At 39.1% G+C, this 288,358-nt stretch overlaps 1 protein-coding gene and 1 pseudogene across 1 annotated transcript; one reads left to right on the forward strand and one right to left on the reverse strand.

Annotated features, from left to right (window-relative positions):
* The first annotated feature begins 94,214 nt into the window (after positions 1–94,214).
* LOC131033399 (uncharacterized) lies at positions 94,215–221,673 on the forward strand. Its single transcript, XM_057964633.2, has 7 exons — positions 94,215–94,511; positions 160,502–160,582; positions 167,264–167,365; positions 167,639–167,715; positions 207,139–207,262; positions 215,860–215,924; positions 221,494–221,673. The coding sequence occupies exons 1-7, from the start codon at positions 94,463–94,465 to the stop codon at positions 221,650–221,652; spliced, it is 657 nt and encodes a 218-aa protein (XP_057820616.2). The 5' UTR covers positions 94,215–94,462; the 3' UTR covers positions 221,653–221,673.
* Positions 221,674–254,838: 33,165 nt separating this feature from the next.
* LOC131033415 (DNA-directed RNA polymerases II, IV and V subunit 3-like) lies at positions 254,839–258,894 on the reverse strand (annotated as a pseudogene).
* Between the last annotated feature and the right edge of the window lie 29,464 nt (positions 258,895–288,358).

The following is a 288,358-nucleotide window of genomic DNA, read 5'->3' on the forward strand; positions in this document are numbered from 1 at the left end:
ATACATCGCAATGCATTTTAATGAGAGACAAAAGAGATTAACAAGCATTACCATTAATAATCCTATCCGGAATTTTGATTAAATACCCGTTTGTGTCATCCTTAACCACACCTTGGCATGATTTTGCAGTGATTTGCCACATATTCTCATTAATGTTTTGGGTTGGGAGAGGGAACGCCATCATACAAACACACAATTGACTTTCCTAAGTATAATGCCAACTCAAGTTTTGGGACAAGATCCATAGGAAGTGGGAAGGGCACCTCTCCTCTAAGTGAAGCGAAGAATAATCTCCAACGCTTCAAATGTGTGGGATTGGTATTGAAATGCACACATCGTCATTAAACTTAATATTGGTTATATCACCATCATTAAGCGTAATCCTCCCTGTTTGGACATTTTAAGTATTGTCCTTCTTATAAAATACTCTATTATTGAGTGGCTATAGCTATTCTGGTTCCAAAATGTTATATTTGTACGTCGTGTTATATGACATTCGCGTGTTATTGATCATCGATAATGCGACTAACGGCTGTGATTTTCATGAATGTCATATAACACGACATACGAATATAACATTTTGGAGACAGAATAGTTGCATCCCTATTGAGTGAGTTTCGCACATTGTTGGATTTGAGAAGTGGGTGTCAACTATTTCGAATTGGTTCATTCTTCTTGTACCAAATTTAAAAGGCATTTATCTTTTCCCATCCACCACCTTTTTGACTAAGGAACCAGCCAAAGCATTGGCTTTTTCTGTAATTGTGATTAGCTACGATTTCATCGAAGTTTGACAATAGATTCCTTACCACCAAATATAAATCCTTTAACCTTCAATTGACTAGTTTATTAGTTTGAATGACATTTTATTACCAACGTCAAATTGCCCTCAATTTCAAGCATTGAGATGCCAAAATTCAGTCCAAATTACATGCCAATGATCAATGACTGTAATTTTACCTCATTATTGTACCCTTCATTAATGGTCTAAACACTTATCCCATAATTAAACCCTCACAATCTCTTATTACAAATCTTATACCAGAGACCCCAAGATTGTTGCATGTTGCTCCGTTAAAATTGAGTTTATGTCATCTGATTGGGGTATCCTCCATTTGGCTTCTTGCCAAGATTTAATGGTCTCAATACCCCTAGCCCCATTAATAGTGGGAGGACGAAGACAAAACCAAGCCTTAGACATCTTGTTATCCCATTCGAGAAATTTCCTTTTTTGATTAGAATAGTGAAGAACTCTAGAGTTCACCATTTCTATAATTGCAACCTCTACCCTATTTAAAAATGAAAGTAGAGCTAAAGATTTGTCTTGAAAGATCCTTTTGTTTCTTTCATTCCACAGTTCCCAAAAAAAATAATTTAAGAGCTAACAACCCATAAGTAAGAGACGGTTGCACTTATAAATGGGATCAACCATTTCATGAATATGCTAAGAGTGTCACTAGGGAGATCTTCTATCTATCCTAACTTTGAAAACAACCATCTCTAGAATTCTTGTTCGAATTGACAACCCAACAATAAATGATTCACATTTTTAGCATTCCATACATAGGACACATATGGAAGATCCATGAAAACCTAGTTTCATAAACTTGTCGGCTATTAAGATCTTATTCTACAATGCAACCCAAAGCAAATTCCTTGACTTTTAAAAAATAATTCTTGTTCTGATATAGGTGCATTGGGATGTTAGTCCTCTCAGCCTCTCGCTTCAGAATTCTATAACCCTCCTTGGTACAATATTGTCCATCCTTTGACAAGTTCTATATGATGGTGTCATCACCATCCAAGATTCACATATGGCTCTCCTTTGATATTTTCCTTAAATTATGTTTCTCATCATCATAAAGGTTGATATCCCTAAATTCCTTCCAAGTCCATCTTGGAGGGTATTAGAGGCATCCATTGTTGCATAATCAACTACTTTGGACCCCTAAAGATTTGTTAGTCTTCTTTTGACATGTGGGAGTTTAGCTATGGATGCTATGCATGATACCCGCTCTGATAATCATCCTAGAAAAAGGCGATTCTTTCATTCCTAATGTCCCGAGTTAGCTAGTTCATTACAAGTCTTTTGCAAGAGGCCATAAAATTCTAGATTTGTGACCTAGGCACGATAATGATTGGGTGGTGAGAATTATCATATTGTTCATATTATCTAAATACTCATTTTTTAATATCTTAACCCATTTTTACTATCTAAGAGTGTAACCTCCATATCAACTTTGCCCCCAATGCTCTATTTTGGGAAGATTAGTTTCTTAGTCCCACCCCACCATTGATCTTAGCCTTGCAAATTGTATCCACTAAAATGAGAGGAATTTTATTTTATAATTCAAATACGTAATCATAAATTATATGACAATACATAAAAATATATAATTTAAAGTTATAAACAATAAATTCAATTAAATTACCAGGTTGTATGAGGTCTGAAACACGATCATAATCTTATGATGCAAATGCATGATCGGGGTCTTGATTTCTTCTAACATCTTCATATTGTGTCTCAGTAGGTGTTAAGGATTTGTGTTGCCATTCTTCGACCCATTCCGTATTCTCGCATTCTTCCCATTCACCTGCAACACAAAATTGACAAAAACATGCAAGCTCTCTAGTCCATATAGTCCAAGTGTTAGAATTAGAACTCTTAAATGAATGCCATCTAGCTGACCCATTTATTGTATCACAATCATATCTTGGAAGGATATTCTCCTCTTTACCTAGCCAGAAGAAACGTCTAATTGTAGAGTTCTGACTTGATCCTGTGGATAAATTTGCACTACACCAATCCACAATTGCACTTGCATTTTTAAATTTAGCCTTTTCCTCGAATTTGAGTTGCTCTCTACAAAGGGCTCTCTTAACACATGCACCGGCACCGTCATGTTCTCCTTTCCCGTGTCCAGCCTCAAAAAAACTCCAAATGTGTTCGATATTAGTTTTCTTATGAATCCTACTCAACCAATAAAACATTCTAGCATTCTTGAATTGCCCTGTGCAATTATCAGACCATATTAGATGTTGTGTCATCTGAATTTCTCTCTCCCTCAAATTCTGAAAAAAGGTCTTGAAGCAAAACTGAACAAACTCAAATGAGTGTAATTTATTATCACATATAGAAATGGTACTCTCTCAAAATTTTGCGATCCTCTTGTGTACTATCTGGTGCATGCCTATAGACAATATGGACAAAAATTGATACCTGCACTGAATTGTAGTATTGTGATTGTACCTCATCTTGTGGTGCAAGCGTGTAGTTCTCTGCAAAGTCAACAACCGAAAGTATACTACCAACAGGAAATGTATCCTTACATATTCGAAACTGACCATCGAGCCATCTAGCATTTTGAGTGTGTTTAACATATTTAGGTATGATGTTACTCTTGAATTCATTCATAAATGCATGAACACTAACTTTTTCAGTGATTAGATCGCATCGTTTTCCAACCTTTCCATCCTTCAGTGGATACTCAATAGTTTTAAATCTTTTATCATCAATTAATTGTTGTCCAAAATCATTTGAAATATTTTCATGCAAACATTCATCCAACAATGCAAGATTGCCACATATATCACATACACCAGAAACACATGCATTGAAAAGGAAATTTTGTTCATTTAGTGGGTTGCAAAACAAACTTGAAATAAACTCCTTTATAGTTTCAGGTGGTATATTTATACCACATTCTTGGAACATTCCACTACTATGCATGGTAACACGTATATATCAAAATACATCATAATGGTAGCGAAATTGAACATGAGTTTTGCAACAACATGTGACTCTTTCCTTGTTAATTCGAACATACCAAGGTTTACACTTTTCAAAAGACCTTTGACAAATGCTAATAGTCAACACTATATCATCCAAAAAAAATTTATACAATTCAGTTTGAGTCATGTCCAATAGGTGTTTTCGATGTGGATCACGAATTTTTGACCCAACTCTTAATTTAAGAACATCTCTAACATTAGGTGATACTCTCGTATTATCGTGCCAGAATTTTTCGATCAAATTTTTGACTTCACCAGTAAGTTTCATATCAGACCTTGGTAGTCTACCACTAAAAGTCCACAATTTGTTTGCCGGATCACTTTCAAAATTAACTCTTCTTTTTACAGCTCTTGACAAAGTTTTGCGATGAATATTAAGATATCCACTTATGTTACTCATCATTCTTTTATTAGAAGTTGTTTGGCTTACTAAAGCTGTTGTTATTGCCCGTCATGCCGCATTTTTATCTTTAGAACGACTTTTCTTTCCTATTGTATCAAAGGCGCTAGCAACAGTCGATACAACTTGCTTTAAAGACTCTCCTTCTTCTTGGGTTTGACATAAAAGCCTAACTTCTTCATCACTTTTCGCATTTTAGTCATTTTAATTAGTTGTACCATTAATTGACATTGAAACCCAAATTTCTTATTATAAAAAAAAATGTCTAAACAATCTATTTGCATGTGTCCTAATCTGTCTCCATGAAACCAAGCCAGGAAGGTTGTCTAGTACATCACTTTTAATTTCAAAATTTTCATTCATTTGATTATCATTCAAACATGTTTCATTTTCAATTGGTGTTTCCATGTCTACATACACATTATTGGTTTTAGTTGCAGGTGGATTTTCAATTTCATTTGGAGTTTCAAATTTGGTTTCAATTTCAGTTTCAAGTTGAGATCTAGTTTCAGTTAGGGTTTCAATTTGGATTTCAATTTCACTTTCAACTTGACTTCTAATTTCATTTGGGGTTTGATTTTCAATTAAAATTTCATTTAATAAGTAACCTGCTTCTACTAAATCACCAATTTCTTCATGAAAAAAACATAGGGCTGTGAAGACATACCTGTATCCAATAATGGATTAGAAGATGCACCTGAATTAAATAGTTCTATTGTGTTTCCTTCGTCAGCATTTATGGTCTGATTGATGTTCTCCTCTTCTAAAATGATTGTGGAACTTGAAGCTCCTTGTCTCATTCTTGATCTTCTCTCTCGTTGATGCATTGCCTCCTTCTCCCTATTTGCTGCAATCTCCTCAGTTTTCAGAACCTTCCTTTGACTCTTCCTGCGTTGATTTGATCCCATGGCTACACCAAAATTTGAATTCGAATCAATCTCCTTACCAAATCGACAATAAGACAAACAAAGAGAATGATTAATCAAAACATTCTCTTTGCAGATCGTACCTGTCAGCCAATGATTGAAAAATCATTCAATCATTGGGATTTGTGCTTGTGGGCCAGATTCTGGCCCAACGGATCTTTTCAGAAACGGGCACCCATTTTTGAAAACGGGCGCCCGTTTCGCTTTCAACGGTACAGAGCGAAACGCCCATTTTTTGAATTTAAAAAATGGGCGCCCGTTTTTTAAAATTAGGGGCGGGAAACATTCCTTAGCTTTGTTTTTTGCTTTGGGATAGGCTTGGTCTCACCAAGCCTATGCTTGGACCTCCAAAAAAATGACTAAGGTAAATCGACATCAGATTTGTACCTTAGCCTAATTTTTTGAGGGCCTTTCTGATTGAATTTTTTGACGAAACGAAAACCCATTAGAGTTTTCAGCGTCCTGATTTCAGAAATGTAAATTTTATAGTGATAAGATTACTTTTACTATTTTTGTATTATTTATAAATCAAAAGTGGAACCTAAACCTAAAATACCAAGGTTCACTAAAACTTTAATAACTTTTTGGTTTTTAGGATTTTAGAAAAATAAATTATATGGCATCAATCTACATACAATTATTTTGAATATTAAAAAAAAAATGGAAAAATATGAAATTTTCATCAAATTATGGTGGTCGTACACCCGATGTTTTGAAAATATACTTTATTGTCAGTTAAAAATTAATAAAAAAAATATATTCAATAAAAAAATAAGCAAAAATATTCTCATCAATATTTGGTGTCTTAGGTATCATTTCTCAGAAGGATTTGCAAAAATTCATTTATTTGCATAAAAAAAGGGTGGTCGTACACATGCGTGGCATGGTCCTGAAACAGGCATTTTGAAAAACTGGTTTTTAAACATGCCTACTAAAAAGGGATTTCTACCATGTGGGTATTAAAATAAATTACGTATTTGAAAATTAGACTCTGAGCACTAAATTTTCTATTACTGAAGTTTTTTGAGATTCAATCTCTAAGTGCATCAAATTTTGACATCAATCGACATAATATTTGAAAAACAGAGAAAACACTTCCACTTTTTGCCCAAAAGTGGGACTCAACTTCTTGCAGCCACCCATGTAATGTTGAAATTTTGATCCTCCTAGCGCAAGACAACGACCCCCCTACCACAATGCCATTTTATCCAAGAATACAGAGAAAAAAAGGTCCCATAACCAAGTTGTCCTTAAGCTCGTAGTTAAATGAGGTCCCAAATAGGTGTTAGGGAGTACCCCAACTTTGAATCTCAATATTCTTAATATTTTTACTTATTTCCCGAGGCAGCTTCCTAAGAAAAAATCCTTAGACTTAATTGCATTGACCATTTGTCCTAAAATCAATGATTATTTCTCCAAAACTTCTTTCATGGTCAAGGCTTCTCTCCCTTTAGTAGCTCCAAAAAGCAATGTATCATCAAAAAATTAGTGATGTGAGATTTGAGGAAGATTCAATGTGACTGAGATATCTTCCATCTTCCTGTGTGTGTGAAAAGTGGATAAGTATCTGCAAGTTGTAAGACACAACACTTCAATTAATTCATTGCATGCAAGGTTAGACAGATATAATCATGAATATAAAAACCATAACAAATCGACCTATTGCCTTGTAAAAGATGCGAGTATAGACTTGCTCTCAGATTTTTCTAAGCAATACTAGTGACTAGACTACACCAAGACGAAGGATTTAATCTATATGAGCACAAGATTAAGCTAAATGGATGCAAGATTAAGCTAGATGAATGAAATTTAAGCTAGATGAATGAATATTAAGCTAAATGAATGAATATTAAGCTAGATGAATTCAAGCAATCATAATTAAACTAAATATGCAAAAAGCTAAACTAAGATGCAATAATCTCAAAGCACAATATCTTCAGTGACTCCAGAGCAAAAACTGCATAATAACAATATATCTCCAAGGTGTTTTGAATGAGAGATGAAGACTGAATTTATAGAGACTCAAAAGAGAGACCAACGGTCAAGATCGATTAGCAATGAGCGGTTGAGATTATTCAAGTAAAAACACATTTCAGGATAATTGAAATAATTGAGAGATCAGATTAAGTTAATCTTGAGATAGATTCCAATTATAGCTTGATTGAATGCATTCAGATTACAAGTCTAAGTTTTCATTGGAGATAAATTTAGTTGATTCCATGCACTTGAGATAAAAATAGTCGATTCCATGCACTTTTCTTTAATTTTCTCAAGATTTTTATTTAGAAAAAGGCTTTTCAATATAACTGAACTTCTTTCCTCAAAAGCTTTGAGTTTTAATTTTAGAGAAAATGATTAATTCAATTTAATTGTTTTTTTTATTTCTCAAGTTATCTCAATTTTAGAAAAAGAAATATCTTAAGTTTGATTTATTCTCTCAATTTAATTCTTTTCTTTTGTTTTCAATTTGACTCTTTCTTTTGCAAATTAATTCCTATTTTTGTGATTAATCTCTTTTTGTAAATTAATTCCTCTTTTTGTGATTAATCTCTTTTTGAAAATTAAATGGCAAATTTATTTATTAATTAAATATGCTAGGATATTTAATTAAATAAATAGGATAATTGATCAAAATTATTTACCTAGAATGATTTAATTAATTTAATTAATATAGAGTGATTTATTGCCATCTAACATTAATGATTGAAGAATTAATTAATTAGGTGCTCAAGGTTGATTTAATTGCTTTTGGTTAGGACCTTGGTGATGTTGTCGATATTAGGGGCCCCTGGTTTAGGTGACCATTTTTAGGGTATTACACTTCCTAGTATAGGTTCCAATTGTGAAAGTTCTTCCTAAAGAATCTACCATGATTATGAATAGGAAGGGGCCTGAAGGGCCACCTTGATGCAACCCCTTTGGTACCCCTAAAAAACCTTGCAGCCCACCATTAATGATTACTAAGAACATTGAGTTGACTATCAAACTAAATATCCAAGACAATTAGCCCAATTTAAAGAGAAATCTTCAATCCACTCTATCATATGCCTTCTTGATATCCAATTTCACTAACATAGCATTCCTTGTACATTTGATAACAATGAGTGAGTTTTCTATTGTGCTATGTTAACATCATCAATAATAGATCTTTAGGGAATAAAGCCACTCTACTCCTCAAAAATGATTTTAGGGAATTAAGTTCAAATAATTACAAGAGCTTTGAAGAGAGTCTTATAGATAATGTTGCACAAAGATATTGGATAAAAGTCTTCAAATGTATGGCTTGGTCCTTATTGGGAACCTGATTTATAAAAGTGCTATTCAGATATTTTAATTATTTTCCTTTCTTTCTAACTCTTCAACAACTTCCCACGCATAGTGCCCCACAATATGCTAACAATAGTAGAAAAATTTGAAGAGTACACATGAAATACTTAGAGGGGGGGTTGAATTAGTATTTCAGATTTTTAAACTTTTAAAAGCATGAAACAACATAAATCCTAAAGATCAAGTATAGAGAAACTATCAACAAAAAGGACACCATATTTCTCATGGAAAACCCATTTGGATAAAAAACCACAACACATCAATACCTTTCATTAACAAATGGGCACCAAGCCAGATTACATTAGTGAGCACCAACTCCAATTAGCTGAAGCACCAAGTCTAGATTGAGCACCAATCGAACTTAATATAACTCTTCAGAATATATATATATATATATATATATATATATATATATATATATATATATATATATATATATATATATATATATATATATATATATATATATATATATATATGACACACACGTCATTCATTTTCCCAAATTCAGAAATCACACATCTCACATATTGAAACTCACAACTACTATAATCACATCATCCATATATTTTTGTCGTTGTTCAGGTATCTCATAAATAATTAACACTATTATGAATAATAAAACACTTCTAATCAGAGTACCATCCTCAAGGCCAATAATATCCTATATCTTCAAAATTTGCATGATGGCATGCCTTCCATAATTTTCAAATCTATAATAGAAATGTAGTAGAATTATATTTTAGTCTTCTTGCATTTTTAAACATATATCTATTGTTTTATTGCACAACTTGGTTCGTTTCTTCCTTACACACCCCTTAAAACATCATACTCAACTTTGTATCATCACAACTTAGTCATATTCGTAGGTCCTTCAATGTATCTCCACAAAAATATATGTTGAATATCAATTCTTCTAGTCACACCCCCTACTCACACCACCATTCAATACCATTTCTACAATCCTCAAAAGAACCTATTAAAAACTTAGAAAAATTTCCGGCAACAACACCATCTTCAACGATATCCACTTTCCATAACGTAAAAATAATAAGAACATCACATCACTTTATATCAATTACATACATCAATTCTATAAAAATGGTTATAGCTCGACACATTACTCATACACAACCCCAAAAATACCTTGGAATTAATTAGCGTTACCAAAAAAACAACTCTCCTTACTTGAACGACTCATATTTTCTAACCAAGGAGGAAAATGGTTGTAGTAATTAATTTTTCTATTGAATACAAAACCAATGCCAAAAGACGTTACAAATGAGTTGCTATAAAGTAGCCACTCTTGTCACATACGTTATTCATCTGCTGCTATTGTACCAAGAATAGAATAAATTAACTGAAGATTCTTTAATTCACTTTGTTTCTATTAGTTGTTGTATAATATTGCACCTCTTTCTTTGATAGTTACGTGGTAACTTATCTTGGTGATTTGTCTCCAATTCCCATCGCATAATGTTATCATTGTCCATGTTAGAATTACTAGTTAACTCGCTAATTGTGTTTCCTTGATGATCTTTAGCCGCCACATATGAAAAGATAAGAGTCAACCTTTTTGGAATATTTTATGGTGATATGGCATAAAATTTGACTTGGCAAGAAAGTGGACAAGCGAACACACAACTAGCTGAGGTAGATAGGCAACCAAGTGAAGTAGACATGAAAACAACTCAAGTAGATACCCAACCAACTCAAGTAGACACCCAACCAGCTCAAGCAAGCAACCAAGTAGCTGAAGTAGACTAGCAAGGAGCTCAAGCAAACAACCAAGTAGCTCAACCAAGCAAGCAAACAGCTCAACCAAGTACCCAAGTACCTCAACCAACTAACCAAGTAGTTGAAACACACAACCAACCAGCTTAAGTAGCTCAAACACATCAACCAGACAACTAGGCACCTCAATATATTACGTTGAGCAATCCCCTGAGATTTATACAACCTTGAATCATCATCCTTTGACATCAATGACAAAATATCCAACAGTCTCCCCCTTTGTCATTGATGGAAACTCCAACTGCAACCAACCTGAAACTAACAGTACTCTGAAATAATATTGTTGCCCCTAACTTACTTCTCCCCCTTTGACATCAATGACGAAACCAACCTACATAACTGAAACCATCCTACATAACTAAAATGGGGCTAAAAGAATATGACAATGAAAACTCCCCCAAGGTCCATCTTGCAATTCAATGATAAAGTGGAATAATTCCCACTTGACTCAAACAACACTTTTCATTTTTTATATCATCATGAATGTATATATTAACAGCAGCTCTACTAGCATCAACAATGTGTTTACCATCTTTATTGATTTTACAACAATTTGAATTAAAAAAAGCTATGTCCTTGATCAAATAACTGACTTTCACTCAGCAAATTGTGATTTAGGCCTTCTAAAAATAACACATTTTCAAATTTAGTCTTTCCATCATTCAACATGAGTGTACCTTTACCTGCCACCTTTACTGATGAATTACCTTTGAACCTCACCTTGCCTCCATTAAATTTCTTGAGAGTCAAAAACTTGCTCTCATCTTCGATCATGTGTCTAGAGTAGCCACTATCAACATACCAAATGTCTTTCTCATTTTGTGCAAGAAGTTTGTTTGCACAATTAGAGATTCAACTGGAGCTTCTTTCTCCTTCTTTCTCAAAATTTAATTACTTTCCTTTGCTTTGCCTTTAAAGAAATTTGTCATACCACTTTTACAGTCTCTTACATTGTGACCAAGGTTACTGCATTTGTAACATACAACATTATAATTTCTTAATGGAGCAAAAGAGTTCTTACTCATAAATCTAAAATTATTTCTTGTAGACACTCTATATTTCATTGCTTTGTGTCCAAAATAATTAAAACAATAGAAGTAACCATAAAAGAAGGAATTGTTAAACTTGGTCATATGTGCTTGTCTTGATATAAGAGGTCTTCTCAAAGTGTTGTTTCTGATTCTTGAAGATGAATCCCTTGTTTTATTAGCATTTGTCTTCAGTTGTGCTTCTTTAGTAGATTTTGAACACTGGCCTTCTTCAAGGCCAACACCACTCTTGTCAAAGGATTGTTTTTGTGAACTTAAAATGTCATCCAAAGACATAGAACTTTTCTGATCTATCTTCTCATTATTCAACAATGTAGAAGATTTATCTAAATTTCTAAGTGAGAAACTTATAGTAAAAGTTTCTCACAGTTCTCTTCTTTTAACTTAATATAATTATGATTTCTTCTTTTATTTTCTTTTCTTTTTCAATCTGAATTTTCAAGTCAACTATTAGTTTCTCAACATCATCAAGAGCTTGTGATTTTCTAATTTTTTCTTCACTTTCTTCTTTGAGAAGCAATTTCAAATTCAATTTTTTCTTCTTGAGACTTTTAATCTCACTTAGAGCACTTAATGATTTTTGTTCAAGATCCACTTCTCCTTCTCCTTCATCAAAAACATCTTCATCTTCTTGGTTCTCAACATGAGGTTCTTCTAGGGCATGGAAAGGGAGAGCATGATGGTGCGGGAGCATGTGTGAAAATATCTCTTACCAGAGAGGAATTGAAGTACGAAGGTGGTGCAATGGTGTAGCTCTACGATGGGACCAGGTAATGCAGGTAAGTCTATGGTTTCTAGATATTTTTGGTTAATACGTGAATCTAACATTAAAAACTATCTAGATTGTTGTACACTAACCGGATCAAGTGACATGCATTCATTTAGAAGTTCAAATGCAACATCACTAGTTATTTATACTAGACAGATTGCATGCTTTTTCTCTTCATGTATGCATTTTGTGTGGGATGAATGTGAATCAAAAGAGTGGGTTAACGAATGGTCTTGTAGACCTTTGCAAACCCTAGATACATATCAACTTCCTAGAGCACTACAAATGAACCAGATTGAAGCATCAATGGATTTTGACCATGTATCAGACATAGTTGAACTAGGTAAAGGGTTGCAATATGCTACAATTTTAAGCTCAATTTATTAGTATTAACTTATGTTGGTTTTGGTATTAACTTATATCCTTCTATTAAATGCAGGTCATGTATATGCAGTTATTGCAGACGAGAACAACGAAGAAGGAACATATTACTTTTTTTGTCGTTGTATTGAGGACAAAAAGAAATTGACTTCTACAATGGTTGATGGAGAGGGTATTGAGTACCCAATAGGATTTGTTGTTGTGACAAGGACATGGCTTAGAAGGTACCATTGTTGTGTCCAGTTGTATTGAGACCTCTTAAACTAATTTATTTAGCAATCATTGTATTGATTTTGGCATTAATTTATCCTTCTATAAAATGCAGGTATCCTCACAAAAATTTGAATGCCTGGTTGTTTGAGGACTTTGAGACACATAGACATATTCTTCATTACTCAAACCTTCTTGTTGCAACAAATATTTATTTGATCAAATATCGTGTAGACCTCTTAACAAGGATTTGTGGAAAGTTCATGAATCTGACCACGAGGCAATACTTGAGACACTAAGGGTTAGAGCTAATCCAGAAGGTTCACTTGATTGATTTTGGGCCATCTAGAAGAATAATTCTACAATATGGTAGAATAATTTTGACAATTTTGTATATGTCTTTTGTGAAACGTTGTAACTTCGCTTTTTTGGATGTTCTCTACATGCATATGAGATGTAATATGCATATGAGTTGTAATGTGCATATGTAGATGCCAAATTTTGTATATTAAAACATCAATGAGTTGTAATGTGCATGTCTAGATGCTAAATTTTGTATAAAAATACAACAATGAGTTGTAATGTGCATATCTAGATGCTAATTTTTGCATAAAAAAACAACAACGAGTTGTAATTTGCATATTTAGATGCAAAATTTTGTAAATATAAGTAGTAATGAGCTTGATCATTTATATTAGATGCCAAATTTTATATATAAAAGTGCCCATGGGGTTGATTTGCAAATTTTGAGAGCCCAAATTTGTACCATTTGATTATAAATACATTTGTAATAAACTTGTACCATTTGATTATAAATTTGTACTATTTGATTATAAATAACTGTGTCTTATTTTGACATATGTTAAATAACTTGCAAATGGGTATCTGAATATGCATTTTTTTCCAAGTGTTTTGGAAAGTTTTGAGTAATTGTTGAATTACCCAATTTGAAGGGCTACTAGGAATAAGCCTCCTAAGTGTAGTTTTGTGTATTGGGAAGTGAACCAATCAACTTGGGCATGTGAAACCTTGTGTCAGGGTGTCATAGGTGTGTTAAACCCCTGAGTTATGTTTGGTTAAGCCGTTGAAGTTGAAAACCCCATTTGAGTGGTTGGGTGATGCCTTGAGAGTGCATTGGGACAAGGTGTGAAAGGGTGAGAAACCTAGTATTGGATGATTGGAGCTTGATTGGTGAGAAACCCGACCATCCAGATGCGCTTGCGTAGATGGTTTGTTCCCATGACAAGAAGAACGAAAGATGCACTATTTTGCCACCTTTCACTAACGGTTTTTGATAGTTTTTACGCGACAAAAAAAATCTCACCACAAGAAAATGGAATTGAGTTGTCCAAAACCAAGAGATGCCCTTTTAGGAAGCGACAACATGACCCCATAGGTTCAAATGGATCATTCATAAGTGTCACGGTCTCTAAGTTACGCGACGTCAAAGTTTGACCATTTTTTCCACTTTAAGCGCTCAAGGGAAAACGTCGCTACGAGGTGGCTCAGAATGATCAGACATCTTGGAGAGAAATACAAGAGCACACCTAGAATAAACCCAACCAGATGGATGCGCTCATGCTGACGGTTCATTCCCACAATGAGCAGAACAAAAGATGCACTATTTTGCCACCTCTCACTGACAGTTTTTTATGTGACAAAAAAATCTCACCACAAGAAAATGGAATCGAGTTGTCCGAAATAGAGAGAGGCTTTTTTAGGCAGAAAAAACATGACCCAATAGGATCAAATGAATTGTCCATAAGTGCCATGGTCTCCGAGTTACGCGACATCAAAGTTTGACAATTTTTTCCACTTTGAACGCTCAAGGGAAAATATCGCTACGAGGTGGCTCGGAACGATCGACGTCTTGGGGAGAGAGACAAGCGCACACCTAGCGTAAACCCGACCACCTGGATGTGCTCACGCTGATGGTTCATTCCCATGACAAGTAGAACGAAAGATGCACTATTTTGCCACCTCTCACTGACGGTTTTTGACGGTTTTTGATGCGACGGAAAAAATCTCACCACAAGAAAACGGAATCGAGTTGTCCGAAATTGAGAGAGGATTTTTTAGGAAGTGACGACATGACCCCATAGGTTCACATGAATTTTCCATAAGTGCCACAGTTTCCGAGTTACATGACGTCAAAGTTTGACCATTTTTCCCACTTTGAGCGCTCAAGGGAAAACGTCGCTAAGAGGTGGCTCAGAAAGATCGAACGTCTTGGGGAGTGAGACAAGGGCACACCTAATATAAAAATTGACCACTCAGATGTGCTCACGCTGAAGATTCGTTCCCACGATGAGCAAAACGAAAGATGCACTATTTTGACAAAAGAAGGGATAATTGGTTTGATTTGATGTTAAAATGATTGCTTCAACTCTTTTTTTATATGTGATTTGGATGAATAGGTGTGTCTCTTACCCTAAGGCTGAATTTTTATGGAATAAAATTTAAATGAAAACATTAACTAAGCCGACTCATCCTTAGATAAATTTTAAATCTGGTTTGTGCACTCAAAACTTGTCTTAATTGGTTCTTGAAATGATGAACTTCGCTCCATAAGCATGAGTTTATGAAATAATAACTTCACTCCAATCTCTTCATGCATGAAAGACTCAAAGCAAATTCACTCAATCAAAATACATAATATCAGCATTATCGGTGTCGGTACTTGGGTATACACAATATGAGTAATATATAGTTTAAAAGTATACGCCATATGAGTTACATGTAATGAACAAATTGGATCACATTTCAAGACATATACACAATGAACAAGTTTGATCATATTTCAATAGAAAATAACTAAGTTTCAAGAATATCAAGTTTCATATATATCAATGAACAATTAGGACCGAATATCAAGTTTCATATATATCAAAATGAACAATAATCGTGTCCATATCAAAAAATGGCATAGATGCCAAATCAATTATAGTTACAAAAATGTGGCATGTGCCATGTCTGTTAAAGTTGATATATACATATACAAATGTCAAATATATAAAAAAATTGGTCCTTCAATGACCACAACTATAACTATATGTCTCTATCGGTATCTATGAATGTGGCGGATCATCAAAATCGAGCCTCTTCGAAGCAGTGCGTGGCTCTGCAGGTGGCTACACAAGGACAACTCAAATGTTGATTCAAATATATTTTCTCAATATAACATCAAAATAACTAGATACTGAACTCTAAATTGTTTGAAGTTGAAATGTTGATTACCTCATCTCTGTCTTCTGCAATTGGGTGAGGTTGAGGATCCATGGGATGTCCTGAAGGGGGTTGTAACCGGTAAAACAACAGTAATACATGTTAATAACATATATGTCAAATAACATATTATAATAACTAAAAAATGAATAGACTAAAAAACTAAAGCATACCAGAGCCTCAGATGGATGTGTTGTGGTTGTAGGAGGCAAAGTCACAAATGAATCAGTTACGACCATTTTCTATATCCATGGTAAGTGATCCAAAAGGAGTTAACTAGAGGGTTTCAACTCCGTTGTGCACTTAGTGAAAAGGAGTTGATCTAAGGCAGACATACCTTTTCCATTGGTCGTGTTGGATCCCATATTATACGTGTAGGACTTCTACTAAAATGGAATGGTATAATATCAGTAGGAAGTTTGGAAGGGGCCTGTAATAGGTTAAAGACAATTATACAAGTTAATAACCCAAAGTTGTTGACAAACTAGATAAAACAAATATTTTTAACATATGTAGAACAAATGCACACCGAAGCCTTGTATACTTCTCCTGTAACCTTAGGAGGCCTAGTTGAATCTGATGCAACTATTACCATTTCCTATATGAAAAATGATAACATATGATATAGATATAAAAGGATTTAGTTATTTCGAACAAGCAAGAATGCAATCCAAAGTGAATATAAAGATATCACCTCTTCCCTCTGCTAAACCTCATCGAAATCAGGTGCATTCATTAATTCTGTAAACCCCATATGTTTTTGTATATAGAACAAATATATTAAGTGCATTTATCAATATCTACATATACATGTTTAATCATAATACATTTCAACAAATAAATTTAAATTATATTGAATTACCTTCTGTCGCTTGGGTGTCCGAGAGGATATCTTTTTCTACCTTAGAGTGCTAGAGGATGGCTTTCTCACACGAGATGTCCTCGAGGCAGGTGGGGTAAACTAACATAAAAAAATTAACATAAGGGAAAAGAGCATGTATTTAATATATCACTTAAGTCAAAAATATATAAATCTAAATGGTACCACATAGCTATCTTGGCCAGAGTCAATGGCCGAAAGTGTGATATCATCAAGTTGGGACATCTCATCCCCTGATAAGCCCTATAAAACACCAAGTAATGATACATATAATTAACAAAAGATATTTTGAAACCAATGTATTATTATATTTTTAACAAATTTACAAATCTTTACCTCTGGTGGCGAAACTACTTGTGATCGTGGAGTCGACTGAAAAGTATGCGGTGTACTCCCATCACCTGATGCACCCTGCAATGCATTTTATTATTTGTCACTTTAAATTGTTTTAAAAATAAAAATTCATTTCCTTTTATAAGATTTAGTCAATTAATTGATAACATGTCATAAACAGAATTAAACGCACCTGTGTCTGATAGAGAGGGTACAACATATAGATTAGGTCATCAGTGAGGGCTACATCCTCTGCAGTGGAAGCATGGCATATACTCCCGCAACATGTACATGAATGATATGTCAAACCATCCTCATCTGCATTAGTGTCTACACCAGAACATACACCCTGGCAAGTGGGGCACATATGTTGAATGGGTTGGCTCGTGCCAAATGATGCATGAGGTGACGTTGATGAAGGAGGTGTCACTGATGAAGGAGGTGTTGTTGATGAAGGAGGTGTCATTGATGAAGGAGGTGTCGTAGGTGCTGGTACATCCTCTGCTCCGACCAACTGTGTGCCATGTTGAACAATGACATCAATCAATGATGCAGCTGCCTGAAGAGTCTATAATCACATAGACTCCTTCAAGGATATAGGGACAGTGACGTGAACTATGGGTTTAGGAGTTGTACACCTCCTATGTTGTGTCTCTACCACCCTATGGGCCCTGGTCTATCCTGCGCAGAGCCTCTCCCTCTACCCTGAAATTGTCGGATGTCAAAGTAATTTAGCTTCTCACCGAAGATAAACTCACATTATAACTTTCTCAAAAAATATAGAGGCACCTCCCAATTATTACAAGGTGGTTGGTCAAAGACCATATAACACATATCCCAAAAATATTCTTTCAGCCTAGCATGAACACACCAATGTATAGGAAATTGAGTCGTATTTAGTTCTAGGTTGTTACTGGTAACAAGATTGGTGAAAAGAGCACATATGTTAGCTTTACCTATGCCCTTTTTTTTTACTTGATCATATGACAACCCATCTGCATAAAATGTTCAACATCTATCCCTCCATGAACCCCATTTCATAACCTCCCTAGATACCTCATTTGCACTATTGGCCATTATTTCTAGTGTTTTGGTGAGGATTGAGTGTTTCTCAAGCCTAGAGGACCTCAACCTATTCACCAATATAGAAATTTGGGCACTATTTTGTGTAAGGCGATTGATGAGATCCTCTTGTGTAGCATCTACATGATCTAGTGGAGGAAGTGGAGGGTTTTGGGGTGGTGATGGTTGTTGAGGAGCAGCATTTTGAGGATTTTATGGTTGTGGAGCAACGTCTTGAGGGTTTTCTTGTTGCTCATGTGCAATGTTTACAGGGTTTGCTTGTGTTGCTTGTGCAAGAGGAAGTCTTTGTTGTCTATTTCATTTTTTGGGATTGCTTGAAGAATCTGACATCAAATTAGTAAAAACAAAACTTAAATCAATTAAAAAAACCCTACTTCAATTAAAATGAAAACAAAAATAATCAAACCAATCAAATCTTACATGTGCGACGGGGTGCCATTGTTGAAAATTGCTCTCAATGTTGGGAAAATCCAAAATAATTACAAACCCATGCGGATTCTATGGATTTTTGGCTTTCTCTTGTTGTTGTTCCACAAGTTTGGGTGTTGAAAATAGCCAAAACCCATGGCCTACACAAAAAATAATGATTTTTAAAAACCTTACGGGTTTTGAGAAACTTTCAATTTTTTATAACCTGTGTGGGTTCTGAAAAAGTTTGCTTCGGCAAGACCATTGTTATCTTCATCAATGTTGGGTTTTCGAGTAAGTGCACCAAGATGGTGAACATAAAAGTGGCCACATGCCAAAAAAATGACAAATTTTTTCATAACCTATGCGGGTTCTGAAAATTCAAAAATGTAGCCAAAAACAATTTAAAAAACAAAATGTTCCTCAAAACCCGTACCAACATCGATGAAGATAACAACGGTCTTGCCAAAGCAAACTTTTTCAATGAAAGGATGATGTTGGAAGAATTGAATGAACTCTTGACGAAGGCAAAGTTTCATCAAAATATGTATTGCGATGGAATCATGCCAAATTTCAGCGAAAGGAACTCATCGATAAAATAAGGGTTTTGATGAATGGGATAAACAACTTATCGAAGCAACATGTTCCATTGAAATGAAAAGAAAATGAGACAAGCACATCAACTTCACCCTCAAAGTATTTATCGAAAGACTGAGTTCGATCGAAGTATCTGGTTCGATGAAAATGGGCACAGTCTCATACAGATGGTCTCATCGATGAAAAGGACATGTTGGTGAAATCCCAAAAGCATCTGTCGAAGCACGAGACTCATCAAAGTGGGTATGAAGTGGGCCCCTTTGGTCGGATCACGGATCGATGAAATGGAATGAGATCTCATCAAAGTAAAAGGGGTTTCGATGAAAACAAGCTATCAAGTAAAGCATTAGAGTGCATGGCGAAATGGGACCTTTCATAAAAAATCCAATATCGATGAATTCAATGGATAACTCATCGAAATATGGTTGTCGATAAAAAATGCATATCAACAAAAGGTGAAAACACTTGAGTGAAGAGAGAGTTTCATCGAAACAAAATAAATAGTGTTGGGTCTATACTAAAGATGGGCATCGATTAAACTAGGGCGTCAAAGAACATGAAAAGAAAGTCATCGAAGGGGTATGTTTCATCAAAATAAGAGTTGCCTTCGGGAAATGTGGCACGCTCATGCATCGAAAGGCAGAAATCAGCAAAAAGGCACAATTAATCCATTGGGAAATATTACACGAATCCAAACGAGTCACATCATCATAAATTCAAAACGCATTTATTAATGACCGTTGCAGTACCAGAAGTAATCAAACTACTCAGAAACCATAATTGTTCAAGCGGATAAATTCGTCAAGGAAAGAAGGAACTGGTGTAGCAGAGGTCACAAAATTCTTCATGGAAAGAAGTAAAAATTGTAAGTGCTTCTCATAATTTCTTGTCTTATTTTGAATTGAACATAAAGATGGAAGCTTCATTGTCTAAGAAAGATAAAACAAAGAAGAACAAAGAGCCTCACCCTCCTAAAACCAAAGAAGAAAAGCCAAAACAACATAAAAAGGAAGGCCAACCCTTAGACCAGGACCTAATAGACCAATTCCCTCTCTCAAGACATCGGTCTAGAAATATTAAGAACGATGATGAGGTATTGGAAGATAGATTTGAAAACATAGGGGATATTTGGATAAAGGTTCGAGGGCATGAATTTTCTCGTTTTCATCTATGATAGAAGGTTTGTAGTAGAACCAATGTGCAATATTTGGAAGTTGAATCTAGGGAGACTTGTCATTCCCAACGTCTTTGTGAATGTAGAGCTGATAACAGCGTTAGTAGATAGGTATAACCCACAAACGCAAACCATCTGTGACTATAAAGGGAACCGCCTGTTGTCGATTAGTAAAGAGTACATTGAGCAAGTTTTTGATCTAGAAAGGGGGCATGAGGATGAAGTTGATGCCAAGAAGTTGGTGGACAAGTATTTAAACATGAAGAGAACGTATAAACGATGGAGACTCCCACCACACAGAACGAAGACCGAAGGAGTTGTGACTTTGTTTGCAAATACTGACAAAGCCCCATTTGATGGTAACTTGTTTTCTCCCTACTTTCAGTTCACCTATTATTGTATTGCACAAGTATTGGGCATGGAAGCCTCCCCATTAATGGACATTGTTGCTATGGTGATTTGTGTCGATATCCAATCAAAGGACTCAAGGACCTTTGATTATACTTCTTACTTAGCTCGTGTCATCAACCATGGGTTAGAAAAATTAAAGGGAGGCAGGGTTAATGTGAATTTCAGATACTACTCTCACCTTATGCATATGTTGTTATACATTGGTCAAGATATAGGGTTGTGGACTCCAGGTCTGTCCATTAGGGAGTATGATAGAACAGGAATCCGCAAGCCAGCGCAATTATGGTTATCAGCCTGGGACCAAAGATACATTAACAACCAGTACATGCACTTTGATGAACATTTTGTGAAACCGTTATACAAATTGCTTGGACATCCATGTGATTTTTCACTTTCCCCTTAGGTTAATAAATTCCTTTGGCCTAAAGATTTTGATGAAGAAAACCACATTACCCATAAGTGGGGGGATTGGTATTGTTTCTTGGATTACACACAGATTAGGGTCTATGGGTTCTGACTGTCCTGGACAAAATTGCTTATTTGGAAATCATTGGGAAATTGTCTATAGCCAGTCCCAAAAATCTTATAGATCATGGGAAGCAGTCAATTGTGCTTGGCTTGTTGTCCTTTTCTAATTTTCTTGTTAAGAGTTCAAAAAGTTATGGTTTACTGCAAAATAAGTTAGAATATTTCCACCTTGAGAATGGAGACCCCAGGCCCAACTTTGATCCAGAAGGATATATGCAAGGGGGCTAAAATATCACAAAGATTGAAAGCCATAGAACATGTGTCATTAATGATTGATGACTTCATCAAGAATGTGGAAAGGGAGGAAGCAATCAAGAAGAAGTCAACGCATGATAAGGTAGCTAAAGCATATGAATAGAAATTGAGGAGGGGCAAGATCAATGAAGAAATCCTCGAAGGAATTGATGACCCCATGGCCAAAGTGAACAAACTAATGTCTCATGAATTAGAGATTCTAGATAATGCAGTGCCATTATATGTCTTTAAAGATAGGATTAAAGATCCTAGGGAGACTACTCCCATTGCCCGCTTATCCCCTAAATCCATTGCTGAATTTGTTAACATAGAAGAAGATGTGCCACCTGTTGGGTTTGGACTTGATCACCACATGGATCTAGCAACAGGACAGCCCTACAAGGTGGAAATTGATGATGTCAAAATCCTCAAGCATGAGGAATTTGTTTCAGATCATGAGTTTGTTAACACTCCTGATTTTGAAACCTTCTTATATCAATACAAAGGTAGGATGATCAGGCAGCAGATGGGAAACATGACAGAGGAAGACACTCTATGAATGTTGTAGGAGGAAAAAAATGCTGAGAAAAGAGAAATGACCCCTGAAAGAGGAAGACAGCTCCTCAAGGACGTTGGTGTGATAATTTACCCTGGGTGGGAAATGAAAGTTGCTATTATGTTTGACAGCTTCAGGAGAAATCAACACAATGACAAGCGATTGATATCAGAGGAGGTTGATAGGATCTTTATAGGTTCATGGTATGATCCAGAGTAGAAGGCATTGTTGTTATGGGCTCTATATCCAAAAAAACAAGAAACCCCTGCTCGTAGACACAAATGAAGCATTTGGCCACCTCATAATCAATCAAGTTGAAAAAATAGACACTAGGATCACTGCCTAGTTAAACCTCGATGTTGCAAAGATAAACAAAGAATAGATTGAGTTCTTGGTGAGGGAAAACCAAATTGTCAAAGGCCTTTTTGAGAAAGCACGGGAAGAGAAACAATATTGGCAGGATAAGGCATTACAGATGGAATCGGCCTCAAGGATTACAAAGGTTGGACTTGCTACTTATGAAATTGATAAAGATATACTTGAAACAATCTAGGATGCTTCATATTGGAGGTATAAGAGCGAGAAGGGGAATAGATTGCTCAAATTTGCACAGGCTCGTACTATCAAGTTTGTTGATGACATAGTTGATGCTTGTTTTAAGGTTATGCTAAAGTATTCTGAAGACTTCTAGAAGATGCACACTGGTACCATCAAAGAATACACAAAGCATATGAGGTTGCACGGATGGATCTAGGAGATCATGACCACTCATGACTCTATGACTCCAGAGGATAAGAATGAATCATATACCCTATTGAAGGTACAAAATGAATTTGGGGACAAGTTGAAAAATGCCATCCAATTCCTGGAGAATGAACAATCGATCCAATTGCCAACCATGTTTCATGATGGAGAAATCATGTTGTTGGGAGACTGGCAACTTCAATTGACAGGTTTCATGAGTAGAGCCAAAGGACGGGTCAATGAGGATCGGGATCTAGCTCCATATGTGATCCGGATGATAGAGAGATCCTATACCATGGAGAGCATAATGAAGAAATGGACCTTACACTTCCAGTGTTACTAGGATGATGATTATATCAATCATATTGGAATACTTAATTTGTTTATGTCTAAGTTTAACAAAAGATAATTGTTTAGTTCAAAAGGGGTGCACCCCTTCATTTCAAAAGACTCGTGATTCTCATATATATGAGAAGGTTTTGTAATACTAGTCATCATCAAATAGTTTTAGATCTCTGGAAGAATTTATCAAGACTTTGTTAATGCAATACAATAGACTTTGCTTTCTTTTGTGCAAGTTGTAGAACATATTGTCGTGGGTATCAATTCCTTGTGATATTATCTACAATAGATAAGGTTGCTTGAATTTCTTGGTGTGGAATGCTGGTGAATGTAATGTCCCTTCTTATGAATTCTTAAGAATAAGGAATTATTTAATCACAGATAACTTCTTTTTTTAAGGAATTAACTCAAAACCTTTATGAGAACTAATATATACAATAGTAGTTACCACTTACACTAAGAATGATGGTTATAATTTGCTATATTGATATATTTATCCCTCTAATTGGTACAGTTGATATCTGAAGTGATATATGATCTACAACTATTATTGGGTTACAATGAAAGTGATACTCATAACTTATAATGTATGGTCCCTATCAAACTGATAACATATAATATCTTTGCTATGTTTGAAATAACCGTGGGGGTTATGCAATGACAATATTCTGGTTAATATTATGAAAATACCATTTTGTTGTCCCTGGTACAACTATAAATTTATGTTATCAGTCTTCTCTCTGTCTCTTATGGGGATGATGATTAATTGTTGTGTCTAATTATTCCTTCGAATTATGCAAATAATGGTGGTGTTTCTAATTGTTGACTTATAATCGTGTCACCTGAATATGCAAATGGCGGTTGCTTGCTTTGGGCTGATTTAACCACAGATACCAGTAAAAATAATCAGAAAAACCTTATTTGTACTGCACAGGTCAATTATTTGTGATCAACCTCATGTATGGAAGCTTATCCAATAGTCAAAAAAAGTAATAAAATTATTATTTTTTAAATGGTTCATATAGATTGTCTTTATTATATGTCAAATGATCAAACTTAAATACAACATGTCCATTAATTTCCCAGTCATCATGCTCTAGGACTGAGTTGCAAACTTTTGTTGTGCATAGGGCCAGAGATTTTGTAATGTTCCCTATTCGATGTTGTCATAGTTCAAATTATTTATCAATCATTAAATAATAAATTATCAATTTATCATACTAAATAATTAATTCTTTCATCCCTAATCCCTAATTCTTAATTCAATGTACCAACCTTTGTTACTACTTCAACTTTAAGGAAGGAGGAGGATATGTATGTTACCAAAGTGCTTAGAACCAAATAAAATAGGTTCCCTTGAAGTTTATAGATCCAATCCCTTACCTATCTTGGGTCTATACCCTCAAGGCTTATGGGGTGTTGATCCCCACCCTCTCTTGGGACTTAACCTATTGCTTGGATTTAGACTGCCCCTCTTTGGAACATCTCATTCCCATCTTCTTAAGTACTAGCAGTAATAACATGGTTTAGACTATAAGCAAACTAATTTCTTATGTATTATGAATATATATTATTATTATTTATTATTAAATTATATTTCAAAGTAGGGACATTACAGTGAATTTTATCTTTAATTTGATTAAATATTCAATTTGATCATCAGAAGTACGTTGGCACAAAAGAAAAAATAAGTACTAAAAGACAAAAGAAAAGTAAAGGTTTCATAGCACTGACCTCAAGTTGAGCACAACTATTGCTATTAATATCATTCACATACTTCTTGAATTCGTCATCATCATCATTATCAATATCGGCGTCTCTATTGGCATCAAGGTGTTTTTTGTTTTTTTGTTTTTTTGATAAAATTTCTCTGCACATAGTTTAAAAAATTATCCATATGAGGAGTAATTCATTTAAAAAATAGTCAACAAAAGGCAAAATTTTATAGATTCACTGTTCTCTATATGATCAAAATGCATTTGCATACATATTCAAAATACAATATAAAGATGATATAGGTGAGAATAAAAATATTGAGGGATAGACTCTTACGTGATCTGAATCCATGGAATCATGGTCATTCCATGCAAAAATTATAGGCTTAATAGAGGCAGCCAACTATGAAACTTTCTCAGTGAGACTGCGTAAGCAACTCATTATATCTTGTAACCCTTCATTTGATTTGACATGATTTTGTGAGGCTCTTAGTGGGCGTTCAATAGATGGATGTGAAATCTCTGTGGATGAACTAGATTTGCACTTCATACTACTTGCTTCTCTATTACTATTTTCCACATAAAATACAATGTCAATTTTAACATATAGTCAGTCCAAAAAAATTAATTAAATAACGCAATGTAGATTGAACCAAAAAGCCATACACTTACTCCTAATTTGTCCATTTTGGCTTGCAACCCGCCTCGGCCAAATGACATATATTAAGCACTCACATTATCTCTTGCTCTCTTGCCTTTGTGACTCATTGTCAAATATTCTTGAGAATGCATGCTTTCTTTCAATGCCTCCCACTATTTTGGAGATAGAGTGGAGTATTCAGACCTCTCTTTTCCCTCCATGATTTCTTTTCTACAATTGTATCTAAAATTGTTCATCAAAAGTCTCATCTTGTTTTTATAATATTTTCTTGAGATTTGTCCACCAATAGTGTCAAAGGCATTTTCTATTTTTTGAATAACATTTTCCACACTTTGTGGATCTTGTTTGCAAAATTTGATTTATATATATCCAAATGGGCCCTACATCTTACACCCAACTCAATGGCCCACGTTGCAACATTTTGCCCAATGGGCTCACCATCTCTTGACACCTCAACCAAGAACACCTTCTTCCCTTCTAATTTTCTTTCTTTTGCATTCTTCTCTACATATCTATATAAATATTGACTCAATCTCTTTCTTTTAACAAAAGCGGCCACATCTTTTGTTAAACCACTACCAATATTTCTAGCTGATCCAATACTTCCATCAAAAGTGCAGATGCAACAGCTTCACTCTGAGCCACTAGAACTTCATGCTCCTCTGCCACATTATGTGTGGCATGAGTAGATAGATCAGTAGTGGTCTCTGCAAATTTCACTTCAAACACATCCTTTAAACTTGAATAAATCATCTGCAAATTCATTGTTCCTTTTCTCTCTTGTTTTTCAATAATTTCTCTTAGACTTTGTGTTAAGAGTGTGGTATATTAGGCTACACATTACCATGTGGTATATCAGGTTGCACATCACCATGTGCTTTGTGAGATTGCACATCACCACAACTATAGTTTTCACCAAGTACATTTGCTGAGTCACAAAAACGTTGGCTTCTACGAGTTGGTCGCATTGTATCTTTACTTTATTTTTGTTTTTTCTCTGCTTTTTCTCTACACTGTTTTTCTTGGCTTAAAAACAAAAAAAATATCATATCATGTCTTATGTACATAAAACTCTTGCCTATAAAATTTCATTAAACAGTATTAAACAAATAATATACTACTTAGTGGATTTACAACTTGCATGTTTATCAAGCCTAGATGCGATAAAAAATCATTATTTTTTGCCACACGTTCTTCACGAGAGCGCTCATAATTTGTGATTGGAACTTCAGAAATATGATCACTATCATCTAATTTGTGCCTTAAATTCTTTTTCCTTATTTCTTGATATCCAAATAAACAATAATGTATAATTATCTCATCAAACCGAAGAGATCACATTACCAAAAAAAGAGCTTCATTTAGACAGTCACTCAGCCATACCACAAAAAAAATCATGCCAAAAGAGGATCTTAGAGAATTCTTTAAAATTTAATACTTTTACTTCTAATTGGTAATTAAATATGACTTCCCACTAGTTCTTTGTCGAATTTCGAGCTAAGAAAAGCTTCTCTTAGTAGAGGTGAACATCTAACAAGAGATAATAGAAATGGAATTCAGATACCTTTTTTTCCTCAAAACAAAAAAATATTAGTCTGCAAATAAGTTTGTGTAGATAAGTTTGTTATGTTCTGATATGCTGCTTTGTTTCACACAAAAAATAAAATTCAGATATGTTGTTTTGTTTCACACACCACAAACAATAATAGTCTGCAAATAAGTTTGTATAGTGAGAATTAACTATCATAAAGACCAATATATTGTAAACCCAAAGCATATCACTGTCACGAAATACAATCATCAGGCTTATAAAGACTTCAATAACTTCATGAGAGCAAAGCCAAAGGGGGATTATTATTGCCAAAGATCTTCATTGAATAATGCAGCAGCGATAATACAAAGCAACAATGAACTTTTTCAGTTCACAAAGCATATATCAGTGAATCATAGTTTGATACATAGAACAGTGAATCATCTAGAGCAAGTATTGTTGAGTTTTTTAATTGCAATCAAGGTTGGAATACTTATTCACAACTCGGGGATTTTTATCCACACTAAGCAACCCTTCATGAACTAGAAGCTACATTTAATTATCAACCCAAGGACGTGAACTTGAAATGAGACTCTTAGAGTAATCGGGTCTTTACTTGATTAATTAAACGACATTTGTTTAATTAATTAAGTTCCCCTTTATCTCTTTTACACTTAAGCTAACATTAGGTGCATAATAATTAATTCTTTTATTAATTATTATGTGCAAGCCTAGGGTTTTCCCTTTTAGGGTTTTTTGACCTATTAGAGGTTGAATTCTTTTTTTTTCATATTATTATGCTATTACACATTTTTGTGAATATAGAGCTCTCATATTCTTGAGCATTTCCTATGTTTATGTTTTTCTCTATTGCTTCCTTGCTTCTCTTTGTAACAGGTTTATTCAGCTTGCAGAGATCATTTGAGCTCCTATGGTGTTGTATTTATCAACTCTCACATGGTATCAGAGCTTCAGATCTGCAGCTACCTGTTCTTGTTTTGAGTTTTTTTTTGCATTGGAAGCAGATCTGGGGTTTCATAAGTTTTTTGGTGCACCTAGGGATAGGCCTTTTTTCTGAGCACTTTGGGCCTAAACGGACGTCACCATCGTTCTTAGAAGGCCCAAAAACCCCTATGGTTATTTAAAGATTGATCACTTTCGACACCTGAGCCTCTGGGGGTATTTTTTTGTTTTGTACCAGGCTGTACGACCCTAGCACGCAGTTCGATAAAAAAATTAGAAAGATTTTTTTTTTTTGCCTTTTTATGACATGCAGGCCAAAATTTGTTTTTTTTTTTTTAAAGAAAAAAAATCCTTCAAAAAAATTTTGGCAAAAGTTTTCCAAAGAAAAAAAAAATTGTGGGGGGGAGGGGGGGGGGTTCAACCCACAGTACACAGGGTAATGTGGGCCCCCTGGCCCTGCAATAGGTTGTACTTGCATTGCCGGCCTTGAGACGTCGGGCCCCCGCCTGCTCGCTCGCCGGCCACCAACCGCATCCTGACCATCGCCGGCCTCCACCCACCCACCGCCGCTTCCCGCCCGTTGCCGAAGCACCACCCCTAGGCCACCTCCGCCCGGCCCTGCCATTAGACAGCCTCTGTTGCCCCTCTCTCTTACCTTTGTAGGGGGGGTTGGTTTTTTCTTCCTATCTTGAGCATACGGAGTTGTTTTTTCAAAAACAAATAGGCGTCGGAAAGCTGGTTCTGAGCCGGACCTCATGGTATTGGAAATTTTTTTCAATCTTGTTGTTTGACTGTACTTTTTTCCAGTCAAAGTGGGATCACTTTTCTACACTTTTGGGGCCATAGAATGTGCAAACGGACTCCGTTTTTCAAAAATGAATAGGCACTGGAAAACTCTCAGCATGATCTATTCAGATATGTGATCTTGTTTCTCAGATATTTCATCAAGTAAATGAGATTTCAGTTTGAAGTTTTTTTGCTTATGCACTACTTCATTCTCATCAGTATGTCCTAGGGTTTGGGTTTATCTCTTGTGAGGGGTGTTTTTTTTCTCGCTTTCTGTCATTTATATCAGAAATCTAGAACACAAAAACTCTAAAAACAAACAAAACCTTTTGCATCTTCTATCTATTCTGAAAGATCACATAATAATAATAAAACACAAGCAGGTATAGGTGCAGAGTTTCATGGCAAATTCTTCGGTTGAGTTGTTGACATCACACAACTATCACACCTGGAAGCCTCGCATCACGAGGCTTCTTAGGGCACGAGGGTTGTGGTCTTGTTTCGATGAGGTTCAACCTCTGTTGCAACGTCCTTTTGAGATTCTTCAGCACATAAACAAGATGGATGAGGCCATGGGTTTGCTCTCATTACATGTTTTCAGCAATCTTCTATTTCGCCTTGATTCTTTGCTCACTCCTTGAGCTATGTGGTTGAAGTTTGAGACTCTCTTCAGGAGAGTTAATGAGATCCATGCATTATAGATTGAGGCAGAGTTGGTTTCCTTGTTACTTGATTCCTTTCCCACAATTGAGGATTTTTTGAACAAATTCAAGACTACCAAATCTGTTCTCCAGGGGTGTGGAAAGATCAAGACAGACCCAGAGTGCATTCACTTGATCCTTTCGAAGCTTTGGGGTCCTTTTCAGTTTTTTGTCTCTGCTTTCTACTCCACCATGGATGGCTTGGGTGCTCATTTTACCATGCCTACCTTTGATGTGTTTTGTGAGCGTTTGTCTCATGAGCAGTCTCACCTTATGACTCACACTCAACAGTTGGTTACTTCTCTTGCCTCTTGTGGTACTTCATAGATTGTAGTGGGTGACTCAGTTCAACTTTCAATCTTGGGTTCAAGTTTTGTCTCTTTGGATGGGGGTACTCTGCAGGATGCTCTGGTTGTCCCTGACATCTCGACAAACCTCCTGTCCATTTATCAAATTTGTCATTCTAGCTCTGGTAAGACAATTGAGTTCTCACCACATGATGTGGTTATTCGGGACCTTCATGACTCTGATTTGGTTGTGGCTACTGGGAGTGTTGATACTGCATCTCGTCTGTATAGATTTGATGGATTTGAGCCCTCTGCGGGTGCAGGTTCATCTCTTATAGCACATGCAGAGTCAGTGAGTAAGCTTTGGCATGAGCGCTTGGGCCATGTCAATTATAGATATCTTCAGCAGATGAGTACACAGGCACTTGTTCTTGGGCTCCCATAGATTTCCTGCACTGATGGTGTTTGTCATGGTTGTGTGCTTGGCAAGCATCACATGGATCCCTTTCTGAAGGGAAGAGCCCCTCGTGCTTTGGCACCTTTGGAGTTGATTCATAGTGACCTCATGTCATTCCCTACTTCTTTTTCTGGGGCCAAGTATGTACTCACATTTATTGATGACTTCTCCAGACGTGCATGGGTGTACTTTATTAAGTACAAGTCTGATGTCTTTGATTCATTTCTAATCTTCAAGACATTTGTAGAGAAGCAGTCTGGTTGTTCTATTCGGCAGATACGTACAGATAATGGGGGGAGTATGTGAATCAAGCTTTCAGATATTTTTGCACTAAGCATGGTTTACAGCATTAGTTTATTGTTCCCTACACCCCTCAGCATAATGGTGTCACTGAGAGAAAGAACAAGACTTTACGGGAGATGGCAAATTGTATGATTCAGTCCAGGTCCATGGATTCGTCTTTTTGGGCTGAGGCAATCAATTATGCCAACCACATTCAAAATCAGATGCCTCACAAGGTGGTTCGACATATGACTCCTGAGGAGGCTTGGTTTCATGACAAGCCTGATGTTTCTTTTTTTCGAGTATTTGGCAATGAGGCATGGGCATTTATTCCTGATGCTCAGAGGAGAACAATAGAGTGGAAGAGCTGACCCCTCATTTTTTTTGGCTACTGTGAGGATGTTAAGGCATACAGGTTGTTTGATCCTGATTCTAGAGAGGTCCTATTTTGACAGGATGTTCAGCTTCTGCTTGTAACAGGTTTATTCAGCTTGCAGAGATCATTTGGGCTCCTGTGGTGTTGTATTTATCAACTCTCATAGAGACAACATTGCATATGCACTATGGAAGCCTTCTAAGTTATTGTATCAGTTGTGTATAGAAAATAAAGTCAGAATAATAAATTGAATTGAAAACATGACAATGTTGGAAATAAAACTAACTACACATCAGTGGCTGTAGGAAGACTAGTTATTTGCAACAACAGTGACTGCAGGATGACTGTTTGAAAACTAGTGAAATTAAATATGCTGAAAAAAAAACCTATCATAACCAACTCACTAATTAAAGTAAAGAATAATAAATAAAAATCTAAACTATGATGAAATCACAGTTCCTCAAGTGGCCCTTGCTTGAGTTGTGTCAATCTGTCATTAGCATTCCATCTTTAATAGACAAGCTTCAATGCTCAAATAATCTTCTTATTGTGAATCAAATATTACATAGACATGCATCAGACTTTCTAATTGAATACGGACACTACTAACAAGACTCAACACTAACTAGATATTCTCTAAACACTAACTATTCTCAACACTACCTTCAACACTACTTTCTCACAACTCAACAAAATCTCATATTTATGCTTGAGGCTTGAGAGTTGAAGTAATTACAAAATCAAAAACTTATCACAAATTTCATTTCTCCTATGACAGCAAGGAGACGACTTATTCTACTCATGACTGATAATAAAGATTAAACTAACAAGAGTTGAGAGAGTTCTAATCCTCTTCAAACTCTACAACCATTAAATGCACTCATGGCTGAACATGTGTACAAAACATGTTATAATTATTTATGTATCATAAAATATTATTTCCACAAGCTTCTCCAATATTCCTTCACTTTAATAACTCCAAATACATGAACTCGTGAAGAGGTAGAAGAGTCCAAGTTGAATTAGAACTCAATCCTTAACTACTGCCTGGAAATCTGCTAGTTTGTCTCAGTCAACTTCTGGTGAATGTTACTCATTAAATATTGTTAATAAGCTCAAACTATTTAAACCCTTTTTATTTCTCCTTTTAAGCTTTCTAGATCATTTTGAAAATCTTGATTTTGTTTAGAAACTAGTGAGATATTTGAGTTTTACTGAAACTAGTTTTTTGACTTTTTCTGCACTTTCAGTCAACTGCTACATCTATCAATTACCAACTTGTTCCTCCTTCCTTATAGCTATATGAATTACTCAAATAACTTAAAAACAACATGTTAATCATTCCAAAGTACTTTACATTAAACAATAACCATTTATTATAATATTGTACCCTTATTTAGCATTAACTAGCTAGACATACATATACATATCAAACACCATTAATCCTAGTTAATGCTTCATAAAACCAAGGTAATGTTTGGAAATGATGTGGAAGGACTTATAAACATGAGCTAAAGTATCATAAAACATGAAATAATATGGTTAATTTATAGGCTCGTCAGGTATAAGGCAGTAACAAACCATACCATGATAGTCATAGAGCTAAAAGATTGTCATTATATAGCAGTCCCAATAGATGCAGAGCAGTCCATGATACAAAGTTAGATTAAAGTACAGTCTAAGATAATGGCTATCTACAAAGACTTTTCATCAAATGCTTGTCTTGTAATCATTACTTTTATAAGGCACAACTGACAGTCACAGTGTAGCATGGTTACAAAGATTAAAGCTAACATATTCATATAGAAACTTCGTTCAACATTAAAGCTTTCAAACAAGTATTAGTTAGAAGGTTTGTGTCCTTACAACATAAAACAGTATTAAAACAACATAAGTCTTAAATAAAAAGTCATAAAATGGGGCTCATCAATAAGCATCTGCATTGCCAGCGAGATCAGAATCTTGATCACTAGTGTCTGCATCTGCTTGATTTTCTTCCTCATCCTCATTTGAGAAATGTAATACATTCTCTCTCTCAATTTATTTATTTGTAATCAATTTTTTTTCTTCAAACAGTCCCTTGTTGTCTTCATCCACTTCTTTGAATGTTTCTTGTAAATTAGCATATTGCCCATTAGGCATTACATTGACAACTTCCATGAATTTTTGTTTCGAACGAGACTCTGTTTGAATGACATAAGACCATCCTGGGTTTCTGACATCATCAATTAGAAATGAATGGTTAATTTGAAGAGGGAAAAATATGGCTCATTTGTCTCTAATTAAAAATGTTGTGTATTTGCACGCACAAATCCATGCTCATCAAATTGTACCACGGATGGTCGGATCCACTTACATTTTAATAATATAGGACTATTTTCGCCAAAATCCACTTGAATAATATCTTGGATGAATCCAATATAAAATTTCTTCTCATTTCCATGAATAAATTTAGCACTAACATCACAATCACAATTAGTCTTTCCTTCGTCTTTTTCTTCCACTCTTAAGTGACTACCATAGGCCCACATTCCACTAAAACGCATAGCCCATAAATGTGGAGATTGTGAAAGTTCACTTTCCTCTATTGTTATATCGTGACCTCCTTCTTTTGCATCATTGATTGCATTAGCAATCCATTCTTCAAATTTTGGAAAAGAATCACCTCCAATCAAATCATGACGGCTGTGCTTTTGAGGTCGATGTTGCATCCAAGTTTGATTCTCTTCTTCGTATTTTCTACATAAAATAATGACGTACAAATAGTAAGATTAATAATATAAATGTGTAAATACAATTGAGTAAATAAATTATTGTGTAATTTCTTTTTTACCTGCACCACTTATCGAACGAAGATGTGTTTTAAAGAATAAAGGCATGTATTGCATTTCTTTCTTGATATTATAGCTTGAAGCGACATCCATTGCCTTCTAATACTTCACCTGCAACTCTATCATCTTCGTCATCATCCCATACACATCGATTGACAATTTTAAAATCCTTCATATATTTTGTGCAAAATCCCATGGCCTCTTGCATTGAATATCCCTCAGACATGCTTCCTTCTGGTTTTGCCCTAGTACGAACATTTTTTTCAAAACCTTCATATATCGTTCTATAGGATACATCCATCTCGTTCTTATTGGGCCACAATGCTCTAGTTCATATTCTAGATGTATCAAACGATGCATAGAAGTGTTAAAGATTGTTGGTGGAATTTCTCATTCCAATAGACAAAGGACTTCAACAACCTCCTCCCTCAAACTATAAAAGTTAGAAGGATCTAATACATGTAATCTCATTCTCTTTAATATTAGGCCCAACCTTATAATTGCCAATCTTGCCCCCATTGCCAAACTTGATATATTTACCACAATAGGTAAGATATTCTCAATTATGACATGATAGTCATGGGTCTTGAGGCCTCTTAATCTATTAATGTCAGTTTGGCTTCTGATGCTACTACTTACATATCCAGTGGGAAAGCGAGTCTAAGACATTAACTGTAAGAATTGTGCACGTTGTTCCTTTATCCAGATGTCTGGAGCACCAAGTTTTATATATTTTTCATTATCATATTTTTCAACCCAAAGATTTTGATGAATCTTTATTTCTTGAAAGCCTTCACGTGATGAAATAGTATCTAAGGCACCAAAAAGAGTTTCTATAATAGCATAGGCTATATTTTTCTCGGTATGCATAAAGTCAACAATATGTCTAATGGCTATATCCTTAAAGTATGGCAACTTATACAATATGCACAACCATTTTACATCACTTTCATTACATGGATCATTTCTACCACCCACAATCCCATCATTTTCAATAAATGACATTCTTTTCTATCCATACTCAATAATGTAATCACCTGTTATTAGCAATGGCGCTTCACGATTCTCTTCTTGATCGTTGAAACGTGTTTTTTTCTGACGATATGGATGATCCATTTTAAGGTAAGCACAATGTCCATAATAAATACACTTATGCAAACTTCTTGAGTGCCTCACAAAATCCTTAAAGTTGCAAGCAAGACATCCATGGTATCCATGAACAGAGAGACTAGATAAAGTGCCATACGCAGGAAGATCATGAATCGTAAACAATAAGGAAGCTCTTAAAGTGAATTTGATTGAATGACCATCCCTTAAAGATTGAATTGCTTCAATTCCTTTCCACAATTCCATTAGCTCATCATACAATGGCTCGAGATAAGAATCTATTGTTTCTGAAGTCACACTTTTCCTTCCTGGTATAATCAATGATAACATTAAGAAAAATGGTTTAGTTGCTAACCATGGAGGCAACTTATAATTTATTAGAAACACTGGCCAAGTTGACCATTTACTATTTTGATCTGAGAATGGGTTCACCCCATCTAGAGCCAAACCCAACCTTATATTACGAGGATCTTGAGAAAAATCAGGCCATCTATTATCAAATTCCATCCACATCCTTGAATCAGGCACATGTCGTTGTTTTCCATCGGTGCTTTTTTTTGGCATGCCACTCCATAAGTTTAGCAATGTCTTTGCTCCTATACATTCAAAGTAATCGTGGGATTATCAGAAAGTGGGGAAGAACTTTTCTAGGAACCACACCTTATTTCAACCCTTTTCTATACCTTGCTTCATGACATTTCGAATAGACATTGTCACTTGCAAGATTTTTGCAAAGTAATACACAACCATTCACACATGTGTGGATGTTTTCATACCCCAAGCCGAGCTTACTGATTTGCTTTTTACATTGACTTTGTTTTGTTGGCAATGTGGAGTCAGCTGGTAACAATGAACTTAATAATGCCAAAAACTGATCTACACTCTCATTTGTCCAGCCATGCACCACTTGCAAGTTAAGAATTTAAAGGATTGTTGTCAAATGACTTAACTTACAATTAGCATAAATAGGATTTAAAGCATCCTCCATTGACTTGGCCCAATCATCTCGTAGACCCTCATTCAACATTCTATCAACTTCAAACCCTTCGTCAAACATTTATGCCTCTTCATCTATGTTTGGTGACACTTCATCTATGTTTGCTACCACTTCATCTATGTTTGTTGCCTCTTCATCTCTCATAGTCTGCAATTCTATCATATCTTCATAATAATTTTAATCCCAAGGGCTTATACCACTATGCCCACAACTTATCATATGTTGATAAATCACAGTTCTTTTTTTCACCTTTCCACCAAGACAATCATTACATGGACATGGATATTTGTCCAAGCTCCTCTCATTAGCTACTCTTTCATCATGTGCATGATATTGCTTTGTAGTCAACCTTTGACACTGATCCATATGTAATATTTTGCATTCTAGTATTAATTTAGTTTCTAATTCCAAGAAAAATAAATAAATTTGAAAACGGAGATGCCAAAACATTGTTGAAAGTAGTCACTTTTAATAGAGATCGTGATAGAAAGAAGAGGATACAATGAGTCATTGTTTTGAGATCTATCTTACATTCATTTGAAGTTTACCTACTAAGAATGGAATATGTGTGTGTTTCCTATCAACTTACTTTCAGCAATGAGAGTTTCAAATTACCTCTGAATTTGTTGCAGAGGGCATTGACTTCAAATTTGTTGTTGCAAACTTTGATTTCCTTGTCCACCTTTTCAGAAGTCTCCAGGTTCTATCCAAACAATCTTTATCGTCCATTCAAGTGCTTCAATACCCATCCATGAGAATAACAAACGTAAAAAATAATCCAAAGATGACACATTCAAGTAACTAGTGATATTCAATGATGACACATTAATGATTTATATTCTAATGCAAAGAAATTCAAATACAACATAATCATGAAAGTTTGTTTAATACATAAATTTTTACAATATTGAAATCACATTTTATATATCTTATTATCGACGTAACCATTTCACTTTATTTGGTGCAAGTGCTAGTTATTTTGTGGATGACTAATGGAAAGCAGACGAAAGCTATGCACTTTACAGGGCACTTCCAAATGTTTGATGGTCACTCCTTTTGAAATCAGAAGCGACAAGAAAAGTGCAGAGTGGATTTTAGAGTACGTTATCAAGCATTGCAATGAGGATTGGATTATTTATGGACTCATCAAAGCTCTTCCTATTTCAAATGAAAATTTTAAGCTCAAGAAAATGATGCTACTGAAGAGTATTTCCTCATATGTTCACAATGAGTCAATTGTGCAGGCACAAATAATAGGACATCATGGAGTTTGGTCATGTTATAACTCCATATCTGGCTTTTGTGGATGACTAATGGAAAGCAGACGAAAGTTATGCACTTTACAGGGTGCTTCCAAATATTTGATGGTCGCTCCTTCTGAAATCAGAAGTGACAAGAAAAGTGCATAGTGGATTTTAGAGTACGTTATCAGGCATTGCAATGAGGATTGGATTATTTCTGGACTCATCAGAGCTCTTTCGGTTTCAAATGAAAATTGTTAGCTCAAGAAAATCATGTTGCTGAAGAGTATTTCCTTAGACCTTTCAAAGGGAAACATTTCTGAGAAAACCATAGAAACTCTATAGTCGCTCAAGGATCTTAACAAGCAAATATGCAGATATTCTAACAATGAAAAATTTATGCAGGAATTGTGTTGCAAAGTAGTTGTGGAGTGTACAGTAAATTTTTTGACAGCACCTACAAAATCAGCTGGCATGGTTATAACGATGCTTTATGTAAGCTATGGACTTATCACTCCGAGGACACGAAAGATAGAGAAATGGACGACATGTTTGTTGATGTAAAGAAGGAGCTTCTTACGGTTGCTTCTAATCCTAAGCTTTGGGAAAGGCTTATCGAAAAATATAAACAAGATGATGTTTTCAAGTCTTTCCATCGTTCTTAGAAATTGTAGCTGAAGATGTGGTGCAGGGAAGGTATAATCCCATAGATGGACAAGATTCGAATCACGGTGTCATTACTGCAAGAATGGAAGTTCCTTCATGTGAAATTGGGGTTCTTGCTTGTAGAGTGTCTGACAACGATGAGGAAATCACTTCAACGTTTCCTCCTCTTTGGGTTGGTACGCGATTTGATCCATTCACAATATTTTTGTGCTTTTGTTTCATGTAATTACTCTTGTTAAATCGCAGCCCTTGGGTGTCTGCATGACATTTTTCATACATGGGTAGTTTTTATGGGCTCTTTGTTCACAATTGTCTTTCTTTCCCAAAAGGTTTTCAATATCCAAATAATCTACCAAAAAACATTAGGCAAATTATAAAAGCAAATGTGGCAAAATTTGAAAACTACGCATCTAAATTGGAGATGCGAAGGTCATTGCACTTGGGACCTACTACTACAGTTGTCTAGTGAAAGAAGTGGTAGAGATTGGAAAGTATACCTAGATATAATGATTTTTGTTTGACACTCAGGAGAGAACTTATTGATAGATTGTACATTTTGGGGAATGGAAAGATTCTTGATGACTATTCTATGCACGTTAAAAGAATTCCATCTCTTAACTATTACTTTCATTCTTGACACAATTTCTGTCAAACTTAATTAATTTATCTAAACTTGTAAAAAAAATGCAGAGATTCCATAAAGTAGTTGCACCTACAAATATTACAATTTCAAAATATGGAGAGCTTAAGTCTTGAAGGACACAAAATCAGTGACATAGATCATAAATAGACTTGTTTTGATAGACATGATGGAAAGCTACAAAGTATAAAGGATACATATCATAGTCACATGGCAACATACAAAAAATCCAGTCATGCTTCACATAAGAATCAAGGCAATCAATTCATTATTACATGGGGCAGAAACATGATCAATGATCACAACTACCAAGCAGCTATACAAAACAGGGAGAAAAGCTAAAGAACAGTTATGAAGGTTTGAAGAGTTTCCTCCCTCAAAAATAATGTTGTAGAGAAACACAATCTAAGCACAAAGAAGAAATCAAAATCAGTTTTGACAGTGATCAATAGGTAGCATCTAGGAGCATTAAATGATAATCCTTATTGTTGAAAGTCAAGGAAAATATATGAGAAGATTGATCCAAGATCTTGTTGGTAAACATAAATTCAAAATGACAGCCAAACATCAATGTGATAGAGCTTAAGGCTCAAAGCTCAAAATGACTTTAATGATAGTCTTTGTCAAAGCATGATATGAACAACCCAAGAGGAATGGTAGTCATAAAAAAGTCTTGAGACACAGAGCAGTTAAAGCTCAAAAGGGCAAGGCAAATACAGTCATAACAGTAATCTACCCAAAGGAGCAATAGAGATTCCAAGAAACACAAAGCCACCATCAACGAGCTTCCAAAGACCATTAAAATGTACAAGGGTCACATGCAGTCCTATTAACATTATGGTCCTTCCAAGATAGACCTAGTGGTGACAAAAGAGATATATGAGGTCATGATCAAGTCTACTCAAGGTGTAGACAAGGTTAGGACGGTATTAGGATAGAGTTACAACCATTAAGACAATCAGAGTAGCCATAGAATAGTCATAAGGGAGATTTATTTAATGATTTAAAAGAGGCACTCAGCCCCACGAGACAGAGCAACAGTAGTCAAGATATCAAAGAGAAGAACACTCAGTTAGAAAGAAGAAGGAGATCATTAAATTTATAAAACAGAGGTCATAGAGAAACACACACTTAGGTATGATCAAAGACACTCGAAAAATTGAAGAGAAGAGTCAATGATAAAGTAATGAAGGTCCAGGCCTAAAGCATCTACAATGGACATCACAAGTAAAGAGCAAAATAGCTAAAGGCATAAAAGAGATATCTATTGTAGTAAATACAAGGGCAGTTAAATTGATTGCTCAAGAGGGACAAGCAATATAATCATGGTAGTAATGTTATATTGATTTACAAGTCTAAAAGGTTTACAAGATAAAAGTAGTCAATCATTGTTATTGAACAGTTGTAAACAACATAGACTGTCTATTGATTTTTTATATGAATGTTTTAGTAAGGTCTCTTTGTTTGAAGAGTAGACTAGAACAATCTAGAGCAAGATTGAGCAACAATGCCATAAGAAAAAGGACTGCAATAGTCATTAGGACAAAAGACTCTTAGTAATCTTATAGTCATGAAGCCAAAATGACAATAGCAAAGGACAACTATTTACAATAAAGTCAAAAATAACAGTGCAAAGTCACAAGGGATTCTCAATCTTAAAGAGCAGCACTGTCAAACCCAAAGAGAGCAGCACACTGAAGTTTCTAGAATCAAGAGTTTGATATTTACATAAAGAGTGATACATATCAAGACAGTGGCCCAAAGGATAGTCTAACACATAGAAATAGAGCCTTCATAAACTGTAGATATAATGGTTCTTCTTGTCAATAACAAGAGCATTCATGGCCATAAAGCTATTTCATGTCATGGTTAGATAAAGAGCAAACACAAATGAGCAATTACTATTATTTTATGGTGGTATTGTTTTTGGGGTTTGTTGTTGCCCTACTATCGACTATGGATAGGGGTGGGTGGATTCAAAGATCCTTCCCTGATTCCTCTCTCCCAAGACCTTGACTCCCTCTACATAGATTGAATTCGAGGGAACCCAACTGATATAGGAGGGTGTGCCAATGATCAATCTCCTCTCTAGGTGGGTAGTTTATCCAATACAAAAATTTCATATTGCATACAAGCAAAAGACACAAAAAATTTATTCGAAGTTTTATAATTCAAAAACACAAAATGTACGATACCTTTTTTTGTCAATGTCTTCCTTTGGTCTTCTTCTACCATGCGCAGTCTGTAGAGTGTAGATAAAGACCACTTTCTGCTTTCCTATTTTTTCCACAACAAAGTTTTGATTACAACATTCCATCCATTGGTATGGTTTCCATAGCTCCTCTTACTTTGGTTGTCAATCAAAATTCTGATTTCGCACTAATTTTTTCCTTGGCGGGAGTCATTTTTTTTTTGGACACAAATTAGCCTTTGGAGGTCTTAGGCTTTGGAGGTAATTTTTTTATTTATTCTTTAAAGAATTCAAAACCTTTTAAATTTCAATTATGACCTTGAAATCTATATAGGCTATTTTTAATCTAGATAGATGAAAAATGGGTGACAATAAAAAAGGGGTAATCTGTAATAAAAAATATAATGCAATTTTGATAAACAACAAGATATATATATATATATATACAATTAGAATATTTTTTATTTTTAATTTAAGATAATATAAAGAATAATTTAAATATTTAAGGTAAAATATTTATTTTGTCTTCAAAAATTGTTTTAAATCCAAGTGAAATTGTTATACTTTTATTCTTATTATATTTTTAATAGAAATAAAAAAATAGAATATAATACATCTGCTAATAAAATAATTTATTATTTATAAATAAATAATTTACAAACAAAAATATTAGGATCAATTTTTTAAATCATTTCCACAAGTACCTAATTTATTTAAGAGAAGAGCCAAACAATGATCTAGTCATTTATTTAGTCATTTCTCTATCATCTATCAAATTAGTCATTTATTTAGTCATTTTTATTTGTGTGATCTCACCCGATGACCAAATTAGTCATTTATTTAGTCATTTATAGCTTTGTTGTAAAAAATGACTAAAATTTGGTCATTTTTACTACAGCTTCCTCACTATCTTCATATTCAACAAGATTGTCCTACCATGAAACATATGCATATATAACCACATTTATTCTTCCAAAAGAAAGAAGGGCTTCATATATTTGGCCATATCAATGACATGTATTTAAATTTTTTTTATTGTCTGACCATATAAACATATCGCATGTGTACTACATGTATGTGGGAATTATTTCACATTGATATTGATATTGTTAAAAATTAATTATTTTTGCAAACCAAAAAAAATGCTAATCATGTTGAACAAATGCTTGAGTGTGATAAAAAATAACTGTATCATTGGGAAAACTTTCTATGCTATATCTATTAATCTTTTTTTTTAATTATGAGTTGTATAATGTTTGAGGATATAATTTGTGAATATATGATTTATAGTATTAGTATAACTGCAAAATGTGTTTGATAATGTATGAACACAATAACCTTAAGAGGTTGGTTGCATTGAATTCATTTGTTGCTAGCTTAATATTGCGAGTTGAGCCTATAATTTATTCCATGGACCAACAAAAGGATTCAAATGTATATTTTTCAAGCTCACGTTTTCGTATTGCCTAATTTCTTCTTACTTGTCTCTTGATGCTCTATTATTAATATTTATTTTTTAGAATTACAAGTATTATATCTTCTATATGATTTCTGTTACATATTTATGCATTTTAAATAATTTTAATAAAATGAAATTATAAATAAACAATAAAAAATAAAATTTTAACTAAATATAAAGATAAAATTATTTTTGTTCAATGGAATAAAAAATAAACACAAATACATAAAAAATTAGATAAATATAAAAATTATAATACCTAGTAAATAAAAATTCAATTGAACCAAAAACAATGTGTTTAAGTATTTTAAGTTTTTAACCCATTAATGGGCCTTTGGGGGTTAATCTTTCATCAGATAAAGGGGAGGTCATGTGGGAGCCACCTAGCAAGGAATGGATAAAGATAAATTTTGATGGTTCTTCAGAGGAAATCTGGGAATCTCAAGTGTTGGGGTAGTGGCAAGGAATGATGTCGGATCTATACTTTTCAAAGGAGCACGACGTCTACAGGATGGTACAAATAACAAAGTGGAGACCTAGGCGACACTTTTGCAAACCGAGTTGGCTTTAAATATGAAAGTCCAACGGCTGCATTTGGAAGGAGACTCTCAGGTGGTCATTAATGCAATTGCTAAAGGCAACACTCCTAGTTGGAAATTAAATTGTTGGGTATCTATTATCCGAGAGAAACTCAATTTATTTGTGGAATTCTTTGTCTCCCATGTCAGGAGAGGTGCAAATGCAGTGGCTGATCTACTCTCTAATATTGGTTGCGACATGGATAGTTATATGGCCAAGTGGTGGAGAGGAGATGAAAGTGTGTGGAGGTGGTCTTAAATGCAGGCCTAATTTGCAGTCTGAAATATGCACGCAAAGTAAGTTCCTTTATGGCAAGTACATTGCAAGCTGGCGCTTGCTCTTTAAAGGGGCAGTTGCCCATGATAGACAACACATTTTGGAGAGGGTGGCGGAGGCAGCCAATCTGTTGTGAAATCTCATGGATCTTACGACATCAATCCTACATTTATTACTCAACTCAAACGACGGCGGAGGAAGTAATTTCCTTTGTTTTGCGTGTTTGGGGTTGCATTTCTTTATTATTGCAACTCTTAGTGTTTCTCATGACATTCTTATTGTAGAAGTAGGAGTGAATATATTTTGCAGGTGTTCATGGAAGCAAATTTTACCCTACATACAGAAAAGAAGTTGGTGCCTTTCCTGGGCAAAGTGTCGAAGAAGAGAATGCAGGGGCTCTTTCGATACAAGGATAAGAAGTTGTGGAGTGTGACGCATCTTATTCTTGTAGAAGAGGTGGTGCACATCCAGTTCCATTATAGGATGAATATGGAGGTGTATTCCCTGATTCTGGCATGGGCATGTGCATGTGAGTTTGAGCCAGAGGTGGAGAAAATCAAACTCTCTTTGACCAAATTGATCGACGGGGAGTATCTGACCAATCTCGACTCCATTCTAGAATGGGTAGTACCCCAAATAGGAATTCACATCAATGAGGGAGATGATCAAGAGGAGTTGTTGCCCTTTGTTCGTGGGTTGGAGGATGACATAAATGAACAATGTCGCGAACGAGATCGCATTGGATGGGAAGCCATGAAGATCTATGTAAAACTTATTAGGACGGATGAGGTTTTGAAGGCTTTAAAGGTGGTGGCACGGATGGAGGTTGGGAGGGAGCTGAGAGAAAAGAAACGAGACTCGGACTTGGCTTGGACTCGGACTTGGGACTCAGAGTTAGACTCGACTGAACTCGGGAAAGTGAAAAACTCAAGAAATTTAGAGATTTTTAAAGATTTAAAACTTGTTTCATGCACCCCTTATTGAATACACCTTAAAGACACAATAACATCATCAAACTCAGCTCGTTTGATTACATACACAAGTATACATCAATCACATAAGCATAAACGCAAATTGTAGTTGAAGGAAATAACAAACATAAATATACAAATTGTTGCCGGGAATAATCATTATGTTATGTTGTTATATTATGTTTATGTTGTCGTCGGTAATAATGAGTTACGGTGGTCAGTTAATTAGCCGACGAGTAGGTAGTTGGAGTCACGACGGTTGTGTCGCGCCCCTTCGGGTATTATATATTGTGTACCTTTTCTTCGAAGTAGGATCATGATAGTCGTGTCAAATGTAATGTTATAAGCACTTGATGTACATGGACTGTTGAATTAACATAGAGACTGGTTATTTAATGTATTTCCATTATGTTATGTGCATTTACTTTCTGCATTTAACCATTTACCTGAGAGGGCAAACATTTGGCGTCGCTGCCTAGACGAAATCGGGAACGGAAGACACGGATGGCGCATAGACACAATGGGCCTACCCGTTGGTGAAGTAAACCCGGAGGCCGACGACGCGCGGACAGAACTTTATACAGGAGAAGACACGACAACGCGAGAATTTTCAATTTTGCTCCAGGTAGCCATTTAGACATACGCTCGACGAGAAGCGGCGGAGGCAGAAATCCCACCAAGTGCCGTGTGGACAGCGCTAGAGGTTAGCCCGGCAGTAAACCGGTTGATGAACCACCTCCCCCAGTTGCTTGCACAGGCATCGCTGGCACAACAGGCCCGCCTGGAGGAGATTGCCCAGGAAGAGCGACGACAACAAATCTTGCAACGCTACGAAGAGAATAGCCGACGGGAAACGGAACGAGATGGCACCAGGCCAGGAAGAAATTGAACCTTGTAATAATCCCGACACACGGCTAATATAAATTGTCGCCGACAGGCAAAATAAAAATAAAAATAATAAAAGTTTTTTTGTGTACATGGCGTGTGTTTGCTGTGTATGGAAGTGACTTATGCCCAATAGACTAAATAAGGACAAAAATAAAAAGATACAGAGTGACGAATGGAAAGTGGCACAAACCGCGTTGAATCTCAGACAGCAGATAGGATGAAGGCGTAGGCTAAGGCAGCTTGCCGAGGGACGACCAGCCGAGGGGTTGCCCGAAGGGAACCCAGGAGGTGTCACGGAGGTTGCGGAGGCAGAGATAGATGGAGAGAACTACATTGTCTACACTGTTGTAGGGCTGCCAGAAGGAGTCACGGAGGGTGCCGAAGGAGAACTCTATAGTTCGCCAGAATACCACCGTAGGGTAAGAAGCTGCGAAGAGTTGGTCGAACAAACAAGGCGAAGTCTAAACCTGATCGACGCTACCAGAGACTTGCTAAAGAATTTGTCCATTTCAGAGGACAACCAGAGGGAGACAACGGAAGGTGACGGTACGACCGAAGGTGCCGAGGGAGCACAAGGGTACCGTACGGGAGGCAATTTGTTTGGTTCGGTGTCAGTAACTTTTTCCGGAGGACCCACGAGTGGAGGTTCAGTTGCAGGAGGCGGAGGATCGCCACGTACAAGCACACAAGGAATTAGAGGAGCGAGACCCAGCGGTGGGATGGCGAGTAAACAAAAATTGCCAAAGTTCACAGGGGAGGGCAAGGAAGACCCCTTACGGCACTGCCGTACATGTGAAACCATTTGGTCTGCCAACGGAGTAACAGACCAGGATGACTGGGTACAGCAGTTCCCAGCCACGTTACGAGGAGTTGCCATAGATTGGTACTCCGATGTGGACAAGCAAAAAGTGGCCACGTGGGCCAATCTACGGAAGGAATTCACGAGGGAGTTTCGTTTGCTCCGTGATGACAATGAAATTGTAACGGAGATATACATTACCAAACAAGGTACCAGGGAGACAGTACGGGCATACAGTCAGAGGCTGAAAGAACTCTTGGGTAAAATGGAAAGCCAACCCGCAGATGGATTGAAGAAACAATGGTTCGTTGAAGGGTTGAAATCCTCCCTACGGAGGAAGATGAAAATTATACCACCTACATCATATGACGACGCCTATAATAGGGCGATGGACCTAGAGAGCGAATACAAAATGTCAAAGAAGAAAAGTAATAAATATTCATCTGACGATGATGAAGACTCTGACGGGGAAAGCAGCAGCAGTGGCGAATCGAGTAAAAAGGTGCACGCTCTCCAAAAGGACATGGAATGAATGTTGAAAGAATTCAAAGCCATGAAGGGGAATACAAGTAAGACTGAAGAAAACGACGTGTGGTGTATCGACTGTAGGAGTGACGGACACACCAAGGGGTCTTGTCCCAAGAAGGCTTTCTACGACATTTGTCAGATTGCAGGACATTTGACAAAGGAATGTCCCTACAATATGAAAACCAGGAGCCAACAAGTTCTCTTCACGCAAGAGCAGACGGCCGTCGGAACTTCGCAAACCAACACAATGACATCATCTCGAGGTTACCGGGACAATAGACACGACGGTGGAAGGAATAGCAACAATAACAATAACGGAAGCTGTATCCAGTATGACGCCAAGGGCCGACCAATTATCCAATGTATGGCCTGTAATCAATGGGGGCACTTTGCCCGTGATTGCACAAAGGAAGCCACCCCTCAGCACCTCTGTCGTTGGTGTGGGCCAGGTGACCATGAGGACGCATATGCTCGCTTGCAGGGGTTAATCTACTCAACATTGAGAAGGCTGAGAAGACTGGTGAGACAGAAGTACTGGCGATCACCCGCGCCCAGATGAAAAAAGCCACTTATCCTGACCCCCGTACGGAGAAGGAGAGATTATGGGAGGCAAAGGCCAATATTGAACGTGAGATGACGACAGAACGACGGGACAATGAGGTGGCGAGTACATCATCCCATACGGAAGCGGAAAATAACATCATTGGGCAAATCTTGCATATGGAGGTGCCGATAAAGGTAAAAGACCTTCTAGACTCTATGCCACAATTAAGGACTGCCATCCTCACCAATGTGCAAAGCACCGCATTATTGAGTACACCACAGGTAGGGGTTCCCACCACCGTATCGTTGAGTGCACCACAAGTAGGGGTTCCCGCCACCGCATCGTCGAGTGCACCATAGGTAGGGGTTCCCGCCACCGCTTCGAAGAGTACACCATAGGTGGAGGTTTCCGTCAGCCCTTCGACTAACCCGATGTTACTAGCCTTGAGCAGTGGTAGACACCCAGCTGTGGTAGAAATGGGTATCTGTGGGACCATTCTGAAGGACACCATTGTGGACGGGGGATCTGGGGTGAATGTACTACCAGAAGAAACATGGAAGCGGCTGGGGAAGCCCACCCTATGGCCACCCACATTCAACTTGGTGGGAGTGGACCAACATGACATTAAGCCACTCGGCCTATTGATGGCCCAGCAAGTGACAATTGGTATGCAACCATTCTTGTTAGATTTTGTGGTTATTCCCTCGAAGAAGAAAGGCTATGATGCCATCCTAGGGAGAGCATGGTTGATCAACGCGAGGGTAAACCACAACTGGAAGAAAAATACACTTTCCATGGAGAAGGGAGGGCGGAAATATACCATTGACCTACACACCCAAGATGTCGGCGAAGAGCTCACCTCTTCAAACTCGGACTCAGAGAACTCTAATAAAGGGGAAGGGGGTCCCGATGAAAGCAAGGGCAAGAACACGATGGAGCCGAACAGTGAAGGGGTGCCCGAATTGGAGGGATGTTCTGAAGATGAGGTATGCTCACTTAACGGGCTCTTCCACTGGCAAATGGAGGATTATGAAATGTTCCAAAGCTACAGGCTCGAAGTAGAGGAACCAGAGCAACCAACAGAGGTGTACCTATCAGAATACAGAGAATATTGGAAGGGAGATGCCCCAAACCCTGGCGACGTAAATAATCCGAAGAGTGTTGGCAATGATTGGAACCCTATGTGGAAGACCACAATCTTCAAAATATTTATTATCCTTCTTCTTCTTATGTATGGGAAGGAGGTCGTGGTCCCTGTAGAATTTGTGGTTCCAGGTCTTCCGATGGCCATTGAAAATAGATTGGCCACCAACGGATACAAATTGAAACCCTACCACGCGAAGCGCGCAGGGGACCCGAGAGGCCGGACAGACACCCGAGAGCCCGGAGGGGGACCCGAGAGGATGGAGGGGGACTCGAGAGGCTAAGCAGGTGACTCAAGAGGCACAAGACCACAACAGGTGACTCTCGGGCGAGGAAAAACGAGAAGGATGAAGGGCAATCCCAGAGACAGGGGACCTGAGCAGACGACTCTCTAAGACAACTAAATTAGGAGATGAGAAAAAAAACGTACAGTCGTATGGCAGGCGACCGTACGGTCAAAAACTTATAAAAATAAAAACTGTACGGTCGTACGACAGCAACCGTATGGTCAAAAAATATTATATTAAAAAAAGGAATGGACCACCGTAAGGTGGCAACACCGACGGTGACCACCGTGCGGTGGCAACACTGACGGCGACCACCGTGCGGTGCCAACACCGACGGTGACCACCGTGCAGTGGCAACACCGACGGTGACCACCGGCGGTGGTAACACCGTACGGTGGACACCGACGGTGGATGCCATCGTGCGGTGGTCAACCGCACACCCAGCATAAATCCCCGCACAACCGCACACAAAGTCATGCAGCGGCTCCGTCATCATGGTCCGTCGTACGGTAAGAAGGGTGTCGACCGCACGGGAAGGTGGCCGCATGATCGGAGGTGCCAATGGAGGTGTGTCTGTATGGTAAGAAGGGTGTCGACCGCACGGGAAGGTGGCCGCACGATCGGAGGTGCCAGTGCTATTGTTGACCGTACAGGGAGGTTGTATGGCCGAGGTGCCATCGGGGACATTCAAACGACGATGGCCAGATTTAAAATGATTCGCTAGAGTTTGAAGCCAGAACACTGGAAATTCAAAGTGGAAAAGAAGGGTTTTTGGCATCTTAAAATATCACAGAAATGTTGTGCGCCATGGACTTTTGTATGGTTATGAGGGTTGTAAATTGGTGTTGGCGGTGGGGGCGCTGCCCCTCAACCCCGCCCTGTACTGCGAGCGCACCTGGGGCGCTGCCCCAAGACCCCGCGAGAGGCGCTACCCCTCGACCCCACTGGGGGCGTTGCCCCCAGACCCCCAGTTTATTTTTTGAGCTACAATACACTTTTTCGAGTGGGCGAAGGGCATCTGAGAAGTCATGGTAAGTGTGGGTTGTTCCGTATGGTGAGAAAGAAGCCTAACGCTAAGCATTGGCGGGAAGCCATAAGCCGTAGAGGGAGACAGATTTGGAGGTTGCGAACAAATAGAGTTCGAGGGAAGGCATTGCAGGTCCGCGCAGTTGTATGACACCAGGGAGTTATTCAGTTCAGTTTTTAGCCTTTGGGGAGTGTGATGGAGGATTTGAGGTGTCTCCTAGCATTTGTACCAGTGGATTGTGGCCACCTCCAGGCATGATTGGTACGCTTTGAGGAACTCGGAGTATGTCTCGGCTAGACGTGAGGTTGCCTTGGTGGATGCACAGAGGGCTCGGGAGGAGCTGACCACCAGGTTGGGGGCAATAGTCACGTGAGACTTAGTTCAGCGTACCTAGGAGTTGGATGCCAGGAGAGCAGCACGGGTGGCTATTGAGGACAAATTGGCTAAGGAGACAGTATCAATTGAGTAGCAGTTGGTGGAAGCTGAGACTGAAAAACGTGTTTTGCAGACAAGTTTGGGTTAGGCACAGGAGGACTGTGATGGCAAAGGAAGCAATATTGGTGAAATCCGCACTTGAGCATCGGATGGTAGAAGAAAAGGGTTTTCAGGCGAGGACGCAACAAGTGTATAAGATCCGGGCCCAATTGGCATTAGTAGTTCCTACCGTTCATCTCTATTTTGTATTAAGTCGTCGGAGTTGACTTCTTTTCTTGGGGGGATGATGTTGCCGGGAATAATCATTATGTTATGTTGTTATATTATGTTTATGTTGTCGTCGGTAATAATGAGTTACGGTGGTCAGTTAGTTAGCCAACGGGTAGGTAGTTGGAGTCGCGACGGTTGTGTCGCACCCCTTCGGGTATTATATATTGTGTACCTTTTCTTCGAAGTAGGATCATGATAGTCGTGTCAAATGTAATGTTATAAGCACTTGATGTACATGGACTGTTGAATTAACATAGAGACTAGTTATTTAATGTATTTTCATTATGTTCTGTGTATTTACTTTCTACATTTAACCATTTACCCAAGAGGGCAAACACAAATATTGTCAAATGTATACAATATTACAAAACTCATGGAATAAAAAATTCATGTCATCATATGATCATCATCAAATGTTCCACACAAATACCAAAGGTAAATACAACTACAAGCCTATGGCTCAGAGGAGTGTGCACCTTCTCGCCCTGGCCCCCTGTGAAGGCATTTAAGGTAGGTCCTGGATGATTCAATAGCCATAGTCGCTCCCCGTGACATAATGTCATGCTCACCAACATCGGGAACAACTATGTCACTCTTAGTATTTCCTGTCTCTGCTCGTGCTCTCTGCTCCTCCTCTGCCATGGCTACAGCCTCACCCTCTATATCTACTTGGTCGATCCAATTAGTGTCATCATTGCTAAAGACAGCTGCAGGAATCTCAGGATATGTCTAACTCTCATTGGCCCACTCTACTTCAAGATCAACCTCATCTAGAATGATAGGAGAGATGTCAACTAATGCATTCTTTCTCATTCTCAGGTGGAGGTTGTAGTGAACAAAGATGAGATCATTCATCTTATCCATAGATAATCTATTGCACCTCTTGGAGTGTATGTGCTCAAACATACGCTGACAACCTGATGCGCTGCATGGTTGGCTCAAGATGTGAATAGCCAACTTCTGAATTTTTGGTGTCGTTAGGCCAAAAAAGCTCCACCAATGATCTGAGTTTGAAATGAGAAAAATAAATAAAATCAGTCTCACTCATGAACTCATTTAACAAGTTACAATATACAATAAAACTAAAATTAAGCCTTACAATTTATTTTTGTCTGGCATCATAGTTGTCCTACCATCTTTGGCGACTAGACGAGAGAAGGTCTCCCCTTGTGCATCTGAGAACAATTGTAGCTCTCGAATAAGCTCTATCTGAGTAGTACCAACAGGTCCCATCTTCTCCATGATTAAGTATAGCCCATTAAGGACCTCCACATCAGCCTTGAAAGAAGGGATAAAACAAAATGTTGGATTCAGATAATAGGCTACTGCATGGATGGGCCTATGAAGTTGATGATGGCTTCTCCTATCAATGATCTCCCAAATGGGACCATACTTGCTCTCATCTCCTCCATAAACGAATTGGATACCCTCCTTTGCCCTATCCATGCCTTCATATATATAGCCCATTGTGATCTTTTCTCCATCCACAACTCGCAACAAAACCACCAAGGGCTTAACAAACTGCAAAATTGAAAATATTGTGTCGTTTAGAAAAATGAGCAAATAAGAGAATTCATATAATAAGTTATAAAACACGAAGTTAAATTGTAGAATTTATAAAAAAATTACCTTCACTATCTCATCACAAGGGACCCAAAAGTCTCGCTCATCAAAAATGCAGTTTGCCATATCTTTCCCTGCAGGGGTGGTAGCATAGGATGAGGAAGACCACTCGTCACCAACAATCATACATCTCAAGGCTGACTTAGACCTAAGCATGGACTGCAATGTGATGAAGTTTGTGGCAAATCTTTTGATTCCTGGACGAGCTAACTCCTTATGCTCTGTGTATTGTCTCATAAGAACCAACACCCATGAATGATTATATACAAATTTGCACACATTTCTTGCCCTTTCTACACCTCTTGACCCATGGGATTTTTCCAATATCCTCCAACATGAGGTCAATGCAATGAGTAGCACATGGAGTCCAAACTATAGATGGGTGCCTCTCCATCAATAGTCTACCTGTAGCAACATAATTTGTTGCATTGTAAATTCTAATTAATGGAGGTACAAACTACAAGATAGTAATTAATTTGCAAACAAAATTAGTTTGTAATCAAAAGTTTACCCGCAGCAACATAATTTGCTGCATTGTCGGTCACCACTGTATATGGTGAAAATGGATAACAATAATAACAATATTGAAAGGCTAAATGAATTCAACCACAAAACCCTAGCATAACAATCAACAAAGATCCACCATAACATATGAAGATTACCTAAGACAATGCAAATCACATGAAATCACAAAGATTATACCATCACATGTCCAATAGGGTTTTGATCTCCATTCTTCCTATCTCCATTGATCTTGCTTGATATATTTGCTTTCAGATTTTATATGCACAAGAGCTCAACAAAGAACGGAGTGTGGTTGCAAGTAGGATCGTAGTGTAGTCAATTGATCAAGTCATTAGGGTTTGATAATGAAGAAAGCATCTCCTTATATAGAAGACACAATATGAAATGGAGGGATAAGATTGAGAGGTGTAAAAGGAGGTCGGCTATGATTAGAGGGTAGGTAAAAGAAATAATAAAATAATGAGAGGGGTAGGTAGTGTATGAATTAAGAGATGAATGACATGTGTCATGGGTAGAAAAGGCTAATGAATTAATTAAATAAATAAAGATTTATTTAATTAATAGAAGAAGTGGGATCAATTAAATAAATAAGATATTTATTTAATTTAGGAAAAGGATAATTTAAATAAATAAATATATTTATTTAAATGAGAAATAAGGCTAGAAGAGGATAAATGAATTAATTAAATAAATAAAGATTTATTTAATTAATAGAAGAATTAAGCTTAGATATTTAATTAGACATGACAATTTTGGGTGTCTACATTTTGCCCCTCTTTGAGACAATGCGGCTTGTCGCGTTGTTTCAAAGAAGATAAGATGAACTGATTACAGAGTTGCCCCAGGATGGGAATGATATGCCCCCTCGAGAGATTGGATGAAAATGTCTGAAAAGATTGCAGACAATTTCTTGATAAGAAAGAAAGGCTAGAATGGATTGACCGGATAAAGGAACAAAGTCACGGGATAACGAAGACTGACTCGGGAAACGAAGGCGAGGGCTAGGGGTAGTCTATAAGATAGACCACAGGGGAAAATACATCCTCATTGTCATCCACACGTCCACAAAAGCATATTGCAGAGCGAAAATAGAGCAGGAGTAGTCAGCAGCGATGGCTTTCACTCACAGATTCGACCGCGTTCGTCGATTCCAGAGGCCAGCAGAGGCAGGAGAGCCGGTAAGTACCACCAAACCTCCTCATACTTTGACGCATTTAATTTTGTCATTAATGCATGTCGAATAGGGTAATAAATGCGCTTAGACTAGGGTCCAAAAAGTGTCAAAAAATGTTTAGGCGCGTTTGCGTTGGTGTCAGGCGCGTCTGTGTTCGCTAGGCGCTTTTGTGCCAAGAAGGCACGTCTATGTCAACTAGGCACATCTGTGTCAGGCAGGCACGTCTGTGTTGTTCAGGCACGTCTATGCAGTCTTTGAGCGCGTGTATGTCATGTAAGCGCATTTGCGTTTGAAAAGTATGAATTTGCATCTTCTAGGTCAAATCGACAGTTCTGTGATGAACATACGTTGTCGATTGGATAAGCTGCTGAGAGGATACACTCAAGTAGGTCCTCTAGGAAGACTAGGATAGATCAAGGCACTTTGTGATGAACAATGAGAACCAAGATAGAGTACTTTGTGATGAACAGGGAGTACTAAAATATGAGCAGCACTTTGTGATGAATAGGGAGTGCAAATGTGACTAACACTTTGTGATGAACAGGGAGTGTCACACACGTAGTACTTTGTGATGAACAGGGAGTACCACTAGGATAAATAGCAACACTTTGTGATGAAGAGTGAGTGTCACTAGAATAGATAGCCATATGCATTTAGATAGCAAGTAGCATTTTGTGATAAACAGTGAATGTCACTATAACTGACATGATTGAATTGTTTGACTGCAGGAGTATTTGCCGATGCTAGAGTCACGGGAGAGATTCCCGTCTACTCAGAGGTTGCGACCTGAGTCGACAGCCGAGGACAGAGCCGCTATCGAGGAGATGGGTTTGAGACATGTGTTGTATGTGCCTGAGTTTCGGGCGAACATGGGATTGTTGACTGCATTAGCTGAGAGATGGCACTCTGAGACGTGCACGTTTCATCTACCGATGGGTGAGATGACAGTCACCCTGGAGGATGTGTACAGGATTATGAGGATACCGATCGATGGGGAGCTGATCCCATACGATCGAGATGGTGACAGAGAGGCCCTGAGACGAGTATTTCAGGACCCTGGACTGGAGATGAGGGCAGGACACGTGGCATGGGACACCATGATAGCCACCGGGTTAGCATTGCCGGTAGTGATCGGAGGAGCTATCAGTGGTTTCCTGTGTCCGGACAGGGCGACACGGGGATTGGCTGTGGGCTGGGGAGGAGCACTGGAGATGCTGGTGACACAACATACCAGATATGCTTGAGGACCATATGTGTTGCCCCACCTGTATTATGAGCTTCATCAGTCTGTTTATCATGGATCAGTGGGATTGGGCTGCGGAGTTACATTGCTGCAGGTATGGGCTTACGAGCATCTGCCAGTTACCCGACCGATACACTTCAGGGGCAGAGGTTATGGACGTAGCTTTGTGCATTTATATGATATGATCACATTGCAGCCACGGATTGGCAGGCTAGAGTATTGGCGGCGGGTGATTGATGACATTGATGAGGTCATATGGCGACCATATCTGGGCTGCGAGCAGTGGGAGGATGACGCAGTCGAGCTTCCCTACACCTTTCGGAGCAGGTATTTGATTGGACAGATGCCCTATGTACTGGAGAGGCAGCTGGTAGATAAGATTGGCCGACAATTTTGCCGGATTCAGAGGATGCCCCGGGGCTCAGGCATGTATACCCGCACAGTTAGAGATCAGGCACAGTTTGGGCTGTTGCTGTCGTATGATTAGGCAGTGACACAGTTGGTGGAGATGATACCTCTACCCTGGGACATGTGGCTAGAGATCGAGGACGCCGGCATGGATGCCAAGTATACAGCTTATTGGGCAGAGCATCCGTTCCCACGGTTGACAGATCCTGGAGAGACACTGGAGGGAGATGGTGGGGGAGATGATGATGATGGTGGAGGTGATGGGGGCCGAGGCCGACGGAGGAGGAGGGGAGCAGTTGGAGAGAGGAGGGTGGCAGCTCGGAGGGAGGGTGGTGAGGAGAGGCAAGCTCGGGTGGTGAGGGGTCACGGTGGATTGCCGTTACAGGTGCCAGCAGCACAGGGTCCTGGACAGGTACAGGCACAGGGGCAGAGACAGAGACATGTACCAATACAGGCACCAGTACAGGTACAGGTACAGGTATAGGCACAGGGGTAGGCACCCATACAGGGGGAGCCACAGGCAAAGGGAGATGACCCGGTGGAGGCCGAGCTGCTAGATCTGAGGGAGATCTGTCAGGGCTAGGCAGATGAGATCCAGGAGCTGGAGAGGGAGAGGGATCGGCTCAGGACGAGGCTCAGGGATACTGAGCGAGAGCAGGATCAGGCTATCCAGCGCTACACAGAGGCTGAGACAGCACTGAGGGCAGGTAGATAGGCAGCTGAGGATATAGGGGCAGGATACGCTTATGTCCTGCGGGCAGGAGAGGAGATAGCCTACTGGAGAGACCTCTACTACGGTGCAGTGCCAGCAGATCAGCGGGCGAGGAGCTTCCATAGACCATCGTGTACAGTGACAGCTACGGGAGGGAGCCGGAGGAGACATGCATCGAGTGGTGGGGTTATGGGTCCTCCACCACCACCAGATAGAGGAGACAGGAGGGATGATCCTAGGGCGGATCCTTCAGGGGCTCAGATTCTACCGAGGCTAGGCGGCTCCGAGGGAGGGAGTTCATCATAGCCTTAGAGGGCTCTCTATGTATCAGTTTTGTACCATTTTTGTATCAGAAATTATTTCTCTTTACTTTTTTCGATTTTTCAATGTTTTTTGTGTCACAAGGTGCCTGTTTGCCAGGTCTTTCACCAAGTAACGATTTTTTTTTTGTTTTATAATTTTTTTGTATTTTTGAATTTTTTTTAATTTTTTTTTGTATTTTTTAATTTTTGAATTTTTTTTTTGTATTTTTGAATTAGGATACTTTGAAGAGCTATGTGTAGAACCTGCAAAGGTGCATGTTGTTGATAGGATCCTCCAAAGGTTCACCTTCTGTAGTTGAGAGCTGATATGCACCAGATCCATATGCTGCTGTAATAATGTAAGTACCAAGCCAGTTTGGTTCAAACTTTCCCTTCTTCTCTCTGTCTTGTTGATTTTTAGGATTTTCTCTGAGAACTAAGTCACCTACCTCAAATGTGCGAGGCTTGACCTTGTGATTGTAGCTGCGACTCATTCGTTGTTGGTAAGCTTTGAGATGACTATAAGCAGTTTGTCTTCGTTCATCCAATAGTTCCAGCTCTTGTAAGCGAGAGATCCTGTAGTCTTCATCACTGATGATGTTTTGCAAAGAGACCCGTAAAGAGGGTAGCTCGACCTCAATAGGCAAGCTGGCTTCAGAACCATAGACTAATGAATAGGGCGTAGCTCCTGTAGGTGTACGGACACTTGTGTGGTAGGCCCAAAGTGCAGGATTAAGTTGAATATGCCAATTACGACCAGCATCATCGACTGTCTTCTTTAGGATTTTAAGGATTGTTTTATTAGACGCCTTAGCTTGGCCATTACCTTGGGGGTAGTATGGTGTGGAGAAACGATGGGAGATATGGAAGCGGTCACAGAGTTCACGAACATCCTGATTTTTGAAGGGACGCCCGTTATCAGTGATAATGGAAACAGGAATATCGTATCGGCAAATGATATAGTTGAGGATGAATGTAGCAATCTGTTTTCCAGTAACTTGTGTGAGAGGCACGACTTCAATCCATTTTGTAAAATACTCTGTGCCAGTGATAATGAATTTATGACCATTGGAAGAAGGAGGGTGAATCTTGCTTATGAGATTGAGTCCCCACTGACAAAAGGGCCAAGGAGATGCAAGTGGTTGAAGTTCTTGTGTTGGCGCATGTATGAGATCTCCATGAATTTGACATTGCTTACATTTCTTGACAAACTGATATGAGTCTTTCTCCATATTGGGCCAGTAATATCCAGTCCTAATGAGTTTCTTGGCCAAGGTAGGACCACTAGCATGTGGACCACATATCCCTTCATGCACTTCCCGTAACGCAACCTGAGCTTCATCGCTTTCTAAACATCTAAGAATAGTGCCATCTAGACCTCGCCGGTATAGGATATTAGCTAAAATGACATATCGAGAGGATTGGCGAATGAAAGTGCGACGTTGGTTATTTGATAGATCAGGAGGTAAAGTATTGTCTCGTAGGTATGTGAAAATGGAACCATATAACTGGGATTCGGGACCGACAACGCATATCATCTCAGTAGGCATGATTTCATATGAAGGGACCAAAAGGTTATCCACCAAGAACTCATAGCAGATCTTGTTTGGAGATAGATCGATCAGTGAAGCAATTGTAGCCATGGCATCTGCGACGCGATTCTGCTCTCTTGGTATCTGCTCAAAGTCTATCTTTGTGAAATGTTGTTTCAGACCATCCACCATTTGTTTATAAGGCATTAACTTTTCATCTTTTGTTTGATAATCACCAGTTGCTTGACGGATAACGAGTTGGGAGTCCCCAAAAACACGAAGTTCCTAGATCTTCCATTGAACTGCAATTCGTAATCCTATTGTTAATGCCTCATATTCCGCTATATTGTTAGTGCAAGGAAATGATAAGCGGTATGATTTTGGTATAGAATCCCCTTGAGGAGTTATAAAGAGGATGCCAGCTCCTGCCCCATGCTGTGTATATGAGCCGTCAAAGTATAGTTGTCATGGCTTTGCATGTGACATTGTCAAAATGGATTCATCTGGAAATTATGAACTTAGAGGAACATCATCTATCATGGGAGCATCTGCTAATTGATCTGCAATGGCTTGTCCTTTTATTGCTTTTCTGTCCACATACTCAATGTCGAATTCACTCAGTATCATTACCCATTTGGCCAGTCGCCCAGTAAGTGTTGCCTTATTGAGAAGGTATTTCAATGGATCTATCCTTGCAACTAACTTTGTCTTATGAGTAAGCATGTAATGTCGTAATTTCTGTGAAGCAAAGACCACAGCGAGGCATGCGCGCTCAATTGGTGTGTAGTTTAGCTCATATCCCACCAATGTGCAACTGATATAATATACTGCTTTTTCCTTGCCTTCAGCAATTTGTTGCGCTAAGAGTGCCCCCAATGCTGTTGGAGTAGCTGAAATGTATAATAACAGTGGTTGATCTGGAACTGGTGGCATCAGAACTGGCGGATTTAGAAGATAATCTTTGAGCGTCTGGAAAGCCTGTTGACAGTTATCATCCCATTTGAATTTGATGTTTTTATGTAGCAAGTGCTAAAAAGGATTACACTTATCTGCCAGTTGTGCTATGAATCTCCGGATGGACTGGAGTCTGCCTTGTAAGGATCAAAGTTGACTGATATTTCTTGGTGGTTTCATTTCCAAGATAGCTTTGACTTTTGCTGGATCCGCTTCAATTCCTCTTTTGGATACAATGAATCCTAGGAGCTTCCTAGAGGTTACTCCAAAGACACATTTCTTAGGGTTTAATCTTACTTTGTATTTTTCCAACCGATCAAAGGCAACTGAAAGTATGTCCAAATGTGTATTTCTGTCTATTGATTTGACCAAGAGGTCATCAACATAATCTTCCATAGTTACATGCATGAGATCATGAAAGATAGTAGTCATGGCTCTTTGATATGTAGCACCTGCATTCTTTAACCCGAAAGGCATGACATTCCAGCAGAAAGTTCCCCATGGACAAGTAAATGATGTTTTGTGTTGATCCTCGGGTGCGATCCTTATCTGATTATAACCAGAGAATCCATCCATTAATGATAGCATTTCATGACCTGCTATGAGATCAACAATCAAGTCAATGTTTGGTAATGGGAAGTCATCATTTGGACAAGCTTTGTTGATGTCTCTGAAATCTATGCAAATTCTGATGCTGCGATCTGGTTTACTGACAGGTACCAAGTTGGAGATCCATTCAGGATAATCAATTGGGCGTATTAATCCGACATCGAGTAATTTCTCAAGTTCTGCTTTGACTAGTAATGCCACTTGCGGATGCATTTTTCTTAATTTTTGTTTTACTGGTTTTGCCCCCGGTTTGACTGTCAGATGATGCATTACCAAATCCAGATCCAATCCAGGCATATCAATGTATGACCAGGCGAAGTTGATTTGTCGCTTTTTGAAGAAACTTATGAATTTTGACCTTTCAGGCTTTGTCAGTGATTGAGCTAAGAATATGTTGTGTGGAACCTCTTCTGTATCGATGTTTGTTTTGATAGTCTCCTCTACCATCATGGATGATTTTTCCTCATATGATGCTGGGAGAATGTCGAGCCTTCCATCTTCGGGCGCCTCAGAGAGGTTTTCACCCTCAGATACGTCCTTTCTTTTACTTTTTTGGGGTCAGATAGCGCCACAATGTGGTTTTCGCCATAAGACCCTTGATTTGTTCTTATTTTCACATTTTTGCAACTGGAAGGTCCGACACCCTCACCAAAATATGCCACACTATTGAGTTCTATGGTGTATCCTGCTTTATGATCTCCAGGGGGAAGATCATCTCGTATGCCTAGATAGTTAATAAAAGCTTCATCATTTTGAAATGTATTCAACTGTGCAGGTCCTTCATGATCCCAGTCAATGAGTTGGTGGTGAACAAGGGGGAGGTCGTTAATGTCTTCGAAGTTAGCGGGGATAAGAGTGAAGATGTGGTTATATTCGGGTATGTCAAGGTAATTATCGAGGTCATCGATGGCACTCTCCTCATCAGTCTCGATCACGAGCGAATCCAAATTATCGTCACTAGTAGCGCATTCCGGAACAGGTGTTCTCATCCTATGTGATCTCAACCTAGAACCTTGAGACAAGGACTGTGTAGACTCCTCATGGGTTGTTTCTTGACCAACTCTGAATTTGTTATAAAACTCCTCCTCTTCTGTGGGTTCACCTGGCTCTCTAAATGTCTCGGTGAGCTCGTAATCACTGGAAGACTTGTCGGAACCCCATTCCCATTCGTTGGAATCTATGGAATAGCGATTCTCTTGTTGAATTTTGGCAGCTTTGATTTGTAAGGCTTCTTCTGTCCTTTGGGTGTGGACCTTGGAAGTTAAGAAACCAAGTCCTTTCGAGCGTTCCTTCTTGAAAGTCAATTCAGGTTGTAAAGGTTCAATGATGCCTTCCTTTCGTAATCCCAGAGGGCTTTTTCCATCATACCCGAATTTTTGTAGAATTTTGAAGCCTTTGCCATATTTCTCACATGGTAGATTGATGTGGTCTTGTGTTTCTTCTTCATTGTCTTTGAAAAGCATTTGGTATAAATCTTCCTCTTCTAGTTCACCCCATCTTTGAAAGGTAGTAGGATCCCATTTGAGCGTCATGATGGAGATTTGCTTGTTAGGATGTGGTCTTCCATATTCTTTGGGGAACTCATGACTTGTCTTAAGTACATGGTCTGATTGAAAGTATATTCCCCCATGCCTTTGTCCTAAAACTTGCCTTTAAGCTCACCTTGTTTTGATGTCGAAGGTTTTAATGACTCAGGATCAATGTATGCCGATGAAGGAATGGCCTCTTGATTACTAGGAATGATGGTCTCAGTCTTTGATTTCAAGTTATTACAATATATGAATGGATTAGGATCACCGTTAACTGTTACTTCCACTCCATTATGAGGAAACTTAATGCATTGGTGATATGTGGATGGGACTGCCCTCATTTCATGGATCCAAGGGTGTCCTAACAATATGTTATAAGTGAGATTTAAATCCAGGACTTGACAGACCACATCCTTTGTAACTGGCCCAACTCTGAGAGGTAAGATGACTGTACCCTTGGATGAACGCTCTTCATCATCATATGCCTTAATGGTGATCTTGTTTGTAGAATACACAGCTTTATCAGAATATCCCAATTATGTGATAGTGCTTAATGTGCAAATGTTTAGACCTGCTCCTCCATCTATCAGGACTTGTTTTATTCGATGTTTGTGTATGAAGGCCTCAATGTGTAATGGTGCATTATGCGGCTGACTTACAGAGGCGTCATCAGCTTCCGTGAAAGTGAGTGTGGAATGGAAAGGTATCCCACCATGGCTTGAAACTGGTCCACATTTAGATCAGTAGGAACAACAGTATCTCTCAAGATTTTGTCAAGAATGGCTTTCTGTGCGGGAGATATGCGTAATAGTTCAAGAATGGAGATGAGTGCGGGTGTCTTCCCTAGCTGTTCTACAAGGTCATACTCAGGTTTGGTTGATGAAGAAGTTGTGTTTTTAGTTGGAGCACCTTGCAAAGTGATTTTGCCTCGACGGGTTGTAACATGACATTCAGAGGTAGGTTCTGAAGAAGATCCAATACCTTTTAGGACAATCTTGGGTCTCTGAGTAGAATTCTCGGACGCTTTGTCCTATATGATAATGGTGGAGACATAATTGTCCATTGAAATGTGATTAATAGTTGAATCATAATTGTAAGATGCTTTGGTATAGTTGGTTTGATCCTCTGTGACTTTAGCTTTTCCCTTGTCATGTTTTGGGAATGGTTCCTTAAACATCTCATGTTCTTGATTGGAGGAATGTCCCTCAATCTCAATGTCACCTCTATCAATGAGATCCTGTATGATGTTCTTTAATCGATGACAATTTCCTATCTTATGACCCTTTCTTATGAAATTCACAATACTCATCATCATTCCACCAATTTGGTTTGACCTTTGGTTCATATGGCGGAAAATCTGGAATTGTGATCACCTTGTTTGCCACAAGCTTCTTAAAAACTGACTCAAGTGGTTCTCCCAACGGAGTGTACTTCCTTCGTGATCTAGAAGTTGTTTGAGTATTCACTTGATTGTTTGTAGAACTTGATCTTGAAAAGATGACTTTGGGTCGCACTGTGTTGGCATCGACAACACCATCATTGACCGTATTCTTGTTTTTATTCCAAAATCTTGGCTTGTCTTTTCCTTTAAAGTCATCTTTGTTTTCCTTGAATATCTTAATGACTCCTTGTTCAATTAGGACCTTTTCTGTCGCTAAGCCTTTTTCAATGACGTCCTTGAAGGTGGACAAACAAGCTTTCCTTAAGTCATAACCAATCTCTTTGTTAACATTTTGTGTGAACATCTCTACCATTTGTTTTTGTGGAATTTCACAAGAGCATCTGCTGGCTAGATTTCTCCATCTTTGTAAAAATGATGCAAAAGATTCTCCCTCTTTTTGCTTAGTATTGCACAAAGTAATGATTGATATGTCTGTCTCTATGTTGTAGGAGAAATGTTGAATAAATGCCTCTGCTAAGTCACCCCATGACTTAATTCCAGGTGGAAGTTGGGAGAACCATTCCATAGCTTGATCACCTAAGCTTTGTGGGAATAATCTCATCAAATATGTCTCTTCTGCTGCTACCTCAATGCAAGCTGTGAAAAATTGTCTTATGTGTGCCTTAGGATCCCCTTTTCCTCTATACTTATCAAATTTAGGCGTCACAAAGTGTGTAGGAAAAGGAGGCATTGGAATGCTCTTGTCAAATGGATAAGGACACATGTCTCTCATTGTGTATGTTGGCTTCGGTGTATTTATGTCCTCCATTTTCTTTTGTAAGTCCCTGATTTGTTGCTCCAAATTGCTCTTAGGAGGAGATCGACTTCTTGGACCATAACCCATGCTTGAGGCACCAATTGGATGAGGAGCATGTTGCATATATGGATGATATTGATCATACACATGTTCATATGGAGGAGGTCTGTAATGATGTTGTGTATATGGACCACTTGGTATAGATTCATGTTGAGGAACCCCATATCTATTTTGCGCATGTATACCATATTCTACAGGCATGTCATGTTCCATTATGTTGCCCCCAAATTTGACATGAGGTTTCCTTGTGTCCAAATTTTGAGCATGCCTTTGAACATCCAATTGTTTTGGTGGTTGATCCTTAGCATTAGTATGTGATTGAGCATATTTGTCTGCATAAGACTTCCATAATGGTCTACGAAGGTAAGTATCATATGTTTGACCATGTGTATGTGGCACCTCTGGTTTTTGAAGCAAAGCTGATGGTGATTCAGGTACCATATGTGGTCCTCTATTTCCTCCACTATTAGGTCTCCTTTGATCCATATTGGAGTGAGGTTGTTGCAAAGGTCTATGTTCCATTATTTGAGACATGTCAAAATCATGAGGTATCTTGGCTCCACTTTGTGCCATCATTTGTAAGAAGTATTGTCTATCCCTCCTCATTATTTCCTCAACCAATCGATTGAAATGGGGATTCATAATGGATTCTTCCACATCTGCTGAATGTACTGAAAAGTTGTCCACATTGTCATTTTGTGTAGCATTGTTGTTTATAGTGTCCATGTTCTCAACATTTGGAATGTTTCTATAGGCATCCATGTTAGGTAATGTAGTATGATCAGAATTGAAAAAGATATCATTGTCATACTCATAAGAACTCATGTATGCGGACTCTTGAGCCTCTTTAGTTTCTCTCCTAGATTTTTTAAGACGGGTTTCAACCATGAACTAGGTATTGACCAAGATGTGTGAGACTAGATGAAAAATGGAAAGAGTATGGAAGACCAAGAGTTGGATGGAATGAAATGAATCTGAAGTGTACTTGCAATGCCCAAAGTGTAAGACCAAGTATGTATGTAGTAGAGTAGGTGTGACTTCCAAAGAGAGGATAGTTTCTCTTGATGAGGTAAGTTGACCTTGACTCTAAGTAAAACCAAATGAGACCCAAAGGTAAGAAACCTTGATGAGGGACCACTTAGCAAAGTGTTGTTGTATGTAGTGTGTTGACAAAGTATGATGAGGACAAGCAAGTGACCTTTTGATTCAAGTTTAGACAAATGTGAATGTAATGAGAGATGTAAAGCAATGATTGACTTTGTGAGACCCAAGGATAGGTTGAATGCTAAATGAAACCCTGGAGAAACGAACTAGGAAGCTCAAGAAATCCGAAACTGACTGTGTTTGTTTGCTGGACTGTAACAGTTTTTCAATTTTGGACACAGACGCGCCTGTATACTTCACAGACGTGGTTTCCCGACACAGGCGCTGCTCTGCTTAACATAGACGCGCTTCTGAGATTTTTTTTTGTTTATGTTTGCTGGACTGTAATAGTTTTTCAATTCTGGACACAGACGCGCCTGTATACTTCACAGACGCGGTTTCCCGACATAGACGTGGCTCTGTTTAACGCATACGCGCTTCTGAGATTTTTTTGCTTGCCAAATGCAATGTTGACTGTTGGAACACAAATGTGATTCTATCCTTCACAGACGTGGCTAGACAACACAGACGCTATTATGCCCGACACAGACGCGTTTCTACAAATTTTGTGCAATTTTTCCAATCTGTGAAGTTGTTTTGTTGTGACGAAATCTGACTGTTTGACTGATTTTCGTGACAAGAGGACACAGTGTTGATAAGGACCCAATGTTTGCAAGTGTCTAGCCTCAAAATGACTCCAAGAAAAGTGTGTTGTTTGATGTAAAAATGTTTTGCATACACCTGAAGACACAAAAGACACAATGTTTTGTTGTTTGGTCTTGAATGTTTTGAATATTTAACATAAGTCAAGCACAATTCTTATGGCTGGCCAAGACAATAGTTGTTGATCCCACATGGGGTTTTACCCCCGAGGCTACGCTATTCAGAGCGGATACTTAGATGCTTGGCCTCACTGGCTCCACCCTCGACACTCACTTCTCGGGTCAGCCAAGCATCAATCCCCATGAAAACTCCCCATGGCGAACTTTGTATCTCTACTAAGAACCGTATTTGTGTGGGCCGCTACCAGAGGTCCGACCTCCTGCCCCAACAACTAGAAGGATTTGGGCCTCTAAAACAAAATGGTGCTAGTAAGGGCATCCGCTCGTGTGGCCATACATGCGGCACTTTCAGCTCTGTAAATACAGAAGGCTCCCAGCCGGTAGGGGTTACGCCCTACAACTGATCAAATAAATTTGTTCAAACGGGTTTATGGGGAGACATAGTGTCGGTATGAACTAATCAGCACACGTTATTCATAGTTTTCACCATGAATACATTTGATTATAGTGGTTCGGATGAGGTGGGTTTTCCTCGCTACCACTTGGGTCGTTCTCTTCTCACCAGTAGTCCTAATGACCACACGGGAAGACAGGCCCTCTAAAGATTAAACAAAAAGAGCCTATTGCTCAAGACACAAAAGATAATGATTCAATTTTAGTGCACCAATGGAAGTGTTTGCTAGTCTATGAAAACAAGGCACACAATAAAAATCCAAAAACCCTTGCCAAGGACTTGCACCAAAGATTTGTTAGTAGTTTGGGTTGTTTCAAATGATCACCCCTTCCTGCAAGCACACAAGTTAGGTAAATTTTAAAACCCAAAAGACTTTGTGAAAATAGGGGCCTTCAACCAAACGATTTTGCTTCCAAGACAAGCTGCACCAACTTTGTTAGCTAGATCTGAAAATGTTAGTCCAAAAATAAACCAGATCTGAAACCTTAAATGCAAAATCTGAAAACTAAATCAATAGAACTTCAAAATTTTGGAACAGGTGATACACAGACGCGATTACCCTCGACACGGACGCAACTTTGCAACACAAATGCGGTTCTACGAGACACAGACGCGGATAAAAACCACAGACGCACTTCCCAGACACAGACGCGGATAAAAATGACACAGACGTGTTTCCGTAACACAGACGCGCCTTTCGGAAACCTGCAAAATAAAATTTTGTTGAAAAGACGGAAGCGATTCCAGATGTTGCAGACGTGCCAGAAAATCAAAAACGCGATTCCAGATGTCGCAGACGCGCCAGAAAATTAAAAACGCGATCCGAAAGTATGCAGACGCAAAAATGTCGAAAATGTTGTCGGAAATGCCAGATCTGCAACTTTAAACACAAAATCTACAACAAAAGGTTAAATGCAAAAGGGACAAGAGTCCCACCGGGCATGCCAAAATGTATATGGTGAAAATGGATAACAATAATAACAATATTGAAAGGCTAAATGAATTCAACCACAAAACCCTAGCCTAACAATCAACAAAGATCCACCATAACATATGAAGATTACCTAAGACAATGCAAATCACATGAAATCACAAAGATTATACCATCACATGTCCAATAGGATTTTGATCTCCATTCTTCCTATCTCCATTGATCTTGCTTGATATATTTGCTCTCAGATTTTATATGCACGAGAGCTCAACAAAGAACGGAATGTGGTTGCAATTAGGATCGTAGTGTAGTCAATTGATCAAGTCATTAGGGTTTGATAATGAAGAAAGCATCTCCTTATATAGAAGACACAATATGAAATGGAGGGATAAGATTGAGAGGTGTAAAAGGAGGTCGGCTATGATTAGAGGGTAGGTAAAAGAAATAATAAAATAATGAGAGGGGTAGGTAGTGTATGAATTAAGAGATGAATGACATGTGTCATGGGTAGAAAAGGCTAATGAATTAATTAAATAAATAAAGATTTATTTAATTAATAGAAGAAGTGGGATCAATTAAATAAATAAGATATTTATTTAATTTAGGAAAAGGATAATTTAAATAAATAAATGTATTTATTTAAATGAGAAATAAGGCTAGAAGAGAATAAATGAATTAATTAAATAAATAAAGATTTATTTAATTAATAGAAGAATTAAGCTTAGATAATTAAATAAATAAAATATTTATTTAATTAGACATGACAATTTTGGGTGTCTACAACCACTTGTACCACGTTCTCCTCACCCACCTCATCAATCACCTCCTCTATCTGCTCACATAGGTAGGTGGCATTCTTGCAATGGGTGGAGACATCAATGGACTTGATGAAAATGATGCCCCCTGAAATAAAAAAAATAAAGCTAGGTCAATGATCATTCAATAAACCATTAGATAAAAAATAAAAAATTAAAGACTATATGAAACTAAAATTAATCAATCACCTGCGAAAGAAACAAGAAAATTAAGGAGAGTTCTATTTCTCCTATCCGTCCAACCATTAGTCATGATGGTGCAACCTTTAGTGCTCCATATCTGGCATTGTTCACCTAAATCCTTCTTCACATCATCCACCATTTGAGACAAAATGGGTCCCCTCAAATCACTCTCAGTAGGGGCTTTGAACCTCGCCCCGTATATGGTAAGGACATCAACTATTTTTTGCCAATAAGGAGACTTGTCGCAAATAAACTCAATGAGATAAGTATAAAAATTCAATGAGATAAGTTAAGTATAAAAATTAAAACAATCAAACATAAAAGTTATAAAATATTCACCTGGCTACAACGAATGGACTACTGTTGTAGGTCCAAAACCTGCCAACTACCATTTTAGCAGCATCATTGACCTCCTTGTTCCAACCCATGCCCTCAAGTGATTGTTGGGACCCAGGATTAGTGCGAGGCACAAAGAAGGTATCCAACCTAGATTTACGAATCCTAGGTCCAATGCTAATACTCCCACTACAACTACTAGTGCTAGGAGCATGAGAAGTGGCGGTGGCACTGCCACTTATAGAAGTAGAAGCAGAAGCACCAACAGTAGAAAACTGAGTGGGATGATATGAAGGTAAGGAAGAAGGGCCTCCAACACAACCTAACTGTGTCCCTCTTCCTAAATTTGCCTCTCTCCCAATGGCCGCTCGATCCTCCTTTTGTTTCTTTTTCCTTTCAATTTCCTCAACCATTACATAACATTCACGTACGGCCTCAGGGAGTGCTTTTAGGCATGGTTTGGCATCATGTCCATGCATACCAGAAATATGGTATTTCAGTCTATATATACCTCCATGGAATATTGTTTTTCAAAATGTACATTTTGTTTTCCCCTTTCCTTGCCTTGGAAAATCCTCATGATATTTCCAAGTAGGGTCCTTTCTAATGGGGGGTCTAGAAGCTCAAGTAGACATTGTAGGATAGTTTTGTGAAACTTGAAGTTGAGGCAAATAATAAAGTGAAGTTTGTTGCAATAAATTATAAAACATTACAAATACAAAATGAAACTAATACATATATTCAAAAAAACTAAGGTAGGGTTTGTAAATTTTTGTATACAAGAAACAAAAAAATCTTTAAAAAAAACAATCTTACCTCTTACAACAAGCTTGAAATGAGCTGAAAACTCTTCCTATCCAACTCTTGATGCACCAAATCCAAACACAATGTAGCCCCAATGTGATAAATTGAAGAAAACTTGAGCTTCCTCCTTGCTGGTTTTTCTTCAATGCACCCTTGTTTTTCTTCACAACTCACTTTTCTCCTCCTATTTTTCCAAATGAATGAAATGAAGTTCACTTTTAGGGTTGGAGGATAAATAACATAAAAAATAGAAGTTAAAAAATCTTTTAAAAATGCTTTTTTTTTTGCCTTTTCCACCGACCGAGTCCAAGGCACGGGACTCGCCGAGTTTGGCGAGTTTTGGCCAAACTCACCAACTCGGCGAGTCTACGAGTCTGAGTCTGAGTCCGAGTTCTAGAGACTCGATGAGCATGTCTCAGACTCGAACTCGCCGAGTTTGGCAATTTCCTAGCGATTTTCTAATCTATGGCTGAGAGACAAGTTTGAGGAAGGGCGGGTTGTCCAACTGCTGGCGAGCTTGGAAGGAGATCCCGACTTTGGATGCCTAGATTGCATAACAAAGATGAAAAGTGAAGCGGCAAAGGGTAAAGATTCGGTTGATAAGGTGGAAGGGGAGAAGGAGAATCAAAGCGAGAGTGAGTGAGTGGCCATTTGGCCATTGTTTTCTCTTTGCTTTTTTGATATACTATTATTAGTTGTTTTAAATCATATTTATGTAATATTTGGTGCGGAGATGCACTGGACAGTTTCCTTTTTGGGCTTGCATATGTATGTCATGCAGACATTTTGGGGATGTTGTTTACAACATGTAAATGGTTTATGGATGTTGGTTGATATGTATATCTTTTATTTCTGAATTAATACAAAACAAAAATTACCGATAAAAAAAAAGTATTTTAAGTTTTAAAAATATAAATATTTTGCTTTTTTTTTAATACAATTACCTTATCTTCACTTTTAGAACATTTGAATTGTCTTATTGTATAATATTTTTTTAAATAATGATTGAGATTATTATTTTCTTAATATAAATTTGATGAAATTAAATTTAAAAAGTATTAATAAAAATTGTAATTCTATTCTAATGAAATGTGTCTCTATATGTTATTTGTTGTCATATTAGAAAAATATATATTATATGTTGTACTATTATATTATTCTCAATCTTAATACTTCAATTCAAAAAAACTTGTATTCTAATTCACAAATTATGAAAAACTAATTTCATCTACATTATAATTAGTAAAATATTATTATTCTTACTATTATACTTTTATTAGTATTACTAATTGCTATTATATTATTAATAATAATCTTATTGTTATATTATTCTTGTTTTAATATATATATATATATATATATATATAACATTATGTATTATATTGCTTAGAATAGAAAAGTATTACATCCAAAGAGCAGATAGACTATCTGCAACACAAAGGGGTCACTCCCCTACTACAAAAAGGAACCCAAAAAGCACCATCCCACCATGACCCACAGCCACAAATAGGGTCGCATACATATACAAAAAACCACACATTAGACCCCGACCAACCCAAACCTAGCTACAAAACCACCCCAATGCCTCTTCTCTTGAGAATTGGGGATACCCCTGCTGGGTCCAGCCTCCTGCGTCACGCTCCCTCCACCTGGCACCATTCCTGGCCTGCTTCCACACAGCGACCCACGCTCCACCACCTTCACCGATTTCATTGGAAGTTGATGCCGAACCAAAGGCCTCCCATCCTCGTCCAGAGGGGCCTCAGACCGAATGGGAGTCACCTTCCTGTGGATCTTAACACATTCAGTTAGCCCCAATTGGCGAACAAAGTTCACAATCTCAACCCAACCATTCCTTGTGTCCTCCTCCTGCAAAGCAACCAGCCGAGAAGCCGACTAGATGACAAAAGGCTGCAGCTCCCCAACGGCCACTCCAATCCTCCTGCTCGGGCCTGCCGCCATCTTCAGCCCCTCGCCAATGATAGCTCGGGCGACCACTTCCTGCAAACCTCCTGCCCATTTGGGTCTTAACACCAGGGAAGTAATTCGTTGCACTTCCTCTACCGACTTCCCCACCTACAAGGCCAAAGCAGTAAAAAGCAACGAAATGTTAAGATTTGTTCTTGGCCGCCAATCCTGAGTCAGGAATTCCTCTCCAAACAGCAAGCTAACTGCCCTCCATAAATCATCTCCATCCACTCTGATGACGTTTGTTAGCCTAATCCTTGAGACCAGCCCACGAAACGCAGGCAATTGTCCATCCGATTCCAACGAAAAATTTGCTTCCATCCTTACGTGCTGCCACAAAAAATGAAACCTTGAACACTCCGCCTACCACCGAGCAGTCACCACAAAATGCCAGGAATCAAAGCACAAAGGCCTTTAAAGCCGCCTCCATCACATGTCACGAGTACTTCACACACTTCGCTGAAATCTAAACATCATCACTAGTCACTCACATTGCTCGCCTCCATCATCATCCATCACCGCAAGGCCACTTGCAATAAATTTGTAGAACACACACCACGAGGGACATAAATTCCCACAGAACCATGGCTACGAATGGTCATTTCAAATCGAGCTTGGGTTCACTTTTCTAAAATAAGCCTTCTACTCAAAATCATAATCAAGAGGACTACAATTTCTAAAGTCTTCGAACAAACTAAACATATTTTCCAAGGAGGCATTCGCTCCCACATTGGAAAGTTTGTCAGCTTCCAAGTTTGCTTCCTGAAGGACATGAGTCACCTTAAAATCTTCAAAATCGTTCAGCAGAAGTTGCATTCTACGCACCTACTTGTCTAAAAGCCACGCTTCCATTCGCCCTCGAGCTATCCCATTCACCACAACCTGAGAGTCACCTTCCAAATGAAGTTTCTTGACCCCCAATTTCCCAGCCATTAGGATAGCTTCTAACGCTGCATGACATTCAGCAACGTTGTTCATTCCATCCACCAATCTCTTAGCACCAATAGCCAGAGTGTTGCCCCAATCATCGCGAGCAATCACCCCAACACCTGAAGCCCCTGGGTTGCCCCTCGATGTGCCATCAAAATTAATCTCAATCCACCCCTTCTCAGGCGGAGTCCACTCTGGGATTGATAGGCCCTTACTCTGAAGATTAGCCCTCAGCAGCCCATTAACAGGCCTAAAAATATATATATTATTATTGTTTTATTACTATATTATTTTTATTTTATTATCATTGTATTTTTATATTACTAAATTACATAACTATGAACTAATATTATTATTTTTTATTGTTTATCCAAAATCATTTTTTATTGATGTGGTCTTTTTTGAATTTTAATTGTATTTTATAACAAAATGTTTAAATATAATTATTAAGAAATCAAATTTAATTAAATAAGTATAAAATTTTCATAACAAAACACTTTTTAGATTATTGTATATCAAATTTAAATTTTAAGATTGAAAAAAAAAGGCATAACAAAAAATTAAATTTAACATTTTTTTGTCACAATTATATCCAAAATTATAATTGTAATATTTAAATATTTAAATAATAGAAAACAAATACATATATTAAAATAATTATATAACTTTTTCAAAATAATCTATTAAACTCTAATTTTATCACACATAAATAAATAACCAAATTTTTATTAAACTTTACTCTAAATAACATAATTTTATTTTCTTTGAAATATCATGTATTGCATTCTTTTGTTTACAATTATTTTGTTTATCATAAAAAGAGAAAATAATTTATTTTCCTTGATAAGGCTTAAAAAAAGTGCAGGTATCAATATTAGAAATGTTTTTTATTAGAAAAGTAGGGATAGGGGCCCTGACCCTTTACAACAAACAAGGGTGCTCACCCCCAAGAATAGAAGAGGAACTCACCCCAAAGAACAGAAGAGGCCACAACAAGCACTCACAACACATGGGATGAACCCATAAACAACAACCCAACAATTGTACAGGAGGAAGGAGGCTACCGAAAGATAAACAACCCCAAGGCCAACAAGGCCAACCAGAAATAGAAGGCTCCTTACAAAAAATCGTAAAAAGACCTCCTACAAATTGGGGCAACCATACAAGGGGGGCAAGAGGCTTCCCAAGTCAACCATAAGATCATAGTGGTTGTTCCCCAACAGGACATCAAATCCCCATCAACAAAACCCTATTTCACCTCAATAGAAAAGGAGCTCGCCTCAATAGGAGCTGGAAAGCAAAAGAAACACAACCAAGAGAGGCAGCCAAGAGTCCATTTAATAGTGAACCTGCCACAGGGAAGAGAAGACCACCCAGAATCACCAATGACTTCAAACCCACAGCCACTCACCACCTCTAAAGGAGACACACCCACCTCAATAGGATTTGTGAGGGAAGAAGAAGGGAAATGATGAAGCCAAACTCTCATCATGACAGGCAGAACACTCCCCACCTTAATAGGGGCAAAAACAAACTCCACGGTAGCCTCCAAGGTGAGCACAACCCCAAAACAAGTATCAATCCATAACCAAAAACCAACATAGGCAAGGGGCCCTTGAAAACTAACAGCAAGCCCTTGGCTATCAAAGAAAATGAGACTATTGTCCATACAAACCAAATAGACAGTCTCAACGAAAAGATGAAAAGCAACCCAATGTTGTTGGAGGTAACCACCACGATTTAGCTCCAAAAGGCAGGACACCTACCACCTGAATCCGAAACAAGCACCATCACTGAAATTGTAGCAACAAACCAAGAGCCACTTGCAAGGCTCTACAAGATCCGTGAAGGAATTACCCCCACTGCAATCCATTTTAACACATAAGGCATTCACAACCAGACAGTCCTTAGAAGGACGCTTGAGGAAATGCCCCAAACACAGCTGTAGATAACCACACAGAACCACCACACATCCACACACAGCCCCAAGTTGTAGATAACCACACACAATCACCGAAGGAAAGTGGGTGTGCAAACAGTGGGGGAAGGAGAGTCCACAGAGCCACCCATGGAGCCCCATAAATACAAAGTGTTCAAGAACCACAATAGACTTAGAGCATCTGATCTGCAACATTCACCAACAAGGGAGAGGAGAGACAACATCCTCCCTAGATAGAAGACCCAACCCCCATCAGCAGTGACACAGGGAAAGCTCATAACAGAGGGAATACCCATAAGTCCAAAGGCCCTCATGAAGCAGCAACCCAACTTCACATTACCCACAGTGGAATGAAGGTCAAATCTGGAACTTCGCACCAAAGCAGACCCAAGAGTAGAGAACTTTGCACACATATAAAACCCAAGAATCACCTCTATAAAAACTCTGACAATAGAGGAACCAACACCCTCTGTCGTGAAAAACTCGACACTAATGCCAAACTCAGCACAAAGCACATCCTCCAAAGGGTTTCCAGGCAAGGCCGAACCTTGAAACCCATGCTGAATAAAGGAGGGCCACACAGGAGCACACTCGTGAAAAATCCAAACCACTAAACAGAGAAACTTGGCCAATAGCACCTAAACATCATGGATTCGACTAGCACAAGCTCCAACCAGAGGCCACAAACATGGCAACAGACCGCCTAGAACAGGGCATCAAGCAGAAAAAGGAAGCTGACACAACAACCAACTCCCCAAACCATAGACCCCATGTAAGGCTAGCACAACATCCGTGGGAACCAAACTGCGTTGCACAAGGAGATCCAACTCCCACTGCGAGCAGGAGAACCAACCACCATCAAAATGGGCCCCAAGAATGTTCTCAGCAACACCATCACCAACACAACCCCTGTAGCCACAACCATCAAAGGGAAAGGTTGTCCAAACCAGTAATGCACGATGAGAACAAAGGACCAACACCAGATCGCCATCCTCATCAGCCTCAACATCACCATCATTGGAATCAGTTTGAAAATTCGACTTTCTCGCTCCTCCACTCCGCTACGCCATCTTCACCTCAAAAAATTTGTAAAAATATATTAGAAATGTTACTTCCAAATTAACATAATAATAATAATAATAATAATAATAATAATAATAATAATAATCATAATCATAATCATAATAATAATAATAGAAAGATTGAACGTTGTAGGGGTCGGTCAAAAGTCTTGCACTTTCTTGGAAAACGAGCCAAAAAGTCCTAAAAACAAACACGTGAAAAACTATATGAGCGACACTTTTTTTTATTTAGGCATTTGGTTGCGTGTTCAACTTCTTCCCACGAAATTTGTATTCTTCCCGAGACATAGCGTGAGACTTAATGTTTCTGGTGGCATTCTGAAGAATAATAGCCTATCAACTAATAATAATAATTAAATATTAAGTTCTCTTTAAAAACTATATTAAATGTATTTTCTTTAAGCTTTTAATGTAAGGGGGAAATTTTTGGAATAAAAAAATACCTTTCAAAATATCTATTCCTTTTATAAAAAATAAATAAATTAACAGAATATTTAATTTTAGACATAAAGAGAATTGAGTTAATAGAGATTAAAAATATTATTTTGAAATATAAGTGGAATGAAAAAAGAAGGGAATTACAAAATTTAATGTATGGTAAAAATGAAGTTCATTATTTCCTTTTAAGATGTTTGTATCATGTGTTGAGTTACAACTTAGATTTTATTTTTTTATTTTTTATTACATCTAAAAATTAATTTTATGAAGATTAAAGATACTAAATTTGAATTAAGATTAAGATTAAAGATAAAAAAAATTTATTTAGGTTGATTAATTATTATCAGGGTAATTTTAATAACTATAGATTTAGGTTAACTAATATAGATTAATATGAATTCTATTTGACTATTTAATTTAATTTTTTTTTATGGTGAACCACTTTCGATTTGCAATTTCACTTTCATATTCAAAATTCAATAAAATGAATATTTTTTTCTTATTTTAAATTAAATTATATGTATTGTTAAAAAATTAATTTTAAAATCACACCAAATAAAATTAATATTTATACATTATAAATTAGAAATGATTTTTTAATAAATTTTCTTTTTGAAATTTAAGTTTTAATTTATTGATAGTTTTTACTATAAAAGTTAAATTTTAACAATCTTAATATAGTTTTTTAAATGTTTATTAGAATTATGATTTTAATTTTTTAAACTTAATTTATTTAAAAATATAATTATGTTCATGTTTAATTTTATAATATATTTTATATATTATTATTGAAAAACCAAATCAAACCAAATTAATATTATTTAGATTCAAAATTACAATTTTTTTTTTTAATAATGATAATATAATAATAACAAAGTAATATTCTATTATGATTAATAAGAAATAATGAAACTCAAATATTAATAAAAATAAGATATTAAAATAACTTATGTTGAATCATATACAACTTGAGTTGGTCTAGTGGTGGAGAATTTGTGCTCTTGAAAGAGAGGTCACAAGTTCAAATCCCATAAGGGAGTAGGGTATGTATGCCTTATCGACTCTTCGGATATGAAAAATTGCATTTAATAAATATTTAAATAATTTACTAACTTTTATAAAATCTTGATTTCTTATTTTTACTTATTACTTTGAAAATTATCCTAATTATATAAAGATAGAGTTTTTAATTATAAATTAGTTTTTTAACTAAAATTTATTTAATTTGTGCATACACATGGTTTATTTATTTAAGACTATTTACAATAAAATGTATTTAATTTTTTATTTTTTTAAAGAGGTTTATATATTGATAATTATATTTAGGGGATACAATTTAGTTTTTCTTAATAATTTGGATAAATAGAATTGTAGTTTGATATGCTTATAATTATTAGCTTGATATTAATTATGATAACACAATCTATAATATTATATTATATTGATGAAATTCTAAAATGATGATTTAGTTACCCTTAATGTAAAGAATAAATAACAAAAAACAAGTAATTAGAGATGAGAACTTAAATTTGATAGTTCCAAATGAAATAAAATATTCAAATTAACAAATATAAGGGTTATAAGGATTAAAGAGGAATAGAGGAAACAAATGGTATGTGTAGTCTAAAGATGAGTGTATATGAGTTGAGAGATATGGCCCACCATATGAGAAATTTGTGTATCATCAAAGGTTTATCTCAAGGCCTTGATTGTATCCATATGCTACTTTAGAAGAAGTAAATCTTGGTAGTGGGATTCTTGATAAATTATGTGCACATATCCTTTATTAAATTTAGGTATGGAGATAGCCAACCAAAATCAAGAGAGCTAAAATAAATCACAAATAGAATATTAATATGAAATAATAGCGTTATTCTATTTGACGATACATGTGCAAAAGACTTGCTCAACAATTAGCTAAAATTGGGTATTTATAAGGTAAACCACCAAGATATGTGAACTTACAACTAATTTGTGAGAAAAAAGGGATGTACTAACATGTGTGCACAACCTCTCCATTGAATTAAAAATTATAAATAATAATAAAGTAGTCATAAATATTTGATTAATGGAAAATCTCTTGTTTATTGGTTAACCAGAACTATGAGTTGATAATGGATTACTTAGATAAATGACATGCTAACAAATTTGCCTCTTCCACATCTACAAAATCTAACACTATCTAATAAGATTAAAAAGCATATTGTGCTACATGTTTCCTCATGTAAATATACCCCCTCTATTAGATACTAAACAAACTTGTCTATATAATATTATGTTCCCCTGACCTTAACACTAACCCTAACCCTGATTCTAAATCAAACCATAACCTTGAACCTAACAAAGAAGACATATGAATGATCATGATCAACTGCCTTGGTAGACATGTATGCAAAATGTGGAAGCGTTGGCAAGGCAAGTGAATTATTTTAAAGAATAACTTCCAAACAAATGCAATTGACAGGTGTGAAGTTAAAATTCTACAACCTTTACAAGCATCCTCCTGCATGTGTCAAAGTTGTAAATACTTCTTGACATCTAGGTGTTTTGAAAGTGAAAGCTTAACAAGTAATTCTGCTTAATATATATTGTGTCAAAATAGATATAATATTTGATTAATTTTAAGAATTTGATTGCCTTCAAATAGAATTAGGTCTAGATCCATCACCTCAATATATATTGCAGTTTTTTTAAAACTCTTTGTTTTCTAATATTCTAATTTCCTTTTACAAATTTTAATGAACTTTTTTTTATTGTACTGAGTGTAAAGTTTGGCCTTGAGTTAATAGTTGTTTTTCATAAATTTGGTCACTGAGCATTGATTGGTTTGCTATTTTAATTGATATATTTGTTGTGACACTCTACTAAGTTATTGTATGTAGTCTGGTTAGTTCCATCATCACAAATCATTTTGTACTATTTATATTTTCAAATTAATTTGTTTTTACGTTACAAGTAATTATCCCTAATAAAAACAGTTTTTACATTTATGATTTTTCACCCTTCAATCTCCAATATATTATTCAAAGTATATTTTACTATTGACATAACCCTTGCACCTTGTTTTGGTGCAAGTGCTAGTTAATTTTTCTATTGAATACAAAACCGATACTAAAAGACTTTACAAGCTAGTTGCTATAAAGTAGCCACTCATGTCACATACATTATACATTTGTTGCTATCGTACCAAGAAAAGAATAAATTAATGGAAGATTCTTTAATTCACTTTGTTTGTATTAGTTGTTGTATAATATCACACCTCTTTCTTTGATAGTTACATGGCAAATTATCTTGGTGACTTGTCTCCAATTCCCATTGCCTGATGTTATCATTGTCCATGTTTGAATTACTAGTTAATTCGTTGATTGTGTTTACTTATTGATCTTTATCTGCCACATATAAAAACATAAGAGTCAACCTTTTTGGAATATTTTATGGTGACAAGGCATAAAATCTGACTTGGCAAGGAAGTGGACAAGCGGACACACAACCAGCTGAGGTAGACAAGCAACTAGGTGAAGTAGACGCACAAACAACTCAAGTAGACACCCAACCATCTCAGGTAGACACCCAACCAGCTCAAGTAGACACTGAAGCAACTCGAGTAGACACCCAAGAAGCTCAAGTAGACACCCAAATAACTCAAGTAGACACCCAAGCAGCTCAAGTAGACAACTAAGTAGCTCGAGCAACCAACCAAGTAGCTCAAGTAGAATAGTAAGAAGCTCAAGAAGACGACCAGGTAGCTCAACCAAGTACCCAAGCACCTTAACCAACTAACCAAGTAGCTGAAAACACACAACCAACCAGTTTAAGTAGTTCAAGTACCTCAACCAACCAACTAGGAAACTCAATGTCTTACTTTGAGTATTCTTCTGAGATTTATATTGTTAGTATTCCTCTAAGATTGATATGACCTTGAAACTAGTTGAGAATATTTTAGGCCTTGGGGTATCATATAGGTGGAGCTACAGTGCCATAATTCTTAGTTCTTCTTTAGTGAAAGGTTGTCTCGAACATTTATTCTGACTCTCTGAAACCAACTTGGGGATATTATTGGTGAAAAGAGATAAAGAAGTGCCAAAGGAGCTCTGCAGATTATTTAATAAAGATTGGAAGAACAAAATTACTTCCTAATTGATGAGCTCTTCCAACACCACTCCATCGTAACATAGTATTGTTGATTTTATTTACCATTCTTCTAGCCTTTGTTGCTTGGTTGGAATTCTTCACATTTTTGTCCCCATCTCTAAGGCAAACCTCTCTAGACATATACCTCTAAGGAATTTCCTCCTTAGCCAGAATATCTATATAACTCCTTAACAATCTCTTTTCCTTCAAGTAACTTTCTTGGTCCATTCCAAGTAAGAGAAATTATTCTTTCAAGTCTGCCAATTTCCTTTTTTCTTGAATTCTTTTCTTAAACTACAATTTGTTCCAAGTTTTCAATTTATCTTTTAAATATTTTAGTTTAACTGAAAGTGCCAACATTTCCATACTTTTGTTTCCTGCCTCATTCTACCAACATTTTATGTTTTCAACGAAATCTGGTGCCTTCATCTACATATTTTCAAATTTAAAGGAACATTAGTTAGGAGCCTTGTATTTCTCTATGTGCAATTATTTAAAAAAATGATCTAACCCATAGAAAGGGACAACGAAGCACTCAATAATTTTGCCAATTGCTCTAGATCACCTTTCTAGTAAAAATGATCAAGCTTCTCTATAATGTTACTGAAACCTAATCTTTGATTGGTCTAGGTGAATGTTTGATTTTTAATGGCACTTGCATGAGGCTATTATTCTCCCCAAGACTTTCAAAATCAATTTGGGATTTTTCTTTCTTCTTGACACCCCCAACTTGTCATCTACATGAAGAATTACATTGAAGTCACCATAAATAATAATTATTTATTTGATATGGACTATAAAAATTCTATAAGATTTGTTCAAATTTATTTTTTATCCCAATATAAATTTGGCCCACATAAATTAATGAGGATCACTTGAAAATCACTTTGAAATAATTTATCTCGCAAACATGTTATATTGTATTATTTGAAATCTTCAAAGCAACTTCTCATCGCAAATTTCATAGAGTGATTATTCCACCCGATGCCCCACTTGATGGGACCCCACACATGTCCTAGTTTTTAAAATTTATTCTTCATTATTTCTAATTCTATGGCATCGATCTCAACCTCCTATAAAATGAAGATATCAGTGCTTGACATCTCCAATTGCCTTTTGACCAAGTGTTTCTTGTTAGGAGCATTCATGCACCTAACATTTTGTGTGAGACTCATGGCCTATTGGGAATGTTTATTCCCTTCCATGATCTCAACATCATGGTAACATTTTATTAGCCCATTAATTAGCCTTTTGCTTCTCCATCTTGATATAATTTTTCTTTGGTTGTTTTGTGACCTCTCATTTTTGCATCACCACAATCAAGAGACATCTTGATTGTGTCAATTTGACATCACTTTTACATATCCCAATTTGTGCACTTGTTCATTCTTAATATTTTCTAGAATCAACCCTTCTTTCTCCTTATCCATTTCTTCCACTAGAAATTCCCCCTCACCTAGGGTAGCCTTGGTGTTGACATTCTACAATTTTAAAATATCACTCTTTGCCTTAGAGTTGCTCTTGTATCCAATATCTTGTTTTGAAAAAATCCCTTTGCACTCATTGATTATTTTATATATCTAGTAGGCAACCTCAAAATTGTTAGCATTCTTGTCTATCTCTAAATTTATTGTCTTTTGTTTGTCCAGTAAAGAGGCCCCCCTACTAATAATTTCTAAACAAGCATCCTTCATTTGATATTTGGTTGCTTTTTGTCCTTCATCCTTCATTGTAGGCTCTAATTCATACAGGGGAACAATTTCTTCTCTCAACTTAGCTTGTTTATTTGTTGGCCTAAAGCTTACATGCTAAACCCTTGACCCTATACACTCAAATCTATACCCTAATACCCTTAACCCCAAACCCTTTCCCTCAACCCTATGTCCTAAAGCTTATATGCTAAATGCTTAACACTATACACTTAACCCTAAAATATACCCATAACCCTATACCATCAACCCCAAACCCTATCCCTCAACCCTAAGCCCTAAAGCCAATAGGTCAAATCATTAACCATTTATACTCAAGCATAAATTTTATATCCTCAACCCTAAATCCTATGCCCTATTCACTCAACCTAAACCTCATCCCTCAATCATGGGCCCTAAGGCATATATAATAAACCCTCAACCATATTAAAATAACCTCAAGCCCTATACTCTCAACCCTAAATCTTATACGGTCCTCGAACCTAAACCCTATACCCTCAACCCTAAACATTGTTCCTCAATTATAGGAACTAAAGCCTATAGACTAAACCCTTAAGTCTATACAATCAACCCTAAACTCTAAACCCTACACCCTCAAACCTAAACCCTGTCCCTTAACCTAGGGCCCTTAGATCTATATGACAAACCCTAAACCCTATATCATATACCCTCAACATGAGAATGATATAACACATTTGCATACCTATAAAAATCACTCAACCCTAAATTATATTCCTCGACCATAGGCCCTGAGGCATATATAATAAATCCTCAACCATATATAATTAATCTTGAGACCTATATTCTCAACCCTTAACCCTATTCCCTCAAACCTAAACTCTATACCTTGAACCCTGAACCTTGTTCCTCAACCCTAAGCCCTAAAGCCTATAGGTTAACCCTCAATTTCATACACTCAATCCTAAACCCTTAATCCTAAACCTTATCTCTCAACCCCAGGCCCTAAAACCTATATGATAAACCTTCAACCCTATATGCTCAATTTGAGAGAGATGGAGAGAGGATATTCATCTTCATAGGATAATGAGCATAATATAACACACTTGCATTCCTATGAAGATGAATTGTTGAGTGCAGGGGATACATTTTTCTTCCTAGGAATGGGAGTGCATTATAACCTATAGAAACCTATTGAGAGAGATAGAGAGGTATAGAGAGTTAGGGAGGGAGAGGGAGGGAGAGAAGTAGACAAGGAGAGAGAGGGAGTTGGTAAGAGGTAGAGAGACTTGGGTAGAGAAAGAGATACCTAGGAAAAAAAGGAGTAGAAAAGGAAGGAGTGAGAGAGAGATATTTAGACTATAAACCCTATAGGCTAAACCCTCAACTTTACACACTCAACCCTAAACCTTATACCCTATACCCTAAATTGTCCCTCAACCTTGGGCCGTAAGACCTATATGATAAACCTTCAATCCTAAACCCTATCCCTCAACCCTAGGCCCTATAACGTGTAGGATAAAACCTCAATCCTATGCAATCAACCCTAAACCCTATACCCTCAAAACTAAACTCTATACCATATACCCTAAACCCCATCCCTCAATTATAGGCCCTAAAGCCTATACACACAACCCTAAACTCTATACTCTATATGATCAACTGTAAACCTTATACCATGGGACTTAAACCTTGGGAAATAAACCTTATACCCTATATGTTAAATCATAAAACCCAACATTAATTATTTAACACTAAAATCTAAATAATTAGATTTAATCCCTAAACTCATAAACCATAAGCACTACAACCTAAATCATGAATAATTTAGAGATAAAAGGAGGAGAGAGACAGGGGATATAGATACAGAGAGGTGAGATAGAGAGAAGAGAGATGGAGAAAAGGAGAGATGTAAGATAGAGAGAAGGGGAGAGAGACACGCAAGGAGGGATGGAGAGGTAGATAGGGAGGGATGAAGGTAGAGGTATAAAGGGAAGATAGACAACAAGATGAGATAGTTAGAGAAGTAGATAGTGGAGAGAGAGGTGAGATAAAAAGAGGTAGATTTAGGAGAGGGAGATGTGAGAGAAAAAACAATAGATGGGGGAGGAAGAGGCAGAGAGAAGGAGATGTGAGATAAGAGATAAATAGGTAGGTATATCCTCAACACTCCATCATTGACCATAAACCCTACACCCTAAACCCTAAACACTAAGATAGACACCTTGAACCCTATACACTAAACCCTAAAAAATGACACCAACAACATAATACTAATACCTATAGCATCAACCATAAACAATATTCTCTCAATCATCAACCCGAAACCCTTAACTCTAAATACTTAATAGAGATGTGAGTAAATTAGAGAGAGACAAATGGAGGATTAAGAAAGAGAGATGCAAGGAGAGAAAAAGAGTGGGAGGGAAATAAATATGAAGAGAGATATAGAGGATGTTTATCTTCGTAGTAACGTGAACACAATATAGCAAACTTGTATTCCTATGAATGTGACTTTTTGATTGTGGGTGAGACATTTTCTTCTTAGAAATATGAGTGTATTATAACCTAGAGAGAGACATACTGAGAGAGATGTAGAGGTAGAGAGAGAGAGAGAGAGTTAGGGAGGGAGAGAGATGGAGATATGTAGACAAGGAGAGAGAGGGAGTTGGTAAAAGATTCAAATATTTAGGTAGAGAAAGAGATAGTTGTGAGAAAAAAAGAGTATACAAGGACGAAGAGAGAGAGAGAGAGAGAGAGAGAGAGAGAGATATTCATAAACATGATACATTTGGTGCAGGATAAAATGCGAGTGCATTTTATGGAAGCTAAAATGTGCTTGCATTTTTAGTTCCACATAACACAATCACATTTTGTGGAGCTCAAAATGAGAGCGCATTTCGGATTCCATAGAACATTGCTCACATTTTGACTTTAAATAGGGTTAGATGACAAGCCTGTAGACTTGGATTGTTCATTTGCCTCCTTTTCACGTGATTTTTTCCTCCATTCTCATTTCTCAACTTGCATGTCATTAGGCTTACACATTCTATAATGAGTTCTAATAGTAAAATTACCACCATAATTCCACATGTCTTGTAAGCTTTCTAACCATATTTAAAAAAAAAATTGAACCACATTAACATTTATTTTTAATTTCTTTCACTAATGTTTCCATAGTTCTTAGATACGTGTGTTGACTTTTTTTTAATAACTTTTGACCTCCTTCTCAAATTTTGAAAAAAATTCATAAGATTGTTCTATACTTCTTTCTTTACACATTAATTTTTTTTTTTTACATTTTTTATTATTTTGGTGCAAGGTGTGTGCTGCACACACTTAGTGATGTGATTTTTAGGATGTATTCACTTTGAAAAATCATAAAAAAAAAACTCAAAAAAAAATTACAAAAAAATATTTCTAACAATGAGTTTTTCAAAATACCAAATACCATATATATATTTTGCTCGGTAATAAGTTATGTTTTATTGATATTCAAAAATAAAGTTCACATAATAAGTCTAAACAAGTATTTGAGACCAAAAAAGGCAAACCCGTCAACCTGATAGCAACCCTACCAAAAAAGATATTTCATAACTACCCACCAACCAGCCCAATTATAGCAAAATTTGGCTAAACCATGTCTAAAATAAGACGCCAATCCCAAAAAGGACACGTCATCACCAAAAAATGGAAAGCACCAACTCACTAGACTTTCTGTCGATGGTTGCGCCTCACCACCCTAGCATCTCTGTTCTCCAACGCCCTCGTCGGTCTGGGTCGCAACACCCGTCTCTGCCCATACTCAGCCTGTGCCTTGGCCTGTACGATGACAACCTTCAACTCTTTCATCTCTGTGTGCAGCTTCAAAGCGTCCCATCCCCTTCTAGCCTCCTGCCTACAATGAAATTTACACATTCCCTTTGCCCACCAAAGAAAGGGGAATAAACTAGCTTTGCCACCATTTGCTTCGGCCTCCACTCCCTCACGAGCATCGAACCCCACACCCGGTTCCACTCATTCCAGAAATGAGTCCATTCCTATCAAAAAATCTTCATGGACGATTGTCTGCATCACCTTCTTCATCGTGGTCGTGTCTTCGCCAAGTTCCAAACCCTAAGCCATGATGAGGGCGAAAACATCCATTTTGGTTTTAACCCTGAATTTAAGTTGACTGAAAGCCCCCTCAACCACAATAGCCACACTCTGGGCTAGTAATTCATCTGAGAAATTGAACATCTTTTGTGGCTGACCTGTAGTAATTTCACCGAAGAAAGAAAAAGCTCATCTCTTGCTTCGAAGAGTGAAGTTGGCCTCCTTACGTGCTTCACTTCCCTCTTCACCACCTCTCCAAATAAAGTTTGCAACCTTCTCAAAGCTCTACTACAACTGCAATTATCATCTCAATGAAGCCTCAAGAAAGAAAGGGATGAAATAAATGCCATCTCATAGCACGTAGGATACATCATTAATAAAGCACCTCGCTAAACTCAAATGCCGCCTTTCTCTCCCATTCTTCTTACACCATACACTCCATCCACCATGACGTTAAAGATAGCCATTTGCTTCCTCCTCAAAGCAGACATTTCGAAAATCCTCCCATCTAAATTCACCCACTTTAATAAATGTGACAACCCACTTGGATAGAATATTTGCCTCAACATTGCCAGTACGTTTGACATGGCTTGATTGGAAATCCTCAAAATACTTCAACTCTTCGAGGATGTTGTGGATCCAACCTTGTAAGTGTCATGCATCAATTCCTTTATTCATTAATGCCAGGATGATAATTAGAGAATCTCCCTCTAAGTGCACTTTTCTAGCGCCTAACATCTTACACATCCTAACAACTAGCAGAGCTGCTATCGCTTCAACTAGAATTTTTGATTTGTCCATCAGTCTCTGGGAACCTATAGCCAACGTTTAACCCTTCCAATTCCTCATAATAACCCCTTCCCCTGAAGGTCCTGGGTTGCCTTTAGAAGCCCCATCAAAATTCACTTTTCACCATCCCTCCAAAGGTCTCTCCCATTTAATAGTCGAATCATCTTGGTTGGATTGAACCTAACTAAGCCCCTTAACGGGCCTGAATCGAATCTCCAGTCAAGTGCTTTTCCCTTTGAGATCCTCAACATTAAATGGGACCCTCAGATTAAAATAGTATGAGGCGGCAACACCCACAGTTTTAGATATGGCACAATTAATTCTGCTTTTAAACCTCTCCAAAGATTTAGAGTTATTGACAAAAATATGTTTGTTCCTCTCCTTCCAGACCTCCCAAATAAGAAGAGATGGGCATACCTTCCAAATATAGGAAAATGGGATTTTGTCCATTTACACGGCCAATTGTCAAAAACCTGTTTCAAAGAGTATGGCATTGGAAACTGCCATCCCAGTGCTTCCCTCAACATGTCCCAACAAGAAGAAGCAAAGGAACAATTCACTAGTAGATGGTCCAAAGTCTCCTCCGCTTCCCCACATAAAAAACACTTTGAAGGTCCACAAAAACCCAAATGTTGTCTTTTATCCCTTGTGAGAATGTGACCCCAATAGGCTAGCCAAGCCAAAGCACCAGCTTTGGGCAGAACCTCCTTACTCCAAAAAAGATCAACAAGTCATTTTTCCTGCACCACACCTGAATCCAAAAAGTGGTAGCCCAACTTCACTGAATAAATTCTATTCCCAGCACTGCACCAAACAACCCTATCATCCCTGTTAATTCTTATAACACTTCTGGACCTAAAAATATCCTCCATTAGTGCTTTCTATCCATCAGGAATCGCCAAAGTTTGGATCGATTTGCATTTCTATCTCTCCCCCAGAGGATCCCTATCCAAAGATAAATAATCACTCACCTTATTACACCAATTGTTAAGGAACCAATTTATAACCTCTGCAAACTCAGTATTATCCTTTAAAACAGGGTATCCATTCCAAGGTTCATCCCAAAACTTGGCTTTAAAGGCAGTCCCAACCTACCAAGTAATGTGATCAACAATAACTTTCCTGCATGAAATTATGAAGTTCCAAATAGCGGAGCCTTTGGGGGGATCATGAATGGCGAAAATCCTGCAACCATCCATAGAGTCCAAATATTTAGCTTTAAGAAGTTTAACCCATAATTGGGAGGCTTGTGAATAAATACTCCACACCAACTTAGCCCCAAGGGCTTCATTCATAATGTTTCAGTCCCTTAGGCCCACTCCCCCCTAAACCTTTACTTGACATATTTTGTCCCATGCCAACAAAGGAATCTTATCGTGCTCATTGGCCCCATTCCAAAAAAAAATTCTCATTCTTTGTCCAATCACCTTAATCAACTTCTTAGGGATCTGCAAACACATCATAGAAAAAACCAAAATAGCGGACACAACCGATTTCAACATCAGAATCTGACCTTCTGAGGTAAGCCATTTGCTCTTCCACCCATCCATCCTACAAATGAAACTTTCAACTAATTCCTTCCACACCTCTGATATGCTATCTCCTCAAAACAGAGGAATACCTAAGTATTTGCCTGGAAGGGAGCTCTGCTTCATCCCCAGAATAAGGCATATTTCTCTCTGCTTTTGAAGACTCGTATTGAAGAAAAAGACCTCAGATTTCCTCCATTCACACATTGGCTAGAAGCTTTGCTATATATGTTTAACACACTTTTGATTATCCGATCTTCTCTGAAAGAAGATTCCCCTAATAAAAAAGTATCATCAACAAATTGAAGGTGTGATAGGTTATCTATCTCATTTGTCACCTTCACCCCATGCCATCTCCCTTCAAGCCTCATTTTTGAAATCAACCTTCCCAAAACTTCAACCATTATGATGAACAAAAAGGGGGATAGGGGATCACCTTGCCTCAACCCTTTCTTGGTTTCAAAAAACCCTTGGGGACTGCCATTGATAATGACTAAAAAATGGGGGGTCTTAATACAACTTTCCACCCAATTAACCCATCTCACACAAAAGCTAAATTTTCTTAGAACATCCAACATAAAATATTTACCGACTTCATCATACACCTTACGAATATCAAGTTTAACTAGCATTCTATCCGCTTTTGCACTGCGAATTGAGTGAATCGATTCATGTGCAATAATCACTCCTTCACAAATTGAGCGGTTAGGCAAAAAACCACTCTGTTCCACATAGATGATCGAGTTTAAAGTCAACTTCAGTCTATTAGCCATCACTTTGGCTATAATATTGTAAATGGTATTAAACAAAGAAATAGTTCTAAAGTTGCTGAACTTCAAAACCTCTTCCTTCTTTGGAATGAGGGCAAGCAAAGTATTATTGAAATCTTTCAGTACAAAACCACCTAGTCATGACTCCTCCACCACTTCCCAAATATCATTAGCAAGGAAGTCCCATATCTTCTGAAAGAAAAGAGCTGGGAAACCATCCGGACTTGGGGCCTTCTCAATCCCCATACTAAACAGAGCCACTCTAACTTCATCCAAAGAAATCTTGCTAGTGAGAGAAGCATTTGTTGCCGAGAATAATCATTATGTTATGTTGTCATATTATGTTTATGTTGTCGTCGGTAATAATGAGTTATGGCGGTCAGTTAGTTAGTCATTTCGAAGGGCAATTGGATGCGACAATTGGTCGCACCTCTTTGGGTATTATATATTGCGTACCTTTCCTTCAAAGTAGAAGAATAGTTGTATCAGATGTAGTGTGATAGCACTTGATGTACATGGACTGTTGAATTAATACAAAAACTAGATCTTGAATATATTTTCATTATGTTCTGTGTATTTACTTTCTGCATTTAATCATTTACCCGTATGTGGCAAACAACATTTTGCGTCTCTGAAATGATGGGTGGAATAACATCTAGAATTCCCTCATTACGATAGTCCTGATCTTGATAGTTAGCATTACCCGAGAAAAAATGGATTGCTTCTGCGCAAATATCCTCATTCTCCTTAAGAACACTACCATTATCATCCTGGATGGAAAAAAAATTGTTACTCGCTCTCCAAACCTTGACTGAACAATGCAATAACTTTATGTTTCAATCACCTTCCTTCAGCCACATATCTCTTGATTTCTGTCTCCAGAAGATTTCTTCCCTGACCAAAATCTCAGTATATTATTTATTTAGAGATTTCTCTAGCCTGAATTCCTCCTCTCCCAAACCACCATCAATAACCTTTTGATGAATCTCCTCAAGTTCCTTCTCAAGTCTGAGCTTTTCCGTAAAAATATTCTTGAAAACCTCCCCGTTCCACTGCTTAAGTTTCTCCTTAATGAACTGTAATTTTTTGAAAAAAATGAAACCTTTGTTGCTTGACCTCTGAGGGGCATCCATCCACCAACTAGCCACCATCTCCAAGAAGTGTTCTTCTCTCAGCCACATCTTCTCATATTTGAAGGGACATCTCTCTGGCATCGCATCTTCATGAATGCTAGCACAAATTGGATAGTGATCAGACCCCGTAATAGAAAGTATTTCTACCTGCAAAAGCCATTGGTCTCTATCCTAGTCACCCCCTAACAAGAATCTGTCCAATTTCTCCGCAATATAAGAAAAACCATTGCATCTGTTATTCCAAGTAAATTCTCCCCTCTCGAAGGGAACATCCACCAGGCCATTGATACAAACAAAATCACTAAAGTCCTTCTATTTCAGGTTATTCCATCCAATCCCCCCACTTTTATCAGAGGGTCTTATAATGGAATTAAAATTGCCTCCCAGAAGGAAAAGTTTATCCCCATTACTATCCAAAATAGTCGATAAGGACTCCTAGACCAATTTCAATTCCCTAGGGTTATTCAGACCATAGACATTAATCAGATTAAAGCTGAAATGTAATGACTTAGACCACACCTCAATCCACTACCAATATCTCTTCGATCTGATCTAATCTGATTAGACTAATTTTCACCAAAGGCTCCTTCCATGAAACCCCGATACATCTATAAGCACCAACAAAATCAACAAAAAAGCATTTCCAATCCTTGAAACATCTAGCAAATTTAGTGACACTTTCACCTTCTAGTTTTAACTCTTGCAAAAAAAACTATTTCAGTTCTCGTTTGGTCAAAACATCTTTTGACCAAACGCACCTTGTCAGGGGCATTGCAACCCCTGACATTCCACGAAAGGATTCTCATTGCTCTTGGGAAAAGGCATAGCATGTTCCCGATCTCAATTTTTTCCGACCAGTTGCACTTCCAGCCATTTCCATTTGTACTCGAATAGATTTCCTACCCCTCCTTTTCTTTTCTCCAATTGTTGGCTTTGAAATAAGTGCTAAGGACTGATCCAAGTATCTTTTGTCTATTATTCCCATGCTCGCTGATAAGCCAAATTCATCCCCATCTTCTGTTTCCTCCTCCGATTGAGACTCTTGGTCTAAATCCACTGAAAATTATCCTCTTCCTTTTCTTCCTCAAAGGAACTGTCTAGATTCCTTATGGGAGATATTTGAATATATTTAAAGATGATATCCGATCATCTCCTGTATCGCCAAAGGGGAGTTTCTGGGTAACCTTTGAGGGTTCAACAAAGATCTAAGCATTGGAAACAGTTTCTCCTGGCTTATCCACTATGAGGGGTAGCATAAATGTATTCCGAGTGTGAACTGGTTCAACATCTCCCCCTTTGGGTTCACTATCACCATAAAAAGCTACTAGGAGATCATTCTCTCCTTGTGGGTGCTCACTAACACTTGGCTTAACTGAGTTTGGAAGCTCAGTCTCCATAGCCTGCAGTCTCCTCAAAGGTTTAAATTCCTCCTTGCTTGGATTGGGCCAAAAATCTAAACCGAGAACATCGTCACCAAGAGTTTGATCACTCCCATCCAAATGATCTCTCCTCTGTACCATAGCATTCAAAAATTCTGAGTCTTTAGCACCAAATGAAACTTCCTTAGCTAGGAGCATATCTGTCAAAGCATCTTGTTCTAAACCTTTTCCTTTCAATAGGTGCAACATTCATTCTTTGGGTATCCCAAGCTTTTGCAAACCTTACACATATCTATATGTTCTTCCTCCTCCATTGACTATTTCCATACTCCTTCATCAGTTCTTAGTTCAACTATTTTTGTTAAAGGGTGCTCCGCCTGCCATAGAATGCACAAATGAACATACATACTATAATCTTTAGATTCAATCACCTCGTCAACTTTAACAAAAGTACCCAATTTATTCCCAATCTATTGTAGAGTTTCCATATTCCAATACTCATGAGGAAGATTGTACATCCAAATCCACATTGGGGTTTCCATTATAACTTCCTCCTCAGTGTTGAAGTTTGGAGTCCAGTCCTTGAGGTAGAAACCCTTACCACCCATCATATATGGACCACTATTTAAGATCCATTCTTTATCCTTAGCAGTTGGGCAAGTTACTAGATAGAAGCCATTAGGTAAAGTTTTCAGATCCATCTTACCCCAATGCATATTACAACAATCCCTTACCCATTTAAAAGCCGACCATGAGCCAGTCCATTTTAAGAAAAAGGCTTTTTCCTTCAGATTGCTAACAGACTCATTCCAGGCCTGACTATTAATAGATAAGGACACAACTGTAGTATGTTCAATAATAAGAAATACCTTACCAAAACCCGACCCTTCATCGAGAGATTTCTTTCTTCGAAACTTCTTCTCTATTCTCCTGATATCGAAAGGCCCATCAAGTCTCAGTCTCATGACACCCCATCGGTTTATCTTTGCACTTTCCTCTTTTTGAGGTTTGGTTCACATCAAACCCTTTTGTTCATTGGAGTTTTTTCCCAGAGGTTATTTCCTCTCCTGTTGAAGGGCCAAGCATTGTTTCCACGTCCTGTCCATCGATCCTGAGATTTGTGAAACCTTAGCTCTCGCTTGTGTGCAAAATATTTGATCCTCTTAATATTATCTATTTTTGAAAAACTTTAGTAGTTTAGAAACTAGATTCAGAGTATTACAATTCTTGTTCTTTCGGTATCTTCAAAATTTGAGTGCATGAATTTCAAATTACTCTTCCAAGTTTAGGTTTAGTTGATTTCAAAAAAAAATATAGCCTTTTAATCCCCTTTTTGTATACCATCTTGGTGCACATACCTTGTGAAGGTGGCCACAACAATGATAGGTTATTAACACATGAGGTTTGATGCAAATGGAATGCAGTTCAATTGACATTAGATTTACATAGTGCAAAAAATAGCATTTTGCTATGTGTTAATGCAAAGTTTGGTGATTGAAATGATACATGAAAATTTCCTTTTAGACTTGATTTATATAAACAAATTTGAATTCTATGACACTAGAAATGATGAATAATATGTAACTTGAAGGTGGTCAACATGAACTTGGGGAGAAATTTAAAATTTGAACAAGCCGGTTAAATTTGAATTGTAGATTCTACTTGAGAATGTGAATTGAAAGTTTGAAAGGTAGAGAATGTTCAAGGAGGGGTTATATTCTATTAGTGATATTTAGTTAAAAAATTTGGATCAAAGGGTGTCCAAATCAACCAAAATTATACACTTAAGACCAAGTAATTAAGACAACCATATTAAGTAACATTAAACGAACAATAAAAACTACAAGTACCTTTCACCATTAAAATACGACATATAATCTAACTCATATACATAAAAGTATACAAGGTGTTGAATAACTTTTCATGTGCAAAAACTATTTCACAACCTTATTGTTAATGGTATAGTATGATGGTTAAATTGTAGTGTTTTGGGTTCTGCCACTAAGATTCAAACTCCTATTGAAATGTTAATATTGAGAGTTCATTTTAAGAATGAGTTCCCCCATCTATAATTTCATTGTTTCATATTTTCGATAAAAAATATTTACCAAATATAAATATACAAATGAACAAAACAAAAATTAATTCACAACCTTTTCTATTATATTCTATGGGGAAAGATTACTTGAAACACCATAACCACATTTTCCAATCCTTTCAATCTAATAAGTAAATTAAAAGAGGACCTTAGGGGGAGGGGACCAATCATTGTTCATGCTCTAATAGTACTTCAAGGGATTTCGCTAATTAAAACCCACAAAAAAATCATCTAGTGGGTAGCCACCCATTGGTATACCTAGTAGCTTTTAAAAAGTTAGTAATTAGAGAATTTGTGTAAGTTTATTAGTACAAATAATGCATGATTATTGGGGCATTTATGCACAAGTATAAGATTAGTTATGCTAATTTTGTGGTGGTCAAAGTGAACAGTTAAAAGGGCAATAAAGAATATGTATCAGATGTCAACTCAAAATGACCACTTTTTGACCTTTGTGTGCATAAGAAATTCCGCTACGTTCATCCTAACTACCCAAAAGCCAAAACAATAGCTAGGAGAAAGGGCCTAGTACCCGAGCACATTCCAATGGCTATGATAACAATGGTTGCTTTAATACCCACTCTTGTTGATTTATTGTCCAATTTTTTTGACAATATTGCACTAATAGTTATGACTTTAAATTTGTAATTGCTGATGATGACTACCCATAATTGAATGAAATCTATCCCTTAGTTTTAAAAAGCAACCAATCATGTGATGCCACATCAACTGCACAAGTGTGGGTCTCCATTTTGCACGACAATTAGTCTCTTTTTTTGGGATTGTTTTGGACACCTTGGCAAAAAGCATGTTGATGTGGCATCATAATTGACGATGTGGCCCTAAAACATTAATTATAAGCAAGGGACTTGCCAAGTAAGTTGTTGTAAAAATTTGGGAGATTTAAAATTTCCATGTAAGATTTTGAGAACCGCGAAGTTAGGGTACTCAACTAGTGGGTCCTTTCCCCTATAAACACTTAGGTTGCATACAAAGAAAACACAAAAAGTGGTCAAAATCCAATGTGCCATTGAATGAATGATTGTTTTTAATAATGTCCACCAGGCCAAACAACCTATGGGACCCACAAATAGCTAGCAAAGAAGCATGCAAGGCCCAAACAAAGCCCAAACAAAATACTGTGACTGCTAAACCTCCTTTTCCTTTTGCATCTTGGATCTTCTATTATGTATCTTGATTAGGAAATCTGCAACTCTTGCTATCTTATCTACATCAAATAGGTTACTCAAGCTGTTTACATTTAGTGTTTCAACATAGTTGGTCCAAATATCATTGTAAGCTGGACACTCGATGATGTAATGTCATTTTGTCTCCACCAACCCTTGAGTGCAATATCTACATCTTCTATCTTCCCATTCCTCTTTAGGTATCATCCATCTTCCTGTTTTGCACCTAAGTTGATGTGAGCTGGTCCTTATTCGAGCAATTGACATTTTTGCTTTCCATTTTATGTCCATTCCTATGTAGTTCTTTTGTGTATGGTCATGTGTGGGATTGAAATGTTTGATATCATATTCCTTTTTCATCCCCATTTGACTTGCCCACATGTTTTCTTTGAATTTTTCTTGCACATACTTTTTTTATATCTCCCTCATTATTTGGGCAATCTTTCACGTTAATATCCCACTTATTCATCCATTTAATTTTTTGTTTCATCCATGTGCTCCTCCTTCCGTCTAGTTTCTCTCTTGCTGCCATTTTTGGCCAGTGATGTATCTCCATGTTTTCTAACCTTCTTAAAGAACTTAGCAACTAGAACATAGCTGATGGCTCAAGAGGAAAAGCCCCCTGCTTCCACTAGGACAATCTAATATGGGATAGATGATTTAATTTCGAGGCTAGTCGTAATCAAATGTTTTTGTAATCTCTCTATTTGTCTCCATTTCCTTGCCGAAGTGTTGCTGCCCCATACCTCACATCCGTATAATACCATCGGAACCACAAGAAGCCCAAAAAGAGTTTTCTTAGTTTTCTAGTCCCATAGTTCAACTCTTCTACATCTATTTTGAAGTGGGAATAAGGCTTTCCATCCCCCTTTAATCTTTTTTGTTCTACATGTTTCCCAATTAAATTTATTGTGGAAGTTGAGGCCAAAGTATTTGTATTCATTGACCATGTGTAAGAGATTGCCCTAAACCCAAATTTACTATAAACCTTCTTTCTAGTGTTAAAAACCTCCCTGAAGTTAGATATAAAAGCTGCTCGTACGCTTTCCTAATTCCCTCTCTTAGAGCGCATAGCAAGAAAACACATTTAACTACGTGAAATACAAGCGAGTGTTGAATTAGTTTGACACTACCTATATTAGTTACAAAGTTACATCAAAAGTGAAGCAATTCTTTCCCGCCATACAACTGAGAAGGTCGATAGAGCCAATGGCTACCGAAGCACTTCCAAACGACACTCGAGTCCTCATCGCTCACTGTATGTCTTCTATGAACTTTCCAGCAGCATTTCCTTTTTTATTAGAAGAAGTGAGTTCCATGGCTTTTATATGTCACCAGTTAGTACATTTTTTTTCAAATACATTTTGTATTGAGATTATTGAGTTCTTATGGTAATGGAAATTGTATTCTGGACTACAGCTCTGTGAAGTTAATGGTAGGTTGCGATTTCCATTATGAATTTGATTTTAATAAAATTACGACATTGCACTTAATAGCATGGAATGCCTCTTTCTTATATTGCGAATCTTGACCCCGACAAAACAAAACTGTAACTGTTGTTAAGCTATCATTGTGTGCATAACTGGGGTTGAGTACAACTGCGGTAAACCCTATATTTGAAATGTAAAATCTGAACCACATCTCGAAGCCACAGATATCTGAAATCGTCGCAAAATGGAAATCGGAATATAAGTGAAAATCGCAAAAATGGATATGCCATTTACTTCTCAAATTTGCCAAAGCAGAAAAATGAACCAAACAAATCGAGTATGCTTTAAGCATGCATAAATTGCTTCGATCCAGCCATATGTACAAATAAACCAATTGAATATGCTTAATTAATAGTTATCAGGAGAATGAGACTGGTGCTGGTATCGGTATGGAGATTGGACACCAGTTGTCATTTTGGAAAAAAGTTTATCATTTTGCAAACACATAAACTAAAACTAGCTGAAATTTGCAACTCTGGAAGCATATTCACAACCGTTGAGTGAGAGTGTCCTGCTAAACCAATGGGTTTTCATCCAATGAACTAAATCTCCAATCTGTTTTCGTTTACAAAAGATTTTCGAATGAACAGATATTCAAATAATGAAAGAGATAATTTGGGAAAAGATCCTTCCATATGCAGCTTAAATATTTATAGATGTCTTAGCCCAAATTCAAATGTCCCATTTGGTGGGAAAATAATAAATAAAATTATATTTGAACTCCCACTCCACCATGCATGCCCAAATAGTCCGTTACATGCAATTGTCAACTTGCAATTACACCCTGCATAGATGCTGTCTCAGATACAAGTCATAGTTGTCACATATCTTCTAAACATAGCTTCTAACTACTACAAAATCATCTTATCTCTAATCCATGCCTCTCTTGAACAAATAAATATCAATATTTAATATTTAATTGTTTGCGGATAAAATATTAACTCTTGAATTTAGGAAAAAAACAATTGAAATATTTAATGCAATATTTTTCCTATTTTAAAATATTAGTCCATGAGAAAATAGGAATGGATTAATAATATTACCAAATTAGTTTTCTAGATGGGGACATGAAAAGTCTCCTCTCCCCCAAAATTGCTTTTCTTCAAGAAATGCAAAGCATAATGCTCAAGAGTTATTGTGCCAATGTGATATGTTAGGTTATATCGCACAAAAAATCTTGAATGTATATTTGATGGATATGTCTCATGCCAAAGAATTTTTTGTAAACCAAAATATTTAGGTGTCTTAATGCCAGTGTCATGAATCAAATTGTATTGGCCATATAATCTGAATTTTAATTCTTAAATGAAACAACTCTTGCCAAAGAGCATTGCAAGATCTACCATGTCTAACATGCTCAACATCCTTGTATAATTTGTAATGTGATCACCTCTTCATATGTACTCCAAAAATGATTGCAATGACATTTTTGAACACACTTGCCAGATAGTCATGTTGTACTTCATTTTGTAGAGACTCATCCTTCTTAAGTTCTCCTTCACATATCCGAGGATGGCAAACCTGAATGTATACAGCTTGGCTTGAAAAACACCATACCATAATTATTAAGAAAATTTGGAATATCAAAATGATATCTATCTTGCTCAATAATTTCCAAATCAAAACTTCTATCATAAGCACGAGAGCTTCTTCCATATATTCCTTTAAAATCAAGGGCTTCCTTGAGTGCACACCACCACGTTTCTGTTGTTCTTAATTGTTCTTTTAATATGATAAAGGATCCCATACACTCATTTCATGGTTTAAGTCATGAGAGCCAATGGGTTTCATAATGTTACTGAAAAATGGTCTCTCCAAAGCATGACTCGAATTAAATTGCATGTAAGTTGATAAAAAAATATGATTGACATAGATCTTCCTAAATACCCTTCAAGACAGTGTTATGATGGCGGAGTAATTGTTACTAATAGAGAAGACCTTCTACTATCATCATCATGCAAGTAAAATTCAAAATGCACCAATCTATAGTTTTTCATAGCTGAAATGATAAAAATCAACAATATACCAATGATGTAACAATTGCAATAATGACAATCATGTGTAGCAAACATTGATTTGATCGATGTCAAATGAGTGCACAGCCATGTATGGACTGAAAATCTCTTCAAAGACATCTGCACACCTTTGAGACCATTCAAAATTAGCAACTTTGAAAATACTTTAACAACTGTAAGTAGTGGATTATAATAGCTGTGAATGAAGATAACAACCCTCCTATTATTGGGAATCGTAGCAAATTAGCTACTCATTCTCATTATGATTTGATTGCTACCTTTGGAAATCATCACAAGGATTATTAGTACTAATATTATGTCATACTGATCAGCTACTTGAAGTTTTCTTGTGGTGCTAGTTACTTCCTTAGAAGGGCAAATATTTCCAATATATCTCCTTCCCGAAGCATCATACTCTATACCAATTGCTTGTGAGAAATTTGAAATGATAAGTATATGATATGAGTTGTTTACCTTTCCAAACCCTTTCAGTGCTTCTCTTTTTGCATCCTCCCATATGCCTTGAGCAGTAGTGTAATGTACCTTAATAAAATGACCTTAAAATATCCTAGTTACGGTGTTTCAGATCTTAGTGTAGGGGTTAAGAGAAAGTACCTCAACCTCTGCTGTAGTTAAATCTGCAAAAAAGAGTCAGAAAATACTACAAATTACACTAGGTAATGATTATATAAGCAGCTATAACATAAAGAGAGATTCATGTAGCAATATCAGAAACAGAAACATAGATTATGATAGTGGAGAATATAATCATGTAGGGTGTCTTGTTTAACAGTTCCCCCTACTCAATATTTTCATGTAGGGTGCCTTATAGCAGTTCCCTCTTTCCAATATCATTATGTAGGGTGCTTTATAGCAGTTCCCCTACCATGTAGGGTGCCCTTGTACAGCAGTTCCCCCTACCATGACTGAGAACATTCAGAACATATGAAGGCTCCAATATTATTCAGATATTCTACATATAACAAATAAACTGCAGAAAAGTCATTAGTCAGCTACAATATATAATCAATTATAACAGCAGTGCTTTGTAATTGTTAGTACGCAGAGATATATGTATATTGATACAGCATTTACCATGTTATGCACAGTAGACTCATACCAAACTGCAGTATTCAGTCGAACTGCTGAGTGTTTGTGAAATACCAAGTCTGATGTGATGCCTCCTTGGAGTGATAAGATTGTTGTATGAATATCCTCTACTTCACTGGTGAAGAGTCATGTCTGCTTGTTCATAAAGTTATAACCCTCCTCTCAAAAGACATCTCTGTATCTTGTGTATCCCACCCTTTCATAACCGCTAGGACCTTGGTGAAATTGCACTTAATTGGTGATTGGTTAATATATCAATTTGGGCACACTAATCGATGGATGAACCAGTTAGACATTAGTTAACATATTAATATCTTTTATGCAAGATTGCTGCCCTTGTTGTCATCTCACGGGTGTCTCATGGAGAACATCCCTAAGTAAATCTGTTCCTCATAAATGGCATCAATCAGTTCATTCATTTCTTCCTGCCGTTGGTCTGAATAGGGGTTTCTTAGAGAAAATTGTGATGTCTTGTGTTCAAGACAATTTCTTCCTAAGGGTGCGAGTATAGATATCTTGCAGTCTATATTAATAATAATACTAAATTCTGCATAAGAACAGTATCAGGCTTCATATATTAAGCATACATATTAAGCACATCCCCATGCATACCACCAAGAACAAGGATATTACTGCCTGTGACTTAATAACAGTTCTGATCTGATCTGATCGATGGTGATGTCATTGCTGCTTTGATTCCTTTCCTTTATATCTCTCAATGTGAGGGAGAGGTCACACCTCTTTATCATGTATGCCCTTTGGTAAGAGACATACCCTTTCACCACTAGCACCCTTTGAAAGAGTGCAACTCTTCATTATTTCTGCCCTTTGAAAGGGACACAACCTTTCACAATCAGATCTGCACTTCTTATTAAATCAGATCTGCATTTCTGACTCCCAATTTATCCCCTCTTCAAATGAGTTCTCTCCTCCCTTTTATACCTCATATTTGGGACAGTCACAACTTATCATTTCATGCCTCTTGACCATTTGTTAACTTAATCAAATTTTAATTATATTTAATTATATTTTTTTATATTTTAATTTTAATTTTATTATTTATATTTACCATTAAATTCCATTTCAAAGTGGGGACATTACAAGGAGTGTCTTGGCCTTAGTATGGAACATCATTCTCTAATGTAGACTTCTGATACAAATTTGTTTCCAACTTTATGGCATGTTGGAATCTTCTATCTGAAAGTAATCTAAATAAAAGTGACCATCGCATGACATAATATTCACCTCGTGTTTCAATGAATCTTACTTTGATACCACAAATTGTACCTTTTAGCATATGGCATGGATTAGATTGTATGTGGCCTGTAAAGTGTCTACAACAGTCATATGATACTTTTACACACCACATTAAGCAATTAGGTATTCCCAAATCTGCATGTCTATAGCTACTCATGAGAGGTAAATCAGTTTAAAGCATGAAATAATGAAAGTGAATAGTAAAAGCATCATACCATGGCTGTAATACTGTATTCCTTTGCTTGGAATTAGAAATGTTGTGTCGGGAACCCACCTTGTACTACTTGCAAACACGTCAATAATGAGAATGGCCTAAAAACTCCTCCACCATGTGACTGAAAACTCTTTTTTGTCTGTGAGGAAAGTGTGGGCAGTGCTGGAAAGATCGAGGGCAGCAGATCTAACATCATGAGCCATACTCAAAGAGGCCCTTGGGTCATGTCTATTGCAGCCAATACTCATCCTTATTATGTCAATGCAAGAACCCCACCAAGATTCTATCCAAATTTTTCTCAAAGCCTTTGATTTTATAATGCAGGCATTCTGTCTAACAGTTTGCATGTAATGTTATTTTGACACAATAACGTTCCAGATATAACTAGTAAATGTTTCTTCAATTCAGAACTGCTGATTTGGTACTAATTAAAGGCTTAGGACTAAACTAAATTTTATTAATTAATTATTTCCTTAAAATACCCAACTTAGCCTATAGGACTAAAAATAGGTAATGGTTTCTGATAAATGATTCATTTGTTAATTAATTATTCCCTTAAAATACCCTACTTAGCATACAAGAACAAAATAGGCTAATGGTCTTTGATAAATGACTCATTTGGAAAATGGGGATATTGTAGTCAAACTAATGATTCTCAAGAAAGTTTTATCTTACAATTATTTCTTGTGATGGCCTTCTTAAGAGTGTAATGTTGAACTGGAACACATACAAATCAAACCAAATATTATTCTAATCAAGCATCTCAGCTTTGGTAAAGGATGTGATTGTCACTCAATGGTCTTTCAACTACATAAACATTGTAGCTTGTGGACCGATGATACAAAAGTTTTTGCGAACTTCTTGTTCACCCAAAAGGATCACCAATTTTCTTGCCTTAATGATGCTTGAAGTTTGTAGTGTCTCATCCTTCATGAATCCTCCAACTTGCTTGTAGCTTGATAACTAAAACACCATAACATAATTAGTCTTAAAATCAAAATGATACCTATTTTGTTTATCATAAGCTAGCATCAAACACCCCAAGACAACTATTGCCATTTGGCCATCATCCACAATCTCATCTTCAAATGTGGTAGTTGGCTCCCATGAGTGATCTATAAACCATGAACATTGACCTTTCACAATGTGGTTAGAATGCACAATAAACTCTAATTGATGTCTTATAAACTTCTTTTCGTTCCAAATGCAAGAGATGATTAACTCAAAAGTAACAAACATGCCTCTATCTATTTTGACCCTCAAAAGATTACTCGGATTCCATATACATAAACAATTTGGAACTTGAAACAGAGAGTCCACATGTCCTATATTGCAAGCTAATATCCCTTTCTCTATCACCAATTTTTGCATGCTTTCCATGATGACAAGAATTTGTAGTGACATAGGAAGGAACAAATTTGAAATATTTTCATACCTTAGGTTGCGAACAAAATGCTTAACTTCTTTCAGCAGGAAAGTATTTGTTGAGATATCAATAGCACTTCCCTTTTTGTTGCTCAAAACTTCCAACTTAGGGCTAACCAAAATATTCTCTTCAAATGCATGCTCACCAATCAATGGCCCACTATTTGGAAGTTCAAAATATAGTACATCATTTGGCACATCTAACTTGAACTCTTCATATTCGACAAGTGGAAACCTTTCCACCTTTAATCAATATTTACAGTCACATGTATTCATTATAAACCAATCGAACATCTTTTCCTACCAAAATATTTTTATCTTCAACTTGCGATTCTTTGATTTGCATGGTAGATTTCTTCATGGTTTGTTTCTTCCTACTTGCTTATGGCTCAGTTTGTTCTTCTTCCTTTGAGACAAGCGCCAGAATTTCTTCTTTGATCTTCTCTTGCGATTTTGGCTTCTGGTGTACCCTTCAATGTTTCGCACTCCACCATCGGTTCTTGTTCTTTTGATTATTCCATTTCTAACTTTCTTTCTTTCTTTAGAAACATTCTCTCCATAAACGGATTATTCATCAATGTAGTTAAGTTCTTTTGATATTCGTGAAATTCTTGCATTATTTCCATCATGTATTCTTCAAATGTCTTCATCTTTTTGCATAAAAAAATAATTTTCTACCTTGTAGGTTGGCAAGATCTTAGCTTTGATGCCACTATAATATTTTTACTCAAATATTTAACCATTAAAATCATGTCTGAAATGATAAAACAACTTTGCACACTTTACAACAAATCTCCATATCTATTGATAATAAGTCTTTAGCTATGTTACACCAAGTTTTCGGGACGGGGGGACGTGTTTCGGGGACACCAAGGGACGGCAAAGGGGACAGCTATGTATATAAATTTTAAAAATATAGAGAAATTTCAGATATTCATATGATAACATTGATAAGTTACAAATGTAATCATATTGACATATACATTATAGAATGAAAAGTTAAATACAACTATAGAGTTCACATGAGAGTTCAACAAATTAATAGTAATACTTAATTGCTTCCATAGTTCATGTCAATATGCATACGATATAAAATTGAAAAATAGTAATGCTGCATACACCAAAATGCCTAAAGGCTACAAGTTTGCACTACAAATGTCAAAAACATAGTGATTGAAAGTATGATGGTTGCCTCTAATCAGCCTCTACCAACATTGCATCAAAATTAGAGTTTGAGTCATTGGCACAATGAGTATGAGGAGTTGGCTCATCTAACAAAACTCCAACCAATCCTTTATGTATATCCTCTTATTAATTTGGGCGACGTCCTTTGGATCAACATCACATCGCAAAGCTGGAGCCTGTCTATACTCTAAAGTCTGACGATCTTGGAGTCGCAAAGTACTATGCTTGGCCACCAATTCCTCTGCATGTCTAGAGGTCAACCTATTCCTCTTGATAGAGTGAATAAAGCTGTATGTGGACCAATTCTTCTTTTCAGCAAAGGAACTGGCAACCAGTGAAAGGAGGCAAAAAATAAATTAGTAATTACTAATCAGGACATTCAATTCTTATGATTAAATAAATTTTCAACACTAATTAATAAATTATGTAAATGTATTACTTGTGAAAGGAGGTGAACAACAAGCATCCTCAACTTTGATGCATCTTTCCCATGCCATGTCTGCTGATGTGCATTTTATGACACTTCGAACACAGATAAAAGTATTGAATACTCTATCCTCTCTTGAACAAAATCTTCTCAAATGCTGAGTGCTAGGATCACTTGAGATGACTCCAAGGTTAATATATGTCAGATCTTGACGTGTGGATAGCTTCAATGGCTGATGTGATTGCTGCTCTTCCAAGGGGATTTACGTAGTTTTTCTTTTAGGAGACGAAATATTTTAATCACAAGGAATGCATTATGATTCTAATCTTACGAATGATATGCAATGAAGCTCGTTCCTAATACTACTAATGATCACTTGACAAAAAAATGCAAAAGAGGATTAAGCATTTTGGGATGCTAGGCTAACACTAAGAATTCAAGGACGATGGATGATTTCAAGTGAAACTCAACTAAGCTTTGCTTTGACATACGAGGAACAACTCCACAAAGCAAGTGCGATCTTCTAAGGTAAGCATATGATGTTCAAATCACTACCAAGGACATAGACACCATCAAGAGGATGCATAGCAATGAACAAGTAGCAATTGAAGTTAAGCTTGGCTAAAGGAGTTCAGTTATCTACGCAAGATCAATCATGCACATGGATCTTCCATTCATCTAGATTCTAGATACTTAAGCAAATTTACTCTTATCTTTTTTTTTTGGTTTTTTAAAAAGTTTTAAGATCTCTCTTAAAAGGATGAAGAAACAAGCAAATGCTCCAAACACAATAAGTCACCAACACTTCAATGATTTTATTATTTTTGGTAGCATCAAAGCAACAATTCTTCAAAATTTTTCTAATCGATCCTTTACAAATGAAATGAGTGGAGCTTATATAGTGCTCTCAATACAAATGAATGGCCAAGATTGAATCAAAATCAAGGGCCAAGATCATACCACCTAAACCCTAATTAGGGTTTGTTACAACAAAATACCTAATTATTGCAAATCATTAAATATCAGCCAATGGGAATATGACATCCATTTGGCACAAACTTCTAGAAAAAATCCTCCAATGAGAAAAATAGATACCACATGGGATCATAACAAACTTTCATCTAGAAGTTTGTTCCCCTTATCTCTTTCCTTAGAAGTGAATTCAATGAATCTGGACACAATGCAGTTAAGCTTGTCTACTAGAGCATTAGGCATGACTTTTAACTGATCTTCCATGAAGCTCAACTCAGCTAAGGCAGTAACAAAAATATTCTCCCATTCTGGCCCAAAGTCTTGAGTCTTACTGGCAAGTGTCATGAATGACTGTATGTCTTCCAGCTGCCTCTCTAAAGGTGGACTGACTGTCCCAAAGAAGATGTACTTTACTCTCTCTACCAATTGATCTAAACTATGTGAACTTCTTCATTTCCCTTTTAAGCATTATCTCAGCCGCTGCCACAATCTTATCATGTATTACACTAGTCACATTTTCAACTTGGGTGCAACTACTGCTAATATCTTCAAACATAATCTTCCTCATTCGGAGCAGGTTGAACCACCTATGGAAGTCATATGATTGTCCTTCCTTCAGCACTCTAGCGGTCACCAAGGTTTGCTTGGGTAAGCTCATCAATTCTTGTAGTCTCGGGATGGTGAAATCTCTGGTATAAGTGAAAGAATCATAAGCAGCCATGAGGACTTGAGTCCTATCATGAACACCTGAGACTCTATCAAATATGCTCACGAGCTCTTCCATGAATGCATTTGCTTTGTTGAAGGATATGCAACTCCTCAACACATGAGATGAGGTCCTCATTTCTTCTAAATTATCAATTGAATCTGGAGGGAGTAGTGATGGAGGCATGCTTGAAGGATCAGTTTGCCTTATCAGGTTTTCGAGCTGTTGTACATAGTTCTTCAAGGCATTCATCTCTCTCTCAAGCTTCTTATTTTTCTCCACCTCAATCTTCAATAAATCTTGAACTGTCTTTATTGTATCATTCAAATCTTCCACTGCCCGTTCAGTGGTGGGAGGACCTAAGTCAATTGTTTCCAAGTCATACTCATTTGTGGTGATCTCATCTTATAGCTTGTCTACTCCTGGGGTAGCAATTTGTATAACTTGAGATCCCGTATTGTCCCTTGTAACCTTGGATAACTTGGTGGCTTTCTTCTTTTCAACTGTCTTTCCAGCTCTATTCAGGAAGCTGCCCAAATTTATCTATAGGTTCCTCTTCTGCTACTATTACTTTGCTATTCTCTCCCTAAGCCATGCCAGGATAGTTGATCTTTCCTTCTCTACTTGTACCTCTTTGAGCTGTTGATCTACTCAAGGTGGAGAAGTTGTCTCATCATTGTCATTCTCTATTTCCATATATTCATCTTCTGCTGCCTTGTTGCTAGCTTGCTCTTGTGCTATTGGAGTATCCTATTCTTGAAGTTGCTTTCCTCTATCTGTCTTCCCACCTCGATTACCTTGAATTGTCGACTCCATGGATTCATTCATACCTCGGTCAATGCTTCCCTTGGGTGGTTGACTTTCTTTGGCGGCTGTCTGGTTCATTGCAACCTCATGTATAGATGAGGTGCTAGTGGAAGGACGACTCGAACTTGATTTTTGTCTTGATCCTTCCTTATGACTTCCTTTCCTCTTGCAACCTTTGGAGTGAGTCGACTGGGTGGCACTCTCGCTTACACTCATGCTTTCTATTTCTTCGTTGGATGAGTCTAGATCTCCCACCAAATCAAATGTTAACTGCGTATTTTGGCTCTTCAACTTATGTGTTTGAATGTCTACCCACCTTCGTGTGTAGGCTAGGATTGGCTTCGTTAAGTCTCCCAAGTCAGTAATCTCAATATCAATCCAATTGACTTCTACCTCTTTGTCTTTCTCCCGTTCATAAGTGCGTTAGAGGCGCTTTCCATCATCCTGTGCTTGATCAGGAATGGTGAACACTCTACACATCCTGATGATATTAATTAACAGCCTAGAAAACATCTTCTTCTTGATCTCAAAATCATCTTGGGCATTCATCTAATAATCCTGTATGTGCGGCCTGTGCTTGTGCTTGTTGCCATTGATCCTCCTCACGTTGCTATAAGGATCAAAGTCTTCTCTGGAAGAATACTAAATGAGGGGATATAATCTCAACTCTTCTTCCGACTCCTCAGTTGCTTGTAGAGATGGACACACTTCTATTGATTGTCCAAGTGAGATGGGAAAATAAATCTCTGTCTTGTGTCTATTCTTTTGAACCTTTTCATGGGTGACCAACTGTCCTACTAGCTCCAGTAATATCATCTTGTTGGTAGGGTAATGTGGTAGCATGTATGGCGGACAAGAGCATCCCTGGACTCTTATATAGGTGAACTTGGGGAATTGGATATACCAAGCACCATACCTTTACTAATTCCTTTGTCTGCGAGGATAATCTCTAATGGATGCTGCCTTGCAGTGTTCTTGTCAAGTGCATGGTGAAAGCATCGTTCACCCTCCTGAAGTGTGCCTTGCTATGGAAATGTAATTGTGTGTAGGATTCACATGCCCTCATCTCTTCAACTCCACTTCCAACTGGGCCTCTATACATCAATCCCGTATATTCGTAGGCTCTTGCAAGTGAATAGATGATGTATGAACGCATGTAGAATATTTTAGTACGCTCAAGTCTCTTCAACTGTCAAGGTTATTACTTATGATTCTTGCCCAATTGATCTTTTCTCAACCGGCTGACACAACTTCCATGAAGTAGAACATCCAATTCTCAAATTGAGAGGCTTGAGAACTTCCCACAATTCGGTTGAGTAAGGTGATCAAATTACTAAACTCTTACTTGAAATCAATTCTGTGAAGCTTGTTGGGTATCTTGGATATGTCAGCTCTAGGTTTCAACATCCAGTACTTGTTGATGATGCCCAAGCATTTGTCGAGATCGTCATCAAAGATTGCTTGTGCTTCTTTGTTCTTGTAAACCATGCCCTTATGATCAGGTATGTGGAAGGCTTCGCTGATGGTTGTTTCAGATAGGAAGGCAAGGACCTTGTCATTAGGTGCTACTATCGTTCTTGTGCTGGCATCATAGTGTCTGGAACACTCAACTATCAGTTCGTTGCATTGGATAGCTGGAAGGAAGCCTGCTGCTTGCACAATCCCGCTCTTGATCATCTTTTTCGATACTCCAGAAGGCTTGCTTGTATAAAGGGGACCTTGAAACTTCTTCATGTTGATCTGGCCTAAGTTGGTGTCTCCGACGTTAGTCCACAATGACGTAATCCTTGACTCAGGTATCACTCCCTTTGAGTCCTCCTTGATCAGGGTTTGTCTTGGAACTGCTCCTGCTTTTGGGGCTGCCATGCTCTACCTGCAAGAATTACCTAAGGGTTTTAACATGACATTATTGCATTCAAGGCTGGAAAGTCATCGACTAAGTTAGCAATTTCTCTCTAAAGTTGATAATTCACTAAAATATCATCAAATTGCTAAACCCTAGGCTATAATCCTAAAACCCTAGATTTTCAAAATCAGAGTTTGCTTGAAACTAATCATCAACCTGCAATGAATTTTCCTTTAAAACACATAGAAAAGATCAAATCAAGGGTTTGGGAACATGACGTGAAAGAGATCTTTATGACTGAAAATTCTCAAAAACCCTAGTCTGTAGCTATACCACTGATGTCTGAGATCTGCCTTTAATTTGGCGAAATTCCTCCCAATTGATTGCTATGACAACCCTATGTGCTGCAAGTGTATTAGAGGTCTGCTGGTTGTTTTGTAGAATTCGCTGAATTTTGCTTGATCAAAATCACTGTGATTTGAAGGTTTATTGCTGCTTGATGATGGAGATTGCTGTTCAATATTTGCTTGCGTGAATGGGAACAATGTTCTCTGCCTTGTGAAGAAGCAAGTTCGCTGTTCTTGATAGCTGATTGACAAATTTGTTGAGTTATGATGGTAAATTTGCTGCTTCCTTGAAAGATATCTGCTGATGGACAAATTCGCTGTTAGAAAGAGTTGAATCAATTTGTAAGTGATGGTTGATCAAATGCTATGATCAACCATCATTTATATTCATTTGTAAGGGTGCAACTCTTGAGGGAATAAGGCCGACTTGTTTAATTTTTTGTTTTTTCATTTTTACATGTGCAAAGCCGACTTGTTTTGCCTTTTAAAATTTTGAATCAAAATGTCTATTAGAAAAGTGGGCCCTCCCCTCATATTTAGCGCTAAACTCATATGCTTTTCCCATGTTGTGGATTTGGAGAGGCATTGACAAAACTTTGGGAGGTTGGACTTTTGACCCCCAACTGGAAATCTTACCAATAAGGTCGTGGATTTGGACCCCAACTAGAAGTGAAGTAAGGTGATCGGGCTTTTTAGGGGTCACTAACAATGTCATAGGGTGGTTGTGGATTTTGACCCCTACTCGAAGTAAAAGCAAGGAGGTTGTGGTTTTTGTGGTCCATTGGAAGTAACATCTTCCTCCTTTTCTTTGCATCTTTTCATCAATTTAATCACTTGTTTGTTTAAAACATTGAAATTACTCTCATCTCAGCAGTACAAACATATCTTCATGTCTTTAGGCGGGGTTTTGAGTACCAAGTGGAAGTGACAAGAGCTGGTTGTGGTTTTGACTAGCAACTGGAAGTCTCCATCTGCTGATCGTGCTTTTTGAGGGTGTAATGTCCCCTATTTGTAGGCTGTCAATTCCCAAGAGCATCATCTATGTTACTACCTTCTATCATGATTACTTAAGCATAACTAACTAATTATCTATAATATAACTTATGATGCCATTAAAACCATGCCTAAATCCAAACCAATCTGACCCCATTCCCAGGAGAGAGCTTGGCTGCCTGGGGCGCTTGACACCACCTCTTTAAGGTAGCCCAGATTACCGAACTCAGTCCATTCACCCTTGGGGCCTGCAGCCCAGATTTCAGAAAGATTCTTTCACCCTTGGGGCTTTCTATCTGATGGTTTTACTCTGCCCTTACCTAGCAGCACCCATCTCCCTTGGGGAATAGAAAATACAGAACTGATTATGATTTAGACGGTTTAAAGTCATTCTTATTTATGTTTCAGAAATTATTAATTTATTTGTTTAGCTTATTATCTATTTATTCTTGAACCATGGATTAACTCTTTATTTAATATGTTCCCTTTTGAATTCAAGCGGGATGGAAGGCGGGCGGTTCTAGGATTCAAATTCGAGCGGGAATTCTGGATCGGCATCGGGACAGCATGCGGCAGATGATTTAGAGACTCCTGCTGAAGGAGGAGGTTCAGATGGTAAGGACTCCGATGATTGCGTGAACTTGGGGGACCCAGGGGGAGGAACAACACCACGTGAAGAGCAGATAGCAATAGAGAGCGGGAAAGGGCAGGTTCAAACTTCAAAAACAGAAGACAGCAACTCGGAAGGAGCCCAAGGACAGCAAACGACTTGTGTTTCAGAGAACATGGTGGAAGGTAAAGATCACCCGGAAAAGGTTCTTTTGTCAACGGACCTTAAAGGGGGACCCAATGGACAGACACGTAAGTGGTCCTCGTTGTTTGGGGTCAAGCCCAAAGGTAAGTCCTCATCGCCTCCTGTTAAAAACTCCTCGAATGTGTCTCGGGGCAAGTTTACTATTGTTGTTCCTGATGAAATCATTGATCAAAACATCGCTAGAATGGAAAACACTTTGATTGGTTATTTCTTTGGATCTAGACCTAACATAGAAATAGTTCGTGGATTTGTCAAAAGAAAGTGGAACCTGAAAGGTCAGGTTGATGTGGTAGCAATGAACAAAGGCTGTCTATCCTTCTCCTTTTCTTGTGATGAGGATAGAAGAAACATTCTAAGTAGTGGGTCTTGGGCAATAGGCAAATACATCATGTACATCCAGAAGTGGTACCCTAATGCAGCGAAAGGAAAGAATTTTTTGGCCCAAGTCTTGGTGTGGGTCAAACTCCCTGGGCTCCCAATGGAATTCTGGGAGGAAGACGTTTTTGCAGGAATTGCCAATACCTTTGGGGAGCTTATCGCCATTGATCAGATCACGACTTCTAGAAGAAGGCTGATCTATGCAAGGATTTGTGTTGGAGTTGGACCTGATACAAACTTGCCAGAGGAAATAGAGATAGAATCTAAACTGGGGAAGTGGAAGCAGAATATTGTTTATGAAAGAATCCCCTTCGCCTGTTTTCATTGTAAAAAAGTCGGACACTGGGCTAAAAAATGTCCATCTATAGAGGATAAACCCCATATCCAAACTAAGGTTTGGAAAAAAGTGGACAAGCCACAACAAGCTCGGGATTCCAATGATCCTAATCAGGAGAAGCAGTCCCAGATAGTAAGGGTGAAGGAAGAAATCACCAGTGAAGTGGGTAATGAACCAAAGATTCAGATGTTGGAACAGGGTGTTAAGGACTCAGTACACAAAGAAAAAGACAACACTCAGCAAGAGGATCAGAAAGAGGACAAGACAAAGGTAGAGAAAGCAGATAAACAACCCACAGATAATAAAGAGGAAGGAGATAACTTCAACCTTGTCTCAAAATCTCAAGATCAAGATAAAGAAATAGACTGGTTCCAAGAGGCCCAACTTGATACCATTTTGGGCCAAGGGCTATCGGAAATCTCATTAACCACCCCAGCAAAGGGAAAGTTGGCCTATTCAGAGGAACAAGATCCAAAATGGGGAGATGAAGAGGACATAAAAAAGGCACTGGGGAAGAATGAATCAAAGCAGGAGGACAAAGAAGTAGCCGAGGATAAAAGAAAGAACAAGCAAAAAAAAAAGAATAACAATTACCCAGTAAATAGTACGCTGACTAGAAACACCAGAAGCAGGCTTGGTGATGTGGGAGCGCAACACACTTCTCCAGGAAGACACTCAAATGCCAAAAAAAGAACATTGGAAACAAGCAGGAATTTAGCAGATGGTACCCAAAGAACCATCTTTGAGGCAGGTATTTCTAAAAATCCATGAAAATCATCTCCTGGAATATTAGGGGACTTAATAGTCCTCGCAAACATAATTTAGTCAGAAACATGATTAGAGACAAAAACCCTGACATTTTTTTGATTCAAGAATCTAAGATGGTGAAAGATAAAGTTGAAAGTTTGAATATTTTCAAAAAGGGAGGAGTCAGCGGAGGTAGTTCAGAAGGTGCCTCGGGAGGAATTGTTACATTCTGGAACAAAAACAATATAGAAGGAGAGGTGTTAATTCAGGACAACAATCTGGCTTGTATTAGATTTAAGCACATTAAGAATTGCACTACGTGGGTCCTAACTAATGTTTATGCTCCTAACACTAAGACTAGACGAAACGAGATGTGGAGATATCTTACTTGGCTGAGAAGAAGGTTTGCTGAGGACAGCTGGATAATTATGGGAGATTTCAACACTCCCTTGAAGGAAAATGAGAAAAAGGGAGGGAGTCATGCTAATCTGGATAGCAGATTGGACCTAATGGACTTTATAAACAATAATGCCATTCATGATCTGGAGTTGCAAGGAGTCAAATACACCTGGACTAATCGAAGAAGTGGTGAGAATTTGATTCAGGTTAGACTAGATAGAGCTCTTCTTTCCTTAGATTGGTTTAATCTTCATGAATGTTCTTTATCTTCTCACATAAGGGCAGGATCAAATCATTACCCTATAACCTTAACGGCTGAAGTAAAGAATAGAAGGAGACATTTCCCTTATAGATTTGAAAAAATGTGGACTAGACACCCGGATCTGGAAAGTAAGATTAAGGACTGGTGGCAGGTCAGTATTGAAGGCAATGCCATGTATAAAGTGGTCAAAAAGTTGAAGAATGGTAAAGATAATGTCAAGAAGTGGAATAAGGATTGCTTTGGGAACATCTTTACCTCAAAAGCACCAACCCTCTTAGAACTCAAGGAAATCCAGGATGAGATACAACACAATGGTTATACCTATATGTCTAGAAACACTGAAGATGCTATTCTGATGAGATATCATGAAATAATAGCTAAAGAGGAAACCTACTGGAAACAAAGATCGAGAAATGTCTGGTTAAAGGAGGGGGATAGTGTTGTGACCATTTCACACATTGCCCCATTAAAATGGGGACCCCCTCTTTTTGCTCGTTTTTGCTCGCCTTTCTCTCTGCTTTTTAGGATTTTGGTTTAGTATGCCAGTTGTCTGGACTAGGGTCAAGCCTTAGGGTTTCTGTTACTGTGTTTTCAGGCCAGAGTCCAGTCCAATTTTGAGCTTTTTGAGCTTCCTCTCGTAGGATGCAATTTTGAATAAAGTGAATTCGCCAGGGGCTAAGTGAGTTGGTCTAGTTTCAATTAGAATTTTGAATACAGAGTCCAAATTTGTCTAAGTGTGAATGATGAGATTTTGGATTTTTGTCCGATTGAGTAATTTTGACCAAATTTTGAAAATTTTGATAATTGATCCCGGGCATTGGAAATGACTTGTTTTCGCCTTGTGAAGTGATTAAAATCCCAAAATCTTGATATTTTGGCCTGTGGAAGCAAAATCGCTCCTGTCCCTCAGTGAAGGACCGGAGCTTGTTCCTCAAAATTTTACTATCTCTACAGGATCAAGATAAATTTCGGATTGGAAATGATAAAGGGAGGCATGTTCTTTCCGTTGAATATAATTTGAAGAATTTTACAAACACGGAAATGTGCTAGGAGCAAAAATCGCTCCTGTCCCTCAGTGAAGGACTGGAGCTCAAAATCAAACATTGCCTTGTCCTTGCTGGATTTGAACAATTTGACGATTTGAGGAGATCAAAGGAGATATGTTTCATCAATTGAATATAATTTGGAAGTGCCTTCGTGAAGAAGATTGGACCTAGAAGCTAAATCGCTCCTGTCCCTCAGCCAGGGACCAGGGCGAAATTCAGTGGTAGCTCCCGTCCCTCTCCCAGGGACCAGAGCGAAATTCCTCATAAGGCAAAATTTGAGCAAAGAGCAAGCAAGTTTTGAGTTTGAGGCAAACAAGGCAAGTGTAATGAACCTATTGAAGACAAATTGAAGATTGCAAGACGCCTGATGACCCCCATATTTGCCTAGGCGCTCCTATCCCTCAGTCAGGGACCAGAGCGATTTCTCCCTTAGGCCAATTTCTCACCAAGTTAGAACAAACTCCAGGCCAAGGATGGATGAAAGGATGCACAACAAGACCGTTGAAGATAATTTTGGAAATTAGCAAAGTGTGATGGAGCCTACAAGTGAAAATTCGCTCCTGTCCCTCAGCCAGGGACCAGGGCGAAATGTTAGTTATCTTGCCTTCCACTCAAGTTTAAATCACTCTAAGTCAGGATACAGGGTGGCAAGGACGTTTTGAGGTGTCTCGACGAAGAACGAAGTTGCAAAGACCACCAAAGATGAAGGATTTACACTCAAATACCCAAATTCGCTCCTGTCCCTCTCCAAGGGACCAGAGCGAAATGTTCAAATGTGTCCAAATTTATGTTAATTAATCACATTTCAAGTGTTTGAAAGGAAGTAAGGAACATCATTTTGCGCCTTGAAGACAATTGCAAGTCAATATGATGAAGATTTTGCACTAAATGCCCTAGTTCGCTCCTGTCCCTCAGTCAGGGACCAGAGCGAAATTTCTATGGAGGCTTAAGTTTTGGATGTTGATCACGTTTCAATTGCTCAATAAGGATCAAAGGACCTACCTCATTCTACGTTGTGAAGGTCATTGCAAATTGATGGAAACAAAGATGAGCCCAGAATACTAAAGTTCGCTCCTGTCCTTCAGGCAAGGACCAGGGCGATATTCACTATACTAGCCATTTCCTTCAAAAATCACGCTAAGTAAAGGACGTACAAGGTTGCACAAAGTCTAAGGTGTCTTAAGAGGATGATATGCGAGGGAGTTGAACGTCAAAAAGTGAGCAACTAGAACAAAGAGACAAAATCGCTCTTGTCCTTCAGGCAAGGACCAGGGCGATTTTCATTAAATCACTCATTATCCTTCAAAAATCATGTCAAAGCAAGATTATATAAAGTTGAAAGCGTCATTTGGAAGGCGATGAACAAGAAGCAAAGGTTACAAGATAGCAAATTTAGGCTAGAACACAAGGTTCGCTCTTGTCCCTCACCAAGGGACCAGGGCGAAAACCATTTAAGCATCAAAATGCCTTGTTAAGGACGAATAAGGTAAACTTGGAACGAAGGGATAACGTCATTGCTTGCCACATGATGAAGATTGGTGATCGAAGAAACAAAGATCAAGGAGAAAATACAAGGTTCGCTCCTGTCCCTCACCAAGGGACCAGGGCGATATCAACCTTAGAGGGCATTCATCCACAAAATCAAGTCGATCAAGCCCGAGATTCCTAGCAAAAAAAATGCCAGTTTCAACGTGGAGATGGTGACTTTGAACGTCGAAGGCGAGAATCAAGGCTAAAATGATAATTCGCTCCTGTCCCTCAGTCAGGGACCAGAGCGATATGGTTTGTATCTTTCCACCTCTCCAAATTTTGGCGCTAAAACATTTTTTTTGAATTTTATTAAATGCTAAAAATCGATAAATTCAATTAAATAGCATTTAAAAATTGCGCATGAATATTTAATTAATTATTTTTGCCTTTAAAAAAAAAATCGAATTAATTAAAAAAAAAGGCATTAATTAATTAATTATTAATTTAAATAAAAATCAAATTGGGGGCGCTTGTGTTTTAACTCTCAATTATTTACAAAGTCGGCCTTGGTTTTTATTTAAAATTTGTTTTTAAATCACTTTATTCACCAAGTCGGCCTATGGGGATTAATGAGGTAAGCGCCTATAAAGGGAAGTGATTTATTTCATTTTTTAATCATCATTTTAAACCTTCATTTACATGCGATTTGGAGTAGACAAAGGGGGTGTGCGAATTTCATAAAGGAGAAGTGCGAATTTAGTAAAGGAAGCGGTGCGAACATCATCCAAAGGAGTGCGAGTTTGAGTTGAGCGAATTTGCCAAAGACTACGTCAAAGACCCCCCAAAGGTGGCAAATTGCTAAAGTGGACGTTCGTTTGAAAAGCATCACGTGGAAAGGCTTCAAGCATCGATTTTTGCCTAGGCGATTCTCTTTATTTTGCATTTTAGAGTTAAGATCTCAAATAAGGTATGGCGAAATCTTCTTTTGGTTTTGAATTTTGATCGTCATAGCCTTAAATTTTGAATTTTGAAATTTTGAATTCCAGTGGCTCAATCGTTTTTTAGGAAATGATAACTCAAGGACTTATCATGAAGTTTCCTAAATTTTAATCTCTAATCTATTGTTATACATTGCAAGATCTACTACTTATTATGAAATGTTGTGTAGGCATGGCGACCTCAAAGGCGGGAGCATCCACCAGTCGTCCAGCTCTCATGAAGGAAGATCAAAAGACCGAAGAAGTGGAGACCAAGATCGTGTCTAAGTGGAGCAACATTGGAGATACCAACTTGGGTAACTTCAATACGAAGAAGTTTCGAGAGGTCCCCTACATTGGCAAGCCATCACCTATCGCCCGGAGGATAATCGAAAGTGGCATCATTAAGGCGGCCGGCTTCCCTCCAGCAGTTCAGTGCCATGAGTTGATGATCGAGTGTGCTCGTCATTATGATCCTCAGTCTAGAACGATCGTATCCAATGAAGGAAACACTTTGGCGTCTCTTTCAGAGGAAGCTATAAGTGAGGCTTTCCCTCTTCCAGAGCACAGAGATATGGTCTACAAGAGCATAGAAGGAGCCAGGTCCATGTACGAAGATGATCCAGATGCTTGCCTAAGAATCATCAACAAGAATTGGCTACTCAAGAGTCGTCCTCGCCTGAGCAAGATCTCGAATACACCACACATGATCGACTTCCAGGAGGAGTACAGAGATTTGACAACAATGCTCAACCGAGTCACAGGAGCCCCTCAGGCCTTCTACTTTGAGAGGTGGATGTTCTACTTTATCCAGGTGATAGTTCAGGGAAAAGGAACGATTCATTGGGCCAGGATGATTAGCCATTGCTTGGACGTACAGTTGAGGAGACTGAAGGCTACCAAGTCCTTCCACATGAGTTCATACGTCATATATGCCTTGATCAGGAGCTTTGAGTACGCAGGACTACCTCATAGAGGAGTGATTGGAAGAGGACCCGGCGAGGTCAGAGTTTGTGATTCCTATGTCCACTTACATCATCCGCCAGGAAGCAACTACAAGTTAGTTAATGAGACCTTCACGATGAACATCACCAGGACGTTGCAAGGTGGGATTCACAATAGGCTATCACAGGATGCACAAGAACTAGTAAAGAGGTACGGTGATTGGTTTATCCAATTTCCGAAGTTTACTTATATTAGAGTTCATGGATGTCCTTCACCTCCATACATGTTGCTGAGATATCCGACAGACAGAATAGTGTTACTTGAGGTAACAAGACAGTTGGCAGCTTATGCGAAGGCATTCAGACACAGACATGGAAATGGAGTTCCTGTACCTATCATCTTAGGTAATTCAATTGAGGTATGTCCTAATGCTTTAGCCATGGATGACGCAGAGAAGGAGTTAGCTTTGTATTCTTTTTCATTCTTTGCTTTGAGAGAAAGCTTTGATCCACATGGATATATAGAGGAGACAGTCGGTAGGAAGTTTAAGCATGAGTTTCAGATAGAAGATTTTATGATGAATCTCTTAGACGATCTTGAAGTGAAAAGAAAGATGCATTCTAGATTGCCTTTGGATTTCATCAGGAAATGCAAGATTTACAGAGTGGCCGACCAAGCTCAGGACAGTGGCAGACATCTCCAGTCATCCTATGATCGAGAAAGCAAATCAGTAAGGTTAGATTGGAATGAGCCCGAGGTTGTGGATCTAGATGCTTTGATGGCTCCAGTCTTGTCTTGTACTCGCAGATGGGTTGATGTGCAGCATCAGAAGTTGAGAGAGCAAGGCATAGCTATGACTTTCACTTTGGAAGAGAAACCAGCCGAAGGTGGAGCTAGTGTAAGCGAAGGTAATCCGAATCCCAGAAATACAAGTGAAGGCAACCTTCGAAGTGCAAGTGAAGGCAATCTCCATCCAAGAGGTTCAAAGAGGAAAGAGAGACCTGAAAAGAGAGAATCTTCCCAAAAGAAGCAAGGGGCCAACCGAGATCGTTCATCTGGCACATCTTCTCGACTAGAGAAGAGGACACTTGAAGTGGAAGAGTCTATGGAGTCAATGGTACAGAATGATAAAGAAGGACAGGCACCTCAAGGGTCACCAAGTGGATCTCTCCAAGATTATGAGTTACATGAAGACAAGAACAATGACGAAGTAACATCTCCTCCCAGAGAAGAAGAAACATTGCATAAGGAGATACAGGTTAAAGAGACGAGATCTGCCATCCCAGATTGGTTGAAGGAAAGATTAACTAAGGTGATCGTGATTGAGGACGAAGACAATGTAATTGATTTAGAGAGCCTTGTTGGACATTCCCAGGAAGTGACAGAGAAGAAGAAGGCTACCAAGATGTCCAAGATGATTAGAGATGAGACTGGATCCAGAAAGTTATAGATAGCTACACCGACAGTGGACAAGTATGAAGGTGAGATCCTAGCAGAGGAATATGATATAGAAACATTTGAGCTAGGTCCATCTACAGCCGAACAGACAATGGACGATGCCACCGATTCATTTGAGGCCTTGAAAGACAAGCTTAGAGAAGAAATGGAAAAGAATAGAAAGCTTGAAAGAGAGGTAGGTGCATGGAGAACATATTTCAGCCATCTCAATGAGCCTTTGGGACGTCAGGATCCAGCAAGATCACCCGTGCAGGCACTTCCCCTTCAATCAATTAATGAGGCAGAGAGATTCAGGAGTATGGTCCAGCGTATGAGTACTTGGATGGACAAATCTCATACAGTCGCCATGGAATTTGCAACAAGGATGATGCAGACCATTCACCGAGGTATTCAGGTTCTTGAGATTATCCACAATTTGATGATAACAGTAGCTGCTTTTGCTCATACCAAAGAGGTTATCATTCCTGTCTTGCGAGTAATCAGACAAACATCAAGGAAGGTCTTAGCGCAGGAAAAGATCATGGATGGAGGACCTCACAGTTTGCTTCAGTGGTCAACCTTACTCCAGATGAAGGAAGTTCTCTTCGAGGACATCAGTACTAGATGTAGCCATGTTGAGGAGGTGATCAACCCAATCCAGGACAAAGTATTTGAGGTACTGCGTACTATTCTTGACAGGAGGATCGAAGTTGAGACAGATGTGGATTTGCAGGAATTGGAGGATAGAATCAAGGTCATCTTTTGCAAGGACGCTAATATCACAGATGAGCAACAGGACCAGATGTTTGCTACCATGCTCCTGATTGAAAAGACTAAGGAACTTGAACCTGGATGGGACACTGCTCTTCTCGAGGCATTTGATCAGGTCATCCACTTGGAAGAAAGAATGAAGAATCTTCCCGAGATTCCAATTGCAGAGATCGAAGGAATCGTATCAAGATTCATGGCATATGCTAAAAAGGAACATTGGAAAGGGAATAAGATTCTAGATGAGAGGTTGTTATAGATGACATGGCACCTTAATTGTCATTGGTCTATGTCTCCTAGGTTTTTGTGCCAAATTTAATATTTGGCTATGCATTTAATATTGTTCAGTAAAAAGGAGGCTATTTGTAACAAACCCTAATTAGGGTTTAGGTGTCATGATCTTGACTGTTGATCTGCTTTTTGATCTGGACCGTTCATTGTAATTGAGGATGCTATTTATACCCTCATTTCATTTCATTTTAAAACTAGAACTAGAAAGAGAGAGAGTTAGAAATTATTGATGCATTAGAGATTAGAGTTTAGAAGCAATTTACTTTTGTAGCAAGATTGAGTTTTGAGAAAGGAATTCAAACAATTGTTGTACATGATGGCTTTGAGATCAATAAAATATTGAAGTTATGGTGTTTTGTTGCAATTCTCTTGGTTATCTTCATGGTTGTTCATTTTTCTTGAATCACTCTCAATCAAGGTAGTGTGTTAATTCGAAGGACAAAGTGTTGGACTTGATCTTTGGTAGGATTCGCTTTCCAAACCACTAGCTTCTTGCTGATTGTAGGAACGCCTTGCGTGGTCGACTGGAGATATTGGAATCACTCAAACCTTCAATCATTGTTGTATCTTGGATATGTACCTTCGTGGTAGTGTCTTTGATCTTTGATGTATTGAAAAATCATTTGTTACCTTAGAAGATCGCATCAATTTCAATTGAGTTGTTAATTTATGGCAAAATTGAAGTTGGTAGAATCTCACCAAGTCTTGTCCACATCAAGTCATTCTTAGGGTTAGACTAGATTAGACCTCTTGCCAACCCTATCCTTTTGATGTTTTTTTGAAAAGCTTGTTTAGTCTAGCAAAATCTTCGGCAACGTAAGGCCCCTTGATGACACAGCAATCACAACGACCACTGGTGCTTATCCACATGTAGAGACCCTACTAAAAAGAACATTGGAGTCATCCTAACTGATCCTTCTTGCGAAATCTTCAGCAGTTAGCGACTTTATTCAAGAGAGGATAAGATGCCTTTGGGTATTTTATTCTGTGTATGATTGTGTACAAAATACACGTCAACAGATAGGAACACTAAATACTTCCATATGTCCACCCTTAGACATAAGGCCATAAATAGAATTGTACAGATTAAAGTGAATGGCAAATGTGTTGAAGATGATGATTCCATGAGCAAGGCTGCTATGGATTTTTTCTCTAATTTACTTGCTAAGGATCAGAATTTGAATATACAGGCCCAAAGGGAACTTTTGGACAGTATACCTACCATTCTGGGGGAAGATCACAATGATCGTTTAACTGCCATTCCCTCCCATGATGAAATTCTGACAGCTGTTAAGTCCTTTGAGGGCAGCAAAGCCCCAGGTCCGGACGGCTTTCCCATGTTCTTCTTCCAAATGTACTGGCATATTATTGGAGATGATGTTACCAGAGCTGTGAAAGAGTTTTTTGGTGCTAGAAAACTTTTGAAAGAAGTTAATGGTATTTTTATAGCTCTTATATCCAAAAAGATGGGGGTAGATTCAATGGATCTTTTCAGACCTATAAGCTTATGCAACTCTCTCTACAAGATTATCTCTAAGGTCGTGTTGTGACGTTTTCACACATCGCCCCATTGCAAATGGGGGCCCTTGTTTTTTTGCTTTTAGGGTTTGTTTTTTTTAGGTCTTTTTGGGTTTTGTTAGTTAAGCCTTTGCATTTTGAGTGCCGCTGAGGGATCAATAGGATAGCAGGTCCTGATCCTGAAATTTGGCTAAGTCTGAAAGTCCTGATCCTGAAATTTGGCTAAGTCTGGAATGTCCTGATCCTGAAATTTGACTAAGTCTGGAAACTGAAAAACCTCAAAAAACTAGATTTTGCAATATAACTCCTGGAGGTCTGAAACCACTCTCAAACATCTTGAAAGTATATATGGAATATAACTTAAAGTATAAGAAAGAAGAAAGATAGAAGGAAATGTCACTTATACTGATGGAGAGTTCAAAAAGTCAAATTTCGCTCCTCTCCTTCGCTGAGGATCCAAAGCGAAAAGCGCTCCTGTCCCTCTCCAAGGGTCCAAGGCGAATCGCTCATGTCCCTCACCAAGGGTCCATAGCGAAAAAGCTTAGTGGAGTCATTCCTGACCTTGTTTGGACAAATTGAGACATCAAAGGCATGAAGGAGGACGTAATCAAACCATTGAAGATAGTTTTGAAAGTTAACAAGGCATAAATGAGCTCATAAAGGCCAGGGCGCTCCTGTCCCTCTCCAAGGGACCAGAGCGATTTTCCCTCAAGACAAGTTTTTGGCAAAAGGAAGGCAAGTTTCGCGTTTGAAGTGGGTGAAGGAAGACGCAATCGATCCGTTGAAGATAATTTTCGAAGCTAGCAAAACACAAGTGAGACCTATTTTGCCCAAAGCGCTCCTGTTCCTCTCCCAGGGACCAGGGCGAAAAATGTATTATCAAGTCTATTCCGCCAAATTTAGGTGAATCCAAGCCAAGGCACATGATGGAGACGATATTGGGAATACTTTAAAGGAAAACAAAGTTGCAAAGACCGCAAGACTGGACGAGTGATGGCCAACGCGCTCCTGTCCCTCACCAAGGGACCAGAGCGAAATAGTCAAGTATGCCTAATTTTTAAATGCCTCTTTCGTTTCAAACGTTCAAGATGGAGTAAGAAACAATGTTTTACGCCTTGAAGAAAATTCGATGTCGATGTGGTTAGAGGATTGTGCAATAAACTAAAAATCGCTCCTGTCCTTCACTGGAGGACCAAGGCGATTTCTATAAAATCAATCATTTCCTTCCGAAACCATGTCTAGGCAAGGGTTGTGCAAAGTGAGAAATGCCTTTCGAAGATAATGAACAAGGAATTGCCCCCAAAGATCAACAATTTTAGGATTAAAACCAAAAATCGCTCCTGTCCCTCACCAAGGGACTAGGGCGAAAATGGTTCTAAGGAGCATTCATTCCAAAGATTGAATTGATCAAACTCAAAGTTACGAATGAAAATCCCATTTTGGGCATCCAGGATGAAGTGTTGAACGTGAAAAACAAGAAATTGTAAGGCTAAGATGAAAAGGCGCTCCTGTCCCTCTCCAAGGGACCAGAGCGATCTTGTTGATGTCCATTATCTTGCCATGCCTAGGCGCCAATATCATCTATGACACATTAAATGCCAATTTCGATGAAACCTTGAGATATTTTAAAAAATTAAATTGACATTTAATAAGTGCGCCTAACATTTAATAATTAAGTTTGAGCCTAAAAATCGAATTTTTTAATTATAAAGGCATTTAAAATTAATTATTATTATTTTAAAATAAAATGGGAGCGCTTGGGGTATTATTTAATGTTATTTTTCAAGTCGGCCTCTCCTTTTATTTAATTCTTATTTATCTTTTGGCCTATTTTTCAAGTCGGCCTATGGGAAATGAAAGGATGAGCGCCCATATAAGAGAGGTGTGTTGAGCGATTTTAATCCATCATTCATTCATTCACACAAGTGCGATTTGGAGAAGAACAACAAGGTGCGAAATCTAGCTTGTGTGGAGCGAATTTCTACCAAGTGTGGAGACTAAGGAAGGCGAAATTCATCTTGAAGGCTATGGGAGAGGCATATTTCTTGCTAGATTGGAGGATAATTTCCCAATTTTTGAAGACATTTGAAGGCGAATTTCCAGATCTTGAAGAGGCTAGTGGAAGATGGAGTTCTTTTCCAAGCTAAAGGGGGGCGCATTTTGCTAAAGGGAGTCTTGATCTACATTTTGCCTAGCGAATTCTCCTATTTTTGCATCATTTTTTAGATTTAATTCTCAAGTGGAGGTATGGCGTAATCACCTTGGCACCATTTTTGAAGATTTAAATTTTGCTTTGAAAATCCTAAATTAGGAAATGATAACTCAAGATTTATCATGAGGTTTCCTAAATTAAAATCTTGAATCTTCCTTTTAAAGTTTAATTTTTAGATTTCAAGATATATTACTAATTTTGAAATGTTGTGTAGGCATCAAATGGAGATCCCGGAGTTGGAAAATCAAGCAAGATCAAGGACGGTCTCCTCCAAGGACGATCAAGCAAAGATCAAGGACGTTCTAGGACGATCAAGCAAGGACAAGGGCGACCTCCTCCAGTCTAGCATCGACAAGGACGACCTTCTTCGGACTAACGTCATCAAGGGCGACTTCTTCTAATCCAGCATTCCAAGGCGAGGGTCGCCAGGAGATGCAATCGAGCATAAATTGAAGGTTTTGAAGATTTTTTGAGACTCAAAATGGCAATTTTTTTTAAGTTTAAGGCCAAATCGCTCCTGTCCCTCTCCCAGGGACCAGGGCGAAATAGCTTACTTAGGGCCTTTTTGGCCTTACTTGATCAAATTGAAGTGTCAAGGACGCAATAAGGGGTGAAATCAACATGATGAAGTATTTAGACTTAGTCGTTTGCAATGGAAAGTTGAACATTTGACCTTAAGGACACAAATCGCTCCTGTCCCTCACTGAAGGACCGGAGCTTGTTTCTCAAAGTTGCACTGTCCTTGTAGGGCCAAGACAATTTTTTGATTCGAGGAGATCAAGGAGGACATGTTTCATCCATTGAAGATAATTTGAAGTAATTTGCAAACAAGGAAATGTGCTAAAATGACAAAATCGCTCCTGTCCCTCACTGAAGGACCGGAGCTTGAACACCAAGTTTGCCTTATTTTTGCAGGATTAAATGATTTCGCAATGTGGAAGAGATCAAGGAAGGTGCGTTTTGCCTATTGAATATAACTTGAATGGATCCCGAAAGAAAATTTACCCAAAAAGTCAAGTTCGCTCCTGTCCCTCTGTCAGGGACCAAGGCGAATTTTAAAGATAGCTCCTGTCCCTCTCCAAGGGACCAGAGCGATTTTCTCAAAGGACAAGTTTTGGACCAAGGAAAAGCGAATTTCAAGCTAGAGATGAATGAAGGGCGACCCAACCAATCTGTCAAAGATGAATTTTGAAAGTTGGCGAAACACAATTGAGCTAATAAATACAAAATCGCTCCTGTCCTTCAGTCAAGGACCAGGGCGAAATATACATTATCTATCATTCCCTTCCGAATTTGGTTAAGTCCAGGCCAAAGGGCAGGATGGTAAAGATGTTTGGAATGCCTCAAAAAAGAACGAAGTTGTAAATAACTCGAGAACTTGATGAAATTGCCCAAGGCGCTCCTGTCCCTCTCCAAGGGACCAGAGCGATTTTCTTAGAGGACAAGTTTTTGGCGAAGAGGAAGAAAGTTTTAAGTTTGAGGCAAAAGAAGGCGTAGTCGTTCCATTGAAGATAATTTTGAAGGTTGCAAGACTCAAAGTGAAACATATTTTGTCCTAGGCGCTCCTGTCCCTCTCCAAGGGACCAGAGCGATTTCCTCATGAAGCAAATTTCCCACAAAGTTAGAACAAGTTTCATGTTGGAGACGAGTGAAGGGGAGCATAATGAATCCATTGAAGATAGTTTTAAACGTTGGCAATGAATGACTTAGCCTATAGAGGTAAAATCGCTCCTGTCCCTCTGCCAGGGACCAGGGCGAAATATAGATTATCAAGCCGTCCCTTCCAAGTTTGGTCGGATCCAAGCCAAGGCACAAGGTGGCGAAGATGTTGGAGGTGCTTCGAAGGAAAGCAAGGTTACAGAGACCACGAAAAGTGATGAGAAATGACTAAGGCGCTCCTGTCCCTCTCCAAGGGACTAGAGCGAAATATGCAAGTGTGTCCAATTTTGACGTGTCACTTCTGTTTCAAACGTTCAAGAAGGAGTAAGAGACACTATTTTACACTTTGAAAGCAATTGAAAGTTGATATGATCAAGGATTAGCACAAGGAACAAAAGTTCGCTCCTGTCCTTCACTGGAGGACCAGGGCGATATTCATTGAAACAATCATTTCCTTCCTAGACCACGTCAAGGCAAGGACATGCAAGATCGAAAATGTCTTTAGGAAGATGATGAACAAGGGGTTAACGTCGAAAGTCAACAATTTTGAGCTCAAACACAAAGTTCGCTCCTGTCCCTTTGCCAGGGACCAGAGCGATATTGTTAATATTCCAAAATCCTCCCATGATTAGGCGCCAATATTTTCGAAATGCATTAAATGCTAAAAATCGATAAAACTTGAAATATTTAATTGAATTAGCATTTAAAAATAACGCATGAGGCATTTAATGATTAATTTAGCCTTTTTAAAAATCGAAATTATTAAATACAAAGGCATTAAAATTAATTAATTATTAAATTAAATAAAAAGAGAGTGCTTGGGCTTTATTTTAATGTTTTTACAAAAGTCGGCCTCCTCTTTTTATTTAAATTTTGTTATTATTTGCCTTATTTCCAAGTCGGCCTATAGGGATTGCAAAGAGGTGAGCGCCTATATAATGAAGGTATGTGAGCATGTTTTAACCATCATTCAATCATTGTTCATATGCGATTTGGAGAGGCGAATAAGGAAGTGCGAGATCTCATCAAGAGGAGTGCGAACTTTGTTTATGGTGGAGCGAATTTGCCCTCAAGGTGGTGAAGTTAATAAAGGAGACGCATTTGCTAGAGGAAGCTCACGTTGAAGACTTCAATCTTCATTTTGCCTAGGCAAATTTCCTAATTTTGCATCCTTTTGTTAGAGTTAGCTCTCAAAGTGAGGTATGGCGAAATTCCCTTGTTCAAATTTTGAATTTTAATCGTCCTAGTCTCAGTCTCGAATTTTGAATTTTGAAATTTTGAATTTCCAATAGCTCAATCGTATTTAGGAAATGATAACTCAAAGACTTATCATGAAGTTTCCTAAATTCTATCTTTAATCTAATCTATATTTCTATGTTGCAAAATCTGTTACTCATTATGAAATGTTGTGTAGGTGTCACGATGGAGGACCTCATAGTTTACTCCAATGGTCAACTTTACTCCAGATGAAGGAAGTTCTTTTTGAGGATATCAGTAACAAATGCAATCAGGTTGAAGAGATTATCCATCCGATCCAGGACAAAGTGTTTGAAGTATTATGTACTATTCTTGGCAGGAGGATTGCAGTTGAGACAGATGTGGATTTGCAAGAATTAGAAGAAAGAGTCAAGGTCATCTTTTGCAAAGATGAGAATGTTATTACAGATGAGCAACGGGATCAGATGTTTGCCACCATGCTCCTGATTGAGAAGATCAAAGAACTTGAACCTGGATGGGACACTGCTCTGCTCAAGGCTTTCGATCAGGTCATACACTTGGAGGAACGAACGAGGAATCTTCCCGAGATTCCAATTGCTGAGATCGAAGGAATCGTGTCTAGATTCATTGCATATGCTAAAAAGGAGCATTGGAAAGGGAATAAGATTCTAGAAGAAAGGTTGTTATAGATGATGTGGCACCTTAATTGTCATTGGTCTATGTTTCCTAGATTTTTGTGCCAAATTTAATATTTGGCTATGCATTTAATGTTGTGCAATAAAAAGGAAACTTTTGTAATAAAACCCTAATTAGGGTTTAGGTGTCATAATCTTGGCCATTGATCTTCTTTTGATCTGGACCGTTCATTGTAATTGAGGATGCTATTTATACCCTCATTCATTTTCATTTTGATATAGATAGATGGGAGAAATTAGAATTAAGAGAGAGCAATAAGAAATAGTTAGAGTTTTTGAGAAGCAAGTTATTTTGTAGCAAGATTGAGCTTTGAAGAAGGAATTTCAAACAATTGTTGTTTATGATGGCTTTGAGATCAATAAAATATTGAAGTTATGGTGTTTTATTGCAATTCTTGTGGTTATCTTCATGGTTGTTTATTCTCTTGAATCATTCTCAGTCAAAGTAGTATTTAAGTTTGAAGGACTAAGTGTTGGGCTTGATCTTTGGTGAGATTCACATTCCAAACCACTAGCTTCTTACTGATTGTAAGGACGCCTTGTGTGGTCGACTGGAAATATTTGGATTGCATAAACCTTCATTCATTATTGAGTCATTGATATGTACCTTCATGGTAGTGCCTATGATTCTTGATGATTTGAAAATCATTATTCACCTTAGAAGATCGCATCAGTTTCAGTAAAGTTGTAATTCCTTGGCAATACTGAAGTTGGTAGAATCTTGCCAAGTCTAGCCTACATTGAGTCATTCTTAGGATTAGATTAGAGTTTATCTCTTGCAAGCCTTACCCTTTTGATCTTTTTTGGAATCCATTAGTATTAGGAAATCTTGTTCCTTCAATTCGGATACGTAAGTCCCCTTGATGAAACAGCAATCACAACGACCACTGGTGCTTATCCACACGTAGAGACCCTACATAAAAGAACATTGGAGTCACCCTGATTCATCCTTTTGTGACATCTTCAGCAATCAGAGACTTTATTCAAGAGAGGATAAGGTACCCTTGGGTATTTTATTCTGTGTATGATTGTGTACAAAATACACGTCAACAGGGCCTTACCTCTAGAATTCTCAAATTGCTTCCTTCCATTATATCGCCTCAGCAAAGTGGTTTTGTCCCGGGAAGGCAAATTTTGGACTCTATCATCTCTGTTCATGAAAACATCCATTCTCTAGCCTTTTCTAAAAAAGAAGGTTTTTTTCTGAAACTTGACCTTTCTAAAGCCTATGATAGAGTGGATTGGGATTTTATGATGGATGTTCTTTCTGTTTTTGGTTTTAATCCTAGGAGTGTCGGCCTTATCAAGCAACTTGTTTCCTCGGCTACTTTCTCTGTGTTAATGAATGGCTCCCCCTCTCCTTTCTTTAAAGCCTCAAGAGGTCTCAGGCAGGGGGACCCTTATCTCCAGTGATCTTTATCATCATGGCGGAATGTTTGGGGAGATGTATTGGAAAACTGGTTGAGAAAAGGGAGTTTGTGGTTTGAATTCTTCTTCGGCATATCAAATATGCTCTCATCAGCAGTTTGTTGATGATTCTATAATAATGGGAAAAGCCACTGTGAAGGACGCTAGAAGACTAAAAAAGGCTTTGGATAACTATGGAGAGGCTACTAGTCAGCTTATAAACTGGTCTAAAAGCTTTGTTTATTTTATCAATACCCCGGAGAGAAGGAGGATTTAAATTAGTAACATTCTGGGTGGCCAAATTGTTAGCTTGCCTGCCTCCTATTTGGGGCTCCCTTTAGGTCAAGATCCTCCGGATACCTTTTGGGGAGCCTTGGTGGATAAATTCCATAAAAAGCTGTCTGGATGGAAGGGAGCTCTACTTAGTCAAGCAGGTAAGGTTCAAATGCTAAAAACCACTCTTCAAAGTATCCCTCTCTATGCCATCAGTCTGTTTAGGATTCCTACTAAGTATGCTGAGGCCATTGAAAAAATACAGAGATCCTTTTTATGGACAGGGGTTGAGGAGAAGAAGAGAATGAACTTAATTGCTTGGGAGAAGGTCTGTAAACCTATGAATAAAGGCGGTCTGGGCCTTAGAAGAATAAGAGACATAAATGAATACCTTATGGCCAAGCAGATTTGGAGAGGATATAGAAATCAAGGAGAGTGGAAAAAAATATGGGACAACAAATATAAAAGCCAATGTCCAAATCTTCAAAGTTTCCTCAAAGCGGAAATTATCCCAATTGGATCCAATGTTTGGAAAAATATCTCTAGGACTAGAGACTTAATTATCAAAGGTACAAAATGGAAGTTGGGGAAAGGGAATCTTATTCAGTTCTGGGAGGACCCTTGGCTTTTGGAGATCCCTTTAAATGAAAACCTTGAGTGGAACAGATATCAGAACCAATGCAAGGAAAGATTTGGAACCAAGGTGGAGTATTATTGGAAAGATGGATAGTGGAAAGACTTATTTCAAGTGGATCAGTCTTTGGGTAGTTTGAACAAAGTCATGAACTCAATGGTGAGGATTGAAGAAGAAGACCAGTTAATTTGGAAACTCACAGCTAGTGGTACTTTTACTGTGGCATCTCTTTATCATCAACAGTACAATAACATGGAAAGTCCTTGCTGGGCTAAAGCATGGGTGAAATGCCTTACCCCCAAGATCAACATTTTCTTTTGGATAGCCCTCCAAGACAAAATTCTTACTACAAAGAATATAAGAAAAAGAGGTATCAGCATACCAAGTTTCTGTACACTCTGTAAGCAGAATGAGGAGACAATAAATCATATGCTCTTTCATTGCCCCTTCTCAGTTGATGTTTGGGGAAGTTGTCTGGATCAATTCAATATGTCAGTTGGAGCTTCCCCAACTCGATTCAGGAGATTTTCAAGTCATGGCATCATCCTTCAAAAAACAGAACCACTACCTTACTATGGAGAATTGCTTTACCACACATGTGCTGGGGTATATGGAAAGAGAGAAATGATAGAATTTTCAGAGAAAAGAATACTAAGGTTAACATTGTGTTCGAAAAAATAAGAAGCATAGTGGAAAATATGAATATTATAGGTGGTATTGATAATCCTAACACTAAGGAGGATCAATTTGTCTATAAAAAAAGCAGATTAAAAGCTCAAGAGAGTATCTAGAGTAATTCTAGAGAGGGAGTGATATGGACCAGTCCGCCTAGGGGATGGATGAAAATCAATTTTGATGGGGTCTCTAAGGGAAACCCGAGGGTTGCAGGATGTGGAGTGGTCCTAAGGGATGAATGGGGAATATGTAAAATCATAAAATGTATTCCTATAGGAAAACAGACCAACCATGTTGCTGAAGCCATGGCGGCTTATCATGGGATTATCCTTGCCAAAGAAGCCAAATGCACTAAAGTTTGGTGTGAAGGAGACTCCTTAAACATTATCAATTGTTTAAATATGAAATTCCCGCTGTCATGGTCGATTAGTAATGCTATTAAAGCAACTAGGAAAATCAGCGAAGAGTTTGAAATGTGTGTTTTTACACATGTTTATAGGGAGGCCAACTCTTGCGCTGATTGGGCAGCCAACCTGGCTTGCCAATCGGGAGACATCATCACTAGTTATGGTGAAATTGAGATTGCAAGTGAAATGAAATCCTTGCTCAATTAGGACCGAAGCTATACAAGGCAACGTGGTACTTTTAATCATTATTTCTAATGACCTTTCCGCCTTTTTCGATGCAGGGCTTGCTTGAAGATAATGAACTATTAAATAGGTGTCATATCATCATTATTTGGCACGGATTATGGGCACTCTTACAAAATAACCACAGAAACCAGAGGAAAAGTTATCAAAAGGAGAGAAGGCATTGCAAGGAAGGTGCTGGAAAAATGGGAGGAAACAAGAAGAGATTTGAACTTGCTTCCTGCTCTAAATGGAGAAAGAATGAAGAAGTTTGGAGTATCCTTCAGCAGGGGGGTCTCAATGTTTTCATGGAACGATTGAATGGGAAAGACCCCACAATTACCAGCTACTTCATCAAGAACTGGAAAAATGGAAAAGTTCTGATTGGATCACATATGATGAATGTAGACGAAGAGGTTATCGTTGAGGCCACGGGGATGACTATCGAGGGTATGAAATTTTACAGGGACAGAGGGATATCAGATAAAGTTGCAGACAAGTTTCCTGTTACGGATGGTGAGAGAAGAAAGATGATCAAAATTGACAACTCCTACCACTCCTCGAAGAGAATTTGCAGGCCATGGAGGTTTGTCTTATTTGCTTCTATTGAATATATTACCTTAGATGGTAGGTTTACCAGGGCTTATGGGTATCACTTCGTCCTTCTTAACCATTTCCATCATGGAGAAAGGGTTAGCCTTCCCTATTACTTGGCCTGTTCAATGGATCATACTATAAAGGAGATCCAGAAGGACCCTAAAGGGGATCATGCCCTCCACTAGGGGCTTATGGTCCTGGTTTATAAAATGCTAAAGGGGAAGTGCATTGAAAAGCCTATTAAAGGCAAAAATGCCAGAGATGAGACTACGGAAAGTAAGGATAGTGGTTTCAACTTTGATTCTGAGACCGAGGGAGAGTCGGAAGAAACTAGCAAAAAAGGGAGGATTAGGGCCAAGAAGAGGAGGATTATTGTGGAATCTGAAATGTCAGACTTTGAAATTGATTCCCTTGAGGAAAAACCTGTTAAAAAGAGGAAAGGGAAAGCCTCTGGAAAGAAGGCTCAGAAAAAGAACACTAAAAAGGGTAGCAATTTTGATCTCAATTATGTTCTGGTTGAGTCTGAGGAGGAGGATGATGATAATAAGAGGATTGATAGTTAGGACAAAGAAGGGGAGGGTAACCCAGTTAAGGATAATTTGGAAACCGTGGAGACCGTGAATACCACTAGTCTGCATAACGAGGAAAAAGGGGGTCAAAGTGATAGTGGTGACAAAGATACCATTAAGGCTTTCTGTGAGACCATTACTACTTTGGTGAAGGATATTAATAGTTTGAAAACTGATACACAGGCCATGGCAAGAATTACTGTTTGCCCTCTCGGGTGAATAACTTAAGGCATAAAGAACATAATGCAGAATAATGCCGTAAATATCAGACAAAGTATATCAGATGTTCTCTTCATAATAAGTTTATTTTACAAGTTACATTCCGAAGTATAAAAGGGTACCGAGGGGGTGCGAGCGCCAACCGTCGCACCGCAACTTCCACCCCTCGGTTGCCAACTAACCAAAACAATTACACATAATTAACTAATGTTATTCCCGTGTACAATAATGTTGCCAACATCATCCCCCCCAAAAAGAAAAGTCGTCTCCAGGCGACTTACAAAAATGGAGATAATGCAACCTATACAATATACATATCTGAAAGACTAGGGAGGGGGCTAAGAAAGCATCCCTGAAGCAGAAGGGTGAGATGTCGGTGTCTAGGCCGCCAAGCAGGCATGGAGCTCATACACCTGCTGAGTGCGTGCAGCCACATCCTGTTCCGCCACCAATACTTTCTCTAAAGCTGTCTTCACCATGTGTGCAGCTTCCAGCAACTCCTCTTTTGTATCCACTGTCTCCGTCGCACAGACCAATCGAGTCTGCTTGGCTGCCAGACGAGTCTCTACCTCGACCTTCGCTGCCTGGGTCTCATCCGTCTCTGTGCGGGCCATCTCTAGTTGTGCCAACAATTGCGCCCTCTCGGCTGCCCATGAGGCCTGCTGACTGGCCACCTCCTTCTCCAACGCTACTCAGGCAGCCTCCCTGACTGCAAATGCCTGTTGTGTACGCCTCAATGTATAATAGGCATCCCGGTAGACCTGCTCGATCTCGCGGACAACTGCTGTCACCCGACTCTCCACAACGGGCTGACGCAGCCTCCAAGCCTGGAGCATCTCCTCTGTCTCCGTTGTCGGCCACCCCTGAGACTCAAAGCAGGTAGCAATGGCTGTCGGGCAACCCACCTGCATAAACTGTAAGACCTGCTCTAGCTCCACCACCACCTGTTGCAATGCTTGTGTCTGGGCAGCGGCCACCACCCGCCTACCCCTCGTTACCATATTAGCCATGTCAGGTAGATAGGTCTCAACATCCTCCCTCGTCTGCGCCGAGGGCTGTGAAGTCCCTGGTGGAACGGCCACGACTGTATCCTGTTGTGAAGGTACCGCCTCGGCCACTGAAGGTGCACCATCTCCTGTTGCCTGCCCAGTAGAGGCGACCTCCCCCGCCTCGTTCCCAACTGTGAGTCCATGTGCCTCCCCTGACGAGTCATCCAAGTTGACTACCTCCGCTCTAGTCTCTCGACACAGTGAGAATACAACCGCTCCCTCCGGCTGTGCTAGTGTCATCTGAAACCGTTGTGTGAGCCAGCTTTGCATAGCCTCGAGGTCAGCACGCATCTCCGTGACCGGGGGATGGTTCGCTGTCGTCGGCTCCTCCAATAAGGAAGCAGAAACAGTCACCACGACATCACTACCCACGACGTCCAACCGTACGTGAGTCTCGGTATCCTCCACCTCCGTTAGCCCTTGCTCCTCGGAAACCACTACCCGATGCGGTGACTCCTCCGTCCCTGACTCTGCCATGTCCTCAGTAAGTGCCGCCATGGTTGGGCTCGGTGATGCTCCCTGTTGCTCGTGTTGGAGGGGCCCAAGTGTAACAGGCGTATGGCTCTGCCCGAAGGTCGGAATGCAGGTGCCACCCACTCCAGATGATGGCACAGGTGTGCCCATCGGTAACAGGGGTGGGGCAAACAGGACTCGTATAGGCTCCTGCGTCGCCTGGCTGCTATCGTCCTCCTCATCGTCCGCCTCTGAATCCTCCGCGCTGCTGGAATCCCTCCCGCTATCAGGCTCCCTTGAGGCCGAGGCCCTATCTACTGCTCGTTTCCGCTTCGCGGAAGAGTGCCCAATGTCCAAGTGCCTCCAATACATTATTAGAGGCTCTTGTGCTGTCAATGGTCCCTGCGGCCGTACCTCCAACTCGTCCTCCGACACTGCTTCCCGTGTGGCCTCCAGGAATAACCCTATAGCGTAGTGAGGCATATAGAATGTGCGATGCTGGAGCGTCAAAAACTCATACATACGCTCTGCCAGCAACGCGGCCCAATCATACACGATGCCATTCATCATGCCGTTCATCAACATAATCTGAGGGAGGGCAATGTCCAACACCCTACCCGACCCTGTCAATTTGCTCTTGATGACATCCATAATGCATCTCCAGTGGCCCTCCACAACAAAAGTCTTACGGATTACGCGACCCTTCGTGGCTCTAGCCACGCTGTCCAGCTCTGTTGTCGTCAAGTTCCGGGAGACTAATTTAATCCACCGTTCCTTCTCCTCCCGTGTCATCTTTTTGGTCTTCAAGTCTATTTTCTTGCCCTGGCTGCCCAGAATGCCGAATACCCTCGTGAAATCCCCTGCTTTGAAGGATATAGTAACATCCCTCCGGAGGTATTCAAACGTGCTGGTGCATGTATGCTTGTCGAAGGTGTCCACCATGAAGCGTAGGGCACCCTCGTATTCCCGGATAGGGAACACGGGCATCCAAACAGCCCACTCTACTTGTGCCTTACGGAGGTTTTGCTTTACCAAGTCATTGTCGGGGGTGTCCTGCCACCATTTCCGGCATTCTGATCCATTCAGGCCTTCAAAAGTAACATTCTGTGGCGTCACTGTGTTTTTCGCACTTATAGCAGCCTGTGGTGCCTTCTGTTTTTGCTTTTGTCGAGCACTGGCATCCATGGTGCCACCTGCAACACGTACTCTTGACGCTAAAATCCTGATATTGCTATCCCTATCCCTTTGGCTGCTACTGGAAGAAGCGTGCAGCTGTTTCTTCCAACTTCTTTTCCCTGTTGAATCCATCAATCTCTGTATAACTGATTTCCTGTAAAAAATCATACCGTCTTAGGCACCTTTGTAACGACCTTCTGTTTCGTGCGGCTGCTTGGTCTACCTGTGGCGGTCCTTTTTCCCTTACGTGGCTGTGTGGTTTACTTTTGGCGTGGCTGCGTGGGATTGTGCGGGCTTGGTCTCTTTTTTTTTCCTTTCTGGCTGCTGCGTGTTGCTGTGCGTAAACCTGGCTGTGCGTGTTGCATGGTCGAGCTGTGCAGTGTGTGTGGCGTCTTCCTCTTCCTTTATCCCTTGCTGTGCGGTGTTGTGCCCTCGGCGGTGTGCGATGTTGTGCGGCGTGTTCTCCTTTTTTTTCTTGCGTTTGCGCGAAGGGTTCTAATGCCATGCGAGCGGTGTTTTAATGTTACGCGGCTGCTTGCGGTGACCACCTTGCCCTCTCAGGTGAATAACTTAAGGCATAAAGAACATAATGCAGAATAATGCCGTAAATATCAGACAAAGTATATTAGATGTTGTCTTCATAATAAGTCTATTTTACAAGTTACATTCCGAAGTATAAAAGGGTACCGAGGGGGTGTGAGCGCCAACCGTCGCACCGTAACTTCCACCCCTCGGTTGCCAACTAATCAAAACAATTACACATAATTAACTAATGTTATTCCCGTGTACAATAATGCCACGAACAATTACAATTGGTGACAAGCCCTTGGCGGAGCATGTTAAAGAGTTAGTGGCCGTTCTGCATAATGCGCAAGCTATTGAATGTATGGTTGGAAAATCTTAGCCACGGAGAAAAAGGTCAATGAGATGGGAGATAGAAAGGAAATGGACAACAAACTGAAAGATTTTGGCAGCAGAATTGACAAGCTGGAGCACAATGTCAAGCAACTTGCTGATCAAAATTTCCAAATCCTTAAATCTTCGGTGGACAACATGAACATCTTTATCAACAGGTTCGAGAATAATGCAGAGAAGGATGGTGATAAAGAGCAAGTGAACAAGAAGGGTCATGAAAGGATGACCAGAGCCAACACAAAGAATAAGGTCGACATCGATGGTCGTGAGCTGGAGGATATGAAGACCTCAGCGAACAACATGAAACAAATGGTTGTTCACGCTGAGGAGATTCTGAATAGTATTTAGTTCCACTTGCTGTCCTTGGTTCTGTCTCTTTGCTGTCTTTTGCTTTCCTTTTGCTGTCTGTTCCGAGTTTTATGTAATGATGTATTAAGCTGTGCCCTTCCGGTGGGTTCATTTTGACTTTTTGAAGTGATCAGGCACTTTTTTTAGCATTTCTGTTTTCCTGGCTTGTAAAAGGTTCGGGTACCTTTCAAATACCTGTTTTTACTTAATCAAAACTCTTTATTTAATATTTTTTATTTAATTTAAATCATAATCATATTCTTTGATTTATTTATATATATATGATCAGTATTTATATTCTCCTTTAACTTCATACAGATTACTAACTGTTCCATTTGCATACATATATATATATATTATTAATGTGATCATAATCTTAAAATTATACAAATACAGGGAAATACATAAATATTATTATATTTGCTATTGTAGTTACTAATGCTGGGTAATATTCTACATACTCGTGAGACTAGAACGAAGTCACTATTTACGTGCTTCTTTCTTTCTCTGTCTCCTTGCCATCTCCTTGTAATCTCCTTATTACCCCCATCTTTAAAACTGCTATATGCATTCATATACCTACATGGAACAATACGTCTTTTTCTGAAAAGTCATATTCATTAGTTTGTGGTACTGTTGTGACGTATTCACACATCGCCCCATTGCAAATGGGGACCCCTCCTTTTTGCTTTCTAGGGTTGGTTTTCTTGGTTTAGTCGTTTGGTTCTTGGCTATTAATCTTTGCATTAGGGAGTTGCCAGAGAGATCCTTAGGATAGCAGGGTCTGCTTGAGTTGAAGTGGGTCAGTAGGTGGTCCAGGCCAGGGTCTTTGTTGAAACCTTCCCCTTGGTTAGGCGTGGGTCTTGTTTCTAGGGTTGAGTCTTGATTGAGTTTGAGGAAGTCTTTGTATCATGCTAGGAGTCTAGCCTTGCCTTTTGAGACCTATGCCATTGAGTCAAGTCAAGGATGTGAATGAAGATGTGAGTCGTTTGAGTCAGAGTGTTGTCAGGACTTCCCCTCTTGCCTTTCAATCAAGCTAAATTCCTGCTTCAAAGCATCAACTAAAGAGAAATGAACTTAGACCTGACCTTGGGCATTAGGTTGGGCAAATTTTAATCATAAACCATGAGGAATTTGAGTAAAACATCAAATTCGGTCCTGACCCTTCCAAAGGTATAGGAGCAAATTTCACCTTAGCCTATGTACCTTGCCAAGGGACAAGAGCGAATTCTTCAAAAACATGTACTTTCCTGCCAAATTTAAAGCAAATTGCCCTTAAGGTCTTTTCCTAAGATGGTTTGAAGCTAAACAAGCGAGCTAAGAGGAAACCTTATCAATGCTTAAGCCCTATTTACCAATTTCGCTCCTGACCCTCTCAAAGGGTCTAGAGCGAATTCCTCTTGAGGCTTGTACCTTGCCCAAGGTCCAGAGCAAAATCCTTCTTTTAAGCCTTTTTGGGGGTTGAATAAATGATATCTTCAGGAGAGAGGGATTGAAAGGTGAAGATCAATGCGAATTGAAGTAAGATGAGTCTATGATTGAGCCAAGAGGCTAATTCGCTCCTGACCCTTCCAAAGGGTCCAAAGCGAAATTCCTAGAGGGGTATGTACCTTCCAAGGGTACACAAGCGAACTTGTCAATAGTTGCTCTTTGACTCCAAATTTGAGCAAGGAAAACCCTTAGGATGCCTTCCTAGCATGGACCAAGGTCAAAGCAAAAGTGAAATGAAGGATAAATTGAGTGAAAATATGAAATTTGCTCCTGACCCTCTCAAAGGGTCTAGAGCGAAATCCTCCAAAGGACCTAATTCCTCACTAGAGACATTGAATAGTTGTCATGCATGGCAAGAAATGGATTCAAAAGCCAAGTCTAAGATAAAGCTAAGTGAAAAGGGGTGTGAATTGAGCCTAAAGGAGCAATTTCACTCTTGACCCTTCCAAAGGGTCCAGAGGGAATTTCATCTAAGCTCCTGACCCTTCCAAAGGGTCCAGAGCGAAATCCTTAAAAGGCCTCCCTATTTCACCTTGTTTCAAGCTAGGAGGGAGGCTAGTTGCATAATCATGATAGAAGGAGGTTTGAAAAGTTAAGTTCAAGGCAAAGTGATGACGAATGGAAGATGAATAGCATCAAAGGAAGAATTTTGCTCCTGACCCTTCCAAAGGGTCCAGAGCGAATTCTCCTAAAACACATATTGGTTCCTTGATTAGGTCAAAGTTTTTTGTTCCTATGGCATGGTTGAGAGAGGATTGATGTATACTTGCCTTGAGAAGTGGATTGGAGCAAAGGAAATGATGAAATTCAGACTAAATGACAAATTTCGCTCCCGACCCTCTCGAAGGGTCCAAAGCGAATTTTCCTAAGACCCTCCCTTTTGCTTCAAATATGGACTAATTTCATGGCTTGGAACCTCAATTAGGACGTTATCATGCCTTGGAGACAATTGAAGTAAAGAAAAATGATGAGAAAGTGAAGAATTTGTGCAAAATGCAAAATTCGCTCCTGACCCTTCTAGATGGTCCACAACGAAAATCTCACTGTAGGTCCTGTCCTGGGAGAGGGTTCAGAGCGAAATTAATCCTAATACCTTCTTGTTGATGATTTAAGGTAAGAAATGCTATGTTAGAATGAATACATATCATGTATTCTTAATCATCTTTTGTTCTCTTTGTAGATCAAGAAGGCCGAGCTAGAAGGAAGATCAAGCCAGGACAAGGGCGACCTCTTCAAGTTTCATCATCATCACAAACACTTCAAATGCGTGAGAGAGGACTCAAAGTGCTTCCAAGTTGAAGGACTTCAAGTGTTCAAGGAGTTGCAAGCAATAGAGCAAGCTATCCTCAAGATCTTCATTCTACTACATTAAGAGATCTCAAAATGTCAGAGAAGGGATCATGCAAACATTTCAAGGTGATATGAGATGTCAGAGGTGAAGGAGTGACTTGGCCATGACTTCCTATCACCATAATGCAAAATCAAGAAGGAGGCTTCATCAAACACATGAGAGTCAAGGAAAGGTACGTCATTCATCAGGTACATCAGGGACAAAGGAGGATCAACCAAGGTCAGTGCAAGGGTATGTTGAAGAAGCAGATAGTTTCAGAAGAGTTAATCAAAGTTAGCTTCTCATCATCATCACATTGGATATCAAGAGATATGACATTCCTTGATTAAGCAAGTACCAGACAAAGTGGCATCCCAATCACTATTCCTCCAATCAAAAGGCTCCACATTAGCATGTCCAAATTTGATGAACCACACTTGCACATGAAGGCACAAATTCCAATGTACCTACCCCGGTTTCCTATTGGTTCACAAGCATTGAATGTAATTTTCTCATTGGCTAAGGGAAGTTTGTTGTAACAAACCCTAATTAGGGTTTCCATCTTGTAATCCTAGCCATTGATTGTAAATCAGAGCCATTGAAATGTAAAGAGCTCTCTATATAAGGCTCTGGCTCTTCATTTGTAAAGGGTAATAGTTGGTTAATAGTGAGTAAATAGAGGTTAGAATAGCTATTGATCAATAAAGAATAAATAGCAATTAGAGTAGATTAGGAAGAGAAGGCAAGAAATTGTTGCCTTGATTGTAAATGAACTCCATTTTCATTGAAGTTATGGTGAAGTGTGTTGTTTCTTTGCAATATGCATGGTTTCTTGTTGAATCTTCATTTTAGATGATAGATAATTAGATTGAATGAAGGAAGTTACTGAATGCACTCGCGTGGAATCCGCCTAGTCCAAACCACTAGCCTCTTGCTGATTGTAAGGGCGCCCTGCGTGGTCAATTGTCATTGAATGAGCTTAATATCGAATTGTTATGCGTCTATTGTTCATGCATTAACTTGAATGGTGATCAGTGTCTGATGGTGTAACGATTTGAACATATTCGAAGCATCTCTTAGAAGATTGCACTGAGTTGATGTCGGATTGTTCAACCTGATGGTGAGGCCCAACCCAGTAGGACTCCACCTAGTCGTTCATCTATCTTCTTACATTCGAGGTCCTATAATAGATTCTCTAAACCCTATGCTTTTGATATTTCTTTATTTCCCAGTGAGTAAATAGGACTTGAGTTCCAGCAAATCAAATGCTCAGGCATTCAAATGTAAGTCCCCTTGTGATTCCAGCATAATCACATCAGACCAAATTGAGCTTATCCACACGTAGAGACCCTACATTCGGGAACCTTGGAGTCTTCTTGAATGATCCTTAAGCAAATCTTCAGCATCCGAGAGATTTTGTTCAAGAGAGGATAAGATACCTTGGTATTTTATTCTGTGTTCACATGTGCATAAAAGACACATCAACAGGTACTTAAAAGCTATTTGTTCCACCGTAGTTTCTTGAAGTTTAAGTTCCATCGTGGCTTTTCAAAGTCTAAGCCCATGACTTTCTAACCGTGGCTATTCATATTAATATTGCAGCCTTTATGAGTATAAAGTAAATCGTGACTTTTCTTCAACGATTTGTTATTAACAAATCTTGGTATTAAACAATGCTTGGCTTTTGACTTTAGTCTTGTTCAAAATTATTAATATCTATAACATTAATAATGATTAATATTTATAATATCGATAATGAATAATGTTATAATATCTCATTTACATTTATAATATCTTGTTATTATATAATATCTTATTAACATTTATTTTTCTTTCTTTCTGATCACTGCATTTGATATACATAGATCTTTTATATCGCTTCCTTTAGTCATCGTCTTAGATTGCTTCATCAATATAATCGCTGATCCTCTACAATTTTCTTAATTACATAATCATTGTCTCTTCTTCATTATCACTGATTTATCCTTCCATTGAATCGCTGCTACACATATTTAATTGCTTATCATTCTTCATAATCGTTGCTTTCTCTTGTAGTCACTAGCGTATATCCGATACCATGTAATCGTTGTCATATATTTTAGGCTTATTCACTGCTCCTTATTCACTGAGGTATGTCTATCGATAATGGCATTTGGTCAAAGTCTCAAAGAGGGGACATGACAGAGGGTAAGTAGAAGTCATCTTAAGTAGGTCGTGGATTTGGAGGGTCATTGGAAGTGACTCCAGAGCATCCATATCACTTGCTCAATGAACATTTCAATGCGTTTTCACTCACTCTTAGCAGATTTTATCAATCTCAAACAGCATTATCCTTCAAAACTTTAAGTATTCACCTCAATCAGCATTGACCTCACCATGTAAAAGGACCTGCTTAACCTAGCCGGGCTTTTAATAGACAATTGGAAATGCTCCCAAGGTGGTTGGGGATTTGGGCATCAACTGGAAGTGGTGATAAAGCAAGTCGTGGATTTGGGGGGTCACTGGAGGTGACTTGACTTGTCCCATTTTGCTGTTTGTATCACTTACTTCATCCATTTTAAGAGTTTTCCACACTTCTCATAAAAGCAACCTCATCTTCAACAAGGTTTATTCATCATTGCTTATGCCTTGACTATCCTCTCATCAAGCATCTCACTTACTCTGATTGCTTCCCACACTTAAGCTTAACATTTCTATCTCTGATCTTTAAGGCACATGATGATGATCAAATGAAACGATCATCCTAAATTGTTCATCACGAAGGCATCGAGAACTAAACTAACTTATTTCCATTCAATCTAATGGATTGAACTGCTACCAAACTACCTACCACCTAGGACAACTAGCAAAAGAGGGGGTCCCCATATATAATGGGGTGATGTGTGAAATGGTCACAACAATGTCCACCATCCAATAGGATCCTTTTGAGCTAACGTAGCTTTATCTATCTTTGCCTCTGGGTTGTCGAATATTCAACCACAAAGATTAGTAAAGTCAAGCCATTGTGTGCGAAATACACTCGACTCCTTAGTTAAATACATTTTTGCAAGGGCCTTTATAAACCCTTCTTTCATCTCTTCATCATCACAAGGAGGCACCCTACCAAGTCTTGATGCATACCATTTGGGATTGAGAGCAAAGGCTTCCATATGAAGTGGCATGTTCATACTGTTCCACTGTTGCGTCACAATGGGCTTAATTTCTTATATGATCCTGAATTAGGATATTTGTTAGAAATCGCTTCATTTTTCCAAGCATGCTGTCAAATGATTCATAAATCTTTCCAAGACATGGAGAGTTTGTATCAGCATATCTAAGGACATCCACAACTGGTGAAATGAAGGAGCAAATATTTGCAAATAAAAATTTGAAAGACAAGTCAGATAATTAAATTCAGATTTTTTTAATAAAATCAGCTATCAAATTACAAATTTATTAATATAATGTTAATCAGCAAGTTATTAAAAACTTTTTACCTCACATTGGACCACCCATTATCATCAAGAATTTTTTGTTTGATGCTTTTCCTTTCTGTGGCGTTGGGATTAGACCATCTATTCCACTTTGAATTAACTATCATCAACTATAGAGCCTCCTGCACTTCAAGCATCCTCTTTAACAAAATAAAATAGCTAGCATACCTTGCTTCTATGGGCTTGAGAAATTTCTTCTTTGAAAATGTCTTGAAGAGAGCGAGGTGTAATTAATGCAAGTAAACATTTGAATATCTCTAGCCTGTACAACCACCTCCTGCACCTAATCTATCTTCCCTATGTCTTTCAATGTGTTGTTCAACACATGAACACAACAGGGGGTCCAAAAGATGTGTTTTTAGGCATCCCCCACCATCAAACCAATTAATTTGCACACACGTTCCGAATTAGTGACCACCTACACAACATTGGATGCCTTTCAGTCTCCTCTATTGCATCTCTCAAAATATGAAAATGGAATGTTCCATCCTCGCGCTTCCCAGAACAATTAATGACTCTAAGGAAATATGAGCTAGTTGAACTGTGACTATGATGTTGATAAGTGGCTGATGTCTAATATCGGTCCACTGATCCATGACAATAGAGCAGCCCATCCTAATCCAACACTGCCTCATGTCCTCCATCACTGTACTCACCTTGGAATATTCTTTGTCAAGAAGTATAGTGTGTAATTTATGCTCTCCAGAGGGGCTGAATGAGGATCCAATATAAGCTACATCTCTGAACATTTGTTTGAAACTTTGAAGTAAGGAAAACGTGCTACATGGAATGGGATGTCATGGGCATAGAAAAAATTGGCTATGGAGGATTCTGCCACATCTCGTGCATGCACATTGAACATAAATATCACAGCTAGTATTACTACTTAGACTACCAAACATAGAGGCCATATGGATAGCTGAGTGTGTGGATTGTGTTTGCATTGGCAGCTCCATAGACTTTGATTCTGCCTCCATGTGCAGTCTATGACTCTATAACACTCTATCCTCTCATTGTCTTTCATCTCTTTACAAACTTTGACCCCTTGGCCTGTAAAATCCAATAGATGAGAATACACTCGTGTAGCTCCCATTAAATATTTTGTTACAAATGTAACACAACCACAATCTACTACCCTTTGAATTTTTCTTTTTCTCCTTGTTTAGGGCTTCTGCCATTTGAAGAAGAGGTTTTTAAGGATTAAAGGGGCCTTTTGCATATGTTTTTAAATCTTCGAAAGGGCATTCAAATGGATTTCTTTGAGGCTGTCCTCCGTTACCTTATTGGCTTTCATTTTTTTCTTCCCTCTCAACATGGCCATTACTTTCACTACTGCTGCTCATTTTGTTTTGTTTTGGTTTTTGCAAACTGAATATTAAAAAAACACAAAAAACCATACATTTCATGATTTAAACTTATAAAAAATTGGAAAAACAAGATGACAAACGGAACAATAGCATACCTTTTTCACTTGTCTTGCTGTTTGCTACCTGTTGTGACGTTTTCACACATCGCCCCATTGCAAATGGGGACCCATGTCTTTTTTGCTTTTTAGGGTTTGTTTTTTGGTCTTTTAGGGTTTTGTTAGTTAGCCTTTGCATTTTGAGTACCGTCGGGGAGATCAATAGGATAGCAGGTCCTGCTGGAGTGAAGTCCTGATCCTGAAAATTTGGCTAAGTCTGAAGTCTTGATCCTGAAATTTGGCTAAGTCTGGAATGTCGTGATCCTGAAATTTGACTAAGTCTGGAAACTGAAAAACCTCCAAAAACTAGATTTTGCTATATAACTCCTGGAGGTCTGAAACCACTCTCAAACATCCTGAAAGTATATATGGAATATAACTTAAAGTATAAGATCACTTATACTTAAATGTTATATTCCATAAAAATTATCCTGATGGAGAGTTCAAAAAGTCAAATTTCGCTCCTGTCCTTCACTAAGGATCCAGAGCGAAAAGCGCTCCTGTCCCTCTCCAAGGGTCCAAGGCGAATCGCTCACGTCCCTCACCAAGGGTCCAGAGCGAAAAAGCTTAGTGGAGTCATTCCTGACCTTGTTTGGACAAATTGAGACATCAAAGGCATGAAGGAGGATGTAATCAACCCATTGAAGATAGTTTTGAAAGTGAACAAGGCATAAATGAGCTCATAAAGGCCAGGGCGCTCCTGTCCCTCTCCAAGGGACCAGAGCGATTTTCCCTCAAGACAAGTTTTTGGCAAAAGGAAGGCAAGTTTCGCGTTTGAGGTGGGTGAAGGAAGACGCAATCGATCCGTTGAAGATAAATTTGAAGATTGCAAAGCACAAGTGAGACCTATTTTGCCCAAAGCGCTCCTGTTCCTCTCCCAGGGACCAGGGCGAAAAATGTATTATCAAGTCTATTCCGCCAAATTTAGGTGAATCCAAGCCAAGGCACATGATGGAGACGATATTGGGAATACTTTAAAGGAAAACAAAGTTGCAAAGACCGCAAGACTGGACGAGTGGTGGCCAAGGCGCTCCTGTCCCTCACCAAGGGACCAGAGCGAAATAGTCAAGTATGCCTGATTTTTAAATGCCTCTTTCGTTTGAAACGTTCAAGATGGAGTAAGAAACAATGTTTTATGCCTTGAAGAAAATTCGATGTTAATATGATTAAGGATTTGTGCCATAAATGCAAAATCGCTCCTGTCCTTCACTGGAGGACCAGGGCGATTTCTACAGAATCAACCATTCCCTTCAAAAGTTACGTCAAGGCAAGGTTACGCAAGGTCAAAAATGACTTTCGAAGGACGATGAACGTGGAATTAACCTCAAGAATCAACAATTTTGAGCTCAAATGCAAAATTCGCTCCTGTCCTTCAGTCAAGGACCAGGGCGAAAAATCCTTAGGAGGGCTCATTTGGTCTTGGAGAGACAAGTTTGGCATGCGTAGAACAAACATGGATCATCAATTGCCCTCACAAGTTGATTTGACGATTTAAAAGACAAGGGCCAAGGAGGAAAAGCAAAAATCGCTCCTGTCCCTCACCAAGGGACCAGGGCGAAAATGGTTTAAAAGGCATTCATTCCAAAGATGGAATAGGTTAAACTCAAAATACCAAGCGAGAACCCCATTTTGGACGTAGAGGATGAAGTTTCAAACGTGAAGAATGAAAGATGGAGGACCAAAATGAATGGGCGCTCCTGTCCCTCTCCCAGGGACCAGAACGAATTTGATTAAAGTCCCAAATTCTTCCCATGCTTGGACGCCAATATCCTTCAAATTGCATTAAATGCCAAATTCAATAAAACCTTGAAATATTTTGAAATTAAATTGACATTTAATGATGGCGCATGGCATTTAATAATTAATTTTGAGCCTTAAAATCGAAATTTTTAATTATAAAGGCATTTGAAATTAATTATTATTAATTTAAAAATAAAATTGGGGCGCTTGGGGTATTATCTATTATTTTTTGCAAAGTCGGCCTCTTTCTTTTTATTAATTTTATCTATTTTGAGGCCTATTTCACCAAGTCGGCCCATGGGAAATGAAATGGTGAGCGCCTATATAGTGGGGGTATCTTGAGCGATGTTAATCCATCATTCACTCATTCACTCAAGTGCGATTTGGAGAAGAGCAACAAGGTGCGAAATTTGGTCTAGGAAGGAGCGATTTTTGTTGAAGGCCAGAGGTGGAGCGAATTTTCCTCAAGGCGTTGAAGGCTAGAGGTGGTGAAGTTGATAGAAGAAGCACATTTTGAAGACTTCGATCCACATTTTGCCTAGCAAACTTGCTTAATTTTGCATCTTTTCTTAGATTTAGTTCTCAAGTGGAGGTATGGCGAGATTCTCCTAGTCTCAATTTTGAATTTTGAATTTTCAATTTCAAGTGGCTTAGTTAAATTTAGGAAATGATAATTCAAAGATTTATCATGAGGTTTCCTAATTTAAAACTTAAATCCTCTTTCTAGTCTATATTTCTACGTTGCAAAACATGTTACTAATTTTGAAATGTTGTGTAGGTATCAAGATGGCGACTCCCAAACTCGAAGGATCTACAAGTCGAAAGACTCTTCTCAAGGAAAATCAAGCCAGATCAAGGACGGTCTCATCAAGGACGATCAAGCAAGGACAAGGGCGACCTCCTCCAGTCTAGCATTGACAAGGACGACCTTCTTTGATCCAGCATCATCAAGATAAGGGCGACCTCTTCCAATCCAGCATTCCAAGGCGAGGTACATCATCATCCTGCAAATCAAGGACACAAGAAGTCAGAGCAAAGGGTTCGTTGAGGAAGCAAATAGTTCCAGATGAATTAATTAAAGCTAGCTTCTCAACAACATTAAGTTGAATATCTACCAAGTTACAAGTGTTAGACAAGGTGGCATCCCAGTCATCGCTCATCCAGTCGGATTGTTCCACCTCCGCATGTCCAGATTCAATGTACCTAACTCATGGAAGGTGGTACAAACTCCGATGTACCTACCCCAGCTATCCATTGGTGGAATTTTCTAGAGAGGACATGTGTCCAAGCAATACAATTTTATCATTGGTCAAGCATTAAATGTTATGTAATGGTTGTAACAAACCCTAATTAGGGTTTTCATTGTTGAATCTTGGCCATTAATCTCAAATTGATCTTAGCCATCGAATTGTATTGTGGGCACTATATAAGCCCTGGCATTTCATTTGTAAAGATATAGAAGCAGATAGATAGAAATAATTAGAATAGATAGTTAGAGAGTTAGAAGATAGTTGGAAGAGTTAGAATATAGTTGATATAGAATAGCAATTAGGGTAGAGTAGAGAGAGAAGGCAAAGATTGTTGCCAAGATGTTGTTGTAAAAGACTTGTAACTTCATTGAAGAAATGGTGAAATTTATAGGTCGATTCGACAATTTGCATGGTCTTTATACTTCTCATGTTTGATTTCATGTTATTAGATGAGTGGAAGAAATGTGCTTGATTGATGGTGAAATTCGTATATCCATACTACTAGTAGTTTGTTGATTGCAGACTTGCCTTGCGTAGTCAACTGGAATCATTCAGCTTAAGCTTAACTTCAATTGTCGCTTCTTCATTGATATGCATCAACCTGATGGTGTCTATGCCTGCAGTGATGATTTGAACATCATAAAGCTTTCCTTCGAAGATCGCACTAGCCTTGTGGAGATGGTCCTGCGATGTCAAAACAAGACCTAGTTAGAATTCCATCAAAGATCATTCATTGCTCTTACATTCTTAGTATTAGGATTAGATCCTCTCCTCGCCCTCGTCTTTTTCCCTTTTTTTTCCAAGTCTAAGCTAGTAAAATCCCGTGTCCAGCAATATTCAAAGCAAATCAGAAGTTCAGGCATCAAGTGTAAGTCCCCTTGTGATTCCAGCAAATCACATCATACCACAGAGAGCTTATCCACACGTAGAGACCCTACATACAAGAACCTTGGAGTCATCCTGATGGATCCTTTTTCGCGATATCTTCAGCATCAGAGGCTTTATTCAAGAGAGGATAAGGTACCCTTGGGTATTTTATTCTGTGTTAGGCAGTGTACAAAATACACGTCAACACTACCTCACTCCTCTCCTTTTTTGCTAGTCAATGCTGGTTGTTGTTTTCCAACAACATTTTCAAACCCTCATTTTCTTTCTAACTTGCTACTTGGCCGCAATTTTTTTTTCATGTAAAAATGAAGTCAAATGCCTAAGATGGAGAGTTTTAAGTTTGCATATTAGGGTTAGAGGGGGCGTGGGGTCCACAAAGTGCCTCTTTTTATGAAAAAAGTTTTGAGCTTTTGTTTTGTTTTAAACGTGGGTTGGAAATCTGGGGATGGGCGGTCGTCCCTAGGATGGTTGAGGGATGTCTAGATGTCCCCTCTGCATCTCGGAGACGACCGGCTGTCCCCACCCCATTTCTTGGCCGCCCCCCCTGTTGACATGTTTTTTATGGCCGCGTCTAACACAGAATAAAATCACCAACGGTCACCTTATCCTCTCTTGATCAAGATTAGTCGGTATGCTAGGATTGATTAAAGTTCAAACGACTAATTCCAAGGTTCCTTCAGTGCGTGGACATGACTCAGATGTTTGATGGGTTTGCTGATAACCCAAGGGGATGATTTGCAATGAAAGCTCTAGTTTTGGATTTTTTGGATTTTTCGAAATATGCAGAAAGTAAATGAGAATGGGGTAGAGAGAACTATGCTAAAGCTAATCTAATCCTAAGAACAGGAGACGGGATAACTCATGCAAAATCAAACCACGCTCCGTTTCGCCAACAGAACACAACTACACGAAGGCGTTGCAATCTTCAAATGGTGTATGGAGGTTTTTCAGATCATCAATTCAGACCATCGGATCGAACAACCTTTACTGATGATCGAAGTTAAGTGTATACACATCAAAAGGCTCAGACTAACTTTGCACGGTACAACAATCAACTGCACACCAAAAGTATGAGCTCAGATTTTGCAACAAGTAATCCTATCAAATCCAGTTCTCCTAACAACATATAAGCGAATCTAATCTAATTGAAGAGAGCAAGACCATGCAGATTGCCAAAATAAAACAAGAATACACCATCAAAATCGAACAATGTATTAAGTTAGCTACTTCACAATCTTGATGCAACAATCTTAGATAGTAATCTCTCCTCCCTTACAAATGAGGGGGGTCACCCCCTTATATAGGCCTCATGCCATGCAAACCCTAATTAGGGTTTTACCCACAAGATTCTCCACTCAAGATGCATGCAACAAGGTGGGAATCGGCAATAAATAACCCATCATGCCCATATACAATTAATTCAAAAAGCCTAAAATAGCGCCCACTAGTGCATTAAATATGCCCCATGATGTTGATTATGCCCAAAATATAACGAACACCTTTATATAAGGAATAAATGTCCATCATTCTCCATATGACGGCGACATGCACGGAGAATCTGTCATAAAACCATAAATGAGGAGGTTGCATGCAAGAAGATTCCTCATCCGATGACGACATGCATTGACTAAACCCACACTTAGTCAAAATACCCCCAATAGTAAATATGCCACTACTATTCAACCAAAAGATTCTCGTCCAAGAATGGACGACCATTATCCCACTCATTTATGGCGTATGCAATGAATCTGTTGACGACGACTTCCAGCTCTTCGATGGAGACACTTGGCACATTTTCAATGTCAAATTCCATCAAGGCAATTTCTTCCTTGCTCTTGGAAAAGAAGCTCTCCCACTCTATCATGACTTCCTGTGTCTTCTTCATTATACCGGAGAATGAAGAAACATTTGCAAAATGCTCCTTGGGGAATTGTTGATGTGTCTTTTGTACACGACCAAACACAGAATAAAATACCTAAAGGTACCTTATCCTCTCTTGAATAAAGCTTCCTCGAATGCTAAAGATCTCGTAGAAGGATCAATCGGAGTAGCTCCAAGGTTCTGATTGTAGGTTCTCTACGTGTGGATAAGCTCTTGCGGTATGATGTGATTTTGCTGGAATCACAAGGGGACTTACATTCGATGACCTGAGCGTTTGATTTGCTTTGGATATCACTAGAACGTGAGTCTTTACTGATCCTTGACTTTTAAAAAGGGAAAAGGATAAGGGTTGGAGAAGGATCTAATTCTAATACTAAGAATGTAGGAGCAATGGATGACCTTTGATGAAACTTTAACTAAGTCTTGCTTTGACATGCTAGGATCAACTCCACAAGGTTAGTGCGATCTTCTAAGGAAAGCTTTATGATGTTCAAATCACCGCCACAAACATGGACATCGTCAGGTTGATGCATATCAATGAAGAAACGATAATTGAAGTTAAGCTTAGGCTGAATGATTCCAGTTGACTACGCAAGACAAGTCTGCAATCAACAAACTGCTAGTTGTATGGATATACAAATTTCATCGTTGATCATACAAATTTCTTCCATTCATCTAATAACATGAAATCAAATTTGAGAAGTATAGAGACCATGCAAATTGTTGAGTTGACACATAAAATTCACCATTTCTTCAATGAAATTTACAAGTCTTTTGCAACAATCTTTTCCTTCTCTTTCTACTCTACTCTAACTATTTCCTATTCTTTGACTACTAGCTATTCTTTATCAACCTTTACAAATGAGGAGCCAAGGCTTTATATAGGGAGCCCTTTACAAACAGACAACTCTGATTGACTGAGAATCAATGGCTAGGATTACAAGATAGAAACCCTAATTATGGTTTGTTACAACAAACTTTCTTAGCCAATGAAAAAATTACATTCCAGGAGTGAGGACCAATAGGAAGCGGGGGTAGGTACACCAAAGTTTGTGCCGTCTCCGAGGAGTCAGGTACATTGAATCTGGTCATGCTGAGGTGAACCAATCCGACCGGAGGAGTGATGACTGGGATGCCACCTTGTCTAACGCTTGTGACTTGGTTGATCCTTCTCTATCTCTGACATGATGAATGATGTACTTCCTTTGCTTGATGAGGCTTCCTTATTGTCCAATCTTCCTTCTCCGGTAGCATATCTTGCCTTGAAGTGCTGGCAAAGCCTTTCTTTGTCATCTCATGGTTCCTTTGTGTGGCGAAATGAAGGTTTTGGCAACTTGAACATTTGTAGTCTTCCAACGCTTCAAAACACCTTGAGTCCACCTTTACGCCTTTGGCATGTCTTTGATGATAATTTGTACTGGAATAGGTCGTTCTTGTCCTGGCCTGGTCTCCTCCTATCTGCAAAATAAACCAAAGGATGATTAAATACATATGACATGTTCATTTCAACATAACATTTTCCACCTTAAATCACTAATGAGAAGACATCAAAATGGAATTTCGTTCAATATCCTCTCCAGGGACATGCCCTATTAGAATTTTGCTCTGGACCCTTTGGAAGGGTCAGGAGCGAAATTTGCATTTTAGCTCAAATTGCATCATTTCTTCACTCCAAAATGCCTCCAAGACAAGCATATGCTAGCCTTCTCTTCACCAAAGCCTAGGAATTCATACCTTGACCTTCATCATGAGCAAATTAGGTGGAAATGAGAATTTCGCTTTGGACCCTTTGAAAGGGTCAGGAGCAAAATTCAAGATTTTGACTTGATCCTTCATTTTATTCATTCCAATTCACCTTACAAGGCAAGAATACCTCACTCCACCTTCAACCATGCCATAGGAATCAATGTTTTGGCTTCACACAAGGAGAAAGTAGGTGTTTTGAGGAATTTTGCTCTGGACCCTTTGGAAGGGTCAGGAGCGAAATTCTCCTTATAGGTTGATTTCTCTTGCTTAGCTCCGTTCTTCTCACTTTGTTCTACCTTGACTCTCCATTTGGATCCTTCTCTCAACATGACAACACTTGCTTGACCCTCAAAATGGCTAGAAAGGAGAATTCGCTAAAAATCATGGCTAGGGACAGGACCTATTTAGGGATTTCGCCCTAGACCCTTTGGAAGGGTCAGGAGCGAAATTCTTGTCCTAGCTCAAAATCTTCATTTTTGATAGCCATAATCCATTCAAGGGCAATCCTGGGGGCATCTCCCAACTTATCTCACCTTGATCAAGGTTTGCCTTGACACAAATTTAGAAGAAAGAATAGGTTTTAGGATTTTCGCTCTGGACCCTTTGGAAGGGTCAGGAGCGAAATCCTTGCTCTTGAGCTCATTTCTTCATTCTTCCACTTCAATTCACCCCAAAGGTCAAGGAAACATTATTCCATTCCTATCTAGGCCATAAAAACCAAAAAAATGACTTGTTTTGAAGGGGAAATAGGTGTTCTTAGGACTTTCGCTCTGGACGCTTTGGAAGGGTCAGGAGCGAAATCCTAGTTTTTGCTTAATTCCTTCACATTTGTTGATTACTAGCAACTCAAAGTCATGCCTAAGGACACCTCCAATCCTAATTCACCCTATCCCACACTTGGCTTGGCACAAATTTGAGAGAAAAGGGAAGTTTTGGGGAATTTCGCTCTGGACCCTTTGGAAGGGTCAGGAGCGAAATTCAAGATTGAGGCTTGATTCTTTATTCCCTTCGCCCTCATTCACTTCCTAAGGCAAAACATGTTGATTTACTTCCAAATACTGCCAAGGAACTAAGATCTTGGTGCAAACAAGGAAGAAATGGGTGTGTTCTTGGAATTTCGCTCTGGACCCTTTGGAAGGGTCAGGAGCGAACTTCTTGACTAAGGTTGATTTCACACTCCATTGCTTCTCTTTGCCTTCAAGCTTGATCAAACTCACTTCTCCTCACAATAATCAAATCCATCTGCCATCCTTTTAGCTCAAAACAATGTCGTTTTCATCATTTTAGGCAAGATAGGGGGTCAAATTGAGGATTTCGCTCTAGACCTAGGCCAAGGACAGGACCTATAGGGAATTTCGCTCTGGACCCTTTGGAAGGGTCAGGAGCAAAATTCTCATTTTGGGTTTATTTCTACCACTTCATTGACTCAAACCTCTTCTCAAAGGCAAATATGCATCAAAGCCTCCTCAACCATGCCTCAAAAATCCAAAACTTGGCCATATCAAAGAGCAAAATAGAGGAAAAGTGAATTTTGCTCTGGACCCTTTGGAAGGGTCAGGAGCGAAATTCTCATTTTCACCTTTTTCCTCCCTTCTTTGGCTTGGATATAACTTATTAGGCCTCTCCTGATCATCCTCTAGTCCAAGTTAGCATTCACTTCAAGGTTTTGTGAAGAAAAAAGGGTCTCATATGAATTTCGCTTTGGACCCTTTGGAAGGGTCAGGAGCGAAATTCCTCCTTATGCTCAAATCTTGACTTCATTTTCATATTTCTTCACTCCAAATAAGTGTTTTGCCCTCAATAATGCCTGGGAATGAGTTAGTTCTAAGTTTGGATCAAAGTAGAATGTCCTATAGAGGAATTCGCTCTGGACCCTTTGGAAGGGTCTGGAGCGAAATTCCTATTCTAGGCTCAATTCACCTTTAAACTGACTTGTCTTTGTCTTAGACTTGATCCTAGATCCATTCCTTTCCATATACTTGCAAATTTGCTCAACCATTCAATGATTTAGGTGAAGAATTTAGGTCCTTTGTGAAATTTCACTCTAGACCGTTTGGAAGGGTTAGGAGCGAAATTTGATATTTTAGCCTCTCCGTCAGGATTCATATATGGAATATAACATTTAAGTATAAGTGTCATTTCCTTATATCTTTCTTCTTTCTTATACTTTAAGTTATATTCCATATATACTGTTAGGATGTTTGAGAGTGGTTTCAGACCTCTAGGAGTTATAATGCAAAATCTAGTTTTTGGAGGATTCTTCAATTTTCCAGACAGTCAAATTTCAGGATCAGGATGACATTCCAGACTTAGTCAAATTTCAGGATCAGGATGACATTCCAGACAGCCAAATTTCAGGACACTTGAAGATCAGGATGACATTCCAGACTTCATCACTCACCAATTTGACTTAACTCGGACCTTCAAAGATGATACTCACTCATCAAGCTTCATTGACCTCCTCAAAGTCAAACAAGACACAATTAGCAACGAGAGCAAAACTAGGCCTAAGGGAGACTTTCAGAGAAACCCGAACTTGGAGCACCTATTGACTCCCCCTGGCTCAAGCAGAGCCTGCTATCCTAGTGATCCCCCTGGCGACACTCAAAATGCAAAGGCTAACAAACAAAACCCTAAAAAACTAGAAAGCAAACCCCAGAAAGCAAAAAAAGGGGTCCCCATTTGCAATGGGGCGATGTGTGAATACGTCACAACAGGAATGAACCTACGAAGAAGAAATCATGCAGCTAAGATTTCAGGGAGTTCACTGTTATTCCACTGTCATTGAGTTTCCTTACAAACAATGCTTCAATTGCACTAATGATTTCCTCCTGCACCCCTTTGATGGACTCTGCTGAATTTATCGAAGGTGTTCTTTCCTGAGCAGACGGTGTAGAACCATCGGGGAAAGTCATAAGCTTCATATTCCTGAATCACTTTCCCGTCAACCAGAATTTGCCTTGGAACCTTCGTCAGAGCCCTGAGTCGCGGAATGGTTAAGTCATGGTAAATGTGCACATCCTCCCATAATCCTTCTGTTGTCTCTAATCTGCTCAGGTGGGTCACGAACTTTGAATGAAGCTGAGGTAGGTCTTCAATGAATTTTCTTGCTTTGGTATAAACATCCTCTATCCATTCCCTGGAATTTTGCGCATCGCTCTAATAACCTCTGCATCATCAACCACTTCCTTAGGAAGGGAGGAAGGAGGAGTGAATGAAGGACCTGCATCCCTGAGGGGTCTTTTGAAACTCCTGACGTACTCGCATAGGGCTCTATTTTCTTCCCTCAGCCGCTTACATTTTGCCTTTGATTTCAGCATCTTCTCCTTCATGGCCAAGGAAGATTCTTCAAAGTCTCCCATTACTTGACCTGTGGAGGCATGGCCAAAATCAATCTGTCTAATAACATAATCCTCCTGCCTGATTTCGTTTCTATCTTTATCTACTGCAGGCTCAGCAATGTGCAAGGTCCAGGATCCAGATTCTTCCCTAACTACCTTGGAAAATTTTCGGGGAGCCTTCCTTTCTGCTGGTTGATCCATCCTTTTCAATAATTCTTCCAATTCCCGAGCAGGATCGGTTTCCCTTTTTGATTCCCTTCTTAGCCTTCCCACCAACCAATCTCAAGCGGGATGGAGTGACTATGATCCTCTATGTGCTCCTGCTCCTGTGACTCTTCCTCCATTTCACCAAGGATAGCTTCCACGAAGCTATCCTGGCGAGCCTCTTCCTGATGTGGGGGACTTTCTTGCCTTTGACTTCTTGGCTGATGGTGTCTCTGTGAAGCGTTAATGCTGAGTATATCTGGTGCCAGAATGCTCTCTGGTAGTGGACCTGTTGGATGTGGAAACATCTCTACCTCCTGCACACTCGAGGAACTTGCCGGGGAATGCTCCCTCTCTGTCCTTGCTTTCTTTTGTGGAGGTTCTTCCTGCTGGACTTCTTGTTGAAACTCCTGTGGGATTTCCTGTTGGACATCCTTCTTCTTTGCTGTCCTTGGTCTCTTTGGGGCATTTTTTCCTTTATCCATCGGAACTTCCCTTCCTTCCTGAACCTGCGAAGAGCCTTCAGTTGCCTCACTATGGGAATCTAGACTTCCCATCAGCTGATATGTTAGATGAACATTCCCTTCCGCCAACTTCCTTATCTGCCTGTCAATCCGATGCTTAGTGAATTTCAGAACCGGTCTAGCTAAGATACTCAAATCATCCATCTTGGGCTTTGACCAATCTGGCAACTGAATAGGCTGATCCTTTAATTTCTCAAATTCAGGTTGTATCAAATCTGCATCCTCCTTCACCTGATTTGGTACCTGATAAATTTCACTTAACCTGATGGTGCCGAGGGGCAATCTGTAATGCATTCTCTTCCTGACCTCAATGTCGTCCTCGACACCTGCCCAATAATCTTCTAAGTGAAGTTTGTGTATAAATGCCAACAACCTTTCTGATTTGGCGGTAGGGATCATAGTGGGCCCTCGATGTATAAAACGACAGGCGATAGAATGCCAATTCCCTTGCTGCACTTTCAGCGGCTTCCAAGCTTGGGCATATTTCCATGAAGTCACCCAAGACAACTAGGAAATCAATTGATTGCTTTTTCTTCTTCTTCTGCAATTGATCATAGGCAGTTAACTGTCTCATGAGCTCCAGCAATACGAGCTTGTTTGATGGATATCTTGGCAATTTGTATGACTAGAATGAGAATCCTTGCATCCCGATGTCGATGAATTTAGGAAATTGCAAGAACGCAACTCCATATTTCTGGACCAAGGCACTTGCTGGCGGCAACACCCTTACGTGCAACTTCTTTTGCATAAGCCGTGTCAAGTACATAGTGAAGGTGTCATTCACCAACCTGCAAGAAATAACATTGTGAAGATGCAGTTGGGGATAACACTCATGTACTTTCAGCTGAGCTAGTCCGCAACCCATAATTCCTCTTGCTGGCAGACCATCAAATCCTCCCCTTCGCGCAAGCATATAGAACAGGTAGGAGCTCATGAAAAAGGACTGAGACCTTTTTTCTTTTAAGTTTTTTAACTTCTCATGTAATTAGTGATTGATCAATTTGGCCTAGTCGATTAGTCCATTTGAATTCATGATCTCGCCTATGTAGAAGAACATCCAGGCCTCAAAGTTCACAGAATGTGAACACCCCATTACTCTGCTCAACATCTTTATCAGGTCCACATACTTCTGCTTGAACTTGAAGATAGTGAGGGTCTTTGGCATCTTGGAGGCATGCACCCTAGGCTTCAACAACCACTGCTTATTAATCAAATCAACACACCTGGCAAGACCTGCTTCATATACTGACTGAGCTCCGTTGTTGGTCCTGTATGTCATGGAATAGTGCGAAGGAATTCCGAAAGCCTCACCAATTGACTCTGGAGTCAATGTTGCCAACAACTTGCCATCAGGTGTTGAGATCTGGAGTCAATGCTTGCCAACACCTTGAAAATGATGAAAATAGAGACTAAGTATGACCACCCTTCACTTCTCCAGCTTTTCTTTCTTGAATCCTGCACGTGAGAAATGAAATGCCTTTCCAAACTTATATAGAATTCTTCAAAATGTCTTGCTAAGTTAGGAAGCATTAAATTAGTAATTGCATTCATGATGTGTCATACTTTCCCCAATTACTGCGCCATGCAAAAGAAACTTCCCATGCGAGTGAGTTTGAATTTAGAAGTTTGCTTAAATGCACCAAGTCATGCGTCATACTTGGAAGATTCTCTTCGCCAACTCATTGGTTTCCATTTTTTCCAATTTTGGAGGGAAATTGAAGGATTTTCTTAGAATTTGCTTGATTTCATTCTAACTTGTTGTCTTCCGCTTTTGAAGGAATTTCCACGGCTCTTTTCAACATCCCTATTTTTAGGGATACCCCTAAAATTTAGGAGCCAGGTTCATTGGATAGAGAATTTCGTCACGATTCTGAATCTATAAAATTTTCCACATTCCGGCGAGATTCAGCATCTAAAAATAGCAAATTCAAAAATTTGCCCGAGAGGATTTTTTACTTTTTTTGATTCCTCCTTGACCCCTTGGTTTTCATGCCTTAGGCAAAATTTTAATTTTCAAGCTTGAGCGTGGGATTCACTATGTCTTGGAATTTCTTCATCATTTCCTTGGTTTTCCTTGACTTAGCTATTTCAACATTCTTCTCTTGGGCGCAATTTTCCTTTAGTCAAGGAATTCAATGACCTCCAAATTTTCCTTACTACTCCACTTTGGGTGCCCTCCACAGGGCTAGGGCGGAATTTTACCTGGGAGAAGGAATTCTTAGCTTTCAATATTCTCCATGCTCTACCCATTTTGGCGCCTTCCATCATTCCTAAGCGACATTTGTCACTGGGAAAGGAATTTCAACATTTTCATAAATTCCTTGCACCCCCCATTTTGGCGCCCTCCACAAGGCTGGGGCAGATTTTATACTTGCGAAGGGAATTCTTGCAATTTGTCCATTTCTCCATGCATTCTCCATTCTGGCGCCCTTGCTTGGCTTTGGGCGGAAATTTCCCTTGAGGAAGGAATTCATTAATTTGTTCGTTGTCCATGAACACACCACTTTAGCGCCCTCCCTCATGTCTAGGCGCTATTTCTCTCTGTGGAAGGAATTCCACTCCTTGTCTATCCTTCTTTGGTCCCTTCAATTTAGTGCCCAATTACTTTCTTGGGCGTGATTTTGCCTTGGTCATGGATTCTTGGAATTTCCATGCTATCCATGTCCTCTCCTGTTTAGCGCCTTATTACTTTCTTGGGTGTGATTTTGCCTAAGTGAAGGATTTCATCGTTATTCCTTGCTCTCCATGGGATGCTGAGTTTAGCGCCCTCCCTAGCACTAGGGCGCATTTTTGACTTGAGGAGGGAATTTCTTCGCTTCCAAGGATTTCTTCTATCCCTCAATTTGGCGCCTTTCACCTCTCCAAGGTGCTAAAATGCCTTGGTCATGGATTCTCACACTTTCCATGCTATCCTTGGACACTTGGATTTAGCGCCCAACTGCATACCTGGGCATTAAAACCACATGATGGAGGATTCTTCGTTATTTATGAATCGCGGACTCAATTGGATTTGGCGCCTTGTTCCAATTTCATGTGTGGATTTGTCCCTGGCATGGAAATTCATCATTCAATCTTCCAGACTTAGAACATTTTGGTCTCCTTGTGATTTTGAAGTGTCTTCCTGGACTTGGGTGAATTTCTGAGATTTCTATTTCAAGAATGGGCTTCCAGCACTTTAACCATTTTGTGGCTTTCTCTGCCTGCTTTTTGACTTTCCAGAATTAGAAATAGTTGCACATGTCTGATCTTTGTCACCTTGCCCGAATGGTCCTGTCAGCACTAACTTTCCAAAAATAGAAACCTTCAAAGTGTCAGCGTTAGACCCCTAGACAGGGTACAGGTATGACTTACTATAAATAGAAACTTACTAAAAATAGAAATTACTAAAAATAGTAAGTTTGATTTTTGGCAAAATGATGACATTCTGGGACTCAAAAAAATCCCTAAAAAATAGGAAAGTTGCTCCGTTTTGGCTCAAATTTTATTGGGAGGTTCCTTGAAGGGTGCTGATTCCAGTTGTATGTTCAGTTTTTCCAAAACCCTAATAGAAACACCCTAAAACCTAGGACAAAAGGCAGAAACCCTAAAAAGGGACAAAACATGCCCTAGACTTAATAGAACTCGCTCAATAGAAAAGCAGATTAACTCCAAATGACCCTCGAATATCTGCAAAGCGGAGAGACTGACGAGACTGCCACCAAAACACACACAAGAAAAACCAAGACCAAACGACCAAAAGGGCCTAAAAGTTAGGGGGTCCCTATTTGGGATGGGGTGATGTGTGATTAGGTCACAACACCCCCATTTCGGGATGTTTCCCTTGCAAAATTTTTTTCGGGACAGCTAGGAAACATTCCCAAGCTGTCCCATATCCCTGAGACATCTCAGGTCCAAAGAAAGGGGCTAAAACCTTTGGGGACACATCCCTTTCCCTGGTCTTTATCACAATGACACCAAAATGCATTGGAAACCCTTTGAAGTTGATTTCTATGTGATAATTAGATTTATGCATCAAAAGGGATCTGATACAACTGCTCAGCACCAGCAACAACAACAGCAACAAAAATTGGAAACAACTTACAAATCAGCTCTCAATACTCTGCATAAAATTCACTCGATCTTCAATATCTTACACAATAATTGTATTTGAGCATTCTCAGCTCCTAGGTCTGACCAAGAACCACAAAATGAAGCTACAACACACCCCACAATATCCAACAACACATACAATAAATTGAGAACACAAAATCTACAGCTTTGAACTTGCAAACACACATGAACTAATGCTAGTTGAATTCTGCAACTCTGGAAGCACATTCACAAACTTTAAGTGAGATTGTTCTACTGAACCAAAGGGGTTTCGTTCTCTGATCCAAGAAATGAATGAGTTTTCGTCCACAAGGTTTTTGAATGAACAAATGTTCAAACAATGAAAGATAGATGATTTGGGAAAAGATCCTTCCATATGCAGCACTTGAAATGTTTATAAATAGCTTGAGCCCGAATCCAAATGTCGCATTTAGGGGGAAAATAATAAATGAAATTATATTTGTACTCGTACTTCACCTTGCATGCTAAAATAGATCGTTACTTACAATTGTGAACTTCCAATTACATCCCTTATAGATATTGTCATAGATTCCTGTCATAGCTGTCACAAATCTTCTAAAATAGCTATCTGCTATTACAAAAGCATCTTATCCATATTTCATGCCCCTCTTGAACAAACAAATCCCAATATTTGATATTCAGCTGTTCCGGAATAAAATATCAACTCCTGGATTTTTAAAATAACAATTGAAATATTAAATGCAGTATTTTCCCTATTTTAAAATATTAGTCCATGGGAAAATAGGATGGGACTACAAATATTACCAAATTAATTTTCTAAAAACGGGACATGACGGCCAACATAAAGTTTGTGATATTTTGTTGTGTGAGGTATCCTCCTAATTAGTTTTTGCTAAGCAACATTCAATGTGGAGTCAATTGTTGTATTGATTTCATGTTTAAATCTGAAATTTGCATTTTGCATAATTATTCCAAGGAGGTTTTGATATGTAATTTCCAGCCATTTGTTATTGTGATGAGCATTTAATCTTAAAGTTATGATTTCATAATTGTTTTATAAAGTAGAAAATTCAATAGAAATTGCATGAATTTAAGGTTGTTTGGTCAGGGACACTGAAATTCCTTAGTGTTATTATACAAGGTAGTTGTAGAGGTTTAGTCTACTTTGGCTTATGAATTTTAGTGAGTTGTAGCACAGAGTTTAGGAAGTGTGAGAACATTGGATATTTTCTATGATGTGAGATATTGTTGTTCTGGGCAAGACAAATCCTTGAAGATTTTCTTGGCAAGAAACCATTGTAACAACTCATAGAGTATTGGCTTGAGGAGGAATGACACCTTACTTTCTAGAATTATTCTATTTTTGGGAACTAGTAGAAGATTCCTTGTGCTGGAAAGTTCTATGTAATGAATGACCATGATCTCCAGCATTGCAGTCGTTACCAAAATAAACATTATCTCCAACAACTGGCCATCAAAATCTGCCTTAGCTGATCACAAATTAAACATCACGAACAGCACCCCTTGGGTTATATCAAAACTTGACTTATAAAAGATCTTGTTTATGTGGGTATCAACAAGCTGCTCTCATTGATTTGAGTGTTTCTTACCTCTTTAATGGAATGTTTTAAATATTGATTCACAAATATAGGTAGTTAATTATTAACCTGTAATATGCACATAAATTTTATTTTATAATATCAATTTATTTAAAGTTTTTCTGTTGTATTTAAGTATTTAAAAATATATTTAAAAAAATTGTGACTCATTTTCATAATATTTTTATACTGTTTATTTGTTTAAGTTGTATTTATTTAATGTTTCATTTAGTATTACACTATGTAACACCATATTTGAAAAAACAAAACTCCTAATATAAATTGTTTAAGTTGTGTTTTTTAAAATGATTTATTATATTTTTTATATATTCATAAATATTTTTAACATTCTGAGAATTTAGAACTAAGACATTTTAGAACTAAGACATTTTAATATTTATTTACTAGTTTGAAATTTGAATTATATCATAACGTCAATATCTCCCAATGCTGTTGAAGGAAACAGAAAGTGGATCATCTAATTTCAGGAAAATAGGATGATGTTCTTGATAGCATGTGATTCTATCCATGTGTTTGTACTTGATGATTAAATTATCTCTATAAGCGTTTGGAATATAGTGGCAATGATCCTATATTACTTCTCAAGTAATGGAAATTTTCTCCTTACTCATATTTGTGTATAAAAAGGTGTGCCCTATGCCTTTTTTAAATCGTTAACCAGGAAATTGGTTTCTCCCCCTTTATTTTAATTGAAATAGATGTTACCTTGTTTATTTTTTATACAAAATTTCCCGATCCCACAAATGAGGAGAACAAACCTTTATAAACCCCCAAAAACTGTGAACCCAAAAAAAACTCAGCAAAGCCGAGAACAGAGAAGCACTCCAGCTGCATTATATATATAATGAATGTTGTATCCATATTAACCGGACCTTGAAAAATATTAAATAACTGTATCTGTATCTATACTGTATGCATATTTGTAACCATATCTGTCCATGAAAGTCTAGAAAAAAAATTTATTTGTCAATGTTTTGGGAATTGCCATTTTTAAATTCTGTTGCACTTTGTTATTTACAATTTTACATAATTATTTCACTTTTTTCCATTCATTCCTAGTAAGTGTTAAGATATTTAGGAAATGTTACATTTGTTGTCATTTTTCAAGAGGTTGCTCCTAGATTACTAAGTAATCCACATCCAATTCTTTTGTATCATAAGTTCCTTTTTCTCATCATCATGGAATGTATTATGATTGTACATACATAGCCATGTTGGCATGCAGTTTGGAATATTGGTAGAGAAACAGACTGATAATTGTTTGAAACTTTAATGGCTTCTAAAAATTTGTGGTTGATAATCTGCCTACTTTTGCAGTGCCATCTAAGATTTTAGGAAAGGGTGCTTCAGTTAGCAATGTCGAAGGCCAAATACTACATCTGCGCCATCCCAAGTCAGGTGATGAGTAATAAGTAATAACAGTTATATAGATACACATATCCATGCATGTGTACTCACAATTTTTTCAAATCCTATAGCATTTTGTACCATAACTTTTAAAATTTGTCAACTGAAATGTTAAAGGGTAAAACCATTGGCAAACTAAAAAAGAAAAAAATGTAAATGAATGAACAGGTGCTTTACAGTTCAAATTTGCAAAAACACTACTATAGAGATTCACTGAACTTATTTTATATTTAGTTGTATAGAGGAAATGATGATAATTCAGAAGTGTCTTTGAATAAATTATTGATATTAATTATTATTGTGTAATTAAGTAAATAAGCTATTTAAAAAAAAAAAAGATAAAACATGCAAAGTAATAAAATAGACTATGAGAATGGATGTCATGCTAATAATGTTTACAATATCAGTGCACACTATGCAAATGCACCCTAAGCAGTAGCATAATTGCGGAATACCTTACTGCAAAACCAAAATACCAAATCTGGGGAAGGCCAAAATTTGAATGCTCCCCTTGCATGTCTTCTCTTGTAGTAGAAGGCATAGCCAGGACTCATTGTGCAAATCCACTAGTAAAAAGCTAAGGAGGTGGACTTTCCCAGAATGTGATAGTTTATGGAAGCAATCTTTTTTTAGGTATGGCTATGGTCATTATATTCATTATTTCTAGCTGTGTGATACTGTTAAATTCTAGAAGACACTTAAAGCACGGTAGATAATGTAATAATTTCCATACAATGAATATGCAAGACCCCAAAATAATGGGAATGATTTCAAAACTGCCATGGTTGAAAAATTCTCATCCCAAAATTTATAAAATATAGGTTTAGAAATGCTTTCCTTATCAAAAAATAATAAATACAAAAGAACATGAAATGCCATTTGATATGGTATTACAATGAAGAGTTTACCAATTAAACACCTGGAAAAATAGTAAATAGTAAACAAACATGAAATGCTATGTAATTAACTCTGTTGGCATACTCCCTGAGTCAAAAACGTGATGAGTTCTTGAAACATTTACTTGCCAGGATACTTGCCAAGTATTTGGCAAGAACTCGCTGATTTTTTAACAAGTTTTTGTTAGATACTTGGCAAGTCTGTGGCAAAAAAATTGTCTCTGTCAGTAAAAAAGGCCTAGATGTGTCAAAACATTATCTATTTTTTCTCCTGCACCCCCTCAATCATTGGGTTTTTTTCACATCTAACACATTGTGTAGCTTGCCATCACTGCTTCTCAAACCCATTGGGGTCTCCACTCCCAAACTCCCACTAGTTGTTGGGATCTCTTGTCATATAAGAGTTTTGATTACAATGAGGGGGTTTGAGAGTGGAAACCAGAATAGAGAACTTAAACAACTAGTTTTATTAGTATCATAATATCATTGATCAATGATGAAGTATCATACTATCGGTATCAAAGATTCAAATGTGATTATTAGAGCCTCTCCTCAAGTTTTCACTAGACCAGGGAAGAGGGAGATGTAAAATGTTGTAATAGGCAATTTATGAATTATGGTGAATCATGATGATGTTCACAGGCAATCATCATAAATTCATAATAGTTGTCAGCCAACTATTGTATCAGAATTCCACATGAGGATGCAATTTTGTACTCAATTTGCATTCAAATTAATCAAATTTAATAAATAACATTTTTGTACTCAATGGATACATCTTGTCATTGAATTTTGCAAAAAATGTGTTTCTAATGAAATTTAAGCATTTTTTTTAAGTTGCTGAGTTTTTTGGTTTATGCGAGTTTTCCAACTATGATTTAATATGTATTAGATAATAAAGTGTATGCTTACACTTTATTTAGTTAGTGGTAGTTAGTCTTTTATTAGGTTGTTGTATTTGTTGTCTATTTTTAGACTGTAAGTACTTTCTATTTTAGCATATATTCAATAATATATTGTGATGCTCTAAACTTGAGAAAGTATGCCACTTTCTTTCAATCTCATTCTTTGGTTTTTACCAACATTTTGTATCAAAGTTGAATTTGTCAATTATATGAAATTCAGAGGAGGTCAATAAGAGAGGAGATTGTAAGAGACACAAAGTATATTTGAATCACATAGTGGCTTGTTGCAACATTTGCATGCACAATGCAAGGGCACAATAATTTGCAGTCATGGCTAGGGAAGGATATGAAAAAATCGTGAAAGTTATCAGAGGTTGTGGCAAAAGAAGAGCTTTTGTGGCAAAGAAAAATCTTGGCAAAATAGTGAAGAAATTGCCCATTTTCATCACATTTTTTGTTTAGTTATGCATGTCGATAATCAAGGGTTTTTTTGTAGGTCACAACCATCTTTAGTAGTTATTTGCAATGAATTGTATATAACCATGAACTGCTTTTCAGAAGTTGTGACTAGGGCAAATTGTGAAGGTAAGTTGGTAATAGAAGAATTAGAGAAGAAATCCAAAAATCAGAGGTCATGGGTGTAAAGGGGGACAACCAATCAAATCGATGTCTGCATCGAAGCCAAAAACAAGAGTCTGAAGGGCTTTGCTAGGGCACATATTCCTTCTGAATTTGTTTTGAAGTTTGGAAATAATATTTTAATATTAGCCTCTAGATGTTTAAAATTTACATTCATTTTTTTTTAAGTTCATAAATTTTTTTGAGAGGTTTTTCAAATTTTTGGAGGTTGAAATTTTTTCAGTATCAAATTTTGTTTTCTTAGACAGTTTATTTTTAATTTTTAGAATCCAAGTTGATTCTGGGTCAAATTAAATGGGTTGCTAGAAAAGTGGCAAATATACATGATTTTTTTTTGGAGGTACACAAACTCATGAGAAATTATAATATTTGGCATCACATGGCATTAGCCATCATTGAGTATCAAGAATGTGACAAAATTTTGTTATGCATAGAAAATTGGCCTCCTAATTGCAAATGTGGGAAAAAAGGTTGATAGTGAAGGAATTGTTTTAGATTTTCAACTTTTTTCCAATTTGCAAAATATGACTAAAATGGAAATGTTTTCGCACTTCTGCTTGTTTTTTTAAACAGAAATAATGATTTATATCTTAGCCTTATTTGAAATTTCTTTCCTATTTAAATTGTGTACAAATAAGAAAGGAGAGCAAGCTGGAAATGAAAACTGGAAATAACTAAAACTAGAAATGTATATACAGAAACCCGATATTAGGAATGGAATTAATAAGCCACAGAAAAATGTGATCAGTCCAAGAGGCTTATTGGTTAGGATGCTAGCATGCTGCACTATCATTTGGATTGTACACTATTGTCCAATCCGCATGTTGTCATCTGCAGTCAACAGAAAATAAAACTTGTTTGTAGAACTTGTTCAACCTGTCCAGCGGGAAGTGAAAACACAACAAACTACTCTAGAGGCATACAGAAAGTTACAGAACTGCAAAACAACTATTTTAGAACCCAATATTAAAATGATAAAATTGGTAAATGAAATTAAATCTTTTTAGCATTTGTAACCTTATGACATAGCTTGTTAGTTGAGACGGAAATTTGATTTGGTCTTTCAAACTCCATAGACAGACAATGGACTAAGGAGAAATCAAATAGAGTGTGCTCTTAAATCCTGTGTGTCTGGAATCTAAAAACAACAATGTGATCATATGCCATGAATGCTTAATCCCTAGTGTATGAGGAACAACACCCTAGTGTGTATGGATGAAGCTCTTGAGATGACAGCATTGATGGTTTGGACACAAGAAGGCATACTAGAAAGAATAGAGATATTGTTCAAAACAACAATAGCATGAAACAATGTCACCTGAAGCATGAAGAACATGCACAACAATGATTGCAATCACAATGAAAATCTTCAACAATTGAAGGAGCTTATGTGAGCCAATGCTGGAATCACAAAAGTGATGCTCAAGTACTTAAGAATGCTGGAAAAATAGTGTAGACTGCTTGAGAAACATCCAAAAGCCAATGTGTATGCAAAAGATAGATAGAGATGGATTTAAAAATCAGTTGTTGAAATTTGCCCAAAATATCCGACATCAGGTGCACTCACATGTTCAGGTATTGAAAGGTGGAAAATTTGGAAAGCAGTAGCTGTTTAACGTCTACAATGTGTCATGCAAACATCTATGCACCACTATATCACCCAAGTACGAGGTCAGAAATAATGTAGATTGATAGAATGACACTAAATCAGCACAAGAAACACATTCACCTACATAGAAAAGACATGAACATACAAAAACACCAAGCCCTCATTGGCACCAAGGGTGGGGATAAAGGCTAGGGTAGGGCTAAGCGGACCTAAAAACACAGAAGAGGGGAAGGATGCTAAATTTAGGTCAAATTGTTGTGCCGAAATTGCAGGTTATGCAAATTTCGACATTACACTATCACCTAGGTAACTTTGATAAACATCATGGGGGCCCTATGGATTCTCAAGCTGCTAATCTTAGATGTTGTAATTTGTGAAGTCTGAAGTGCTACCTCTGCACAAAACTTGTGGGATAATTTAAAAGATAAATATTGTCTTTGAAGAAAGTAGAATCTTGTATTTGATTTTTTTTTTTTTTCTACCAAATTGCATGAGGGGGGAGACTCTGTTAAAGTATCTTCTAAAATCAAAGAACTTAGAGGTTAGCTCACTGTAGTCAATGAGTCAATAGACAATGAGGATATGGTTGCTTTGACCATTAACAACTTGCCACCCTCCTTTGAGACTTTTGTGGAGTCTTTAAACTTGTTGTCAGAAAACTAAACTTTGATCCAATGTTAGAAGACTTGCTAGGGGTTGCTCAGACTTAATCTTGAGCTGACTAGATCAAACTGAGTCTTGGCTACTCATGACGGGTACCGGGTGAATCTTGATGGATAAACCTGCCAGGTCGACAAAAAGTAGGAAAAAAAGGCATAAAAATTGAAAATGCTTAAAAATAATAGCATGAAAACCAAGTGTTTTTAAAAGGGGTTGAAGGAATTTTGGAGTATGGTTAAAAGCGATAAAATTATGAAAATTGGCATGTTCAATGACAATTTATGTTGCACCTTGATCCCATTGGGGGTGATACTCCCAAATCCTTGCTCTAGTTATAAAAAACATAAAAATGAAAATCTTTCTGGGTCATGTTGGGTGGGAGAACATCTTTTTATTCTTTTTTGACTTTTTCCAAATTAAATTCCTTGTAATTAAATTATATTTATACTTCTAGTTTGCTAAGTCACATCCTATCTAATACAATGCTCCCAAGGTTGTAGAAGCATTTGTAGAGTTGTCTTATATACAAGTGCATGACTGCACATAGAGGTAGTAATGTTGGGTTGAGGGATACAAGCTTCTCTGCAGTATAATTCATGACTCCAGATTGTTTTTGTTATATTTGATCCCATGGATATCATAATCTAGGAGTTTTGTACACCTGAAACACTCAACAATGTTTATATGTTTAGAAATGTTGTTTCCTTAAATTAAAATCCGTTTTATACTCGTGTGATTAATATATAGCTGTGTATCTGATCAAAGTAGCTTCTTTCTAATTAGTTTATTGTGTTTTTAAAGTTTATTTATTGAAGGGTACATGCCAATAGTTTTAAATCCTAAAGAATCTCTATATTTTATGGTTTTTCAATTTGTCAAGCCTTGGATGAGTCCAATTTCGGGTCAAATATCAGCTTTCTGAATTTGCATTGAGTACGAGTCTTGTAACTATGCTTTGACCTTTGACAAGGTTAGTTTAGTTCTTACTTGTTGTAGAAGGAATGTCGAAAAGTGCATACGAGAGTTGCCCTTTTATCCATTTTTCTCATGTCTTCTTTTCTCCTTGTGCTTTGCAAGTTTTTCACTCTAGCTCATCTAGTACTCGCTAGAAATTTGCCATAAAGTTTTAGGAAACTTGTCACAGCAACTCAGCAAGCTTTTCTTTCCAAAACTTGGGGCAAAAAAAAACTTGGAAGTACTCAATGACTTGCCAAGTAGTTGAACTATGGCCCTAGTTACCCTATGGGCATGTCCAAATGTACCCACAAGGTACCTAGAGCAGCATGGTAATGCTTGGCCTCTCTAGTTGCACTGACAAGCCTAGATACATTTTTGATGGGAAAAAATGATTTTGAAACATTTATAAATATATTTTAATAACAAAAAAACCCTAATACATGAGTGACAACCATAAAAGTGACCCCAGATTTTTTCTTTTCCGTCATTTCAAAATCACAAAGGACAAAAACAACCAATATCATTTCAAATTGCCATTTTTGCATTTGTGAACCTTGCTAGTTTTTTAAGGGTGTAGAATTGCAAATGTGCCACAAATGTTGCTAAGTGCCATGGGAAGGAATTAGCTTGCGTAGGTTAGGGTACACCAATGCATAGGTTTGGGTACACTAATGTACTTGTATGCCAAAATCAAGGTTCTATGCATGATCTTGGGTTCTATGCCCAATTCTGTATTTGTGGCTTTCAAAGAGCAACTATGTACTATGGTTGGTCTTTAGTTCTATGCCAAATTCTGTATACTTAGCTTTGGAAGGGCAATTGGGTTCTATTTTTGGTTCTTGGTATAACTATAATAAGAAATAGAAGTTGACTTCTTTCATATTGAGAAAAAATCTTTATTTATTTAGAATCTAGATTGCAAGTGAATAAATGGAGCAGTCTTGAATGGAATTCTTATTATTGAATGTTGTGTTCTCTAACTATATAATTGTTCATTCACTTATAGGAAATCCAACCTGCTACATCTTGATGGATGGATGTATTCAGGAGCTTCATTGGTTTAAACAACGCTACGGCTCTTGGTTTCTTGGAGAATATGTTTGTGAAGGTGTTCACAGTTCTTGCAAAAGGCCCTTTTTTCTTTAAATAGTGACATTTTTTTTGGGATCTTATTGATCTCATCTTATAGAATTTTTATTCCATGATTGCAACTACATTCATAGGTTTGATGTTTTATGGATTTTGAATCCTATAAAATAGGCAAGTTTTCATCAAGCATTATATATCTCCGTATGTATGGCTTTTATTTCATTTGGATCTTGTCAAGAAATTGAATTTTAGATATTTGATAATAATTTTAACTATCTTATGGTGTAACTAGATGGAAGCCTCTATGTTGCAACGCCAATAGATCCCATCTTCATTGTTTTACCACTTTTAGATCAAGCTCGGATGAAGGTGCGTTGGTACTTTACTTGTTTGGATTTGACTATGTATTGTTGGATAGTGATTTCTAGGTGTACAAATATGCATGGATTTATGTCACAAAAGTTTTCCTTGATAAGTTAATAGTGAAAATTTTCCTCAGTTGGCAAGTACATAATCTTTCTTTTTTGGTAGGGATTTCTAGGACATTATCTCAAAATGTTAAATTCATAATTGCTCATTTTTAAATTCTAAGTATTGCTTAATACAAACCAAAGAAATGGGACTCGGACTCGGCTTGGACTCGGCAAGGCCGACTCGGACTCGGACTCGGGACTCGGCGTCAGACTCGGCTCCAGACTCGGCTGGACTCGGGAAAGTGAAAAACTCAAGAAATTTAGAGATTTTTAAAGATTTAAAACTTGTTTCAGACACCCTTTATTGAATAAACCTTAAAGACACAATAACATCATCAAACTCGGCTCATTTGATTACATACACAAGTATACATCAATCACATAAGCATAAACGCAAATTGTAGCTGAAGAAAATAACAAACATAGCTATACAAATATTGTCAAATGTATACAATATTACAAAACTCATGGAATAAAAAATCCATGTCATCATGTCATCATCATCAAATGTTTCATACAAGTAACAAAGGTAAATAGTAAATACAACTACAAGTCTACAAGCCTATGGCTCAGAGGGCCGTGCACCCTCTCACCCTGGCCCCCTGCGAAGGCGTTTAAGGTAGGTCCTGGATGATTGAGCAGCCATAGTCGCTCCCCGTGACACCATGCCATGCTCACCAACATCAGGAACAACTGTGTCACTGTGAGTCTCAGTATTTCCTATCTCTGCTCGTGCTCTTTGCTCCTCCTCTGCCATGGCTACAGCCTCAACCTCTATATCTACCTGGTCGATCCAATCAATGTCATCATCACTAAAGACAGCTGCAGGAGTCCCAGGATCTGTCTGATTCTCATTGGCCCACTCTGCTTCAAGATCAACCTCATCTAGAATGATAGGAGAGATGTCAACTAATGTATTCTTTCTCATTCTCGGGCGGAGGTTGTAGTGAACAAAGACGAGATCATTCATCTTCTCCACAGATAATCTATTGCGCCTCTTGGAGTGTATGTGCTCAAACATACTCCAATTGCACTCACAACCTGATGCGCTGCATGGTTGGCTCAAGATGTGAATGGCCAACTTCTGAATATTTGGTGTCGTTGGGCTAAAAAAGCTCCACCAATGATCTGAGTTTGAAATGAGAAAAATAAATAAAATCAGTCTCACTCATGAACTCATTTATCAAGTTACAATATACAATAAAACTAAAATTAAGCCTTACAATTTATTTTTACCTAGCATCATAGTTGTCCTACCGTCTTTGGCGACAGGATGAGAGAAGGTCTCCCCTTGTGCATCTGAGAACAACTGTAGCTCTCGAATAAGGTCTATCTGAGAAGTACCAGCAGGTCCCATCTTCTCCATGATTGGTATAGCCCATTAAGGACCTCCACATCAGCCTTGAAAGAAGGGATAAAACGGAATGCTAGATTCAGATAATAGGCTGCCACATGGATGGGCCTATGAAGCTGATGATGCCATCTCCTATCAATGATCTCCCAAATGGGACCATACTTGCTCTCATCTCCTCCATAGACGAATCTGATGGCCTCCTTCGCCCTATCCATGCCCTCATATATATAGCCCATTGCGGGATTATCTCCATCCGCAACTTGCAACTAAACCACGAAGGGCTTAACAAATTGCAAAATTGAAAATATTGTGTAATTTAGAAAAATGAGCAAATAAGAGAATACATATAATAAGTTATAAAACATGAAGTTAAATTGTAGAATTTATAAAAAAATTACCTTCACTATCTATTCACAAGGGACCCAAAAGTCTTGCTCATCAAAAATGCAGTCTGCCATATCTTTCCCTGCAGGGGTGGTAGCATAGGATGAGGAAGACCACTCCTCACCAACAGTCATACGTCTCAATGCAGACTTAGACCTAAGCATGGACTGCAATGTGAGGAAGTTTGTGGCAAATCTCGTGATTCCTGGACGATGCAACTCCTTCTGCTCTGTGTATTGTCTCATAAGAGCCAACACCCATGAATGATTATATACAAATTTGCAGACATTTCTTGCCCTTTCTACACATCTCTTGACCCATGGGATTTTTCCAATATCCTCCAACATGAGGTCAATGCAATGAGCAACACATGGAGTCCAAACTATAGATGGGTGCCTCTCCATCAATAGTCTACCTGCAACAACATAATTTTTTGTATTGTAAATTGTAATTAATGGAGGTACAAACTACAAGATAGTAATTAATTTGCAAACAAAATTAGTTTGTAATCAAAAGTTTACCCGCAGCAACATAATTTGCTGCATTGTCGGTCACCACCTGTACCTTGTTCTCACCCACCTCATCAATCACCTCCTCTATCTGCTCACATAGGTAGGTGGCATTCTTGCAATGGGCAGAGGCATCAATGGATTTGATGAAAACGGTGCCCCCTGAAATAAAAAAATAAAGGTAGGTCAATGATCATTCAATAAACCATTAGATAAAAAATAAAAAATTAAAGACTATATGAAACTAAAATTAATCAATCACCTACGGAAGAAACAAGAAAATTAAGGAGAGTTCTATTTCTCCTATCCGTCCAACCATCAGTCATGATGGTGCAACCTTTAGTGCTCCATATCTGGCGTTGTTCAGCTAAATCCTTCTTCACATCATCCACCATTTGAGACAAAATGGGTCCCCCTCAAATCACTCTCACTAAGGGCTTTGAACCCCGCCCCGCATATGGTAAGGGCATCAACTATTTCTTGCCAATAAGGAGACCTATCACAAAGAAACTCAATGAGATAAGTTAAGTATAAAAATTCAATGAGATAAGTTAAGTATAAAAATTAAAACAATCAAACATAAAAGTTAGTAAAACATTCACCTGGCTACAAAGAATGGAATACTGCTGTAGGTCTAAAACCTGCCAACTGCCATTTTAGCAGCATCATGGACCTCCTTGTTCCAACCCATGGCCTCAAGCGACGGTTGGGACCCAGGAGTAGTGCGAGGCACAAAGAAGGAATACAACCTAGATTTACGAATCCTAGGTCCAATGCTAACACTCCCACTACAACTACTAGTGCTAGGAGCATGAGAAGTGGCGGTGGCACTGCCACTTATAGAAGTAGAAGCGGAAGCACCAACAGTAGCAAACTGAGTGGGACGATATGAAGGTAAGGAAGAAGGGCCTGCAACACAACCTAACCGTGTCCCTCTTCCTAAATTTGCCTCTGTAATGTCCCCTTTTCTAGGTGACATGAGATGAGCAGGGGTTGACCTACCATTCGAGTTCCCGTAGGTCAACGACATGGTTAGGGGACTCATTTCTGAGGGTCATGGAGCTTTGCAGGGGCTTTGTGAGCCGTTTTGGAGCTTCGGACGAGGTCTCCTATTTTTAAGGGAGAATTGGCAGTTGACTGAATGACCACTTGGGGGACCAGGAGCATAGCAGGATCCTTTTGAGCAGTTACAGGTGTTTGAAGAGAGGTTCCTACTTTTTAGGGAGATTCCCTACCTTTTAGGAGGTTGTGGCTGTTTCCATATTTGAGGTTCCACGGGACCATACTATTTCAGGAAGATTGGGTGTGTTTCCTAGTTTCTAGGAGCATCCCTAGATTTTAGGGATGGGTCTGCCAGTTAGCTCAACTTTTCCGGCATCGGTCACAGATAGGTGACAAAGTTATATTCATGATTGTTTCGTTATTTTGGGCTGTTATTGGATATCTGGAGATATTTTAATATATTTAAATATTTCCTAAGTTAGCGATTAAATAAATTAAAATAAGGCTATGTATTTAGTCATTTCGGAGTAATAAGGGGTTTCTGGCTTCATCTGGGTTGATATGCCTATGTGTTATAGCTCGTTGGAAAGGTCTTGAACTCTGCTACGTGATTCTCACCTTCCGGAGTCTTTTTGGATGTCTGGTGCTATTTATTTGCAATTTAGTGTTATTTTCCTATAGTTGATGCCATAATTATAAAATAACACTCTTTTCATAATGCGCCAACTTTACTCCCTTTTAGGGTTTGGCTTGGAAAGGAAAGGAGATATAAGGAGATGAAGACCTAATTGTTCATTATCTTTTTACACAATCAAACTTATTTTGTGAATTTGCTTTGAGTGAGTGATTCTTCATCAGGGACGCAAACCCCAAGATCTGGATTGGTTGGGACGTAGCCCTCAACAGTTATTGGCATTGGATTCTTCAGGCAGAGTGCATAGTTGACAGAGATGGAGTACGCCATTCTTCATTGTGGATTCAGGCTGCAGAGTAAGGGTTTCAGCATGGCAGATTGATTCTTCAGCTTGGGCGTGATCCTTGCAGCCTTAGGGCTGCCATTTGCAGCAGGTACATCCCACGTGGAATGTAAGGAATGCATGTATTCAGCCTTAGAGGTATTCTTGATTCATGATATATTATTTTGTGAAGAACTTGGAAGTTGCAGGTCTGCAATTTACAACAGCAAGCAGGTTTGAGACGGAAACGTCAGATTTGGTCTTCAGGAGGACGGAATCCCTTCTACAGGAGGCACGTGGAACACATCAGAAGCTTGTTTCAGGCATATTGAGGGTCATTTCAACAAGCAAACTCAGTAATCATTAGCAGCAAGGTCATTACATCAGATCTGAGCAAGAATACATTCAATTTCAGTGCATTACTTATTTCTTTTGGCAGCTGTACTGTTTCCCAAGGGGGCTGTACCATTACAGATGGCTGTGGACTGATAATAAATAAAATGGATGGTTTTAGCTCCATTTCTTGTTCTTAACTTCATTGTTAGGATCAGCAAGGACTGTGTAGAAGAAATCACAGTCATCAGGCTTGAATTGAGATCAGGGTGAGCAAAACAGTGAGGATTTAAGGCTAAAATTGTATAATTTTGCCTGGCAGAATTTGGATTTCCAGCTGGTAATTGGGTTTTTGGCCCAATTTGATATTGGTAATTCATTTGGAGGTAGTATAAGTGTATTGGTACATTTGGACTGCCCTTGTACCTTCAACTCATGCCTGTATCCATTTCTGGATAGCAAATCAGCAACTAACCCCAGCGCTGGATCCGTGGTATGTTTCTAATTGTTTTGGTGAATGTATCTTCACTCCTAGTTGAATGTAATCTGCTGTCATAAATAAAATCAGAAGCTGATATCTTATTTTGAGTTGAATTCTATGTTATTATTGGTTAATGGTTGCAATCCCCATCACCAAAAAATAAACAACACTTTCTGCGTCTTCTCTCTAGTCTCTAAGAACACCAAAAGGCTCTGAAAGATGGTTTATTAATTAAAACTTATCCAGGGCAGCAAAGAACCCATTTAGGGATCTTTCAGCCTCTCTCCCAATGGCCACTCGATCCTCCTTTTATTTCTTTTTCCTTTCAATTTCCTCAACCATTACGTAACCTTCACGTACGGCCTCAGGGAGTGCTTTTAGGCATGGTTCGGCATCATGTCCACGCACACCAGCAATATGGTATTTCAGTCTATATATACCTCCATGGAATATTGTTTTGCAAAATGTACATTTTGTTTGCTCCTTTCCTTGCCCTGGAAAAGCCTCATGATATTTCGAAGTAGGGTCCTTTCTAATGGGGGGTCTAGAAGCTGAAGCAAACATTTTAGGATAGTTTTGTGAAACTTGAAGTTGAGGCAAATAATAAAGTGAAGTTTGCTGCAATAAAACATTACAAATACAAAATAAAATTAATACATACATTCAAAAAAACTAAAGTAGGGTTTGTCAAACCCTACTTTTATTTTTATTTGTTTTAACAAACCCTACATAGTACAACACTACAACTACATACTACATGCTACTGCAAACGAATAGAAAATGGAATTTTTGCATACAAGAAACGAAATAATCTTAAAAAAAAAAACAATCTTACCTCTTACAACAAGCTTGAAATGAGCTGCAAACTCTTCCTATCCAACTCTTGATGCACCAAATCCAAACCCAATGCAGCTCCAATGTGACAAATTGAAGAATTCTTGAGCTTCCTCCTTGCTGGTTTTTCTTCTATGCACCCTTGTTTTTCTTCCCAACTCACTTTACTCTTCCTTTTTTTGCAAATGAATGAAATGAAGGTCACTTTTAGGGATAGGAGATAATTAACAAAAAAAAACGGAATTGAAAAAACCTTGCAAATTAATTTTATTTTTTGATTTTTAGTTGGCTTGACGCCGACCAAGTCTGGGGCTCAGGACTCGCTGAGTTTGAGCCAAACTCGCCAACTCGGCAAGTCTGAGTCCGAGTGCTAGGGACTCGCCGAGCATGACTCGGACTCGGACTTGCCGAGTTCAGGCGAGTCCGGGCGAGTCCCGTTTCTTTGATACAAACACTATCCTTCTAAAATGGTATGAAGTTGAGATCTGTGCTTATCAAAAACAAATAAGTTACATATCACTTATGTAAATTGATGTCTATAACATTTTCTCTATAAGATTAGCTTAGCTGTTGTGCCACAGTGGGATTTTCTCTATTTGTTGAAAGAAATACCACCTGATTTCCTTATGTGTGTTTCATATTGCTTGTTTCATTCTATGCAAGTATTTGTTTGTCTTTAGATTGAATTTTTAAATTAAATCAAGATTCTTTTACTTGGTTGTGTGTTTTTGTAGTTTTCATGTATCCCCATTAGTATCTTCTTTCTTTCTTTCTTATTTTCTTCACCAAAATGAGCATGCTCGTATGACAAAGAGCTTGGATTGGCTGTTTAAACTTTGACCTTGTGCCTTTACAACTTTCATCAAATACCTTAACCAATAGGAAACATTTATTTTATGTTTAGTGGCCTTTATTCTACACGTCCTTTTCTTCTTTGAAGATATGTATTCTATAGCTTTGTACATCTCAAAGTTGACAAACTCAGACTTGGTAGACCTAAGATTTGCAACTCAGCAAAGGCTTGGCAAAACTTGGTAACTTGGAAAAACATAAATTTTATGCAAAATATAGTGCTACAAAACGTATCACATCAGTTTGGCATGGGTTTGGGGGCAATGCCCCTAGTGAGTTTGAGGTGTAGCGCCCCTTGCAAAGAATTGTATTTTCACTCTAATTTGCACAAAAATACTCATCTTAGAAAATCATGCGTTTTAAGTGTTTATGCCATGTAGAGTTGTTTGTTCCATGTTCAACAAGCTTTTTGTAGGGACTTGTTGAGTACTTGTGCAAGTTCATGCAAAAAGCTGATTGATGACTATACAAAATTACTCGACGAGTTTACTTTACAAAACCTTGGGACTTAAGAAAACTTGGTGAGTAGTTAAGCTATGGTACACATCAATGATATCTATTAAGAATTGAGCTACACTCAAACCTTTCTATATGACTTTTTAGTAATGTTTATTTTTGACTTCTCAATGATATCTACAATAAGACTTGAGCTGCACTCAAACTTATCTTTCCTTGAGTCAACATTCTGCAATGACTCACGTGAGCCAGATCCCATATTCAAACTTGGTGATTTGTTTCCTTAAGTTGTTTTTTCCTATCCTAGGAGGTAATATGTGTATGCGTGTGTGTGAGAGAGAAAGGGGTTGTATTCAAATGGGAAGGCCAGAGAGCTCTCAAGATGGAGATCTATGTTTGAATCCCTAAAATGACATCTAAAGGTGGAATTCCAAGTGGCGACTCAAGAACTTTCATTGTGGCCTCTAAGTTGTTTAAAGTTGAATAGAGTGGATGTTGTGTGAGGGGAGGAGTTCCCCCTTGTGCCCTCCACCATTATGGGCCAGGTGAAAAATCTTAAAAATACATCAAATTTTTCTTTTAAAAACATGCAAATGTCATCCTGATTCCCAGGTAATAGTGTGATTTCAAAAAAATAATGTTATAGAATAGTTAGATATCAATGAATACATTCAGTTCATATATATAATTTAATTGCTGAGTTTTTCTAGCAAGTCCAAGTCTGAGTCAGAAAACTGCTTGCAGAGTATGAGTGTCAATACTAGGAACACTTTGACACTTATTTCACTGTCTAGACAGTTATTTCATTCCCCGGTTTAACTTTCAATAAGTGTCAAAGTGATCATACTTAGCATCACCCATAAAACAGTATTTCATAGTGTATGCATATGTTTGCACCATCTATAGTTCTGATCTTGCATTATTACAACATATTCTTAGTAAAAAGGTGATACAAAAAGAATTGGCAAGACCTTGATAATAAATGATGAATAAGAAAGATCCACTAAAATGTGAGTGCCCATTTTGAGAGTAAACAGTAAGACAAACTATGGTAAAAGCGTAGTTTCAAAACTCGTGATTCAGAAAAACTTGGTATACCCAATTTTGACTTGGACTTGGCAACTTGGCACAAACTTGGTAAATTAAAAAAACATCATAAGCTGTGCAAAACTTGGCAAAACATATGAGTACTCCCCATGACTTTGAAAAGTCTACCAAAAATTCAGCAAACCTCAGTGAAAACTTTGTTATGTTTGTTAGTTTGTAATTTACTTGGCTACCAAAATATCTTGCAAGTACTCATAAGTTGGGCAAGTGCTTGGAGAGTTTTGAAACTATGGGTAAAAGTATGCAGGTACAGATATTCTGCTGAATTACGTTAAATAAGCTATAATTGTGCATTGGAGAGAAGATATCCAATAATATGAAGAATGTGATGAAGATCAAATGATAACACTTGCTCGTATATTTACATGCATTTTCCCTCATAATTTGATACATGGGCCTATTTTAGTGCCATAAAGACTACTTTTTTTTTTTAAAGGAGGGTAAAAATTTATTAATCACCAAAAACGATTACAAAGTAGATAGGACCAGCCGGCAAAGCAACTGGGCAAACAAAGAAACCACCAAACCATCACCTAAATAGTTTCTCATGTCCTCCATAACTATGTCCTCTAGAATTTGAGACTACTTTGGAGACAAGTGCCTCCAGTCCTCAATACTCCACATTCTTGTATGTTCAGAAGCCCATTTTGCCAGACAATCTGCTACCTTATTCCATTCTTGAGGGATATGGCAAAAGGTAATAGAGTCCAAAGATATGCACAACCTTACAATTTGTCTGACCACCGAGACCAATTGCCAATTGACTCCATCCAAATATTGTCTATTCAACATATCAACAACAATTTGTGAATCATATCCACAAATAAATTTTCTCCACCCAAGGGCACAACATCTCTACAAGGCAAAGAGGATAGCAACAAACTCCATGAGGTTATTAGTATGATGGCCTCTATAAAAGGAGAAGAAGAACCGAACCACTCCATCACTGTCTCTACCAATGTCTCCAATCCCAGCATACCTAGGATTACCTTTCGATGAGCCATCAATATTTATCTTGAAGACATCAGTAGGGGGAGGTGACCAAGATCCATCTCGACAAACCTTGCTCTTGACCCAACGACCCCTCTTAATAGATGAAAGCCTCCTCCTACATCCCTTCAGACCCAACCTCTGAATGACACCAATATCACCTAGGTCAACATGGGTAGACAAATCACACTTTTCTAATAAGGTCTCCTGTAGTCCACTAATAATACACATCCAAACTTGATGACTTAAGATTCTTTTGTCTTGAAAAATCCTTCTATTCCCTTCCAACCAGATTTGCCAGAGAATAAAAGAAGGGCCTATATTCCAATTAATGTGAAGAAAAGGAGTCTCAGCTGGGGAATTCACCAATAAACCACAGAACTAGGCCAAAGAGTAAGCATAACGACAAGCCTTATTCCACACCCCTCACTAGCAATGCCAAATTTCCCTAGAGAAGGGGCAAGAAAAGAAGATGTGAGAGGAGCTCTCCTCACCAAGATTGCAAAGGGAGCACATAGAAAGACACTGAAATCCTTGCTTTCTCAAATTATCCTAGGTGACGCATCTATTATGAACAACCAACCACATGAAAAAATTACATTTGGGTCAAGAGAATTCACTCCACACCTGTTTCCACCAAGGAGCCCCAACATTCCCCCGACTCTGCTTATCTAGCTCCTGATATCCCAAGGCCACCAAAAACTTCCTTTTGGGTTAGAACCCCAAGCAAGAGTATCTCTCTCCTCCAATGAGCTACTCGCTCTCACTGATAGAATATTTCCAAGCTCTTGCCTACCGTCATTAGATTCCCCTAGAGGCCACTCATGAGGTTATTTATATCTAAACACTTCAACCTGGCCAAGCAACTGAGAGTTTTTATACTTCCTCACCTTACTCCAACCTGCCTCTAGAAAGATGTTACACAAAGACCACAAATGCAAATCCAAAATAATCTCTACTTAATTAATTTAGCTCCTCTTTTGAGAGTACTCCAATGTAATATCCCAGTTATTTTTTTTTTTTTTTTAGGCCAATAACAATCATCCACAACAAATAACCCGTTAAGGTTAGAAAGCATAAATTGAAAACTTGCTGAAGATTGCAACCCTTCCACTTTCTGATCACCAAGTGTCCAATGTGGGAAGGTGAGAGCATACGGTGAATAGGGGATCGTTAGCAACAATAATCAAACTGAAATTACAATGCCTGGGCGGCAAGCCAGCCCCTTCTGCTTATCCAGCAGGATAGAAACCAAACTCTTGGCGGTAAACCGGCCAAGGGAAAATGACAAGAAACTGAAATTCAATCACTCTACCGCATATTTCAGCGGGAGGACATTACATTAAACTATCACTCTACCGCATATTTCAGCTGGAGGACAATTGCATTAAACTTATCACTCGACCACTTATTCAGTGGGAGGACTGAGTACATAAACTGAATTTCAAAGTAAGAAGACTACTAAGCCAGCCTCTTCCACTTAAGCAGTGGGAATTACAAAATAAGGTCAGCAAGAATGATTGATCAGTACTACTGAAACAACCTTACAAAACTAGAGATGAAAGAAGGAGAGTAATGCAGATTTCTACAGGAAGAATATAATTTTCTGTTACAATCAATTTGCAAGCTGAAAGTACAAAACAACAGCCCATGGAAATACCCAAATGCTCATAACTCCCTCATTTTTCATCCAATTTGACTCAAACCAGTCCCAAACCCACCGTAATTCACTCACAACAGCAACCAATCAAAACCACAACCCAAATAACCCAACAATTATTTGGCACACATCCCAATGCAAGCCCAAAACCCAACGCTAGACCTAGGAAGTTCGAATTTGTCTAGAAAAATCATTGCTGAATTAAACTTGCTAAAAACTTACACAATGTATTGCCATGGCTAGGAAGGAAGGATGAGCCGGTACCCAGAATGATGGAGTCGCCTGGTTAAGAGGTGTGAGCAAAATATACTATCAGCAGTCCCGCGACCAGCAACCAGAAAACACTCAAATCCCACATAGAACACTCCAGAATCCGCAACTCATTCACCCACAGCACTGGGAATACAAGGACACAGCTAGGTACTATCTTGCAAGTACGAAATTGAGACTTAGCTAGGAAGCCATACTTCGAAGCTCAGATTTTCAATAGCCAAACTGGCAGCATAATGATGCAATTTTCCAAGATGTCTCAAATGAGAGCCCAAGGCTCTTATTTATAACTCTTCAACAACCAAAATCAAATGCAAATTCCTCCAAGCGCCACTCCTTCATTTGCATTTCATTTCACCCAAGTGTAGCGCCACTTTTCATAAGTCAAACCTCACGCCAAAAGGGAAGGGACCCACGTTAATTACTTGGCAAATAATGGAGATGCAATATAACATAATATTCCTCTAAAACATTTCGCCATCCCATAGTACACGTGAGTTTCGCCAAACACTTAGGATAAAATAGGCATTAATCCCAATTTTAATAAATCAGTCGCAAATAATTGGATTAATTAAATATTAAACCTTAGGATAAGGAAATAATATTTAATTATGTCGCATATGACTCCCGTACTGATTATTAACACAACTAGGATGAAACTGAGTCAAGACGACCACAAAACTGCTGCAGAATCAGAACCCTATCTACTGCCAAAAATAGAATTGTGCCACACTGCCACTTACTAAAAATAGTAAGTCAAGAACTAATGCTCAGAAAAGCATGATCACCGCGTCCAGAGGCAAAACATGGAGAGCTCAGTAGGACAGTAACACCAGAATGGCCATTCCCTGACTTACTAAAAGTAGTAAGTCCTCGTTTCATCAATGCTGGACCCGTCATTCTTCATTCCACCTAGCCTACGGGTCTCAGGAATAGGCTAATGGACCACTGGAAGGTCATCAGTGAGAAGGGGACATTACATCCAAATCATAGATCCTTTTCCTTCAAGACTATATTGAGGAACATCATTACTCTCAATTCCATTTAGATACTTCAAAGTAAGGATCTTGGCCCAATCTTGATCCTAATGACAACACCACCTCCAATAAGTTTAGCAGCCAAAACCTGACCATTGAGACTTGTCTTTTGAAGGCCCATACCTCCTTCCTACTTCAGTTTGCAAACCAAGTCCCATTTAACCAAACTTCATTTCTTTGAGAGTAGATTACTTGCCCATAAAAATTGTCAAGAGAGGGCATTGAACGCATGAATGAAGCTAGCCGGGGTACCTTGCACAAAACACCTGTATATTGGGAGAGTCTATATCACTGACTTGAGAAGAGCCTCCCAGCAGAAGAAAGCCACCTATTAGTCCAATGAGAAACCCTCTTACGTAGCTTATCCAAGATATCTTGCCAAAATTTGTTAGGTAAAGAGCCTACAACAATGGAAATGCCAAGATACACAAAAGGAAGAGTACCAATGTGGAATCTAAGAATTCCTGCAATTCTGATCTCAATAGGCTTAGGGGCATTAAAAAAGAAAATTGAGGACTTATGTTTTTTAATCCTTTGCCCAGAGGTAGCTAAATATATATCTAAAGCTTTTCGGATATTAACTGCTTCATTAACTCTAGCCAAACCCATCAAAGTTGTATCATCAACAGACTGTAAGTGTGAATGAGGAGGCACTTAGTCACCCTAATTCCATCCTTGAATCAAGATAAGCGTCACCCAAGATTTTACAAACCTCCCCAAACCTTTAGCCATCAAGACGAAAAGATAAGAGGAAATAAGATCACCTTGGCACAACCCCCAAGAAGCTCCAAAGAGCTTAGATGGCTCGCTATTGATGAGAACCAAGAACAAGGAGGGTGTGATACCACTCATAACCCATTTGATCTAGTCATTGCCAAATCCAAAGGCTCCCGAAACTTTAGTCAAGAAGGTCCAATTGACCCTGTCATAAGCTTTAGCCATGTAAAGGTTGATAAACATAGCTTTCTCCTTTGAGGTAGCCATGGAATGAATAGCCTCTGTTTCAATAACAACTCCATCTAGAATCTGTCTGCTAGCTACAAAACCTTTTTTGTTCCTCCGAAATAAGAAGACGAAGCCACGACTTAAGTCTCTTAGCAATTAGCTTAGTAACAATTTTCTAAACCACATTACACAGGGCAAAAGGTTTGAATAGGTCCAGAGAATCTGCTCCTTCTCTTTTTGCAATGAGGGCATGAAAGGTGGCATTCATGGCCTTCAACATTTGTTTGTTTCTTTGAGATTCTAAGACCACCTCCAGATAATCCATCTTAACAATATCCCAGAATTCTTGATAAAACTCAATAGGAAAACCATCAAGACCAGGGGCTTTCCCTTTCTTCATCTAGAACACAATCCCCTCTAATTCATCCAAGTTGATTGGCATGATTAATGTCTCATTCATCTCATTAGAAACCAATAAAGGGATACAATCCAAAATGATAGCTTCATCCTCCTTCGCTAAAGGGTGTCTTAAGTAAACAAAGAAGAGTAGTACTGAGTGATCTCTCCTGAAATCTTCCTAAATTAAGAGAGTTGATTTCCAGCAGCCGACCTAAGAGAAGTGATGAGATTCCCTTGCCTCTTGTTCTTAACTGAAGTTTGAAAGAAAGTAGAATTTTTATCTCATTCCTGTAGCCAGACAATACGAGACTTCTGCTTCCAAAATATCTCTTCCATTAATTCCCATTCCTCAAGGACCTTCACAGCTTCAGATTCACATCAAAAAGAATTTTCTGTAAGACCTTGATCCGGAATATGCCGAGTGATCTCATTCAAGCGGCATTGGGCTGCGACCTTAGCCGAGAACACATTATCAAAGCACTATCTATTCCGTCTTTTCAACATATATTTAACAAACTGGAGTTGCTTGGCAAAAGAGAACACGACTACCCCAAAAGTACCCTTGGCCCACCACTTAGCTAACAACTCTTGTAAGGAAGAGTCACACAGCCACATCAGCTGAAATTTGAAAGAAGGATTTTTGGAAGCTCTAAAGAAGGCAGCTAAAAATTTGTTGGCTAGTGGTCTGAACCCTTCCAATAAAGAATCTTTGAGCTAGTAGTCCAACTATCCCCCATCCAATAGCTAGACACAAGGAATCTATGTAATGTCCCTTAATAATAAAAATATCCTAGTTACGGTCTTTCAGATCTTAGTGTAGGGGTTAAGAGAAAGTATCTCAACCTCGGCTGTAGTTAAATCTGCAAAATACAGTCAGAAAATACAACAAATTACATAAAGAAGTCATCATATAAACAGCTATATACAGAAATGACTAAGAAAAGCATAAAAGAGATTCATGTAACAGAATCAGGGATAGAAACATAATCTTATAATTGAGACATCTTCAACACCGTATGCTATTATGTCGGGTTGATAGGGTGCCTTGATTAACTGCTCAAGCATAATCATGTAGGGTGTCTTATACACAGTTCCTGTTTACCCTCTTGGGTGAATAACTTAAAGTACACAGATAAAACACGTAATGCAGAATAATAATGCCATAGATATCAGATAAAGTATAAGTGATGTTATTCCATTCATAATTGTCCTACACAAGTTACATTCGGAAGTATATAAAGATGCCGAGGGGATGAGAGCACCAACCGTCGCACCGCAATTGCCACCCCTCGGTTGCCAACTAACCAACACAATTACAACTTAATTAACTAGTTTTATTTCCATGTACAATATTGCCGCCAACATCATCCCCCTCAAAAGAAAAGTCGTCTCCAGGCGACTTACAACAAAATGGAGAATACATGGGGCTTATAGAACCCAAAATTAGAAAAAAAACTAAAGGGGTGCAGAGGGCATCCCTGATGAAGAAGGCGCCGGTGGTGGTGTAGCGGTGGACGCCAAGCGCCCACAGAGCTCATACACTTGCTCCGTCCTCTTTAGATCCCGTTCCGCTACCATCTGTCGCTCCATAGCGGTCTTTACCATATAGGCTGCCTCTAGCACCTCCTTATCCTTCTTGTCCACACTCTCCAGTGCACTGACCAATCGAGTCTCCAACAGCTCTCTGGATGCCCTTTCCTCTTCCAACTGTATCAGCAAGCCAAACTTCTCTGCTACTAAAGTGTTCATCGTTGTCTGGGTCTGTGCCATGGTAGCCTCCAGCTCCCGAAACCTGATAGTCAGCTCCTCCCAAGCTGACACTGCTGCCACGCGCAAGGCCTCAACTGTGGTTGCCGTCTGTTTGTCCTCCGAAGCTCAAGATAACCTTCGTGGAAGGTCTGCTCCACCTCCCGCAACAACGACTGCATCCGGGTCTCGCCAACCCCTTTGGTGAGGCTCCAAGCCTCCAGCATTGCCTGCTTCTCTGTCTTAGGCCACCCGACACACTCAAAACAACTCTCAAACTCCTCTTTGCATCCGGTGCGGGCAAAGTTCAACAGCCCCTTGATCCGCTCAACCATGGCGGCATCCGCCTGGAGTGTGGCAGATGACACAAGCCACTGTGCTCTCAAAGTCATCTCGCCAATGAACTACTCCAACTCTCATGTACCCTGCTATACTCCCCTAGACACCTCCTTCTCTCTGTAGGGATTGGTGACTACAACTGCAGGGGGTGACGCAACCCTCTGAAGCGCCCTACTGCTCGGAGAACTCCCTTCCTCCAGATCAATGATATCCAAGGAATGCATGGTCCTGCTTGGAGATAGAGTGGCCTCTCTTGGTGCCACCGGTGTAAGCTGGTAGTGGTTCAACCAGGCACTGAGGTCATCATGAAGAGCGCCTGCTTCCGTCATTGCCTCCTGCATATAGCCTGGCAACCGTGGCACATCCTGTCCTGTCACATCCGGCACATCGTGCACCCTAGAAGCCTCTGACACATCGTGCACCATGGAAGCCTTTGCACTCGCCAAGGTCTCCACCCGCGGTGATGTCATCGCTATCGTCACCCAAGGCTGCCCAAAGCTAGGAACTGGCACCGTGGTGACTACACTCATTGTCCCGAATGACCGCGGCACCGCCAACTGACAAGTCTCCGATGGTGTAAAGTGGACCTGCACCTGTGATGCTAAAATAGACCCTACTGTACCTGCTGATTCCACCACCTCCCTCAGCCCCTGCTCCTCATCGACCACTACTCGATGCGGCAACTCCTCCGTCCGTGACTCTGCCATGTCTTCGATAAGTGCCTCCATGGTTGGGGTCGGTCCCGGTGATGCTACCTGTTGCTGGATGGGGCCAAGTGCAACTGGCGTGCGACTCTGCCCAAATGTCGGAATAAAGGTGCCGGCCACTCCAGTTGTCATCACAGGTGTGCCCATTGGTAGCAGGGGTGGGGCAAAAAGGACCCTCTCCTCCATCGCCTTGCTGCTATCATCCTCCTCATCTTCCGCTTCTGAATCCTTTGTACTACTGGAATCCCTCCCGCTATCAGGTTCCCCTGAGGTCGTCTCTACCGCCCGCTTCCGCTTCGCGGAAGAGTGCCCAATGTCCAAGTGTCTCCAATACATGATAGGAGGCTCACCCGCTGCCAATGGTCCCTGTGGTCGTACTTCCAACTCTGCCTCCGGCACTGCTTCCCGCGTGGCCTCCAAGAACAACCCTATAGCATAGTGGGGCATATAGAACGTGCGATGCTGCATTGTCAAGAACTCATACATGCGCTCTGCTAGTAACGTGGCCCAATCATACACCATGCCATTCATCAACCCGTTCATGAGCATAATCTGAGGGAGGGCTATGTCCGATGCCCTACCTGATCCTGTCAACCTGCTCTTAATGACATCCATAATGCACTGCCAGTGGCCCTCTGCAAAAAAGGTCGTGCGGATTCCTCGTCCCTTCGTGGCATTCGCCACGCTGTCTAGCTTTGTTGTCGTCAAGTTCCTGGATATTAATTTAATCCAATACTCCTCCTCCCGCTTCATCTTCTTAGCCTTCAGCTCTATTTTCCTGCCCTGTCTAACTGGAATGCCGAATACTCTGGTAAAGTCCACCGCTTTGAAGGATACAGTGACATCCCTCTCGAGGTACTCGAAAGTACTCGTGCGTGTGTGTCTGTCGAAGGTGTCCACCATGAATCGTAGGGCACCCTCATACTCGCGGATAGGAAACACGGGCATTCAAATAGCCCACTCCACTTTTGCTTTACGAAGGTTCTGCTTCACCAAATCATTGTCGGGAGTGTCCTGCCACCATTTCCGACATTTTGACCCATTCAGGCCTTCAAAGGTGATATTTTGCGGTGTTAACGTATTTTTCCCACTTATGGCAGCTTGTGGTGCTTTCTGCTTTTGCTTCTGTCGGGCGCTGGCATCCATGGTGTTGCCTGCAACACGTACGCCTGACGATAAGACCCTGGTATTGCTATCCATCTGGCTGCTACTGGAGGAAGCCTGCAACTGTTTTTTCCAACTCCGTTTCCCAGCGGATTCCATGCCCTGATTTCTTGGTTACAGCCATACTGTTACGGAACCATCTTAACTACCTCCTCCTGCGTGGCCGTGTATGCCTTCATTGTTGGGCGGAGTGGGCTGCATGGTTTACTCTATGCGTGGGCTGCGTATTTTCTTTCCTTGCGTGTGCTGCGTATTTTCTCCCTTGCGTGCGTGGGCTTTATGTTTGTGCGGGTTGTGGTTTGCACCTTGTTTGTGCGGGCTTTATACTGCAGTGGTGTCCACCGCCGGTGGTCCACCGTCGGTGTTGCCATTGCACGGTGGTCGCACCGTCGGTGTTGCCACCGTACGATGGTCCCACCGTCAGTGTTGCCACCGTGACTTTTTAACTTTTTTTTTTTTTGGACCTTACGGTCCACTGTACGACCGTACGTTTTTTTGACCATACGGTCCACTATACAACCGTACTTTTTTTTTAAAAAAAAAAATTATTTCTTCTAGAGGTTTCGAGATCCGTCGCCCGTTCGTGGTATTGTTTTAATTTCGACCCATTGACGGCATCTGGTAGCTCCTTCCCGTCGAGCGTCCACAATTTAATTGCCCTGTTGGTATTGACTTCGCGTACCTTGAAGGGCCCTAGCCACCGCACTTTAAATTTTCCCGGTTTGATTTCGTTCCTCCCATTGAATTTCAGCACTAACTGCCCAGAAGTAAACTTCATTCGCCGAAGATGCTTGTCGTGCCAGACCTTCCGTCTTTGCTTGGCTGCCTTTGTGGCCCATTGTGCCATCGTTCTTTTTTCGTCCAACTTGCTTAAGGCATACAGTCTCTCCTTCAGGCTCTCCATATCCCCGAGTCTGTTCTCTACTACAATACGAAGGCTTGCCACCATGAATTCCGCTGGCACCACCGCTTCCTGCCCGTACATGAGTTGGAACGGAGTTTGACCCGTGGTCACCTTGTAGGTCGTTCTGTACGCCCATAGAATAGAGGGTAACTTCTCCTCCCAATCTTCCTTTTCTACTCTGCAGGACTTGTAAATTACCGATACCAATATTTGTTTGTGGCCTCAGCCTGGCCATTGGCACGTGGGTAGTACAGGCTCGATAATGAGTGAAAAATCTTAAATTCTGAGGTCAACAGCCGTATGAGATGGTTCAACAAGTGGCCCCCCCGGTCACTAGTCAACTGAATAGGTATACCATATCGCGTAATGATTTGTTCGTAAATAAATTTAGCCATGCTTACTGCGGAGTTATCCGGGAGAGCCGTCGCCTCCACCCACTTAGTCAAGTATTCTGTCGCAACCACAATGTACCGGCACTGTCGTGTGCGGCTAGCCTTAAGAGGCCCTACAAAGTCGAGTCCCCATTGTTCGAAGAGTTCCTGTGCGTGCGACGGGTTGAGGGGCATGAAGTCCCACTTCAGAGGTTTGCCCACCCGTTGGCAAGTGTCGCACCCCACGACCCACTCCCTGGCATCATGATGTACCGTTGGCCACCACAGTCCTGCCAGAAGTACCTTGCGGACTGTAGTGTCCGGGCCCATTTGTCCACCTGTAGGTCCTTCGTGTGCCTCCCTTAATACACTCGGGACTTCTTCCTCCATGACACAACGCTTTAATATCTGGTTTGGCCCCATTTTCTAGAGTAAACTGTTGATGAGTGAAAAAGTCCTGCTCCTTAATACGAGCTTTCTCCCTTCCCCTGGAGGCATACCCTCCGAAAATCGGGACGTCGGCAGGTACTCTCCAATCTTCTTGTACCACGAAGGAAGTACGACTATTTGGAACAAGTGCGCATCCGGAAAATCATCATTTACTCCCTCTGGAGGTTCCCCCGACTTAATCCGGGACAGTTGATCGGCTATGACATGACTTCGCCCTGGTCTTACCACAATTGAAAATGTGAACTCTTGTAGTAGCAATAGCCAACGGCTTATCCTCCCCTGGATAATAGGCTTGTTTACCAAGTACATGAGTGCCTGATGGTCTACGTAAAATGTGAATGGTGTAACTAGTAGGTAATGACGAAATTTCTGTACGGCATAGACCATGCCAAGGGCTTCGCGTTCTGTGGTGCTGTAGTTCTTTTCAGCCTTCGAGAGCAACCTGCTGGCAAAATAAACGGGGTGGTCCAACCCGTGTCCTCCTACCTGGGCTAATGTAGCCCCGATGGCATAGTTTGAGGCATCCACGTGAACGTGGTATTCCTTATCCCAATTCGGGTATGCCAGTATGGGTGCTCCCATCAACCTTGTCTTCAGCTCTTCAAAGGCCTTGCTCTGTGGCTCTGCCCAGATGTATGGTTCCCCTTTCCATGTCAACTTATCCAACGGGTGGGACACCTCAGCGAAGTTCTTGATGAACCTCCTGTAGTACCCCACATGACCAAGGAAGGACTTTATCCCCGTGATGTTCGTAGGAGGTTCCATTTCTACCATTACTCGAATCTTGTCTGGGTCCATTTTCAATTCTTCTTTACACACAATGTGTCCAAGCAATCTTCCCTGTGGTACCATGAATCTACATTTCTTCGGATTGAGGGCCCACCGTGCCCTCCGACATCTCTCTAGGCACTCCTTGAGGGTTTTTAGGTGGATGTCCTGTCCGCTGTAAATAGACCAATCTTCCAGGAAGGCTTTGAAGTTCCCCACCGACATCTTGTCGAAGATGTGCAAGATTATGCGCTGAAAGGTGGCAGGTGCATTGCATAGACCGAAGGGCATTCGGTTGTATGCATACACACCGTCCTCCACCACGAAGGTTGTTTTCAACTTATCTTCCTCCGCGATGGATATCTGGTTGTACCCAAAGAACCCATCCATGAAGGAATAGATTTCATGTCTAGCTACTTCCTCCAAGATGCTGTCGGTGAAGGGTATGGGAAACGGGTCTTTAATAGTGATAGCATTCAGACACCAGAAGTCTACACAGATCCGTATCTGATTGGCCTCTTTCTTGAGGGAAATCACAATGGGAGACACCCATTTGCTTGTCTGAACTTTGAAGATTATGCCCGCTTCCAACATCCGCTCAATTTCGTTGTTCACCCGTGTAGCATAATTCTTGTTCATACGGTAAGGCTGCTTCCTCACCGGCTGGGCTCCCGGTACCAATGTTATTCGGTGTACACATAACTCTGGAGGCACGCCCTTCAGGTCCTTGTACGTCCATGCAAAGACATCCTTGTATTCAAGGAAAATTTTGAAGGCTGCAGCCTTCAGCATTGGGTTCTAGTCATCTCCGACAAGGATGATCTTGGGGTCACTCATCCCCTCGAGGTTTGTCTCCTTTAAATTGGCTTCCTGGTATTTAATGGGCTCCCCCTTCGGAAATTGGTGTGCTGGTGTCTCGTTCACGGAGGCCTCCCCTTCCTTGTACTCGCCATATTCTGGGGGAAATATATCTAGTTCTTCCTCGATGCTCAATACATTGCACGAGGGTGTAAATATTTCATAGTCTCCCATTTGCCAATGGAAGAGACCATTCAAGGAGTCCCCGTCATCCCCTGAGCATGCCTCCAGTTCTAACACCTCTTCGTCACTAGGCTCCATACAGCGTCTGTCTCCACTCTCCCCCAACTCGTCTCCCTCAGATTCTGAGTTGGAGGAGGATGCCAACTCACCATCTGCGTACGGAGATTGATCATGTACTTCCTCCCCACCTTTTCCAAGGAAAGAGTATTCCGCTTCCAGTTATGGTTTGCTTTTGCTGCAATGAGCCACCCACGCCCGAGAATGGCGTCATACCCTTTCTGCTTCAGGGGAATTACTACAAAATCTAGCACGAATGGCTGCGTGCCAATCATCACTTGCTGGCCCATGAGGGTACCAAGGGGTTTAATCCCATGTTGATCTGCCCCTAGTAGGCTGAACGTGGGGGGCCACAACGTAGGCTTTCCTAGTTTTTTCCATGTGGCTTCAGGGAGCACATTTACTCCTGACCCTCCGTCCACAATAGTGTCTGTCAAGGTAGTCCCCAGTATGCCCATTTCTACCAGCGCCGGTTGGCGTCCGTTGTTGACTATCAACAACATGGGGTCGATCGTAGGGCTTAGGACCTCCCTTAACGCAGGGTCGGCTGTGGGGCTCACGACCTCCCTCATTTTCACCTGTGAGGGTACGGAGTTTAAGATAGTTGTTTTTAGCTACGACATGGTCTCCAGGAGGTCTTGTATTCTCACGAGTACCTCCATCTGCAATATTTGCCGTAAGATTTCCTCTTCTCCCCTCGTTCGTGGCGGATTTGAGGTTTGGTGGTTGTTCTGTCTTTGTGCGGCCATTTCCTTTGTGATCTCGTCTCTTGCTTCCCGCACTCTCTCGGTCTCCGTGTGGGGATTTGGGTATGTACCCTTTTTGGCCTGCGCCCTTGTGATTACCAACACTTCTGCTTTCGTGGGTTCTATGTTTAGGAGGTTTACACCAGGTTTCGGGCAATTGGCGTCCTCATGGTCACCTGGCCCGCACCATCGGCAGAGGTGCTGAGGGGTGGCTTCCTTTGCGCAATTGCGGGCGAAGTGTCCCCACTGATTGCAGGCCCTACATTGGATCATTGGCCGGCCCTTGGCGTCATACTGGATCTGGTTTTTGTTATTGTTGTTGTTGTTATTTCTTCCGCCACCGCGTCTGTTATCCAGATATCCTCCAGATGATGCCGTTGTGTTAGTTTGTTGGCCTGTACCTGCTGGTGCGGATGTCGTGGCCTGCTCCGTGAACAACCCCTGGTTCATTTGCGTACTTCGGGTTTTCATGTTGTTTGGGCACTCCTTGGTGGAGTGTCCCATCACTTGGCAAATCTTGCAGAATGCTTTCTTCGGGCAAGTACCCTTTGTATGCCCCTCCTCTCTGCACTCAGTGCACCATATGTCCCCTTCAGTCCGACCAGTGCTTCTTATTGTTTTGAACTCCCTCCTCATTCGCTCCATGTCTTTCTGGAGCACTTGCGCCTGCTTGCCAGCCTCGCCGTCGCTGCTGCTTTCCTGTGAAGAGTCATCCTCCTCAGACGAGCTATCCTTCTTCTTTTTTTTCTTCGATGTGTTGGTCTCGCTCTCGAGATCCATTGCTCTATTGTATTCGTCTTTGTACGATGTCGGTGGAACAATTTTCATCTTCTTTCGGAGGGAGTGTTTCATTCCCTCCACGAACCATCTCTTTTTCAACCCATCCGTTGGTTGACTCTCCATTTTCCCCAATAGTTCCTTCAGCCGCTGACTATAGGCTCGGACAGTCTCATTCTTGTTCTGCTTTGTTCCATAGATTTCGGCGACTATTTCGTTGTCATCTCTCAGGAGGCGGAACTCTATCCCAAACTCCTTCTTCAGGTCGGGCCATGTGCCGACTTTGGCCTTATCCATATCTGAGTACCAGTCTATGTCCACTCCCCTCAAGGTTGCTGGGAATTGTGTTACCCATTCGTCTTGATCAGTAACACCGTTTGCTGACCATATGGTTTCCCACGTTCGACAATGGCGGACATGATCTTCCTTCCCGTCGCCGTTGAGCTTCGGTAGTTTCTGTTTACTCGCCATTGATGGGGGTCGTCTCCCCTGAGGTGGTTGTGGCTGTGTCTGAGCCCCTGCGCCGCTCCCTCCAGCGCTGGTGGTGTTTCCTGCGTGGGTGACTGGGGGTACAGTGTTTTGCCTGTCATGTGTAGCACCTATAGCCGTACGGTTGTCCTCCCCTTCGTTCTCACCCGTGCCCACTCCTGGCTCCCTTTGGTGATCCTTACTTCGTGGTGTAAGGGATAAGTTTCTAAACTGATCCCGAGTCTCCTCGACTATATTCCGTTGTAACCTTGTTTCCTCCAGAAACTCTTCGTGGCTCCGCACCCTATGGTGTTTTGGCGACGCGTAGAAATTTCCCTCGGCTTCTGCACCCTCCGTGACACCTCCTTGGTTCCCTTCGGGCCACCCTTCGGCAGGTCATCCTTCGGCAGGTCATCCTTTGGCAAGTTGCCTCAGCTTCCGTCTACATTCTACTTGCTGTTCTTGAATTAAGGCCCTCTGCGCGGCCTCCCACTCGTCCGTTTCTGCTTTTTTATTTCTATCTTTATTCAATAGGTTGGGCATTAATTGCCGTACATTTCCATAATTCACAATACATAAACCAAAACACGTCTTTATTAATTCATTTCGTCAGATACAACTCGTGTCAATGACACTTTTATTTGAATATAGAAGGTTCAAGGTTTAATTCTTTCCTGGCCTGGCGCCATCCCTTTCCGCTTCCCGTCGGCTGCTATCTTCGTACTGTTGAAGGATCTGTTGGCGTCGCTCTTCCTGGGCAATCTCCTCCAGGCGAGCTTGTTGTGCCAGCGATGCCTGTGCAAGCAATCGGGGAAGATGGTTCATCAACCGATTTACTGTCGGGCTAACCTCTAGCGCTGTCCACACGACACTTGGTGGGATTTCCGCTTCCGTGGCCTCTCGTCGGACGTATGTCTCGATGGCTACCTGGAGCAGAATTGAAAATTCCCTCGTCACAGTGTCTTCTCCGTTGTAGAGCTCGGTTTGCGCGTCGTCGGCCTCTGGGTTTATCTCATCAACGGGTAGGCCCATCGTGTCCGTGCGCCATCCGCGTCTTCCGTTCCCGAGTACGTCTAGGCAACGGCGCCAAATGTTTACCCTCTCGGGTGAATAACTTAAAGTACACGGATAAAACACGTAATGCAAAATAATAATGCCATAGATATCAGATAAAGTATAAGTGATGTTATTCCATTCCTAATTGTCCTACACAAGTTACATTCGGAAGTATATAAAGATGCCGAGGGGGTGCGAGTGCCAACCATCGCACCGCAACTGCCACCCCTCGGTTGCCAACCAACCAACACAATTACAACTTAATTAACTAGTTTTATTTCCGTGTACAATATTGCCGCCAATAGTTCCCCTACTCATTATGGGCATGTAGGGTGTCTTATAACAATTCCCCTACTCATTATGATCATGTAGGGTGTCTTAAATAACAGTTCCCCTATGATGACCATGTAGGGTGTTTTACAACAGTTCACCTACTCAATATAACTATGTAGGGTGTCTTATAGCAGTTCCCCTACCCAATATTATCATGTAGGGTGCCTTATAGCAATTCCCCCTACCCAATATCATCATGTAGGGTGCCCTATAGCACTTCCCCTACCATGTAGGGTGCCCTTGCACAGCAGTTCCCCCTACCATGATTGAGAACATTTAGAACATATGAAGGTTCCAATACCATTCAGATATTCTACATATAACAAATAAACTACAAAAAAGTCATTAGTCAGATACAATACATAATCAATTATAATAGCAGTGCTTTGTAATTGTTAGTATGCAGAGATATATGTATACTGATACATCATTTACCATGTTATGGACAGTAGATTCATACCAAACTCCAATATTCAGACGAACTGCTGAGTGTTTGTGAAATACCAAGTCTGATGCGATGCCTCCTTGGAGTGATAAGATTGTTGTGTAAGTATCTTCTCCTTCACTGGTGAAGAGTCATGTCTGCTTGTTCATAAAGTTATAACCCTCCTCTCAAAAGACATCTCTGTATCTTGTGTATCCCACCCTTTCATAACCGCTGGGCCCTTTGTGAAATCGCACTTAATTGATGATTGGTTAATATATCAATTTGGGCACACTAATCGATGGATGAACCAGATTAGACATTAGTTAACATATTAATAGGATATTAATATCTTTTATGCAAGATCGCTACCCTTGTTGTCATCTCACGGGGATCTCATGGAGAACATCCCTAAGTAAATCTGTTCCTCATAATTGGCATCACTCAGTTCATTCATTTCTTCCTGCTGCTGGGTGGAATAGGGGTTTCTTAGAGAAAAATTGTGACATCTTGTGTCCGAGACAATTTTCTCCTAAGGGTGCGAGAATAGATATCTTGCAGTCTATATTAATAAGAATACTAAATTCTGCATTGGAACAGTATCAGGCTTCATATGTTAAGCATATCCCCATGCATACCACCAAGAACAAGGATGTTACTGTCTGTAACTTAATAACAGTTCTGATCTGATCTGCTGGATGGTGATGTCATTGCTGCTTTGATTCCTTTCCTTTATATCTCTCAATGTGAGGGAGAGGTGACACCTCTTCATCATGTATGCCCTTTGGTAAGAGAGACACCCTTTCACTACTAGCACCCTTTGAAAGAGTGCAACTCTTCATTATTTCTGCCCTTTGGAAGGGACACAACCTTTCGCAATCAGATCTGCAGTTCTTATTAAATCAGATCTGCACTTCTGATTCCCAAATTATCCGCTCTTCAAAAGAGTTATCTCCTACCTTTTATACCTCATATTTTGGAGAGTCACAACTTATGATTTCATGCCTCTTGACCATTCAATTAAATTTTAATAATAGTTAACTATATTCTTTTATATTTTAAAATTTTATTCTTTTGAATTTAAATTTTATTATTTATATTTACCATCAATTTCTATTTCAAAGTGAGGACATTACAACCTATCTAGCCTCTCAGAGATAGTATCGGTAGTAGTACCCTATCTCCTATTATTCTAGGTGAACATACCATTAAAAGGATTTATATTCCTCATATTCAAATGATCTAAGTTATCCCTCAAGAGCTTAGAGGACTGCTCAAGACTAACAATTGGCCCCCCCTCCCTCCCCTTCTCATCCATAACACAACATTAAAATCCCCTTCAAGAATCCAAGGGGGATACGGAGCAAGGGACCTAACCATCCTGATACGCGACCAGAGCATAGACTTTCTAGAGATGTTAGTTGGACCATACACATTGGTGAGAAGATTAACTTCTCCAGATTCTAAACTTGAAGAAGCCATAAACATCGAAGATTTGGCAACCCACCATAATGGAACAATCTTGCGTGGATCCCAAAAGCAAGCTACACCACCTGAATTATCATGCGCCCCAATACATTGGCATTGGCCTCTAACCCATATTTTAGGGACCAAGTTCAACATATCTTCAATAGACATTTTAGTTTCCAAGATGAGAACAATGTCTAGAGAATGACATCTGATCAAATCTTGAATAGCCTTTTGTCTAGGGATGTTATTCATACCCCTAAGATTCCATGAGAGAACAATCATTTTTGAGTGAGGGAGGAATGGCTATCAATGGTTCTTATTGAACCAGACTCTAGCAATGTCTCACCAATTAGTTTCGCTTTTTCTTTACCCTTCTTCCTTCCCACCTTAGGAGCCTTCTCCGCAATCTCCTTTTTGAGAATTTTCTATTCCAGCACCAATGTGTTGGTTGAAAATTTTGTACACTTAGGGAAACATACAAAATTGTGGTTTCAACTACAACACACGAGTAAAAACTCTTCTAATTAAGGGAAGACTCTCCCTATCTAACTACAACTTTGAAAATAAAATAGGATGGGACAACAGTCTTTTTTCTTTTTTCAAGAAAGACAATATCCTTTTCTCTTCACAGAAAATGATAGCGATTAAATATGAACAGCAGTAACCACTTTCAAGTGAAATGAGAGAAAGGAAATGAAGTTTCCTGAAAGCGCAAAGACTTCCGTCACTTCCTTCGGGACGGGACAACAATATCGAGCTCAAAGACTTGATTATGTGAAGTCCTATCTACCCTTTGCTATACTAAATTTTACAACGAATAAAAGACAACAACTCAAAGATTGGAATAATCTATTCTTTCAACACAAAGACAAGAACTAATGCAAGCTCAAAGACTTGCTGCTATTTTTTATCAAATGGTAATTTTTCCTCAAGAATAGACGCAAGCTCAAAGACTTGCTGCTCCTTCTAGAGATTTTCCTATTTTAATTAATCTTCTCTACTTCCAGCTCAAAGACTTCAAATCAGGTTAGACTAAGCTCCTTTAGAAACACTTTGCATGGAAGAAATAAAAAGATTCAAACTCAAACATGTAGCTCAAAGACTCAAAACTTGAATAATCCTTCTTTATTATTCTTCAAAACTTTAATTCACATACATAAGCTCAAAGACTTTTTGCTGTAAATTTGGCAGAGTTTTTGCTTGCTTTCCAAAAGATAAAAATTACAATAGACCCCTCAAGTGTTTATAGAAGAGGAGCCTTGAGAAAAAGGTGGGAGGATCCCAACTAACCTGAGAGATTCTCTCAACCACCAAAACTTATTCAATAACTAACTAAGACTTTAATAACTAACTAAGACTTATTCCAACTACAGTCCTAATTGGACACAACTTGTAGTTGCCTTACATGTAATTACAAAAGTGCAAGTAATGTGTAACTTGCGTTTTACAAAAAATACTTTTACATGTAACTTGTCAAAATAAAATTACAACTAAGGATTACAAAAGAGGGAAAATTCAACTAAGTGTTGAAAAACACTTAAGTTGAATTTTGTTAAGACACAAATCCTTGAAATTTTTGGATGCTTGTTTGTAATTCCTCGGGATTCGGTCCACGGGTGTTCTTGGCAACAACCATGGTCTTCACAATAGTGTCATGACACCGGATCCAAGATAGACTGGATTTCATGTAGAAAGGCTTGGTGTTTCATTAATGTTTGAATTGAAGCGGCCATGAATTGTTCGCTCCTCCATTCAGTATGAATCTTCATTTGTAAATCAACAAGAACTTCTTGTTCTGGAATCAGCTCTCCATCCTGACTTACTATGTTGCAAGAGGCCCCTTCACAATGTGAGACAATATCTCGGAAAACTTCACCCCGGAATCTCTTTGCTTCACCGATCTCCTCAATGAGGGATTTAAGAACAAGGGTCTTGGTTTCCAGGAGTTCCTCAAATTCCAAGTATATGACCCTGGAAGAGATGATGGCGTGCTCCTGTAGAACACTTAGCTGTTGTTGGGGCATGGTATGCCAGATTGTCAAACTTTCTTCAACACTTTCCAGATTCTTTTTGAAAGTATTAGAAGTCTGATCCAGTTTCTCCTCAACAGTCTCCAACTTAGACATCATCTGAAAAATGTCTTTCATTACCTGTGCACATAGATCATGAAGTTGATCAACCCAGGAATCCAGTGCTTGTACCTTTTGAGCAGCCCTTTCCACTCCACGAATTGATTCTTGGGAACTAGAAGAACCTATGGAGTTACTCCCTTCAGCAGCAGGGTTTGTAATTTTATGAATGGCTGCCATAAGTTGTCAGTTTTCACCTTCTAGCTTGTCTTTCTTTGCTAGAAGTTCATCACACCTTTGCACCAGCGAAGCAACAAAAAACTGAGCATCATGTTTAATGACCTCATGCGTCTGCTTTCCCAACTCTACCCTTGTAACCTTATAATCGGCAGCTGACATTTCTTCAAGTGGCTTATCCGCAATAAGTTCCACAATTTCATCTAACTTCATCTTGTTGCTGTCAACATTTACTCTGGAGATAGTCTTGGCCTTCTTAGCAACTTTGGATCTGGATTGTTTCAGTTGCTGGTAATCAAAAGCATCAGGTGAGATTTCTTGCTTCTTCGTTTTCGGGGTAAAAGAACTAAGCCATGGAGGCAAAGTCATCAACTCCCCTCCAGTAGCAGCCGTAGGCAAAGGAGAGAAGTAGTTTCTGTTTGAATCACCGTGGTCATCTTGGGAGGAATATCTGTTTGGATAGCGACCACGGTTTGCTCAGTTACCAATGGGCATGAAGATTGCCTCATGAATTTTTCAAAACCAAAAGTGGAAGTATCGATTTCTGATAACTGGATGCAAGTAGGATTATCCTCCGGAACTTACAACACGCTCTCTTCTTGATGATCAGGAGATGGCTCGTATGCTGAAATGGGAATAGCATTCTGAGGAGACTCATCCACAAGCAAATCAGGAGGAGAAAGAGGCGTCTCAATGGAAACTGGAGGAATGATCTCATGAGGCAAGTCTGAAATTGGAGACTTGGGAGCATCATCAGATTGCTGCCCCTCTTCTGGATTATCCAGCCAGATCGATCACTTGAACATGGAATCGTGATTTTTCTTTCCCACGAACTGTCATCTCCTGAGGAGGAAGTACTACTGCACGACTGACTCGCAACTTGATCCTTGTGCCCGAAGATGATGCACCCTCCTTGTTGTCAAGTTGAATCTCAGACTTACGTCCAAGAGGCCCTGTAGAATCATCTTCTTTACCAATCTTGATTTTTATAAGTCTAACAACATTACTTTTCAGCCATGCATTTGTGTTGACCAAGATAGGCTGAAATCTGTCAAGGATGGATATGCACTCTTTGTGCGACCATTGGATCAAAGGAAGTGGAGCTTCCTGAACCCTCCGTGAAATGTATTCAGGATCAAGTATGTGCCCATCATCAATCATCCCTTGTGGGATATCCACCAAGTTCAAATCAACAATTTGCTCAACAGTGAGCCTACAGTAATCCATCTTCAGAACTTCGGGTTCTGTGCGGAGATCTACCCAGATGTCTTCAATGCGATGTACATGCACAAAGGATTTCTTGATCTTCTCCTTCATACCCCTATAATCAAAATCGGCTCTAGGTTTAAACCTTTTGAGCTTGATTTCTTGCAATTCAGTCTCCATGGCCTTAGCCTTCACAGATGTGACAAGGGAATACCGACCAATTTTCAATGGGTTTGTGGTAGAGATCCCCATTCCAACCTTGTGCTTAGCAGACTGAAAAGTGTGGACAGCCATGATCTGTCTTCCCAACTCCATAAGAATGATCTTATCAGCTGGGTATCTGGGAAGCATGTATGGCTAACCACCTAACATCCGATCCTCATATAGGTGAAGGTGGGAAACTGCAGAAACAAACATCCATACTCGCACACCTTATCCCATGCCTCATCTGATACTTTCTTGTTCCTAAGATTTCTATCAAACTGACAAATGAAATACCCGAAGAATGCATCTTGGATTCTTCTGAAATGCAGTCTGCTGGGTCTCAACGGCAACTGGTCATAATACTCCCAAACTGGTATAAGTGAGCGATCACCCTTGGTAGAAAGACCTGGAAAGTGTCCAAGTGATGCTGCCAAGTATACCAAATATGAATTCATGAAGAAGGTCATGGTGGTAGGAACTGTTGCAAGTTGTTCGCACAAGGCATCGCTGATGACTTCTCCCCATGAAATGTGATGAGATTGCCTTATGAACATGATGAACTGGTACATCCATGGCTCAAAGACATTGGAATGCTCAAGGCCCATCATCCTGCTAAGAAGAGTGATGGTGTCTCCTATCTCCCATTTGAAATCGCAGCGGTACAACTTCGCCCACCTTGAGAAGGAGGCTCGTGGCTCTTGGATCCACCTATTGATGTGTCACTTGCAATCTTTTTCCCTCTTCACATAATACTCTGCTGCACTTTCTTTGGAGATTTCTATATAAACAGGTGCAGGAGGTATTCTGAAGACCTTCTCGATCATATCTGCATCAAGACGGATTATAGCTTCGCCATGATCATTTTTGATGACTCTTGACTCTTTGTCAAAATGATGGGCACAGGCAAGACCGAACTCAGGTTCTAGGGCAGCCACCAGGAAAGATGATGCATGGTGGATATGGCTGTCCAACAGCCGCTGCAAGTTATTATCCAGTGGATCTTCTACCCTCTTGACGAATTCTGACATGTCAACGTGCCCTATCTCCGTGTCTCTGATGCGATCCAAAGGAGAAGAAACCTGGGAAGGTGCTACCTCATTCTGATACTTGTCATATTTGTATTTCATCTTCTTTGGAGCTGGGATGTCGACAAATCTGACATTAATTGTGAACCTGGAATACGTCAGCTGCAAATATGATTCTTCTTTCTCCAAATGGGAAAAACTTCGATTCTTGAATTTCACGATTTTGTGAGAGGAAGAGGGGAAATATATGGAAATGGGAAAATCTTGACTTTGACCAATTTCGGATCTTGGGGAAATTTTTGCAAGTATACAAGTTGGAAATAACATACATGCAATCGGGGTTTTAAAACTCGAATGCAAGTACACTTGTAAAATTGCAAATGGAGAAATGGATGGAAAATGAGAATTTGACTTGCAGAAAATGACGGAGATGGTAAGCACGGATATGGGAAATGTGAATGGATAGAAATGGGAAAATCCGGGAATGTCATTTTCATGAAAATGGGAAGAACTCTTCAACATGTAATCCGGTTTTTAAAACCCGAATTTGAAAGGGAGGGGTATTTCACACTTTTCAACTTGGAATTTTAACCAAAAATGGTTAAATTCCTTAACCGTAAGGGAAGAACAAGAATTTCCAGCGAACTTGTAATCGGGATTAAAAATCCCGAATACAAGTAAAGAGGGAAATATGGGAAGAACAATGCAATTCAAAAACTGCATACCAAGGGGAAGATTTCTCTCACAAAAACTGATTTTTGGGGGAAGAACAACACATTTCCAAAAAGGCAACTAAGAAAGAAAACTAAGAAAACAAGAAAATAATAATGAAGGAAAGAAAGGAAAGAGAACATACCTTTCTTCAAACTGAAAATGCTTCTCCAAAAATGCAACAATCTTTAGAATGGAGAAGACACCAATAAGTAAAGACAAACCGCAATGCAAAACCCTTGCCACGTTTTTGGAAAAAACGCCTTATATGAAAAAATGTGGCAGCAAATGAGTATTAAATGGCATGGAAAAAGATTGAATCCTCCTTAACCCTCATCGCCTTGGCATGAAAGGCAAAAACGAACGTGGAGACTGCATTTTCGTGGAGATTTGGTCCCTCAAAATGTGGCATTAATAAAAAACGTGGTTGCTGATTTAATGCGAAAAACCAGTAAATGCAACCTCCAAATGGCGTGACAAGTGGTTTCAAATGCATAGGAATAGGGTAGAAACCAAAACGCCTCTCCTTCCTTGAAGATCTCTGCAAAAATCGATTGAAAACTTCAACAAATTCGCTTCCAACTGAAAATCGGGTTTTTTGAAGAGAAGAACAAGTTCGAATTTACACTTGCATGTAAAAATCGGGATTTTTGGAGAGAAATACAAGTTTTATTTTCAGTTTTTCACTTACTAAGCCAAAATCGGGTTTTTTGAGCCAAATAGCAAGTTTTATTTTTGACTTTTTCACTTACAAAGCAAATTCGTGTCTTTGGGACCAAATAGCAAGTTTTAAAAATGTCAAAAATGCACTTTATGCATAAAATCGGGTTTTTTGGAGAGAAATGCAAGTTTTAATTACTTGTAAAAGTGAAATAAAACCCCTACAACAAGTTATACTTGCTTGCACATATGTAATGGGGATTTAAAATCCCTATTACATGTAAAAACCATTAAAGTAGGGGTGTTTAGACCAAACTGCAAGTTTACTTGTAATCTAGCCAAAAAATCCCTATTTTAACTAAACAAGACCAAAAACAAAAAAATAAGAAAAACAACAAAGGAGAAATTTAAAACAAATTACAAGTAACATCTTTTAAATAAAAGTGCATATTTAATAAGCCAAAAATTCCCCTACAAAGACCAAAACAATGAATATCATTAAAACTTGCAGTTTGAAGAAAATTCTCCACTTGCAGTCGGGGTTTTAAAACCCGAAATTGAAGGAAAGACATAGCAAACGAACCCAAAATTCGACGAAATTCGAGGATGGACTAATGATCAAGCCAATCCAAGGATTAGTCGAAATTTTGCCTCGAGAAGCGTGCCATAGAGTAAATTTTTTCATTTTTTCACAAAAATTTCATGTAGTGGTCCTTCAGTTTTGGAAAGAAAAAATGAGGACAACACAAAGCATGTGAGGCTCCCTTACCTTTCGGAACATCCTTAGAATCCTTATCAATATTAGGCAATGAGTTGACAACACTTGGGGCATCTTTCACCTCTTTACACTCCCTTGTCACCTCCTCACCTGAGGTCATCAAGGGAATATCTGTTTCCATCTTGAGGAACATTAGGGAGAATGTCATCCTCCTCTCCAACTACTTTTTTCAATGGATGCTATCCTATATGCATTCCGACAAGGGCTTCATCGAACCGATTTAATTCTTCGAGAACATCAAATTTGTTTAATAACTCATTAGTCTGCCTATCCTTTAAGGTTCTCTTCTGCCCTCTTCCCTTATTTCTGGTCTTAAAAGAGATGAAACTATCTTTATCCTACCATAGGAGCTTTTCCTTTGTCTTGCTTGGGTGGTTGTTGAGACATAGCACTATTGGAGGGTCTTGTAGTATTAGATTTGGGACACATTTTTTGCAAATGACCATATTCATGACAAAGACAACATCTAAAAGGGAGGGTTTCATAATCAATTTGCTGGATCTAGGAGGTGGACCCCATCTGGATTTCCCTGGCGTTTGGCAAAGGCTTGCTTAAATCAACTCTAATACAAATTCGGGCATAAGTGATTACCTTTTTGTCCATAGTTTGTTGTGACGGGCCCATTGGTTTACCAAATAGCATTGCAATCAAATGGAAGATATCACGTCTCCAAAATTCTAACAATTCAAGGGAGTCACACCCATATTGGCACCCTTGAAGGCATTTCCTTTGTAGGATTGAATCCCACATGCCATGGTTTCATAAAAAGGCCAACTTGATTGTAAAAATAAGGGCCTCCTTCAAAGATCCTATTTCGATTAGACTTATTCGAAAAGATCACCAAAAAGTAGTTTTTCTCAGCTAGTATCACCTCCATTTTCCCCTCTTGATTCATGTGCGGGGAGCCCATGATTCCAAACAAGGAAGCAAGACTCGAATCCCCATGAACTTTCAGATCAAAGCATGATTAGAAAGGTAAGTTACATCCTCCTCCATCGTGTCAGGTTAAATCACAAGCACTGGCTTGTGTTCACTTCTTGTGAGACAGCCATTCACTTGTGAAGGCCAAAAACCTCCATTCTAGGAAGAAATCTCCTCAAAACCTGACTTGTCATCCCAAAGTCAGAATATTCATTCATTCTTGAAGGCAAAGTCCCTCCGATCATGGCATCTTTGAAGGGGAGTGTCTTCTTTAACAGAGATCCACCATGCAAAGCCATGCAAGGCCGCAAAGAGAAAAAGCAAACTCAGAGCCAGCCGACACAAATTTCGACAAAAACAAACCCCAACGCCTGTATGCACAGACAATGAACATAGGCAACAAAAGGGAGAGAAACTCACAAGAACGAACTGCAGGATGCTCCCAAACCTACACTGAATCACACCAAAAAGCAGCTCCAAACGCCTCAGACGCACAACAACCACCACCCAAAAAAAATCCTACCTTAGCACACAACCTTGCAAACAAGAAGATCCCCCAATGCTGCTATCACAGCTCCCCACACCAAATACCAGCGCAGCTAGGGCCTCTCGGCCCTAGCCTGCACGCACATGCTCAATACAAACATATTTTTCATCAAATAGCGCCATAAAGACCACTTGAATAATGAGAACATATATGGATTTATTCTACTTATTTAGATTGAGTTCTTATCATCAATATCCACATCTGTACACCTCAGACTAGGATACACTTTTTGAAGAAGGGGGGACCTGCAAAAGATGCCTGCAGCATTTACGAGATGTCCTCTAATGTCTCTTGATTCCTTAGTGGACTCTTGCTATAAAAAATAAAAGGACAAAACAAATGAACTGCTCTAAGCTCTTAAATGTCAAAAGTACTCACTCAATCCATTTCACACCCATTCAAACTAATTCAATAGCAGGACATTTGAAACACATGCAAAATATGTCAATAGAGTTTTCAAGAAAAGTATTATAGGGTTGGGCAAATTATGGAGAATTATCACAGCGAAGACGACACTATAAAAGAGCAGCATAATTCTCATGTATTGTTTGTTGTTTATAATTCCCATCAATTGCTTAATTTTTGAAATTGCTATTTGTGATGTTTATCGTATCCATCCCAAGCTTTTGTCTTTCCATACCTTAATTCTGAGAATGGTGTCCCCATCCCTGTATCCATACTTGTGCATGTGCCCACATCTTCTCAGAATTATAGTTTTTATAATTTTATTTTATCATCGTTAGGGTAAGCGGGTCTGATCTGTGTGCACTGATTGCATGGAAGCTCACTTGAGCCCCGTTGTGACGTTTCCACACATCGCCCATTGCAAATGGAGACTCCCTACTTTTTAGGCCCTTCCGGTCTTTTGGCTTTGTTTTTTGGGTCTTTTTCATAGCAGTCTCTGCAGTCTCTCCACTTTGCAAGTGTTTGGGGGTCATATTGATTAAGTCAGCTTTTCGTTTGAGCAAATTTGGTTAAGTCGACTCATTTTGTTAATTTTAGGGTTTCTGCCTTTAGTCCTAGATTTTAGGGGTTTCTGTTAGGGTTTTGGAAAAAACTTAACTTAGAACTGGAATCGGGACCCTTCAAGGAACCTCCCAATAAAATTTGAGCGAATTCTGAGCACTTACTATTTTTAGTAAGTTTCACTGCCTCCTGGATTGGTCTAATTTTGTCAAAAATAAACTTACTATTTTTAGTAATTTCTATTTTTAGTAAGTTTCTAGTTTTAGTAAGTTTCTATTTTTAGTAAGTGCTTTTCTGACCTATTTTGCCCAAACCGTGACATTTTGAAACACTTACTATTTGGGAAAATCTATTTTTGGCAGGATCTTCATAAGAAAACACTGAAATTTGAATATCTTTGAAGACGCTGAAGACTGAACGTTCTTGAAGACCATTTCTAAATCCGGAAGAGTCAAAAGGCAGACAAGTTGGATAAAAAAAATGGTTAAGTTTGGAACTCCTATTCCAGAAGAGGAAAGCATCCAAAATCATCTAAGTCTGGAAATTCACATCAATCCACCTATGTCATCTTTTTCTTTTCTTATACTTAAATGTTATATTTCATATATATATTCTAATAAAGGAAGATTTCTCCTCCATAGTGAAATTCTGCCCAAACACTTAGCAGGCCGCCAAAATGGAGGGGTCATGGAGGATTCAACATTTGATGAAATTCCTCCTCCACAGTGAAATTCCGCCCTAGGCATGGTGAAGGCGCCAAAACAAGGAAGTGATGGAAGATTCCAAACAAAGTATGAATTCCTTGCCTTATGAGGAATTGCGCCCTAGGGAAGATTCAAACTCTAAAACTCCATTGTCACGGAGAATCAAAGAAAACCATGATATAATGAAATCCACAGAGATGAGCTTCAAAATGACTAAGGCATGGAAGAAGTGCAAAATAATGAAATTCCACCATGCAAAGTGAATTCCACACCCAAGCTGGAAAACTGAGGAAATTGTCTAAGGCATGAAAATCCAAGGGGTCAAGGAGGAATGGAAAAGCGGAAATCCCCTTAGGTAAAATTTTGAAGTTTCCATTTTTAGACACCAAATCTTATCAGAATCCGAAAAGTTTTATAGATTTGGAATCATGAGAGAATCCTCTCTCTCCTGGACCCGAGTCCTAAATTTTAGGAAAGTTCCTAAAAAATAGATGTTGAAAAATCATTGAAAATCTCCTCCAGAGCAAGGAAAGTTCGAGAAACTTCAAGAAAATTCTTCATGGATGAAATTCTTCTGTCCTGAAGTTTTCTCTCGCCAAGGGTTTCTCGCCAAGTGGCAGCCAGGTCAATGCATGAAGAATTAATGGAGCATCTTTTGCACGTAGCCGTCACATTTAAGGCATTATGACAAATTCTTTTTTTGCATGCAGCCGTCACGTTCAGGTGATGATGGTGCATTTATGGCATCATGGGGCGATTTTGCATGGATGCATATTTATTGCATTTATGATTCATTGGGCGAGCTTGATGGATGATGGTGCATTCAATGCACAATGGATGCCATTTTTGGCAGGAATGTAATTAATTGTAATGGGATGGAATTAATTGTATATGGGCATGATGGGTTATTAATTGGAGATTCCCACCTTGTTGCGTCATGTGTTGGGAATCTTTTAGGGAAAACCCTAATTAGGGTTTGCATGTATTTATGGCCCGAGGCCTATATAAAGGGGTGACCCCCTTCCTTTGTAAAAGGAGAGAGCTTTGTATGAAATTGTTGTGATAAGTTATTTTTTCAAAACTTGCATGGTTTCACCTTCCTCGCTTAGAGTAGAATTTTGTTTTCTCAATTGTTAGATAAAGTGCTTTGATTCAATGGAGAATGTAATGGTGTCTGATGAATTTCCATGGTTCATACTTTTTGCATCTTGCTGATTGTAAGTTGCAGTGTAAAGTTAGCCTAAATCCCCAAATTTGTGCTAAGTTCGATTGTGAATAATCGTTTGGATTGCACCGTGTTGGGTGTTTAGATGCACTTTTCTCAATGTGAAAATCCTCCAACATCCTTAGAAGATTGCACCGGTTCTTGCGGAGTTGTAGTTGATCTTGGAGAAGCAGAGCTTGGTTTGTTTGGAATTTGTCCACCAAAGCATTAACTGTTGATATCATGGCCATTAGGAATAGATTTAGATCCTTCTGAACCCTTTCCCTTTTACTTTCAGTTCATTTTAGTCCGTTCGAAGTGGCAGCATCGCAAAATTGCAAATGTAAGGCCCCTTGGATTACCAGCAATCACATCAGCCAATTGGGTCACGTCTGTAGCATAAAGGAACCTTGGAGTCGATTGTTTGAACTTCTTGCAATCTTAGCATGCAATCGCAGTTTGATCAAGAGAGAGTGAAGTGACTGTTAGGCAACTTTATTCTGTGTTCAACGTAGTCATAAAAAACACGTCAACAAGCCCTTTATTGTGTCATGCAGGCTGCACTATAATAGCTGGAAGTCTTCTTTTGTGGAGGTGGGTGGGCAAAGGTGGGGGTTTGGCTGCTGGAGGGTCTATTTTATTCTTCAATTCATACACTTTGTTGGGCCTTTTTCCATGAAAATGGTTTCCTGGGCTATAAGAAATCTTAAGGATTCTTTTGAAATTCTCATCATGTACAAGTTCCATCACGAATTTTCATCTTGCTAGATCTTGATTTGTCTGGCTTGTCCATCCTTGACTTTACTAGTTTCTAAAGAGGATACTGTTACCCATATTTATCCCTGTAAGGCCCACCAATAATTAAATAAGGCATTAAACTCCTGATTAGGCTTGTAGCACTAATGCATTTTTGATGCTTTTGTTCTAAGATAGTCTTAAAACTTGTTTTCGATGACTTTTTTAAATTTAAGACCAATGGTAGAAGATTGTTGTTAATAGATGGCAAGCATGTAGTTTGGCACTATGGACTTGCATTATGCCTTGGTTGCAATAAATTGTAGCAGTTTTGAAAGATCTTTGATGATTTATGTAGACAAGATTGTTTTTTTTTGAATTTATTATAGATTACCAAAAAGGAAAGCAGATAACAGCATCATTGGTCAGAAAAGGGCCATATAATGTTTAGGTCAAAAGAAGACCCCAGGAGAGGAATTCAGAACGCACCAGTAGAATAAGTTTTAGAAACAAGATAGAACATATTCATTAGAAGCTCCATCTTTCACTATGACTGCAATTCATATATTTGCTAAGTTTTATGCTTCTAGAATCTTCAATGCCTTGTTGATGAGATGTCTAATTAGAGATGCTTGGGCAGGGAGAAGTAATTCCTTCCAAAGTTATATTCTATTTTCTTTTGTAATATAATGATTTGGTTCCTCACTATTCCAATGAAAATAGGGAAAATTTCTCTCTTCTTTTCTCTAGTTTTGTTATTTTGGGATATTTTATTTAGGTGATAGTCAGAATTACCTAAAGGAATTGTTTGAGTTTCTTGCTTGTAAATCTATCTTGCAGTGCATGATATTGTAATATGAGTTAAATTTTTCTTTGTGTGTCTGATCTTAGATACATGTTTACTAGTGGTCTAATGACAAGAAGCAAGTTTTGAGTATTAACAGTGAAATCTGTCTTTGCAGAAGGACAATGAACCTGGGAAGTTCAGATCGCTTGATGAGATTATGTTTGTTGATGGTTATCCTGGATATCATCACTTGTTGCCATTGATGCATAATTCTATAGCAGTAATATGTGAAGTAAAAGGTGGAGTTCTATATTAAACTACAAGTCTGGTTTGCTTATTATATTTCTACATTTTTACGTTGAGCAGGAAACTAAAATATTAATATGGCTCTGATAATTATTTGTTTAACGTGTCAGTTCTTTAAGCTTGTAAATGTTAGATCAGTGCTTTGTGTTCCAGAGTAGGGCCTTGAAAAGAAAATTTGGAGTTAAAATTTTATAAGATCAAACGGTGTGTAGCTTTTTCAACATCTGATAACTTGTGATGAACTAAACATTTCGGTGTTAGGAATTGTTATTGAAATTCATCATCCACATCTTTTTAAGTCTTTTTTTGAAGAAAATCCATTTAGCTATTTTGTATTCATTGATGTTGTGATCACCCATCTGACTTAACCAGTTTAATATGTCTTTTTGTTTGTGAACAACTCATATATGACAGAAGAACATCACTACTTGGATGATTTTTTCTCCTATATTAAAATCTACATGTCCTATATTCCAGATTGAAGTTTGTCTCAAGAAGTTTAGTAGGAGGTTATAGTTCCCGTATTGAAGAGAATGATGATCCTTTATGGAAAGAGAACTCTTGTTTAGGAAAAATTCATAATGTAAAATACTTCTATATTAATAAAATAAATAAAAAAGTGATGCACTAAACAATATTATTAGCGGAGTTAGCTTGGGCCGTGGGTTTGCTCCCCATTGGTCTTGGGTTCAATTCTGAGGCTCGGATTGACCCAATGCATGTGGCTTGTAGGTGGTTGCGTACATCCCTAGAGGACTAGTCTCGTCTCAACTTGCCCATTCCTAGCCCTAAATTGGTAGTAAAAGTAAGTCCAAGGCAAGGTAGGTTGGGCATTGAGCTAGGTCGCAGGGATACCTCTATGTTTATATATATATACGCGCGCGCGTGTGTATATATATATATATATATATATACATACATACATATATACATACATACATACACATACATATATACATACACATACATATATATATATGTACATATATACATATATACACACACACACATATATATACATATACATATATACGTACACGCACACACACACATATATATACACACACACACACACATGCACACACACACACACACAAACACACACACACACACATATATATATATATATATGTATGCATATGTATGTATATGTATATATGTATGTATATATGTATATATATCTATGTATATATATATATATGTATATATATGTATGTATGTATGTATATATCACCAAAATTACACTTAACTAAGCCTCGGCAAACATCAGAAGCCAAGTGTGAGCATCATGTTGAAAGCAACCATTAAAGTATTCCAATTAAATAATTGAATAGTATAGCTGCAACAAATCAATTTAAAAAGATGAAGAAGCTAATTCAATACCTATAAAGATACAAGCAAATTTTAAAAATGTGATTAGAATTTTAAAGAAGATAGTTATTTACAAACCAAAACCATTTATCAAGTTCTGCAAACAATTGCTTGACCAGAACCAAAAGTCAAATCTCTCATATAATGCTTTGACGTCAAACTTTTCCAACAAGGGAAAACTTGTTATTGCAAACTAGTATATAGTCACAAAGTGACGATGAAGATATAGTTGCACTATGCAATCGATATGGTTTGCATCAGTATAAATTTTTATTTTCTCTAGTGATATCTAGTGCAACACCTTAGGGAAACCCTTCTGTGGTTTAGCGAAGCCAAAAGGGAAGGAGATTTCACCCACTTCAATTATTGGTTTATTATTGCCCAAGCTGAACATAAGTTCATAGTTTTCTCCCAAGTTTGACACCCTTGGCACTTGGGAGAACAAGCTTGAGGGATTTGAGACCTATAACTCTGGTCATGAAGAGGTCGAACACAATGAACAACCCTCTTCATATGGCTACCAATGTTCTTAATCACAAGTGGTATGCACCTAGACTTGGTCAAATTCTTCCTTCTAAAGAGGATGAGGTGATGGGGTTCATGAAGGCCCTTTGTAAGATGTATGGTAGTGAGGAGGCAACCTCACTTTGAGAGAAGTGTATTTAGTTTACTGATCTTCAGGGTTCTACATTAAAAAAACCAAAGGCTAGGATGGGTAGAGTCACCATTACACAAAAAAAACCACATTGGATGGGGGAAATTTCATGGGAAGGACACGCCAATGCTGAAACAACTTCCAATTTGTCTACACTCATAGATTGCTAATTCCTCTATTGCATGAAGGAATTGGTCCAACTATGGCTTCATCCACTCAATCAAGAGGAGCAAACTTACCTTTCAACTACTAGAAAACTAGTTGTAGTTCATAGTGCCTTGAGACTTTAGGGTTGGTAGACTATTGAGTATCGATAGACTCTAGCAGCATGTAGGGATGCTGATCTTGAAGATGTTAGGCAGATTGACAAGGAGTAGGTGCCATTGGAACTGGTTGGGATTCCATTGGACGAACCACAACTTCAGCCAGAGATTGACATAGATAGCTTTGAGTCTTTTGATATTGATAGCCCAGATGAGGCATAGCTGTATTTTAAAGTTTGAGACTTTAATTTTTATTTCTAAACTTTAATCTTTGATATTGACCAATCAAATGTTGTTTTTATATAACATGTTTATGTTATACTCCTGTTATTCTGTTCATGATCAAACTCTTGTTATACTATTGAAATACTATGTTATGTTACTGTCATGATTAAATTTTTTTGCTGTTATGCTTCTGTCATGATTAAATTTACATTTATACTGCTGTTAATATTTATTGATGTCTATAAACTTGTAGGAATTTGAGTCTGTTTCTCCTCTCTTTCTCTTTCTATATATTTATCAAAATTCATATATATATATATATATATAGCAAAATTCATATATATTGGCGTCTCCTTGCTATTCCCAAAAATTAGCCCTCAAATTGCCGTGTCCCCTTTTTGTAATAATGCTCTTAGGTGTCAAATGCCTTATTCTAGAATCCTTCTTCCTCTCTTTACCGAGATTTTTGAGTTTACATTCCCCCCCTCTTCCTCTTTCGGTGTCACTCTAGGTTGCCCAAGTCTTATGTGCTTGGTTAAGTTGGATGTGCTAAGTGTTTGCTAGTTAGAATGTTGGACTTTACTGTCTTGACATATTGAATGTCCCTTTGCCCTCTTCCTTGTTGGGCCATCGGAGTTACCCATCTCATCATCCTATTCCTTTCCTTTTCATCGGGTTGCCAAATTTTTCCATCCTCGGGTCCTCCTTTCTTTTCATATCACCAATAGTTAGTCTTGTCTCATCGGAATCAAACTTCTCCTCATCTTCCTAGCATATTGGTATGAGTCCATCATCTCCAACCCCCATAGTTTGAAACTCTTGCCTCTTTGCATCGATCATCCCACCTATCACATGACTTGTTAGCATGTTGCAATGTTTATTCTTGAGATGTGCCTTCAACTAGGGTTTTGTTTCATTTGTGACATTATTTTATTAGAGGATGTTGTCCTATTTGTATTTTCCATTGTTCAAGTTGTGTTTACTACTCTAGCTGCCATTAATGTGGTAGTTAGGGTTTTTTGGCTCAATCCTTCTCGCCATTACTCTAGGTGGTTGTTGCAAGTTTGAGTGTCTTCTTCCATACCTCATTGGTACCTGACGATCTCCATGCCATTTTCAGTCTCTTAGTAGTTTGTATGTGTTGGAAGCTTGTGAATGGAAAGAAACTTTTGAACACCCACATAAACCCCAATCAAACTATCTTGAGCACTCCTGTTTAGATGAATAGGTTCAAGAACAAAACCCTACAAATGTGTATTGAAGTTTTGTTTTGAAGTTGACACTTGCCATATTCCATGGAATAGTTCTTTTAAGGCCTAGGAATTCACTTTTCAATGTTTTAAAGTGATCTAAGTGATTTAGGCACACTTATTGACCCTTCTAGGAAATCTTTTGATTATGACACTTTCATTCCTCATAGGCACGCTCTTGGCACTTACAATCACTTTTTTGATAACATTGAACCCTCTAGGCATTCACTTTTGGACTTGGGAACAATTTTTATTATGTTTTCAAATTGAGTTTTAACATTTAAGTCATGGGTGCCCACTTGAGAGGTCCATTGCATTTTTTCCATCAATTTTCACTTTGAGTTTTGCCATTTACCCCCTTGTCATGCATTTGGCCTCTCAAATGGAACTATTTAGTGTTCCTGTCCACTTTTGCCACTTAAGTGACAAGGCATGCACCCAAGGGTACATTGCTCTTTCTCAATTTCAAAACATGACATTAGTGGATTGGGCATTGCCCTAGTTGATGCTGGAACATTCCAGGGTACAAGCAATCTTGCATCAAGAAAAAAGTTTAGTTCAAATTGTTTGTGTTTTGCAATACATAGTTCATTAGTAGTCATTTTGGTTTGCTGCACTTGAATTTTTGTAAATAGTCATTAGTTGAGCACTTACGAGTAGTAGATAGAATCATGTATGTGATAATGCGTTTTCTAGATTACATGATATCTTGTCTATAGCATCGACAAAACCTATAGAGTATTTCGACATGTTAATTTCATATTACATGTTTTGTTTCATAAGATGGCTTGCTAGATTAGCTTATAGAAGTCAAGATGTGTGATGTAATGTCCCCTTTTTAGCTTGTTGTTTTTGGATGGTTTAGCCTATTCTTGGCCCTCGTAGGCTAAGGCAGTTGGTTAGAGGGACTCAGTTATCAAAGCAGGAGGCTTATTCCCATCCAGAGTTCAGGTTTGGCCTTCGTTGGACTCAATTCTACATACTTACTATTTATAGTAAGTGAGTGGATGATTGAGGGACCCTTACTATTTTTAGTGAAGCAGATGGATGCACAATAGATGTAGTGGTTGACTCCCTGGTTCAGACGGAATCGAGAAATAATGAGTATTTATGGAGTTACGTTATTTTAATTATTAATAAAGTAATAGTTTATTAATAATTAATCATTAAAGGCATATTATAAAGTTATTAAAGTCACTTTATGTCCAATGGGGCCATGACCCTCAATTAAAATCATTTAAAAGTACATTTATTATATTATGGATTTGAGCGCCCAAGTTTGGAGACATATTATAAAGTTTTATTAAAAACCTAAAAGTGGATTTGAAAAGCAAATTAAATGTCATTAAGGGGTCGACCTCCTTTGAGAAGTTATAAAAGGCATCAAAAGGAATTCATTTTGATTATGTTTAGAAGATTGTAAACTTGTGTTTTTGGAGTTCTTGCTTGGAGAAGGAACCAGCTAGGGTTTCTGCCATTGTTGAGCATTGGAGAACGAATACTCTCTAGTGTTGTGCAATTTTGAGGCTGTGAGATATTAGCTGAGATTATTGCCTGTCTGTGGGCTTCATACAAAGGTCTAGATTGTGCATATTGGTGAAAGATTTGAGAAGTTTATTCCGAGGGTTTGAAAAGTAAATCATTCAAAGAGAAGATAAATATTGAGGTTGCATTTTATATTAGCTGACACATTTATCAAAGCCGTACAGCTCCTTCATTTCCAGCTGTACAACTCACTGCCCTAGGCGTGCTAGCTGCTAAGAGTTATCAGAATTTCAGTATTGGGTTATCTCCAGCATAAGGAGTTCATGCTTGTTGCCACAGTTTATCAGGTTCTTTATTTGCATTGTTTTTGCATTATATTGCAGTCTTTAAAAAATCATAATAAGATTGTATAAGTAATTCTGACCTGTACACAGCAGATCGGTCTTGTAATTTCAGTCATGTTCATATTGAAAAGAAGAATATAAACTCATATGCTCTTGGTCTGATTGCACTTCATGTTCAGTTTGTAATCACTTTCATTCCATTGCAATATCATATTGGGGGAATAAAGAGTTTGGCAGCCAATTGTTTGTCAAAATGTCTTCTAGCTGGAAGTGTTGATTTGCATTAGATTAAGGCATCTAGTTGCTTTGGGAAGGCGTAAAAAGTCTTGTATTACATTTTCATTACTTGTTAAGCATTTTAGCATATGTCTACAAGCATTTTAGCATCTTTGGCAAACATCGAAATGCAAACACAGCAAACTGAAATCTAAAACAACAAGTACAGAAGTTTCATGACAACTGTTTGACAATATTCCTTGAGGTACAAATCAGCAACATAAGGCCAGGTTTAGCAAGGTATTCTACATGTGACAAGATTTAGAGCCTTGTGTCAAATGATAATCATCCAAAAGGCCTTAATGGCCCCATGGTGGCTCATGCTAAGATTTTTGCTAAGTCTGGAATAATAGTTCTTGTTTTGGGTTGATCTAAACCTTCTACATCTACCATGCACTAATTTTTATGAGAAAGGCTAGTGGAGAGTAACAAGAGATCTGATGACTAAGTAGTGTCCAATAGAGCAGAGAAGAGCTACGATAGTGTCAAATAGATCAACCCAAGAAAGCTAGTGTTTGAGGTCACGCTCATGTTAATTGCTTAATGTGTATTGTATTGTAAGATTAAGGTCTACTATGATATCCAGCTCTTGTGGCAGAAACTAATGATATAATTCGGATATCTGAACGTATATATATTGATTCCAGCTCATTGTCATATGATTGTGTTGATAATTGAGTTTCATTGTTCATTAATTATGACTGTGTGTTAAGGCTGCATGTTTGTATAGTTTTTCATTAGACCCTTGGTACATGAGAACATCACTAGGGGGTGTATTGCACCTTTTGTAACATCGACTTAGTGATTTGTCTCTCCTAGAAGGTCCAATGCACTTTTCATTCCAATTTGATGTTGAGTTTTGCCAATGAATTAAAAAAATTACTATTTGTCACTGACATTGAGAAGTATGCACTCCTCCCACTTGAATGACTTTTTAAATATCATGTTCTAATTTGCCATTGACATTGAGAAGTACACACTCCTACCACTTGAATGACTTTTTGTTCTAATTATAAGTTAATTTTGTAATGTCCCCTTTCACCTAGCACTCAATTAATAATAATTTGCTAGCCTTTATTATTCCTGAAGGCTAAAGCAAAAATAAAATTAATAAGGGAATAAAGTCATTAATTAAATATGAAAGGAGCCTACAGTTATAAACTTATAACTTATTCATATTTAATTAATATAAGTGGGCCCATTAATGATTACCCATCATTAAATTGAAGTGCCTTTTAAAAGCGAAGGTGGGCAAATATTAAAATTAAAAGATATGTATTGATTTGTGTGAGGACTATATGTGGGAGGCGAAGTATTGAGGAGAATATAATTTTTATGTTATTCCGTTGATTATTGCTCTGAGCATCAATGATTGGCTTTCTTCAACCCTAGGACGCAACCCCTAGAGGATTTTGGTGATTTGGACGACAATCCAGATCATCTTTGGGTGGAATTCATCTCAGAATCCACAGTGGTGCCTGAACTTCCAGATTGAAAGGTCTGAAGTCATATTCATTTCAGAATATTGAGGAATTCACTATACAGGGATATCGCTTATTGCAGCAACAGCGCTCAGCTGCTGGGCGATGTCTGGTGTACTCCCATAATGTGATCACAAGGCAAGCTACACGTGTTAGAAAAATATTTGCACACGCTATGGGAATCATATTCCTAGCACTGGGAGATTGATTTGGGTTTAAGCACTCTAGATGAATTAGAAGGAAATTGCGGTCTGTATCCATTATATTCAGCCTGCTACAATTCATCATGGGATCCTTGAGAAGCATATAGAGATATCGAATTTTGAATGTGGATAGCTTAGAGGGGTAAGTATTGAACGATAAATAAATTGTATGCTTTCCCGATTTGTTGCAGCAGAGAATAATTTATATTTTGTTATCATATTGAATACTGTGGACTGTAAATCTGATTTCCTTGGGTGATCGAATTGTAAACATTATTAGTAAAGGAAACTACATTATTGAAGGGAATTGCATTGTCTCTATTACTGTTTGTCTCTATTGTATTATTGTCTGTCCTTATTTCACAATGAAAATCGGGATTAGTGAAACCCCGTGATTCAAATTCAAACTGTCCCATAATCGAGCACCAAACTACATAAGGTGGATATTTCAGATTTGATATAGCTTTTTGACTTTTCATTTTTCGAAGTGACCACAAGTGTTCCTTTTGACCTGCTAGGACTGTTTTCTCACTTAAAAGAACTCAAATTGACTTGCCAAGCACTTACCTCTCTTGGAATTCACTCAAATTGACATTTCTTTTTATGATCATGCGCTTGGACAATCCATGCACCTTTTTGAGCGTTTATCCTTTGTCTAAGGATGCTTCAAGCACCCTGATGACCATTTACCTGCCTGCAATGTCTTTGCCTTTCCTTCATTGTCCAAATTTTCATAATCACCCTGCCTAATGTGCTTGATAACTTCTTTCATTGGCCTTGCAAAAGGGTTAGCTAAAAATGATAATGACAAGATTGACAACCACTGCAAACAATGATACAAGTGTGTCTTACACACAGGAAACAACAGGCTTTTGGTTAGAAATGTGAGCGATATGAAAAATTACCTTAGTGGGTTGATATCTTATTTTTTAGTTTGCTTTCTTGGTATTTGTTAATCTGATATTTTGATGGATAATTTTTCTTGTTGATAAGCATGGAATTTGTTCTAATTTCCGAAAATTTATAAACTGATGCAGAAGTTGGATCACTGAAGTTCTATAGGTTGGATGATCAAAAACTTATGGCCTGGCTATGCTGTAAGGTGTTATTCTTCAGTATATCTCCCCTAATGTGCTTTTTGGTGTTTTAAACATATCATATGCAATGCAACATTTTTATTTTTCCATATTTTGCAATGTTTTGGTAACAATCAGCATCTATGACTTGTAAATATATGATAATAAATTAATAGAAATTTGCAGAGAAAGCAACAAATAGTCATTCTTATGTGTGACTACAACTTGGAATTATGTGCTAGGCTGTGTCATAAATGTACCAAATTTGAAGTATTGGGCATAGTAATGAATCCAGCAAAATAAGTTGCTAATAAATACAAAAAGTAATTTCTAGTTGTATGGAGTTGTGATTGCTACTTTTCTTTGATATATAATTATATATGATATTCTATGAAAAACATGACAGATTGTTTCGATGTTATATGCTTTCTTCAATTTTAAAACCATTGTATAATTGGATACAAAAAGTAGATTGTCCTCCTCTACATAAAGTTTAAACCCCATCTTGGTTATGACATTGTAATAGGTAGTGGCCAGAGATGCTTAGATATAATCATATGCATTGAAAATTGTTGTTAAAAAGATTTTTTGCTGTGATAATTTTCTGAAAACAGTCTGACTCGCCCAATGGGTATCAACAAAGTTTACAATAGCTGGAGAGATTGCTATTGGAGTAGCGATCTTCCTTTGTGTTCAAGAGGTGCAGCTCCCTCCTAAGATAAATTTTAGGGTTTTTCAAGAGCATGCTTTTAGCCAAAAAGCAAGAAAGGCACAGAAACTAAAAGTTTACAACAAACAAAAGGGAAAACACTAGATAAGGCCAACATGGGCAAATAACCTAGTTTTTCCAAAAAGTGTACAATATTTTATTAAAAAAAGAACAAACACAAAGATTTATTCCCATAATAAGATTGATTTAAAAGAAAACTATGATGAGGTTTTAAGGTAAGAAATGAGACATTCACCTAGGATTTCTACTTTCATAGTTTTGAAAACACCTAAATATTACATCCATTGTTGCATTAAGACTTATTTCACCCACTCCATGATAGGAAATGTTTAGAGAATGGCTGCAAATTTTACATAAGAAAAATTGACAACATAAAGAAACAATACACAGGTTCACTGCCCAATAATATTCATCTTTATTGAAATTCAATAATAGGAGAGCTCAAAGTCTTTCTCTGCTCTTCTACAGATGTTTGTGAATGAAAAGTGCTCAGAAAGAACTCCATACTATACCAAATGATTTCACATATATAACCTTTTTTTTGGAACTCCATTACTGTTTCTTGAAAATCTGATTTTGTTCAAACTCATTTGTAACTGCTTCATAACTGTTCCTTGAAAATGTGATTTTCTAATTCACTTTTAAGTTAAAAAGGTGACTTAAATGAATGTTTAGAAGCGCAATAAGAAATAAGGACCTTAGGATGATGCCAGTTAATTTGCAATTGGCCATGATTATCGCCTGCAAGCTTTGAAATTAATTCACCATGTCCGCCTTTGTTTTAAAGCATCCAAGTTGATATAGGCAGAGAATGTTGGTTGAGCTCGTGGAGATTTGGCTTTACATCCGTCAAATGCATTTACTTTGAAGTTTCTAAAACTCATTCTATTCATATCCTGCAATCATTGTGATTGATCGGGTTTGTGGAGCGTGTGACCTTTACCATTGTTCTTGCAACTACAACATCTAATTAAATCTCTCCTTGCATTTTGATGGATGTCCACGACTCGTCTCAAAGTGTCTATTTATGTGTAGGTAGGAGGAGGATGTTGGCAATGGGCATGAAGCTTGCTAAGTAAACTTGTTGTGTTCTTCTATTTTAAGGGCAAATCCATGTTCCTTCACTGTTGGTGTTTCAGGAGGATTGAAAACCATAGACCCCAATTTGAATCTCACTGGAACTTTGGTGAGTTATCAAACCACTAAACCACTAAAGTTGTCGATGAAGATTGTGAGAACTTTATGAGGTTCACAAAATATGGAAATTGTTCATATGTTAGAACTTTGGGGAGTTAGCAAACTTTCTAACTTACTGTAATATCCCCAACATTTTTTTTTTGGTTTTTAACAGTTTTACAAACACACCACCCCAATTTGAATCTCATTGAAACTTTGGTGAGTTATCAAACCACTAAAGCTATCGATGAAGACTGTGAGAACTTTACGAGGTTCACAAACTATGGAAATTGTTCGTATGTTAGGACTTTGGGGAGTTAGCAAACTTTCTAACTTACTGTAATATCCCCAACATTTTTTTTTAACAGTTTTACAAACACACCAATCACCCGTTAGGGTTAGAATATAACAATCCAAACCAACTGAAAGGAAACCTACACCTTTTGATCACCGAGAGCCCAAATTGGGAGGGTGAGAGCATACGATGACAGGGGATCATTAGATGCAACACTGAAAGTGCAGATTACAATATTGGGTGGCAAGCCAGCCCCTTCCACTTTCTAGCGGGTAAAAAACAAGGAAACTTGGTGGTAAACCAGCCAAGGAATAAAAACACATTCAAACACAAATCACTCTACTGCGATATTTCAGTGGGAGGACTTTTTCACTAAACAAACTCAACTCAACCGTTTATGCAGCGGGTAAACAATTACAAACAAAGATCAGTCGACCGCTTATGCAGCGGGAGGACTGAACTACAAACTGAATTACAAACATTGAAGGCAGCCAAGCCAGCCTCTTCCACTTATGTAGTGGGAATTGCAATGAAGTACTTTAGATACAATAGAGGTTAGTACTACTAACCAACAATTACAATGATGAATACAATGAAGTATTAGGAATCATAACAATGGAACTCAGAGAAATACAAGTTAAAACACAAATAACCAAATCTGATGTAAAATACCAGCAACTCCAGAAATGGACCAACAGCACTAAAAGACTCGCAACTTTCTCGAAACTGCTCCAAATCGCACACGAACACAGGTAAATAGAAGATATGACCAAGGCGACCAAGATAGGAGCATAAACTAGCACCAAAAAACGCCAACAAAGAGCAGCACGCAACCCGAGGCACCTCCAAAGAGGTACGACCAACACTGGAAGTTCGATTTGCTACTAAAAATTCAAACTCACACCAAAAACCACGCCAAAACAGAAGAATATTCACCCAAACAATACACTTTCGATGAGCAATTACCCAGAATGATCTGTTGCATGGGCAAGGAGATATAAAGAAAACTTCTCTTCAGCCAGACCAAACCAGCAACACCGCAAACACTGAACACACACTGAAAACTGAAAAACACACTCTCAAATGACTCCAACAACACACTGAATCAGCTAGGTACTATATTTCAAGTACGAAATTGAGCAAGCTAGGAAGCCACAACTTCGAAACTCAGATTCAATCACCATTCCGGCAGCATAACGGTATAAATTCTCCAAGATGATCAAAATGAGGCGCCCAACCTTGTGTTTATAGATTTTTGAATCTCAAATTCAACTGAACATGGCACCGAATTCCCTTTAGTTTCATTTGCATCTCATTACATGACCCCCTCAAGACATGGCGTCCCATTCCAGGCCTCCTAGTCGAACTTTACCAAGGTACACAAGTTCGAACATGAGAAAACATTATAAAGTGTGAAATGACTTAATTTTTTGGGCGCCCTCCTGACTTAGGAAATAAAATGTGACTTAGGATAAATGATATAATTTTTTTTCCTTCCTAAGTCGTTCCTCCAAAATTGATCAATAAAAATAATTAAATATCAAACTTTAGGATAAAGTAATAATATTTAATTAATCAATTATAAAACAAATACGGATCACTGCAAAATCAAATTGTGAACTGAAGTGTAGGAAATCACTAATTTGAATTGGATTGGAGCTTTGCCCAAGACTGCCAAAAATAGTATTACCTGAACTGACACTTACTAAAAATAGTAAGTCATGAAAACAACTCCGAAAAACATGCTCGTCAGACCTCGTGAAAGAGCTCGGAAAACCCAGAAAAACCTCAAAATCCAGCTAGTTGCCACCAACTTACTAAAATTAGTAAGATTAGAAATCACTTAAGAACAAGATGCATGTTATACCTCTGCGAAGCCCTCAAAAAACCTAGAAGGAATCCACAATCGGAATCGAAGAATCCCTACGAGACAAGCATCAATTGACTCATGCAGTATTCCACAAAAATAGGAAACCCTAATTCCTGATTCCCGTCAGCCTACGGGTCTACGGAATAGGCTAATGGACCACTGGTTTCTCCTTACCGAGAAGGGGACATTACACTTACCAATGTTTTAAAGTCTCTAACTTTCTCACTACCTCTTGAGGTGATATTGACAATTTAAACAATTGTAGAATCTACTGAAAAAACTTTGAATGCATTTCTTTTGTGTCGGTGATTTAGAAGCTCATAGAGCTCATTGATTGGTGCTTGAGAGGTTTTGAAAACCAAGAAAGCACTGAAACTTTATGATATTTCTTTTGGTTTTTTGAAGTCTGGTGCTGACTGAGGTTCAGACAAAATGAATGTTTTGCACTTTACTTTTGTGGAGTTCAGGGTTGGTGCTGTTTCAAGATTTGGGAAATTTCCTTCAATTGCATTTTGCAATTAAGTCTCCTTGTCTGCAACTTGCACCTTCACTTTTGGAAACTGTGAAAGTTTAACAACTTGCAATTATCACTTATTGTTCATTAATCACTTATCACTAATATATCATTCACTAATATTACATTCGTAACAGAGCACTCATTAAAAGTTGTACAGCTAGACTGCGGTTCTGATCGGAACAAACTAGTAAAAATAATACACAGCCAATCTGAAGTTGTATAGCCTACCATAGACAGAGAATGGTACAGCTAGCAAAGAAGTTTATCACATAAAAAATCAACTGATATTTAACTGAACAATACTCTATATCCCATTCACTAATCACTCATTGTTCATCAACGTTGACTTTTGCAGCTATGTCTATGATACATTTCATTGTCATGCTTTCTCTTTCAATACATCTAACTTCCAACAATTCAGAATGTTGTCCACCTAGTTAACTCCTGGGCCTCAAATCATTAATCATACATTTTGTGCCTATAATTTGAGGTATGGTAAATGCCTGTTGGTATACTATATTAAATCCTTCTTCCATGCCAATGTTTTCCATCATTGAACAGCAGCTAAGTTTGGCTTGATTTGTACATGGTGACATTTATCATGCCTCCTAACAAGAGTTGGTTGTTATGTGGAGTGACTAATACGATTTTCCAGCTGTTGGACCACTTGTGAATAAATAATAAAATATTCTAGCATAATTGCCTCTGAGATTATTCTTATGATGCTTTGAAGTTAGAACTTACATGATAATCTTTGGGTGGGATTTACACTGTTTTTATTTATTTTAAACTTATTGGTTATCCTTTGGGTGATTAACTAAAGATATTTTGGGTTTTTAATGACATTAGAACAATTGAGAAACAAGCTTAGGCTTTTTTGTGGTTTATCCTTACAATGAATGGCTTGTGACATCTGTTTGCTTCTATTTTATTAAGAAAAAAATTGGATAGATTGTGTTGTTCATTTTCTACTTTTCTTTTACTTAATGCTTTGTTTCTTTTTGTAGGTAAAGAACACAACAAATGCCTTGCCGATGCTAAACAAACATTATAATGGATGTACAGAAGGGGAGACAAGTAATAATTCCATCATCAATGGGTTCTGTTCAATTCTTGAAACTTATGATATTGAAGTGGATGAAGTTAAAATTTTGTTCCCCCAGTAGTTAGTTTCTGTCCTCAATACAGTTGTGTAAAAAATTGAAATATGTTAAAAATTGCTGTTCCTTGAGAACTATATTATGAAACTTCACGTGATTGTTTTCTTAACTATTATGTTTTCTCTTTGGAATGCAATTTGAGAAGAATTACCAGTCCTATGACCTATGATAATGCATCGCAATCTTCAAATTCACGCATATGCAAGACATTGGCTGTTGATTTATATTTTACTCGAGGCAGGTTATAATTAAATTGTTCTAACCACTTTTATCAAATTATATATGCCTATAGTTCATTATGAAAAACACAGAGTAGTTATTCATCAATGCCAAAAGGTAATTTAACCAAATATATAAGACAGAGATTGAGAGGCTATCATTTCTTGCCAATAAGTAGAGGACCAAACACTCATCACATGAACTTTGATGTTGGGTGGCATGAATATTATGTGTCTGGGATAGTGAAGTTGTATACTGATTCTTGGCAGACCAAGGGATGACCAGAAATTCAGTCGACACCTTAATGCAGGATTGCTTACAAACTTTGTATTTGGGACAGTGAGCTAATTATATAATGTTTAGCAAACTACAGTATTCTCATATGCATATTCCACATATACAAATAGTAAAAATAAAAGCTTGAAAAGCAACATTTGTTGCCGGATCAATCCCTGAATTGAAATTGGCGACAGAAATTACAATTGACAATTTTACCTTTTTCCTCTGGGTTCATTCCATGTATGGTGGTTACCTCCATTTTAACATTTCTCGTATAGAGGGAATTCATCCAGAATCATACATTATATCCCTATCAACATCTCGTTTTATACCTCAACTTTAAGAAATGCCCATGTAAATTGAAGCATACTTGGCTTCAGAAAACTTTGCATATATAAATTTCACTGAAATAAAAGGACAGAACGAGTTCGATGTTGTGAAAGATTACCTTCACCATATTTATTATGATGGTTAACAAGATGCTTCAAAAGAAAGATGATTAGCTAGTAATGAAATCCTTCTTCACTAATCTGCATTACTTGACTGATAAAAAGTGTATATTAAAAAATGAAAGCATCAGCCCAGTATGAACAAGCATCCTTTTTGTTTACTTAAATTGTAAGCATCTACTTCTAGACAAGTATAGAGATTTGAAACATAGTCGCATGTAGCATAATTAGCTAATCCATGCATTAAACTGAGAGGCACCTTTGAAAAAGATGTTTTCCACTGCAAGCAAACCTTTCACAATCAATATTAAGCTGGTAAAAGTGAAATACAAAACGTATGTAACATCCAGTATATAAATAAGCTATTCCAAGTACTTAATTAGTTTAAAATTTTCAAGCTATAATTAATATATATCATCCAAATTTCATTGTTGCTATGGGACTAATGAAGTGCTTTGTTCATGGACAGCACAATTTAATTCCTGGTATGGTGCTAAAAAAAAAGTTCTCTTTAAGGACTGCTCATTTACAAATTCTCTCTTTTTTTAAAATTTACTCATCTGGAGTCAATAAGGACATCAGTCCACATCATTCTTTGTCATTATGATTCCTTAGACCAAACCACTAACATATTTCTTTTGAACTTGTCTTCATCTCCTGCTCATTGTTTAGGTGATTGATTTTCCATACTTGAAATGTTTCATGGTCAGTCTTCTGTGTGCATCTCTCTATTAGTGTATGATTTGCATTGTTAGGTTCATCTCATTTAATATCCGTGAATCATATGCATAAGTATTCATGAATCGTGAATTTGTTTTGTGAATCTTTGTTCCTCTCATTATAAACACTTTCACATGTGTCATGATTCAAAACTTGCACGATTGTAATTTTCTGAGCTTCATCAGCACATTCACATTGGGTATGGCTTTTCTGTCATCTTTGGTATTTTTCTTCACTGTTTTTTATTTGCTGGCATTGTTAGATTCTCTATTCATTCTTCAGTTTGAAGATTGAGAGATTTATTCTATGATTTTGGATTGTTATATAAAACCACTGCCTTTGACTTCCTTCCATACTCGGGTGAAAAGTGAAAACCCCCTAAGTGGAGCACTTGATAAGTTTTAGATGAGGAGTTTTATGGTTGTAGAGGAAGGGATTTGCAATCTTCAAGATGACGAATCTCAAGGAACAAATCTATTCTCGCGCTACCTCACTTTATTGGCGCTTAGGTGAGCCAAGGGATAAAAATAACATAAATCAAACAACAACTAAACTAATTTATCAATACTACTAAATATCAGAAACATATAACATAATAAGGAAATTCAAATCATGATAGAAGCATATAAACAAAAAGTAAATTTTACCACAAATCTGATTCAGTCTCGGATTTCGAATGCTAGTGCACCGTGAGGACGTCTGCACGCCACGCTATCGTTTGTATGGACAAAGAACTAAAAATGCACGGGAGTACCCTAGAATCTACTTGCTGCAGTGGAGAACCTGTTCGTCATCTACACACTCAAAGACGACGAGCAAATTTTGGGGTTTGCCTCCCCGCTTTGGTGTTTCCATCGCCACAAACAACTAGATTGATAGAATGGATAAATAGATAAATGTAATAGAAACATACCCCGCTTAATGGAGGAAAACCCCTATTACATGAGATGCAAAGATAAATGATAGTGCCACAGAAACAAACCTTGCTTATTGGAGGCAAACCCCTATTGCATGAGATATAAAGATAAATGACTTAAATGCACATAGATAATAGATGCATTCAGTGATTCGTTAGATATGACAGTGCAATATTAAGAATAAATAAGATAAGAGAGAAGACAAAGCGTTTTAACCAAACCCATCTCTTGAGATAAGAGCGTGACAAAGCTCGATGTAATCTTGCTATTGTGAGAGATCCAAGAGTGTGATAACGATTTCAGAGAGCTCAAGATAAGAAAAGCGCCAAGGAAGTTTTTTGAAAGCCAAGAGACCACTGAGAGAGAGATAGGCAGCCAGAGAGAGAAAAGAAAAAGGAAGAAGGCCTCCCATGAGCAATTTAAGGATGGGCTTTTAAAATTGAAAATGGGCGGGAGTGACCGTTTTAGACGTGTCCAAGCCAAGGGACAAGCGTCATTGAAAGCCGAAGCGGAATATGCCATCTGGATTCGAGGAACTATCGTGACGTTAGCGCACCGTGCAGACGTCTGCGAACCATGTTTCCATCCAACCAAAGATGATTCCAATTGGAGTCTTAAGGCGATTGGCGACACTTTGTCTTTAGAGGCCATGATGTCTAAATGATGAAATCTCGATCATGAACCCTGTTATAAATGCACCGAGCGCTATGCGTAAGTGTCAAAAATGCATGGGGCATAATTTATGACACTACATTTTGCCCCCACTTTAGTGAACTGATCGACTCAAGGGATCAAGTGCACTAAAGTAGTCTAGAAAGCTGAATTCATTAAAGTCATGCAGTGCATTAAATGCAGTAACTATTTTGGGAAAAAGGATACTATAGAGGTCGTAGAGGTCAGCCAGGCAGACATGAACCATGCCCTCAGTACTTAGCGGAAATTATAGTGTTCAACACGAAAATTCAAGTATTGCAAAACTAAAAAATTGTCAGCATGAAAAACGGAGGAAACTACTTCATTGAGAAGAATGCTTAAGAAGTGCTAGTTCGAGTCGGAAATGAAAAATCAGATAAAGGCCGAGTATATGCCCCCTTGTGTTTTGGCCCCAACAAGGTGGCGAAAATAAGAAGAAAGAGAAGTTAGAAGCACTACAAAATTTTTTTAAACAATTTTTGGGCGAGAATCTAACTATATACGCAACGAGTGGGCCCTTAGAAGGGTCATTATCACTATTCATCATGGGCATTTTCCTTGAGATTTCTATAGAGCTTCAACGAAAATGCCTTGTAGGCGAGAGCTTAGAGCGACTAGGATCAGGGAGCTATGCGATGCGGTGGAGTAGGGCGATGAGCTGGATAAGGTAAGTTTCAAACTGGGTCATTAAGTTGGTTTTTATGCATTTTATAGCTAGTTAAAAATCAGGAGCAGCATGGGCATCCGATAGCCGCATGTTTGTCCTGAGTGAATCCGTTCTGGCGTCCAAAGGAGGCGCTGTATCCCAAGGATGTCAAACGCGCTAGCGTCAAGGACACACGAATGAATAGAGTAGAAAAATGGTACTATTTGCTTGGATGGAGATAGAATTGATGTAGATTGTGTTTGTTGATGCAGGGATTGCTTGAGATGCGTGAGCATACATCGGGTCATTTGTTGTCAACATTGCAAGAACGAGTAGATGAGTTGATAGCGGTGGAGCGGACGCAGTTATGACGAGTAGGACTTTGGTCGGTCTACCGCAAGCCAGAGTTTCAGTTCCATTCCCTGATGTTGTGAGCATTGATGGAGAGGTGGGATGCTGACATGATGTCATTTCACTTGCCCATCGAGGAGATGACCATGGCATTGTTAGATGTCTATCGTATTATGCGATTACCTATTCGAGGTTAGGTGGTGTCTCTTGTAGCAGCATCCACATGCGAGCTAGCTAGATAACAGCCATGGGCCTTGGGCGGACCATATGGGCGGACCATAGACAATACCAACCATATTTATCCATAGGCACTCATGCAGGGTTGAGCCGCGATTCCTCTCATCCACCGAGTCATGTTTGTTATGGTGGTACAAAGAGTCATCATTGACAAACGTGGATTAGAGCTCACCATGGGATTTGTGCCACTTATCAGGGAGATGGAGGAGCGGGGCACTATATATGCATGGGGTCGCAACATGCATGCACATCTGTACCATGACTTGAGCATCTATATGTGCATCATGAGTACCAGAGCCTGACTGTATGCACATTGCTCCAGGTCTAGATGTTCGAGCACATTACGTGCACCAGGCTTGTCGGATTTCCCTATGTGATGCCACTTGACATGCCGCAGGCATAGGTGTATCCACTGTGGCGAAGCGACTGGCAGATAGGTGATTTGTTGTATTGTAGAGTCATCTTAGATCGCCTCGGGGGAGGAGATGTCATGTGGCAGCCATATCGCAACATGACAACTTGGGTGATAGACCAAACCCAACTCCCACTCTTGCAGCGTGATCAATTCCTCCTCGAGCGGCACGGCCACATTGTCGTTCCCTACTATTGGTGTCAATGTATGCGCTAGTTAGGACAGATGTAGACCGTGCCCCTGCCCCGTCGACATACATCTGGTCAGCAAGGAGTGCAGTGCGGCCACAGAACCTCCCTCGGTCGACGATCAAAGATGTGCGGGATAGTCTCGAGGGGAGTGACGACAATGCTACCCCTCCCTAGATAGATATTGATGACATCGGGGTCTCAGAGGACTTTGCCGACTGGTGGAGTACAAAGGGCCCTGACCCTATTTTCCCCCCAGATGCCCTAGAGGGAGATGTCGGAGCCTTGAGCAGAGAAGGGGTGGAGCAGGAGGAGGATGATAGGCCCAAGCAGAGGTAGTGCGCGATAAGCTTGAGTCCAGCCAAGCCATCTTCAGGTTCGCAAGCCCCTTCATTGTTGGCATCACCTTCGACCATGAGGGGGTTGCCACCAGTAGTTGCTGCAGAGATTGGGGGGGTGAGCAAAGTGCCCCAACAAGATCTTGATTGGCAGAGGGGCGATCCAGGTATATTCGTGATTGCTTTTTGCATATGATATAGATATAGAGATGTACTTTTGATTAATATGACAGATTTTCATGGCATTACCAATCTTGACATGCTGTTTGTGGTTGCAGAGAGCATTATTGAGTGGTTGAGTTTTATCCACCAGGCACTTTTTGAGATTGTCCTTGCAGTAGACATTTGAGGATCCATCTTGGATGCATACCGACTCCTCCAGTAAGTTGGGAGGCATGTGGACCAATTCGATCCTTTAGCATGGCTGCAGACAACGTATGAGGAGGGCCAGGTGGAGCTAGTGCAAAGCACTACACAACTGGCCATTGTGATGGGGTAGAGGGACCAAGCCTTGGCTAAGGTTCAAACTGTTCTCAGAGAGCGAGACCAGGAAGTGACGAGGGCAAAGAGTGCTGAGAGAGCATGTGATGCCCTGCAGAGCTGGGTTGATGACCTTTAGAGGCAGGTCGATGCCGCCTTGTAGGGTGTAGCTGGAGACTTTGATCACCCTCGAGTGCGCTAGCTGATGGAGGACTTGGATGCAGTGAGGCGATGAGAGGACATCCCCAAGGAGGACCTGATGACCCAAAGGGAGACTGTAATGTTCTAATTTGCGTGAGCATCAGAATTAGAAGGATTAGCCTATCAGTTGATCCTCGTCTTTCACAATCTTGAAGGATAAATGAAAGAAAAAGAAAAATGTGGCATAAGATTGCTGATTTGTGGCATCTTTAATGAACAAAAACGTGTTTGCTGTTATAAACCTAAAAACCAGCAATCTTAACCTCCATGTGGCGTGAAAGGTGTCTACCAATGCATGAAAATAGGAAGGAATCCTAAACGTGTTCCTCTTCCAACAAATTTTCCATAAAAATTTGCCTAAAATCCTCAAAAAAACGTTTTTCCTTGCAATTTGGGTTTTTTGGAACCAATAACAAGTTCGAAATGCATTGAAACAATGAAAATCGGTTTTTTTAGAAGATATAACAAGTTTAAAAATTCGCTTTTTCAACATGTTGGGCAAAATCGGGATTTTTTGGCCAAATAGCAAGTTTAAAATGTCAAAAATGCACTTTATGAGCAAAATCGGGTTCTTGGACCAAATAGCAAGTTTAAAATTGTCACTTTATTTCATTTCTAGGCAAAATCGGGTTTTGGAGAGAGATGTGCAAGTTTTAATTACTTGTAAAGGGGAAATAAAACCCCTACAACAAGTTATAACTTACTTGCACATATGTAATAGGGGTTTAAAATCCCTATTACATGTAAAACCCATTAAAGTAGGGGTTTTTGGAGAGAACTACAAGTTTACTTGTAATTTAGCCAAAAAATCCCTATTTTAACTAAACAAGCCAAAAAACAATAAAAACAATAAAAACAATAAAGGAGAAATTTAAAACAAATTACAAGTATTCATCTTTTAATAAAAATGCACATGTAATAAGCTAAAAATTTCCCTACAAAGACCAAAACAATGGACATCATTAAAACTTGTAGTTTGAAGAAAATTCTCCACCTGCAGTCGGGATTTTAAAACCCGAAATTGAAGGAAAGACATAGCAAACGAACCCAGAATTTGACGAAATTCGAAATGTAGTTCGAGGATGCACAGAGGATTAAGCCAATCCAAGGATTAGTCGAAATTATGCATCGGGAAGCGTGCCATAGAGTAAAATCTTCAACTTGCTGTGATTGTTCTGAAACCCGAAATTGCACCGAAAGCTAGGAAAAGGAAGACCAAAACTCACCAAAACTTGGACAATGATGGCAAAGACACCCCCCAATGATTTGACACTATCAAATGTGAGTTTTGTACCTCGTAAAATGTGCCTTAGAGACAAAAATGACACTTTTTAGGCAAAAATTTGTAGGGGTTGTCACATTTTTGAGAATCCAAAAATGAAGACAACAATTGGCTCTGATTGGGGAACTTCCTTTGATTGTTGGGGCGATTGAAGGGAGTAGAATCCAAAACTCTAAGTGCTTTAGTATCCATTGGGTTACAGAGTCAAGCAACAAAGACACGGATGACAAGACGAATGATATGACTGAGGCAAAGCAACTAACTAAGACGCTAACTTGTGTGTTGTCCTCATTTTTGTTTCCAAAAATGAAGGACCACTACGTTGAAATTTTTATGAAAAAATGAAAAATTTTACTCTATGGCATGCTTCCCGAGGCAGAATTTCGACTAATCCTTGGACTAGCTTAATCTTCAGTCCATTCTCGAACTACGTTTCGAATTTCGTCCAATTCTGGGTTCGTTTGCTATGCCTTTCCTTCAATTTCAGGTTTTAAAACCCCGACTGCAGGTGGAGAATTTTCTTCAAACTGCAAGTTTTAATGATATTCATTGTTTTGGTCTTTGTAGGGGAATTTTTGATTGATTACATGTGCACTTTTATTTCAAATATGTTACTTGTAATTTATTTTAAGTTTCCCCTTTGTTGTTTTTATCTTTTTATTGTTTTTTGGTCATTTTTAGTTAAAATAGGGATTTTTTGGCTCAACTGCACGTAAACTTGCAGTTTGGTCAAAAAACCCCTACTTTAATGGTTTTTACATGTAATAGGGATTTTAAATCCCCATTACATATGTGCAAGTATTTCTAACTTGTTGTAGGGATTTTATTTCCCTTTTACAAGTATTTTAAACTTGCAGTTTGCTCCCAAAAACCCGATTTTGCCTTGCAAGTGCACTTTTGACAATTTTAAACTTGTCATTTCTCCAAAAAAACCCGATTTTGGCTTGATAAGTGAAAAAGTAAAAAAAAAAACTTGCAATTTGTCTTAAAAAACCGAATTTTGGCTTGTAAGTGGAAAAAGTGAAAATAAAACTTGTTATTTGCTCCCCAAAACCTGATTTGCATGATTTTGGGCAATTCAAACTTGTCATTTGTCTTCCAAAACCCGATTTGCATGAAAAATGGATTTGTTGAAGATGTCAAAGCGATTTTTTGGGGAGATTTGCTGGAGATGCAAGGCGTTTAGGATTCTATCCTATTCTCATGCATTTACAAACACATTTTTCGCCATTTAGAGTTTATTATTACTGGTTTTTGGAGCTAAATCAGCAAAAACGTGGTTCTTTCAATCCACATTTTGGGCGTTTTTTACTCCACTCTCCTAATTCGTTTTGCCCTTTCCTATCTAGGCGTGGAGATTAGGAGGATTGTCGAGCCATTTAATGATGCCGTTGGAGTTTGAAACGGTGGCCACGTTTTTCACGTGATTCCCTTTGGCTACGTTTTGCAACATTTTTCATCATTCCTTCTTCTTCCTCTTTAGGCGTTTTGCTCTAATCCACTTGGATGTACTCTCTCATTGGCATTTTGGTCCTCCAAGTTTGGGATTGCTGCTACATTTATCAGTTTGGGGCATTTTTGCAAAAAAACGTCATAAGGGTTTGGCATTACGGATTGCTCCTTTTTACCGGTTTTGCTTCTTCATTCCAAGAATTGTTGCATTATTGGAGAAGCATTTTGCATTTTTAAGAAAGGTATGTTCTCTTTCCTTTCTTTCCTTCTTTTTATTGTTTTCTTGTTTTCTTTATTTTCATTCTTAGTTGCATTTTTGGCATGTGTTGATTCTTCCCCCAAAAATTGGTTTTTGTGAAAGAAATCTTCCCCTTGGTATGCAATTGTTGAATTACATTGTTCTTCCCAAAATTCCCTCTTTACTTGTATTCGGGATTTTTAATCCCGATTAAAAGTTCGCTGGAAATTCTTGTTCTTCCCCTACGGCTAAGGAATTTAACCATTTTTGGTTAAAATTCCAAGTTGAAAAGTGTGAAATACCGCTCCCTTGCAAATTCGGGTTTTAAAAACCGGATTACATGTTGAAGAGTTCTTCCCATTTTCATGAAATGACTTTCCCGGATTTTCCCATTTCTATCTATTCATGTTCCCCATATCCGTACTTTCGATTTCCATCATTTCCTGCAAGTCAAAATCTCATTTTTCGTCCATTTCTCTATTTTCGAAATTACAAGTGTACTTGTATTCGGGTTTTAAAACCCCGATTGCATGTATGTCCTTTCCAACTTGTATACTTGCGAAAATTCTCCCAAGATCGGAAATTGGTCAAAGTCAAGATGTTCCCATTTCTACATATTTCCCCTCTTCCTCTCTCAAAATCGTGAAATCCAAAAATCAATGTTTTACCCATTTGAAGAAGGAAGAATGATATTTGCAGCTGACTATGATGTTGCCTTAACTCTTTTAAGTCTTCATCACAGCATTCCAAGTTCCCAATCAATGTCAGATTTGTCGACATCTCCATCTCCAAAGAAAATGAAATACAAATATGACAAATATCAGAATGAGGTTACACCTTCCCAGGTTTCTTCTCCTTTGGATCGCATCAGAGACACGGAGATAGGGCACGTTGATATGGCAAAATTCATCAATAGGGTAGAAGATCCACAGGATAACAACTTGCAGCGGCTGTTGGACAGCCATATCCATCATGCATCTTCCTTTCCAGTGGCTGCCCTAGAACCTGAGTTCGTTCTTGCATGCGCCCATCATTTTGACAAGGAATCAAGAGTCATCAAAAATGATGATGGTGAAGCTATAATTCGTCTTGATGCGGATACAATCGAGAAGGTCTTTAGAATACCTCCTGCACCTATTTATATGGAAATCACCAAAGAAAGTGCAGCAGAGTATTATGTGAAAAGGGAAAAAGATTGCAAGCGACACATCAATAGGTGGATCCAAGAGCCACGTCCTTCCTTCTCAAGGTGGGCAAAGTTGTACCGTTGTGATTTCAAATGGGAGATAGGAGACACCATCACTCTTCTCAGCAGGAGGATGGGCCTTGAGCATTCCAATGTCTTTGAGCCATGGATGTATCAATTCATTATGTTCATACGACAGTCACATCACATTTCATGGGGGGAAGTTATCAGCGATGCCTTGTGTGAACAACTTGCAGCAGTTCCTACCACCATGACCTTCTTCATGAATTCTTATTTGGTATATTTAGCAGCATCACTTAGACACTTTCGAGGTCTTTCTACCAAGGGTGATCGTTCGCTTATACCAGTTTGGGAATATTATGACCAGTTGCCATTGAAACCCAACAGACTGCATTTTAGAAGGGTCCAAGATGCATTCTTCGGATATTTCATGTGTCTGTTTGACATGGATCTCAGGAACAAAAGAGTATCAGATGAGGCATGGGTCAAGGTGTCTAAGTATGGGTGTTTGTTCCTGCAATTTCCCACCTTCACCTATATGAGGATTGGATGCTATGATGGTTAGCCATACATGCTTCCAAGATACCCAACCGATAAGATAATTCTTATGGAGTTGGGAAGATAAATCATGGCTGTTCATACTTTTCAGTCTGCTAGACACAAGGTTGGAATGGGGATCTCTACCACAAACCCATTAAAAATTGGTCGATACTCCCTCGTCACATCTGTAAAGGCTAAAGCCATGGAGGCTGAATTGCAGGAAATCAAGCTTAAGAGGTTCAAACCTAGAGCTGATTTTGATTATAGAGGTATGAAAGAGAAGATCAAGAAATCCTTTGTGTATGTTCATCGCATTGAAGACATTTTGGTAGATCTCCGCACACAAGCCGAAATTTTGAAGATGGATTACTGCAGGCTCACTATTGAGCAAATTGTTGACTTGAACTTGGCAGATATCCCACAAGGGATGATTGATGACGGGCATAAACTTGATCCTGAATACATTTCACGGAGGGTTGAGGAAGCTCCACTTCCTTTGATCCAATGGTCACACAAGGAGTGTGTCTCCATCCTTGACAGATTTCAGCTTATCTTGGCCAACACTAAGGCATGGCTGAAAAGTAATGCTGTTAGACTTATGAAAATTAAGGTTGGTAAAGAAGATGATTCTACGGGGCCTTTTGGACGAAAGTCTGAGATTCAGATTGATAGCAAGGAGGGTTCTTCATTTTCGCGCACAAGGATCAAGTTACGAGTCAGTCGTGCAGTAGTGCTTCCTCCTGAGGAGACGACTATTCGTGGGAAGGAGAAATCACGGTTCCATGTTCAGGTGATCGATCTGGATAATCCAGAAAAGGGGCAACAATCTGACGATGCTCCTAAGTCTCCAGTTTCAGACTCGCCTCACGAGGTCATTCCTCCAGTTTCCATTGAGACGCCTCTTTCACCTCCTGATTTGCTCGTAGATGAGTCTCCTCAGAATGCAGTTCCCATTTCAGCATACGAGCCTTCTCTTGATCGGCAACAAGAAAGTGTGTTGAATGTTCCTGAAGATAATCGCACTTGCATTCAGTTATCAGAAATTGATACTTCCACTTCTGGTTTTGAAGAATTCATGAGGCAATCTTCATGTCCATTGGTAACTGAGCAAACCGTGGTCGCTATCCAAACAAATATTCCTCCCAAGGTGACCACGGTAATTCAAATTGAAACTGCTTCTTCTTTGCCTACAACTACTACTGGAAGTGAGTTGATGACTTTGCCTCCATGGCTTAGTTCTTTCACCCTGAAAATGAAGAAGCAAGAAATGTCACCTGATGCCTTTGACTACCAGCAACTCAAACAGTCCAGATCCAAAGTTGCTAAGAAGGCCAAAACTATCTCTAGGGTAACTGTTGATAGTAACAAGATGAAAGTAGCTGAAATTGTGGAACCTATTGCAGATAAGCCACTTGATGAAATGTCAGCTGCTGATTATAAGGTTACAAGGGTAGAATTGGGCAAGCAAACACATGAGGTCATTAAACATGATGCTCAGTTTTCTGTTTCTTCTCTAGTGCAAAGGTGTGACGATCTTCTTGCAAAGAAAGACATGCTAGAAGAGGAAAATCAACAGCTTATGGTAGCCATTCATAAAATCACAAAACCTACTGTTGAAGGGAGTAACTCCATAGGTTCTTCTGGTTCCCAAGAATCGATTCGTGGAGTGGAAAGGGCTGCTCAGAAAGTACAAGCACTGGATTCCTGGGTTGATCAGCTTCATGATCAATGTGTACAAGTAGTAAAGGACATTTTGCAAATAATGTCTAAGTTGGAAACTATTGAGGAGAAACTGGATCAAACTTCTAACACTTTCAAAAAGAATCTGGGAAGTGTTGAGAAAAGTTTGGCAATCTGGCGTACCATGCCCCAACGACAGTTGTATATTTTGCAGGAGCACGCCATCATCTCTTCTAGGGTCATGTACTTGGAATTTGAAGAACTCATGGTGAACAAGACCCTTGTTCTTAAATCCCTCATTGAGGAGGTCGGTGATGCAAGGAGATTCCAGGATGAAGTTTATCGAGGTATTGTTTCACATTGTGAAAGGGCCTCTTGCAATATAGTAAGTCAGGATGGAGAGCTGATTCCAGAAGAAGAAGTTCTTGTTGATTTACAGATGAGGATTCATAATGAATGGAGGAGTGAACAATTCTCGGCAGCTTCAATTCAAGCATTGACGAAACACCAAGCATTTTTGCATGAAATCCAGTCTATCCTGGATAAAAACAATTCCGCGCTTCTCCGCTGTCACGACACTATTGTGAAGACTATGGTTGTTGCCAAGAACACCCATGAACCGAGTCTCGAGGAACTACAAGCGAGCATCCGGAAATTTCAAGGATTCATGTCTTCACAAAACGCAACTTAAGTGTCTTTCAACACTTAGTTGAATTTTCTCTCTTTTGTAATCTTTAGTTGTAATTTTGTTTTGACAAGTTATATGTAAAAGTATTTTTTGTAAAATGCAAGTTACACATTACTTGCACTTTTTTAATTACATGTAAGGCAACTACAAGTTGTGTTCGATTAGGATTGTAATTGGAATAAGTCTTAGTTAGTTAGAGTAACTCTTAGTTAGTTAATGAAGTCTCAGTTATTTATTGAATGAGTCTTGGTGGTTGAGAGAATCTCTCAAGTTAGTTAGGATCCTCCCACCTTTTTCTCAAGGCTCCTCTTCTATAAATACTTGAGGGTCCATTGTAAATATATTTTTTGGAAAGCAAGCAAAAACTCTGCCAAATTTACAGCAAGAAGTCTTTGAGCTTACGTATATGGATTGAAAGTTTTTGAAGAATAATAAAGAAGGATTACTCAAGTTTTGAGTCTTTGAGCTACATGTTTGGGTTTGAATCTTTTATTTCTTCTATGCAAAGTGTTTCTAAAGGAGCTTAGTCCAATCTGATTTGAAGTCTTTGAGTTGCAAGTAGAGAAGATTAATTGAAATAGGAAACTCTCTTGAAGGAGCAGCAAGTCTTTGAGCTTGCGTCTATTCTTGAGGAAAAATTACTGTTTGATAAGAAATAGCAGCAAGTCTTTGAGCTTGCATTAGTTCTTGTCTTTGTGTTGAAAGAATAGATTATTTCAGTCTTTGAGCTGTTATCTTTTATTCGTTGTAAAATTTAGTATAGCAAAGGGTAGATAGGACTTCCAATAGTCAAGTCTTTGAGCTTGATATTGCTGTCCCATCCTGAAGGAAGTGACGGAAGTCTTTGCGCTTTCAGGAAACTTCATTTCCTTTCTCTTATTTCACTTGAAAGTGGTTACTGCTGTTATTCAATCGCTATCCTTTTCTGTGAAGAGAAAAGGATATTGTCTTTCTTGAAAAAAGAAGAAAGATTGCTGTCCCATCCCATTTTATTTTCCAAGTTGTAGTTAGATAGGGGGAGCCTTCCCTTAATTAGAAGAGTTTTTACTCGTGTGCTGTGGTTGAAACCACAATTTTGTATATTTCCCTAAGTGTACAAAATTTTCAACCAACAGTTTTTTGGCGACTCTGCTGGGGATACAGACGCATTCGGAGGCCTCACACTTTCGTTTGAAGACTAGTGTCCTGCTGGTTTTGAAAGAAGAGTTTGGAAATTCTTTCATTTCTTTAAGCTGGAAAGTTTGCATGTTTACGTTGTTCGGAAGAAAGGTGAATATTCAGAAGAAATATCTACTGCTGAAAGAGCTAGATTCCTTTTACTCACTAGTACATCTTCCCTATCACGAACCACAATTTATCCTCCCTCAAGAAAGAAGAAATCTATCCCAAGTGAAAATTCTCTTTCTTTTTCAAACCACTGATACCTTCATTACCTAATATGGCTAATCCACCTCCGCTTCCTCCTCCCGGTCCATGTGGAGTAGCTTTTGGTCCTTTGGCATTAACCCCACCTCTTCATTCGCTTCCACAAGGTTCAGGCAAAAATCTTCCCAAATTTTATGGCAATGGAAAGCAACACCCCGATGAACATGTCAAGTCTTTCTATATGGTGTGTGGTGTTCTTGGAGTTGAACATCAAGATGTTGCTGTTCGGTTGTTTATAGACTCTTCAAGGTATTGCAGCAGACTAGTTTTTCAATCTTACTGCTAGTTCAATTGTTTCGTGGAACTCGTTGAGAGACAAGTTCGAGGAACGTTTCAAGCCTGCAGAAGATGAGCACGCCTTGTTGGCCCAGTTGACACAAATGAAGAAGGATACGCATGAAGGCATGCACGAATTCATTGCTAAATTTAACAAATTAGCAAATAGAATTCCTGTTAATTCTAAGCCTACTCCTGAGAACCTCAAGTGTTTTTTCATCAACACTCAGTTGCCCGAGGTCAGTTTCTTCTTAAGGTGAGTATCTCCTGCTGATTTAGAAGTTGCTCAATCAATGGCTATTGAAATTGAGGACGATTTGATCCTAGCTGGTAAGATCAAAAAGGATTCTAATCGGTCCAATGGAGGTTCGCATATGGATGGTTCATTTTTTGGTTCTACCGATCCTATGGTCTAGAAATTGGCAAAGGAACTTCTTGCTTTAAAGAAGCAAGTATCTCAGAATTCATACCCCGCACCGTACAAGGATATCCCAAGAAGGACATATCCTAATACTGCTGCCAGTTATGCTGCCAAAAATCAACCCAAGTTGCCTCCCCCTGCGGAGAGACTTGCGCTTGAGCCACCTCCTTCAAAGGCAGCAGTTGGCTATTATGAGACTGATCAAAATGAGTCTTCTTATTTTGATTATCAGTCCGACGAAGTTGCTCTTCTTCAACAAGAAGAAGAAGAAGTGACTGGCGACTCTTCTATACGTTACATGGACTATGATGACTCTGTTGTTGCCGATAGGACTCATAGCCAAGCATTTGCTGTAACAACAAGATCCCAGACCCGGTTGGCCCAAAAGAAGAAGCTGGAAAGATTGCAAGTGATTTACAACCACCTGTTATTATTGCTAAAAGAGGAACACTGCTGCCTTATATTCCAAAGGATGCAGCGAAAATCCAAGTAAGTAACAAAAGTCCTCCTCTTGCTTCATTTGTTGATCCCAAGCCCAGTATGCCCAACCTCAAACCATTATCGGACAATGTTAATCCCTTTCTAGCTGGTTCATTTCAAGCCTTTGATATTATTGACCATGCTAGGAAGACTAAGATTCAAATGTCCGAAGTTGAGTATTTACAAGCTAATCCAGATCAATTTGATAGATTACCTGATTTTGTTAAAAGTAAGGAGACTCGTCCTGTACTCGAAAACACTATCCCACAAGAAACCAAGAATTTGCCTAATCATTTGGTGACCATTCTATCTACCACCCAAGGAAAGATAGAACCTTTTTACATTTCCTTGTTGATCAATGGTTTTCAATTAAGTAATTGTGTCTTGGATTCTGGTGCTTCTGATAATGTCATGCCTGCGAAAGTTGCTCAAGCTTTGGGGCTGACCTTGACCAAAACTTTTGGTCATTGTTATTCCATGGAGAACAAGCAAGTGCCCCTTATTGGGCAAATCAAGGACGCGCAATTTGCATTTGCTGCTTTTCCGGATAATAAAATAAAGATGATTGTCTTAGTGGCTGATGTTCCTGCATCATATGGAATGTTACTTGGTCGTAATTTTTGTAAAGATGTTGGAGGTGAACTCAACATGGATATGACAGAAGCAAGAATACCTGTCAAAGGTGTTGTCTAGAAGTTAATTCCTGAAAGAGAAACCAAGTACACGGTTGTCAAGTCCAATGATCCTCATGCTTAGATTCTTTTTGAATCTTCGGGTTTTGGGATTTATTATCTCCATATAGATGAAATTTTAGAATTTGCTGAAGATTATCCTTCTAGCAGCTTTGACATTTCACTACTTTCAGCAAATGAAAAGTTTGTTGATACAGATCAGGACCAAGCATCAGCAGATGGATCATCCAGTTCATATGTTATGGTTGAAGAAGTCACGTCTTCACTTGCTGATGAAAGTATTCCATCACCTCCTAGACAAGATGAGTTTCATTCTTCGTCTATTCAAGAGGAAAGTTCATCCTCTCCTATGGAAGAAGATGACAACTTTTCTTTTCATAATGCGCCCATCTCGGATGAAGGCAACTGTAATCATTCCAATGAAAACAATAGTTCAAATGATGTATGGACTCTTGAATTTGATGGCAGCTGCGCTACGAATGGATCTGGAGCTGGTGTAGTTCTTATATCTCCCAAGGGAGAGATCTTCCCTTACTCTTTCAAGTTGCAATTTGCTAATACCAACAATACGGCTGAATATGAGTCGCTTTTGTTAGGAATGAGTGTTGCATTGAAAAGAGGAATCAGAAACCTTCATGCCCAAGGTGATGCAGAATTAATTGTTTGTCAAGTGAGAAACATATATCAAACTAAGAATGACAGACTCAAGCATTACCGCAATTTGGTATGGGAGAATATTGAAGATTTCGATTCTTTTAATATCTCAGTTGTTCCTTGTGAATACAATGGTAGAGTTGATTCTCTTGCTGTTTCAGCTACTTCATTAATTCCCCATTTTGACTTTGGTCAAGATAAATATATTATTGAGATAATCTGCAGACCAAGTGTGCCTGACAATTGGGATCATTGGCAAATCTTCAATGATGATAAGCAGATCAATAATTTCTTGCAAGCTGAGGATGGTTTCAACAACCTGTATTTTGAAGGAAGTAATTCTCCTACTTCTTTGTCATCAGATTCGGTGTCTGATACATCATCTGAATCAGATGAAAATATGCTTCAGCTGAAAGGAAATAAAATTCCCAAGGGGTTGGTTTCTCTTGAAAAACTTTTCGATCAACATGATCGTTATATCAAGAGACGACAACAAGAAAGTACTGATTCTCCTATGGGATATGAGAAATATAATATTGGATCTGATGGAGATCCAAGGTTTGTCAATATTGGCAATAACTACACTTCAGATGAGAGTGATCAGTTTATTCAGCTTTTGCACCAATACCATGATGTCTTGCCGTACTCATATGATGATCTAAAATCCTTCCAACCCAAGGAAGTGCAGCATGACATTCCTCTCAAGCTTGGCGCGGAACCTTTCAGACAAAAGCAACGCCAGTATAATCCGAAGATTTCAGGTACCATTCTTTCTGAAGTTCAAAAGATGCTTGATGCTCGGATTATCTTTCCCATCCATCATTCAACATGGTTGGCGAATATAGTACTAGTTCGTAAGAAGAATGGAGAAATACGTATCTGTGTTGATTTCAGAAATCTTAATCAGCTATCACTTAAGGACAATTATCCATTGCCAATCATGGATCAAGTCTTGCAAACAGTGACTGGTTCCGAGATGCTATCTATGCTAGATGGATTTTCGGGATACAATCAGATTGAGGTTAGTGAACCTGATCAACACAAGACTGCATTCACCACTCCATGGGGTACATTTGCATACCGCAGAATGCCTTTCGGGTTGATCAATGCAGGGGCTACTTTCCAGTGAGCTACGGACTTGGCTTTCTGTGGTATTGTGGGAAGGTATATTGTAGTATATCTTGATGATCTTACTGTTTTTTCTAAAGATCGTGAGAATCATCTTTTTCATCTACAAGATGTACTTGAAAGATGTCGCAAGCATGGCATCTCTCTTAATCCCAAGAAGTTAGTTTTTGGGGTGACGGAGGGAAAACTTCTTGGTCACATTGTTTCCAGGGAGAGTATAAAAGTTGATCCTAAGAGGGTTAAATCTATTCAGAATCTCCCTTTGCCATCCAACAAGATTGTTGTTCATTCCTTTTTTGGTAAGGTAAATTTTCTGCGAAGATTCATTCCTGACTTTGCGGAGAAGACTCGTCATATTGTGGACATGATGAAAGGAAAGTCTTCTTTCCATTGGAATTCTGAAGGAAGAGCGGCATTCAATGAAATCAAAGATGCAATTGCTCATGCACCCGTGTTGGTTTGTCCCAATTACACCAAGGAGTTCATCATGTATAGTTATGCTTCCGAGCATACTCTGTCAGCTATTCTGATGCAGAAAAATTCAGAAGGAATTGAATCTCCTATCGCTTTCATGAGTTGTCCTTTGAAGTCTCATGAACTCAAGTATTCCTCTATTGAGAAGAATGCCTATGCAGTTGTTAAAGCAGTTAAGAACTTCCGTTTTTACATCTTGAATTCTCATACCATTGTGTTAGTTCCTGATACATCAGTAAAATCTATCTTAACACAACAGGAGTTTGGCACAAAAAGAGGAAATTGGATTGCAAAAATCCAAGAGTATGACTTGGAGATCAAGCCTACAAAGCTTGTTCGAGGAAGAGGACTCTGTCAGCTGATGGCGGAAGGTATTCCGGAGGAGCGAGAATTGGATGATTCGGAAGATCTTCCCAAGGTGTTGTTTGTTAGTACTACTGATGAATGGTACTCTAATATAGCATTTTTCTTGACTTATGGCGAATGTCCACAACATTTGACATTCAAGGAAAAATAAAGTATCAAGTTGAACGCTGTGAACTTTGTATTATGGGATACTGGTTTGTACAAAAAAGCCATTGACGGTACTTTCCTCCGTTGTGTTGATAAAGCACAACAAACCAAATTGCTGGAATCTTTCCATGACAAGGCTTGTGGTGGACATTTTTCTGCGCCAGTGACCGCTCACAAAATTTTGAGAGCAAAATATTATTGGCCTACACTCTTTCAAGATGCTTTCCGGTGGGTACGTAAGTGCGTACATTGTCAGCAGTTCGTAGGCAAACCAAAGCTTGCAGCATTACCATTGAAGCTGGTTATTGTTGAAGACCCTTTCCGGCAATGGGGCATTGATTTCATTGGTGTGATCAATCCCTCCTCAAGTGCAGGTCATTCCTATATCCTTACAGCTATTGATTATTTCACCAAGTGGGTGGAAGCCATACTAGTAAAGAACGCTACTTCTGAGATAGTATGCAGATTCCTCAAGAGAATATTATTTCCAGGTTTGGTGTTCCATTCAAAATTGTGACTGATAATGCAGCCACCTTTTCTTCCTCAGAAATTTCACAATTTTGCTTTGAGTATAATATCTTGTCAACTCATTCATCTGATTATTATCCCCAAGGTAATGGTCAGGCGGAATCTGGTAACAAGAATTTGATTACTATTATTCGCAAACTTGTGGAGGAAAATCAAAGGTCCTGGCACAAGGCTCTTTTTGATGCTTTATGGGCGGACGGGATTACACCCAAAAGGGCTATTGGTATGTCACCATTTCAGCTCCTTTATGGGATCAATGTAGAACTACCCATCACTTTGGAACTTCCTGCTCTCAAGTTGTCTAAAGCAGTTGAGGATCAAACTTATGAGAATGCTTTAGACAAAAGGATCATGTATCTTTGTCAGCTGGAAGAACAAAGAACACAAGTGGTAAACCGAATTGCTCAGCATCAGCAACAGGTCAAAATTCTTTTTGATAAGAAAGCAAAGCAAAAAGGATTCCAAGTTGGTGATCGTGTTTTGCTTTGGGATAAGCGAAAGGAACTGAAAGGTTTACATGGCAAATTTGACTCTCTTTGGCGAGGACCCTTCACTATTCACCGTGTTGCTGGAGAAGATAGTTTTATCTTGGCTTATCATGATGGTACACCATTTGCGCTGCCTTATAATGGTCAGCATTTGAAGCATTACTTTGAATGAAGATTCGAGGTAACTTCTTGTAAATAATGTCTTTCTCTTGTTTGTTTTCCGCCTTTTTTTTTTTTTTTTTTGTTTTGCTTGATTGACTTTGTGGCCCAATGGATAAGAGGAAGGCACTTAGAGTTCTGGATTCTTTTCTTTCACAATCTTGAAGGATAAATGAAAGAATTCCCTAGTCAGAGCCAGTTGTTGTCCTCATTTTTGTTTCCAAAAATGAAGGACCACTACGTTGAAATTTTTATGAAAAAATGAAAAATTTTACTTTATGGCACGCTTCCCGAAACCATTCATTGGCTCAACAAAATAGTTGCCTTTCTTCAACAACTTATAGTACCTTGCATGATCATGAGCAACCACAACCAATTGAAGAACAAACAATGTTGGCGGCAATATTGTACACATAAATAAAACTAGTTAATTAAGTTGTAATTGTGTTGGTTAGTTGGCAACCGAGGGGTGGCAGTTGCGGTGTGACGGTTGGCGCTCGCACCCCCTCGGTATCTTTATATACTTCCGAATGTAACTTGTGATGGGACAACAATTAGGAATGAAATAACATCTCTTATACTTGTTTGATATCTATGGCATATTTCTACATTACGCGCTTTATGTTTTAAGTTATTCACCCGAGAGGGCAAACATTTGGCGCCGTTGCCTAGACGTACTAGGGAACGGAAGACGCGGATGGCGCAGGGACATGATGGGCCTACCCGTCGGTGAGATGAACCCAGAGGCCGACGACTCGTCCACGGAACAATCGGCGAAGGGGAAATTGAACCCTGTAATAATCTCGGCACAATGTTGAGATAAATTGTGGCCGAAAGGAAAAATAATAAAAGTTTTTTTTTGTGTACATGGCGTGTGCTTGCTATGTACGGAAGTGATTTATGCCCAATATACTAAATAAAGACAAAAATAAAAAGATACGAAGTGATGAATGGGAAGTGGCACAAAGAGCATTGAATCCCAAACAGCAAATAGAACGAAGGCGTAGGCTAAGGCAGCTTGCCGAGGGACAACTGACTGAGGGGTTGCTCGAAGGGAACCCAGGAGGTGTCACGGAGGTTGCGGAGGCAGAGATAGACGGAGAGAAGTACACTCTCTACATTGTCGTAGGGTTGCTCGAAGGGAACCTAGGAGTCATTGAGGGTGCCGAAGGCGAACTCTATAGTTCGCCTGAATACCACCACCGTAGGGTAATAAGTCGCGAAGAGTTGGTGGAACAAACAAGGCGAAATCTAAGCTTGATCGACGCTACTAGAGACCTACTAAAGAATTTGTCTATTTCGGAGGACAACCGGAGGGCGAGGACCGAAGGTGACGGTACGACTGATGGTGCCGAGGGAGCACAAGGGTACCGTATGGGAGGCAATTTGTTTGGTTCGGGGTCAACAACCTTCTCCGGAGGACCCACGGGTGGAGGGTCAAGTGTAGGAGGCGGAGGCGGAGGATCACCAGGTAGAAGCAGAGCCACACAAGGCACCAGAGGAGCGAGATCGAGCGGTGGGATGGCCAGTAAACAGAAGTTGCCGAAGTTCAACGGCGACGGGAAGGAAGATCCCGTTCGCCATTGTCGAACGTGCGAAACCATATGGTCAGCAAACGGTGTTACCGATCAAGATGAATGGGTAACACAATTCCCAACAACCTTGAGAGGAGTGGCCATAGACTGGTACTCAGATATAGACAAGGCCAAAGTCGGCACATGGCCCGACCTGAAGAAGGAGTTTGGGATAGAGTTCCACCTCTTGAGAGATGACAACGAAATTGTCGCCGAGATCTACGGAACGAAGCAGAACAAGAACGAGACTGTCCGAGCCTATAGTCGGCGGCTGAAGGAACTATTGGGAAAAATGGAGAGTCAACTAGTAGATGGGTTGAAAAAGCGATGGTTCGTGGAGGGACTAAAGCATTCCCTCCTAAAGAAGATGAAAATCGTTCCACCTACATCGTATGAAGACGCATACAATAGAGCGATGGATCTTGAGAGCGAGACCAAGACATCAAAGAAAAAGAAGGAGGATAGCTCGTCCGAGGAGGATGACTTGTCACAGGAAAGCAGCAGCGACAACAAGGCTAGCAAACGGGTGCAAGCGCTCTAGAAAGACATGGAGTGAATGAGGAGGGAATTCAAAACAATGAGAAGCACCGGTTGGACCAAAGGGGACATATGGTGTACTGAGTGCAAAGAGGGGCACACAAAGGGTACTTGCCCGAAGAAGGCATTCTGCAAGATTTGCCAAGTGATGGGACACTCCAGCAAGGAGTGCCCATGCAACATGAAAACCCAGAATACGCAAATGAACTAGGTGCTGTTCACGGAGTAGGCCACAACGTCCGCACCAGCGGGTACAGGTCAACAAACGAACACAACAGCATCATCTGGAGGATACCGAGATAACAGACGCGACAGCGGAAGAAACAACAACAATAACAATAACAGAAACCGGATCCAGTATGACGCCAAGGGCTGGCCAATGATCCAGTGTAGGGCCTGCAATCAGTGGGGACACTTCGCTCACGATTGCACAAAGGAAGCCAACCCTCAGCACCTCTGTCGATGGTGCGGGCTAGGCGACCATGAGGATGCAAATTGCCCGAAACCTGGTGTAAACCTCCTAAACATAGAACCCACGAAAGCAGAAGTGTTGGCAATCACAAGGGCGCAGGCCAAAAAGGGTGCATACCCAAATCCCCACACGGAGACAGTGAGAGTGCGGGAAGCAAGAGACGAGATCACAAAGGAAATGGCCGCACAAGGACAGAACAACCACCATACCTCAAATCCTCCACGAATGAGGGGAGAGGAGGAAATCATACGGCAAATATTGCAGATGGAGGTACTCGTGAGAATACAAGACCTCCTGGAGACCATGCCACAGCTAAAAACGGCTATCTTAAACTCCGTACCCTCACAGGTGAAAATGAGGGAGGTCGTGAGCCCCACAACCGACCCTGCGTTAAGGGAGGTCCTAAGCCCCACGGTTGACCCCATGTTGTTGGTAGTCATTAGCGGACGCCAACCGGCGGTGGTAGAAATGGGCATACTGGGGACTACCTTGACAAACACTATTGTGGACGGAGGGTAAGGAGTAAATGTACTCCCAAAAGCCACATGGAAAAAATTGGGAAAGCCTATGTTGTGGCCCCCCACGTTCAACCTACTAGGGGCAGATCAACATGGGATTAAACCCCTTGGTACCCTCATGGGCCAGCAAGTGATGATTGGCACGCAGCCATTCGTTCTGGAATTTGTAGTAATTCCCCTGAAGCAGAAAGGGTATGACGCCATCCTCGGGCGTGTGTGGTTCATTGCAGCAAAAGCAAACCATAACTGGAAGCGGAATACTCTTTCCTTGGAAAAGGTGGGGAGGAAGTAGGTGATCGATCTCCGTACGTAGATGGTGAGTGAGGAGTTGGCATCCTCCTTCGACTCGGAATCTGAGGGAGACTAGTTGGCGGAGGGCGGAGACGGACGCCGCATGGAGCCTAGTGACGAAGGTGTGTTAGAATTGGAGGCATGCTCAGGGGACGACGGGGACTCCTTGAATGGCCTCTTCCATTGGCAAATGGGAGATTATGAATTATTTACACCCTCGTGCAATGTATTGAGCATTGAGGAAGAACCAGATGTATTTGCCCCAGAATATGGCTAGTACAAGGAAGTGAGGGCCTCGGTGAACGAGACACCGGCACACCAATTCTCGAAGGGGGAGCCCATTAAATACCAGGACGCCAATTTAAAGGAGACAAACCTCGGGGGGATGAGTAACCCCAAGAACATCCTTGTCGGAGATGAGTGGAATCCAGTGTTGAAGGCTACAGCCTTCAAAATTTTTATTATTCTTCTTCTTCTTCTCCTTATGTACGAGAAGGAGACCGTGGTCCCTGTAGAATTTGTGGTTCCAGGTCTGCGGATGGCCATCGAAAATAGACTTGCCACCAACGGGGCCAAATTGAAACCCTACCACAAGAAGCCGGTAGGGGACCTGAGAGGCCGAAAGGACACCCGAGAGTCCGGAGGGGGACCCGAGAGGATGGAAGGGGACTCGAGAGGCCGGGCAGGCGACTTAAGAGGCACGAGACCAATGCGGGAGACTCTTGGGTGAGTAAAACTGAGAAGGATGAAGGGTGATCCCAGAGACAGGGGACTCGAGCCGAAGACTCTCTAGACAACTAAATTAGGAAATTGAAAAAAAAATAAATAAATTTTTTTTTACGGTCGTACGGGTCCGTACGGCAGTTGACCGTACAGCTTGAAAGAAAAAAAAAAGAGAAAAAAAAGAAAAAAAAAGGGGAAGAAAGCCACGGTGGAACCACCATACGGTAGCACCATCGTGCGGTGGCAACACCGGCGGTGGAACCACCGTGCGTTGGCAACACCGACGGTGGGACCACTGGCGGTGTTGCCACCGTATGGTAGCACCACCATGTGGTGGAACCATCATACGTTAGGACCACCGTGTGGTGGCAACACCGGCGGTGGAACGATCGTACGGTAGCACCATCGTGTGGTTGCAACACCGACAGTGGGACCACTGTGCAGTGGAAACCACCGCCTCCGCAAGGCATAAGCACAGTCGAAGACATAAACACGTGCACATGCAGCAACCCCCGCCCAAACGAACAGACACGCACAAACGCACTCCGCCCAACAACGCAGCGCCCACGCAAGCACAGGGCAGGCATGGGAAGGTGGCCAAGTATTCCGTATGGGGTGATCCGTACGGTGGAGGGGTGTTGACCGCACGGGAAGGTGGCCGCATGATTGGAGGTGTCAGTGCTATTGTTGACCTGACCCCGCGAGGGGCGCTGCCCCTCGTCCCTGCTGGGGGCACTGCCCCTAGACCCCAGTTTATTTTTGAGCTATAGTACACTTGTTGGAGTTGGGCGAAGGGTATTATAGATGTCACGGTAAGTGTTGTGGTTGTCCGTACTGTGAGAAAGAAGCCTGCAGCTAAGCATTGGCGGGGAAGCCATAAGCCGTAGAGGGAGATGAATTTGGAGGTTGGGAACAAACATTGTTTGAGGGAAGGCATTGCAGGTCCGTGCAATTATATGACACCAGGGAGTTATTCAGTTCAGTTATTAGCCTTTGGGGAGTGTGATGGAGGATTTGAGGTGTCTCCTAGCTTTTGTGCCAGCGGGTTGTGGCCACCTCAAGGCAGGAATGGTACGCTTTTAGGGACTTGGAGTATGTCTCGGCTGGACGTGAGGTTGCCTTGGTGGATGCAGAGAGGGCTCGGGAGGAGCTGACCATCAGGTTGGAGGCAGTACTAGCGTGAGACGTAGCTCAGCGTACCTAGGAGTTGGATGCCGAGAGGGCAGCTCGGGTGGCTATTGAGGACAAATTGGCTAGGGAAGACAGTATCATTTGAGTAGCAGTTGGTGGAGGTTGAGACTGAAAAGCGTGTTTTGCAGACAAGTTTGGTTTAGGCATAGGAGGACTTTGATGTCAAAAGAAGCAATAATGGTGAAATCCGCACTTGAGCATTGGATGGTAGCTAAAAAGGGTTTTCAGGTGAGGACGCAACAGGTGTATAAGTTCTGGCTCGATTGGCATCAGTAGTTCCTGTTGTTCATCTCTATTTTGTATTAAGTCGTTCGGAGACGACTTCTTTTCTTTTGGGGGGGATGATGTTGGTGGCAATATTGTACACGGAAATAAAACTAGTTAATTAAGTTGTAATTGTGTTGGTTAGTTGGCAACCGAGGGGTGGCAGTTGCGGTGCGACGGTTGGCGCTCGCACCCCCTCGGTATCTTTATATACTTCCGAATGTAACTTGTGACGGGACAACAATTAGGAATGGAATAACATCTCTTATACTTGTCTGATATCTATGGCATATTTCTGCATTACGTGCTTTATGTTTTAAGTTATTCACCTGAGAGGGCAAACAAACAATTGTACTAGAACTTGGTGCAACACTCCTTGGAAAAGATGAACAAATTCACCTTCCTCTTGAAATGAATCATATGTACTGCTGCTCCAAAGTAGATTTTTGAAACTAGACTGCTTGTGCTTAGCTGAAAATGCATGTATGGCATCTTCCTCAAGTGTATCTACAGGCTCAGGAACAAGTGGAATCTTTGGCTTTCCATTAGCTTCCAACCAAGCAAGATGTCTGATTGGACATCCTTTTGATGGGACAAAAACATAATTCTTCTTGCTGATTACATCTTTATCAGCTGCTTCTTCAACTATAACGTTATGCTGGACAAAGAGATCTTCATGTGATTCAAATGAAAACATGACTGCATTGCATTCCTCAGTATGCTGTTTACAAACTTCAGATTTGAGAGAATCATCATTAAGACTTGAACAAGATTCTTCTATAGAACTTTTTTGAGGAGTTGAACAAATATCAAAACCTCCATCTTGGAAAATAGACTCTTGATTTTCATCTTTCTCAAGCTGCTCATGATCTTTTAACTTATGAGATACTGGTTTGACATCAAAGCTTGAACAAAATAGTTCCATCTCATCCCAAAATGTATCCTCTTCAATATCTTCCTTACTCTTTTGAATAGGAGAGCTGAAATTTGTTTCATGACAACTCTCATCAAAATTTCCAAACTTCAAAATAGAATTGTCTTTATGTTCATAAATCATCTTTTCACATACCATGACATGATTGTCCTCCTTTATCAGCACCTTGGAAGAGTGGCCTTCAACCTCTTGTTGGGTATTGTTCATGGTATCTGACACGGTCTGCATAAACCATATTCAAGAGTCGCCAACTACGTCTACTTCCTCATCTTCTTGGAAGAGACCAACCAGATCACTCTGTTCAAATTCAGAATCCTCCACTGCTGCATTTTTTGGTGGTGCCTCAAGAGAAAACCCTTCTGGTGATGAAGGAAGCTTATCTTGATTTTCAGCTACATAACTAGGAGGAATATTTGGGTATGGCCTCCTTGGAATGTCTTCATAAAGGGAAGAGAATACACCTTGAGCTATTTGCGCACCATGGGATCTGTTCTCTTGGTAGCCCATGATCCCAATGAAGAGATTTCTTTGGACCCTTTTGATTCTATCTTTAACTTACGAGCAAGGATAATATCATCTTCAATATCAATTGCCAAAGCTTGCGCTGCTGCAAGGTCTCTTGGAACTTCCCTTCTCAACAAAAAACATACTTCTGGCACTTGAGCATTGATGAAGAAGCACTTCAAATTTGCAGCGGTAGGCTGAGCAATAACTGGAATTTTGTTACACAACTTATTGAATTTAGCCACAAACTCGGGCATGGGTTCATGTGACTCTTTTTTCATTTGAGCCAACTGAGCTAACAATGCATGCACATCTCCTACAATCTTGAACCTCTCTTCAAACTTGACTTTAAGTGTGGCCCAAGATACAATTGAACCAGCAGAAAGGTTATAAAGCCAATCAGCTGCAATACATTGGAGAGTCTCCACAAATAGCCTTACAGATACATCTTCGTGTTCAACACCATGAACACCACATGCAATGTAGAAAGCAACAATGTGTTCATCAGGGTGTTGTTGTTCATCTACAAAGAACTTGGGAAAGTTCTTCCTCGAACCATTAGGAAGAGCATGCAAAGGCGGAGTCAAATTCAACGGACCAAAAGCATTCCCCCAAGGACCTTGAGCAGCCATTTAACATATCCTTGGTGAAAGTTTGAGAAATTACAAAAACATGAATTACAATGAATAGGATACTGATATACTTCAAACAAAAGCATGAGGCTTTTGAATGCATATCGTATCCTAGCAGAAACCCAAGAAAAATTATTCTAAAAACAACAAGACACTAGACTTCAAACAAAAGCATGAGGCTTCCGAATGCATTCGTTTCCCTAGTAGAGTTGCCAAAAAACTGTTGGTTGAAAATTTTGTACACTTGGGGAAATATACAAAATTGTGGTTTCAACTACAGCACACGAGTAAAAACTCTCCTAATTAAGGGAAGGCTCCCCCTATCTAACTACAACTTTGAAAATAAAATAGGATGGGACAACAATCTTTCTTCTTTTTTCAAGAAAGACAATATCCTTTTCTCTTCACAGAAAAGGATAGCGATTGAATATGAATAGCAGTAACCACTTTCAAGTGAAATGAGAGAAAGGAAATGAAGTTTCCTAAAAGCGCAAAGACTTCCGTCACTTCCTTCGGGACGGGACAGCAATATCAAGCTCAAAGACTTGATTATGTGAAGTCCTATCTACCCTTTGCTATACTAAATTTAACAATGAATAAAAGATAACAGCTCAAAGACTGGAATAATCTATTCTTTCAACACAAAGACAAGAACTAATGCAAGCTCAAAGACTTGCTGCTATTTCTTATCAAACAATATTTTTTCCTCAAGAATAGATGCAAGCTCAAAGACTTGCTGCTCCTTCTAGAGATTTTCCTATTTTAATTAATCTTTTCTACATGTAGCTCAAAGACTTCAAACCAGATTAGACTAAGCTCCTTTTAGAAACACTTTGCATAGAAGAAATAAAAAGATTCAAACTCAAACATGTAGCTCAAAGACTCAAAACTTGAGTAATCCTTCTTTATTATTCTTCAAAACTTTCAATTCACATACATAAGCTCAAAGACTTCTTGCTGTAAATTTGGCAGAGTTTTTGCTTGCTTTCCAAAGAGATAAAAATTACAATAGACCCCTCAAGTATTTATAGAAGAGGAGCCTTGAGAAAAAGGTGGGAGGATCCCAACTAACTTGAGAGATTCTCTTAACCACCAAGATTTATTCAATAACTAACTAAGACTTCAATAACTAACTAAGACTTATTTCAAATACAGTCCTAACTGAACACAACTTGTAGTTGTCTTACATGTATTACAAAAGTGCAAGTTAAGAGTTAACTTGCAATTACAAAGTTATTTTTTACATGTAACTTGTCAAAACAAAATTACAAATGCATAACTAAAACTATTCCATGTGTCTAAAGACACGACTCTAACTGCATCATCCTTTGTCTGTGATGATCTTCATGTCGCTTCAGGATGCTAGAACTTGAAGTATTCTGGATTGGTAAAGACATCTTGAACCGGAACAGGAACTTGCATCCTTGTCTTCTTGCTTGGGGTAGTACTATCTTTTCCGGAGGGAAAGGGTTGCCTTCCTCTTTTCATGTCATGATGATCTTTGTCTTGAAAGCATTCTATGCTCTCAACCATGAATTGTTGTTGTATCTCTTCTTTGTATCATCCTTCATTTTTGAAATCTTCTTGCAAAATAAGGCACATGCCTTAATCCATTGATTTAGTAGATCGTGTGTGCAAACCGGACTGACAAGGGAAGAGATAAATTGATGCAAAAATTGGCTCACAAGTGAATTTCGGGTTTTGGAAGTTGCATTACATGTGTGGGCAAAACAAGAGCATTAACTTGCAATTGCGGGGAACAAACATGCAACTTCATATGTGTAATGGGTAAACACAAGTTTGCACTTGTAATTGGACCTTTAAGACTCATTTTCAAGTGTTTTTTGAGTGCATTTTGGACCAATTTCGGGTTCTTGATGGCTGATTGCGGGTAGACTTTTAATGGGGAAAATGAATGAAGGTGTGAAATGAGTGGATGAAATGGTATGTACGGATGATGAAAATGAATATGAAAAGATTTTGGGAAGATCATCTTCAAGAAAATGGGAAGAACTTTCAACATGCAATCCGGTTCCAAAAACCCAATTTTGAAAGGATGGGTATTTCTCATCTTTGCAACTTGGAATTTCAACAAAAGATGGTTAAATCATTTATCCGTAAGGGAAGAACAATGATTTTCATCCAACTTGTAATCGGGGTTTTAAAATCCCAAATACAAGTAAAGAGGGAAAATGGGGAAGAACAATGCAATTCTAAAATTGCTTTACAAAGGGGAAAATCTCTCTCAAAAATCCCGATTTTGCCCAACATGTTGAAAAAGTGAAATTTTAAAGTTGTTATATCTTCTAAAAAACCCGATTTTCATTGTTTCAATGCATTTCGAACTTGTTATTGGTTTGAAGAAACCAGAATTGCAAGGAAAAACGTTTTTTTGAGGATTTTAGGCAAATTTTTGTATAGAATTTGTTGGAGGAGGAAGGCGTTTAGGATTTCTTCCCATTTTCATGCATTGGTAGACACCTTTCACGCCATATTTGATTGCTGGCTGTGTGCCATTCTTCTTCAGCACGTGGGGTTTATATCAAGCAATGATTAAAGTTTGTAAAGTGCAGATGGCATACTTATTGGAGAATATTTATTAGGGACTTTGATTACTGGTTTGCACTTCCAGAATTTGCTGTCATAACAGTTTTCAGACCTGCAGTCGTTGACATTGAAATCTAGGTATGAAAGTATTGCATGCCAACTATTTGTAATAATGCCTATGCATTTTCAATCATTGTAATCAGTTTAGAATGCTGCAATAAATGAGTTTGGAGCCACATATGATTTGTTTGTTAAAATACTTCCTTGCTGTAGTTGTCTATTTGCATAGGTAGGTTGCTTGCCAAGTGTTTGCATTAATGTCCCTTGGCTGCAGGTGCACATCAGCGATCTTATTGCATTATATATACCTTTTATTACGTCATAAATTCATTTCAGACATGTTCCTACGTTCATTTGAGTCCTTTGAATGCATATTATCATTATCTTCATTGAAATACCAAAAAGAATCAGCAATCAGTGAGTTCAGATTTCGCAAGGCAAGTGTTTGACAAAATTCCTAAGGGTAGAAATCAATGATTTGAGGGCAGAATTTACAAGGGACGTGTTGATGTGTGTTTTATGCACATACGAAAATATTTTACCCTCTCTTGAACAAAATCACTGAATATGCTATGATTGCGAGAAATATCATATTGCGATTCCAAGGTTTCTACAGTCAGTTATTTGACATGTGGGTAATGTTGATTTAATGGTAGTGCTCGTTAACCACAGGCAACCATCAGATCTATTGCCTTCCCAACCATAGACGATAAGCTCTTATCGCCACCCTTGAGCACACTACATGTCCTTCATGTTGTTGAATTCATATCTATTGATGCAATCATGACCTTGCATATATATGAATCAATGCCTCCTAATAAACCTCAAGTCGGCCATATACTTTTGGCGCCAAGGGTAGGGTCAGACCTATATATTACAAGTTACATATGAGTCTCTCTTAGTTGCAAGTTACATTTAACTTAATCACAAGTTACAAACAAGTGGTCCGCCCAAATAGGGCCTGCCCCAGATTAGACTCATACAATTGAGATCTCCAAATGCCAAGGCCGATAGGCCACTTTGCATTTTGTGCACTAGGTCGGCCCTAGAAGGGACCCCACCTAGCTACACAACAACACTCCCTCTTAGCTAGGGAGGATTCCTTCTGAATAACCAAGTCACATAGTGACTACCACCATGGCATTCCCATGAATAATACGTTCACCATAGCTACTTCAGAGGGTGAACGAGCACATCATGGAATTTCTTCCATGATACCCACCACACCTACTCGCAGGGGATGGGCTCACCATGCCTACTTGCATAGGGTGGAAGAGGGCTTTCACCTCAACCTTCTCTCAAAGAAGGGTGCATTACCACCATGCCTACTCGCAAAGGGTGGAACAAAAGCTCTAACCTCAAACTTCTGCCAGAGAAGAATGCATCTCCACCATGCCTACTCGCAGAGGGTGGATCCACCATATCTACTCGCAGAGGGTGGAATGAGGGCTTTCACCTCAAACTTCTCCCAGAGAAGAATGCATTATCAAGTGATTGCATCTCGAACTTCTCCCTCCCTCACAAAGAAGAACTCATTAACAAGGGATTATACCTCAAACTTCTCTCTCACAAAGAAGAACTCATTAACAAGGGATTATACCTCAAACTTCTCCCTCACAAAGAAGAACTCATTAACAAGGGATTGCACCTCGAACTTCTCCCTCATAGAGAATAACTCATTAACAAGGGTTCTCACCTCAAATTTCTCCATCACAGAGAAAAATGCATTAACCAAATCTTCATGACATTGTAGCTCCCTCTGAAGCTGAAATGTTTGGCTCCCTATGAAGCTGAAAAAATCAGGCTCCCTTTGAAGCAGATATCAACCTTCTAACCTCTTTGTCCAAGGTTACTTCTGACGATATGTCAGACTCCCTCTGAATATTGATTCTAGCTTTGCGAAGAAATGCAAGTAATCTTCCTTCTTTGAATACAATCTTTGATTCGTCCATTGGCAGCTGTTGAAATTTTGGGAGGTATTCTAGAAGCTAGTGCAAAAAGTGTTGTGAAGTAAATTGCATAGATCAAATTATCTGCAGCTAATCCTATTGTCAACACCGATGAAGACACACCAAGAGCCTTTGAAACTGCAACATAATTAACAGCTCCACCAATATGCTTGCTCATTAGAGCAGCTGCTATCTTCCAACTATCTTGACCTAGAGATTGCATGGGTACCACTAAATAAGAAACCAAAGTCCCTATGACTGTTGCAACACTTGATATGTAGGAGCCTCATATGCCACTAGCCCCAAATTGCTAGCTGCAAGTGCCACAAGTGTGCTCACCAATGCCCCACTCAGTGCACTTCCAATCTTTGTCTTCTCAGATGCCAAATGCCTCGGTTGTAAGCAAGATAGACTATGTGCCCTAGTGATTTGTTGGCGCGATCAGAGGCAAATTCAGTTGCGCTTTCATTTCAAATCTGCGTGGTGCAAATCCGAGCACCCGACTGTTCGCGTCATTCAATTTTAGGGGCGCATACATTTTTTAGAGGTTTGCCGAGTGATACTCTATTTCGGAGTTGAGAGCAATTTGGTGCTGCATTGGGATAACAAGTTTTGGCTCGAGTACCACCAAAATGCCGAAAACAAGAGGACGCCTCCATCTCACAGATTTTGCTAGTAAAATGTTACGATCGCCGAAGAGAATCCTCCACAACATGTTCTCCTCCCCGAATGAAGAATTCGAATATAGAATGTTAAAATAGACAGAGATATCCATAGTGACTCCACTTGTCGTCAGCTTTTCAATACCAAGTTCGTACATGAAAGTAACCGTTGCAGCCGGCGACCATTTGGCATGGTCCTTGCCAATACCCTTACTGACTATGGCACGAAGCTTCAATTCCTGACCACGTCGAAGTTTAACTATGATTATACCCCTTCGTTTGGTTAGGTTGTAGTCGCCAGTAGCACGGTTGGCGACATCAACGGGAGTGACTTGTTGATCAGAGGACATGAGGTCTAAGCTGGTGACATTGAGGGTCTAGTCACCGTCACATTTGGCGAGGAGGGTGAATTCTACAGAGCAGTTATCGCACTACGCGTCGCCTATCGCACCAGTCGCAATCAGGCGAGAAGCTCATCTCCATTGCGCGCTTGGAGGTGAGCGGGATGAGGCCCAACCTTTGCGCGATGAATTCGTCATTGAGCATTGGCGAATTGTTCTCGATTTCCACCAAGTCTAAGGCGATCGTCGGCACCTCTGCGATCATCACTCGCCGCAGGGCATTCACGATGCTCACGTCTGTATTCTGCAGCTCGAATTTCAAGTAATCGTCTTTGCTTGCACTTAGATTTCTTAGTTTGCAAATTACTTTGATTGAACTCCCTCAAAAGCACATGATCTACCTTCAAGCGGTTAGGCTCCATAGAAGAAACCTACTCTGATACCATGTTGATTTAATGGTAGTGCTCGTTAACCACAGGCAAACATCAAATCTGTTGCCTTCCCAACCATAGACGATAAGCTCTTATTGTCGCCCCCAAGCACACTACATGTCCTTCATGTTGTTGAATTCATATCTATTGATGCAATCGTGACCTCGCATATATATGAATCAATACCTCCTAATAGACGTCAAGTTGGCCATATACTTTTGGCACCAAGGGTAGGGTCAGACCTATATATTACAGGTTACATACGAGTCTCCCTTAGTTGCAAGTTACTCACAAGTGGTCCGCCCAAATAGGGCCTGCCCCAAATTAGACTCATACAACTAAGATATCCAAATGCCAAGGGCGACAAGCCACTTGGCATTTTGTGCACTAGGTCGGCCCTAGAAGGGATCCAACCTAGCTACACAACTACAGATAACTCAATGACTTGGTGTGATAATGCTGTTTTCACTCGAGGACTTACGTAATTGTTCAATATGGAGACTTCTCATGAATTGGATTTGGAATAGGAACATTGATGACTTAGGATTTTTGCAATTCATATAGTGCAGCGAGTTAGTCTTGGAATGCGCAAGGCATTACGATCCTCTGTCCCGAATGATCAAGACTCCCAAAGGTGTGACTATTGCCTACCTAGCCGAGGATGCCATTGCCGAAGTGTTTGGAATTCTCCGTAGTGCAAACATGAAAGATAGGACAAAAGATGAGTATGAGGCGAAGTATAAAGTGAAGGTGATGTATGCAAAACTCTAATTAACAAAGAGTGGATGATCGAGCCAAGACCTCATCATTCCAAGGCTCCCAAGACACTCATGTGCATAGATTTGAAGGAGGAATATAGCGACTTGGTATTCCTACTTAATCGAGTGATGCGAATGTCACAAGGTGCAATATATCATGGATGGATGTTCTATTTTATCCAGGATTGTTTGAAAGGAATAGTGATCAATTGGTCAAAAATCATAAGTGAGAATCTGGATTTTCAATTGAGAAATGTGCAGAGATCTAGGTCATTTGCGAAGACTCATTACTTGTTGTATATACTTGCACGACTTGTTACTTATCAAGGATTGATATGCAGAGTTGAAGTCGGGAATGGACGAGGGTAATATAGGAGTTATGAATGCTATCCACAGTTGAGTATGTATAGAGTTGAAGATTATAAGAGGGTGAACGATGCATTCACCATGTACATTACAAGAATATTGCAAGGCGGAATCTAGAAGAGGTTGTCCAAGGAGGCAAGAGAGTTGATTGAGCAATATGGATCGTGGTACATACAGTTTCCCACTTTCACATACCTTAGGATTCATCGATTTCAATCTGAACCTTACAAGCTTCCTAGGTATCCTACAGACAAAATGATCCTGTTGGAGGTGGTGAGACAACTTTTGGAATATGATTCCATCCAGAATGACAAGCATAGGATAGGGATGACTTTTCCTATTTCCGTAGTAAAAACATTGGGAATGTGCCAATCTGCTGCTGCAACTATACGGTGATTGTGGAGATTGCATTCTCTCGCCTTGGAACATACAAGAAAAGGGAGAGATTTGATCTGCGCAAGAAAGTTGGAAGGATCAGGGGAGATAGATTCATACACAAGGTGGACATTGAAGATTATTGGGTCAACTTGATGGATGAGCAAGCAGTGAAGAGAAGAATGTGGTCCAAATGTCCATGGATTTCATGAGAAAGTGTGAACTCTTTCTCATTTCTGATCAAGTGTTGGATGATAAGGATCATACCCATCCACAATATGAAAATGAAATGAAGAAGGCTATTCTATTGCCTAATCGGTCGGAGCTTGAAGTGACAAATTTGAATGAATTGATGAGAGAAGTCATAAGTTTCTCCAAAGGATGGGTAGATAAACAGATGAACAAATTAGTAGGTATGGGTGCTATCTTCACATATGAGAAGATGAAACAGGAGGATTCTTCTTCCAAAGATGATTAAAGAATAGTTAGTGATATAAGGATTTATGCGGATGAGGAGAGTCAAGTTCCAAAGCGAAGGAAGAATACACCAGGAGAAACTAAGGCTAAGGGGAACAAAGTTGAAGAAGTAAAGAAGAAGAAGAAGCAAAAGCCAAGCGTTCCTTTGTCTCCCCTCAGTTTCTCATCAATCAAGGAGATTGATATGCCCCGAACTAGATAAAGAATTTGAACAATGTTCCAACACGGTGATTATACCAGATAATACTCAGGAGTTGCATGCCACAACCACATCTGCACCACCTAATGAGGATGATGATCAACTGGGGTCTCCCACTACCCTTTTGGAGGTTAGCTTGGGAAAGAATGTATATGATTTGACTAAGGACAAGGGAAATGATGATGATGATGATGTTATCTCGACATTGAAGGAACTCGGAAAGATGCCAATCACTGATTTTGACAGCTGATTTGTTTGTTTGATTTAATTCTTTTGCTAGTGTATAATTATTTTGGTTTTTGAAGAGATTTTAGGATAACTTGCGTGTTATTGACTATTTTGAAAGTTGCACAGTAGAGGCAATACATATAGAAAACTAAACTAATTCTTAAAATAGAAAATCAGGGCTCTGATTTTATTGCAGCAAATTACAAAATTCAAGAAAATGATTATTTAAGACAACTAGAGCCAAATTTGGCCTACCAAAGGTCCAACGCCCTGCCTGAATGAGCTTATTTGATGCTGGAGGTGGTGCACAAAGCAATACAAGAGCCTCCAGGTGCTGCACGTTGCTCCAAGGTATTTTATTCTCCTAGTATATAATTACCAAAAACAATTTGTGAAGTTCTAAGTAGACCCAGATGGAATTCTTATTTCTTGCCAGGTAAAACCCTCCAGGAATGTATGATTTCCCTGCATTATTGCATCTGCTGATCTCAATTGACCTTATTCCTCCAAAATGATCACCCATATATTATTCCTTGATGCTAACAATGAAGAACAATGCAATTTGCTGACTCAAAACCCCTACAACTATTTTATTGAAAACCCTAGGAGAGCTGAAATGGTACAGCCCAGCTAGGGAAGGTACGACTGGCATAAAATGTGCACAAACTCTAATGAAAATGACCAAATAACCGCCCAGATGTGTATTTCAGATTATAAACCTGCTGTAACTGTCAATAAACCTCTGAATTCTGCCCTCCATGGCCAAATATGAGCATTCCAATCAAATCTGTATGTAGAAAAGTGAGAAGGATTTCGTCCTATCACCAAGAAATGGAGGTTTTCGTCCCCAATTCCACTCCAAAACTTTGCCAAACTCGTTGCAGACCTGTAGAAGATAATATTCTCTCAAAAAATAAACAACTCCATGCCAAAATGATTGTTAAATTCACTTTTTATTTCAGCTCTAACCCTAATTTTGAATTAGGGTTTCATTTCCCCTTTTATTAATAAAATAACTTTATTTTATTTATGCCTCCTTATGAAAATCGAACCACAAGGGGCCTCCATCCTTATTTTAATTTGGTCCCCTCCTTATTATAATAATATTTGCTAAAACGCCTAGGTAAGAGGGCCAATGAATTACTATAACTTATTTCCCCATAAGTGATTATAATACCACTTTATTATTATTTTATTAAATCCTATTTCCTTATTTATTAATAAAATGAGATCCAGGGCTCAGATTGGACTTTCGTCTGAAGTGCTATGATCACTACTGACGACAGAACCCATGCAGAATGACTGACAGTTCCTCCTTAAAAATAGGAACTTGCCCTAAAAAATAGGAACCTCGCTCAAAGTGCCAGAAATTGTCCGAGAGGCTCCTTGTCAACTCCGTGGTCCCCAGGTGGTCAACCTATTAACTGCCAATTCTCCCTAAAAAATAGGAGACATCCCTAAAAAGTAGGAACTATCGTCTGAAAGCTCAAAATGGTTCATAGAGCCCCCACAAAGCTCTATGCTCCTCAGAATGAGTCCCCTAACCATCTGGTTGACCTATGGAAACTCGAGTGAAAGTTCAAACCTCTACTAATTTCCTGTCGCCTAGAAAGGGGACATTACAAACTTGATAGAGAGATTTGTCTTGATGACGGGATGGAGATGACTGCTATTCCAGATTGGCTAATGAAGAGCATGGAGAAAAGCAAGAAGATGATAGAGGTGCAGCCCATTGATGATATTGATGACTACCTAGCTAGGAGCAATAAGGAGAAAAAGCCTAGGAGGGCTGAGATACTTTCACACAGCTAGAGACGAGACTAGAATGCGGATTGCATAGGTGGTTGTCCCTATTGGTGATGTGACTATGGATGCAGCTATTCCTATGGATTTCTAGATCACTTCGGTTGCCCTTGGACGAACTACAAAAGAGAAAGAGTTCCAAGAATTGAATGATATATTTCAGGTGATCAATGCGAGGGTAGATAGGGAGATTGAAGAGAAAGAAAAGTATAAAGAAGAGAATATCAGACTAGGAAAATATATTGTAGGGATAAGGCACGAGAATCCCGCCTTTGTTTCCGCTATTGCAGTTGATCATGGACTTCATACTGATTACAAGGCTGCGAGGGCTACACTCTCGCAATTTGGAAAATGGATTGAGGATGTGAAGAGATAGGCTGATAATTTCCTTACTCAGTTTGTCCAGGCATTTGATAGGACATCGACACTTATATTCAGGATATAGTATTTGGAGGGAGTTTGGGATGAATTCTAGTCTATTCAGGAGAAGACTACTCCCCACCTCAGAGTTTTGAAGAGGATTCCTATGTCCACATGGATCAGGGAAAGAGTTGTGTTTGATGGAGACAAATATGATTTCCATGGCTAGTATTGTTCATTTTCCATGAAGAAGTCCATTTATGAGCACGCGCGCAAGGATTGTGTAGAGATGGAAGAATTGATTCAAGAGATACAATCGAGGAGCTTACATCAATTGAAGAGTTATTGGGAGTAGATGTCAGTGATGCCACCGGTCTACACTTAGCAAAGTTGAGAGATAAAATGAAGTTCATGTATGTCAATCAGTTGGATTCTTTGAAGAAGAATCAAATGGATGATTTGGTTTCCTTGCTGATTCATGTCGACAATTCGCGGAAACTTATGCCAGATTGGGAGAACACCTTAGATGCTTGTTCCGATGCGTTCGACGTGATTGATTTGCAACAGGATGTTTTGCCTAGTATTTCCATGGAGGAGTTAGATTTTGTATTGGCTAGATTCCTGGAATATGCTGTGAGGGAAAGAGATGCAGGCTGAAATCTTCTAGAAGTTTCCGTATTTGATGATTAGGCATTATTTCATTGGGCCATATGTTGGTGGCTCCATTTTTTATGTAACCCTAATTAGGGCAACTTTAGGGCATTGTTGGCATGATCTTGGCCCTTGATTTTGATTAAATCTTGGCCATTCATTTCATTTGAAACTCTATATAAACCCCATTGCCTCTCATTTGTAAGAGAGATATTTTTGAGAATTGTCAGTATATGCTGCAGATTTGAATGTCATTGTTCGAATTGATGGTGATTTTTGTCTAAGTGTTGCTTTGCATTTGAGGTCTCAATTCCTCCAAGTTAGGTTAGAAATTTAGATTAGAATTTGCTTTCAAGTATTTGTTAGATTGGATGGAGGAATTTGTTGAATGTATTTGTGTGGAATCCATTTAGTCCATACCACTAGTCTCTTGCTGATTGTAAGTGTGCCTTGTGTGGTCAACTATAATTTCAATGAGTTTAACTTCAATTGTTATATGTCCATTGTTTATGCATTAACTTGAATGGTAATGAATGTTTGATGGTAATGATTTGAACATCTTTGAATTACACCTTAGATGATTGTACTGAGCTTGTGTCAAGTTGTTCGATTTGATGGTGAGACCTCGCATAGTAGGATTCAAGTGAATCATTCACCCTTTTCTTGCATTCTAGGCTTTAGAATAGAATCCCTAAAACCTATTCCTTTTGCCTTTTTTTTTAGAAATCTTTGTTAAATTAGAACCAAGAGCTAAATTTCAAAATCTTAAGTCATCGACATACCTATTCCAATTCCAAATCCATTAAAGATTCCCCAAATTGAACGATTACGTAAGTCCCCGAGTCAAAACAACATTATCACATCAAGCCATTGAGTTACCCACATGTCAAGAATTGACCGTAGAAACCTTGGAATCACAATATGATCTTTCTCGCAACCATAGCATATTCAGTGATTTTGTTGAAGAGAGGGTAAAATACTTTGGGATTTTATTTTGTGTTCTCATGTGCATAAAGCACACATCAACAGAATTGGCGCTAGAAGGAGGGCCTTGGTTTGTTGAAAGTGTTGGAGGATTTTTCTATGATCGTGATGCGGAATGGTGCACCTTGAAGAACTCATCCTAAGTGAACAACGAGATATCATTTCACAGTTCAGTACTCTTGCTTGGAGAAACCAACGAAATCATGCTGAATTCAGACAAGTGAGAGCTGTGATTGATAAGGAAAAACAGTTTGGAAATTTGCCTCTTGTTGTCATTGTTCCTAGGGTAGTCAATCGTGAGGACTCATCTCCTACAAATCAGTAGAGAAGAAAATGAACCAGTGGCGAGACTTCCAAGTTTAGTATGAATCACGATGGCACTACTTGCTCCTGTTAGAAGAGGCGAACCTTCTAGAGAAGGTGAATTTAAGCAACCAAACTTGGGAGACGAAAGAGACATTATATCCAGTTTGAACAATCTTGCTTGGGAAGTGAAAACAAGCGTGCCAATATATATTGGAGTGACTTTTGTGTTGGACGAAGAGGAAGACATAGTAGAATTCATTGACGCTCAAGTTGAAAGGGATCTACTTGCTCAAGAATTGCAATAAGTTCGGATTAATCCTAGATAAGTCACGCTGGATTGCATCAATTAATTTTTGCTCGAAAGATTTCAGAGAGTTCTAAAATCCACTCTAGGAGAATGAAGACATTGCGAGTTGGGGTCTCGTTGGTGTATGTTTTATTATATACCGAACATTAGAATAAAATATCCAAGGATACTCTATCCTCTCCTGAACAAAATCACTACGTCTGCCAAGATTGTGAGAAAGACTACATGGAGAATCCAAGGTCTATATGTGCGAACGAGCGACTTTATGTTGGATAGCTTCCTTGGTAATGTATGCTGAAATAGAAGGGGACTTACGCTCAAACTAGAATCATTCACAAGTTAGGACTTAGATGGATTTAACAATAACGGCTCTCTCTCTCTCTCTCTCTCTCTTTTGATTTTTAGCTTTGGATTTCAAAAAAAGGACATAAGGATAGGGGGGTCAAAAGTTGTATACTGCTCCTAAGAATTCAGAAGATGGTAAAGACTGGTTGAAACCAATAACAACACTTTGTTTCGCCACACTAGGACAACTACGCAAAGCGGGTGCAATCTTCTAGGATTGTGCTCAAGGTTTTCATACTTGAATAATACCATCAATCTAACAATATTTACTCAAAGTAGAAGTCAAAGCATCCACATCATAGGGTCAATCTAACTTTACACATTGAACGAAAATCATTCATCCAAAGAAACTATAAGCAAGAGTTTCACCAATCTAAACTATCAAATCCTTCATTCATCTAACAACTTTTGAAACCAAATGTACTCTAAGCAAATCTATTCTATTGTTGAAGAAAGTATGTAACAATGCAACCACCTAATAATAATAAGACTTCAAAGCAAAATCTGCAAATGAACCTTTTATTATTCAAGTAGCTCTAAGCAACTATTTCATAAATCTCTCCACAACACAATGAAATGAGAGAATGAGAGTTTATATAGAGTTTCTGAAATCAAATGAAAGGCCGAGATCAATCTAAGATCAACGACTAAGATTAAGACAACACAACCCTAGATAGAGTTTCCCAAACTAACACTAGAAACAAATGCATGTTAGACAAGTGGCGTGAATAGCCATTTCCTAGGAAGGCACATCCTTATCCTCGCGAGCAGTAGTGTGTTCAATGAACCTGGACACAATTAGGTTGACCTCCTCCATGGTGACATGTGGCAGCATATTGACCTTGTATTCCCATCCGTCCAAGTCGTCTGCACTAGCGGCAAATGCAATCTCCCATTCTAGTTCCTATTTTTGGAAGGCGCCTCGGATGGACAAGAATTCAGATGCCTTGGTCAAATTGTGCTTCAGGACTGGTCCTTTGATGGTGAAGAAAATCTCCTGAGTTTTGAGTTTTAGATTCTCCAGCTGCATATCACTTTCTTGGATGGTCTCCTTTTCGAGCAAATCAGCAGTTGTGAGGAAGATTTTACTTTGTATTTTTTTAATCAGCTTTTCGGCCTCTGTACTATCTGCCTTCACCTTCTACAAAACTTCACTCTGTGCAACCAATGCACAATGCCATGCGTTGAAGTCATATGCGGCCCCTGCTGCAATTATCTTTCCATCAATTAGTTCCTGTTTAGGCATGCCTTTGAACACTCTAAGGCATAGGATAACTCTATCCTAAATATCTTGGAGGTCGGCCCATGCTTCTGCCATGTTAGCAATTCTGGAAAGCAAGGAGGTTTGTCCATATGTCAGCATCAATTTATCTACGAATGTGGCTGCTTCTTCTCTATTGCCTATCATCCATTCTTTAGCCTCTCGTGCCACCAGTTTTTCTTGAAAATTTTCAACTGCTTCTTGCGAGGATTACAAAAGTGGATGAGCTGCTGCATCGCCTTGCTTAAGTGGCTTGGTCAAGTGTTGAATGTATTCCTTCAGGCGCTCAATTTCCTTTTTGTATTCTCTCTTCTTTCTTACCTCTTTGTCTATTCTTGCCTTCATGGAAGCGACTGAATTATCTAAGTCTTCCACCTCTTGACCTTTTGTAGTTGGTCCCAAAGTCAAAAGTGGTAATTTCGTATTCATGATGAGTTATATCTTCTTTTGACTTGTTTACTTTTGTTACAACAATTTGAACTGTACAACAACCTGTCTCATCTCTTTGGATTGTGGAAAGCTTCTTGGCAGGCTTCTTAGCAGCAACTTTGCCTAATTTGGCCAAGAAGTCGACCATGTCATCTTCTTCTTCCTGGACTTCCACTGGTACTTTTACTTTCAATCTTTCTTTCAACCAGTCAAGAATCGTAGGCTGCTCAATGCCTTCCTCTTCCTGATTACTCTCTTCACATGGAAAATTTTGACCTCCTCAAAGAGCAGAAATCATCCCCTCTTGAAACTCATCGTCCAGAATATCCATTTTATTATTAGATTCCAATATCTTTGTGCCTATAGGAGATGGAGGCTTCATCTTCCTGCTGGACTGTCATCACATTTCCCTCATGGATTGGAGAAGGAATTTCTATTTCATCAAGTGGGTGATCCTCAATAATCATTAGATTGTCCAAATTCCTAGTTGTAGCAGAATGCGGTGGCTCTGACCTCTGCTTCTTTTGAGCAAGTTCCTCATTCGTGACTTCCTTCCCTTTTGACCTTGAATGGTCATCAACTGCTTCCTTCCTTTTTCTCAAATTGACGCTTTCAATTGGCTTGACACTTTCTTCATTGGAAGAGTATGACTCCATGGCGCCCATCAGGTTATATGTGAGAGTCACACCTCTTCGTTTCAGCCCTTGGACTTGCTGGTCAACCCACCACTGTGAATACTTGACAATTGGCCGCATCAAGGTGGTTAAATCAACGAGTTTTGGTTCGGACCATCGTACAGATTGGAGAGGCCAATTTTCATCAACACGTGCTTGAGTGTATTCTCCATTGTCTTCTAATTGATCAGGCACACAAAAGAGTTCAGTTGTTCTGATCAAGCTTACTAGTAGTCTGGACCATAGCTTTTTCCTGACTTCGAACTCATCTGCAATATTTGCTCAAAAATCTTCTAAGTCAATCCTGTGTTTGTACTTTTCTCCATTCACTGATCCAATATGATTATGAGGATCAAAATCAGCCCGTGATCGGTAGGATGTGAACGGATACCACTGCATCTTCAACCTGGCACTGTTAGCTGCCTGTGCTGTTGGACAAGACTCTAGCATATTCCCAATGAAAAATGGAAAGGAAATAGCCGCCTTCTGCTTTGTTCTTTGGAAGCATTGATATGTTTCTAGCTGCCTAAGGATTTCAAGCAAGACCATTCTATTGGTGGGGTAAATCGAAAGCCGATAAGGACATCCGATAAACTCCTGGACTCTTATGTATGTGAATCTCGAAAACTGGATAAATCAGGATCCATACTTGCTTATCAAACTTTTGGCCTCCGAAGTTAGCCTTTGATGGGTTCCTCCTTGTAATGTTCTAGTGATATACATAAAAAATGCATCATTTGCTCGCCTGAAGTGGGCCTTCTCGCTCAGCTGTAGCTGCGGATAACAGTCATAGGACTTGAACTCATTCTCACCATTGCCTACTGTGCCTCTGCAAACTAGTCTTGTAAAGCTATAGTCTCTTGCTAATAGGTAGATGATGAAGGAACTCATATAAAAGGACTTCATCCTTTCTAGATTCCTTAGCTGTTCATCCAGGTTGTCGCTGATTATTTAAGCCCAATTAAACATCTTAACTCCATAAGTGATCTCATCAATGAAATAATACATCCATGTCTCGAATGGCGCACCTTGAGGGCTGCCCATTACTCTATTCAACAGTAAAATGAGATTGCCATAGTCCTCCTTGAAGTCTGTGTGGAATAACTTCTTTGGTACCTTCTTGAGATTGGGTCTTGGCTTTTCTAACCATGACTTATTGATATTTGTTATGCACAGTTCATGCTGATCTTCATAAAGTCTTTTAGTTTGCTCCTTAGTTTTATAGGAAGTCCCGTTGTAGGTCGGAATCCCGAATGCTTCCTGAATGGCCAATTCTCCAAGACGAGCCAAGACTCTTCCATCTAGTGCAACAATTTCTCTCTCTTGTGCATTATAGTGTATGGCACATTCAACCATGAGTTCTGCACATTCCATAGCTGGTGGAAATCCAACTACTTGGACGATGCCATTTTTCATCATCCGACGAGCAATAGGTGTTGGCAACAATCCATCTAGCCCATACATTCTCTTCCTGAAAACTTTGAAGTCCATGTGCTCGAGGTTGGTGTCTGTGACATATCTCTATTCGGAATTGATCTTTGACTCCGGCTGCAACCCCTTATTGGCGAACTTCATTTGAACTTTCCTTGAAGGTACTCCCTTGGTAGTCATTAGCTTGCGAAACACATGAAAATTTAACATTATTTTTGAGAAAATTTTAAAGTTTTAACTCTGATTTTGAACGTTTTATCTCAGAATTTCACTTTTAGCCTGTCAAAAAGCTAAAATTCTGTGAAAAATCAGACTGAAAATGGACGAATTTGGTTAAATAGTTTGCAGATTTCGAGAAATAAATGATAAAGACAGAAGAAATCAGTCAAAAACGTGAATTTTTGAACTTGTGGAATTTACTTTTGACTGATTTTGGTGAAAATTTGCCTTTAATTCTGAAAATTGTCTTTAACTTAAAAAAAAAGCACTTTATTCTCTGGGAATGATGTCTTTCACTTAGAAAATTTTACTTATTCTTTGCCATCCTCTTCGAACATTTTCTCTTTCTCCAAAAATTCTTCTTCAAAAATCTATCTTTCACCCTTTGCAATCGAACTTTCAACCTTCAAACTTGATAATGAATTTGAAGTGACAGGTTGAGTTGATATAGAGTTGAGATGTTCGATTTTTTTAGGAAGCTTCATGTTTTTTTTGTTTTTTTTATGTTTTTCCTTACGTGCATCAAACTTGGACATGTTTTATCTCTTTGAAAATAGAAACTCAATCTCCTCTATGGGTGAGTTGGCATGGAATTTTCTTAGATGCTTCTCTTGAATTCCAAAAATTTCTTTAGTATTGTAAAAATTGATTTTTTTTTATTTTTAAATTTTGTAAGTGTTGATCTTATTTTCCCTTTGAAAATACTTCTAAAGTTTGGAAAAATATAAAAATATTCTAAGTGTTTGAACTTTATTTTTCCAACCCCTTCAATCTTGATCAATCTTTCAATGGTGGACATCATTTGTTTCTTGTCAAAAATGTTTGTTCTTTAGCCATTTCTCTCTTCATGGCAAATTTGATCATCTTCATGCCATACCTTGAGCAAATTTCATAGTTTTTCAAGCCATTTTCTTCTTCTCATGGCGGACTTTGATCATTGTTGTGCCAAATTTACCCGGGTTGGGCGGACTCTACACATGCTTTTCCATCCTTGGGCAGGATTCACTCTTCATTTGCCAAAGCGTACTTTATGCATTCTTGGACATGCTTGCTGATTGGCCATTCTTTCTATGTGAGCGCACTTTGATAGCTGATTGGATAATCCTCCTCTTGGGCGGACTTAGAGAATGTTCTAGCCAAGGCAGACTTGGTATCATTCTTGCCATAACATCTATGTCACCATGTGTTGGGCGGACTTTAAGGTAGATACACTTGCTTCATAGGGTGGACTTTAAGGTAGATGCACTTCTTCATAGGGCGGACTTTAGGAATATCCTGCCATCTAGCTTTACTTGAGTGGACTTCACCTCCCTCTCGCCATACCCTACCTCTTGGGCAGACTTTAAGGTCATCTAGCCAAGGCGGACTTGGCAAGTGTTTAGACTTGTCTTGCTTTTCATTCCTTCCAAGGTGGACTTCATCTATGCTTAGGCCAAGGCAGACTTGGAGCTATGTTGGACGTTCTTTATATCTTACTAGCCGAAGTTTGCCCCTTGTTTGGATGTGCTTTTAATGTGCCTTGCTTTCATCCCTTGCTTGTGGACAAACTTAACCCTTCATGCTTTATCCTAGGCGGACTTTATAGTGTGTCTAGCCAACTTCCAATGCTCAAGGTGGACTTGGATAGTGTTGTGACCTAATCACACATCACCCCATCCCAAATAGGAACCCCCTAGCTTTTGCCCCTTTTGGTCGTTTGGTCTTGTTTTTTTGTGTGTTTTGGTGGCAATCTCTTTAATCTCTTAGCTTTGCGGATGTTCGGGGGTCAATTAGAGTCGATCTGCTTCTCCGTCGAGCGAGTTCTATGAAGTCTAGGGCCTGTTTTGTCCCTTTTTAGGGTTTTTGCCTCCTGTCCTAGATTTTAGGGGTTTCTGTTAGGGTTTTGGGAAAACTGAACATACAACTGGAATCAGGACCCTTCAAGGAACCTCCCAGTAAAATTTGAGCCCAAACGGAGCAACTTTCTATTTTTAGAAAGTCTCTATTTTTTAGGGATTTTTTCGAGTCCCAGAATGTCGTCATTTTGCCAAAAATCAAACCTACTATTTTTAGTAATTTCTATTTTTATTAAGTTTCTATTTATAGTAAGTCATTCCTGCACCCTGTCTAGGGATCTAACGCTGACACCTTGAAGGTTTCTATTTTTGGAAAGTCAGTACTGGCAGGGTCAGTCAAACAAGGCGACAAGGATCAGACGTTCACATACATTTCTAATTCTGGTAAGTCAGACAACAGACAGAGAAAGCCAGAAATTGATCAAGTGCTGGAAGCCTATGCCTAAAATGGAAAGTTCAGAAATTCACCAAGGTTCAGAAAGCCACTCCAAAATTGCAAAGGGGTCAAATTCCCCCGAGTCTAGAAAATCGAACTATGAAATCCAAGAATTCCTTGCCCTAGTGGAAACAACGCCTAGGTATGCAGTTGGGCGCCAAAATGGAAGAGGCAAGGATAAGTGGAAAATTCCATGAATCCATGGCAGACTGAAAACAACGCCCAAGGATGCAGTTGGGCGCCAGAATGGAAGAGGCAAGGATAAGTGGAAATTTTCATGAATCCTTGGCCCATGAGAAAATCCGCCCAAGTATGCAGTTGGGCGCCAAACTGGGTCAGGAAAGGATGGGTGGACAAATTTCATGAATCCTCCAGAGAGTTAAAATTTAGCCCAAGGATGCAGTTGGGCGCCAAAATGGGTCAGGCAAGGATAGATGGACAAATTTCATGAATCCTCCACAGAGTGAAAATTCCGCCCAAGGATGCAGTTGGGTGCCAAAATGGAAGAGGCAAGGATAAGTGGAAAATTCCATGAATCCATGGCAGAGTGAAAACAATGCCCAGGGATGTAGTTGGGTGCCAAATTGAGGAAGGCAGGGATAGATTAAAAAATTTCATGAATCCTCCAAATAGTGAAAATTCCGCCCAAGGGAGTGATTGGGCGCCAAAATGGACATTCCATGGAAGGTGTAAAAAGTGAAAATTCCAAGGGACAGTGAATTCAACGCCCAGGATAAAAATTTGAAATTTTGCCTAAGGCATGGAAGCCAAGGGGTCAAGGAGGAGTCAAAAAGCAAAATCCCCTCGGGCAAATTTTTGAATTTGCTCTTTTTAGACACCGAATCTCAACGGAGTGTGAAAATTTTTATAGATTCGGAATCGGGGTGAAATTCTCCATCCAATAAACCTGACTCCTAAATTTTAGGGGATCCCTAAAAAATAGGCACGTTGAAAAGAGGACATGGACAATTCACAAAACAATGAATTCCTTCCTCAGGATGAATTTCCGCCCCAGACTTGTGGAGGGCACCGGAATGAACCTTGCACAAAGAGATGAATTCCTTCATTAGGGAAGAGTTGCACCCAAGAAGAAGAAATTCTAGGAAAGGTGAAAAATTGACTAAGTGTTTGAAATTTCTTCCTTCGGGATATAGTTCTTGGAAATCATGAAAATTGGCTAAGGTATGAAGAATTTCCTTCCTCAGGGTAAGGAACAAATTTCTTTCCAAAGGAGAATTCCTCCACAACAAGAAATCACAGCCAAGGATGAATTGAAGATAAAATTTCTAAGGCAAGGAAGGAATCAAGGATGAACTAAACAAGAAATTTCCCCCCCAGGGAAAAATTTGAAAAATCCATTCTCAGGCATCAAATCACATCCAAATTTCAAAAGTTTTACAGATTTGGATTTGTAGGAGAATTCTCTTCCTCCTGGACTTGAAACCCTAATTTGTGCAAAATTCCTAAAAAATAGGAGATGTTGAAAAATCATTGAAAATCTTTTCCAGAGCAAGGCAAGTTCAAAAACTTCAAGAAAATACTTCCAGTGTCAAAGATTCTCCCTCTTGAAGTTTTCTCTCTCCAGGGTTTTTTCCACCAAGTGGCAGCCAAGTCAACAAACACTGAATTAATGAAGCATCTCTTTGCATGCAGCCATCACATTTATGGTATTATGACAGATTCTCCGTGCATGTCGTCATCACTAGGAGAATGATGGACATTTATGATGGTGTCGGTTATATTTTGAGCATAATCAACATCATGGTGCACGTTTAATGTGCTAGTGGGCACTATTTGAGGCTCTTTAAATTAATTGTACATGGGCATAATGGGCTATTAATTGCCGATTCCCACCTTGTTGCACCTTGAGTGGGGAATCTTTAGGGCAAACCCTAATTAGGGTTTTGCATGTAATCATGGCTTGAGGCCTATATAAGGGGGTGACCCCCTCATTTGTAAGGGGGGAGAGATTATTGTCTGATATTGTTGCATCGAGAATGTGAAGTAGCCAACTTAATGCATTGTTCAATTTGATGGTGTATTGTTGTTCTACTTTGGCAATCTGCATGGTCTTGCTCTCTTCAATTAGATTAGATTTGCTTATGAGTTGTTAGAAGAACTGGATTTGATAAGAGAACTTGTTGCAGAATCTGAGCTCATACCTCTGGTGTGCAATTGATTGTTGTATGCCGTGCAAAGTTAGCTTGAGCCTGTTGATGTGTATGCGTTTAACTTCGGTTATCAGTAGAGATTGTTCGATCCGATGGTCTGTATTGATGATTTGAAAAGCCTCCACACACCCTTTGAAGATTGCACCGCCTTCGTGTAGTTGTGCTTTGTTGGCGAAACGAAGAGTGGTTTGATTTTGCATAAGCAATCTTGTCTCCTGTTCTTAGGATTAAGTTAGCTTTAGCATAGATTTTCTCCACCCTATTCCTATTTACTTTCTGCATAATTCAAAACCCAAAAGATCCAAAACCAAAACTTTCATTGCAAATCATCTGTACAAAAATCCTTGAGCTTACATAAGTCTTCTCCAATTGAACACGCGTAAGGCCCCTTGGGTTATCAGCAAACCCATCAAACACCTAAGTCATGTCCACGCACTGAAGGAACCTTGGAATTAGCCGTTTGAACTTTAAGAAATCCTAGCATATGGATTAATCTTGATCAAGAGAGGATAAGGTGACCGTTGGTGACTTTATTCTGTGTTAGACGCTATCATAAAAAACACGTCAACAGATAGGCTTTGGACAATCTCTTTCATATGCTTAGCGGACTTAACCTTTTCATTGGACAAACTTTCCATGCCTTGCTTTCTTCTTCTCATGTCTAGGCGGATTTCCAACTTGTTTTGCCATAGCATCTTTCTAACCTCGGGCGGACTTTACCCCTCTATTGGCCATGTCTTTATGTCTTGGGCGAACTTTGTGAACCTTAAGCCAAGGCAGACTTCAAGTCTTATTAGACATACCTTTTGCCATGTCAAAAAAAACTCTTGGGCAGACTTCACATTATGTTTGGCCATCCTTCCTCTTGGCTGGGCAGACTTTACCCATGATTTGGACATGCTTTCTATGAGCTGGGCGGACTTTACCCACGCTTTGGACAATCTTGCTTGCTGCAGGTCGGAGTTGAAGAATGTTTGGCCAAGGCAGACTTTGCTTCATCTTAGCCATCTTTGTTTGGGCAAAGTTTAGGCTGCCTTTGCCATGCCAAACCTTAGGCATGGTGGACTTAGAGGCTGATTGGCCATATCTTCTTGTGCATGCAGGTTGGACTTTGTGGTCTCTCAGACTATCCTTAGCTGGTAGGCGAATGTGAAGATGGCAGCCTTTGGATGCCTTAAGCCATGCTTGTTGTTGAACTCGCTCTTGAACAATCTCTTCATAGCCACAACACTTAGATGAATTCTTTTACTCAACCATGACCATACCTGGAACTTTTGGAACAAACCCTAGCTTGGGTTTTTTACCCTGCTTCTTACACTTAGAGACATAATTTTTCGATTCTAAAGACATGGGTGCTAATGCCATGACCTGAGGGACCCAACCCTAGGTCTACTTTCAAAAAAGTAGAAAAAAGCAAAAATCAAGCCAAAAAAGTTGTTTCTCAGATTGGTCCCAAAGTACCAAAAAGCAAAAAAGCAAAATTCTTAAAAAAATAGGAAGGTGCTTGAATTGACTCAAAGCAATTGTGATCTTCGTCCTTCGGGGCTTTTGAGTGCTTTGGTGATGTCCAGACAATGATCGAGGCATGATTTCTCTATATGTCTTTAATGACTTCTCAAAAAAAACTCTAAACTCTCGAAAAAAAGGAAGACCCATGAAATTGCAGAGCTAAGACAAAACCCTAAAAAGCAAAAAAAAAATAGGGGGTCCCCATTTGTAATGGGGTGATGTGTGAAATAGGTCACAATAGGTCTCCTCGTAGATCCAGATTTGGGAGGTGAGAAGCTTCACCAAGTTCCGACACAACAGATAGAGATAGATTGTTTGACCAAGAGGATGTGCTAGGAGGAGAGAATATTTTCCGAAATCCTCTATTTCAAGATCAAGATCAAGAGGAAGACCAACAATTTCAAGAGGATTAAGTGATGGATCGGAATCAGGGTCCACCACCAAACGGTGCTACATGGTTGGTCACCAACCCATCATTGCTTGTATTTGAAGAAATTCATGAGATGCCGAAGAATCCAGAGAACTTTTGCTCGAAGTACAATGCTCATGACTTGAACCGTACAACGGAAGACCACATTAAGATGTTTGAAGATCATTTAAGGACCAATTGAGTATGAAGATGTTGCTTGCAGAATTTTCCCCTATTCTTTGGGAGAAGAGGCGTATCATTGGTTCGTCCATCTACTTGCAGGTTCCATTAACTCATGGGAAGGATTGAAGGAGGCATTCATTGGAAAATCTGGTATCCAGATCTCCCCATCCGAATTGCATCGACAGTTTGTTGAATGTAGAAGACAAGAGCATGAGCCCATCACTTCATTCAGCAATTGGTTCTTGAAAGCTTATACAAGGTTGCAATCTCCTTATCTTGTTCCAGATGTTCAAAGAGATATATTATCATTCTTTAGATCCACTTAGAGCGATGTTTGTGCAAACTCACCCCTCTTCGACAAATTTGAATGAAGCATATGCGAAGGCAGTTGAGGTCAGTAAAGGTTTGTGTCAGAATATCAGTGGACCTTTGCTCAATTTGGGGTCACTTGTAGCTGCAAATCAAATACAGAATCTTAGTGAAGCTTTGGTGCATCATACACCAGTAATGAATCAAGTTCCACAACCGATGTACCCAGTAGTTCAACCATTGAATTAGTTGGCACTCCATCCCAGAGCACCCATTTCTAAAGCTCCGCAGACTCATCCAATGTACCTGCAAAATGTTGTGACATCCACGAGGACACAGGAAGAAAAAGAAATGAAAGAGTCAAGTAAAGAAGCTATCTACAGAGGTTACTCATTTGAGAAACCAGAACAACCAATTCTACAGTATGCATAGAAATTACCAAGGTGGTAACCAAAATTATGAGAACAATAATCAGAACTATTAGAATAACAATCAGGTTTATCAAAGCAATAATCAATATAACCAAAACAACAACCAAGGATATCGTGGTAATAATCAAAATTATTAGAAGAGAACATGGAATACTACACCCAACAATGGAAATGTTCCATCAGCACTTTGACAATCCGCCAACTTCAGAGAGTCGACCGACTGACAGAGTCTTCCTTGCGGAGGCTGCTCTATCAAACTAGTGCAGATTGCGTAATACTAGTGAGCATTCCAAATTGCATTGTCTTGAATTCGAGGTTGCTACATATATTTTCCAACAAGAAGTGCGTAACAGTGAAGCATCAGAAAGCACTCCAACAACGGGATATGAAAATGTCCCCACCACGAGATACGATCAAGCATTAATCATTGAGGATTTTAAATTTCCTCCAGTCTGTGAAGAAAGTTTAGTGTGTGAACAGAGTGGGAGATTTCCTCCAGAATCGGCTAATGGACCTATGGTTCCGCTTGGTTCTCAGTTTCCACCTGCTTCAGCAAATGGACCTATTGAAGATTCAAATTACTATTTTGAACCAATAAATAACAATGTTCTAGTTGAAGGAATAAGAGAAGTTTTTGATTAGTCATCAGGAAATTCAGGACCCAAAGTTTATCAGAGAAATCAAAGAAATCAAGAGCCTTTAACTACATCAATTGCTCCGAATAATTTTGCTACTCCACCAAATCCAAATGCTAGCAAAACTCAAAGCTATCCACAAGATTCACCCAAGTATAGACAGAAGAATATTCCACCTCCTCCAAAAGTAGAGTTGAAGAGGCTGAGTCTATGTGTGCTAGAAGAATTCAAGAAAGTTAAGGTGGGCCTGCCACTATTCGAATTGATGAAAGTACTTGAGATCAGAGATACATTGATAAATGGCTTAAGTGAAAGTACTACAGGAAGAGCCACAACTCAAACTAGTTCCAACATGTTGAGAGGTACTACAAATGCTCATCAAGCTAACATAAATGTGATTCAGGATGAACCAAATGATCAACAAATGCCAGATATGGTGTGTGTAATTCAAGATTCATTCGATACACTGTTGACGTGTCTAAAGTTGCATTGCTGCAAACTCTATACGGCCAACACAAAATAGAATAAACTTGCTGAGTATCCTATCCTCTCTTGAGATAAGGAAATCCCTAGTGCTATTTTCTACGTTTGATCAAAGGGGATAACCTCAATGTTTCGCTTGTCAGGTCTTGACTACGGGATTGCTCAGTGGTTTGATGTGTTTTTGCTGGAAACACAAGGGGGACTTACGGTGAAATAGGCAATTGCTGGATGAGCTCCCCAAAACTTTAATGGTCTTGCTTATCAAATGGTTTAAGTCGGGTTGATACTGTTTTCAGCAGGATTACAGATTCTCTTGGTAAAAAAAAGGGAAAAAGGAGGGATAGAGAGAGAGAGAGAGCTACAAAAAATATAAATTTTAACTAAGATAACAGATTTAGTAAACAAACAGACACCTCCAAATAACTAAATTAAGCATTACCAGCCATTTAAGCACAATACTTGCATCAATCTAGTGCAATCTTCAAGAGAAAATTGAGTTTTCATGCTATTAAATACAACATCAGAAGTTTGACATTCATTCATTGAGCATTCAAAAACCGAACTAAGCATATGAAAGGTTCAGATTCACCATACAGAAGGAAAGACAATCAGCCATTCCCTAATGGTATAAATAGCGAGGATTCTATCGAATGTTTACTTAGAAAATGCTATATAAAGGAAAGAAACATAACTGGAAATTCTAAATTAATGAAGAAGGAGACCATGCACTCACAGGGAAACTTGAAACAGCCTTAACTTTACATTAAATCCTGTAAATTTCGCCAAAGCTTCAGCAACAATCCAAAAACTTATTACAAAATGAGGGAAAACCAGTCCCTTAAATAGGCTTCAAAAATGGATGAATGGCCAAGATCTAATCTAAACTAAAGGCCCAGATTCATCCATAAAACATGGCTGCCCATACCCATAAATGGGAGGCAAATATCAGCAACTACCTCAAAGGGAGTAATAACTACCCCAAAAGGTAATTAGAACTTATCCAAAAATAATCCAAAAAGGTGCATACACATAAAGTTTTACATTTAGTTGACTTAGAAGTCAAACATGACCCTTTGGCCAGAAGGTGCACTTTTCAAAATTAAAAAAGAAAAAACAATTTAGGAGAGCACTTTTTCTTTTTCAGCTTCACACCCCTTTTCCAGGAATTCATCCTCGCCGTGCAAATATTCTCGCCAAAGGTCCTGACTTGCTGTACGTTCCTCACGAACATATTCCTGGAACTTGAGGCACAATTGGAATAGCAAATTGAATGGAGGCATAGGAGGATGGCGAATTTTATACTGCATGCCTTCAAGGTATTGGTCTACGTGCTTCAAACCATCCTTCTAGCTGGAACGATTACGCTCGAAGCACAACATGTTTGATTGGAACTGACTAGCAAAACTTAGGTCCTTAACGGAATAGGTGATCCTATCCATCCCTAGTCTTTCCTCCCAGTCCGACTGTATCACTTCATCGGACAGGGCATTTTGCCATCCCGAGACCATTGATCGAAGGATCATTTTGCCGAGTTCTTGCATGGTGTTCAGAATTGTCTCGCATGCATCGTGTTCTTTATCAATGATTTCTCTTGTGTCATTTTTCATGGTGATAGTCCAGTACCATTCCTTAAGAGTGCTGATGTTATAAGGATCTAGGATGGTGGATAATGTAGGAATCTGTGCATGGTCCAGAAGAGAGCTCTCATGAGGGGAAGAGTAGTGGCAGCCACTTCATGCATTCTAAGGGATTCCCTCTTTACCTCTAATAGCCGGACCAGGGTGGCCTTTTGATGGTGAGCCATCTCTTTTACTTCTTTGAGGATTCGTTCTCCCCTCCCTTTGATGCCTTGTATCCATTCTTTGACGGCCCTCGCAGTATCCCGTACTCCTTCAAATTCTGTTGTGGTCCTCTATGCCAAGGCCGTCGGGGGAATGTGGGATTCGGAAGCGTTGTGCAATGGTCTCAGGAGTTGATCGATGTATCCCTCGGCCTGCTCGGCATGAGCTCGATACATGTCCTTTTCAGCTGTTATCTCTTCAAGTTGCCTGAGCATGTTCTGTACCGAATCCTTGAATTCTTCCTTTTACTGTTCCTTAGTGGCTCGTCCGATGGAGATAGTCGTGATGCTATAATCTACCAGTGTGATCTGATCTGCTGGCTTGTCTACAGGCGGGGTGGCGATGTGAAGAGTACGGTTCCTTTGCTCATCTCTGGTTATTTTGGAATATGGCTTGGGTTTTTTCTTCCCCTTGGATTTAGCTTGATCTATACGTGAGAAGATGTCTTCCAAGTCAATGGGTGGCTTTGTGGCGGCCTTGCGCTGAGCTCGAGCAATTAACCATTCTTGAGGTACAGTCTGGGCTGATGCTATTGTTAAGTTTGCACTCTGTTTTTTGATGTTTTCAACCGACTCATCACAAATTTGCAGCTCTTCCGTTACCGGAGGAGTGGAGGAGGTGTCAAGCTCTTTGCTTGCAGCAGAGTTCTCTCCTACTTCACTGAACAATTGTCTGGTGGCTTCGTGTGATGGTAGCTCTTCAGTCTTTTCGAGCTTGCAGGTCTCCTCTGTCTTTTGCTCTCCTTCAACGGTAGAGTCATCTTTGGCAGTGTTATGGAGCAGCAGTTCATGGCGACTCTGTTGGGTGGGTTCATGTACTTTGATCTCCTGAATGGATGGAATCTCTCCTTCCTCAATTTGGTTACCCGGCTCGGCTGATTCAATGACTCTTAGCTCAACGTCTAGTATGTCGGGTGCGGGAGGATCATCAGCTCCAAATGCATCGATGTCACTATGGGAAGGAGGAGCAGGTATATAATCCAATTCTACTACATCGTTGGACGAACTGGGGTCCTTTGATGATGAAGTGACCTCTGGCCTCCTAATGGGAATCTTCTCCCTTCTTGTTCTCTTGGATGCCCGAGTTCCTTTGCTGGCTTTAGCCTTCTTCCTTTTCTCAGGCTTTTCAATTTCTTCCCTAGGTGCACTAGAAGTTCCCTCATCTTTGGAGGACTGAGAATCAAGGCTACCCATTAAGTGGTAAGTGAACTGGACTCCTTCATGAATTAGTCGCTCAATCTGTTGATGCAACCATTGGTCGATATATCTTGCTGGGGCTGCCATGACTGCCTCAAAATCAGTGACCGGGTCTTGCGACCAATCAACGCCTGACAAAAGATGCCTTATTGCCTCAAATTCCCGGACTTGCAGGCAATTTTCTGAATCTGTGAGTTGATCTGGGACCCGACGGTATTCAAAGAGTCGCATTTGCTGCACAATCAGCCTAGAATATTCACGCCTTCGGACCTCATAGTCATCAAAGCAGTTTTTCCAATAATCTTCAATTGATTCCTTAGCTCTGTAGCGCCTGCCATAGGCTCTCTTTGCCAGATTGTCGTGATCAAAGCATTTCCTTGGAAAATGCTCTTGTAGACCATAGGAGGCTAGCTCTGCGAAGGATTCCTCTGCCTGGGTGGGGGTCTTCAGATGGACATCTTGGTTGCCTATGATCATGGGGAATGCAAATCCAGTTAGCTTCCTATCTCTGAGTAAGCTACCGGCCGGACGTGACTGCCTAGCGACCTCCATAAGAACTATCTTGTTGGTTGGGTACCGTGGAAGCCGGAGAGGGGCACCATCAAAGCCAACTATCCGGATGTAGGAGAATCTTGGGAACTGGATGAACCAGGCTCCGTATCTCTGTACTAGAATAGTAGTTTGCTTCGAGAGCCTTATGTGTAATCCTCCCTGCATAAGCCTGACCAAGCGCATTGTGAAGGCGTCATTGACGCGCTCATACTGGCCAACTGCATAAGCCGGGCTGTTCTTTTCTCTCTGAGCTATATCTTGATAGTGAAGCTGTGGGTAACAATCATATACCTTTACCTGATCAGGTCCATTCCCAATTTCACCTTTCATTATTAAACCTGGCAGTGGTTGGTTCCTGGTGAACATGTAGACCAAATAAGAGGTCATAGTGAAGTACTTCTTTGTCTCGAGTTCAATTAGCTGAGTGTGGATGTTGTCGCTTATAATCTGGGCCCAGTCAAACTTGGACTTCCCAACAAAGACTTGCTCTGTGAAGTAAAACATCCACTCTTCAAAGTAGTTGGATTTGGGAAGTCCCATAACCCTGCTGAGCAATGTGACCATGTCCCCATGCTCATTGTGAAAGTCACTTCTTTGGGTCTTTTTCCCAATTCTGACACTTGGAGGTCTTCTCTCCTTGTACCACTCTTCATTGATCAGTGTTTTGCATCTGGCGGGATTCATATCATACGCCCCTTGGGCCTCATCTATAGTTGTTGCTATAGGGTTGTTTGGGAAGGGAATGTCAAATGCATCGCCAATGGCCTCAGGAAGGAAGTTAGCGAGGACCATGTCCTCAAGGAGCACCAATCTGGAACTTGGTTGGTAATGCTGGGCAGCCTCCACTACTAACTCATAGTTTTGCACTGCTGGGGAAAATCTTGCTGCTTGGGCGATGCCACTTTCCATCATTTGCCTAGGCCTGTCGTAGGCATTAGGGGAGAAGACTCAGCTCGTGAAATCTTGGATATCGATATGGCCTAGGTTAGTGTCACCGACATTGTCCCAGACACTCTGAACTTTTGACTCCCTCAATCCCCCTCTTTGACATTGGTACTTCATCCTTTAGACTCGGCGAGGGATATCTGATTTGGATGCTCGCAATGTCTCGGCTGCACCAAGCGTCTTTGATGATTCTACCGCTGATTTAGGCATTTATCTTGCATAGTCGGACGTGGATTACGAGGCGATAAAAGGAAGCAAAGCGGGTTAGATAAAGAATATGCCAGCATTCAAGGATTAATTCAAAAATTGTATTGGAAGAACAACATGATTTATTAGCTAAAAGCTTGATTGATTTAAACATAAATAGTTATGAAGCTTTCGATTGCAGGTTTATATTTAAGCATTTTCAGGAACAATTTTCAAAAAGGACAAAGCTTGAGAAATTTTCCTAAGTCTGAAAATGCAATATCTAGCTGATTCTTAGGAGTAAGTTCTGATTTTGATTACTTTGCACGACGCCTTATAAACGGAAAGAGATGCGATTTTGAAGTTTTAAGCATTTTAATCAATTTTTTGTACAGACATCCATCCAATTTGTAAACATTTCAGACGATCGAGAGGTAAAGCGTACTTACCTGGGGAAAATGGATGACGAGAAATTGCCCGATTTGCCTTGCAAGAGCGGATGGGAGAGTTTTGCAAATTTTGAATTTCAACGATGGGCTATGGTTTGAAAAGAACTTGCAGTTTTGAGTTTTAGACTTGGCGATTTACCTTGGGCGAAATGGTAATTGAACTTGAATGTTGAAAAGGTAAATTGTGCTCTCTGGCTCCACCCTTCAAACCTTACGCGATCCTCTCTCACGCGATTTTACCCTAACTTCGGCGGAATGAGGGAATTTTTAAAAAAACTTAAAACACTTCACAGTTTCATCCTCCAAATCGCGAACTTCGGATGCTTTCGTGTCTTATCCCCTACTACACTCTCGACGCTGTGATCTTCGGAGGAATGGGGGATTTCGCTCTTTACTTTCCCCACACCTTTCCTTTGGATTGAGATTTTCGGGGATATGGAGGCCCTTTTAAAACTTTAACTTTGTCTTAAGTTGAAGTGCGAACTTTGGCACTTTTACCCCTTTTTGCAAATTTCGGACTTTTTGAACGTTTTGGCAACCTTTTAACTTTTTCGGACCTTTTTTGGGTTTTGCCAACTTTTGAACTTTTTCGGCCCTTTGGGCATTTTTGCCAACTTTTGAACTTTTGTCATTTCACTTAAGGGGTTCGAAATTCGGGCGTTTGGGCATTTTTGCCAACTTTTGAACTTTTGTTATTTCACTTAAGGGGTCCGAAATTCGGCCCTTTGGGCATTTTTGCCAACTTTTGAACTTTTGTCATTTCACTTAAGGGGTCCGAAATTCGGCCCTTTGGGCATTTTTGCCAACTTTTGAACTTTTGTGAATAAGTGCGAGTTTTGGCACTTGGGCGAGTTTGTCAACCTTGACACTCTTTTTAAAAAAAAAAAAATATTCGCTCCTCTTTCTCTTCCAGCTGGCGAAAATCGTCATTCATTCAAATCTTGTAAATTTTGTAAAAACAAACATCATGTAATCTTTCTCATCATTCTTATACGAAAATCGGCGTCTTTGGGTTCTTACGCGACCTCCAGACGCGTTGTTCTTTTACTTGGCGGACTTCGCCAGTCTCCATCATCACACGCCCATTCAAGGCGATTTCACAAGCTTGAACAATCTTTTGGAATTCATGCCCGAGGGCTCGACTAGCCTAATGGAATCACCGGCTTCTTCGTTCAACATCATCACTTCACGGACCGGTTGCGGGCTCGCTTGAAAGGACGCGAGACACTGTGCGGAACTCAACAGGGCGAAGACGGAAAGGCCCAAAAAAAAGGGAAGGGGGACCCTGTTGGCGACAGGGAGTGTGTGCAATGCACAACATACACCTAACAATGAAAGTTTGGCAAAGAAGTCTAGCGTGCCAAAGAAGCAAGATATGTTAGAAGGTAAAACTTTACTCACAAGAGACAATGTAAAGAGAGTTAAGGATTCACCAGTTGTGATCGAGAATTCTGCCAAGGGTGAAACCCTCTTGAAGAGTGAGATTGCTTCTATTGAAGATGCAACTAAAAGTGAAAAGGTGAGAAGACAAAGTCTTAGAAGAAAGTGCAAAGAAATAAGAAAATTTGCAAGTCCATAGAGATAAGCCAGCAATTAACTATCCAAATGAGCCGACGTCGTTCTTTCTTTCAATAAGAACTTTTGCAAGCTTTTACATAATTGTCTGGTGGATTCTAGAGCCTCAAGCAATTTGATGCCAAAAGCTATATGCAAGAAATTGGGTCTTATTCCCATACTGACTAGTAAAAGAGTTACATAATTGGATAAGACAGAGGTACATGTGATCGGAGAGTTAAACAGTATTCATATGCAGTTGGTTGCAGATCCAAGGGTCCAACACTTTATAGATATATGAATTGTAGACATTCCCGATGGATATGGCATGCTTTTGAGCCGAGATTGGTCAAGGAGATTGAATGGTTACTTTTCAACTAACTTTTCTCACATGTGGCTGCCATGGAGAGGTGTTCCTAATCAGATCAAGATAGATAGTACCCCAAGATTAAGATTGATGATAACAAAATATGGGGAAAACAATGAGATTCTTTTCCTAGAAACTGATCTAGGAAATTACAAACCAAAAGTTGTAGAGGTCCTGATGCTTCAAAGCCTAACAAAAGAGGTAGAACAAGATCAACAAGAGATTGTGAATTCTACTGAAGCTATAGTTGAAAGTGATCATGATTCAGTTGATGCCATGGACAGGTGTTCCTAATTAGATCAAGATAGATAGTGCCCCAAGATTAAGATTGATGATAACAAAATATGGGGAAAATAATGAGATTCTTTTCCTAGAAATTGATCCGGGAAATTACAAACCAAAAGTTGCAGAGGTCCTGATGCTTCAGAGCCCAACAAAAGAGGTAGAACAAGATCAACAAGAGATTGTGAATTCTACTGAAGCTGTAGTTGAAAGTGATCATGATTCAGATGAAGATATTGATATGTTTGAAAGTTTCAGAAGATGTGCTTAAGAGTATCCAACAAGGAGTTGAGCTAGGCAATCGTGCTCGTATTCAAGATTTATTGCTACTGAATTGGTGCAGAATTCACAATACTGCTCATTCCAAATTCTCTTGCGCGATGTGCAAGACAACTATGAATCAAATACATGAGAATTCCTGAAGCTTTGACACTTGAAGAAATTAAAGAGGCCTCACCTAAGTCGGATGAGGAGATTGCAGATAAAATAAAAGAACAAGAAGATGAGGAAACAAATAATGAAGGTCAAGTATGGATATTGAGATTTGATGGTTCCAAATCAAATAAAGGGTCAGGAGCCGGGTTTGAATTGATTAGTCCCTCTGGGGAAACTTATTTGGCCACTCATAGATAGCAGTTTCCATGTACAAACAATGTTGCTGAATATGAATCCTTAGTTCATGGATTGCTGATAGCCATTCAAAAGAAAGCAAAGATTTTACATGTATTTGGAGATTCAAAGATTGTAGTGAGACAAGTGCGTAAGCAATATGTCTACCACGATAAAAGATTGACCAGATACTGTAATAGAGTATGGGATCTCATCGAAGGCTTTGATGCTTTCAATATCATGTCAGTATACAGATCACAAAACCAAGCAGCAAATGCACTTGCATAGGCTGCTAGTTCCTTGGCATCCATTGCCATGGAAGGATTGAAGAAGTTCACAGTGGAGCTAGCATCAGTTCCATCCATACTAGATAATGGTACCAATTTCCAGGTATTTGAAGATGATAAGCATATATTGGATTTTTTAGACAAACTCAGATATTTACATAAGTCATGTTATTGATGAAGAGGAGGCCGAAGAAGCAGAATATGATCTTGATGGCATTTTGAATTCGAAGACAAACATTATTCCTAGGGGAATGATAGAGCTAGAAAGGATATTTGATTGAGATAAGATAAAAGCAGTTGAAAGACCACAGAGTTTTGATGGAGGTGCTTGTGAAACAATGAATTTAGGAAATGATGAAGAAATTAAAAATGAGGGAAGGCATATTAAAGAACATGAGAGACTTTCCTCATGTAATTGCATGGGGATATGATGATTTGAGGACATATGATAGTCAATCTTTACACATACAATTCCTTTGAAGCCAGATAGTAAGCCATTTAGACAGAGGTAGAGACCAGTGAACCCTTTGCTGGAACCTCTCATATATCAAGAAGTGAAGAAATTGCTTTCAGCCAGGATTATCTTTCCTTTGCTACACTCAACGTGGGTAGCCAATTTGGTCCTAGTTAGAAAGAAGAAGGGAGAGATAAGACTCTGTGTTGATTTTAGAAATCTTAATAGAGCATCATAGAAGGATAACTACCCGCTTCTAGCATTGGATGAAGTTTTACAAATCGTGAATGGATCACAGATGTTGTCCTTTTTGGACTGATATTCAGGATATAACCAGGTGATGGTAGAATATGAAGATAGATTGAAGACGACCTTCACCACAAAGTGGGGTACATTTGCATACAAAAGGATGCCATTTGGCTTAATCAATGCTGGAGCCACGTTCCAGAGAGCTATGGGTGTCGCATTTCAAGATTTAATTGGAAAGTGCATCATTATTTACATAGATGACATTACAGTTTTCTCAAGGAAAAGAGAAGATTATATTGAAGATTTGAGAAAGGTATTTCAGAGATGCAGAAAATACGAGATATCTCTTAATCCCAAGAAATGCATGTTGGGAGTTACAGAAGGAAAATTCCTAGGACATGTTATCTCAAAGAGAGGAATTGAAGCTATTATCAAAGATCAACCTCCCATGCAGTGAGAAAGAATTGAAGTCCTTTGGTAAGATTAATTTTGTAAGGAAGTTTATCTTTGGATTTGCTGAGATAATATGACCATTGAACGAGATGTTAAAGAAAGATGCCAAGATGGAATGGACAGCAAAAGCAAAGAAAGCGTTTGAAGAAATCAAGTTCGCCATTACCAAGGCTCCCGTTTTGTTTGCCCTTTTACTTGTATTCTTTTGCTTCTGAACATACATGTGCTGCAATCCTTACACAAAAGAATGAAGATTAAGATGAACGTCTGATAGCATTCATGAGATTGCCATTGAAAGATGCAGAGTTGAGATATCCAAATGTAGAGAAACAAGCTTATGCTTTGGTGAAAGCGATAAAGAAATTCAGGCATTATATTTTAAGTACAAAAATTTATGCCATTGTGCTAGATGCCACAGTTAAGACACTCCCTATGCAGAATGAACTAGGAGAAAGGAGAGGAAAGTGGGTCGCCACTATCTAAGAGTACGACATCGAGATCCAACCAATGAGACTTGTTAGAGGTCAAGCTTTGATGCAGACTTTAGCAATGGATGGACCTGGATTGGTCCAACAAGTCTATACAATTGAGGTTGTCACTCCAGATGAATGGTATAAAGATATTGTTTGCTATTTACTGAACCATAAGTGTCTCACTTGTATGAGCCCCGCTCAGAGGAGAGCATTGAGATTAAAGAGTCAATATTTTATGCTACGAGGCTCGGTTTTATACCGAAGTAACCATAAAGGAATATATTTACGGTGTGTTGGCAAAGATGAAGCGAAACATATTATGGACCATTTTCACAACAAATTTGGGACGGGTCATGGTGCAAGTTTGGGTACTGCGCACCAAATTTTGAGAGCATGCTATTACTGGCCTACTTTGTTTCGAGATACTCATGAACATGTGAAGACGTGTCATACATGCTAGGTAGCTGCTTTCTGAGAGAAGAACCCAACCATGCCACTGCAGCCTGTGATCGAGTCCAGACCTTTTGCTATGTGGGGTATTGACTTTATTGGTATGATCAATCCACCTTCCGCTATGCAACACAGGTACATTCTAACCACGATTGATTACTGTACTTGGTGGTCAGAAGCTCAAGCTTTGAAGTTATGTACGACTGATGTGGTAATTAAATTTTTAGAGGAAAACATCATTACCAGGTTTGGATGTCCACATTCTATTGTTTGTGATAATGATTCTGCTTTTACATCATTAAGATTTTCAAATTGGGCTTTTGAATATGGTATAACCCTTAAGTTTTCATTGAATTATTATCCTTAGGGTAATGGGTTAGCTGAATCTACGAATATGAATTTTCTAAGTGTGATGAAGAAATTGCTAGAGATAAATCCAAAAGATTGGCACACACAATTGAGATTCACCCTTTGGGCAGATAGAAGTAGAGCGAAAAGTTCATTGGGGACTTCCCCATGTTTTCTAGTATACGGCCAAGAGCCTGTCTTCCTTGTACAACTGAGAATTCCAATATTGAGATTAATAAAAGAGGACGCTACAAAGACAGTGGCAGAGTTGCGCAGAGAGATGAGAGGCCTTTGGTCACGAAGTACCATAGCTGCTAGGTCACACTCCAGTCCACCAACAGTCATGTCAGGTTCAGGATCCTCTAGTACCAGCGGGCTCATGGACTCATGCCCCAGGAGGGTCTTGAGCACATATTTTTGAGATGGTATAGATTCATCATTTTCTTGACAATGATGTACAACATTTTTTGATATATACATGTATTGATGTAGTTTCATCGACACGTATACTGGCATCATGTTGTTTTTGTAGTGATGTGACATATGTAGACTGAGACTTGACATCGATAGATATATTTATATATATGATGCTTTGATTCGACTATCTCTTCTATCTTTATGGATGGATGTTTTTTTATTTCATGTTCATTATATATATGTTCATGTGATGTGTGATTGGATTAGATGCTTCTCATGATTTAAGCTACATATGTTTGACACATGCTTAATTAAATGCTGTGATGATCTAATATGATGTATTGATGTAGATGAATGCATAGAAAAAGGATCCATATGTATGTGATACTCCCAATTAAGGTAATACACACACATAAGTACTTCACAACACAAATGAAGAGAATCGTGTTAATGAAGAAATGCCAAAGAAAGACGATCTTTTGGAACAAAGGACCTTGCTCATGACACGTAGGACTTCTATGCATGGCGTTCACAGGCTCTTTAAGTGGTGTACCATCCATCTTTGATAGCGTTCACAGGCTCTTTAAGTGGTGTACCATCCATCTCTGATAGCTTATAAGCACCAAAACCAAATATGGAGGTAGCTATGTAAGGACCTAGCCAATAAGGGCTAAATTTCCCTTTTTGGTTTGGTAGCGCATTTACATTCCTTCTGATTTTCATAAAGAACTAGATCACCTACCTTAAAAGGTTCTGGGAAGGACAATTTGATTATAGTGCTTTGATAAGGACTTTTTGATAAGCCTGAAGATGTTGGAGGGCCGTTAAGTGGCGCTCATCCAACATTTCAAGCTGGTGAAGGCAAAGGGTACGATAAGAGTCGTCATCAATAAGTCCTTCAAGGGAAACTCGTAACGAAGGGATTTCAAATTCTAAGGGCATGATTGCATCGGTGCCATATTCAAGGTTGTAGTGTGTCAATCTTTTCCATGCTTGTTAACAGTTTTGTGTAAGATCTATTCAATAATCTTGTTAGATGATTTCGCTTGACCATTAGACTGAGGATAATATGGTATAGAGAATCTATGCTGAATGTGAAATTTCTTGAGAAATTGCTTCCCCTCTTTGTTCTTAAATGATGTACCATTATTTTGACATGTCTGAAATCTCATTGCTGCAAACTCCATATAGCCAACACAGAATAGAATAAACCAACTGAGTATCCTATCCTCTCTTGAGATAAGGAAGTCCCTAATGTTATTTTTTTTTGTGTATTTGATCAAAGGGGACAACCTCAAGGTTTCGTTTGTTAGGTCTTGACTGCGGGATTGCTCAATGGTTTGATGTGCTTTTGTTGGAAACACAAGGGGACTTACGATTTACAACAAGCTAGTCTGTTGTGATTCTCGAATTACGCAATAAAGAGCAAAAGGAAAGGGTTAGGAGATCTAAAACTAACAACACGGGTATGCGGGTAGACGGATTCAACATAACCAATTTCTGCTTGGCCAGAATAGCTCACAACCTTGTAGGAACGGTGCAATCTTCAAAGGGACTTGGAAGATTTTCAGACTGGAGATGCACAACTAAGCACCCAATTCTGGCGCAGCTCAAACGGACACCTGCAATTGAACTAAGGACAATTAAAGGCTCAGGTTAACCATACAAAAGGATACACAATCAGTATATCCTCAATGGTATGAGCCTGAATCTATCAAATACTTGCACACCAAAAATAGAAAGATCTATCTAAAATGCTGAGAGAAACCATGCAAACAGGATGAAAAACAAGACAATAAACACCAATTCAATGTCTATATATTGATTTCAGCTGCCTATTACAACAATTCTTGCAGCATCTCCATGCTACTGCTAAGATCTAACCTATTCTAACTCTTAAATCTAACTATCTAACAATCTCACTATCTAACCATCTCACTA

Source organism: Cryptomeria japonica, chromosome 7 (assembly GCF_030272615.1).
Source record: "Cryptomeria japonica chromosome 7, Sugi_1.0, whole genome shotgun sequence".
NCBI lineage: Eukaryota > Viridiplantae > Streptophyta > Pinopsida > Cupressales > Cupressaceae > Cryptomeria > Cryptomeria japonica.

What these genes read in the sequence shown, in the direction of transcription:
- LOC131033399 (XM_057964633.2), top strand. Translation starts at nt 94,463, where the DNA reads ATGGCTACCGAAGCACTTCCAAACGACACTCGAGTCCTCATCGCTCAC. An exon ending in TGGAGAATATGTTTGTGAAG is followed by an intron (nt 167,366 to 167,638) that starts GTGTTCACAGTT and finishes TGGTGTAACTAG; the next exon opens with ATGGAAGCCTCTATGTTGCA. An exon ending in TAGATCAAGCTCGGATGAAG is followed by an intron (nt 167,716 to 207,138) that starts GTGCGTTGGTAC and finishes CTGTCTTTGCAG; the next exon opens with AAGGACAATGAACCTGGGAA.